Source organism: Budorcas taxicolor, chromosome 10, assembly GCF_023091745.1.
Source record: "Budorcas taxicolor isolate Tak-1 chromosome 10, Takin1.1, whole genome shotgun sequence".
Taxonomy (NCBI): domain Eukaryota; kingdom Metazoa; phylum Chordata; class Mammalia; order Artiodactyla; family Bovidae; genus Budorcas; species Budorcas taxicolor.
In genome coordinates, this window is record NC_068919.1 from 13354961 (window position 1) to 13640709 (window position 285749).

Here is a 285749-nt window from a genome sequence, read left to right on the forward strand (position 1 = left end):
ATGCTACCACCCTGATTTCCAAGTTCCAGCCTCCAAAACTGTGAGAAATAAACTTCTGTTGTTTACAGACTACCCAGTCTGTAGTATTTTGTTACAGCAGCCTGAACAGACCAAGACAGCTAGGCAGGATTCTAAGATGGTCCCAGGATTCTTGTCTCCAGTGCACACACACCTTCTGCAGGCTACTCAGTCAAACATGAACCTAGGTGCTACTGTGAAGGGGTCCTGCAAATGCAATTAAATTCTCCAATCAGTTGACCTTAAAATAGAAGATTATCCTCAGTGGTCCTCAAAGGAACTGGGTTCTCCTGGTGAAAGAGATATGAAGTGTAGAAGGGCTTATGGAGGGGTACACGGGTGGTCTCCTAACTTCCTCCTATGCTTAGCGTCCTGCCTAACACCCAGCAAGAGAAGAGGGGCTATAGTCCTACAGCTGCAAGGAACTGAATTCTGCCAACAACCCTGTGAGCTTGAAAGAAGACCCCGAGCTCCCGAAAGGAATCAACGCAGCTGACATTCTGAGTTCAGTCTTGTGAGATCCTGAGCCAAGAACCTCATTAGGCCATGCCCAGGCTTCGGACTCCAGAAACTGCAAGGTAATCAACAAGTGTCTGGGGACTTCCCTGGTGGTCCAGTGGTTAAGAGTCTGCCTTAATGTAGGAGACATGGGTTCAATCCCTGGTGGGGGAACTAAGATCCCACACTCTGCAGGGTAACTAAGCCTGCACACGGTAACTGAGACCACACGCCACAACAAAGTTCCCATGTGCCAAAACTAAGACCCAACACAGCCAAATAAACAGTTGCAACTTTAAAAATTAATAAATTAAATAAATAAATACATGAGTGAAGCTGCTAAATTTTGGTGGGAATTCATTATACAGCAATAGAAACCTAATACAAACAGACATAGGCCTTGCTCTGGCCTAAAATGTAAAAAAAAGTCAAGTATAACTTAATTTTAACTGTATACCATGACTGATACTTCATTGGTAATAATAATCCTCCAAGATGGGTGAAAGCAATTTCATCAAATACAAAAAAATTAAAATGACAAATAGCAATGTTCCTATATTTGCCTGATAAATAGCTATCCACATGACTGAATGAATTTTCTTCTAGTCTGCTTCAAGACTTAAAGGATTTTCTTTTTCTTTCCTGTATTAATCAATGAAGCTTAGTTTCTAATTAATTTTGGAGCATCTGGATCTTTGAGCTCCTTGGATAAAGGTATTGTTTAACGCTAAGGTTATTTGCTGGTTTGGTTTTTGTCTCAAATAATTGGTTGCATTTTAATGACAGTAAATGAAAGGCAAGTCTCAACGGCTCAGATACCAGCACAGAAGGTACTTTATCTGAAGCACCCGCCCCCACTGCAAAAATCAATGAAACAGCGCCCCTTTGTGGTAGAGGGGCAAAAGTATCCATACGCTAACCTCGCTGAGATACAATTGGCAAGCACAATAATTTTCTCTTTAAAAAATTAGAAAGAGTTAAGTAGAATATTTTAGAGTAATCATTGCAAACTGGATTATAAGGATTCACGGGGTGTCTAGAGAGCCAAAAGGGAGCCATTGTATTTGCTGGGAAAAGTGAAAATCAAGGATTAATGGCCTTTAACATATAGGAAATTAAATCACCCCTAATACAAACGGCAAAGCAATGTCAGCAGCAGTTTGTCCTCCGATGACTCTTCCACTGAGATGGAGCACAAATGAAAGTAAGCTGATTCTTCAGATAAATGGGATCATGTTAGACATTTACATGACCCTTTAGAGTCATTGAGTCGTTGATACCAATACCCAACAACATCTGTCCTGCTTAGCTGCATTTCGTAATTGAAATCATGAAGGCCCAGGGAATTTAGGAAAGTAGTAGGGTCACATTTGAAACCCAATGTTTCCAACTCTCTAAACCTAAAATGACTAGGTTTATCCCATGGTCCACTGTAGAGGAGGTACCCCATTCTGTGCCTGGCTGTTTAGCAGCTGAAAGGTGGCACGGCTGAGTCATTGCTGCCAGGGCTCTGTGTCCAAACAGCTTGGCTTCCAAGGCTGGCTCAAGCCTGTGGCCCGGGGCAATTAGTCAATCCTCCTGTACTCTGGTTTCCTCACTTGCAGAATGTAATTGGTAACAGTATTACAGTCAAGGCATTATTTTGAAGATTAAATGAGAAACATAGGAACAGGGCCTGGGAGCTAGTGAAAGTTTGGGAAACGTTAGCTGTAAGTACAATAGCTGATGCTTCATAGGTTGACAAGCACTTCAAAAAGCTGCAAACATTTGGGGTTATATCTAAAGACTTCTAGGACTTTCCTGGTGGTCCAGTGGTTAAGAACCCACCTGCCAAAGCAGGAGACACGGGTCCAATCCCTGGTCTGGGAAGATGCCACAGGGCAGCTAAGCCCATGTGCCACAACTACTGAAGCTCTTGCAGCCTACAGCCTGTATTCCACCACAAAGAGAAGCCATCACAATGAGTCCCTGCTCAGAGCAACAAGGACACGGCACAGCCAAAAAACTAAAATGAAAGAAGGAAAGAAAAGAAGGAAGACTTCTAGGATTTGTATCAGATATCGACAATGGTAAATTACATGGAAGAAGTAGACTTTGCATGCAAGCAGAACTTCAGCCTTTTCACTTGGCATCCTTCAGTATTGTTGAAATGTATTGCAACAAGCATGTACTGTCGTGATTTTAAATAAGTAAAGAAAGAATATTTCAAAGCCTGCTTCAATAATCCCCGCTAGCCCTGGGATCTCATCATCCAGAATTCCTTTTATACATTTAACCTCCTTGTCCTCTAAGCCCTTTGTAAAGACACCCCATTCTCTCTAGGCTGACCCTTGGATGAAACCTTTTGATTATAATCCAGTGGTTGCTGATGTCTGCACTCCCAGGGCGCATCTGCAAAAACAGCAGGCAAATGCTACAAACTCTTGCAACATAAGCATGCTGGTGCTCAGCCTGAAGAAGACTGCAGTCAAGCATCAGGGAAACCTGACCACAATCAGAGATTTCTATCAGCTGCAGAGCACTGCAAGCTGTCACAGCATTCTGCTATCTGGGCACCAGGCTGTCCATCTGCACTCAGACTGACAAAGAAAGGAAAAACTGCAAAGAGAAGCACGCTATCAAGCATCCTTCCCAGTGTGGCAATGACATTTAGAACTGCTGGAGAATCCTGGAGCAGCTTCATCAGGACTTTTAGTATCTAGTGAGGAGTTTTGAAATAAATAGGCAAGGCTTCGGCAAGTTCCTTAATCTCCTTTGTAAAGTGGGGCTATGTTACTGAGGATAACACCAGCTGCCATAAGTTTATTTCACTCCTGCAAGAGACTCCTGGGGATGCTCCTGGGGAGGGAAGAGCTCTGCTCTGCATCGTTCCTCAGGGACCCACGTTCGTTCGAAGGGTTGGTGGGTATGCTGTCTTAAATGCCGACTTTCAAGATCCCCTAGGCTCTGGCATCCATTCAGGAACAGGAAAGAGGACTATCCATGTGAGGTGTTCAAGGGTCAGGCCTAGAAATGATGCCATTACCTTTTGTGGCCACACCTATCTATATGCAAGGAAGGCTGGGAAATGTGCAGTCACCTGTGTGCCCAGAAGAAGAAAAGGGTATGGATTTGGTTAACAAGAAATCACATGTAGACCAGCACTGTAAGAAGAGGTGAGACTAGAGCTGGAGTAGTCACAGGTACAAGAGTTGAGGTGACGGTAGAGCCAGCTTCGCGTAAGGGCTTTGAGTTAAGGACACTCAAGCGGTCACTAACACTGCTCACCATGGGGTTTCAGCCTTCAAGCCAAGAGGGAGGAGCTGCACTGCCACCCAAACAGCCCACCTCCACCCTCTTTTCTGACCTGGGATGTGTGGTCATGTGATTAGTTCTGGCCACTAGGCAGAAGAAACACATGTCACTTCCAGACTGAGCTTTTAATTTCTGACCTAAGGCTGTCTAGGTGCCTCTTTTCCCTCTGCCAGTGAAGAGCAAGGGGGCTTCCCTGGTGGCTCAGTGGTAAAAAAATTCACCTGCCAATGCAGGAATCATGGGTTCTATCCCTGGGTTGGAAAGATCCTCTGGAGAAGGAAATGGCAACCCACTCCAATATTCTTGCCTGAAAATCCCATGAACAGAGGAGCCTGGTGGGTTACAGTACAGTCCATGGGGTCGCAAGAGTTGGACACGACTTAGAGGCTAAACAACAACAATCAACAGCAAATAGTATTTCAGACAGGACTGACTCCATCCAGCCTGGGTCCTGGAGAAAATACAGAATGGATCTTACAGGCACCCATGCAACATCTTGTTGTTTTAAGTCATTTGGATTTTTGAAGTTGTATATTACTGCAGCATAACCTAGTTTATTCTGACTGAGAGAGAAATATATTTTCATCCAAGAAGCATCAGATGGTCTGTGAGACAAACAAATCAACAAAAAGGCATTCTTGTCCATTTTAGATCATCAGTTCCAAGAAATAAGGGAGTATGCTTTTGAGAACATCATTTGTACATTATCGTTGTCACGCAAGCCAAAGAAGTGCTTGGCAGGCCTTGGATTATTTCAACCTCAACTTTCAATAGAGCCCCAGACACATCCTCTACCTTAAGAGATCACTAGTCCCAACTTAGAGGAAGTTTAAAGTTGTTGTTGAGCTGCTCAGTCGTGTCCAACTCTTTCGACCCCATGGACTGCAGCATGCTAGGTTTCCCTGTCCTTCACTATTGTTTTAAATAGTTTAAAGTAATGCTAGAGAGAGATGTTAAGGACATATAAGAAGTCAAAAAAAAAAAAACAAAAAAGAAAGAGAGAAAATGGGAGCACTTTGGAGGGAATCATGAGCAGCTGTCAGGAGCATTCTTATGTAAAGGTCAAACCCTGCTGCGTGCCTGGGGTCTCTAGACCTGCCCTCCTGCACTGCTGGTTGCCATATGGGCCCGCCTAGTGCTTTGACCTGGGGACCAGCACTGTGACACTCTCCTAACTTGTGTGATTCTGTCTCAGATCTCACTCACATCATCCCACATGCAGATAACTTTACATAAAAATGCAATGAGTGAGGGATCATGACTTTTTAATATATTCCCCCTGAGGGACTTCCCTAGTGGCCCAGGTTAAGACTCCACATTTCCAATGCCGGGGATGAGGGCTCATCCCTAGTCAGGGAACTCAGATCCTGAATGCCTTGCAGCACAGCCAAAAGATAAAAAAGATTAAAAATGACAACAAAAAATATGTTCTCCTAGAGCAGAGGGCCCCAACAACACTACCCCCGGCCCAGGCCACACAGCAGGAGGTGAGGGGTGGAAGAGTGAACAAAGCTTCACCTGTGCTTACAGCTGTTCCCCAAAGCTGGTATTACCATCTGAGCTCCACCGCCTGTCAGACCAGCAGAGGCACAAGATTCTCATAGGATGCAAACCCTAAATGTAATGAGGTTGAATCATCCTGAAACCATTCCCCCACCCAGCCACCCCACCCAGCCACCCACCCACCTCCACCCCTAGTCAGTGGAAAACTGTCTTCCAAGAAAACTGTACCTGGTGCCAAGAGGGTTCAGACCAGTGCCCTAGAGAAAGTAATCAAACTGAATACTCTAGTTCCGCTCACTTTAGCATAAAAGAAAGTGCCAATGCTCTTCCACCAGCTGGTTGAGGTGCCTTAACTAGCACTGAACAAGTTGACTATAAACTCCTTAGATATAAGAGTTCTATTTTATTCATCTGTGAAGAGTGAGGAGCCTGCTTTGGATTCAGCCAGATTCCAGCTTGGATATTGATTCCATCACTTAATAACTGGATAATCTTGACCTTGATAAGCTTAACCTCTCTAATCTTTTTTCATCATCTGTAAAATGGGGGTAATAATGCCTGACTCCACTGACTTGTTGTGGAAATTAAATGACACTTCTTTGTTAAGCTCCTGATGCAGCTCAAAGGTCTTTGATGAGAGTTTGGAGGAACAGTGGCTTCCATCCAACCAAGAGAGTATGATCTCAGAAGAGACTGTATTTTAGTTCAGTCACTCAGTTTTATCCGAATCTTTGTGATCCCATGGACTGCAGCACACCAAGCTTCCCTGTCCATCACCAACTCCTGGAGCTTGCTCAAACTCATGTACATCAAGTTGGTGATGCCATCCAATCATCTCATCCTCTGTCGTCCCCTTCTCCTCCCACCTTCAATCTTTCCCAGCATCAGGGTTTTTTCCAATGAGTCAGTTCTTTGTATCTGGTGGCCAAAGCACTGAAGTTTCAGCTTCAGCATCAGTCCTTCCAATAAATATTCAGGACTGATTTCCTTTAGGATTGATTGGTTGGATCTCCTTGCAGTCCAAGGGACTCTCAAGAGTCTCCTCCAACACCACAGTTCAAAAGCATTGATTCTTAGGCGCTCAACTTTCTTTATAGTCCAACTCTCACATCCATACATGACTACTGGAAAAAATATAGCTTTGACTAGAATGGACCTTTGCTGGCAAAGTAATGCCTCTGCTTTTTAATATTCTGTCTAGGTTAGTCATAGCTTTTCTTCCAAGGAGCAAGCGTCTTTTAATTTCATGGCTGCAGTCACCATCTGCAGTGATTTTGGACTGTGTTTTAGTCTCCATCAAATTTCAAGGAGAATTCCTTTGCCAGAGGCTGCAAATGCTATCATGCTGAGGTTGAATAGATAATGTTTACCTCAAGGGAAAGGATTGGTTTCCATTTTATCTGCATTGTTTGAATTTTTATATGAATTAAAAATACATGACATTAAAAATAAACAGTTTTTTTAAAGGGAAAAAAATGTTGAGTTAGCAGGGTTGCTGGCTTATTTGCTGAATCTTTTAGCTCTTTCAGGGATAGCAAAAGCAACAAACAGAACATACTAATAGTTATCTATATTAATACAAAACACTAATAATTGGGCTTCCCTGGTGGCTCAGCTGTAGAGAATTCATCTGTCAAAGCAGAAGATAGGAAAGCAGGGTCAGAAAGATCCCCTGGGGAAGGAAACGGCAACCCACTCTAGTATTCTTGCCTGGAAAATCCCATGGACAGAGGAGCCTAGAGGAGCCTACTGTCTATGGAGCTGCAATGAGTCAGACAGAACTTAGCAACTAAACAACAACAAAAAGATAAGTATCCATATTAATAAGGGAGTCTCATTCCTATACGGACCTGAAGGTAGAAACAAAGTACAATAATCCTTCACAGTTGCACCAAATATTTGCAAGACTTTAGTAGTTTCCCTGTACTGACAGTTTCAACTTCCCATGATTCCACTTATAATATCTGGATTTTACCATGGTGTGAAAGTAATACCCACTTGGAATTTTTATCTTTTCTGGGCTAATGGCACAAGACACTCTCCCATGATGCTGAGCAGGGGACCAAGTCTAAGCTCCGAGACAGCATGGTGATCAGCAGAGTAAAAACCGAAACGCTGGCAACCATTCTGCTTTTCACTTAACAGTACAGCATTCAATAAATTACATGAGATATTCAATACTGTCTTAAATAGGCTTTGTGTTAGATGATCCCGCCTAACTCTTGGCCAAAGTAAGTTTTCTGAGCAGGTCTAAGATAGGCTGGGTTAAGCTGTGATGTTGGGTAGGTTAGGTGTGTTAAATGGATTTTCAACGTAGATGGGTTTATCAAGACCTGATCCCATCGTATGTGGAAGAAGATCTGTATTATCTTCGTTTCCCTGAAGTCTTTTCCACCCCTCCCAAGCAATTCCACCCCCAGGCAACCGTTAAGGAGGGGAGAAACTGAGGCAGGGTTGGGGAGAGACTGTGAGTCCAGCTAGAACACCCACACCGCGGGCCTCCTGCTGCTCACAACACCGGGGTTCGGGCCGTTAGGGCGGTTTTCAGTGTGGAGCCCGGAGCGCTCAGGCCGCCTAGGAGGGCCTGCCCGCCTGGAGCTGCGCGGAGACTAGGCCGAGGGGGCGGGCCTGAAGCCTCGGCCTCGCCTCCGCCCGCGCGGCGCCTCGGCTGCCGCTTCCCGGCCGCTCGCGCAGCGGGCGCCTCCTGGGGCCCGGAACTGTGTCCGGGCGCGACCAGCATGCTGCAGAAGCGGGAGAAGGTGCTGCTTCTGAGGACCTTCCACGGCCGGACGCTGCGGATTGTGCGGGAGCATTACCTGCGGCCCAGCGTGCCCTGCAACAGCCCGCTCTGCCCGCAGCCCGCCACCTGCCACAACGGTCAGGGCCCGGGGTGCGGAGGGCTGGGGGCACCGGGAGCCGAGGCCGGGCGGGAGCGGGGTGGCCGCTGGGTGGCCGGGGCTGGGGGCACCGGGAGCCGAGGCCGGGCGGGAGCGGGGTGGCCGCTGGGTGGCCGGGGCTGGGGGCACCGGGAGCCGAGGCCGGGCGGGAGCGGGGTGGCCGGGGCTGGAGCGCGGGGCGCCGAGGCCGGGCGGGAGCGGGGTGGCCGCTGGGTGGCCGGGGCTGGGGGCACCGGGAGCCGAGGCCGGGCGGGAGCGGGGTGGCCGGGGCTGGAGCGCGGGGCGCCGAGGCCGGGCGGGAGCTGGAGCTGGGGCGGCGGGGTCAGGGTAGAGCGTCGGCCTTAAGGTGGAAGGGCGCGGCCCAGAGGCAGAGAGGGGGGCCGCGGTGGCGCAGAGTCCGAGGCCCCCGGGCCTCCGCCCGCCTCCAGACATCACCTGCGACCCGGCTGCCGGTCGCGCGCAAGGGGCAGGCGGCTTCCAGACCTCCGAGAGCTGGGCCGGGCCACGGCTCCGCGGTGTCTCAACCCCGACTCCCGATTGCTCTGCCCCGGGAAGCGGAAAGGCCGAGGGGCAGGCGCCCCCGCCGCGCAGATGCCTGGTTTGGGGGCTCTCCGGGGGGCCTGTGGGCGCTGGAGCGTCCGGCCCCAGGCTCGCGGTGGTGAAACCAGGAGGTCCCGAGCCGTGGGCCCTGCAGTGCCAGGAGCCGTGGGCCCCGCAGTGCCAGGAGCCGTGGGCCCCGCAGTGCCAGGAGCCGTGGGCCCCGCAGTGCCAGGAGCCGTGGGCCCTGCAGTGCCAGCCGGGGAGCGGGAGCAGACGCTGCTGCTGCTTCTCGTGGTACTTTGCTTTGCTCCCCACCACTTTTCTGACCTGCCAGCACCGAGGCCTCAGACATCTCCCCAGCGGAGAGCCCACTTGACTAGGATTTGTGAATCATTTGGGCCCTGCTTGTCTAGGAAGGTCACGGGGAAACTGGGTTTGGGTCGGCTGCCCACTACACCTCCCTCCGCTTGATTTCTAGGCTGCTGGGGTGGCCGATTTAACGATGGAGGTTGCAGGTTCTCTTCCCCGTGGTGGCAGAGGAGCATGGTGGTCCTTTTCAGCGAATATCTGGGATCCTCAGCTTATGGTTAATGTGAACATTTCAGTTACAGCTCGGCTAATCAGCCCCGAGACACAGGCTGGGTGGAAGTCCCACCTCTGCCCCTCCTTGCACTGAGCGTCTTTTCTAGTCAGTTCAGCCTTCCTGGCCCAGGGAGACTTCTGAGCACTTTCGCAAGCTTGAAACAGAACCGACTTGAAACGCGTGGGCATAAACAAGTGGTTAACATGTTTATTTGTAGTGCCCCACTGGAATGTGAGTGTAGGTCAATGAGTTAACACAAAGTTAAGTTGTGCTTGGATTTGCTTGTTTTTGTTTTTTGTATTTTAATCTGTCATCCTCTGTACGACTGGCAACACCATAGACCACATTGAGCTTTTATTTATCATAACTTCAGAAAAATGAAGGTGCTGAATTTACCTCTACCAAAGTGGATTTGTCTTTTAAAAACTTCACAGTGTTGTTAAGATTAGAAGTTGTTCTGCACATGGGGACACCGTGACATTGAAATCATAATAAGCCAGGTTTGCAAACGCTGTCTGATCTCTTCCGTTTTGAATTATGCTTCAGATGGAAAACTCTTGTCTGGTGACGTGACTCATTACATGGTTCCAGATTGGAAAGTCGTTCAAGATTACCTTGAGATCCTTGAGTTTCCTGAGTTGAAGGGAATTGTTTTCATGCAAACGGCTTGTCAAGCTGTGCAGCATCAAAGAGGCCGGAGGTATCTGTTTTGCATTATTTATTTATTTATGGTGCAGGATTTTTTTCCCCTTTAGAAAAGGTCCCTTGTTGGAGAGAGAGGGGAGGAATTCATTATTTTCATCAGAAAGGACTTTTTGAACTAATCTGGCATTTTCTTTGCCAGTAAGGAATGCAGTAACATTTTTATATTTCTTCTTCAACACCTGGCCCGAAGATCTGACTGTAAATCAATAAACTGCAGTGTCCCCAGGATGTCGGTATTTAAGATTCTTGGCTTTTGGTTTGCATTTTTATAGTAGCAGACCTATTGCTTACTTCTGGTTGAAAACTACATATTATTTAATCTTCTTATTTATAGGTATATTGTTTCAGAAACGTACATTATTTTCCCCCTGGGAAAAAGAAAGTGTTTTAAAATTTGAGGCTCCTTTATTGGGGAGGCAAATTTCTTTATAAATTTATTTAATCGCTTGTGATTTATTCGGTGAAACCAGAATTAACTTGTTTTATTTTTAGACTACTGGTATAACCACCAACCTTAGTAATTGTATTTCCTAAACAAAGAATTTCTGGTTGAACTCAGTCTAAATGCTTGCCTTGTACGTAAAGGAAGAGCAGTTTTTCACCTTTTAAACAAATACACTATAAATGGTTTTGCTTCTTTTAAGTTGGGAAAAGATTTATGATTTGAACTTGATGGCTGTATGGAAACAGCATATGAGAATTATACACCCAACCTCTTAACACCCCAAGTTAAGCAGAAATTATGTTTATTCTTTTTTAAATGTTGTGGTTTCTTCAGACGTTGGTAGTAAAAGATGAAGTGTGTTTATTTGTATATGAAAATGATAAGTTGTCCTTATTATATGCTCAATTCAAAAAATATGCATTTACTAGACTGTGTGCAGGTTTTTCAGATAGAATATTTTTATATGAGCTTGAAGTTGATTTTGTTCAGACACAAAGATATAAATGTTTATACACATCCAGGTTTAAATGCTGCTCCAGGTGTCGTATTTCAATTTCTGCTACTAAAATCAATTTGCTGTTATAGTGTGAGTTGCTAACACACTGCTGAGCCTTTTCAACTTCTGTTTTCTAAAATATTTTTAATATTAAGGATTGTTTTAAAAACCAATTCCTGGGACATTTGAAAGCAAAGAACTGGAATTTAAATAGTCTTTTTTCCTGAACATTTCAAAAGTAGTTAACTTGAAAAATTACTGGTTTTCAATTACTTCACCATGTCTCTGAATGTACTAAATACGAAAACAAAAGCTGAAGAGTCATGGAACAGACTCACAGGGTAACACCCTAGTTTTACCATTTTTGAGCTCCTAGTTCCAGGCTTTCTGAAGTACAAAAAGAAGTCTTGGTCCCTCTCTCAACAAACTTGTCTTGTTGGAGTTAGATGCAAGAAGCAAGAAGGTAATTGTGGCATACCTTGGACACATGTAAGATGATTTAATGTGGAAAGTGCAGAAGTGAACATGGGGCGTGAAGCTGAAAATGCCTTCTGAAGGAAATAGTTTTGAGACTGGTCTCAATGCAGGGAAGTGAACATGACTGATGGCGAGGAATAAGAAGAAGTAAAAGGAATCAGCAGGTTTGGGACTTGGTGTCCAGCAGCAGCAGGTGTATTCAAGTTGAAACAGCTAAAGGAAGTTACCTAAGCCCTGCTGCTACTGCTGCTGTTGCTGCTGCTGCTGCTGCTGCTAAGTCGCTTCAGTTGTGTCCGACTCTGTGCGACCCCATAGATGGCAGCCCACCAGGCTCCCCCATCCCTGGGATTCTCCAGGCAAGAACACTGGAGTGGGTAACCATTTCCTTCTCCAATGCATGAAAGTGAAAAGTGAAAGTGAAGTCGCTCCATCGTGTCTGACTCTTAGTGACCCCATGGACTGCAGCCTACCAGGCTCCTCCGCCTATGGGGTTTTCCAGGCAAGAGTACTGGAGTGGGGTGCCATCGCCTTCTCTGCCCTAAGCCCTACAAAGTGTCATATATTAAAAGCTAGCTTTATAGTTGATGACAGCCATTGAATGTGTAAGATTCAGAAGATAAGCTTGATTAATTTGGCCTTTGTAAGTGTTACATGTAAATCATTTGAGTATTTGTATTTAACCAAAGGTGGCCTAGCAGAAGTGGTAAAGAACCCCCCTGCCAATGCAAGAGACATAAGAGGTGCAGGTTCAATTCCTGGGTTGGGAAGATCCCCAGGAGGAGGGCATGGCAACCCCCTGCAGTACTCTTGCCTGGAGAATCCCCATGGACAGAGAAGCCTGGCAGGCTACAGTTGATAGGGTCACACAGAGTCAGAAACGACTGAAGTGACTTGGCACGCCTGCGGCCTAGCAGAGGCTTTCTGGTGCTTTGCTTCATTTAATGTTGGGGAAAGTTTTTTCAGTTCTTCCTTAGAGATTTTTGAGATGCTGGTAGATAATTCATTCTATTTGGCATGCTTTTAGGAACATTATTGCTTAGCAAAGTTTTGTCAAGTGAAAATACCTGGTCTGCTCTAGTGTCTGGAAGAAGGATGCCTTGCTTTCTCCTTTTGACTCCTTCCTAAATGCCATCTGTAGAGCGTGAGTCTCAGTCTCTTAGGACATAACAGAAGACTGAGATCAAAGTGTTACAGTTGGAGAGGATCTCAGAGGTCAACACAGTCTAACTCCCCACTCTATGTCAATGTTACTCAACATGAATAATGCAGTCAACTTTGTTTCTAAAAGAAAAGAAATTCTCATAGATACCCAGTGTTAATTTAAATTGTTACTTAAATATGTTTCAACATAAATTTAGGCATAAATCCTCATACCTAACTACTTAGTGCAACCCTAAACCCAAATCAGACCTTCAAATTAAACAAAGCTACAAAATCAGAAAACTGCAAATGAACATTAATTTAATGGGACCAATGTCATTGTTTTACTGAAACGAAATCAGCCGAGTTGGCTGTAATGATGGAAAGACACAGCCTCTATCGGAGTACGCAATGGCAACCCACTCCAATATTCTTGCCTGGAAATCGGCATGAACCGAGGAGCCTGGCAAGCTACAGTTCACGGGATCTTAAAGAGTCAGACATGACTGAGCGCCTAAGCACGCACACGCTGCCTCTGTGTCTATAGCCATAGATTCTATTTTTAATATGATTTTGTAGTTTGATTTCAATAATATCAATGCAGAAAATGCCTGTTCTCATAAGTATGTTGTACAAAACAGTATGAGGAATGTCAAGTTTTTGATTGGAATAATCACACGCTCTGCCATCTAACAGTCCTCAAATGTTTATTTAATGAGGGCTTATGTGATAGCCCTGTAAGGCTGACATTCGTTCATGTGTTAAGGTGTTCATCTGTGTATTTGAGAGCTTCTGTGTGTCAGAAACTGCTAGCACTGAGGATACAGTGGAGAACAAAAGCAGACGTGCTCTTGATGGGGCGATAGGCAGTAATGGATACTCAGATGGGGAAGTGCGACTGTGACAGGCATGCTGAGGCATGGGGCTTGGCTCAGGAGAGCCCAGACTAGGCGCCGGAGGAAAAGCTTTCCTGAGGGAGAGGCCTCTGGAGCTCTGAGGGGTGTGTGAGTCCCAGGCAAAGAAAGGAGAAAAGCTTTCTGGGCAAGGGAACTGTGCCGTGCAAGGTCGGGGGAGGGAGTACGTGGAGGACGGAGGAGAGGCCCTGGGCTGGACTAAGATAGGGCCCGTGGGCCTCAGGGATGTGGCGAAGGGTTTCCAGCAAGGGGGATAACAGGATCGGATTCCAATTTTGAAAAGATTACTGGGCCAGTGGAAAAGAGGCTTGGCGAAAAGAGGAGGCGCTTGCTTTGGGTCACGTGAGCGATGTAGCTAGCTTAGAGACAGAGAAATGGAGTTTTCTAAGAGCTCTTTTGTAGGTAAGATCTATAGAACTTTGTAAATATATAACAGATTGAAAACATGCCCACACAAAAACCTGGAGACAGATGTTCATAAGAGCTGTATTCTCAATAGCCAAACTATGGGAAGAACCCAAATGTCTAGCTACTGATAATGGTTACACGAAAGGTGGTTTAACCATACAGTGAAATATTATTCAGCCATAACAAGGAATGAAGTGGTGATAAATGCTACAACATGGACTTGAAAATGTTATGCAAAGTGAAAGAATCAAGCCACACACATGGAAATCCTGTATTGTATGATTCCATTTATATAAAATGCCTAGAATAGGTAAATCCAAGAGACGAAAAGTAGGTTAGTAGTTGCCAGGGGCTGAGTCAAAGGGAATGGGAAATGACTGCTTGACGGGTATAAGTTTCTCTGGGGGTTGATAAAAATGAAGTTAGGTAATGGTAACGGTTACATAACTCTGGGACTACACTAAAAACCATTGAATTGTACATCTTAAAAGGGTGAATTTTATGCATCATATCTCAATAAAGCAACTGTTTTTTAAAAAGATCTACAGGGTGTAATAATGGATTTATGTAAGTGCGATAAGGGAGAAGGTAGTGTCAAGAATGACACTAAGGTTTCTGGCCTGTGTAACCCGATACAGAGGGGGAACACTGGAGGAGATCGGGGTGGGAGGGTGGAGGTCTTGAGTTTGAGGTGTCTTTGAGGCTTCCAAAAGGGCAGGCCCTGCCACCAAATGGCATTGCAGCTAGAAGCCTGGTCCAAAATATGCTCCATTTAAAATGTTTTAAGAATATCACCTAATGCAGACAAATACTGTTTGATTCCACTTATACAAGGTACCTAGTATAGTCAAATTCACAATCAGAAAGTACACGGATAGATACCAGGGGCTGGGGGGTGGCGGAGGGGAGAGGAGAATGGGGAGTTAGTGTATAATGGGGACAGAGTTTCAGTTTCGGAAGGTGAATAATTTGGGAGATGGATGATGGATGAGAGTTGCACAGGTTGAATGCACTTCGTGTCACTAAAAGTCAAATATGGTTAAGATACTATGTTTTCTATTATATGACTTTTACTACAGTGAAAAAAAGAAAATTAAGAAAGGATACAACCTAATATAAATGGAAGTAGAAATTTTTGAAATTCTTGTAGAAAACTTAAGGACCTCTGAAAGCAGGTCTAGGAGACCTCACCCAAATTCTGCAAAAACTGAAGCAATGCAGCTTTGAGTACGGAGCCCACTTCCTTGTACATCTCCCATTGGTTGTATGACGCCCACTTCTAATCCCCAGAGAGAGGAGTCAGCAGGGGAAGGCGTCTGCAGATAAGATCACTATTGAATAAAAATAGAAAGAAAAAAAAAATCAATCTAGAAAAGGTAAGTTTTGCTGTCCCCTGAGAAACTGTCTGTAGATAATGGAGATTTAGAAAACACTTTAGCCAGACCAGGAGACTAGGGTTTTTTTCTGTAAGACTGGAAGTTTTTTAAACTTCAGATAACTTTTTTGTGCTTGACTATTTGAAACTCTTGTCCTGTCATTCAGGCAGATTTGTTTAAGGCCCTGTGATGATCTCTGCTGGCTGCATGCAGGATGCTCATATATCTCATTCCACATGTGCGCCAGCCCTGGCTGGCAAAAAATACGGCTGTATTCTATGGATATGCTATGAAATTATAACCATAAGCCCACATGCCCACAAGAGCACTTGACTGTTGCACTCAGAGTGATGCGCTGTTTGTTTCCTGCTTTCTCCATTAATATTCTCGCGCTATTTGTTCATTTGTTTTATCTGGCTGATAGGTAGCTGACAAATGGAAGCACACCTTAAAAGTCTAAGGAAAATATATGGGAGTAGAACTTCAAGTTGAGAAAATTCTTTTTGCTAAGTTATAAATCTTTCTAAACATTGGCAAGGATTGTCATTACGCTTATTTGGTGGTGAACCCCCCTGGGTCTGGCTTGTGGAGCATCAGGTATTTGGAGAGGACTGGATTCGAGAAGCCCCACGTTTAGAGTATGAGTGTGCTAACCAATGCAGTGATGTGTGCGAAGCCTAGCAGAAGAGCAACTGGGTTCTGACATGTCAAAGTTTGTCCCAGGGCATTTGTGTCTTGTATTTGGTTCACTGTTGTTTCAACGGGTTGTGAGTTCATTGGCTCATTTGGAGACATTTTTTGAGCACCTGCCATGGGTTAAGTGCTAGAGATATAAGGAGGAAGCATGCTGTCTGCTCTCTCGAGCCTGCTGTCCCCTCTCTTGCCTCCCTGGGGCCCTTTGTCCACTTAATGCTCACCCATCCTGTTCCCTCCCTCCTGGATGCTTTGCTCTTCCCTTCTGGGTTCCCATCACACCCTGCACATTGCCTTTCATGGCACTTATCCCACTGAAGTGGGTTGTTCTATCTTTTTTTGTGGTTTTATTTTGACAATTAGTGTAGCTATTTTTTTTAACCACAGTAAAATATATATAACATAAAATGTACCTCTATCTAAGTATACCGTTTGGTAGCATTGAATACACTGACACTGTTGTAACAACCCGCCTTCAAAACTTTTTCATCTTCCCAAACTGAAACCCATTAAATGTTAATTCCCCATCCCCCTCCCCCAAGTCCCGCAACACCGCCCTGCCCGCTGACACACACAACCACTGTCCTACTTTCTGTCTCCGTGTATTTGGCTCCTCGGGAAAATACATAAGTGTAATCAAGCAATACTTGTCCTTTTGTGACCGGCTTGTTTCACTCAGCATAATGTCCTCAAGGGTCATCTGTGCTGTAGAATATGTCAGAGCTTCGCTTTTAAGGCTGAGTAATAGTCCATGGAAGGTATATACCACGTTTTGTTTATCCATCCATTCCTTTGTAGACACCTGGGCTGGTTCTACCTTTTAGCTAATATGAATAATGTTGTTATGAACATGGGTGTGCAAATATCTCTTTGAGACGCTGCTTTCAGTCCTTCGAGGTCTGCACCCAGCAGTGAATTGCTGGGACATGTGGTGACTTGGATGATTGTGTTGCGTTCACCATGAGCAGGACCATACAGATGAAGGGCAGCATCGGGAATATCTAGATGGTTCCCCTGAGGGCCCTCAGCAGAGGACAGAGAAGGAGTTTGCTAACTGCAAGCTGTTTAGTCTGGTATAGTGCAGCCAATACCTGCACTGAACTCAGGTGCTTTATTAGGGATATGGCTAAAGGGAGCAAAACACTGGAGGAGATCAGGAAAAACAGGCAATAATTTTTCAGTATTTTCTCTGAATTAATAAATTTCAGATGTTTTTAAAACCTCTTCTAGAATTTTTTATTGCTTAGCAAGAAAAGTACTCATTTAAAAAATTCATGCATGACAGAAATGTGTGAAGCAGAAAGTGAAAGTCCTTGCCTAGCCACCTGGTAAGGAGGGTCTGGGTCTTGCTAGCACAGTGATGGAGACTCTTCTGTGCATATTCTCAGAGGCTGTGAAAAATGATTTCAAGTGTATCTTTGTGAAAGTGGGAAAATTATAAATTTAATATGTTCTAGGCATTTCCAGGGGAAAGGAGCAGCTTTTGTTTACACAGTGGAATTCTATGAAAGAAAGCTACCATTCACATAAATGAAGCTGACTCCTTTTGTTCATTAGGACAGTTTTATAAGTTGTAGTTACTTGATGATTCTTTTTGCTGTTGATTCCTTTTAAAGTGGCTCAAAATTAGAATTACTAAGAAAGTAAAATGTGTTTCTTGTTTTCCAATGAAGTGTTGAGACGATATAGACTTGATAGCATTTATTTAGAGGAAAAAAGTTAAAGTTCTGCCTTTGCTTTATTGAAAAGACTCATTTTTAAAAATCCATGGTGGCAGGCTGGAGGTAGGAATGCAAGGACACAAATTTTATTATATTAAATGCCAGTCATCTACCTTGGATAATTTATATGTTAATTTAACATCTGATTTAATATTAATCCATTTTAAAATAAATAATTTATTTCCTTTAAAATAATTGTGAATATTATATATTTCATATTACCAAGACAATTGAAAAGCACCTTCTTAGAAACTGACTTGAATGAGACTTTACATTTTATTTGCTTTGGCTGAGATTAACAGGAAGATCTCCTGATGGGGAAAAACCTTAAAACTTTCTGTTAGTTGTCTCACAGATGAAGTTGGCCTTCATTCATGTAAATGGTGTGGCTGCATCAATAAAATTCACAGATAAATCCCCAAACTTACCTTACATGCCTTTTCCAGATCTGCCAGCAGAAAATAAAATGTATTAAAACCCAATGTCATTTATGGAATAAAGTGAAGTATAAAAATACAGCCCTAAACTCTGCTTGCCTCTGTGAGCCTTTGACTAAGGGGCTACATGAGGCAAGGTCGTATAATTACATAATAAACAGCCAGAGGTCTCAGAAAGGGAAAGGGATGTAGAGGAATTTAATTGATGGATGAGCTGGCTAATGAGGCTCTGCCCACGCCCATTCCAGCAGGTGAAACGGAGAAACAGCAGCCCAAGCGCGCTGCACACACTAAGGCCAATACAAATCAGTGTTTCTCGGGCTTTAAATAATCAATCTTTCACTCTAAAACACCTCATCTTTCCTGAACCTCAGCAAGAGCCGGCAGGAGATGAGTACATGCTACGTGAGACTGATTCTTCTTCTCTGTGTCACAGACAGTATAACAAACTGCGGAATCTCCTAAAGGATGCGCGCCATGACTGTGTCCTCTTCGCTAATGAGTTCCAGCAGTCCTGCTATCTCCCTCGGGAAAGAGGGGAGTCCATGGAGAAGTGGCAGAGCAGGTATGGCCTGAATAACAGCCAGGTTTTCACCCTGTCAGCTTCTTTCATTTCTCTACCGTTGGTTATATCGCAGCTGATCTCAATATAATGCCAGAACAAACCAACAGTTATTCTGGAACTGTGATTAATACCGAAATGCTTAATGTGTCCACATTCTAGAGATGTCATTTGAATACAATTTTAGAAATTGTAATTAAGGAGATACAGGTGGCTACAGTAAGTTTGCCCCAGGCCCCTAAAAGCTAATAGGATCCAGAAGTCACAGCTTTAATGCAAGTGTGTGTGTGTGTGTGTGTGTGTGTGTGTATGGCAGGGAGAGGTCCTACTTTTAAGCTAAGATCATCTCGCTTTCTCTGGTTTAAGTTGCTTTAATATCCCCATCTGTCTTACTAAACTGAAACTCATAGTTTAATTCTAGTCAAGCTGTTTTAGGAAGTGGGGGTCATAGTTGAGGCTGTGTACCTAAATGCAGAGCCCTGAGGCAAGGATTTGGGAGATGAGTTGTTTATGTGAGAAGCAATTCCCAGAAGCAGGAGTGAGGAACTGGGGAGAGTGATGCAGAGAAGCAGGGAAAACAGTAAAGGATGTGTTGCTGCTGAGGGAAACTGAGGCTCCATCTTTTGGGGACCTCTGCAGAGCATGCTCCAAGGGCGGAGGCGAAGGCCCTTCGTTACCACTCTAGCTGAGGGTCATTCCCTGAGGGTGTTAACTCCAGTCAGCGGGCCCTTGAGAAGGGACGGAACTGTCACCCCGCCTCAGCTGAAGCCAGAGGCAGCCTTAGGGTGCAGGTGCTGGGCACCCGTAGCTTCTGCTACACTCTTCTGTAGAAGGCAAAAGAGACTGTAGTTTTAAAATAGCTTAGCTGTACAAAATATTTACATCATCTTTTTCCTTGTGATTCTTTGTCTGTGTAGCCATTAAATATTTAAGTTCTCTAAAGCAAAATAAGCACTGATATATACTGAGTCTTTAATGGACTAAGTTCCCACAGGGCTCCACAGCAGAAAGGGAAAAGCAAATCTTTTGCTAGATTGGGTCACATGTGAGGACTCACACTTACTAACTACATAGCCTTGCACGCAGTCAGTGCTCAGTGAATGTCTTTTAATTCTAGAACTAAAGGAGCCTTATATAGCATCTTCATTTGCAGAAAGGGAGACAGATGCCTACAGAGACTGACTTTCCAAGTCCATCCACTTCATCAGAGACACGATCCTTTCTTGAATACATCTCCAGACCTAGACTCCATTTTCAATTCAGATTCTCCTCAGGAAGGTTTCCAGACATTTCACGTGGTACTGTGTTGGATTTTGCCTTTACTGGGTTATGATCTTCAGCCACTTGCGTCCAGCCTACTTTTTCTCTTAGCCAAAAGCTTGTTTGTGGTGCTATGTGGTTCATCCGTCAAGTTAAAAAGTGTTAATGGTGTCAGAGCCTCATGGTTTCTAGGACATATCAAGAAATGGATGAGGTTTCTGTGGTACTTGGATGTCTTAGAAAAAAGAGATCTCAAGCACTTTCTGATTCTTCTTTTTATCCCCCAGAGTACCCAATCCAGGACATGTTTATAATGGGTGCTCAGGAAGTACGTGGTGAATGAATGAATGGTTGTCTGTATAAACCAAAGGGGAGCAGATTGAAAGCCAAGTGTGAGGTTCTGATCAAGAGCTTGGGTTTGTCTGCCTTGGGAGGGCTCACGCGCCCCTTGCTTTCTAGGAGCATCTACAATGCAGCCGCTTGGTACTATCATCACTGCCAGGATAGGATGCCCATCATTATGGTGACAGAAGATGAAGAGGCAATTCAGCAGTACGGAAGTGAAACAGAAGGAGTGTTTGTGATTTCCTTCAAGGTATTTCCAGCTGGGGTGTGTGTGTGTGTTCACTTCCACAGGGGTACTCATAAGGCTCTGGATCCCTTTGGCAATACAGAAAAGGGAAAATAAAGAATGAAGACTTTAAGAAGTTCCGTGTCTTTATCACTCTCCACCTAATTAATCTTATCTTTGGCAAATTTGGGCAAACTCCCTGTGACTGTAAGGCCTAGTTTCTAAGACTGCAGACCAGTAAACGCCTATTGACAGTGAACACATGTTTAGAGTTATAACAATAATACTAGTAGTAATGATGATAGGTTGAATCTTATAAAATTGCCAATATTCTGTTGTTTTTGACTGAACAAAATGGCAGTTTTACATGGTTCTACCTAAAAATAATAGCCAGCATTTATCTATGCCAGGCACTGTTCCGAGTTTATTATTTCATTTAGTTCTAACAACAACCCTTTGAGACAGGTTAGTATCCCCATTTTATTGGTGAGGAAACTGAAGCACAGAAAGGCTAAAGCAACTTGCCCAAGGTCACAGAGAGAAAGTGATAGAACTCGGATGAGAACCCAGGCAGTCTGACTCCAAAGCTCTTAATCACTATGCTCTGTTGACTCCAAAGCTGTTCTGCTGAATATACACAAAACATAGTTTTAAAGGCCAATCTTCTTTTTCTGCTATTCCAATGTTCCTCACACTTCTTTACTTGTGACCTTGGGCGTAGGTCAGTAAGGGTAAGGGAAGAGGTGACCTGTGATATTACTTCTGTGAAGGCTGTTGGACGAGCTTGGTGTCCATGTAACAGACAGGAGCAGCATTATCAGTGAGTGTTTTTTGAGTTTTCTGACCCAACACAGTTCTCCTATTTCTTAGGTACCTTTTTGGAGAATAGGATGCCTGTTAATCTCTCAAGAGATTACTGGTCACTTCTGCCGGCCCAGTTGGTCAATCAGGTTTCAATGGTGAATATTGTTTTTTGATTCAGAAACTAGAATGAGGCCCTCCATTACCCCTGTCAGTTTACAGAACATCTAGTTGGATTTTGAATTGCAGATCCTATAAAGGTTCCCATGTACATGTATTGCTGAAGATTTGCCAATAGAATTTTCTTGGCCCTGCTATAAAGAAAAAGTGTTCTGACATGCCAGAAAAATCCAGGGGCGCTGGATATTAATGGCAGTGTCACTTATTTTTTCTGTTGCAATACATCATGTCTTATTCCTGCAGAGGACAGTTGACTAAAATTACGTTTTTCTACTTTTTGTGAAAATTACTTTTCTCTGTAGCCCAGTAGCATAGTACAGTTTGATTTTGTATAGCATTTCCTAAGCAAACTGTGTGACTGAGGGCTTTGTAGCAGTGTATGATAGAAGAGAAAAAGAGATACTGTGACGTTCAGATGAGCAGGAAGCCCAGAATTTTCTGTGGAGACTCGAAGGTAGATTGGAAGGAGTGAGGACAATAAAGTCCTCTTGAAGAAGTGAGCGTATGTAGCCTGGACACGAGGTAGATGAAGCGTGGGCAGCCTCACCAGTCTCCTCTGGGTGTTGACCTTGGTGTCTTATCTAGGGCCTCTCTGCAAGTTACACCAAGAAATACAATAATATTCAGTAATGTTCTACTTGGAGGGGACCCTGACACTTGTTTGGGAATTATGTCTCATACCAGGTCGTCACATTGGTAGAGCATCCCCACAAAGGTCTCCACACGAATTGTGACTATATCTGCATAGTCACAAAAGAAGATGTGGTCCTCAGGGAATTTATGAGGCTGGAAAGCCTAACACCAAAGAACAGAAACCTCTTTCCTTTCCTCCTCTCTGCGCATCTGAAATTGCCTATAGGTTGAGGGAGGGGAGACTCTGCCTTATTATACTTTACTCCTCACCATTTTTTGCCAGGTTATTTAGATTTCTTATAATCTCAAACATTTCAAGATTTTTTTAAAAGTGCACATTTAGGAGCTTTTCCTCTCCATTCACTGGGGGCGGTTATCTGCAGCAAAGTAAAGACGGGCAGCCCGGATGTGTGCACATACTTGCCTGTTTTTGGAGAATGAGGGAGACTTGAAATTGCAGAGTGATCAGGGGGTAGAAGCGTTCCACGGTAGGAACAGCCTCTCCTGCGGTTCCTTGGGCAAGACTGCCAGGATTAATGAGATGGTAGAAAATGAACCGGTAGCATGAGGCTCGGGAGGGTACTGCCATATAACACCTCTTGAAAACAGCGTGCCAGCAGTTCCTGTTCGGGAGTTTTCATAATGCTGCTATAACAGAACCTTTATCTCCTGACCATGTTTCTCTTGTGCCTTTATTAAATGCAGAACTACCTAGACAATTTTTGGCCTGATTTAAAGGCTGCCCGTGAGCTCTGTGAGTCTATCCTTCAGTCGCGACGAGAAAGAGAGAATGAGAGTCAGGAGAGCCACGGGAAGGAGTACCCAGAACACGTACCCCTCGAAGTGCTAGAAGCCGGCATCAAGTCTGGGCGCTACGTCCAGGTGAGGGTGGCGGTGGAGAATCGGCGCAGGACCAACCAGTGTGTTTCCTGCTCTTCTTTATCTAGCTCATGCCCCAGGCCTCTGATTTCAAAGGCTGTCAGCGAGATGGCCTCCGTAAGCCAGAGTCGCCAGTGTTCAAGACGATGTGGGAGTCCCCTCCGTAGGCATCGCCCCTGGGTTTGGAGCTACTCCCTAGTGCTCTTAATCAGGTTACACACTAAGCATCGCACAGGTAGCCTTTAAATGCCTCCCGTGGGCTTCCCAGGTGGCACTGGTGGTGAAGGAACCACCTGCAAATGTAGGAGATGCAAGAGATGCTGGTTTGACCCCTGGGTCGGGAAGATCCCTGGAGAAGGATGTGGCAGCCCACTCCAGTACTCTTGCCTGGAGGATCCCATGGACAGAGGAGCCTGGTGGGCTACAGTCCATAGGATCGCACAGAGACAGACACGCCTTAGCACGCACTGGGAAAGAGAATATCTTTTTGCACTAAGGTCTGGAGATTTGGCAGAATTGTAAAATTGTTGAAATTTTACTTCCTCATGCCTTTCCCATTTTCCTGCCCCTTTCAAATGTGTCTGTGTGTTATCTCAGGACCCAGGACCCAGATAGTATCAGGGTCTTGAGAGGAAATCAAAATTATTATTCAGATTTCAACAGTTCCATGTGCTTTACTCTGTGTGTGCATGTGTGCACACATGCAGTTTTATCACATGTGTAAATTTGTGTTTTTACCACCACAGTTAAGATACAGAACTGTTCTACCGTCGATTTTACATACAGATTTTTACATAGATTTAGGTTGAACCTACCACATTAAACTCCCTCCCTTAAGTGTAGGGATTTTTTTTTATTATTTATTTCTTTGTGGGATCTTTGATCCTTGTTGTGACATGGGAGATTTTTAGTTGTGACATGTGAACTCTCAGTTGTATGTGGGATCTAGCTCCCTGCCCAGGATTTGAACCCAGGCCCCCCTGCATTGGGAGCAAGGAGTCTTAGTCACTGGACCATCAGGGAAGTCCCTGAATGTGGGTGTTTAAAAACTATATCTGTTGGAGAGGCTAATGCTTCCAATTGGTAATGACGTTTACAGCATTCCTGAGGATATTTTGGGGAAGAAGATATTTTAAAGACTGCTCATCACTTAGGTGAGATAAATCGTAGCACTTGCAACACTTAGTACAGCTAAGAGTAGGTCAAAATGATGGTACATTCTCTGGAGAAAATAAACGTTGGTGATGAATTATTATTATTATTCCTAAAGAAAGGGATCATAAACCTTATAAGAATATAATGGGGGTATTTTCATAAAATTTTTGAGCTGTGCCTTTTGGAGGTTAAAACAGATAGAAAAGAAGCTTTTCGTATTGATTTTGATTTTAGGGAACTCTGAATGTCAACAAACACAGAGCACAAATAGAAGCTTTTGTTCGACTTCAAGGAGCCAGCAGTAAAGATTCAGGTTCAGTATAACCCTTGCATAAATTTCCATACTGCTTTTTTACTCTGATGTTACACACTGAAGAAAGCAAAGTTGAAGCTGTCGCTTCATATGTGCCATGCCAGATATCCTCACATACACTGGTTGTGTGGGATCACGGGCTGTTTTTTTTTCTTCCCTAGCTTTTTTGTCTACAATTTCTGATTTGTAATGGCTACCATTTTATTGATTGCTTATTATGTATCAGATACTATTCTAAGCACTTAAAGTAGGTATTGTTATTGTTTACTGCCTTTTACACATGAAGAAATTTAACGACAGAAAAGCGAAGTAACTGTCCCAGGATGGTGCACCCGGTAGGCAGTGGGGCCGAACCTGTGAGGTTTTAAAACATTGTCTTGTACTGCATCACTGAGCTATATATTGCCTCATTGGAGTCTTTTAAAAAGTAACACAGATGAAAAAAACATGTGTGAATAAATTGGATCATAATAGAGGGTACTGTTAGATCTGCCATGACAGGGTGAGGCTGGAGGAGGGTGAGAAGCAACAGCTTTCTCTGGGCTTCTGCTCGTCAGGCTCCTAGTTCTGCAGTTTCTGCAGTCCAGTGGCCTGCTGACCACTCCCTGGCCAGGTGGCCCCTGAAGGTATGGGACAGAGTCCCAGTGTGGGCTGACACAGTCTCCTGCAGGGAAGCTACCTTAAAAGACAGTTGAGGGACTTCCCTGGCTGTCCTTCCCTGGTGGCTCAGAGGTTAAAGCGTCTGCCTCCAATGCGGGAGACCTGGGTTCAATCCCTGGGTCAGGAAGATCCCCTGGAGAAGGAAATGGCAACCCACTCCAGTACTCTTGCCTGGCGAATCCCCTGGACGGAGGAGCCTGGTAGGCTACAGTCCAGGGGGTCGCAGAGTCGGACACGACTGAGCGACTTCACCTTCACCTTCACCTGGCAGTCCAGCGGTTAAGAGTCTACACTTCAGGGCAGGGGATGCAGATTTGATCCCTGGTTGGGAAACTAAGATCCCATATGTCAAGCGGTGGGGCCAAAAAAAAAAGATGGTTGGGAGTGGCTTTGTGAAAGCACATTGTACAGCATGGCCTAGCAGCAGCCTTTCTTCCTTCCTAACCTGTGGAACAAAAGTTGCCTTCAGTTTGACTTTCCATCTTTGAAAGGAGGGAGCTTTTATTTGCAATTATGCTGATTAGATCTTGAACAGATTATGTTGAAAGGCCTCACTGGCCTCACCCCCCCTTGGCTTTATGGGGTTTCTCTGTGCTGCTCCCAAAACAGATCTCGTCAGTGATGTCCTAATCCACGGGATGAAGGCTCGAAACCGCTCAATTCATGGAGACGTGGTGGTTGTCGAACTGCTCCCTAAAAGTGAATGGAAAGGGAGAACCACCGCCCTGGGTGAGAATGACGGTGATGACAAGGCCTTGGGCGAGTCCCCGAGTGAGCCCATGCCCACAGGTGAGCCAGCCCGAAAGCTGCCTGGCCATCGGAGGGGACTGTTTATTTTTCCTCTCCTTAGTCCAGAAATACTGCAATTATTAATATATGATATCGTCTCTTTTCCTACATTATCAGTTTCCCATCTCTGCAAGTTTATTTTGTTTTCATCAGCACCCAAATAGGCTATAATGTGTCTCACCTTAAGATAAAAACCCTCTTAGGTCCCACATCCTCTCCAGCTATCGCCGTTTTCTCTGCTTCAGTTTCTGGAGAAACTCATTGAAAAGGGAATTCTCCCTCTCCTCTCCAGTTCCTCTCTCCCTGGTCTCTCCCAAAACCAGGCCCCACCCCCTCCTACCTCTTGTCCTTTGTCAGAGTCACTGGTGACCTCCCTGCCCACAGTGCTCGGCACCTATAACCTACCAGCGGCATTTGGCTGGCGGATCACCGCCCCATCTTCAGCTTCTGGGCTCTTCTTCTCCACTGGTGGATTCCTCCTTATTCCGTTGCTGGTTCTTGCCCGTCTTACTGTGCTCTCGGATGCACCCGGCCTCCTCCTCCTCTGGGTCTCTCCCTCTCCGCACACTCTCCCCAGGAGCTGCCTCCAGCCCTCTGACTGTCTCTCCAGCCCAGACCTCCTCCGCATCCAGTTTTGTCTACTCAGTCATCTGTTTGGCCTCCTCCCCTGGATGTCTAACAGGCACCTCAGACTTTGCACACCTAATAACAGACTCCTAATTTCTGCCCTCCAACCTGTTTCTCTCCGACTCTTCCTCATCTCAGTAAATGGCAAGGCTGTTCTTACAGTTGGTCACCCCAAGACCTTGGAGCTCTCCTCACCTTTGTTCACACATCAGCATGTGCTGTCCACTCTAGCTTTAAGGCGTGGTCTGGGTCCAGCCGCTCCTGCCCTCGGCCACTTGGCTCCTAAGTCAGGGCACTAAGACCTCCGGGTGAGATTTTCCGGACGCCGCCTCACCTGCCTCCCTGTGCCCGTCCTTGCTCCCAGAGAGTCTTCTTGGCAAGGGAGCCACGGTGATCCTTTTAAAATCTTCAGATCCTGTCAGGTCTCTGCTTCTGCCACGGTAACCAACTTGTCCTTTACCACCTGAGAAGCAAGCTTTCCCCAAACCTCACACCCCTTTTCCTCCATCAGGTCTCTGCTCAGAAGTCACTTCATTTGAAATAGCTGCCACTCTGACCCTTCACCCCTCCTGGTCACCTTACGCTACTCTGCAGCTCTTAGCTTTCTCACTCCTCACCTATTTGCCCCCCACCCCCACAGACACCCAGACTGGAGTGTAAACCCCAAGAAGTCAGGGACTTTGTTCTGATGCAGCTGTATTCCCTGCTGGAACCTAGAACAGGGCCTCATCCCTGTAGGGGCTCCATAAATACTTGTGAAAAGCAAAGATCGCACTTTTAACTATTGCACTTTGCCTTTTCTTGACTTCAGTCTGTGATGATTAAAAGCTTTACGTACCAGACTTATGATTTGTATACTTTTTATGTGAATAATGTTGAACCAAATGATTTTGGCTGGTAGGAAAATGCAAGACAGTGAAAATGCACAACAGAAGGCATAGGTTTAAAAAGGTGAAAATCAGGGACTTCCCCGGCTGCCCAGTGGTTAAGACCTCATGCCTCCCCTGCAGGGGGCATGGATTCGATCCCTGGTCAGGAAACTAAGATCCCTGTGGTCCAAAAAAAAAAAAAAAAAAATAAGGTGAAAATCATTGACTTTTCCCAACATACCTAAACCTGAGATTGGTGAAGTCAGGGCCAGAAAGTGGGACTAATGTCTTCTAAAAGTCACACCACAAAAAAACGGGGGTGGCGTGCATACTAACTGTTTATTTTAAAAATTACCCATCTTAAAAAAAAATGATCCAGCCTTCTTAGAAGGAAGGCAAATGTTTGCATCTCTCAACTTGTGTGGATGTGCTTGAAAAAACTGGATGTTGCATTTCCTGTTTTCTTCCTCACAGCTGAGCTGGTCAGAGTCCAGTTAGCTGACACCTTACCAGTGAAGGTTTCTTTTGTTTTGTTTTCCCAAAGGCAGAGTGGTAGGCATCCTTCAGAAGAACTGGCGGGACTATGTGGTGACATTTCCATCCATAGAAGAGGTCCAATCACAGGGCAAAAATGCTCAGAAAATCCTAGTTACACCTTGGGATTACAGAATTCCCAAAATCCGAATCAGCACTCAACAAGCAGAAGCCCTCCAGGTACCTCCTCTCCTTCACCTCTGGTCTCTGCCAGCTTTCGAGCAGTACCAGGAAACGCTGTTAACTTCTTTGCATAAGAAGGGGTAAATTATTGATGGCATGTGGCATTCCGAGATCCTGTTTTCTAAAAATTCTAAATATATAGAACCATCTATTAAGTAGTCCTTGGTTAATAAATGAAGGCCAGAGAGAAACCGTCCTAGAAAGAGCTGTGCAGGACAGCTGGAGAGAACATTCATTATCCAGCTGTCCAACACAGAAACTTCCAATAGATACACTTTGCCAACGCTAACAAGCTTTCTTCCAGCAAGTGATATAGAAATACGATTGCTCTGCCCTGTGGGGATGATATAGTGGTACTTCGCAGAATCGATTATCCATAAAGGAACGGAGCCCCGGAGAGAAGACGTAAACAAGAAAGTTAGAAATTAACCTTTACTGTGGCAAAGGGTGTAGGCATCACCCAGTCTGATTTGCCCGATGTTCTGTAGTTTGTAAATGAGACGCTGAAGCAGGATGTCTCCAGCCTGTAACCTGTTCATCGTGTTCCTTTCCATTCTGAAGCCTCACTCAGGCTCTCAGAGGCCAGGTGCAATAGCTGCTTTCTGTATCTGTGGCTTGCTGGAATATGGGGTAGTGAGGTTCAGTTCACGCTGATAACCTTCTCCCCACCAAAAGATGTCTTAAGAAATTAGAAAGTAACTCCAAAACACACACAAATGGACATTTTTTGCTTTGAGATTTCATCTGGACTCGGCATAGTTGGGCTTTTCTCTTGGGCTGCCTGTGTTAACTAGGATGTGTCATAGGTGGCTCTGTCCCTCAGCTTTCCGTCTCCAGCCCTCTTACTTGGTGCAGAGAGGTAATGCCTCCCTTCAAAGCACTGGGTTAAGCATTCACCTACCATCTGGCAATTTAGTAAAACAGGAAAAACCCAATAAAAGGAAAAAAAAGAAAAGAAGATGGTTATTTGTATTAATAAATTGGCCACTCTCTGTGGAGCTCAATGCTGTTTATCCCTTGTTTGTTTGGTGTTGCTGATTGACCCACTTAACTCCTGACACTGGGTTTGTGTTTCCCCCTCTCTGTGCAGGACTTCAGGGTGGTCGTGCGCATCGACTCCTGGGAGTCGACATCCATGTACCCAAATGGACATTTCGTGCGTGTTCTAGGGAGAATCGGAGATCTGGAAGGGGAAATTGCAACCATCCTGGTGGAAAACAACATCTCAGTTGTCCCCTTCTCAGAAGCTCAGGTCAGCCTGGCCCCGGTCCTTTGGTCTGATAAAAGGCATTTTCTACTTTTTCGTTTGTTTGCCCTTGTTGTTGTTCTGTCGGTAAGAAAGAAAAATTTTTGTACTGTGTAACAAACTGCTGTCTAAACCAGAGCTAATGGGAAAAGTTCATTCCTCTTTAACTCTGTGTTTGAACGAGATTGAAGTCAACTTCAAGTGCAGTTAGTTTCTTACAGCCTCATAGCTCTCAGATGTTTACATGTTTCCAACTGTGCTTACAAATGGTATGTCAGTAGCTTATAGTCAGTGTACATCCGTCCCCTGGAACTACATGGGCACCTAGTTGTCACAGACCCACTGGGCTCTGCTCCCTGTCTTGTTCATTCAACCAGAGGCCTGCAGAAAGCAGTGGGAAGCAGCTTCTTGGGTATACGTCTCTGACCCATGGGTCAAAACAGTCATGCTCATTAGGAAATCATTTCTGTGACCTTTACAGAAAACAAAAATTGTGTGAACATAAAGCATCAGCTATTTCTGTCACATTATGATCTGTTAAAAATCCTCGTAAATCTTGTTTATTATTCTTGCATAGCTATATTCATAGTGCACACAGGCTATTTTTTGCTTCTTGCACTTAAAATTATTTCTGTGTGCTGACATAGCCTACTTATTTTTAATAATGATGGCAAATTACTCTATATTGATGTACTCTAGTTTGCTTAAGCTTTCCTCAGTTGTGGAGCATTTGGGATTTTTAATGTTTCAGTATTATAAAAGGTGCTACTTCAAATGTTTCATAAACATCACTTTTTTTTTTTAATGTTTTGATCATTTTCTTTGGAATGTAATACTTAAAGTGAGATTACCAAGTCAAATGGCATAAAAAAATGTAAGTAGCTTTTGCTGTGAATTGGCAGGTTGTCCTCCAGAAAAACTGGGCCAGTTTGCATTGTCATTAAGAGCATATGGGTGTTCTTATTTTCATTATAATTTTTGACAGAATAGTAACTATAATGGTAAAAATACTTTAGAATATTTTACATTATTAAAATTTTATGTTTAACATTAGTATCTCGAAATCATTTGTTGACTTCTTTTGACAGCTTAGTGAAAATGTTGGAACAAAATAAAACATGAATTAGACTTCATAGGACTAGAATTCTTCCCTTTTAGCCTACTTAACTGCAAATTGATGGCTTGAATAGGTAATAATGCAGAAAAAAAATGCCCAAGATTGATCCTGCTTTAAAAGGGGAATATGCTTTTAATATCTGGGACATGTTGATTTTTTTTCAGGGCTTGACTTGAATTAAAAGCTCAAATATATTTAAACAAATGGATCATTTGAAAATGCGGTAGATATTGTACTTTTTAGAAGCCACCCATTCATTCTTGCTCCAACCCTCACAACTAAAGAGACCGTAAATGCTCTGGAACATTTCCTGTCAGACTGTAGAGCCTTCAAGGGCAGGCAGATTGTGTCTTTCCAATTGAGTCCCGACTTTCCAGAACCTCACACGGCTCCTGACATCTATTAGGCACCTAATAAATAATTATTGCTCAAAGGAAACAAACATAGGTAGAAGGTAGTGAGTAATGAGGGGCTTCCCAGGTGGTGCTAGTGGTAAAGAATCTGCCTGGCAATGCAGGAGACGTAAGAACCTCGGGTTCAGTCCTTGGGCCGGGAAGATCCCCTGGAGGAGGAAATGGCAACCTACCCCAGTATTTTTGCCTGGAGAATCCCATGGGCAGAGGAGCCTGTGGGCTACAGTCCATAGATCGCAAAGGGTCGGACACGACTGAGTGACTTAGCACACGCACACAATGAGTAATGAATGGGGTTTCTATGCGGTCACATGGAGAATGTTAGAGAGTTTTTATGGAAACTTCTGGTGCAGAATTGCTGAATCTTGGGCCTCTCCTTGTACAGATGTGTGAGATGCCAGTCAACACACCGGAAAATCCCTGGAAGGTAAATTCCCAAGAGGAACGAGAACGTGAAGACCTGAGGAAAACCCACCTGGTGTTCAGCATCGACCCCAGCGGCTGTGAAGATGTGGACGACACCCTGTCGGTCCGAGCCTTGGATAATGGCAACCTGGAGCTTGGAGTCCACATTGCAGATGTGACGTACTTTGTAGCACCACACTCTTACGTTGACACTGAAGCTAGGACAAGGTACCACTTTTAGAAATCAGCACTAGGATTGTGTGTGTGTGCGACTATAACGTGTTCTGCAACTGTGCTAAGTCGCTTCAGTCGTGTCTGACTTTTTGCGACCCTATGGACTATAGGCCACCAGGCTCCTCTGTCCATGGGATTCTCCAGGCAAGAATACTGGAGTGGGTTGTGACTTCCTCCTCCAGGGGATCTTCCCGACCCAGGGATCAAACCCAAGTCTCTTACATCTCCTGCGTTGGCAGGTGGGTTCTTTACCTCTAGCGCCACCTGGGAAGCCCATGCTAGTTTCAGATTTTTAAAATAAAGATTTCACAGTCGGGAACAGTGCTAAAGATCCTTCCAGGAAAAAGAAAAAAAATTTTGAAGTCCACTTCCCCTTTTCCTTTAGAAAAGTAGTATCTTGATCAATTTACGTTTCCTTTATTTGTTTTTCGGCTGCATGTGGGCTTTCTCTAGTTGGGATGAGTGGGAGCTACTCCCTAGTTGCGATGTGCGGGCTTCTCTTTGCAGTGGCTTCTCTTGAGGGAGGTTGCAAAGGCTTAGTTGCCCCATGGCATGTGGGATCTTCCCAGATCAAGGACTGAGCCTGAGTGCCACGCATTGGCAGGTGATTCTTAACCACTGGACACCAGGGAAGCCCCTGCCTTTCCTTTTTTAACAAAAGCTTTTCACATGTTGTACCCTACAGTGAAATGGGTTCAATTTTTCATGTAGTAATATCCTATTTTATATAAATACTGGGTCATTACACTTTAATTTCTCCTACACAACTAAGATTTGTGCCGCTCTGTCTTTCTCTTTTGTATCAGTGGAAGAATATTCAGCCCAAAGCGGCACCACTTAGAAAAGTGGGAACACAGGCATAGCTTTGTCGCCCAGCCTGCTGCACTTTGTGAAAAGCAGCAGCCTGGGGGGATTGGCGCGGAGCCCTGGGCCATTTCCTCACCGCAGCCTGTGCCGTCAGCAGTTCTGCCTCTCGCTGCCGAAGGTCACGGACCTGCATGTGTGTCGTTCACAGGGCCACCACTTACTACTTAGCGGACCGTCGCTATGACATGCTGCCCGCCATCCTCAGCGCTGGCGTGTGCTCCCTCCTGGGAGGCGTTGATAGGTGAGTTGCTTCCTTATTTCTATCGTCAGCACTCGTCTTGGTCCTTCCGTGATGCCTGGTGGCTCTGCTCCTGGCCGCTTCCTACTTTCCCACCGCCCTTCCCACCCCTGCTTCCCCCCCAATCCTCTGCTTGGGGACAGCTTTATTCCTCGCACCTTCCCTTCCCTTCCCTTCCACCCCTCTTTTCTTTTTGACTCCTTTCCTTCTGCCCAGCTGGGAGGCTGCTTCTCCCTCTTGTTGACTTTTTAAAGTCAAAGTCTAAGAACAAATGTGTGTCACTTTGTACATATATGTTCCCTGGTTGACGCTGTTTTTCACAAGGATCACGAACTTAGGGAGTTTTGTGTTTATTTGTTGTAATTAAAGTTTATATCTGTCCTTGAAGCTGAAAATTCACACCTTCCAAAAGATGTTTAGTGAAAGGCTCCCACCTGCCCCTTTCCATCAGTTGCCAATTTCTTATGTATTTTTTTAGATACAATACTATAACAAAAAAGCACTCCCTGTTTTCCACCTTCCTGTATGGGGAAACACCCAGTTCTTCCCCGCTCTTTCTTTCCCATAAGTCTCTCTTGTCTTTACAGAGGGCACATTACATCTGACACTGCTCGCCACCAGACACGTGGAGGTCTTTCTCCACACCACGCTGTTCTCTGCAGCCCCAGCTGGGTGTCGTACAGTTTGATTCAGTTCTGATGCTGTCTTCCCCAGAGATGGCATCAGGTTCCACAGCGTAAGGGCTCAGCCTCGCACAACTGTCCCCCTCTCCCCAACTTCAGACACTGTCACAGGCCCAGATTGTCACCGTGCTTCTGACTGACCCGCTGTAGGTTAGAGCAGGGGTCCCCAACCCCCAGGCCATGGACTGGTACCAGTTAGGCACCAGACCATCACACACTAGGTGAGCAGTGGGCAGGCAAGTGAGCGAAACTTCATCTGTGTTTACAGCCACTCCCCATGGCTCGCGTTACCACCTGAGCGCCGCCTCCTGTTGGACCAGTGGTGGCATTAGATTCTCATAGCACGAACCCTGCTGCTCTTGACTCATCCTGAAGCCATCCCCAGTCCACCCCTGGTCTGTGGAAAAAACTGTCTTCCATGAAACTGGTCCCTGGTGCCAGAGAATTGGGGACTGCTGGATTAGAGCTTTCCACTACTTGGTCCTTGCACTTCAGATGCCAGTTGAAGTCCACATTGTTACGTGTACTTCTAACCAACTGGCTGTAAATCAGAGATACCCAGACCTCCTCCTCAGGTTCAATTAATTGTTAGAGCAGCTCTCAGAACTCAGCAAAGCAATGTACTTATGTTCACTGTATAGAAGTATATGATAAGGGATACAGGCGAACATCCAGATGAAAGAGTTGTGTAGGGCAAGGTATGTGGAAGGAACACAGAGCTTCTAGGCCTGGGGTGCCACTCGCCCAGCACCTCTGTGTGTTCACCAACCCAGAAGCTCTCCAAACCTCGCTCACTGGGGATTTTATGGAAGCTTCATCACATTGGCGTGATCCATTAGACTCCATTTTCAGCCCTTCTCCTCAAGAGAATGAGGGCCAGGACTGAAAGCTTCTAATCATGGCTTGGTCTTTCTGGTGACCAGCCTCCTGCAGGAGCCCGCCTCGTTAGAACAAGACATGCCTGTCTCCCAGGAAATTACAAGGGTGTCAGGGGCCCTGTGTCAGGAGGTAGGGACTGTTATTTCACGCACTAATGCGCATATCTGGACATGTGGTCTTTCTTTGTTGTACAAATGGTGACCATATATATACTCTTCAGACTTTGCTTCTTTTTTAACTTAACAATACGTATCTTGGAGATCACTCCATATTAATAACAGTTCTCTATCTATGGGAATTTGGATTGTTTCCAAGTTTTTGCTATTATAAACAAAGCTGCACTGAATTACTTGGAATATAGCTCATTTCACATTTTTAAAAGTACAGTGTTTATGGAAGATAAAGTCCTAGAAGTAGAATTTCTGTGTCAAACGGTGTATGCATTTGTGTTTAAAAAGCAAATTGCCTTCCATAGAGGTTATACCAGTTACATTCTCTGTCACTGTATGAGAGCGCTAGTTTCCCCACAACCTTGCCAACACAATATATTGTGTTTTTTTATCTTTGCCAATTTGATAAATGAACATGGTATCTTAAAAGTGATTTTGATTTGCATTTTTCCTTCTATGAGTAATTTTTTTTTTGTATGCCTTAGTCATTTGTGTATCCTGTTCTATGAACTCTTTCATGTTTTTTGCCCCTTTTTCTTTTGCTTTCTTGATCTATTAGTAATTGGTATGAAAGAGCTCGTCACATGTTAAGAAATTAGCTTTTTTTTTTTTTTTTTGAAGAAATTAGCTCTGTTTTTGATGTCAGTTGCAGATGTTAGCGTTATGGTGGTAAAGTCGTTCTTTACTAAGTGAACTTTTTGCTCATGAACCTGCTGTCAAGACTGATATCCTAGTTCAGTGTTACCTAGTAGCATTCGAAAGGCTTGACTCCTCTTTGCTAGAGAGCCCAGTAATACTTAACTCTAATTCTGTCAGTGCTGTGCTGCTCTAAGGAACATGGAGAACCATCAAGTTGGGCTTGCAACAGTTCGTGTGAACTCATTTCAGATTTGCTCAGAGATCCACAGAACCTTGTCTAACCTTGTTTTCATTTTAAGTATCTTTCACCTTAGCAGCTGAGTGTTGGATTGAAACATCAGACCGGAAACCCATAGCAACGTCATTTCTTTCGTTAAATTTAGGCTCTAGTTCTGTTCATTTCAAAAAATGGTAGGATTAACAATGATGAATGTGACTGGTTTTGCAGGTATGCCGTAAGCGTGATGTGGGAATTAGATAAGACCTCCTATGAAATTAAGAAAGTATGGTATGGCAGAACCATTATTCGATCAGCATACAAACTGTTTTATGAAGCAGCCCAAGACTTGCTGGACGGAAACTTCAGCGTTGTGAAGGATATTCCGGAATTCAAGGATCTGGATGAGAAGAGCCGACAAGCCAAGCTGGAGGAGTTGGTGTGGGCAATCAGAAAGCTGACTGACATAGCCCGCCACATCCGAGCCAAGCGAGACCGCTGCGGTGCCCTGGAGCTGGAAGGGGTGGAGGTTCGCATCCAGCTCGATGAGAAAAAGAACATTCACGACCTCATCCCCAAGCAGCCCCTGGAAGTCCACGAGACCGTGGCTGAATGCATGATCCTGGCCAACCACTGGGTAGCCAAGAAGATCTGGGAGAGCTTCCCTCACCAAGCCTTGCTGCGCCGACACCCTCCTCCCCACCAGGAGTTTTTCTCCGAATTCCGAGAGTGTGCTAAAGCAAAGGGCTTCTTCATAGATACACGGTAGTTTCTCTCTTGAAGGGGCAGGAAAATGGAAGGGGTTACTGTACATGTATATATTTTACAGTGGTTATTAAAATGTGACAGCCAGATTTTTGACCAAAAAGAGAAAACTTCTTGGCTTTTCTTCATTTACTATAATGTAGGTAAAGAGGCTTCCTTTTTTCTTTTTGGCTGCCCCGCATGGCTTGGGAGATTTTAGTTCCCCAACCAGGAATTGAAGCATGTAGTTTTAACCACTGGACCTTGGCTCAATAATTCTTGATTTAAAAAAAGAAAAAGTTTATTTATTGACCTATACAGGATGTTTAAGGTTAAGGGTGTTAGGAATTTAACTCGAAAGGTACCTGGCCACCCACTGTGTGCTGAGCGTTAACTTCACCTCATAGGTTCAGCACATTATTCTTCACTGCTTAAGAAAGGTAGTGGAGGGAATTCCCTGGTGAGCCAGTGGTTAGGACTTGGTGCTTTGACTGCGGTGGCCCAGGTTCCATTTCTGGTTGGGGAACTAAGACCCCGTAAGCTGTGCAGTGTGGCAAAAACAGAAAACAATGTTATTTGAATTCTGAAATGTTCTTTGTTTAAATCTCAAAAGCAAGTTAGATTTCTGTAGTTGAAAAAAGTTGCTTCTCTGAAATGTGTCCCAAATAAATTTTAACTATGGGGAGATGAGCATATTCAGTTGGTGAGTAAAGGGTTCTCCTTGAGTGTTGACTTGTAAATTATTGCTGGGGACCAAATAAGAATTTTTCCATTTTTTGTCAGGTCCAATAAAGCACTGGCTGATTCTCTGGATAATGCAAATGACCCCAACGATCCCATCGTCAACAAGTTGCTTCGATCCATGGCTACGCAGGCCATGTCTAACGCTCTTTATTTTTCCACCGGATCATGTGCCGAGGAAGAGTTCCATCACTATGGTGAATGATTGCAATTTTCTTCTGTTGTGGCCAAAGCCTTGAGCAAACTGTTTAAAGAAGTTTTTTGTTATTGTTGTTTATTTTGATTTTTTGGTTAATTTTTTAAGGTCTTGCATTAGATAAATATACTCACTTTACATCTCCAATAAGAAGATACTCAGATATTATAGTGCACCGATTACTAATGGCAGCCATTTCAGAAGATAAGAAAATGGAAATTAAGGAAAATTTATTCAGCAATAAAGATCTTGAGGAGTTATGCAGACATATCAACAACAGAAACCGAGTAAGAGGGATTTTTAATTCTCTTACCATCATCTCTTTTGCTAACAGAATATCAACTTTATTGTGTAGTAGAACAAAGTACCGTATATCCCAGCAAATTAAACTCTAGAATTATTCCAATCAATGAGAAAGATGAAAAATCATAAAGTTGGTTGAGTACCTCTCAATACATTTACAAATGTTCTGAAATACTTAATGTGGATTTATGAGATTCAACGAGTCAGATTTTTCCCCCCAAAATGTAGAAATGTGAAAGATTGTCTATCATCTTGCTACCCAAAGATAATAACGATTCTAGACAATGCTTTTTATTTATAAAAATATCCAATCATACCTGCTGTTTGAAGTAGGGCCTTTTTTCACTTAACATTGTTATTTATAGATACTGTATCAATATAGTTACATCATTATTTTATAAACTACTTTGTATTTTATTTCATATTGTTGCTATTGACCATGTTATACAACTTAGATAGAACGAGACCATTTGGTTAAACATCAGATTGGAAACTGCCTAAATGTTTAATATTATCTGTATCCAGTTAGAACACTAGTTTGATACTAAACAGTCTTGTAGCCAGTACTCATGTGGGTTTAAATTAAAAATTCAGCTCCTCACTTGCACTAGCCACATTTTACATGCTTAATAGATACGTGTGGCTAGCGGCTACCTAAGGGACAACACAGATACAGAATGTTTCCATCATTTCAGAAAGTTTGGTGAGGCAGCAGTGTTCCTGGCAATCTAGTTTACAACCATCCTCATGTCTATTTTTACAGATTTCTCACATTTTGCCTGGATAAATTCCTGGCAATAATGAATTACTAAATCAAAAGAGGTACACAAAACTTTCAGCTTTTAATTGGAAGATAATTGCTGTACAGTTTATAGTGAAATAAATCAGATTAATGAATCTGCCATACATCAACACAAATCAGGCATAATTAAAACTTTCATACTATTAAGAATTAATTTTCTAAGACATTTTTGAGGGATTGATAAAGGGTCCTACAAAATTGATTTAATTAATAATAGAGAATATTTGTATTAATGGTTTTCTAGAACCTCGCCTTTTTAAAAGACATTGTTTCTTTGGGAATATGAATCACATGTTTCTTCTGGGGTGTCCAGAAGTCCATCATGTTTGGGGCTTGTGCTTCTTCTTACAGGCAGCACAGCATTCTCAGAAGCAGTCTACTGAGCTCTTCCAATGCATGTATTTTAAAGACAAAGACCCAGACACTGAGGAGCGTTGCATATCTGATGGGGTCATTTATTCAATTAGGACAAATGGTGTGCTTGTGTTTATACCAAGGTATGTTATTTCTAACACAAAAGTTGTTACGAAGTCATAGTTAACCTTAATATAGACACAGTATAGAAACGGTGGGTTCGATTCCTGGGTTGGGAAGATCCCCTGGAGAAGGGAAAGCCTACCCACTCCAGTATTCTGGCCTGGAGAATTCCATGGACTGTATAGTCCAGAGGGTCACAGAGTCGGACACGACTGAGTGACTTTCACTTTACAGAAATGGTACATTAGATATCATTCTTTAAAGCACTTTAGCAACTATTTTGAAGTTACCATATGTACATAATGTAATATATAATTAATTATATGTAAGTATATAAAAAAAAGAGATCCCTGGTAGCTCAGATGGTAAAGAATCTGCCTGCAATGCAGGAGACCTAGGTTCAATTTCTGAGTCAGGAAGATCCCCTAGAGAAGGGAATGGCAACCCACTCCAGTATTCTTGCCTGGAAAATTCCATGAACAAAGGAGCCTGGCAGGCTACAGTCCATGGGGGGTCACAAAAAGTTGGACAGAACTGAGCGACTAACGCATTCACTCACTTCTGTATAAGTCGTCGGATAGTTTTACTTTCTTCTTTAGCGAAACATTTTGTTTTCGTCTGCTCAATGAAGTAGATATTTGGAGGTTAATCAGATGTAAAAGTTCTTTTTCTTGTTTGTTGTTGGAAGTTTTCTGTTGTTGTTTTTAAGCTGTAAGAAAAACTAGCATTCTAGATAAGTATACAAGATCTGCATACTAAGAATATACTATCTCTGAATTTTTATTCTAATACTTCAGGTTTGGGATTAAAGGTGCTGCTTATTTAAGAAATAAAGATGGTTTAGTGGTCTCATGTGGCCCAGATGGCCATTCTGAATGGAAACCAGGATCCCTTCAACGCTTTCAAAACAAAATCACCTCTACCACGACAGAAGGGGAATCTGTTACATTCCATTTGTTTGACCATGTAACAGTAAGTCTGTATTTAATTAAGCATTGCTTTCAATGCAACAAGCAAAGAATGTGACTTAGTAATATCCACTTTCTCCTCTATGATAGGTGAGAATATCTGTACAGACCTCACGTTGCCATTCTGATACAATACGGCTTGAAATAATAAGCAATAAACCACACATGACACCAGATACAGAACTTTTTCAGCAGAGTTCCCTCTTGCTAAAGAGTGATTTAGTGAAAGAAGTAACTAGATCTGTGGAGGAGGCTCAGCTTGCTCAAGAAGTCGCAGTAAACATCACTGAAGATTGTCAAAAATACTGCCAAACAAAGGGAAGAAGCCTGTACACACTTCTAGAGGAAATAAGAGACCTAGCTCTCCTGGATGTTTCCAACAGTTACAGCATATGAAACTCTTCTGACTTCACTGAAAGAGAACTCTGTCTTCCGTGAGTGTTTTACCGTCTTTTCAACATCAAGATAAAAGTTTCTGTGCCATTGACTGCCACCAATCCCTGATTGCGGGGTGAGGGGGAGGCGAGATTGGGTAGATTGTGAAATGTTTTATCACTAAGTTGCATTAAAGTACAATTAGGTCAGTACGGAAAGTGGTTTTTCAGATACTGGATCACTGAACCCTGGCTCTGCAAAACAGGTTGCCAGTCTTGTTAATAAACCTAGAATTGACTTTTGGCCAGCTTGTCTCAAATCAGTTCTTTTATTGCATTAATTTTCCAGTAATTTCTACCCTGGGCCATTTGGGTCACAGGTCCCTCTGACATCTGCCAGAGTAACTTTTCAGTCTCCTTCAGACAGTAAGACTCAGCCCTGTCCCTCTGTCCACTTTAAAACTCTCGACTTCGTATTTGACTCAGTCTCCCCCGCTGTCCCCAGCACCAGTTGGGGTTGGGGCCTAGGGAGTGGGATGGGATACACAGGGTAAGGTCTGTTCTCTCACACCTCCCTTCCATCCTCTCATTGAGCTAAGTACTCCTCAGATGAGCTGCCCAGGCCTTGCTCTTGCTGGAGACTTATTACTTAGCACCATCACTTTGCCAGTCTACACCCTCTCCCCAAAAGCAACTTTCCCCATGTCCTAGTTCGTAAAGATTAGCTCTGCCTTTCCCTCTCCCCCGTGGGAATCTCCTAAGAACCAGACAAACCTTTAAACTTGATTCTCAACATAGTACTATCTGTAATTACCCCTCCACCAAGTTGATAAACTGAGGCTGGAAAAACTCCAATTAGGTCTTCCCACCACGTGCCCCTAACACTTCAGCCTCATATCCACCATTCCCAAGTCTCTTATTGCCTAGATTTTCATTTCTATATTATTGCACATGTTCTTCCCAGTCCTTGGCATCTCCACCAACACAAGGTCTCCTGTGAATCGTCCCGAGGTGCCCATGATACTGTGCAAATTTCTCTCCAACTAACTAACTAGTCAGTAAGGTACCAACCTTCCCTGGTGGTTCAGTGGTAAAGAATCTGCCTGCCAATACAGAAGATACGGGTTTGATCCCTGGTCTGACAGGATCCCCTGGAGAAGGAAATGGTAACCCACTCCAGTATTGCCTGGAGAACCCCATGGACAGAGGAGCCTGGTGTGCCACAGTCCATGGGGTCACAAAGAGCTGGATACAACTTAGTGACTGAACAACAACAAAAAGGTGCCAAGGAGTGTTTGAACTTCCCTAGGACCTATGCAGGCCAGGCAATACGTCTGCTTTTCACTGACCCTTTGAAAGTATTAAAGTGACTTCTCAAAAGACATGTAAACACATATATAACAACTGTAAACATTTTACCGTAAGTATATAGTGTAGCACTAAAGAGCAGTAAGAAACTTTTATAAAGCCTCTAGGGATAGTTCATGAGATTTTTATTAAAAAAAAAATTATTATTTATTATACATATTTACATCTTGAAACACCACCCAATTTAGTAAAAATAGGGCATTCAATGGAACATAAGCAGCAAAAGCTACTTATTAACTACCAATCATTTTTACAAGGTCATACTTATATACAAATAAACACTAAGGAGAAAAATAGACAACGGAAGTTAATAAGAAACAATTATAAATAAGGCCTCCGCAGTGGCTCAGCACTAAAGAATCCGCCTGCAGTACAGGAGACACTGGAGACTCAGGCTTGATCCTGGGGTCGAGATCCCCTGGAGGAGGAAATGGCAAACCCACTCCAGTGATTCCTGCCTGGAAAACCCTATGGACAGAAGAGCCTGGCGGGCTACAATCCATGGGGGTCACAGTCAGACACAACTGAGCACATAACATAATTAAAATAATGCCAGATTTTAAACAGGAGTCTAAAAGTTTCACTATATAAAGATGTTCACTCAAAGCAAACAAAATGCACTGCACCGTCATCTCAAATTTGGAAGACAGCACGTTAACAGATGTTCTCAGCTGAGGCCTATCCAACCTGAGGAACATTTCTAGATGAAGCCTTAAGTTACTACCGTACATTTTAACAGGATTGGTCCAGCTGCGTTTTCTCGCCTTTTAACTCCTCTTCTTTCACAGCACTGGCAGCACCAGCATTATGTGGACTGTCTAGGTCTTTGTTAAATCCATTTGATCCTTCCTCCTTTTGCGCCGCACCTGCACTGCCCTCTTCAGGTGTGTGTGTGCTGGGTGTGCTCACTGACAAGTCTGCAAGAGAAACCATGATCACTCATTACAAGCACCGGACCCGATCTTACCTAGTACAAACTTCTTCACAAGTCTAGATCAATAAAAATGAAATCCATGATCACTTTAATGTTAATTATGATCCCTTTCTTCCAAATAAAGCCATTTCTATACATGTATTATTATAAAATCCTTTATAAATGCAAGTTGAACTCAAACTTTCAAATCATAGCCAAATGCAACTAACTGTTTACATTTAAAAATCACAATTACTAGATAGGTTTTGTAAAGTCAAATATTCTTATGAGATATATAAGTGATCTATAGTAAAAAAGTATTTAAGATACTCATTTCTACTCAGAAAATTTTAAAGTCATATATTATAAATAGAAGATGTGCCTTAAAATACTTATCACCAAGTAAACTTCGATTATGACAGCAAGGAAGAACTGCCACCAACAACAGTTCTATCTTCATGTAATTTCTCACAAAGTAGTACGAAACATCCATTTGTTAGGTTAAAAATTAAATTCATTCTAACTGGGAAAAAACTGATAATACCACTCAATAATTTTCACTTGAGAATTTCATTATTTTGCGTGAAACTTGTTTTATAACATGGTATCTTCACTACTATAATGCTTATTTTCCCACTTCAAAAGGAAAGACTGGACCGGAAACTGACAAAGATAAATGTGATTATGTGTGCTTCATTCAAAAGCAATTTGCAATTATTTTTTAAATACAGGTTTCCAAATTTGATTATCCGGTTTCCAAACCCACAGTCTGTTTTAAATCAGCAAATTTTAAGGCAGTTTTAGAAGAGATAAGGGAATCAACAAGAAAGCAAATATGACAGCTCACAACAGAAGTGACACAATGCAATAAAAAGCATTTGCGGACCTATTCATGTCACAGCAAATGGCTCCAAAGTCCTCAATGGGTGCAGAGTATTTTATATGTTTAGGAAATAACAAAGCAATTAATGTTTTAATTATGATCATTAAGATAAAATCATATGTCACATGCTTTAAGGAGTCAGGGAACAATCTGTTTTTGAAAGATCCAGAATCAATTTTAAATGATTATTAGAATAATTTTTTAACAGATGCTCAGCTACCCAGAAAACTATCTTGAACTTGTATTCTTTGTGGATTCCAACTAGGTCTCTCGCTCACTCTCTCTCCTGAATATACATAAATTTAATATACTATACCATATTTTTCTATTCTTCGAGGTATTTTATTTGGAGCAATAGTAAAGAAGTTAAAATTTCTAACATGCCCTTGATATATTAATGGTAGCACATAAAATGCAGCATAAAATTTACCATTTCCTAGGGACTGACTGTTACTCAGTAGCTTTGCCTGTCTTCTTTCCAAGGCCAGTTGTTTATTTCTCTCAATTCTTTGTTGTTGTTCTTCTGTTAGGCTTCTACTGGACTCAGAAGCAAACTCTACACTTCCGTATGAGTTTGTCAGAAAGGGATCTAATTCGGTAGCAGTTACATCGTGGCCATTATTTTCCTCTACTTCATCTGCAGTAGAAAAGAAAAAGTGTGTCTGTAGTGTTAAACTAGTTAGAAAAAGAGTTTCTGCAGCTATCGACTGAAAACCAGTTTAAAGCAACAAGGTACCAGACATGAAGAAACAATTTGTGAGGTAGGAGAATGTCAGATGCCTGACATGCTTGACTCAAACAAGTAGAAGGAATATTTAAAGAGTTAAGTCAAACGGGATACTAGTTTAAAAATATGCATTAACAGAGAGCAAAAGTTTGTAGTTGCCAATAAAAGAACTTAAAGAATCCAACGCATATCCTTGTTTTACATTAAAAACATTTTACTAGCTTGCTACATTGTTTGTATGATACACAGTGATTATTTTATACAGGCTATTTTTATATAGGGTAAAACCAAGACACAAGGTGAAAAGGGAAAAAGAAATTTAGAGGTCTGTGGACATATTTCCAAGCTAATTTTTTAAATTCAGTGCTCTCTACATTATTGTCTTAATAAATTCTTAAAACTCTTTACACCAGTTATCTCAAAGTAGGATGTTCCTAAAATGATCCACAGGGGTATGAAAAGTAAATACTAAATTTTCCCTTTATACTTCATTTAAGAATTAAGAACAGTTTATATTTCTTCTTCTAACTTACATCTAGAAGAAGAACTGGCGGTAACAACCTATCACTTATCCTAAGCTATCTTCAAGGCAGGGTGGAGTTGAGTCCTCATTTTTTAAATTCAGCATATTATGACATACAGATGATATGCTGATGACCTAGTTAAGCAAACTGACATACTATCTATTTTAACCAAAACAACCCTAACAAAACGCACAAGTGGTAACTTTAAAAGATTTTTGCAAAATAACAGAACATCTGTAGGTGGAAGATAACAGAAGTATAAGCTGGCAACTAAGAACTAAGAACTAAGAAGATGGCACAGCTGACACTTCAACTTCTCTTTTTATCATTCATATTATGGAGTTCCAAGACAACCATTTGAAATATGAATTTACATCGACTCTCCGTTCCTAGGAGTGTGTGTGTGTATATATATATATATTGTACAGTGTTGTTGTTATTTAGTCACTATGTCCAACTCTTCTGTGACCCCATGGACCACAGCTCACCAGGCTCCTCTGTCCATGGGATTTCCCAGGCAAGAATAGTGGTGTGGGTTGCCATTTCCTTCTCCAGGGGATCTTCCCCACCCAGGTCTCCTGCATTGGCAGGCAGATTCTTTACCACTGAGCCACCAAGGAAGCCCATTAGCACATAGTACGAAGCTCAAAAAGTTCAATGAATAAGCTAACTAACCCAGTAGGATATGCTGTGGGATTCAGTCTAATAACTAATTCCTTTCACATATCAAATCCCATGCCAACATTTCATACCATACCTCACCAAATAATTAAACCTTGGGTTATTTAAATCACAATCTTTTACACCTTTAAAAGCAATTTATAAATAACTTTCGGGGATTCTATATGGAGCCTGTATTTTCTACTGCATCTATTAAAAATTTTAAAAACAGAAAGCAAACATGTATGGAGCCATCGCACAGAAAATCTGATAACTATACAGACCCTGTCGGCAGGAACCATATGTTTTGATGTATGTGACTGCCTATGGCTGCACTGTACGACTAACAAATGCAACCAATACCAGGAACAGTCACACAGGTCTAATTAAAGTCATATATGCAAGATCTGTACTCTTATATGAAAAGTGAAGTAGTTCAACATCAAATTATTCTAATTTCCCAGAACCACTTTTTTATAATGGGCATGTATATGAACACTGTATCTTTTCATATATTTTTATTAACAAGCACTACAAAAGATCAATGGGTCATGACCAACAGTTCACAAAAACTCATGCTCTTTGTGAACATGCAAAGATATTGTTACATCTCTTAATGGCATACCATTATGTATTCTAGATGTACCAAGGCATCTTAATTCATTCTTATTTACTATACGGTAATTATATACTCAAAATAGACTAAGAACTCGGTCCTGTAACACTGCCAACCCCAACTAGATCCATCTGTAAAAGCAAACTTATCAAGTAGATAAACCTATATTCTTACCATTATTGCTTACAAAATCTTCATGTACAATAGGGAGATCAAGTCGAATTCGTTTTAAACAGGTCTGAAAATAAAAGACATTTTTACATTTTCACTTAGATTTGGGAGAAAGTGGTCACTGATTTTATTATTAGTTTCAAAAAAAGTTGCTCAAGTAACTACTATTAACTCTCCTCCTCTCTACTAAGACTGCAAAATGAAGACCGCAAAGAGCTACTTAGCCTCAACTAAATATATCCTTATACAATTTAGCATTGTGAATGATATTCATAATAATCTCAACACCTACCTGAACTTCCTTTTTATTTCCCAGATATTCAACTCTGTCAATAAAATCTTCAAACTGCAGTTTAGGGAATAGCCTGTGTGCCCAGTGCTCCATGTGTCTGATTAGTGTCTTCAAGTCCTCAGCCTGGCACATAAAAATAAAAATGCTAAGTAGAAGATTCATTCGCACAAGTGACCTTGTCAGCAGATTTCAGAATTGAACAGTAGTACCAAAGTCATGGGTGTCCTTCTATAGCTATAAGGTTAATGAACTTTTAGAAGAAACTTTAAGAAGAAAAGTATGTATTAAGGGCTTAGAGGATTGCAGTAGGTTTAAGACCTGCAATAGGCTTTAAAATTTGGAGGAAGAAAGAAATGTAGTGTGAAAACTTAATAAAAGTTAAAAGATAATCACATGTGTCTTTTCAGGACTATAGAATAATACTTGAAAGTAAATTTAATAAAATAGGACAAGGTTATCTTTTAGAAATAACAATACAAACTGACACGCCCCTAAAAATCATATACAGAGAAGAAAGCACTGAGAATCAGCTCTGCGAAAATATACTCAGAAATTCCAAGGGCAAAGTACTGAAGACCAGCAAGAAAAGTGCAAACATTCTCAGACCACAGTACCTCTCTACATTTGAAATTTCAATTTAACACTAAAAAATTTTAATGAAAAACAAAATTTAATAAACCACAGTAATAAATGAAAAAAGTTCCAAATTCCTGATTTTACTATAAATTTTTTTTTTCTTACAGAATTTTAAAATAGGAGAGTGATTAAAAGCTCTGGATCAGACTGCATAGATTCAAATCTAAATTCTACCACTTAATAGCTGTGTGACGTTGAACAAATCACTTTACCTGTATAATTTTTCTTCATGAATAAAATGAGATTATACACACCTCATAGGGTTGTTAGGAAGATTAAGTCATACAAGTAAAGTGCCTGACATAAAGCAAGCCCACAAATGTCCACTATTATTGTGATGGTGGTGTTTGATCTTGCTGATATTTGAACCATAAGAAGCTTGTGGTTAAAACAATAAACTCTACCAATAACTCAATATGTAATACCGAGAACATAATGTCTTAATGTTCTCATTCTGATAAAGATAAAAGTTCTTTTAAAGGCTCAACCACCTATGACCATCTTCCAGTTGTTGACCAGCCACCTCACAATGTCATGTTAGACCCAAGGGACAGAGAAGAGACATACCTAAATACACTGTAAAGTCCCAAATCATACCTGGAAAAAAGGTATCAGTGATGCAACTTTGTGAGAAAATAGTAAGAATTTTCAAAGGCAAAGTATAGAAGACTAGACATCCAGAGCCCACCCTCACCCAGTGAAAGAATACAAAATATTTATTCTTCATATAAGTTTATCTATCTTAACAAAGAACTTATAAAAATGATGAAGATGTCACAATTTCAAAGCACCAGTTTATCATTACTACCTGAAAATTTCGATAAGAGCAATGAATTAACTGAGCTGGGCATGGTTTTAAAATATCTTGACTTAGGTTTAGTTTTGTGGCAAAATAGAACACAGGCTTATATTCTTCCTTATTGTCCACCGAAACTAAGAAAATATAATACAGGTTTTTCAGCTTCCTAGGTTTAAAATTTTGGGATTAATTTTTACTTTTGTACCTCCCAATCACCTCCAAGTATTATATGTTGTTCATCCCCTTGCTATTATTAATATCCTATCTAGGCTATTTCACTTTGTTCCCCTGGAAGTGAAACAGCCTCTGAATTACTGTCTGCTTCTGTTCATTTCCCTCTTTCCAACTCTCCTGAACACCACACCAAAATCATGCTCATGTTGTATTAATGATCCTCTAGCTGGTCCATGAAACAAAAGTCAAGGGTCTGCTCTTAACCACTGGCAGTGGAAGCTTAAAACTAAAACTCAGTTTCCTTCACTATATAATGGGATCAAAACCTACCCCAGAGGTTGATAATTTAAGAACATATTTGAAAATCCTTCATAAATTATTACAAAGCTCTACAAAGATATCTGCCAAAAAATTATATCTGCATTCTACATGATGCAAAGGAAATTTTAAATGTCCACTTGTGCAGAGATTGACAGTTCCTAGATGTCTTCAATGTCCTTTCCACATATCACAGTTTCTAAAGAGAAATGAAACATTCTAAGATTCCTGAGAGCATGATAATGGGCACACAGTCTCACCAATATTTTAAGAAACAAAGGTCTAAAGTACAAAGCAGACATTTCTTACCTCATGACCTTTACCTTTGAATTTTGCCTTCTCAAACACATGCCTTAATGCTGGGAGTCCTCTCTCTGAAATTAATCTGTGAATAGAAGTATTTTTAAATTTCAAGTTTTCTAAAGACATCAAGGCCAAAGCAAGACCATAAGAAAAAAATGTTATCTATTAAACTGAAAAAAAAATGCCTTTAGAAATATCTGATCCCAAAATCACCCCAGCCAAAAGCTTGTAACATAAGACGGAAAAGATGATGGAAAGCAAAGTATAAATGTTTAAGGAAATAGTAAATGTACCTCTCAGCATTCAGCTTGGGTATATTCCTTTTAACTGTTCTCTTCGGAGGTACTGGAACAGGCGCTCCTCTCCCTGACTCTGGTGAAATATACCAAGATTTATTATTACTTATTTAAGCCTCATTTATAAAATGTGTCATTTGTAAGCGGACAGAGGGAGAGCTGAACATGGACACCACTTTGGTGTCATGGACCTTCTTCAGGTTCAGCGCCTTCACCATCTTCCCTCTCTGGAGAGGCTGGAGGTGGGAACGGAGGAAAAGTTTCATCTTCTATACGCTCATAATCTGGTAGGTCAACCAAGCCATTCTCCTGTGGTTCTAGCATCTTTTCCTCTAGGGAAAAAAAAAAGTAAAATGTTTATTCATCCAAGCAGTTTTTATATTACACAGTTGAGTTCCACCTGCAGCAAAATGCATGTTTTTCAGTCAGTTAAACCATATTTCAAACTCACACATCGTGAAACAAAGTGAAGAATATAACAATTACAGAAAAAAGAACCTAAGTTAGAAACTGGAAGAACTGAGTTCTAATGGACAGCCTACCACTAAATAACTATATGGGTTTGAGCAAAACATTTTACCTTAACTGTTGAGCTTCCCCATTGCAAAATGATTTAAACTTTTCAGAGGGTTTCAAACTGTGGTCCAAATGGGCTGAAACAGGCAGGGTACAAGAACCTCACCTCCACTCCAACCAGAGCTTTTAAAAATTATTACTGGGAATTCCCGGGTTGTCCAGTGGTTAGGGCTCTGTGCTCTGCCAGGGGCCTGGGTTCAACCCCTGCCCTGGGAACCAAGATCCCATAAGCTGTGCAGTGGGGCCAAAAGAGGAAAAAATAAAAATAGTTTACATATTGGCTTTCTAGTAAAGTTTCCTTTGAAACGGAAATAATTTCTTGATTGGTAACATGAAAGAATGCCTTCATACCATCTCACTTGACCTCTCAGAAACATCTGACACTTTTAATCAGTTCCTTTTACTGGAAAAGTATTTTTGTTGACTTCTGAAACACAGTACTCACCTGGTTTTCCTCCCTCCCTGGACACGCCTCCTAAACTTCTGCAGATTCATCTTCCTCTAACCTGGTTAATAAGTATCCAAGATTTCATCCTCGGCCCTCTTCACTCAGTTATGCACATGACTCTAATTTACAGATGACTTGCTAATTTTTTATTTCTACACAAGCATCAAATCTGAGCTCTAAATCCCTACTTTGCATTCTACAGCTCTAAAATTTTTCAAAGGCATCTAAAACTTACCTTGTATAAAACCAATCTTCTAAATTTTCCCCATTCACTAAATGACACCAATCCAGCTACACAAGTCAGAAACCTGCAAGTCACCCTTAATACTTCATTCCCCTATCCTATTTACCCTGTCCATTTACTTCCAGATTACTCCTTGAGTCTGCCATTTCTATTTCCACAACTACTTCCTAACATATATTGGATTATTCCATTACTCCTATCCATTTTGCCCTTTCACTGCATTCTTCGTATTACAGCTTACCTAACCTTTGGAATGTGACAGAATATCATCTACTGGAGAAGGCAATGGCAAACCACTTCAGTGCCTTGAGAACCCCGTGAACAGTATGAAAAGGCAAAATGATAGGATACCGAAAGAGGAACTCCCCAGGTCAGTAGGTGCCCAATATGCTACTGGAGATCAGTGGAGAAATAACTCCAGAAAGAATGAAGGGATGGAGCCAAAGCAAAAGCAATACCCAGTTGTGGATGTGACTGGTGATAGAAGCAAGGTCTGATGCTGTAAAGAGCAACATTGCATAGGAACCTGGAATGTCAGGTCCACGAATCAAGGCAAATTGGAAGTGGTCAAACAGGAGATGGCAAGAGTGAACGTCAACATTCTAGGAATCAGCGAACTAAAATGGACTGGAATGGGTGAATTTAACTCAGATGACCATTATATTTTTTACTGTGGGCAGGAATACCTTAGAAGGAATGGAGTAGCCATCATGGTCAAAAAAAAGTCCGAAATGCAGTACTTGGATGCAGTCTCAAAAACGACAGAATGATCTCTGTTCGTTTCCAAGGCAAACCATTCAATATCATGGTAATCCAAGCCTATGCCCCAACCAGTAATGCTGAAGCAGCTGAAGTTGAACGGTTCTATGAAGACCTACAAGACCTTTTAGAACTAACACCCAAAAAAGATATCATTTTCATCATAGGGGACTGGAATGCAAAAGTAGAAAGTCAAGAAACACCTGGAGTACCGGGCAAATTTGGCCTTGGAATACGGAATGAAGCAGAGCAAAGACTAATAGAGTTTTGCCAAGAAAATGCACTGGTCATAGCAAACACCCTCTTCCAACAACACAAGAGAACACTACACATGGACATCACCAGATGGTCAACAATGAAATCAGATTGATTATATTCTTTGCAGCCAAAGATGGAGAAGCTCTATACAGTCAACAAAAACAAGACCAGGAGCTGACTGTGGCTCAGATCATGAACTCCTTATTGCCAAATTCAGACTTAAATTGAAGAAAGTAGGGAAAACCACTAGACCATTCAGGTATGACCTAAATCAAATCCCTTATGATTATACAATGGAAGTGAGAAATAGATTTAAGGGCCTAGATCTGCTAGATACAGTGCCTGATGAACTATGGAATGAGGTTCGTGACATTGTACAGGAGACAGGGTTCAAGACCATCCCCATGGAAAAGAAATGCAAAAAAGCAAAATGGCTGTCTAAGGAGGCCTTACAAATAGCTGTGAAAAGAAGAGAAGTGAAAAGCAAAGGAGAAAAGGAAAGATAAGCATTTGAATGCAGCGTTCCAAAGAACAGCAAGGAGAGATAAGAAAGCCTTCCTCAGCAAACAATGCAAAGAAATAGAGGAAAAGAACAGAATGGGAAAGACTAGAGATCTCTTCAAGAAAATTAGAGATACCAAGGGAACATTTCATGCAAAGATGGGCTCAAAAAAGGACAGAAATGGTATGGACCTAACAGAAGCAGAAGATATTAAGAAGGGGTGGCAAGAATACACAGAAGAACTGTACAAAAAAGATCTTCACGACCCAGATAATCACAATGGTGTGATCACTCACCTAGATCCAGACATCCTAGAATGTGAAATCAAGTGGGCCTTAGAAAGCATCACTACGAACAAAGCTAGTGGAGGTGATGGAATTCCAGTTGAGTTATTTCAAATCCCAAAAGATGATGCTACGAAAGTGCTGCACTCAATATGCCAGCAAATTTGGAAAACTCAGCAGTGGCCACAGGACTGGAAAACGTCAGTTTTCATTCCAATCCCAAAAAAGGCAATGCCAAAGAATGCTCAAACTACCGCACAATTGCACTCATCTCACACGCTAGTAAAGTAATGCTCAAAATTCTCCAAGCCAGGCTTCAGCAATACGTGAACCATGAACTTCCAGATGTTCAAGCTGGTTTTAGAAAACGCAGAGGAACCAGAGATCAAATTGCCAACATCTGCTGGATCATGGAAAAAGCAAGAGAGTTCCAGAAAAACATCTATTTCTGCTTTATTGATTACACCAAAGCCTTTGACTGTGTGGACCACAAGAAACTGTGGAAAATTCTGAAAGAGATGGGAATACCAGACCACCTGACCTGCCTCTTGAGAAACCTGTATGCAGGTAAGGAAGCAACAGTTAGAACTGGACATGGAACAACAAAATGGTTCCAAATAGGAAAAGGAGTATATCAAGGCTGTATATTGTCACCCTGCTTATTTAAGTTATATGCAGAGTACATCATGAGAAACGCCAGGCTGGAGGAAGCACAAGTGGAATCAAGATTGCCAGGAGAAATATCAATAACCTCAGATATGCAGATGACACCACCCTTATGGCAGAAAGTGAAGAGGAACTAAAAAGCCTCTTGATGAAAGCCAAAGAGGAGAGTGAAAAAGTTGGCTTAAAGCTCAACATTCAGAAAACGAAGATCATGGCATCTGGTCCCATCACTTCATGGGAAATAGATGGGGAAACAGTGGAAACAGTGTCAGACTTTATTTTGGGGGGCTCCAAAATCACTGCAGATGGTGATTGGAGCCATGAAATTAAAAGACGCTTACTCCTTGGAAGGAAAGTTATGACCAACCTAGATAGCATATTCAAAAGCAGAGACATTACTTTGCCGACTGGGTCTGTCTAGTCAAGGCTATGGTTTTTCCAGTGGTCATGTATGGATGTGAGAGTTGGACTGTGAAGAAAGCTGAGCGCCGAAGAATTGATGCGTTTGAACTGTGGTGTTGGAGAAGACTCTTGAGAGTCCCTTGGACTGCAAGGAGATCCAACCAGTCCATTCTGAAGGAGATCAGGCCTGGGTCTTCTTTGGAAGGAATGATGCTGAAGCTGAAACTCCAGTACTTTTGCCACCTCATGCGAAGAGTTGACTCATTGGAAAAGACCCTAATGCTGGGACGGATTGGGGGCAGGAGGAGAAGGGGACGACAGAGGATGAGATGGCTGGATGGCATCACCAACTTGATGGACATGAGTTTGGGTGAATTCCGGGAGTTGGTGATGGACAGGGAGGCCTGGCGTGCTGCAAGGGGGGGTCACAAAGAATCGGAAACGACTGAGCGACTGAACTGAACTGTACCTTTGGAAATGTCAAGCTAAACATATCACTACCAGGCTTAGTCAGTGACTTTCTGCTGCTCTTACAATAATGACAAAACTCTAAGGCCCTGCAGGGTTCAGCACTTTCCTACTTCTCTACAGACTTCACACCATTCTCTATGCTTTGCCTAACCTCTCAGGCCACTAGACCTTTACAAAGGCTCTTCTCTGACTCCTCATCCCTTTCAGATCTCAACTGTCAAATCAGAAAAATCTCCCCCAATTTTCCTAAATTAAATCCTCCATAAGCATTCAAAATGTCAAGTAGTAGTTTCATAGCACTTACCCAGACCCAGTATTAGGTTCTATTTGTGTCATTATTTGATAAATGTTTGTCTCCCATAGGAGACTGCAGCTCTAAAAAGGCAATGACAAGGTGGGTCTTCGTTCTCCTCTATTGTATCCCCAGAGCTGATACACAGCTGGTGTTGGAGAAATAGTTCTTGATCTTGGCCCTCCCAACTTGTACTAGCAGAAAACCTAGGCAGCTCTACAGTCCCAAAGGAGAGCACACCTCCCAATGCCTACTTCAAATATGGCCAAGAGGGAAATGGACAGGAAAGGGACTCTTGGAGGGCAAGGCTGGAACCCTGGAGGAAGAGAACAAAGTGTTGGTCCCAGAGAGCAGAACTGAACTGACCAACTGATCTTTCTCATTTCACTGCCAGAACAAGTAGCCCAAGAATCCTCACTATCCAAATTCATGTTCCCTGAATTCAGATATTGAGAGTTACTTTTAGTGAGTTCAGGTCATGGGTGATGTAACGCTTTATCCCAATCTATCAGATTCCTGAGTTTGGGATAACAAACATGAGAGTTCATGAAAGAAAGATATCTCAAAAAGTTATCTGAATCTGTTCAGTTCCTGAGTTTGGACAGGGACAGTTCTGATGGCAATGATACTTGACAATTGCAATTTCCATCTAGCAGGATTAATAACTGCAATGGACCACTGAAAAAACAAAAGTAATAAAAAATAATTGTTGAATGGAAGAATGAAGAATTTCAAAATTTCCCCAAACTATAAAACTACTAGAGCCAGATGATTTCCAAAGTCTTGCCAGTTCTAAATTTCCAAGACAACAATAAAAACAAAAGAAAGTCATCAACCAGATTTCCACAACTGGAAAGGCAGTTAAAGGTCATACTGAAGTTTCTTTGGTTTTTAAGTAAAAATAGAAGATATATTTTTCATTTTCACCAAGAACATTATTGAACAAGGTATTCACTGTGGTTCCACTACCTTCTGCCATTTTTAAGGCAAGTTTGTAATTCCACCTTCTCAAAACTATTTATCTTTTTGAGGAAAGAACAGCTCTAGGTGCCTTTTACAGTTTTCCAGAGAATGGAGATTTTTTTCCATTAAGAGAATTTTGTACAGACTAAAATAAATGGAAATCCCAAGGTGCAATGGCTGGTGGATGAATCAGAACTTCCCAGCCAAGTTGTAACAGTTTTTGCCTGATTATCAAAGAAATATATGATACCAGAAAAACAAAATAACCCAATCAAAGAGTGGGCAAAGACCTAAACAGGTATTTCTCCAAAGAAGACATATAGATAGCTAATAAGAACATGAAAAGATGCTCAACATTGATCATTATTAGAGAAATGAAAATCAAAACTACACTGAGGTATCACTTCACACCAGTCAGAATGGCCATCATCAAAAAATCCACGAACAATAAACACTGGAGAGGGTGTGGAGAAAAGGGAACCCTCTTGCTCTACTGGTGGGAAAGTAAACTGATACAGCCACTATGGAAAATATGATTCCTCAAAAAACTGGGAGTAGAACTGACATAGGACCCAGCAACCCCACTATCTGGCATATACTCTGAGGAAATCAAAATTGAAAAAGGCACATACCCCAATGTCTTCTGCAGCACTATTTCCAAGAACTGGGACATGGAAGCAACCTAGATGTCCATCGACAGATGAATGGATAAAAGAAACAGTGATACATATATACAATGGAATACTACTCAGCCATTAAAAGGGACACATCTGAGTCAGTTCTAACGAAGTGGATCAATCTAGAGCCTATTATACACAGTGAAGTCAGAAACAGGAAAACAAATATAGTATATAATGCATATAGAATCTAGAAAGATGGTAGCAATGTACCTATCTGTGGGGCAGCAATGGAGATGCAGACATAGAGAAAAAACTTATGGACAAGGAGGGGGCAAGGAGAGGGTGGGATGAATTGAGAGAGGAACATGGAAGCATATATACTACCATATGTAAAATACATAACCAAGAGGAATTTGTTTTATGACTCAGAGAACTCAAACTGGGGCTCTGCAACATCCAGGAGGGGTGGGAGGTGAGAGCGAGGCTCAAAAGGGAGGGGACATACGTATATCTATGGCTGATCATGTTGATGTATGGCAGAGGCCAACACAATATTGTGGAACAATTACCCTTCAATTAAAAATAAATGAATTTTAAATAAATAAATATTTTTAAAAGAAAGTAAAGAAACATATGGTCTTGCATTCTATTTGTTTTCTGTTGACTAATTTCAGATGCTTTTTGTTAAGTGCTTTCAGCTGGTCTAATATGGAAACTAGCAGATTTCATTTTCTTGAGCTCCAGAATCACTGTGGATGGTGACTGCAGGCATGAAATTGAAAGATGCTTGCTCCCTGGAAGAAAAACTATGACAAACCTAGACAGAGTATTAAAAAGCAGAGACATCACTTTGCCAACAAAGGTCCATATAGTCAAAGCTATGGTTTTTCCAGCCATCAGGTACAGACCTGAGAGCTGGACCATAAAGAAAGCTGAGCACTGAAGAACTGATGCTTTTGAACTGCAGTGCTGGAGAAGATTCTTGAGAGTCCCTTTGACTGCAAGGAGGTCAAGCCAGTCAATCCTAAAGGAAATTACCCTGAATATTCATTGGAAGAACTGATGCTGAAACTCTTAATAATCTGGCCATCTGATGCAAAGAGCCAACTCACTAGAAAAGACCCTGATGCTGGGAAAGATTGAGGGCAAGAGGAGAAGGGGCAACAAAGGATGGGATGGTTGGATGGCATCACCGACTCAATGGACATAAGTCTGAGCCAACTTAGGGAGATACTGAAGGACAGGGAAGCCAGTCGTGCCGCAGTTCATGATGTCGCAAAGAGTAGGACAACACTTAGCTAATGAACAACAAATTAGGACCAGTATTTGTTGGAATCAATCCTTTGGTTTTCCAGAAGGAGCTTATAAGAGACGACTTCCTTCCAATCCCACCATATTCACATCACCTTCTTTGGATGAAGACAGGCCTTTGGTGTGGTTGATGGTTCACTTCACTTGCCCCAGGATCTCTTCCATTCCACATTATTGTAGTGTATCCATTTTTAATTGCCCATAACAAATTGTTTTAAAAATGGAAGTTTTTTTTTTATTACATTTAAGTTACGAATTGCATGCAAAACTAAGGTCAAGAAGGTTTTTTCCACTTAACTTATATGGAACCCAAACATCAAAGCAATGAACATAACCAAGCTGGTGCAAATGATTTTCAATGCTTAATTTGGATATCTTGAGTATGTCAGCTATCTCCCATGTAGTATAACACTGATTGTTCTCAATGTCTCGATTTATTCACTGGTCTACCAGACCATGGAGCATCATCCAGTGAGAAATCTCCAGCATGAAACTTTGTAAACCACTTTTAACACTTTTGCTCAGTCACAACACCTTCTTCATACACTGTACAAATCTTTTTTTGAGTTTCAGTTGCATTTTTACCTTTCTTAAAATAATAAAGCATAATATGCCAAATATGCTTTTTTTCTTCCATCTTCAATATTAAAAAATGGCTACATAAAAATTCACCAATTTTGATGTTTGTTTTTTTTATGCATGCTGATAACAAATTTGTTTTCAATGAAGTTAAAGACAACTAAGTGCTATTAAAGCCATTATACAAAAAAAAACTTTTTGGCGAACCTAAAATAATCTAGTTTCATATCACCAAAAAGTATACTTAGCCCCATTCTGCTTAAGCCTCCTGGAAAGAAATGTGGTTCACATCTTTGAGACCAAAAGGGCGCTATGAATGAGGTAACAAGGCACAAACTATATTAAGTGTAACTTAGTCAAGCCTGGAGTGGGACTTGTCAGTAAACTGGTAGCGAATATGACAGTTCTTTGCATAGTCTCTTTTTAGACACTGATGAAGCTCTCTTCACTTCCTCCTCTAGGCCTCAGAATCGCAGAGGAGTGAAGGTAACAAAGAAATTTAATATACAAATTCATTCTCACAGTCTTAGGTGTCCGAAGTCCAACTTTTAAGTTATCAAAACAGAACACCTTGTCGCCAGAAATCCTACCAAACTGACTCCATGATCTTCTTTGCTGCTGCTGCTGCTGCTACCCGGGCTTAAAACCACAAAACTTCCCTTCCTATCCCTCTTCTCCAGTCTCTCCTCTTCTGTGCTTCCTTGTCTAAGCCTCTCTTTCAACCGTATTCATTCAACATTCACAGGACGCCTCCTGAGTTTAGAAGTCGCGGTACAGAAGCCGGAGACGTAAAGATGTATCTGACACACGTTCCCTTCCACTAAAAGGTTTGGTTTAGAGAGTGGCAGACCCGAACGTAAACGAAGTAAAAAAGCGGCAGCTCTGATCCCCACCGACCTCCTCTCTGCACAGGTCGTGGCCGGTCAGGCCTCCCTTCCCTGCAGTCCTAATCAGCCCATGTCCGTCTAAGTCACGTCCGCCTGCTTCCTCTCTCTCCTTGCGACTGCCCAGCATGCCCGCTTCCCCGCTTGACTACCTCGACCATCTCTCCCCTCCGTAATTTCATTCGCCCCTCGGCCCGCTCTCACCTCGCTCGGGCCGCTGCCGCCACCAGCGCAGAGTTCCGCGCGGCGGAAAAACCGCGTTTCTCTCGAACTCTCGCGAGAAGACTCCTTGGCGTTCCGCGCCAAATCTGCGCGCACCCGGGGCGGCGCCTACCAGACCCACCTCCCCCAGGTCCCGCCCACCCATGTCTACCCAACCTTTCCCAGGTCCAGCCCATCGCACTACTGCCTTCCGCACCGCCTCCGCCTTCCTGAATTTCTCCCAGAAGCTTAACCTCCTTGCTCCTATGATGTTCGTGTTGCTTATGCTCTATGCACTTTAGACTTTGGAAATAGATCTCAGGTTTTTTAGAAAACTGGATTGTGGATGAAATATAAAGGATAGAGGCAAACAGAATGACTGAGCGATTTCACTTTTTCACCGATTCTTCAGATTTACTAACAGAAATCCTTCAACATGAATTATCAGGTGGCTCAGTGGTAAGGAAGCCGCCTACCACGGGATCCCTTGGAGGAGGAAATAACAACCCACTCCCCTATTCTTGCCTGGAAGATCCCATGGACAGAGGAGCCTGACTGGCTACAGTCTATAGGATGGCAATGAGTAGAACACCACTGAGCCACTGAGCATGCACCATGTGAATGTAACTACCACAGTTGTAAGGCACTGACATACTAATGTCTGACTGTCCTTTTTCACGTGGGAGAAATACTAGAAATACATTTTCCTTAGCAATTGCACCAGACATGTAAAAAAATATATAGCTTTCACATAGGCCATGTCACTAAAACGTTTAGAATTGTTTGGTGTTTTTAAAAGTGAATAGTGCTGAAAACACATGAGGCCATCAGTTGCAGGCAGCTGCACATGGAATTGGAAACTCCGGCTTCAGTGTGGATGAGTTTCTCCAGTTATTACCTCAATGAGCAGGGAGACCTTGTCTACATGCTGAAGAAGCTTGATCTTGTGGAACAGACCCGCTCAACCCATCCTGCTTGGTTCTCCCCAGACAAATACTTTGACACCGCATCATGATAAAAGAACCCTTCAGGACTTCCCTGGTGGTCCAGTGTCTAGGACTCCATGGTTCCTTGGCAGAGGGCCCAGGGTTCAATCCCTGGTTGGGGAACTAGATCCCACATGCTGCAACTAAGACTTGGCGCAGTCAAAAGAAAAAAAAAAGATAAGGAAAGAAACATTCATCGTACTTCACTGGTGGTTGGTTCAGTGTTAAGAATCCGCCTTGCAATGCAGGGAACTTGGATTTGATCCCTGGTAGGGGAACTAAGATCCCACATGGAAGTAAGCCTGAGCGCCGCAACTAATGAAGCCTAGCATCACAACAAGAGAGTCTTTGCTCTACAACAAAAGATCCCACATGCCATAACTAAGACCCAGTGCAGCCAAATAAATACATAGAAAAGAAATGCTTCAAGGTGCTCAGGACCCAGCAACCATGTCTCATCCTCTGCTGCTGCTGCTGCTGCTAAGTCGCTTCAGTTGTGTCCGATTCTCTGCAACCCCATAGACGGTAGCCCACCAGGCTCCGCCATCCCTGGGATTCTCCAGGCAAGAACACTGGAGTGGGTTGCCATTTCCTTCTCCAATGCATGAAAGTGAAAAGTGAAAATGAAGTTGCTCAGTCGTGTCCGACCCTCAGCAACCCCATGGACTGCAGCCTACCAGGCTCCTCCGTCCATGGGATTTTCCAGGCAAGAGTACTGGAGTGGAGTGCCATTGCCTTCTCCGGTCCCATCCTCTGAGGATCTATTAAAATTTTATGTCTCTTCAGCTGCCTGCTAGCCTTCAAGAGACTTTCTGAAACTAAACTCTCCAATCTGTGAGCCCTGAGGCCTTTCTATGACCCTTGCAGTCTCATCATGCTTATTGTGAGGCCATCATGGTAGCATCCCCTTTAAAGGGAAGATGTTTGAATCTTCTTTTCATACTTTGAATCATTCCCAGGTTATTAAAATGATTTGAAAGAGCTAGGGAAAAAATGAAGTGTTAAAGAAAAAGTAGACTATTAAAGAACAAAGACGAAGTATAGGGTGTAAATGCTTTTCTGGCAAGCTGGGAACCCAGTCCAGAGGTGAGGTTTGAAAGAAAAGAAATGAGAAAAATATTTTAAAACCAAAAGACCATGAACTATTTCTAAATCACAGTTTAAAAGCCAGGTCTCTGTGTCTTACCAATCAGCTGGTGTTATTTGGGCTTATCACTTAGGTATGTACTAGAGTGGCTGGTACTAGTGGTCTGCTGTGTACTTGAGGACTCCAGTTCAAAACTGTGGCATCGAATCGCCCCTGTCATGTACATAACACGCCCAAGTTGGAATCGTTTCACCTAGTCAGGTCTGCATCAGCATGAATAATCAAGGTGACCAGCCCAGTTCCAGTTCAGTCGCTCAGTCATGTCCAGCTCTTTGAGACCCCATGAACCGCAGCACACCAGACCTCCCTGTCCATCACCAACTCCCGGAGTCCACCCAAACCCATGTCCATTGAGTCAGTGATGCCATCCAGCCATCTCATCCTCTGTCGTCCCCTTCTCCTCCTGCCCCCAATCCCTCCCAGCATCAGGGTCTTTTCAAATAAGTCAGCTCTCTGCATCAGGTGGCCAAAGTATTGGAGTTTCAGCTTCAGCATCAGTCCCTCCAATGAACACTCAGGACTGATCTCCTTTAGGATGGACTGCTTGGGTCTCCTTGCAGTCCAAGGGACTCTCAAGAGTCTTCTCCAACACCATGGTTCAAAAGCATCAATTCTTCCGCACTCAGCTTTCTTTATAGTCCAATTCTCACAACCATACATGACTACTGGAAAAACCATAGCCTTGACTAGATGCATCTTTGTTGGCAAAGTAATATCTCTGCTTTTTAATATGCTGTCTGCTGCTGCTGCTAAGTTGCTTCAGTCGTGTCCAACTCTTTGCGACCCCATAGACGGCAGCCCACCAGGCTCCTCCGTCCATGGGATTTTCCAGGCAAGAGTACTGGAGTGGGTCGCCATTGCCTTCTCCGAATATGCTACCTAGGTTGATCATAACTTTCCTTCCAAGGAGCAAGCGTCTTTTAATTTCATGGCTGCAATCACCATCCACAGTGATTTTGGAGCCCAGAAAAATAGTCAGCCACTGTTTCCACTGTTTCCCCAGCCCAGGGATTATTAATTAGGATTTGGCCAGCTACAAATAACAGGGGGGAAAAGCTAAAATAAATGAAATAAACTAAAATAACAATAAACAAGGTAGAAAGTTTGTCTCTCATGTACAAGAAGTTGGGAGGTAGTAAGTTCATTGTTGGTATAATGCTCCATGGTGTCAGGAAACTGGTATCCTATCTTCTTGCTTTACCACAAGAGCATTCCATTCTCAAGTTCACCACATCATCTGAAATGGCTTCTACAGCTCCAACTGCATTCCAATCAGCAGGGAGGAGGAAAGAGAAAAGGGCATGACTCAACATTTCTAAGAACATTTCCCAGAAGTTGCATACGACAATTGTGGTTACATCCAGAACGTAAACACATGGCCACACACAGCTGCAAAAGAAACTGGGAATATAGTCTTTATTCTTGGTTACCGTGGCCCAGTAAAAACTCAGGGCTTCTATTACTGTGGAAGAAGGGGTGAAAAGATGTTGGGGGAAAATTAGTAGACTGCCACAAATAATAAAATAGAAAAAAATAAGCTAGTGCTTTTATTTTTCAAATCTGGAAAATTAGAGTGTTCCCCAAAATATTAAGAGTATAAATAGCTAGTACTTTCACAGTAAGGCATGTAAGCAATTTCAGCACAAGAAACCCATTACATCACTGTATTAGACCTTGGGAATTTCTCCTGGACTTTATGGCTTCCCTGGTAGCTCAGATGGCAAACAGTCTGCCTGCAATGTGGGAGACTTGTATTTTATCCCTGGGTTGGGAACATCCCCTGGAGAAGGGAATGGCTGCCTACTCCAGTATTCTTGCCTGGAGAATTCCATGGACAGAGGAACGACTAACACATTCATTCACATCATCCTCCAACCGTAACATCAGCTCCACCACGAGCTAAAAGTCTGACCACCATCAGATCACTTTATTGCTTTGTTTGCTCCTTTGTAAGACAAAATGTATAGATTAGCTGATTCCAAAGGTATTGTTTTAATGCAAGATACTGAAGAGTAATAAATCAACAGGTATTTATTGAGTGTTATGTGTTTTAGGTAATAAGCCAAATTGGTAAGATAACCTTCAAAACATACTTTCTGTTTGGCAGTGAAAAACTCATCTTCTCAGGGTCCCACACAATTAGATACATCTTGTGTACCCCAGCTCCGCAACTAAATAGGCTTCAGGTCAGAACAGGGTGAAGTGAAGATGGAGGCACTGCTTGCAGTCCATTCTGGGAAAAAAAAAAAGTGAAACCAGCTTCCAAGGGCAGCGAGGCTAGAGGTGCTAGTAGTCACGTGCCCAGGATCAGTGGCGAGAGGACAAGTCCGCTTTTGCCTAGTGGTGGCGCCAGTAGGGTCTGCACTAGAGTAGGGGACCAGCACAGTTCTGACACCAGCCTGTCAGCTGCCAAACCTCATTTCCTGACCACTCAGAGGCTCTAGGAGCCATCCATATCCTTTAATAAATTTCTTTTCTGTTTAAACTACTAATAATGAGTCAGACTTCAACAGTATGTAAACCATAAACTTCCAGATGTTCCAATTGGATTTAGAAAAGGCAGAGGAACCAGAGATCAAGTTGCCAACGTCCGTTGGATCTTCGAAAAAGCAAGAGAGTTCCAGAAAACATCTATTTCTGCTTTATTGACTACGCCAAAGCCTTTGACTGTGTGGATCACAACAAACTGTGGAAAATTCTTCAAGAGATGGGAATACCAGACCACCTGACCTGCCTCCTGAGGAATCTGTATGCAGGTCAAGAAGCAACAGTTAGAACTGGACATGGAACAACAGACTGGTTCCAAATCGGGAAAGGAGTAGGTCAAGGCTGTACATTGTCACCCTGCTTATTTAACTTATATGCAGAATACATCATGAGAAACACTGGGCTGGATGAAGCACAAGCTAGAATCAAGATTGCTGGGAGAAATATAAATAACCTCAGATATGCAAATGATACCACCCTTATGGCAGAAAGTGAAGAAGAACTGAAGAGCCTTTTGATGAAAGTGAAAGAGGAGAGTGAAAAAGCTGGCTTAAAACTCAACATTCAGAAAACTAAGACCATGGCATCCAATCCCATCACTTCATGGCAAATAAATGGGGAAACAATGGAAACAGTAACAGATTTCATTTTGGGGGGCTTCAAAATCACTGCAGATGGTGACTGCAGCCATGAAATTAAAAGACACTTGCTCCTTGGAAGAAAAGTTATGACCAACCTAGACAGCTTATTAAAAAGCAGAGACATTACTTTGCCAACAAAGTCCATCTAGTCAAAGCTGTGGTTTTCCCAGTAGTCATGTATGGATGTGAGAGTTGGACCATAAAGAAAGCTGAGTGCCAAAGAATTGATGCTTTTGAACTGTGGTGTTGGAGAAGACTCTTGAGAGTCTCTTGGACAGCAAGAAGATCCAACCAGTCCATCCTAAAGGAAATCAGTCCTGAATATTTATTGGAAAGACTGATGCTGAAGCTGAAACTCCAATACTTTGGCCACCTGATGAGAAGAACTGACTCACTGGAAAAGACCCTGATGCTGGGAAAGATTGAAGGTGGGAGGAGAAGGGGATGACAGAGGATGAGATGGTTGGAAGGCATCACCGACTCAATGGAAATGAGTTTGAGTAAGCTCCAGGAATTGGTGATGGGCAGGGAAGCCAGACGTCCTGCAGTCCATGGGGTCACAAAGAGTCGGACACGACTGAGCTACTAAACTGAACTGAGACCAGATTCTGTTATTTGCAGTGAAGAATCCTAACATACATGGACCGATTTTAAATGATAGAAGACAAAATGTCGTTAAATGCTGATTTGCTTAATCCAAACGTTAAGTGTTAAATAAAGATGAACAAGAGCTGGAGAAGTTGATGAAGACTTCTGGAAAGATCTGGAACTTGACCAGAGTCTTGGAATTAGGTAGGATTTGGATAGAAGTATGTGAAGGTGCCCTAAAATAAGAGAAATAGCACAAGCATAAAAAATGTTGAAAAGAAAGTGTTAGTTACTCAGTGTTGTCTGACTCTTTGTGACCCCATGGACTATAGCCCCCCAGGCTCCACTGTCCATGGAATTCTCCAGGCAAGAATGCTGCTAAGTCACTTCAGTCATGTCCGACTCTGTGTGACCCCATAGACGGCAGCCCACCAGGTTCCCCCGTCCCTGGGATTCTCCAGGCAAGAACACTGGAGTGGGTTGCCATTTCCTTCTCCAGTTCATGAAAGTGAAAAGTGAAAGAGAAGTCACTCAGTTGTGTCTGACGCTTCGCGACCCCATGGACCGCAGCCTACCAGGGTCCTCCATCCATGGGATTTTCCAGGCAAGAGTACTGGAGTGGGGTGCCATTGCCTTCTCAGAGGCAAGAATACTGGAGTGGATTGCCATTCCCTTCTCCAGGATATCTTCCCGACCCAGGGATTGAACCCATGGTCTCCCACATTGCAGGCAGATTCTTTACCATCTGAGCCATAAGGGAAGCCCCCACCACCCGCCCCCACTCCCGCAAAAACAAAAAAAAATGTTGGGGAAATAAAGGTGGGATAGCTATATTAAATGGAGAGATTGCATCATAATTTTTCATAGCTCCTGAAAGGTTTTAAATATTGTTTTTGCATAATATTTGATGCCTACAGAATAACTACAATATGGGAGACCCGGGTTTGATCCCTGGGTTGGGAAGATCCCCTGGAGAAGGAAATGGCAACCCACTCCAGTATTCTTGCCTAGAAAATCCCATGGACAGAGGAGCCTGGAGGGCAACAGTCCCTGGGGTTGCAAAGAGTCGGACACGACTGAGCGACTTCACTTGACACTTGACAGAATAATATATAATGTTTATGTATATTACAAAGCACAATAATATACAAATCTGTGACCATACCTTCCAATCTAAGAACTAGCCAACATCTTATTGTCGTTGTTATTCAGTCATCTAGTCATGTCTGATTCTCTGTGACCCCACGGACTGCAGCACACCAGGCCTTCCTGTCCCTCACCTTCTCCCGGAGTTTGCCCAAGTTCATGTTGATTGCATTAGTGATGCTGTCCAGCCACCTCAGCCTCTGATGCCCTCTTCTCCTTCTCCCCTCCATCTTTCCCAGCATCAAGGACTTTTCCAATGAATCAAATGTTCACATCAGATGACCAAGATACTCGAGCTTAAGTTTCAGCATCAGTCCCTCCAGTGAATATTCAGGGCTGATCTCCCCTAAGATTGACTGGTTTGATCTTGCTGTCCAAGGGACTTTCAGGAGTCTTCTCCAGTACCACAGTTCGAAGGCATCAGTTCTTTGGCAGTCTGCCTTCTTTACCGTCCACCTCTCACAACCATCGTGACCACTGGGGCGACCGTAGCCTTGACCATCCGGATCTTTTTTGGCAGAGTAATGTCTCGGCTTTTCAACGCACTGTCTAGGTTTGTCATCCCTTTCCTGCCAAGAAGCAGTCGTCTTCTGATTTCATGGCTGCTAGTCACTGTCCACAGTGATTTTGGAGCCCAAGAAGAGGAAATCTGTCACTACTTTCACTTTTTCCCCTTCTGTTTGTCATGCATACCAACATCTTATAACTTTTTATCCCTTCTCTGATCCTCCTTCCTCCTGAGATCACCATTATCCTGAATTTTGTATCTGTCATTCCTTTTAAAAATAGTTTTTGTATATAGTTATAGGCCTGAACAATATAAGAAATATGTTGTCCAATATTGCCTGTTTTGAGTTTTATAAAAAAGTATATCAAACTGTAGGCAGTCTGCTTGGGCTTACTATCCTAATTTCATATTTTGTCCAATGATTCTTCTGGGTTGTTTCACATAGCTGTAGTTTAGAAAATTTTTACTGTTCTATATGATTCTTTACTGAATGTATAACAATTTATTTAACTGTTCTCTTATTGGTAAACATCTGAAATGGTGTGAGGTTTTTTGCAACTCTGAACAGAACAGGGCTATTTAGATTCTTATATATGTATTCGTAGATATGTATTGTTACATATGTGTTTTTATATAAATCAAATGAACAAAGACCTTGAGCAGACAGGTGGAAGGACTAGCCTTTGAGATTTTAATTTTTTTTTTCTGCCCCACAGCACAGCATGTGGGATCTTAGTTCCCCCACCAGGGACTGAACTCATGCCCCCTGCATTGGAAGCATGGACTCTTAATCACTGGACCACCAGGAAAGTCTCAGAAGGAGATAGCCTTTGATGGCAACACTTCTCTCCACTCTAATATGCAGGATGGAGGATTTAGATACAGGTGTATTATTAGGTTTTTAATAGGAAGTTAAGGATCAGAGAAGATGATTAAGTCACTCCATGGCTGAAGTTTTCGTAGGTAAGTGCAACAGAAGGAAAAAGGGACAAGGGATTTGAAGTATTTGCAGGAAGTGATAAACCTTAAAGTCTGAACTGGATGGAGTAATACCGAAGGAGACTGAGTGGAGGTGGGGACTTGAATGAAGTTGCGCTCTGGAGGGGAGCCTATGGTTTGTTTCCAGGAGAGCACTCGAGCAAGTAAGGCTGAGACAGAGACAGAGAGGCCCCAGGCTAGGCATTTGCAACTGGATTTCTGTTTACATTTCTCGGGATAAGAAAAAGAGGGCCTTCAGGCTGGATGCTTACAATTGGCCTCCTGTGTGCATTTATTGAAACGGGTAATAGGTGCGTTCCAGGTTAGATATTTACAACCAGCCTCCTGTTTGCTCTCTGAAATGGAATTAACAACTGAAACAGGGTAAATAGCCAGGCTTTGTCTCCTGTGGACTCCTTAAGATAACAGTCATGGTAGTTACAGAGAGAGGCTAAATCTTGTTTGAGTAAACGATCAGGAGGTCATATATTTTCCATCCTTGAAGCAGGGGAGACATTTCATATGTGCAGAAAGGCTCCTTGAGGGTCAAAAGGAGAGGGCACCGCTCCACAATATGTGATGCTAATATGCGATCCCATAGGCCTCTGGGCTGAAATCCACCTTGAGAAAATGTTGCCCACACATGTCAGGGAGGGTCCTAGGACAGGTCAGGTGTGGAGAAAGAAACCAGGCAATTGGCCAAAGGGAAGATAAAGACTCAGAAGAACTGCCTTATGTAAATGACTTAATTGACTCTCTACTGCACTCCTCCTTACTTGGGGGAATGCCCACAGCCTTTCTCTCTGGGTGTACATGTCTGTCTTGCTTCTGTCTTAACTAGATAAATTGTTTCTCTGTGTGCTTTCCCACTTGTTGTTGTGGTATATCTCTAATGATAAACTTTGCACCTGCATTTTCAGTTTTTGCCTCCTTGAGAAATGCATTTTTCACTGGGGACAAAGATCCCCTTGTCTCTCTCCTTTGCTGATCTGATGGCTAGGATTCCCAGCTTTCATCCAGGCTACCCAGGTTCGATTCCTGGACAGGGATTTAAGATCTCTTCATGTCACTGCCCATTTTGGTCAAAGGATAGAGTGTTTTAAATTTGTGATATCGGAGGTTGTACCATGCAAAGGTCCAGGATATCAATTGAGGTCTCCTTACTCCTCAGAGGTAAAGTACGATGAACTCAAATACCCATCACTTCACTTTCTGTGGAAGTTGAGGCCCTTCCCAAGATTTTTGTAAATCCCAGTGAGACCAAGATCCCCAGGGTCATCTGGGACTCTGAACTCCTGAATCTCACATGTTATTTCTGTTCTGAATTGTCTCAGTTTAAGCTCTTTCTACAGTTATAACAGTAAAAGTCACTCATTCAATAGATATGCCCCACTTTGTGGGATTCTTAGAAAAGGGTTACATCGTTATCTGGCAAAGCTTTTATCTCCTTGCCCCTTTCTCCACTTTTCTCTCTCCTTCCCATCTCCTCTGTTATGAAGAACATGCTTCCATTTTCTTAAGCTTGGCGCCAGTCGACACCCTCAGGATAGGGATAGGAGGCAGCGTCTGTGGGTGTTCACCAATTTCAAGCACTTATTAAAATACAATATTCTTCCCAGCAAGAATTCTTCTTTTCCTGAGGACTTTAGTGCTATCGATTAAGGTAGTAAAATGTTCTTCACCTCCATTCAAACAGAATTTCATGGAAAAGAATAATGATAAGAAAGTATACTCCAGGTGTGGTGGACTAGAAGCAAGTCATCTTACAGATTGAGACCAGCAATATTTGACTTTCACATCTCACATTTTTAAAATTATTTCTTCTGTGTTCCTAATAGTAAGGTATTTTGCACTTCTGAAAAAATATTTGAAAAAAAGAAAAATGTTTTAGATTACTTTTGACACTCATAATTTTAAAATGTTTTAGGTTCAGATGCTTTAAAAAGCACTTTCACCAGGTGAGGGAGCTCTTCCTTAAGTGTTTTCATGGCCCAGGAGTATATTTTGAAGACTCAAGGCTTAAGAGATGTTATTCAAAATATGAAAAAAAATTTTCATGGTGGCATTTGAATGGTAAAAGTTTCCAAGATAGAATACCAAAAAACCCCCAACTTCATCGAAATGAAAAACTTTCGCTCTTCAAAAAAAAAAAAAAAAAGACAAACCTCAGGCAAGGAGAATGTGAAAGTGTGAAAATGTTAGTTGTTCAGTCGTGTCCAACTCTTTGCAACCCCATGGAATGTAGGCCACTAGGCTCCTCTGTCCATGGAATTCTCCAGGCAAGAACACTGGAGTGGGTTCCCATTCCCTTCTCCAGGGGATCTTCCCTACTCAGGGATCGCACCTGCGTCTCCTAAATTGCAGGCAGATTCTTTACCACCTGAGCCACCAGGGAGCTGCAAATCACATATTTGACAAAGGATTTTTATCTAAAGTACATAAAGAACTTTTTAAAAAGCAAACCTCAATAATAAGACAAACAACCCATTTAAAAATGGGCAAAAGATTTAAATATTCACATCACCAACAAATATATATGGATATCAAATAAGCATATAAAAAAATGCTCAAAATCATTAGTCAGTGTGTGTATGCCCAGTCGCTCAGTCGACTCTGCTAGTGGGTTGCCATTTCCTTCTCCATGGGATCTTCCCAACCTAGGAATCAAACCTGCAACCCCTGCATCTCAATGAATTGGCAGGTGGATTCTTTACCACTGAGCCACCTGGGAAGCCCACATTAGTCAGTTGAAATGTATCAATTAAAACCACAATGAGGTACTAGTGTGCATCTATTAGAATGACACAGACTTTAAAGGACTAATCATATCAGATTCTGGCAAACATGTAGAATACCTGTAACTCCCCTACGTTGCTGATGAAATGTAAAATAGCTTTAAAAAAATTCACTGTACTGTATTTTTATTTATTTAAAAAGTTTTTAAATCTGTGCCATACAGCTTGTGGGATCTTAGTTCCCCAACCAGAGATTGAACTAGGGCCCTCAGCAGTGAAAGCACAGATTTCCATACACTGGACCACTAGGGAATTCCCTAAAATAGTTTAAACACTTTGGAAAATAGTTTTGAAATTTCTTTAAAAGTTCAACATACACCTACCATGTGACCCAGCCATTGTACTCTTGGGTATCTAGACAGAAATGAAAACATATACATGTAACGATGTTTATAGAAGCTTTATTTGTAATATCCATCAGAAGGTGAATAAACTAATTGTGATGTATCAATAAAATGACTTACCACTTAGCAATCAATGAACTACTGACACGCACAACTACATGGGTAAACCTCAGCAAGTATGAAAGAAGCCAGACAATCCCTCCTCAATAAAAAGCACATTAAGGAGTACATACCATACAATTCCATCAATACAAAATTCTAGTTATATACAGGATAGATAAAAAAGGTCCTACTGTATAGCATAGGGAATTATATTCACTATCCCAGGATAAGCCATAATGAAAAAAATATGCATAATTGAGTCACTGTTGAACAGTAGAAATTAAACGCAACCTCGTAATTCAACTACGAAAGTGAAGAGAGTTAGTTGCTCAGTGGTGTCCGACTTTGCGACTCCAGGGACCATAGCCTGCCAGGCTCCTCTGTCCATGGGATTCTCCAGGCAAGAATACTGGATCGCCAGTAGATCTTCTTGATCCAGGGATCAAACCTGGGTTTCCTGCACTGCAAGCAGATTCCTTACTGTCTGAGCCACCAGGGAAGCCCCTTCAACAAAATGTAAAATAAATAAAATTTTAAAAAATGAAAATTATAGTAGGGAAAATGGGGAGACGCAGAGGGGCAGGATTCTGAAGGGGCACAAGGAAACTGTTGGGAGGTAACGGATGTGTTTATTATCATGATTGTGGTGATGGTTTGTCCACATATGTCAAAATTGTTCAAATGTTATCCTTTCCATGTATGCCACCTATCATATGATTATGTCTCAATAGATCTGTAAAAAAAAAAATTTTTAAGTATAAAAAATGTTTTAAAAACATAGAGGAAAATTCCCTCAATAGAATTTAAACTAATTTGAATGTATTTCTTGAGCTCCCAGTTCTAAAGGGTATATAGCACTGAATTTGGGACCTGTTACCTTACAGAAGGGCTTCCCTGGTGGCTCAGATGGTAAAGAATGTCTTGCAATGCTGGCGACCTGGGTTTGAATCCCTGGGCAGGGAAGATCCCCTGGAGGAGGGCATGGCAACCCACTCCAGTATTCTTGCCTGAAGAATCCCCATGGACAGTGAAGTGTAGTAGGCTACAGTCCATGGGGTCATGAAGAGTCGGATACAATGAGCAACTAAGCATGGCCCAGCACCTTACAGAGAGTGAAGAGGTAATCAGTTTTTTTCTTCATTTTTTTTTTTTTTTTTTTTTGTATTTTAACACAAATAAAACCAAACCAAAACCAAACAAAAACAGGAAGTACCACAGTTGTTAGAATAAGAGGAATAAGAAGGACCATGTGAATTAACTGATTATTTCATTTTATAATCAGTAGTCTTAATCCTTCAAAATAAGAATGCTTCTTTTTATGTTTACATTGCAAATGGCTAAAAGACTTGAAGTAAAACAAACTGATTTCATGTGAAAAAAAGCACATATTTTTTTATTGCCTATGAGGACAGAAAAGTTATGAAAGGAAGTTTTCAGTGAAAGCCTGGAAATAGTTCTTTTTTAAAGAAGGTTTTGCCTGGGGGCTTTCCTGGTGGTCCAGTGATTAACACTCTGTGCTTACAACACAGGGGGCCTGGGTTCAATTCCTGGTTGGGGAAGTTCTGCACATCATGAGATGCAGCCAAAAAGAAAAGGGTAAAAAAAGAAGGCATTGTAGTACATCACAGATGGAGCTTTTCAGAAACTCGAGAAGGATTTTTCCTTCTCTATAACGGGGCGATTCAATAGATAGTTTTACAAAGACTATAGAAAAATACATAAGGAGGCCAGATTCTTTGGTTTCAGTGAACCCTCAGGCAGGTGACCCATTGCTATGGAAAGAGCTTGGGCAGGGGAGACGCAAGCCCTGGCTATGGTTTATTATTCACCGTTGATCTGTACCGTGACCCAAGCTTTTCCATAAAGCAGAGATCACACTGGATCGTGGTACTTAATTTATATGCCCTTAGACATGGAGAAGGCAATGGCACCCCACTCCAGTACTCTTGCCTGGAAAATCCCATGGACGGAGGAGCCTGGTGGGCTGCAATCCATGGGTCGCTAAAAGTCAGACACAACTGAGCGACTTCACTTTCACTTTTCACTTTCATGCATTGGAGAAGGAAATGGCAACCCACTCCAGTGGTCTTGCCTGGAGAATCCCAGGGACAGGGGAGCCTGGTGGGCTGCCGTCTATGGGGTCACACAGAGTTGGACACAACTGAAGCGACTTAGCAGCAGCAGACATTGTTTACTGGATCTGTTAAAAAAGAGAAGGGACAGATTTATCCATTTAACAAATATTTACTGATTGTCTGTCTATATGCCAGGTCTATATGCCTAGAGCCAGTGACAAAATGGCCAATACAACAGATGAGGTGAACCAACAGGGAACCAAAAAATAAGCCAGTAAATAAACAAAGAAGATAATGAAAGAAGAAAACAAAGTGGTATTGTGACAGAGAGTGCCTACAGGACAATGTAGTGAGGATGAGGAAGTGACACTTGGGCACAGTGTATGTAGCAAGAAGCAGGCGGCCAAGCATAGGGCCTCCACACTGGGTAAACAGGAACAACATCTGTGTTCAGAAGGAGGAAAGAAGGTCACGGTGGCCAGAGTTTGGTGACTCAGTGGGAAAGTAGAACGAGGTGAGGTCTGATGGAGGCAGAGCTGAAAAGTCTGATGAGGGTTTTGAACTGGAGCCACCGGTGGGCCTTGAACAGAGACTAATGCGTGTTTGTAAAGATCCTTGAGCTGCTCTTTGGAGAATGGACTTTCAGGAAACCAGAGGGAAAGCAGAGGGCCAGTTAGGATTCTTATGTTTGGGAGACAGAGCTTATAGGCAGCCCTTCCCCTGATGTTTGGCAAGAGGCCACGTGGACACCCAATACCAAATGCTTACTTATGCAAAAATGATACATTAAGCTTCAGGTCATCAAATAAAATATGCTCTGTCCTCCTATCTTGAGAAATATACTTTCACACCAATATGGAAGTCCAGGTTGGAACTGAGATTTCTCAAATTCCCTAGAGTGCCAGAATGCACCATGGGAAGAGCTGGCCCCTAGCTTTCTTCTTGCCGCTGCCCCTTCTCTTCTCCCCTCCAACTCTATCATATGCTGCAAGGGCCTTCACCCCAGGTGCGTGGACATCCAGACCATGAGCCAAGCTCTGTCCACACCTCCTCAAATAGTTCCTTGGCCCCTCTTGGGCCTGGGGGAGTCTACACCTGGGTGCAGGATGTCACTCTGTTCTCAGGAAGGTGAACCAGGGAAAGAGGCCCAGCACTGTTTGGGCAGGAAATTCTGGAGTCTTGGGGAACCAGAGAATGGTCTAGAAGTAGGGGACATAGACTCTGTGCAGGCATGACCCTTTGGTCCTGAGGACTCTTCCCAGTGTGGTGGGTGGTACAGTCAGACAGGGGCCATAGCGGAGGCTCTGGAGCCCAAGGCCAGGAAGGACTCCTCAGTTTTTTTGACAGTTTGGATGTGGGTGGTGCTTCAAAGAGAGGAAACAAGATGGTTAGAGAGGGGTGAGGGAGTGGAATCAAGTGCTCCAGTTGAAGTGTTTTCAGTTTGTGATGTCCACTGAGGCATCCAACTATTAGAAATTCCAAGGAGGCAGTTGGCTGTATGTGTCTGAAACTCAAGAGGCTTCCCAGATGTCACTAGTGGTAAAGAACCTGCTTGCCAGTGCAGGAGGCATGAGAGATGTGGGTTCAATTCTTGGGTCCAGAAGATCCCCTGGAGGAGGGCATGGTGACCTACTGCAGTACTCTTGCTTGGAGAATCCCATGGAGAGAGGAGTCTTGTGGGCTACAGTTCATGAGCTCACAACGAGTCGGACACAATTAAAGTGATTTACCACGCATTCACGTCTGAACCCCAGGAGGAGAGGTCTAGACCAGCAGTAATAAAATTGAGAACTCAACAGCATAAAGATGTTGGAGCACATAGCAGAGAATGTAGACAAAAAAGGGACAGAGTCTGAGGCACTGTGCCTGTGCTTAGTCATGTCCAACTCTTTGTGGCCCCGTGGACTGTAGCCTGCCAGGCTCCTTTGTCCATGGGGATTCTCCAGGCCAGAATACTGTAGTGGGTAGTCTTTCCCTTCTCCAGGGGCTCTTCCCAATCCTGGGATTGAAGCCAGGTCTCCTGCATTGCAGGTAGATTCTTTACTGTCTGAGCCACCAGGGAAGCCCATGAGTACTAGAGTGGGTGGCCTATCCCTTCTCCAGGGGATCTTCCCAACCCAGGAATCAAACTGGGGTCTCCTGAATTGCAGGCAGGATCTTTACCACCTGAGCTACCAAGAAAGCCCTCTGAGGCACTGCTGCTGCTGCTGCTAAGTCACTTCAGTCGTGTCCGACTCTGTGCAACTGCATAGACGGCAGCCCACCAGGCTCCCCCGTCCCTGGGATTCTCCAGGCAAGACCACTGGAGTGGGTTGCCATTTCCTTCTCCAATGCATGAAAGTGAAAAGTCAAAGTGAAGTCGCTCAGTTGTGTTCGACTCTTCGCGACCCCATGGACTGCAGCCTACCAGGCTCCTCCATCCATGGAATTTTCCAGGCAAGAAAACTGGAGTTGGTTGCCATTTCCTTCTGCATAATTTTACCTCCTAGAAATACACACTGTTAGCATCTTGAAATATTTCCTTTGTCTTCTCTCTCTCTCAATCTCTCCCTCTCTCTATCCATCATATATATTTATACTGTATTTTAATGATAAAATGGTGCTCATATGTATATAATTTTTATAAGTGCTTTTGTCACTACTTTTGCAGCATTTTCCCCTGCTGTTATATTACTCTTTTAAAGAGAGATTTTTAAACTGATGCACTAAGTTTCATCGTGTAGATGGATCATAAAATCCTCTATTTTGGGACATTAATTTCTTAAGGTAACATAATTTATTACTTTTTTAGCACAGAGAAATTCAAAGAAGGGAAAAAAAATTGCCGTTATCTTCCTGCCTAGGAAATACCTGTTGACATTTTCAAAGAAAAAAAATAATAAAGCAGTTCATTTATATGGACAGAAATATCTAACAAAATAAAAAAAGTACAAAATGAAAAGTGAAAGCTTTTCTTCCCACTCGGTAAGTCTTTCTTTCTAAAGGTAATTACTGTTAACAAATTCTTGATTTTTTCCTCTAAGATGGGGAGGAGGGGAATGGGGGAAAAAGCACTGAATTCAATGAAAGAGAGCAAACAAAGTTAGTACAAAAGAAAAATTAATTTGTGTTTACAGCTTGTTATTATGAGTAATGCTGAAATACACATCTCTGTTATATATAAATCTTTGTGCACATCTCTGATTATTTCCCTAAAATAAATTTGAACTGTATGCATTATGGACATTGTATGAAATTGCTTTTTTTCCCAACAGGTTTTAAACTAAGTATGAATGACATTGAGTTTTGTCAGTTTCTAAGTTTGGCCCCAGATTCATAGAACTCAAAAACGTGGATTATGATCTACTCAAAGCTTTAAACTTGTGCCAAATATGGTTTGAAGCCACTTGAAATTGAAGGCAAGTATGAAAATTAGAGAAAGAGGTGGTAGATAAAGGAACAATCATATTATCCTTATTTATGGCATGATCAAGATCTTTAGTGTCATTATAATTGGAGATACTTGAAAATGTCACAGGCAAACTTACCTGATGACTATCAAATAAAACAAATTGTACCTATCTATTACTTGGCAAGGTACCAAGAGGTTCCAGAAGATCATTAACCTGGGAATTAGATGTGTTCCTGTTCTACCCCTAACTAGCTATGTGACCACAAAGGACACCACTAAACCCTCCAAGGCTCAGTTTTACTATTTAATTCAAGTTCTAAAATTCTAAAATGAACTGTCTCCCACTCTCTTTACACAGAAACCCCATATCAAGTACCAGACAAGGATCTAGTTATAAAGGTCTATCTATTCAAAGAAAGCACACACAGGAGCAAGAATAAATAGCAGTATGGCTCAGTAGTGATTATAATGACACCAAATTGCTATCAGTATAATGACAATAACAATATTTTATATTTTATGAGACAGTACAATGAAAACAATCTGGAACATCACAGAGAAGAGATACCTTGCTCCCTAGGAGTATGAAGTGAAAAGTGAAAGTGAAAGTCACTCAATGGTGTCTGACTCTTTGCAACCCCATGGACTATACAGTCCACAGAATTCTCTAGGCCAGAATACTGGAGTGGGTAGCCTTTTCCTTCTCCAGGGGATCTTCCCAACCTAGAGATTGAACCCAGGTCTCCTACATTGCAGGTGGATTCTTTACCAGCTGAACCACAAGGGAAACCCAAGAATACTGGAGTGAGTAGCCTATCCCTTCTCCAGACGATCTTCCTGATCCAGGAATCAAACCAGGGTCTCCTGCGTTGCAGGTGGGTTCTTTCCCAACTGAGCTAAAACACATTGATGTACTAATCAGTATAATTTAAAATATCTTAAAACACACATAAACCCGAGACTATGTGTCACCCACTGTTCATTTGTGGGGATGAAACTCTCTTTAGACAAATTCTAAGCTCTCTACAAGATGACCTGGCCTCTGAGCAGGAGTATGAATTATAAAAAGATTGATAGATGTTACAATGACTCTACCTGTGTAGGCCCTGTATTCTTTTATCATAGCTCTCAAATCTGTAGATTAAATGGTCACTCTCATTTTAAATTTCCTGCCTATAATCTTTGCAAAGCACTTGACAGGAAAAGGATGATGCTGGGGTTTTCCATTGAGTAGAAGCAAGAATGGAAAAAAAAAAAAAAAACTGACCAGTGATGACAAGCATTCAAATAAATGTTCTGGGAAAGATTTGTTTCATCTCAGACCAGATTAGAGATTAAGAATATCCGGGATCCTGGACTGTGATTGCAAAGGAAGTCAAGACTTCCTTCCCCACAGCTGCCCTGAAGGAAGCTGGTATGTCCTAAGCATATCTTCTTTCATTGTGCTCCCCAAGGGAGAAAAAGTAGCACATCTCTCACGGATGCCAAGCCAGGGTGAGGTCCCTACCACCTCTCCCCTCCAAAAAATGGTGCCAGATCTGACATCCTGTCTGGTTGAAGCCACATCCTTAGAGAGCAATTGAAATTGCATCAGCCCTCACCTTGCTGGGGCACCTTTTCCTTTAAACGAAGGGCAAGTGACCATTAAATGTGGCTCCCAAAATAACCCAGTGGTTTCATTGCATTTGGAATGTCTGACATCTAGAACTGAGGAAGTGGATGTACTGCCTCTGAAAGGGGAGGGGAGGGTGGTGTTACCCTGTCCACTGTGACCCTTCACTCAGTTACTCAATAGGAACAGCAGCCAAACTCACAGGAGCTTAAAAATCTAGACAATGGATTATATTCCTTAGCTGTTTATTTAAACATTACAAAAGTCAGCCCCACCTTGCAGAATGAATTATAGGCAAAGGGAGTTTTAATGATAGTAAAAGCCTTTAATAAAGAGTCAGAGTTCTCTCATGACTAGAGAGTAGGCAAATGTGGTATAAAAATGAAGAAGGAAATTCCCTGGCGGTGCAGTGGTTAAGACGACAAGCTTCCACCGCAGGGGGTGTGGGTCTGATCTCTGGTGGGGGAGCTAAGATTCCACATGCTACTTGGGGTATGGCAAAAAACAGGAGGAAACGTAAGGTGGAATTTCTTCATATGGATTAACTTTTGTTTACCATAACTTGACATTTTTTTATTTCGAATTTCCTAGTTGAATTTGTCGTAGTAAGAGAATAAAAGGTCTTAATTTGTAAGAAGCAAATATGGACTTGCTGCTAAAATAAAACTCATAGGCTGATAATATCATTAAGTTCACTGATCCTAAAATATTAACTGTGTGAGCATGGCTAATATGAACACAGGACTCCATAATGTAAATGGCAGTGTTTCATGAATGGTTCTTATTATCTTTTTATACTATTCTAGTTTTTTCCCCAGTATTAAGCTGGCATTAGTTACATAATTTTTTTTAAACCCACAAAATATTCAGAGGCCTGTATGTTTTAATGTGAGAAAAGCCTATATTTTCTTTCAATTTAAAAACCGAAATAGAAAAAATAAAAATACATTTCAGCTGGTCTGACCTATTTTCTGACAGAGGAAAAAAAGTCTTCTTGTGATTTCTTTTTCTCCCATGTTTTATGGAGATGTAATTGACCTAAGACAGGAGGAGAAGGGGACAACAGAGGATGAGATGATTGGATGTCATTACTGACTCGAGGGACATAAGTTTGAGCAAACTCTGGGTGCTGGCGATGGACAGGGAAGCCTCGTGTGCTGCAATCCATGGGGTCACAGAGTCGGTTGGACATGACTGAGCGACTGAACTGAATTGACATATAACATTGCATAAATTTGTGTACAAAATATTGATTTGACAAAGCTATATATAGTAAAATGATTCTACCATAGCATTAAATAAGCCTTCCTTGCTGTCCCATAATGACCATTTCTGTTTTGTGTGAGAACATTTAAAATTTACTCTGAGCAACATTCAATTATATACTATAGTATTATTAGCTATAAATACTGTATATCAGGCTCTCAGAACTCGTGAATTTTATAACTGGAAGTTTGTACCCTTTGGCCAATATCTCATTTCTTCTCCCAAAGTTTTTTGTAACCCTCTACTCTACTGTTTCCCTGAGTTTGGGTTTTATAGATTTCACATACAAGTGAGATCATACAGTATTTGTTTTTCTCTGCCTGACTTATCTCATTTAGAGTAAGGTCCATCCACATCACTGTAAATGGCAGGATTTCCTTGTATCTCATGGCTGAGTCATATTCCATTCCAGGTCTTCTTCCTCTGTTCATCGGTTGACGGACACTTAGGCTGTTTCCGTATCTTGACTACTGTGTATAAGGCTGTGTTGAACGCGGAGTGCAGAGATCTCTATGAAATCCTGATCTCAATTCCTTTGGATACATACCCAAGAGTGGAATTGTTGGATCATTTGGTAGATCTATTTTTAATTTCATTTTTTTAGAAACTCCACTAATTTTATGGGGGTTTTTGATGTATCAATTTGCATTCCCACCAAAAAGCCCAGGGGTTCCCTTTTTTTCCACACCTTGCCAGCACTTGCCTGGAAAATCCCATGGACGGAGGAGCCTGGTAGGCTGCCGTCTATGGGGTCGCACAGAGTCGGACACAACTGAAGTGACTTAGCAGCAGCCAATACTTATCTCTGTTGTTTTTTTTTATGATAGCCATTCTAACAGGTATTAGGTGATACCTCATTGTGGTTTTGATTTCCATTTCCTTGATAATTAGTGGTGTTGGGTAAATTTCTTTTTTTTTCCTCAAGTAATTGTTTTATTGAGGGGTAACATAGGTCCAGAACACACATTGTTTTATTGAAAGATAATAAAAATTGTAAGTGGAACACACTTTCCTGTGATCTCTACCCAGAGCAAGAAAGCAAACATTACTAGCACCTTAAAAGCCTCCTTCAATTCATCTTTCAATTCCTCTCCTCCTCAAGGATAACCTTTATCCCAGCTTCCACCTCCACAGACTAGATCTGTCAGTTTTGAGTAAATATATGTATAATATATATATGATATATATATAAATACATATGTATTTCTTGTGTCTAGTTTATTTTACCCAACAGGATGTTAATGAGATTCATTCATATCATTGCATGGTGTTGGTGTTGTTCAGTTGCAAAGTCGTCTGACTCTGTGACCCCGTGGAATGCAGCATGCCAGGCTCTTCTGTTCATTACTATCTCCCAGAGTTTGCTCAAATTCAAGTCCATTGAGTCAATGATGCTATCTAAGCATCTCATCCTCTGCTGCCCCCTTCTCCTCCTGCCCTCAATCTTTCCCAACATCAGGATGTTTTCCAATGAGTTGGCTCTTTGTATCAGATGACCAAAGTATTGGAGCTCCAGCATCAGTCCTTCTGATGAATATTCAGGACTGATTTCCTTTAGGACTGACTGGTTTGATCTCCTTGCTGTCCAAGGGACTCTATCAAGAGTCTTCTCCAACACCACAGTTCAAAAGCATCAAGTCTTTGGAATTCAGCCTTCCTTATGGTCCGAATCTCACATCAGTACCTGACTACTGGAAAAACCAAAGCTTTGACTATATGAACCTATGTTGATAAAGTGATGTCTCTGCTTTTTAATATGCTATCCAGGTTTGTCATAGCTTTTCTTCCACGGAGCTAGTATCCTTTAATTTTATGGCTACAGTCCCCATCCACAGTGATTTTGGAAGCTAAAATAAAACCTGTCACTGTTTCTACTTCTTGCTCATCTATTTGCCATGAAGTGACGGGACTGGATGCCAAGATCTTAGTTTTTGGAGACCTTTTACCCTTTAGCAGACATTCTACTGTTTCTTGCTCAGCTTTCCCACCAAATCCTAAAGAATCATTAATCTACTTTCTGTCTTTATAAAGTTGCTTATTCTGGACATTTCACGTAAATGAAATAACAAAATATGTGGGATCTTGTGGTTGGCTTCTTTCACTTAGCATGATGTTTCCAAAGTTCATGAATGCTATAGCACAGATCAGCCTTCATTCCTTTTTATGGTCAAGTTATATTCCATTGCACGGATGTGCCACATTTTGTTTATCTGTTGATGGACATTTGGGTTGTCTCCATTTTTTGACTATTATGAATAATGCTGCCATACATTTGCATAAAAATTTGTGTACAAGTTTGGTATGGATATTAGATTTTCACTTCTCTTGAGCACATGGGGTGGAATTGCTGGGTCATACGGTAACTATATTTAACTGAGGAACTGGCAGACTGTTTCCCAAAATATCTTCACAATTTTACATTCTCATGTTAATCTTTAAACAATTTATAAAATGTTTTACATTGAATAAATTATATACATAATAAAAAATTCAAACAGCATAAATGGCTAAAAAGTGAAAAGCAAACTTTACCCTCTACATATTGCAAATGGCTAGGTGGCTGACAGGCTGCTCTGGATCACGGGGTGTAGACGCTTACCTTGTTTTGCACACCTAATGCCTTTAGGACTGAATAGAAAGGGAACGAGGAAGAGGTGAACTGAATGTGTATTTTGAATCATATAAGTCATCTTCATCTTATTAAGCTCTTTATTCACATCTTTTTTCTTCAAGTTTTATAGAACCGGAATTATTGGTTGAAAGGACTTTTTTCAAACGGTTTTTAAGATATATTCCCAATCTGCTCTCAGAAATGCCCCAATTTAAAGTCTCATCCGCACTGAATACTCATTTCCCTGTACCCTTGTCAGCAGACTAATAGTATTACCGCTTTACATGTAACTTTCTACTTGCCAATTTACTACACACAAGGAGTCTCCTGACAAGTCGTCTATTCCCCAACGCTGCCTGTAGAAACAGGAAGGGGTCTTTTTCTTTATTCATTTTATTACTTTAGCTCCATCAGTGTGACTCGGCCCTGGGGCTACAGGCACCGTACATGAGGAGACCGCATGGCGACCTACCGGATCAAGCTCACCTCGACTAGCTATGGGAGCCAGGATGCACAGCCTCCTTTCCCGGTAGGTCCACCTGGGAGTCTCTAGGCGGCAGAGGGCGCTGTGGAGCCAGGGCCGGACCCCGCCCCCAGGGCCGCGCGCCGCGCCCCGTGACGTATTTCCGCGTCATCTGCCGCCGAGGCGTGCTCTCATTGGCTGTCAGAGAGGCAATTGGGGCGGAGCCAGGTGGGCGTGTGGAAAACGCAGCCTCCTGGAATTGGGGGGGCGAGGCTTCCCCTGTCCCCAGCCCTCCCCCAACTCTCCCCCGCCCTCCAGTCCGCCTCTGGGACTGCTGCGCTGAGCCGCTTGGAACGCGGCAGTGGCGGCGGCGCACTTTCCCGGGCTGTGGCTGGACCAGCGTTGTGGTGCGCGCGCCCGGGGACCGGTTGACTGAGGGAGAGCGGCAGGGAATCCCGGGCTGCCGAGCTGCGCGGGCGGGGAAACCCTTCGGTTCCCTGTGCACGGAGCAAGTGGGCCGGGGGTTCCCCCAGACCGCCACTGGCCCTTTGGCCCTGACGGGACCGCGCAGGGCGCGCCCCCCGAAGGCAGCCTTCGGGCTTGCGGCCCTGACTTGGCCCCGCGAGGCCGGCGCGGGGCAGCTCAGAGGGAGGAAGCTAGAGGGGCCGCCCTCAGAGTTGGGAGCGCCTTTCCTGGCTCCAAAATGCCCAAGAAGAAGCCGACGCCCATCCAGCTGAACCCGGCCCCGGACGGCTCCGCGGTTAACGGGACCAGCTCGGCGGAGTAAGTCTTGGGGTGGGGGGCGGGCTGGGGAGGCCCGGGCCGGGGTGCAGAAGCCGAGTCGGGTGTGCGCCTCGCGCGGGGCTCTGCCCGGGTCATCACATACGTCTCGGGCCGCCGGGCGCGAGGAACTCCGGCCGCCGAGGTATCGGTGACTAAGCACTGATTGTGCTCCTGACTCAGACCAGTCCGTGCACCCAACGAGTAGCGATGCCCATCCCCACCCCTCTACCGACCCTTTCAGTCATCCCTGACCTCTGGTCATTTTGCCTCTCCGTAAAAAATAAAAACTGGTTCATCGCCCGCCTCTCCCCAGCTCTTTCTCCTAGATTCTCTGGGATTCTGGTGTGTAACGGGGAGAAGGGAGCCGATGTTTTGGAAAAATTAAGATCGCATCTGCGTCTTGAGTTCAACTCAGGGTGTAGAATGTGGAGTTGGGGCCGCCGAGCAGTCCTCACCTTCGTGCTTGACACCTGTGGGCTGGGAGTGGCCAGTTGCGACCGCTGCCAGGGCAGCGAGGACGTGTGTACACCAACACCCCCGAGGCTTTTTACTTGTCCACTTTGGGGGCTCCCATTCCTTGGCCTTCTTCCTGGAGACTCTTGTTTTGAAGGGAGCTGCTTTTCTTTTCATCTGACTTTTCATTCATTCACCAGATCTTTTCTCATCGGTGTCTCTCCTGGGCTGCTTTAATTGACTACGAGCCCAATTTTGGACCTGAGACATGACACCATGTTCTTGGAAATCCCACACAAGGTGCTCCATCTCTGCAACTTCCAGTGTTCATCACGAACCAGCAGTTTACTTCTTTAAACAGTGATGAGTCTGTTTCATGGATGTTTCTGAGTTCCCACAACTCTTTTGTATCCTAGGTAAGGAACAGGACTGTGTGAAGGAGAAAGATCTGGCGAGCTGGAGAAATAAACAGAAAAGATTAATAAGAGTTCTTAATCTCTTACCTGCACCCCTGGAAACTTTAGGAAACCAGCTGATGAAAAGAACAGATTAGGCCTCAACCTTCTGCCCTTTGGTGATTTCTGTAACCTTTGTTTGTCTCTCAATTTTAATAGCCTGGGGACCTATTGGCTTGGTGGCTCTGTCCACCCCTATAATGATCACAAGGCCAGTGGTGAACAGACCTGTGATGTGAGCTCAACCACATTCCTCAGACAGACTCCTTTCTGAAGTATCTGTTTTGCATGATATTAACTTGTCCAGGTTAGTGGATAACTTTGCATACAATGATGCACGTTTAGTATACAGAATTTTATCCCCTTAATATAGTTCTGAAATCACCCCCACCTCCACCACCAGCACCAGAGCAGGGCAGGACAGGACAAATTTTGACCACAGTGGATTCTGACTGAATGTTGTGTCCTGACCATCGTGCTCCCATTCATTTTGGAAGAAGGTAGTGAGTGAAAGTGGGGCTTCCCAAGTGGCACTAATGGTAAAGAACCCACCTGCCAATGCAGGACACAGAAGAGATGCAGGCTTGATCCCTTGGGTCGGGAAGATCCTCTGGAGAAGGGCAAGGCAGCTCACTCCAGTACTCTTGCCTGGGAATCCCATGGACAGAGGAGCCTGGTGGGCTACAGTCCATAGGGTCTCAAAAAGTTGGACACGACTGAAGCGACTAAGCCGCAGCAGTGAGTGGAAGTACCTGTAGTCATTCTGTTGTTAATTGTGACCCCACTGTTCTTACAAAGTGACTGGAAGAACTCACAAAGAACTTACAAAGTTCTTACAATTGTGACGGTGTTCTTACAAAGGGGAGAGGGAAGAAAAAAGAAAAACTATGCTGAAGTTGGTGGCAGATATATTTGGTGGGAGTGGGAGATTCTAAACAGTGGGTACAAGGTGGGACTCCGGAGTCAGGCTAAGTTTGTGGTTTTGTGATCTGGGTCAGGTCTCTCTAGGGCTTAGGTTTAGTTTTGTTGTCTGTGAAAATGGGTCCAATGATAGATCTATTTAGAGTTGTGGCGACTAAATGAGCTAACAGTAGTAACTCTTCTGTTAGTGTTAGCTGCTGGTACCTTTGTTACTGGGTAGAGAATGCTGAGGGAAGCCTGAAGGTAATTTGCAGTCATGGCGGTAGATGAGGTGCCGTAGCTTCTGGATAACCGACCTCCTTACTCAGTTTTCTGTGCCATGCGTATCTACCTCTGTGACTCATTGCTGTGTTACAGTAGGCGGCATCCCTGTTTAGGCTGCCTGAGACAAACAGGGACTGTTCCCCTGCCCCCTGCCTCTCATGGGGGAAAGCTGTACACACCTGTTAATACATCTTTCCCATTTTTCAAGCAAAGCTGATGTACTTATGTTTCTCTCAGTAGATTAGGGAATGATTTGGCACATTTTCATAAAGTGTAAGAAGAAAAATGTCCATTGGCATTAAAGAACTCTTGGTGCTAAATTGGCAAGGTTGTTTCTCTGTGACTCCCTGGCACTTGGGACTGCTCTCTTATGGAGCCCTTACCCCATTTAAAGTTATGTTATATGGGACCTGGATTCTAGGCAGCTTCTGGGGGTCCTTGAAGAAAAAGACTGCAAAAATATTTCTTTTGCAAGTTTGCAAAAAAATATGAGCATATTGCAAGGGTGCTAAATGTTAGAGTGCAGTAAGTTGGAAACAAGATCATGTCGTTTCCCTGTTTAAAATGTTTCCACTGGGAATTCCCTAGTGGTCCAAGGATTAGGACTTCCTGTTTCCACTCCTGAGGGCCTGGGTTCAATCCGTCGTCAGGGAACTAAGATCCCACACACTTCACAACTCAGCACTGCCCCTCCCCCACCCCCCAAAAAGTGTTCGTAGTTTCATTGCAGTTAGAATAAAATAAAATCGAAGTTCTCTATATTGGGCTGAGTCTGCTTATCCCCCATTCCCTGCCACATCTCTTTACCCACATTTCCTGCTGCTCCTTTCTTCTGGGACGCTGGCCTTCTTTCACTTCCTCCATGGGATGGTCCATACTCCCTCCAGGCCCCTGCACATGCTGTTCCATCTGCCTGACATGAGTCCTCCCTTTCTCTTCCCAAGCTGCGAAGGAAGCAGTCTTCACCTCTGAGTAAATGTCATTTCCTCAGAGATGTTCACAGACCACCTAACCTAAACTGGGTCCCTCTTTCTCATGTCACCTGACTTTTTTAATGGCACTCATTCACTGTCCATAATCTTTTACTGGGGTACTTAAGTATTTCTGTCTTCTGTACACCTGACAACCTATAAGATTGGACTGTCCTTTTTTGATTTACTGTTCAATAAGTAGTGCCTGGAATAGTACCTGGAAAGTAATAAGTGCACAAATGTTTGTGGAGAAAATTAGTGAAATTACTAATATTTGCACAGTCTGTTTATCAAGTCTTTTAATAGCTTTTCTTTTTTTTTGTTATTTCTCCCTATATTTTTATTCCCTCCTCCCCACTTTCTTCTCTCTCCAAGACACCATCTCACCCACTCTAGATATTTAATATATGATCTTATAATTCTACCTATTTGTTGGGTATATGTGTGCTTTTGGGTGGGAGATAGTGTTATTTTGTGTGCTTAGGGTGCAGTATACTATTGTGCTACTATTCAGCCTTGAAAGAAGTGGAAATCCTGCCATTTGCAACACCATGGATGGACCTGGAGGACAGTATGCTAAATGAAATAAGCTAGACACAGAAAGAAAAATACTGCATGATCTCAGATTTTATGTGGAATCTAAAAAAAAGGGGTACATGAAAGCATAGAGTAGATAGGTGGTTACCTGGGGTGGGGAGGTGGGGGAAATGGGAGGATATTTGTCAAAGGATACAAAGTTGTAGTTCATAGAGTGAGTAAGTCTAGAGGTCTAATGCTTAGTGTGATGACTATAGTTAATAATCCTGTGTTGAATACTGGACATTTGCTGGGAGAGTAGACTTCAGGTGCTCTTGTCACACACACCCCACATGGTAAATGTGTGAGGAGATGTGTATGTTAATTAGCATGACTGAAATAATCGTTTCACTGTGTGTATATAGTGAATCGTCATGTTGTGCACTTTAAATATTTTCATTTTTTATTAAAAATGCTGTTGTGCTATAAATCTGCATCAGTTGGGATAGACTAGAAAATCTCAGTAGTTTAACATGCTTTCAGGTTAATGGGAGGCTCTTTTGATTGGATTCCAATCAGGGACTCAGGCTGACGGAGGCACCATGTCTGAAATACGCTTAGTGAGAAGGGAATCTGGAGAACCACATGCTGGCCTTTAAAGTTTCTGCCCAGAAGGGTCACTTTTGCTCCCATTTTTGTAAAGCAAATCACATGGCGATGGTGACCTTAAAAGGGGACAGGGGCCTTCTTGGAAGGAAAAGAATCATCAATATTTGAAGGGAAGCAATGACCACCCTTAACTTTTATTTCAGGTTTTTTCTTTTTCAAACAAGTACCGTATTTCTGAGCTCTGTTCACAGTGTTATACATGTGTCTAGTTGATCATCTCTCTCGGTTGCAGAGCAGTCTACCATGTGCAGGTACCACATTCTACTTATCATTCCCCTAGAATAGGACAGTTTTGTCGTTTCCAACCCCTTGCTGCTTCAAACAGTGAAGCCATCACTGTCCTTAAATCTGTACCTCCTTTTGGACTCTTATAAGAGTTCCCTGTGGAATGTACTCAGAAATGGGGTTGCTGAGTTTGAGGGTACTTTGCCTGTCCTTCCATGATAAGGCACTCACTTAATCTTTCTTTGTGCTTTTTTTTTTTTTCCCTGTTTCCTTTTTGTTTTTGAAATTGTGAAAGTATGAAAACACACAGGAGACTTGGAAAATACAGAACAAGGTATTTATAGTTCCACTATATATTACAGTTATTTTTTTAAGTAGATAAATTAAGATTTTTAGTTGGAGTTTCAATATCAAACTCTCAAAAATTAATAGAATGAATATACAGAAAAGTAGAAGGATATAGTGGATCTGGAAGGTGCCATGAAGCAATTCAGCCTAATTAAAATTCATAAAGTTCACGTATCAGTAGGATACAAAATCTATTCAAGTTCCCATAGACTGTAAACTAGGAGACATTGAAACATCCAGGGACATAAAACAAGGTGCAAAAATTTCATGGTGTAGGGGAATTGAAATCATACAGAGTCTGTTCTTTGTGTTTTAAAGAGCACTTGTAACCCTCCCAAGGAGAAGCTGGAGCCCTGAGCAGAGTTCGAGGTTGCAATGCAGGGTGCTCCTAAGACCTCACTTTTCCTGTTACCTTAGGCAGGTCTTCTGTACTTTCTGACTTTTCGTTTCCTTATCCGCAGGGTGAGGATGAGAGTGCTTTATAAAATCTTTGTCTTCGTGGCCTACAAGGCTCTGTCTGATCAGGCTCTTAGTTTTCCCCGTCGTCCCCTTCACTCTTGGCTCCAGCCATGCTGTCCCCTTCGCTGTTCCACAGTTGGTGGGGTGCATTCCAATCTCAGAACTTTTGCTGTTCTCTCTGCCTGGAATTCTCTTCTGCCAAATACCCACATGACTTGCTCCCTCACTTCCTTTGGAACTTTGCTCAAATGTTTCTTCACGCAGGCCGTCTTTGATCACTGTAGCACTCCCTATCATGCTTGACTCCCTTATTTGCCCTGTTTTTCTTCGCAGCACTTACCACTAATTACTGTTGCATTGTCTATAAATATTTATTTCCACCTCCCCCTGCCCTAAAATGTATGCTTCATGAAGGCTGGGGGTTGGTTGGTTCCTTGCTCAGTGAGTAGATCAGTGTCTGGCCCATAGCAGATACTCAGTTATCTGTTGACCAAATGATTGAACTGTTCCTACCTTGAAGGAGTATCATGAAGATTAAACAAGATAACACATACGGAAATGCTTTGAAGGCCACAAGGTGCTGAATAAACAAGGTGCGTTGCTTGGTGGCATCCACAGCTTTTTGATTTGCATCAGCACTTTCTGCAGGTTTGTGGGAACACACATCTGTTAGTGTGAAGGCCCTTAAGGAAGCGGGTAGAGAGGTTGAAACAGGTTGCTGTGCTTTGGGGGGATCTCTTACGGCCTTAGGCGCTTCCCTGATGGCTCAGTTGGTAAAGAATCCGACGGCAATGCAGGAAATCCTGGTTGGATTCCTGGGTCAGGAAGATCCGCTGGAGAAAGGATAGGCTACCCACTCCAGTATTGTTGGGCTTCCCTTGTGGCTCAACTGGTAAAGAATCCACCTGCAATGCGGGAGCTCTGGGTTTGATCCCTGGATTGGGAAGATCCCATGGAGAAGGGGAATGGCTACCCACTCCAGTATGGGCTTCCCTTGTGGCTCAGCTGGTAAAGAATCCGCCTTCAATGCGGGATACCTGGATTTGAGCCGTGGTTGGGAAGATCCCCTGGAGAAGGGAAAGGCTGCCCTCTCCAGTATTCTGGCCTGGAGAATTCCATGGGGTCACAAAGAGTGGGACATGACTGAGCGTCTTTCACTTACAACCTTACCTGGGATGTGCGTTATGATAACTAGAAGCTTTTGAAGCGGTTTTAACTGACTTTGTAGTCTGAATTTAGGTGCTTCTACTGGTTTGTTCCTGCGATAACTAATACTAGTGCAGTCTTTTGAGAATAGCTTCAGGTAAAAAGTAGGGCCAGCTGAATCTTGTGTCCTTGGGAAGAATGTCTCTGCTGTTGTTGCAGCAGATACAGAAAGAGCAAAAGGTTCATAAAGATGACTTAGCCTGGGGCAAGGAGATGTGTAAGGTATTTGTTTGAACATAAACACGTACAGCATTCTACTTTCACTTATTTATGCATCTTTTGAAAACAGGGAGAGAATACTTCAGTAGAGCTTCCCATCTCTAGCTTGATTTTTCTCTGGCTGATCCCTTTATTGTCCTCCCATTGCCCCTGCCTTTTACCTCTGTCTGGTCTTGCTCACATGGTTTCCTTTGTCTGGAATGCCCTCCTCCACTTTCCTGTGTGATTTTATTTTTGTCTTGTATTTGCCACCACACTTTAGGTGAGGGGAGGACCTATAACTATGAGGAAAGGAACCATGGCCATCTTGTGTACTGATGTTTCCCCCACATCTACTCCAGGGCCTGGAATGAAAGAATGCTCCCATCTTTCAAGACCTAGAATAGAGTTCATCTCCCATGTAGCCTTTTCTGAGTAACTCCATGCTATTCTAGGACCTGAGTTTGAGACTTAGTTTTGCTACTTCTATATTGTTGATCTTTGGCAGGTCATTTATTTATTAAAAAAAATTTTTCTTTGTATGTTATTTAACTTCACTGAGTCTTAGTTTCCCTCGTTAGTAAAGTAAGGATGATACTATAACAAACCTGTGAGGGAAGGAGGGCAGGTGAGCATCATCCAAAATAACGTTGTAAAAGTACTTTGTGATTGTTGGAAGCTGTCTACATGGGAAGTGTCATTAGAGGTGCCGGCTTTGGTTTCTTCCTTCTCAGCTGACTGTTACCTTTTTTTTCTTAATACCAAATTGCAAATGTTGATAAATCATGTTAATTTATACATTTTATATGCTGCCTGTTCTTCGAAGTCTTACCCAAACCTGCATCTAATCAAGCCTTGAGATCTGACTTCCTGTTTACAGCAAATACGGGGACAGAGAAACAAGTGAAATGACACCAGGAGGAAACAGACAATTTCAGGATGTGGAATATTCTCTAAGACAACCGACCCAGTCCCTTTAAACAGTCAGTGTCCTGCGGGAAAAGTAAGGGAGGGTGCTGTTTGAGAACAGAAGACTAAGGAGACGTGCCAGTCAAATGTAATACGTGAGCCTCGGTTGGGCACCGAATCAAAAATAATAGCTGTAACAATGATCTCTTGGAACAACTAGGGAAATTTAAATAGAGAATTATGGTTAATTTTTTAGATGTAATATGGTATGATTATGTAGGAGACTGTTGTTGTTCATAGTTGATGAGTGAAACTTTGAAGTGGTTCAGGAAAAAAAATTACACTCACATAAAGCAAATGGGGCAAAATTGTTCACAGTTGTTTAGTTGGTTAGTGTATGAGATTGACTCTTCCCTTCTTTCCATATTTCTTATGTTTGAAAAAATTAATAATAAATTTTTTAAAAGTACCCAGAGATTAAAATTCATCCTAAATCTTACGTCCTTTTTAACATTGACTCACATTTCCTCTTTTTTTTATATTTTATTTTATTTTTTTTATTTTACAATATTGTATTGGTTTTCACATTTCCTCTCTCCTCCTTTGTACTCTGACCTGTGTGTTTATGTGCATGCTTCGTCACTCAGTTGTGTCCTACTCTTTTAGGCCTCATGGATTGTTTTTTCCAGGCAAGAATAGTGAAGTGGGTTGCTATTTTCTCCTCCGGGGGGGTCTTCCCTGACCCAGGGATCAAACCTGAGTCTCCTGCATCTGCTGCATTGCAGATGAATTCTTTACCATTGTACCATCTGGCTTATATTGTATAATAAACATCACATTAAATTCTGTATCATTTTGAAGTCATATGCTTTCTTTTTCACTGAATGTTCCTTGTGTCTTTTTTTTTCTCCATTAATTTGATTATTTGGGACCATGCCTTTTTGAACTCCTGGGTCCACATCACTCCATTCGCTTAGTATAGTAAATCATTATTGGTAAATTGGACAAAACCAAAATAACGTTTAAACAAGCTAACCAACAACAACAAAAAACTCTTCCTTGCAAGCTTCCATTGGTATAAATTGGTAATTGTTTCTACCACACCCATAGGAAGCACAGGTCAAGCAATGGAGAATCTTTCCAACATATTGAGAAAACCTGGAGAACCCACAGACTGGGAAGAAGGCAATGTGAACTTGAGAAGAAAGCTTGGAGTCTCAGTTTTGTTTCTCTTAGTCCCTTCTAGAAGCTGCCAGTTTTGAAAAAATCATCCTAGTCTCTTTCTGCCACTTGATGATGGTGTTGCTTTGTGTCCTGTATCCTGTCTCTTTTGTCTGAAAACCCATGAGAGCTGTTTGAAGGCTCACATACCTGTTTGCTAAATTAACACCTTCCAGAATGAATTGCATTTTTGTTTTTAAAAGAGCAGGTGTTCTCTGAATCCTGGTGCAGGGCCTACTGCTAAAAATGCTGATCCTGCCTCTGATTTCTTGGTGAAGCTCCCAGGGGTATCCTGCTTTGATGTCAGCAAGGGAGTCAGATAAGAAGATGTTGCATGGGGGTTGAAGAAAAATCAAATAGAGTGATTTCTTCCCCCTGAAGCCAATTCTTTTGAATATTTGCTTGCTCAAGTACAACTTTAAAAGAAAACTGAATATATCAGTACCTTTTTAAGGAAAGAACCTACAGGCATTAAATTTTCCAGTTTAACTTTTGGTTATTATATACATATATTGATAACTGGAATCAGTTGATGGGCTCCCCTCCTACCCCATTTTTACTCACAGACATAATTCTCATGCTTATCATTTATTTTTGGCTAAAGAGTAGAATTTGATAGGACCTGGCTTCACAAATGACACTTTGTTGATTATTTAGATGGCTTTGTTGATTATTTAGATTATATTTAAAATAAAAATTTTATTATTTACTGATACTCTTATGAGTATTTTGAACTAATTTGTGGTGTTCTTTTAAATTAACTCATACACCAAATCAGAGGCAATGAACCATGTTACCCATTTTGTTATGTATTACTGAATATGTTCCATAAAAAGACAGAACCAATTTACAATGTATATTTCAACTAGTTCCTCAAGCTTTAGGAAGTTGGGTTTTTTTTTTTCTTTTTTTTTTGAAATTTAGTGACTTTTTTTTAATAGTTTAATAGGGCTCCTTCTCAGTCTGCTTTGCTTTGTTTGCCAGGCTGTATTTTTGAAATGGGATTATTTTCAGTCTAAACTAATATTTAATGAACGCATTTTGAATGTAATTTGCTCTGCTGGATGGTGTAGATAGGTGAGTAAGATTGTTTTTTCCTCCAAGGATCTTAAAATCTCATGTATGGAGAGGTTGCAAGTTCACGAGAAGGAGGAAACAGATGGGTAGAGTAAGAAAAGTGCCCCAGGAGAAAGAGGTACAAAGAAAGGACTGTCGATTCTCATTGAGAGGAGGAAGAACGCACATCCAGTGGGGAAGATTAGGAGGGCCTTCACAGAGGAGATGACATTTGAGCTGGGTCTTGAAGGATGGCTAGGATTTCCATGGGAATGGGGGGAGGGAGGGGGCCTGGCAGGAAGAGAGCTCAGGATGAGCAGCTTGACATAAGTGGGAAAGCTTGGGATGTGTGTAGAGAAGCGGCAACTAGTTCAGTGTGCCAGATGCATAGCTGCAGGGCGCCGGAGATGAAGCTGGAGAGGTAGGTGGGAAGGTTTTGCGGTACCAACCGAACACTTTGAAAAGTTTCATGCAAGCTTTTTTCTTCTCAGACCATTTTTTAATAGATATGTCTAAATAGCTTTGATGTGTTAGTCTGTCTCTTTTATCAGCCAGTAGACAATTACTTGTCTTTTGGTTTGTTGAAGCAATAAGTCAGTGTGCTTCGTATTTTTTCAATTTTATAAATTATGTGGCTACTACATCATCCCATTGTGATGTTTCCCTTTTATATTGTATTACTTAGGAAAAAATACGTATATTTTTTATTTTCCAAAGCATGTCTTTTGTATGGTACAACCTACTTTTCTTTACTATTCATACATGTTACATTATTTCAAAACTAACAGGAGTATGTGGCTTCATTTTCTTCTAGCCTTTTCTCTCCCTTATATGGTCCCATCTGGAATTAATGTGTTTGGGGTGAAGTATGGGTCTGTGTTAATTTTTCTACACAATGGGGTCTAATATCTTCATGGAGTTTATTAAATAGGATTTTTATCTCTTGTATTTTCAGGTTTCTTTTATGTGGTCTTTATGGTATTTTTAAAATCTATTTCTAAAATTTATTTTTAACTCTTACATACTTTTGAGTCCTTTTTTTTTCTTAAATTGGGTAGGGTTAAAGAAAATTTTCAAAATTGTCACGATGTATATTTCCATTTATTAATGTCTCCCCCTCTTTTTCTATTATGGTGTTATAGTTTCTTTTGAATAATTCTCTTGTGTCCTGAGTTAATATTTCAAATACCTAACATTTTGATGCTGTTGTGATTGAACATTTTCTAATTTGTGTATTCCATCTTGACTGTGATTTGATTTGTATGAATTGTTTATATCCTGAAGCTTTGTTAAATTCATTTATTATATCTAGTGACTTCTGATTGAATATCAGTATTTCTAGATTTATTAGTGTCATCTGCAAAACGTAACTCAGTTTTTCCCTCTCAACACCATTTCTATTTTATAGCCATCTCAACTTGCTTTGCCCTCAACAGCAGTTCCTGTGTCCCAGGGGAACATTTGAAACTAATGAGGCTTCCCAGGAACCTTGGGGCTAGGGGCTTTTCTGCTCTTTCCAAAGAGTTGTGAAAATAGGAAGCAGCTGTCCAGCTTTCTAGAAGCAGCGCTTGTTAGGGCTGGCAGGGTTTTTACAGATCCCCTAGCCCTGTGCCTCCTTTTGCAGTATAAGGAAACCAGACCCGGAGAGGGGAAGGAACTTGCTGGGAGCTCACACAGCTGGAGTTAAAGAAGGTACCTGACATTTTATCTCAACTCAGACATATTTTAATTTGGTATGCTTACTTGGTCTGAAAAATTTCTAAGTTTACCCCAAACTGAATTTTGGTAATTTTACCCAGTCTTCTTAAAAAATTTTTATAAACCTCTTTTCAGGTAATAATCTGAAACTCTGGAAAAAGATATCTCTCTATATCACCACTCACCTAAGGTGTTTGAGGAAAAAGGGAATGAGGAAATGTGGGGAGGAAAGGATATTTTATTTTTGTTCAGGATCCTTAGTAGGAGGGCCTATTTTTAAGCTTCATAATGTCAGTTTTTAAAGCAGTGGTTTTCAGAATAACCACAGACAGAAGTCCTGTGAAATGAATGCCTTTCTAGAATTGACCTATTTTGAGTTCAGACTGTTACCCAAGAAAGGTTCAGAATTTCAGATGCTCTTAAGCACATTTACTTTTCAGACAAAGTAGAACAACTGAGTTGAGTGAATGTCTGCATAGGTTCCAGATTCTGGTTAAATCTTGAAATTTGGGGAGTTGTAAGGAGAAGACATGACTAATCGGTCACATTGTTGTACTTACATGTTGACTGGATCCAGGTTCATTACGTTTCTTTATTGAGTTAGAACTTAAATTTCCAGGTTTTTTTTTTTTTAAATTAGATTAGACCCTCACCACATTTGAGAGTTCTGAGTTGAAATTATTTGCCCTATTTGATTTCATATCTTCCTTCAGTAAATAATCCTTCAATGATGTCCCTGTTGGGGAGGCCTCAGAAGTTAGCAGGATTTCTAAGCTAACTATAAACCTTTTGTCTAATGGCTTACTCAAATCCAGATTGAAATCCTACTGAAATGCTAGCCTGTATTTCACCTCCTCTGTCTCTCTCCCTCTCTCTCTGAGTCTGTGGAATGCTGGAAAAGCAAGAGGAGGGTAGTTTAACATTCCAGTAATTATTAACAGTAGAAAATACATCCTGCTTATCGTAGGCATCCCTTTGTGTCCACTGATAAAACTTGGACATTGGAGCCACAGAAAAGTTCTATTCTCCAAAAGAAGGACCAGCGGAATGTTGGACAAGGCTCATAACACATTATATTAGTTTAGATAGGGAGTGCAACACTTATTTTATTTTACTGGAACACTTCTGAAACATAGTCTTTTTTTGCCTTATTTTATTTTGGTTACTAAATTAGGGCAGGGTTAGCCATACATGAAGCTTGTAAAAAGGCAGTCCTGAAGCATTTACAAATAAAAAAGAAGTTATAAAATATTTATTAGGGGAAGTCAAGGGGAGAGTTAGCGAGGAAAGTACCAGAAAACCACCAACAGGTGTTTTGGTTGCACTGAACAAAGTTTCGGCTTGATAGGCAATCAGGGGGAAGGGTTTTGTGAGTTCCTGAAATGTGAGGTGGCATGTGAGGTGGAGGGGACACAGGATAAGCGGAAATCAGTGGTTCCGGAGACACAGAAGACTTGGGTTACTGGAGGCTCACCCCTTGCTGAAGATCTGTAACAATTCCTGAGCAAGTGGCTTTCTTGAAAAACAAGAGCTGCATCTGTAGGGCCCAGGTACGGAGCAATCAAGTATGGGTCCTAGATTAGGAAAGGCAAAAGATAGGATAAAGGCAAAAGACAGAACTTTATCCCTGAAGGACATCGTAACTGAAAAAATAACTACCACTGAGTGAGGAACTTCCTGATCTGTTTCATCCATTATCTTAAACTTGCACTACAATTCTGCAAGAAGGGTCATAATATTCTGTTATACAGATAAGGAAAATGAAGTTCATGAATTTGCATGTTTGCCTAACTAGTAAATGGTGGAGCTAAGTTTGGAACCCAGGTCTGTCTTGCTCTAACACTCAAGCTCTTCCCACATAGCCCTCCAAAGATCGCATAAAATACTAGAGGTCATCTTTGAGCTACTCTTGCCAGAACTGTAGCCACTAGCCATATGTAACTATTTAAATGTTAATGAATTAAAATTAAAGTTAAGAATTGGTTCCTAATTTATACTAGCCACACGGAGGACTCAGTAGCCACATGTGGCTAGTGATTACTGTACTAGGCAGCACAGATTACATTTTCATCATTGCAGAAAATCTGTTAGTATCTAGCGGTTATCCAGTTTAACTCTTATTTATTTTTGCCTCTTTTTTTTGCAAAGGAGAAAATGAAGGACAAAGGAATTAATTTGTTCAGTGTCTCCAGGCCTTTGGGCTGGTTGCTTGGTAGCTTTTCCTATGTTCCACCCGCTTCCTTAAAAAAAATTTAGCAGAATAGAGATGTGCAAAAGCAGTGACTCCTACTCTCTCAGCTTTGCCTGGCCTTCAAACTAGATTCTTCCTCCCAAAGTACAGTCCTGAGTTTTCACGAGTTCAAAGAACATTTCGTGGTTAATTTCCCCCAGGGAAATGAAAGATGTTTTTTGGAAAGGAATTCCATGCTAAACGTATGAAATAGCGCTTTGATTCCTTCTGGTTCTTTCTCTGCTTTCCTATGAAGCACTTTGTAATTGAACTTGCAGCTGCCAACCATTTGTCTTCCAAATAAGGCCGACTTCAAACCAGTTCAAGTGACAGAGGGATATATACTTTGAATGCCAGCAGCTGCTTGTTATTTGCTGTTTATTCCAGTGGCATTTGTGTCAGGGTCAAATAGATTTAGATTATGCACAGAATTACAACAATAGATTTCTAACTTGTGTGTTTAGAAGATTAAGATGTATTAACATTCATTTAAGTGATACTTAGTACATACCTAATATGTATCAGGTACTGGGCTGAGAGATGGACAAAAGGAAGGTTTGCTGAAAATTGGAAAAGATCAGTGTTGAATATGTTTTAAATTTTATGATTTTTATTGTCAGTATTTGCCATCCACATATATATACCTATTTAGTCCTAAATGCAGTAAAAGCTTCAGTTTGGAGCATAGCTTTGAAATAAAGTGAAGAATCATGTGGAAATGTTCTTTTAGTAGATGCTATTAAAGACGTTGAAATTATATACCCCAGTGTTTAAATGACAGTCTAAAATGTATGTGTGTGCTTGGGGGGTGAACCTGTGAGAAAAACCAAGGCATTGTACTGGGGTAGTATTTTTAGGAAGCCTAAATGTGATGTTTGATTTCAGTCTAACAGACTCGTAGCTTAGAAAAATTGTCTTTCACAAACAGAGAAATTAAAGTTTGGGGCTTTTTCCAAAGGAAATGTTAAAAACACATAAATGAGCATGCTCAGAGAGATTAAAAGCAAATTTGAGGCGCTTCTGTGGTGACTCAGTGGTAGAGAATCTGCCGCCAGTGCAGGAGATACCAGTTCAATCCCTGGTCTGGGAAGATCCCCCATGCTGTGGAACAGCTAAGCCTGTGCATGACAGTATTGAGCCTATGCTCCAGAGCCTGGGAACCATGACGACAGAGCCTTCGTGCCACAACTGCTGAAGCCCGTGCTCCCCAACAAGAGGACCCACCACAATGAGAAACCCACAAAGGACAGTGAAGAGTGGCCTCTGCTCACCACAACTAGAGGAAAGCCCGTGCAGCAAAGAAGACCCAGCACAGCCAAAAATAAATAAAAAACAGCAAAGAGAACAGACTTGACTGATAGCAAGGTGTCCGGGAGAGTACCCGTCTTCCCTGAGAGCACAGAGGCGGGGCAGAGAGCACCTGAAAGGCAGTGGAGACAGGAGGCTGGAATCTTGGGGGGCTCTGACATCTGGTCTTTCTGTCTGAGAGCAGAGGATTGGGGCGGGGTGGTATGCAGAGCATCCAGAGGTCTTAACTGTATTGTTTAGAGTAGGGTCTAATTTCTAGAAAGTTGGGGATGGGATTATAAGAGTTTTGGAGGCAACAGACCCAAAAGCAGGATGGTCTGAGGAAGACATTCACCTCTGAGTGGTGCTTGTCTTTGGTGTTACTGCAGTGAAGAACCCAGCTTCCTGATCAGATATTTGAACAAATGTTTCTGCTCCCCCACCCCAGGCGTTTCATTTGAATCTAGAGACCGACCCCCTTTTCGGAGGGATTTGAAAGTCTTCAGAATTTTCAGGCTGCAGCACTTTTGAATAATAGTACCTTGTGTAGAGCAAAAGTGTGAGATCTGAATTCCTTTTCTACAACTATTAACTCGCCACATGACCATTCTGTGCCTGCTTTCCTGCAAGGTGTGGTTGGTGGTAATGCCTTCTTACCTTTCAGGGTTTAGGTAATGAGCTCCACATGACCATATAGGTCACCCCTGGGCCCATTTTCAAGTTCTAAGTAGATCATAAGTAGGTTAAATTTTATTGTTGAAAAGAATCTTGGAGATCTTTGTTGCAGTCCTAATTTTGGGGTAGATAAAGAATCTAGGACTAGAAGAAAACCTTAATAGAAGTTGACCTTGTCACACAGCAGGTTCTGCTTTGAATTACGAGTATGACTTCTGAGTGAACATAGCCTGGAGACAGTGAGGCTCAGGGGAGAGGCCTTGGAACCAGCACACTTGAGTTTGAATCTTGACTCCGCTTCTGTTTTCAGTGATCTTGTGCAAGTTTTTTCATATCATTGAGTCTGTCTCCACATCTGTAAAATGGGCACAATAATCCCTACCCAGCAGAAAGGATTCAAAGATACTTGGTGTGTGTAAACTGCTCTTTGATGATTAACTGGACTCATGAGAAGGACCAGGACTAGATTTCTGTCCCAGGGTGCCTTATTTTCTATCAGGTGAGAAGGAGAGAAAATTCTCACCTCCCAAAGAACTTCCAATGATGAGACTCTTCAGCTGTTCTTTACCACACAGACTTAGAATAGAGACAACACCGGGCATACTTGCAATATCTGGGGATGTGCAGGAAGGAAAAGAATTATTTTCAGTGAAACAGGAGGCTGCAAAAGGTGCCTGGGAAACAACTGCCACAGTACATCCTAATATAGACTCCTCCCAGCGTCTCAAGGCGGCCATCTGCCTGGCAGGCACCACCCAGGAAGCTCAGCTTTCATCTCCAAGAGTTTAAAGAGGATTTCCTGGGGAGGGTGTGTGTGTATGTGTGCGCATTTATGTAGGAATAGGGAGGGGTAGTCACTGTCATACAGGGAAGGTATGGCTTCCCTTTCTTCCTGTGGCTCAAACCAGATGTTGAGGGTCAGTTCCAGGTAGGTCTTGGGTTCAGCTTCTCCTTCGTGTTTCTTCCAGAGGTCTTCCTCAATGGGCCCTGGCCTCTGCTCATATTATGTCTTCTATTGGGATTCCCTTCTCCACCTTCAGTACATGTTGAAATCCTAGTAGTCGTTAAGTCGCTCAGTTGTGTCCGACTCTTTGTGAATCCCATGGACTGCAGCATTCCAGGCCACCCTGTCCTTCATCTTCCAGAGCCTGCTCAAACTCATGTCCATCAAGTTGGTGATGTCATCCAACCTAGTTATCCTCTGTCGTCCCCTTCTCCTCTTGCCTTCAATCTTTCCCAGCATCACGGTCTTTTCTAACGAGTCACCTTTTTGTATCAGGTGGCCAAAGGATTGGAGTTTCAGCATCAGTCCTTCCAATGAATATTCAGGACTGATTTCCTTTAGGATTGACTGGTTTGATCTCCTTGCAGTCCAAGGGACTCTCAAGAGGCCTCTCTAACATCACAGAACGAAAGCATCAATTCTTCGGTACTCAGCTTTCTTTATGGTCCAACTCTCACATCCATACATGACTATTGGAAAAAAACCATAGCTTTGACTATATGGACCTTTGTTGGCAAAGTAATGTCTCTGCTTTTTAATATGCTGTCTAGGTTTGTCATAGCTTTTCTTCCAAGGAGCAAGCATCTTTTAATTTTGTGGCTGCAGTCACCATCTGCAGTGATTTCAGAGCCCAAGAAAATAAAGTGTCACTGTTTCCATTGTTTCCCTATCGGCCGTGAAGTGATGGGACCTGATACCATGATCTTAGTTTTTTGAATATTGAGTTTTAAGCTAGCTTTTTGACTCTCCTCTTTCACTTTCATCAAAAGGCTCTTTAGTTCCTCTTTGCTTTCTGCCATAAGGATGGTGTCATCTGCATATCTGAGGCTATTGATATTTCTCCCAACAATCTTGATTCCAGCTTGTGCTTCATCCAGCCCGGCGTTTTGCATGGTGTACTCTGCATATAAGTTAAATAAGCAGGGTGACAATATACAGCCTTGACGTACTCCTTTCCAATTTGGAACCAGTCTGTTGTTCCCTGTCCAGTTCTAACTATTGCTTCTTGACCTGCATACAGGTTTCTCAGGAGGCAGGTCAGGTAGTCTGGTATTGCCATCTCTTTCAGAATTTTCCACAGTTTGTTGTGATCCACACAGTCAAAGACTTTAGTGTAGTCAGTGAAGCAGAAGTAGGTGTTATTCTGGAATTCTCTTGTTTTTTCTATGATCTAACGGATATTGGCAATTTGATCTCTGCTTCCTCTGCCTTTTCTAAATCCAGCTTGAACATCTGGCAATTCTCGGCTCACGTACACTTGAAGCCTAGCTTGGAGATTTTGAGCATTACTTTACTAGCATGTGAGATAAGTGCAATTGTACGGTAGTTTGAACATTCTTTGAAACTGCCTTTTTTTTGGGACTGGAATGAAAACTGGCCTTTTCCAGTCCTGTGGTCACTGCTGAGTTTTCCAAACTTGCTGGCATATTGAATGCAGCGCTTTCATAGCATCATCTTTCAGGATTTGAAATAGCTCACCTGGAATTCCATCACCTCCACTAGCTTTGTTCGTAGTGATGCTTCCTAAGGCCCACTTGACTTTGCACTCCGGGATGTCTGGCTCTAGGTAAGTGATCACACCATCATGGTTATCTGAGTCATGAAGATCTTTTTTGTGTAATTCTTCTGTGTATTCTTGTCACCTCTTCTTAATATCTTCTGCTTCTGTTAGGTCCATACCGTTTCTGTCCTTTACTGAGCCCATCTTTGCGTGAAATGTTCTCTTGGTATCTCTAATTTTCTTGAAGAGATCTCTAGTCTTTCCCATTCTATTGTTTTCCTCTGTTTCTTTGCATTGATCACTGAGGAAGGCTTGACATCCTAATCTAGCTCAATTTATCAGTTAGCTCTTCCGTAAATCCATCACAGAGTTGTCTTCCACCCACTCCAGGTAGTGGTCGTTGTCCAGAGCACGCGCTACATATCCCATCACATGTCAGTTGTTTGGGTAACTCTGTCCAGTTGGACTGGACTTGAGGAAGTCTGGAACTGGGTCTTATTCATCATTATTTCCAGTGCACATCCTGTTTCCTAGCATCTGGTTTGGTACAGTTCTGTTGAATGACTTAAGCCTTGAGACAGCAGAGGGCAGAAGACACTCCTTTCCCAAGGTCGAGACTTGGCTAATCCTTGTGAAGTCTGACTTTGACTCAAATTCGTGATTGGCTATTTTCAGTTTATAATATCTTGGTGAAAGAGGGTCACAGTGTTGATGGTAATCATAGCATTTGTTCTGCAAGGCTCTGTGTGCTCCTTATTGTTTTTACATCTGTTTATTTCTTCAGTCAACCACATGAGGCAGGTGCAGTGTGTGTTATCTCTACCAGGTAGATGAGGAAAGTGGTCCTGGTTAAGGGCCATTTGTGAGTCTCGCAGGCAGCTAAGTGCCTTTTTAGTCACTACAGAGCCTACTGAAGAAACTGGCAGTGGCATTCTGTGGTGTTCCTGAGTCGCATGCCTGGCACAGAGGAAGGCGCAGGGAGTGTTTGGGGCTGGATAGATTGGCAAACCTCTTTTGCATGCTGAGCTGAACACTTATCCCCAGCAAATGCTGGGCTCTTTGATGGATATGTGACATTGGTGGCACCTGTGGCTTTTCACACTCCCCCCACGCCTCTCCAGGGACTGGGCTAGGACAGATGGCCACAGACATAGGATTGTCAGCTTTGCATCCTCTCTGCAGATCGCATTTGGGGAAAAGTTAAGTTTGTGCAGTAATATAATTTCGGTAACATGGATTCATACTGCTGGTAAGTTCTCTAACATTCTGGATAAATCACAGTTCAGCAGAATTCATTTGGGAAAAGGGTTTAATTTCACTGTAGGTGGCTGTGATTCCCACCTACCAGCCCTCCCACCCCCTAATAAATCTAGGCTGATAAGGTGAAGGCAGCACTAAGCCAGGCTATTTCTGGACCCAGGATAGCATCATGTTATATTAATCATCCTTTTCACCACCAGCACCTCTCATTCCTTCTCCTCCAAGCACAGCCACCTGTCTATCCTTATATATTAGATGTGGAAAAGATTTTGAGAGTTCAGTCTCCTGGATGTATCATGAAGAGACTGAGGTCCGGAGAGGCTAGGAAGCTTACTTGGTGTGGTACAGCTGGCGAAGACCTGAATCGAGATAGAAGGCCTCTGCTCTTTAGAGTGGGGCTGGGTTCCGCCCTGTCCCAATGCCTGCCCATTGACCTGTCTTACAAGTAGGTCAGAGTCTATATGTTCAGTTTAAAATGAGGGAAAATGACCAGTTGCTCATTGTTAAAGGCGCCCAGCGCAGAGTGAGTTCATTGCCTGTGAACCCTCACAGTCGCTCTCCACATTTATTGGGTAACGGCCATTGAAGTCTTGACAGATTTCTGTAGAGTTAGCTGCAGTCTAAAGGTAACCCTGTGTGGCTTTGACTAATAGGATTCAACTTTCTGGGAAAAAAGAAAAAGAGGGAAGTATATGTGGAGGGAGAGAAAAAACTATTGTTAATTGGGCTCTTTGGCTCTAGAAGTCATCCAGGTTTGATGTTTCAAATATGACAGACAGATACAGAATCCAGGTCAGGTGTTTAGACTGCTAAAGATGAGTGAAGTGTAACAGTAGGTGCAAGTCTGGCATGTGGAAAAAGAAAATGCTTTTCATTTGTGGTGGAAGCTTCCATGTTCTACGTTCTCCTGCTAGGGGACTTGAGGGTGCTTGGGAGCTCAGCAGTTAGTATGTTGTCAACTGGTCTCTGGACCTCCCTCGTTAGGGGTGGTGGGCCTGTTCCTTGTCTGAGTGGGAACTGTTGGGAGGGACACACATGCCTGGCCAGCCGAAGGGGCCCGTCGAGCTGCACTGGGTGATGTATGTAGCAGGAAGTCCCACTGTAACAACAAATGATAGTTCACTGCATAGGTTTCACATGTAGTAGGTGGTCAGTGTTTATTCATTTCTTAATTAAAAATATGTCTATATTTTTCTGTTCTTTCTTTACCAAGAGGAGCTTAAGTCTCTTTAATTAAGGGGGAAAAAGGAGCTAATGATGCCCTGCTCCTGTTTCAACACCATGACTAGCTCCCCCAACAGATACAAACTCTGCTCTGACTCCTAGTGGGTGGTTTTGTTTGGTGGTGTAACAGCTGAGTTTGCAGTCCTGGCTCCACTCCTGCACCCCTGTGTCGACTGGGCTCGTTGCTTAACCTCTCTCATCCAACTTTGTTGCCAGTGTTTGGGAGCCTACCTCTCCTGGAAGCTTGATGTCAGAAATTATCTTGACCATGAACCTTTGCATGGTCTTCCTCGGAAAAGCTCCAGTGGAACTGTCCATGAACTACTCAGGAGACAGACCTCTTGGGGCAGGGCAGCGAGGTGTGTGGTGATCTTCACACGCATGTGTTGTGTTTCACTGCCTGCCCTGTGAACTTCTGGAGATCAGGACTTCAGTCTTGATGCCCCATCTTTAGCCCAGGCCCGACGTATAGTAGGCAGTCTCTAAACATGAAATGTGTGCATGTCAGTGTTAGCTTACCAAGGTCATGTGGGACAGGAGGTTGGCTCCAGTGGGTTTTCTCTGATATCAAATGCACTGTTATGTGCATTGAGTTTCTTGATATTATGCTTGAATCATTTCTACTCTGTTCTTTTTTTACTATTAAACAAAGCTGGGCTACTGGGAACCCCAGATAGGGCCAAGAGATATGGCCCCTGCCTGACTCTGTGGTAGGTAAAGTGCTTAGTCCCAAACCAGTATGAAGAAAAGTTGGGAATATTACTTATCTGATCAAGTAGAGTCTAGTTCCTAGATTGTAAATGATAGATAGTGGGCAGGGATGCCATGAATATCTTAGGGCCTGAGGGCCTGAGGAGTTAAAACTCCTCTCAGAATAGCCCAGGCAGCTCCTAGGAAGTAGCTTCTGAGGCAGGATGTGGCAAACCAGTGAGTAAATGAGAGCCTTTCTCCTTTGGAAGAAAAGGAAGTGGGCGGGGAGAAGTGAAGAGGAAGAGCCTGGTGGACAAATCTTTTATCTGCTGCAGTAAGAGCATGCTTCTCTTTTGAATGCCAGGCAGAAACTGCAGAATTTTAACACAAAGCGACCAAGGTCCAAAGAATGCTTCATAAGGCTGGTTTTGCTGTCTTGTTTTTCTCTACATCTAATAACTTAAGTTTAATATGCAGTGGAGTACTGTCTTGGTAGATTTTGTTTTGTAATCTTGGTCATTCATTCTCAAAATTCTCCAAGGGAGGCTTCAACAGTACATGAACCACGAACTTCCAGATGTTCAAGCTGGTTTTAGAAAAGGCAGAGGAACCAGAGATCAAATATCTGTTGGATAATCAAAAAAGCAACAGAGTTCCAGAAAAACATCTACTTCTGCTTTATTGACTATGCCAAAGCCTTTGACTGTGTGGATCATGACGAACTGTGGAAAATTCTTAGAGAGATGGGAAAACCAGACCACCTTACCTGCCTCCTGAGAAATCTGTATGCAGGTCAAGAAGGGACAGTTAGAACTGGACATGGAACAACAGACTGGTTCCAAATTGGGAAGGGAGTACATCAAGGTTGTATAATGTCTCCCTGATTATTTAACATATATGCAGAGTACATCATGTGAAATTCCAGGTTGGATGAAGCACAAGCTGGAATCAAGATTATTGGGAGAAATATCAGTAACCTCAGATATGCAGATGACACCACCCTTATGGCAGAAAGCAAAGAGGAGCTAAAGAGCCTCTTGATGAAAGTGAAAGAGGAGAGTGAAAAAGCTGGCTTAAAGCTTAACATTCAGAAAACTAAGATCATGGTATCAGGTCCCATCACTTCATGGCAAATAGATGGGGAAGCAATGGAAATAGTGACAGACTTCATTTTCTTGGGCTCTGAAATCACTGCAGATGGTGACTGCAGCCATGAAATTAAAAGATGTTTGCTCCCTGGGAGAAAAGCTATGACAAACCTAGACAGCATACTCAAAAGCAGAGACATTACTTTGCCAACAAAGGTCTGTCTAGTCAAAGCTATGGTTTTTCCAGTAGTCATGTATGGATGTGAGAGTTGGACCATTAAGAAAGCTGAGTACCGAAGAATTGATGCTTTTGAAGTGTGGTGTTGGAGAAGACTCTTGAGAGTCCCTTGGATTGCAAGGAAATCAAACCAGTCAATCCTAAAGGAGATCGGTCCTGAATATTCATTGGAAGGACTGATGCTGAAGCTGAAGCTCCAATACTTTGGCCACTTGATGTGAAGAACTGACTCATTAGAAAAGACCCTGATGCTGGGAAAGATTGAAGGCAGGAGGAGAAGGGGACAACAGAGGATGAGATGGTTGGATGGCATCACTGTCTCGATGGACATGAGTTTGAGCAGGCTCTGGGAGATGGTGAAGGACAGGGAGGCCTGGCGTGCTGCAGTCCATGGGCTCGCAGAGTCGGACATGACTAGTGACTGAACTGACTGCATGTGCCATGGAGTGCTGTCTTAGTAGAGTTTGTTTTCTAATTTTGGTCATTCATGTATTCTTTAATGCTCTTTGAGGATTCACAGTTAATGTGAGGTGTCATCCACAATCACACTCCTTTTGTATCCAAGAATAAGTTAGAGGAAAGGTATTTTTGTTTATTTCAGAAAACAATCTCGTTGATGTGGCCAGCTGTTTGTTTCAGAGCACATTCTCACAGTGTTCATAACAGTCTTTTGTAACACAGGACAAGAGTATGTTTCCATTTAATGCATGTGAGAGAGCTTATTCAAGGTTAGATGATCAGTTACCAGCAGAGTTGATGGAGGCTCTAGGCCTCTTGATTTCAAGTTCAGGGTTATTTCCACAATCTTGGTGTCTTTTGTTAAGACTATGGTTATACATTGGAGGTAAATTATTGACAGAGGGTGCAAATATGAAATGAGATAGCCAAACTGAATTTGGTGAACTTCAAGCATAGCTGGAAAAGCAACTATCATTTATTAATGTATTGCATAGATAGCAATAATATGAATCAGTGTTGGGTTTAGGAATCGGCTGCAGGACTGTGGTTTAACAGGTGAGAAACGCTTCTGTTCTTAAAATGAGCTGGTATGCAAGATGGACTCAATTTGACTGTACTATCAAAGGCTTCTTAGAGCCAGTCTTTGAAACAGATAACAAGAGTTAATTATCTAAAAGAGAATTCCCCAGTGGGCTTCCAAGGAGTTGGAAAGTTGAACTCAGTGGTTTTTAGACTTCAGGTTTCTACATCCTCTCAAGGAAACCGGTATCTTCTGAGTTGTGCAGTTCTTGACTCTTTCTGTTATGATTCCAAACTTAAATTTCTTTTAGGTTGATATATAGTTGACTTACAATATTGTGTTAGTTTCAAATATACAGTGTGGTGATTTGGTTTTTTGGCAATTATATTCCATTATAAGTTTTTACAAGATATTGGGTATAATTTCCTGTGCTATAGGTAGTAAGTCCTGTTGCTTTTCTATTTTATGTATTTCTGTTCATCTCTCCTAATTTGTCCCCCTTGCTCTATATCTGTGAATCAACTTCTGTTTTGTATTAGATTCATTTGTATAATTTTTTAGATTTCACATATAAGTGATGTCATATAATATTTGTCTTCCTCTGGTCTGTTCTGTTGCGCTAAGCATGATATTCTCTAGGACCATCCGTGTTGCTGCACATGGCCGCGTTTCATTCTGTTTTATGGCTGAGTAATCTTCCACTGTATACGGGCACCACATGTTCTTAGTTAAGCCAGTCGCCTGTTGATGGGCGCTGGGGTTGCTTCCTTGTCTTGGCTATTACGAATAGTGCTGCTATGAACACTGAAGTGCATGTATCTTTTCACATTAGAGTTTTCTTCTTCCCAGATGTATACCCAGAAGTGGAATTGCTGCATCATAAGGCAGCTTTGTTTTTTGTCTTTAAGGAACCTCCGTACTGTTCTCCGTAGTGGCTGCACCGGTTTCTGTTCCCACCAGCGGTGTGGTAGGGTTCCCTTTTCTCCACAGCCTCTCCAGCATTTATTATTTATAGACTTCTGTTCATAGCTACTCTGACCAGTGTGAGGTGATGTCTCATTGTGGTTTTGATCTGCATTTCTGCAACTATTAGCGATATTGAGCATCTCTTCATGTGCCTTTTAGCTATTTCTGTGTCTTCTTTCAGGACATGTCTGTTTAGGTCTTTTGCCTGTGTTTTGATTGGGTTGTTGTTTTTTTTTTTTTGATGTTGAGTCGTATGAGATGTTTGTATATTTTATATATTAACCCCTTGTCGATCGTTTCATCAAACTAGAATTCTTTACTTCTCTAAATGTCTGCTTTGAATGAGCACATTATTGGTGATTTGACCGCAAAAGTGCATACTTAAATTGCATTCTGGTCAAATTGTGATGTCTTGAATGTATTTTAAATGTTTAAATAGTAAAACAAGTATTCTGATGGCATTTTTAGAAACTAAGATGCTAGGCTGCAGTTGATTGCTAAACCATAAACAACATCCTCAGGCATTTTAGGCTGGTGTGTTAGGGCCACTTGTTAAAAATTTTTTGACTTGAGAGTTTTTATGTTTTATTGAGATATAATTGACCTATGACATTGCGTAAGTTTAAGATATACATTGTATGGATTTGATGTGTTATATATTGCAGCATGATTACCACCACAGCGTTAGTGAGCACCTCTGCCATGTCACATAATTATCATTCCTTTTTGTGTATGTGTGGTGAGAACATTTAAGATCTAGTCTCTTAGCAGCTTTGAAATATATAATATAGTATTGTTGACTAGAATCTCTGTGCTGTGCATTAGATATGCAGAACCTGTCCGTCTTCTAACCGCAAGTCTGCAGCCTTTGGCCGGCATCTCCCCATTTCCTCCCAAACCCAGTCCCTTGGTGTGAGGTGCTGTGTGCCTCTCAGTCTCGCCCGGCTCAGCCTCCAGCCTCGTCTGGGCTCTCTCCTGGGCGCACCTGCTCTCTGATCACTTGGGACGGCTTGTAACTTTCAGCGCTCTTTTGTTCACGCTGATGCCCGAGCCTGCATGGAGTGCTTTTCCCTCTGCTGCAGAAACTGATGTCCTTCAGTTCTGTCTTCAGTGGGCATTACACGTTCTGATTTTTGCTTTCGCTTCCTCATCTTTGATGGAGTTGTCTTTTTTTCTGTTCCCATGCCCTGCTGTGCCCGCCTCAGTTTCAGCATTGTGGTCTCCTTTACCCTGCAGTTGTTGTTGCTGTGCTTGTTAGTACCCTTCCCGGTGTTTGGCTTGCACTGTGATATCTGTCTCTCTCTGTCAGCTCTATATCTCTGTCTCCCTGTCTACACACACACACACACACACACACACACACACACAGCCTGCTGAGGCAGGACATTGTCTTCCACACACACACACAGAGCCTGGTGAGGCAGGACATTGTCTTCCACACACACACACACAGCCTGCTGAGGCAGGACATTGTCTTCCATACCACATACACACAGCCTGGTGAGGCAGGACATTGTCTTCCATACCACATACACACAGCCTGGTGAGGCAGGACATTGTCTTCCACACACACACACAGAGCCTGGTGAGGCAGGACATTGTCTTCCACACACACACACACAGCCTGCTGAGGCAGGACATTGTCTTCCACACACACACACAGAGCCTGCTGAGGCAGGACATTGTCTTCCATACCACATACACACAGCCTGGTGAGGCAGGACATTGTCTTCCACACACACACACACAGCCTGCTGAGGCAGGACATTGTCTTCCACACACACACACACAGCCTGCTGAGGCAGGACATTGTCTTCCACACACACACACAGAGCCTGGTGAGGCAGGACATTGTCTTCCATACCACATACACACAGCCTGGTGAGGCAGGACATTGTCTTCCACACACACACACACAGCCTGCTGAGGCAGGACATTGTCTTCCACACACACACACAGAGCCTGCTGAGGCAGGACATTGTCTTCCATACCACATACACACAGCCTGGTGAGGCAGGACATTGTCTTCCACACACACACACACAGCCTGGTGAGGCAGGACATTGTCTTCCACACACACACACACAGCCTGGTGAGGCAGGACATTGTCTTCCACACACACACACACAGCCTGCTGAGGCAGGACATTGTCTTCCACACACACACACACAGCCTGCTGAGGCAGGACATTGTCTTCCATACCACATACACACAGCCTGGTGAGGCAGGACATTGTCTTCCACACACACACACACAGCCTGCTGAGGCAGGACATTGTCTTCCACACACACACACAGAGCCTGGTGAGGCAGGACATTGTCTTCCACACACACACACAGAGCCTGGTGAGGCAGGACATTGTCTTCCATACCACATACACACAGCCTGGTGAGGCAGGACATTGTCTTCCACACACACACACACAGCCTGCTGAGGCAGGACATTGTCTTCCACACACACACACAGAGCCTGCTGAGGCAGGACATTGTCTTCCATACCACATACACACAGCCTGGTGAGGCAGGACATTGTCTTCCACACACACACACACAGCCTGCTGAGGCAGGACATTGTCTTCCACACACACACACAGAGCCTGGTGAGGCAGGACATTGTCTTCCATACCACATACACACAGCCTGGTGAGGCAGGACATTGTCTTCCATACACACACACAGCCTGCTGAGGCAGGACATTGTCTTCCATACCACATACACACAGCCTGGTGAGGCAGGACATTGTCTTCCACACACACACACAGAGCCTGGTGAGGCAGGACATTGTCTTCCATACCACATACACACAGCCTGGTGAGGCAGGACATTGTCTTCCATACACACACACAGCCTGCTGAGGCAGGACATTGTCTTCCACACACACACACACAGCCTGGTGAGGCAGGACATTGTCTTCCACACACACACACACACAGCCTGCTGAGGCAGGACATTGTCTTCCACACACACACACAGAGCCTGCTGAGGCAGGACCTTGTCTTCCATACCACATACACACAGCCTGGTGAGGCAGGACATTGTCTTCCATACACACACACAGCCTGCTGAGGCAGGACATTGTCTTCCACACACACACACAGAGCCTGCTGAGGCAGGACATTGTCTTCCATACCACATACACACAGCCTGGTGAGGCAGGACATTGTCTTCCATACACACACACAGCCTGCTGAGGCAGGACATTGTCTTCCACACACACACACAGAGCCTGCTGAGGCAGGACATTGTCTTCCATACCACATACACACAGCCTGGTGAGGCAGGACATTGTCTTCCATACACACACACAGCCTGCTGAGGCAGGACATTGTCTTCCACACACACACACAGAGCCTGCTGAGGCAGGACATTGTCTTCCACACACACACACACAGCCTGGTGAGGCAGGACATTGTCTTCCACACACACACACACAGCCTGGTGAGGCAGGACATTGTCTTCCACACACACACACACAGCCTGGTGAGGCAGGACATTGTCTTCCATACCACATACACACAGTCTGGTGAGGCAGGACATTGTCTTCCACACACACACACACAGCCTGGTGAGGCAGGATATTGTCTTCCACACCACACACACACAGCCTGGTGAGGCAGGACATTGTCTTCCACACACACACACAGCCTGGTGAGGCAGGACACTGTCTTCTGCATCTGTACCTCCCTAACCTCTAGCATAGGTGGCGTCTGGCACACCGTGGATGCTCCATAATGAATCTGTGTTGCATTTTCACGGCTGTAGACAGCACAGCTGTAACCTAGGTATCTGCTCCCATTCCTGACATCCTGCCCTCCTCTAGATTGGGGCAGTCCTGGAGCTTTAGATTCTTGAGGTCACTTCTGTTTCTTTGGGACTCACATTTCCCTTTCTGTGGTTTTTCTCTTCTTTTTGCTGTGTGTTGAACCAACTTGGAATTTGGCCCTCTTTCTTTGGTTTCCATCAAACAACAGTAAGAACAAAATATACACAGGGCTGTTTGTGTCCATGGCAGAGTAGACTGAAGGCCTGGGGCGGGGAGAATGTATTGTAGCAATAAAGGCAACGTGAACTTGGGTGGTCTGAGGTTTAAATGGCCTCGGCCACTGCCATGGTGCATCCTTTTCTTCCTCTTTTGCTGCTTCACAGCCGCTCCCCATAGAAGTCTCTCCCATTTTATTCTGCAATATAACCCATCTCTCCAGCTCCACCCCTGTGTGCTGCTCAGGCCTGCTTCTGCCTATGCCAGAGCTCAGGAGCAGGCCCTTTTCAACTATGGGCCAGCCTTCCAGTCCTCAGGTATCCTCCACTCGGAGGAAATTTGTTATAAGCACACTTATTTCCCCACCCTTCACCTTCCTTCAGAAGACAGAAACGAACACTGTCGGTTTGGATTTTCATTAAATTTCGTTCTCTCTGGTCTATGATGTTACTTCTACCAGCTAGGTTTTGACTCTGCCGGACCAGTTGCTCTTAAGTGGAGAGCCTGACTAGTAGTTTAGGAAGTTGAGTGCGTCTGTGAACACGTGTATGGACTTCTAGCCCTGGTCCTGAGATCAGGCTTCCCTGAGATTGCTAGAGGGACTTAGGCAGTGAGATTTCCCCCAGAGGTGGTATGTGCTCATAGGTGAGGTTTGCTGACCTCTCTTGGTCTGTACTTTGAGCAAGGAGAAGGATGTTGCTGTAACAAACATGTTGTTTGTGTATTTAAGGGGAGAAACGGGTCTGGAGAAATGAAAATTTCTCCACATGAACTAGAATTGGAGCTGTGTTTTGAGTGCTTTGGTTTTTTTTGACTACATCTTCCTGCTTCTGGGCACTAACTATTGATTTTTTTTTGCCCCGGGGACTCAGCTGTCCTCACCGTTTTGGGTTATGAGGTCTGAGATTGTGCCCATGTTGGATCCTTTCTGCTTGAAGGGCAACCTGCACCTGTCACTCATAGAGCAACGTGGGCCATTATTATGCAGGGAGTTGCTAAAATGTCTTTCTCTAGAACAGGGAACTGTTGTTTAGTCGCTAAGTCACGTCTGACTCCTTTGTGACCTCATGGACTGTAGTCCGTCAGGCTCGTCAGTGGGTGGAATCACCTGCAGCATTGTATTAAGGCCACTTTCACCAGTCTCTCCTTTCAAGAACAGTCAGCGAGTCCCATTCGGTGGCTACCACCAGACCGAGCGCTACCTTTGTTTTTCTGATGGTGACCACCGGTTTATTGGATTTTCTGCCTAGGTTATCCTTGGTGCTTTCTTTCGTCACTTTCTGCCCCTTCCCTGCTGGCTCTGTTAGGGCCACCAGAATGTTTACTGCTCATCCCATGTGGACACCTGGTCAGTGTCCTATCTCTTCCCTTCCCTCCCCAAGCAAATTGTGTGTCAGCCTTGGATGTTCCTCTGAAAGAAGTTTCTTTTTGGGTAGATTTAATTTGCTGTCCTCTCAGGGATTTTACCTCTTAGCTGAACACACTTCCTACTTCAAAGTCACTAATGGGTAAAAATACCTGGTGTGAGGGATGAGCTAAGTTAGAGATTTGTTTGAAGGACATGAGCTCTTTAGCTGGTGTGGGGGAAAGATCAAACTTTGGAATTCCAACCCTAGCTTTGGTTAAGTCACTTAACTACTTCTGGCCTCCATTTCCATGTCTGTAAAACAGGAACAACATACCCATTTTTAAATGTTGTGAGGATTAGGTGAGTTAATGAGTATACTATGACTAGCATTTAGGAGCTCATCTCTTAACTGGATCTAAATGTTCATTCTTTGTCAGACTGTTATATCCCTCTTTTGTCCCTATTAAGTAAAGGTGATGCATACCTTTTTGTCCTCTGTCTTCTGATCTTTTTTTCTCTCCCTCCAAACTCGATCTGTTTCTTCTTTCCTCTTCGTACCACTACAGAAGACTGGTCCTTCGGAAATTAACTCACATGGGGCTAATATGAAACACATTTTGTCCACTGGGGCAGGAGGAACCATAGGCTGTCAGTTCTTTCAAGCAACAATTTGACACGCCCTGTCTGATTCAGGATGTTGTTCAGTGTTGAAGAAGTGTGTGTGAGTGGGTGATCCTGTCACTCCAGAGGTTCCTGTGTGTGTGTGTTTCAGCATGCCTGTCTGCAGAAACATGCCATGGGAAGGTTCTTTATATGATTTCAGAAGACAGTTTGATTCCAAGGATGAAGTTGGGTTGTTTTTTTGAAGGATAGGAATATGTGATTATTATCTATTTCTTTTAGTCAAACTCATTCTTTTGACTTTTAAAAATATTTGTTTATTGGCTTGGAAGCTATTTGACTTAAGGTGAAATTGTGATAAACATCTGTCCTGACTCTCATTTTCTGATTTTTTTTTTTACTTTTAAACTATTCTCCCAGTGTTCTTTGCTCTTAATATTCTTACTCCCAGTTCTGTACCATAGTCTAAATTGTAGACCCTACTGGCATGCCCTTTCTCCTTTTTCACTATCTAAATTTTATATGTTCTTCTAGAATCCTACAAAAATTACCCTGATTACTCAGCATATTCTGAACTACAGAGCCATCTGTGTCCTAGGCTCTTTGTGAAGATTAGGGAACCTGAAGGATAGTCTTTGCTCAAAAGTCTTTTTTGGGAGTGGTGGTGAAACCAGTAAAGGCAATAAAGGTAGTGTTTAACAACATTGTGCATTTTTTTACGCTATTGCTTATTTATTGCATGAAAACATGAAAACGCAGGGATTTCATCAGTAAAATGGGGCTAGCAGTGGCAGTTGTGCCATGGTGGTGGTAAGAATTTAGGTGCTTATCCATATTTAGCAGAATACCTGGCATACAGCAGGTATGCAATAAATCAGTAGTAGGTACTATCAAATCACATGTTATTCTTATTAACCAACAATTACTGACAATACCATAGCAATATTAAATATTTATTTACCACTTTTGGTGATTCCAGTACTTTTTTTTTTATATTGCACTTTCACTTAATCTCTGAAATCACCTTTTATTTACCATCACATCATTGTCTTAATTTGCCCTTCTTTGTCTGTATTCCTTTCACTTTTCACTGAGGGCCTTGTAGTGTCAAATGGCATGCATTCTTACCAAAGACCTGGAGAGATGAAACAATCCTATAATATAACATCAAAGGTCAACAGGCTTATTGGCAAACTGGACAGAACTGAGGAAGGAATCAGTGACCTAAAAGAAGGGTTCATAAAAACTATCCAAGCTGAAACACAAAGAGGAAAAAAAAGAAAGGAAATCAGAACAGAGCTTTCAAGACAGATTGATCTGATTATCAAGAGATACTGAGATTGAGAAAGAGAGAGGAGATAGAACTGACTGGAACTTTTAAAGGAATTCGCGTGTGTAATTGTGGAAGCCTGTTAAGGCCAAAAGCTTCAGGGTAGGCTGGCAGCCTGGAGACCCATGAAAGAGTTGTACTTTGAGTCCAAAGGCAGTCTGCTGGAAGAATTCTTCTACTGTTGGTAAGGCCCATTCACATTATGGAAGGTAATCTGCTTTACTAAAAGTCTACCAATTTAAATGTTCATCTCATTTCCCTCCCACCCCCCCAAAAAACCCAGAAACATCCAGAATAATGTTTGATGAAATACGTTGGCACTGAGACCCAGCAATGCTGACACATGGAATTAACCATCATATGTCCCTTCCTAGTCACTACCCTCCCCCACCAAAGGGTAATCACTTTTTAACTTTGTTTGTTTTTGCTTTTGGATTTTTAAGAAATTGAAGTATAGTTGATTTACAGTGTTATGTTAATTTCTTCTATACAGCAAAGTGATTCAATTGTATATATCTTCTTTTTCATATTCTTTTCAACTGTGGTTTATCACAAGGTATTGAATGTAGTTCCCTGTGTTACACAGCGGGACCTTGCTGTTTATCCATTCTGTATTATAGTTTGTATCACTGTTTAACTTTATAATAGCATAGATTAGTTTTGAATTCTATATCGATGGAATGACATAGTATGTATTCTTTTGTATCCGGTCTCTTTCACAGAGCCTGTATGCGTACTCCTAGAATTTTATTCCCTTGTTAGATAACCAGCCCTTCCCAGTGCCTGCAGGATGGAGGTGGGGGGCCCATAAGCTTCTCCCTGCCATGTTGTCCGGGGCTGGCCGTGGTCGGCACACATGGGTGGGCTGCGCTAACACAGGTGGGCTAGTCCAGGTTGGAGTCTGGAGGTTGTGAGCTGTGCCTTTGGCCCCTTGGCCTTCCTCAGCCAGGCCCCTTTTCCTCTCTTCTTGCCTTTGTAGCCCCTGCATCTCCTGCTGTCCGTGGTTTGGCCGTGTAGAGACCCTGGATGCCAGTTCTTCTCTTTTCCCCTCATATTCCCCCTTTCCCCTCACCTCCCCAGTTGAAGCTCTTCAGCCCCTCAGTCCAAATACGCCCTCCCCCTTATTCTGCCCCTCCTCAGCTGGCTGTCATGTCGATAGACTTCCTTTGAGACATCTAGACCACTCTCTCCAACCTACTCCCCATATCGTTTTTTTAAAATGGGTGTGGAAACCAAGGATACCAGAAGAAGAGGCAGCTCCCAGGACCTCTCGGAGGGGGAGTGCATAGGATGTAGGTCAGGGGCGCGTCCTTAGTCTCCGGGGGCTGTTCCCGTTCTGCCTTTCTGGCCCTCTTGCCTTCCGGCCCTGCTGGCTGAATTCCCCAGGAGGAGAAGTTCACCACTCCTTGGGCTCTCTGGTGAGGAGACCCACCTGCACCGGGGCTCCCCCCGTCCCAGCACAGTGAGGGGGGTCACCCCCTGCTCTTCCCTCTGTGCTTCCTCCTGGTGGGGGTGGGGCCTGCCACCTGCCGCCGCCGTGCTCAGGTTGGTGACAGACAGCGGGCTGGTGTTTGGCGTGCGTCTGTGGCTCAGTTCTGTTTGGTGTGGGTCAGTCTGATGACCCCATTCCTTGGTCTGGACATTGCCTCCCTCCTCCTTTCAGGTCAGCTTCCCATTGCAGTGACCTCAGAGTTGAAGGTGGCAGTGTGGGGCCTTGATAGGAACTCTGTTTTAGGAGTTGGGAGACCTGCCACCCGTGAGCCGTGGGACTTTGTCCTCTTTGGACCTCCGCCTCCTCACTTGTGGAATGGGTTGGATAAGGTGGTCTTTCCGGTCTTTGCTGCCTTGTACACTGCTTCTTGATGTGAACGTTGAGCCAGGAGTGAAGGACTCCAGCTGTGGCAGTGTGATTAGGCTTAGCAGATGGGTGAGTTGAGAGGGAAGGACACATTCTGTAGGCTCGTCCTTTCCCCCACCCACTTCATTGTGCCTTCCTGGTGTTTCCAGAACGTGAATGACAACCCATGTTTTCCTCCAAGTCCCTTGTCTTTCTTCTGTGTTCCCATTGCAAGCCTGTGCTCTTGTGTCTGGATGAACTCGTGGTTACTGACAGCCCTGGTGCAGAATTCACGTTGCAGTGTGGGGTCCCCTTTCTGCCGTAGGCAGTGTGCGTGCTGGGGGCCGGAGCTATTGCAGCTGCTCCCTGGAGAGGGCTGGGTGTGTCAGAGATGTATTGTGCTAGGCTCCAGGTTCTTTTCTTAATCCCTAGTCCTGATATTGCTGATTTCGGTCAAAACCAAAGATTGTGAGACAGGCTGGTTCTCATCCTCTGAGTGTTGGAGATGTGTGGTGTGGTTGGAGGTGAGGGGCCCCTCTCTTCCTACTTCCTTTGTGTGAAGCATTTCACCTTGGGAGGGCACGGATGAGCCCTGTTGAACATTATCTGTTCCCCGTGTGAGAGGAAGCAGTACTGAATGCTGATATCTTATTGATTGATTTCTCTTCAATGAGTCGTGAAAGTCGTTTTGTGGCCAGGACTTTCCTTTCACCTTCAGATAAAATCTTTTGCCTTTCATTCTCTGAAATAGGTTTTAAAACACTTTTAGAGACTTTTTAATAATTTTTAAATTACAGGAAACTAAATTACAGGAAGGACAAAAGACAGGATTTGGAGCCTGCTGTTGATGCTGTGGCTTCTCCTTGTCCTCCAGCCCACTCCCACCTGCCCCAACATTTGTGTAGAATGTGTCAAAATGCCTGTATTTTGTCCCATTAGTGTTCTGTTTTGATCCTGTCCTGGTGAAGTAAGCATCTTCTTACTCTCTTTTATAGGAGAGAAAACAGACTGTCGAGTTGAATGACTTGTTCATGGTCACCCAGCTAGTTGATGCCCAGTTCAGGATAAGCAGCCAGGATTTCTGATTATGGTGACTCATTAATTTGGTGACACTGGTCCACCCCCAGTCATCAGGAAAGTCTTGCCACCGTAGCTTGTAGTTTTTGCCATGTCTCCTCGCTCCGTGGCTCCACTCTCTGAAAGCACAAATCAGAAGCTGGGTCCTTAGCTGATGGAGTAGGCGGAAGGACCGTGAAGCACAGGAGGGAGGGCAGGGAGGAAGGTGGCACAAAGCCCAGATTTAGTTTTTCTTCCTCAGAGTGGGAGAATTCCTTATTTCTGCAGAGTCAGAAAATGAGCAGAGTCAGCATCCCTCCCGCCTCCCCCCCCCCACCTCAACCCCCAAATGGGTGTGGCTTCTTGTGGCGAGTGTTTCTCACAAGGCAGTTGTTCAGATTGACATACAAGGGAGACAGGATGGCATCCGAGGCAAAGTCCTCTTCATGCAGGGACACCATTTATGCCATTTTTCCGTCTGATTGAGCCCTGGTGTGTTAAGTGAGCCACCCTAGGATCTCACCCATGTTTGCAAGTCACCACCCTTGAAAGTATGGAACTTTTTGAAGAGGTAATACAGCGTCATGATTAAGGTTAGAGATTCTCTCTGCCCAGGTTTGAATCCTGGCTCTGCCACTTACTAGCTTACAACCGTGGAAGAGTTACTTCCCCTGTCTGTGCTTGAGTTCACTCTCTGTTGTAACCGTAGGGGTGTGGATTAATATATGTAAAACACTCAGAAGAGAATGCGGTGTTATTAAGGAGAGTGATGATCTTTTCATCTAGCCCCCCTTTCTTCTCTCCCTCATAGATGCTCAGTGTGTGGGGGGTGTGTGTGTGTGTGTATGTTCTTTTTTTCTGGCCGTACCGTATGGCATATGGGATCTTAGTTCCCCAACCAGAGGTTGAACCTGTGCCCCTGCACTGGAGGCGGAGAGAGTCAGCCACTGGACCACCAGGAATGTCCCTGTGTGTGTGTGTTCTAGAGAGCTTTTTGAGTCTGCATTTCCAGACTGCTTACCCTCCAGGCAGCTGTAACCTCATCCAAGTTTTAGCTGTGAGGTCTGTCTGCATTTGGTGTGTGTTTCTAAATATTGTCATCAATGGACTCCTTTGTGGAGAGACCTTAGAGAAAGGAGACCAGAGGGTGTGAGCTGTGCGTTCCCAGCAGCCATGGTTCCATCGCCCCTGCCTGAGGGCCTGAGGGGAGCATGAGGCTGAGCTGGGCCTTTAGGATGAGGATATTGACCACCTGTCTCAGTCTGCTTGGGCTACATCACAAAATACCGTAGACTGGGCAGCTTACATAACAGAAATCACTTTTCTCCTAGTTCTGGAGGCTTGAAGTCCAAGATGAGGACTGGTTGACTTGCCAGCATGGTTGGGTTTTGGCGAGACCTCTCTTTCTGGCTTGTAGACACTGCTGTCTTGCTATATCTTCACACAGCCTTTCCTTGGAGTGTGTAGGGGGAAGGCCACCTCTTTTACAAGACTATCAGTCCTATCTGAATAGGGCTTTACCCATATGACCTTGGAGAAGGCAATGGCACCCCACTCCAGTACTCTTGCCTGGAAAATCCCATGGACAGAGGAGCCTGGTGGGCTGCAGTCCATGGGGTCGCTACTAGTGGGACACGACTGAGCAACTTCACTTTCACTTTTCACTTTCACGCATTGGAGAAGGAAATGGCAACCCACTCCAGTGTTCTTGTCTGGAGAATCCCAGGGGTGGGGGAGCCTGGTGGGCTGCCGTCTATGGGGTCGCACAGAGTCGGACACGACTGAAGCGACTTAGCAGCAGCAGCAGCAGCAGCAGTATATGACCTTACTTAACCTTGATTAGTTTCTAAAAATCCTCTCTCTAAACACTGGGGGTTAAGGTTTCAACTTACGAATTTTTAGGGGACACAGTTCAGTTCATGGTACCAGCCTTCTTCCCCGCAGAGTTACCCAGTGAGGAAGACTGGGAAAGTCAGCCCCGTGTCCTCTTTGGCCCCGTGTCCTCTTTGGCCCCGCGTACTGTGTTATTTGTAAGGCAGTACTGCATCCTCCCATACACTGGGGAGGCATAGGGTCTCCCTCTCCTTGTTAAGGTTTGGAATATAATGTGAACGAAGAGTGGAAGATGATGCTTGCTCTTACCCTTCAAGCTCAGAAGTGGTGTGCCTATTGAGGGGAGGGGTCACCAACTTTCTGATGTGTAATGACTGCCTGTCTTATCACCCGTGTTGTTTGTTTAGACTAAGGACAAAAATGAAACAGTAGAAGCGCTCCTTACCACCCTTCTCTTCACAAGCTCCCAGGAGGTAATGAGCACTTTTTAGTTCTTTATGTAAAACACACTAGCAGGCTGCTCTCTGCCATACCCACTCACTCTGGCACCCACTGGTTGAATTATGTGCTTACCAAGAGATGATTTGTTCTCAAAGTCCTTTGTACAGTTATAGCTGGAATTGTAATTTATGTATTTAAATATAAGATACACTGATGAAATATGACTGCAAACGAAGTGGTTTTCTTTTTTCTCCCTCTGTGAATACTGGTTAAGAGCTGTGGAAAGATTCAGTAAGTCCAAGTCAGTAAAAAAAAAGAAAATTACTGTCAAATTAGGTGAGCATTAAAATGGGAGAAAGTCATCCGACTCTTAAAGTTTTATTAAGAGTATTCTGTTGGCATTTTTACTCCACTTTAAAGAATTTGGAAATGATGGGCACTGTGCTCTCTTCTGGTTCATGTAAGAAAGGTGATGTGGAGCTCTTACTCAGAGAAGGTGGTGAATGAATGCACTTTTATGTTTGTTGCAAAAATAAAAATTTTAGGTATATCCCATTTGCTCTGTTTTGATTCACCTTGTTCCTGATCTGATCACATGGAGAAGGAGGGTTTCTGTTGTGATTCAGGTTAGAGCCTGTTTCGATGATGTGCTTTGGTTTCAATTTAATGATTTTAGGAAATAGATTGTATTTTGTTTATGGTGTTGTAAAGCCACTACTCGTGGGACTTCTTGACACTGGGGTTTTAAGGCAGAGCAAGGTGGCTCACTCTGGATTTTAGTAGATTCTGTGGCTCCTCTCGTAGGCCCAGAGCCTATTGAGAGAGAACTCATTCCCTTATTTTACAAACGAGGAGACCAGGCCTTGAGACCGGAAGTGTGTCTGTGGTGAGCAGTGAGGGGTGGTGGAGTGGAGGGGGCAGAGCCGCAGCGGGTGAGACTCTCCCCGACCCTCCTCCACCAGCTCTCCCTCTGGCCCCAGCGCTGGAGCTCTCCACAGCAGGAGTGCTCTTCTGGGTGGGGTTCTCTGATGCCAGTGTTGACCTGTGCTCCCCGCTTTGGGACAGGACCAACCTGGAGGCCTTGCAGAAGAAGCTGGAGGAGCTGGAGCTCGATGAACAGCAGCGGAAGCGCCTCGAGGCCTTTCTGACCCAGAAGCAGAAGGTGGGGGAACTGAAGGATGATGACTTTGAGAAGATCAGTGAGCTGGGTGCCGGCAACGGAGGTGTGGTGTTCAAGGTCTCCCACAAGCCGTCCGGACTCGTTATGGCCAGAAAGGTGAGGGCACTTTAAAAAAAAAAAAAGGACTGAATCAAGCTTGCCTTGGTAGACAGGTAATTGGATTATCTCTTAGAAGACCTGGGGGCCTGGAGACAAGGGTGGAAAGAAAATTGACTTTTCATTCAGTACCCTTTTGTGCTGTTTGAAGTTTGAATTCATGTTATCTGTTAGATTACAGATAAACACACTCATGATGTGTTAGTGTATTTATCCCAGTCCCCAGACTGGAAAATAATAGCAAGGGACCCTTTGTTAGCTTTCTGGGTGCTCTGGAAAGAAAGCTGAGATGCTCATTTGCCATTTTTCAAGAGCAGGGGGTGGTTCCATTTACCCAGCTCCAGGGACACACAAAACATTGACTTCGTGTTGTTTCTCTGAGCTCCACCCCTGCCCATGCTTCCCCTTCATCTCCCTGCAGTACGGCATCTTGGCTCCCCACCCTGGCATGCAGCCCTTGAGCTGGACTTCCCGCCCTGGTGAGCCTGAGTCCTCCTCTTTCCGGACAGCAGATTTGGACTCTTCCATGTTTTGCAGCACACCATGTTCATTTCTGTCCACATATTTTTGCTCATGCTGTTTCTTCCATCTTTTCAAACACTTCCCATCTTCAAGGCCCACCTCCTGTCTAGCTTTCACCAGCACCCACGCTGATAACCGCTGCTTCCGTGTCTTCTGACACTCATTGTCCATGGCTCTTTTTAGAAGCTCAGCCTTATTCAGTAACCATTTCATGTTTTTGTCACCTGTCTCCTCAGCTGAAACAAGGGACAGCATGGCGGGGCGGAGATAAGGAGGCCCCCTGGGCCTTGGCTAAATCCCAACCACATCAGGCTCCTAAGGTCAAGGGGAAGTCTCCTGGGCAGCTTAGATTGGCAGACCCAGTTCCTCATACCTTTCTGGTCCTGCAACCCTTGGGTATCAACCAAGCCTCTAAGGCCACTTGCCCTCATCTCTCAGCTTCCCAGGTCCTTTTGTTCTTGGGAGCGAAAGGGCCCCTCTTCTTCAGTCTTGGCTCCTGGGAGCGGAGGCACAGCTGTCCCTCCCCTGGGTACAGCCCCTCCAGTGCCAACACCTGCCTTGGTGTGTTGGCACTCAGTATTCTAGCTGGCCAGTAACCTGTTTGCTGAAACTTGCCTGTTTCCTCTCTTCCTACCTCTAAGAGCTTAAGCATTTAAGAAAACTTCTGTCTGTCCACCCACCCACCCCTCCATCCATCCATATATGTTTAAAGCTTCTCTTCCTTGGACCTTTTTTCCCCCAGCTAATTCACCTGGAGATCAAACCTGCCATCCGGAACCAGATCATAAGGGAGCTGCAGGTTCTGCATGAGTGCAACTCGCCGTACATCGTGGGCTTCTACGGGGCCTTCTACAGCGACGGCGAGATCAGCATCTGCATGGAGCACATGGTATGTGGCAGCCTGGCCGCCTCTGAAGAGCGGCCTGGAAAGCTGGGGGCTCCGGTCTGACCTTTGCTCTGAAATGTGACCTGACCGATTGCTTCCTTGTTCCTCCCTGGATCCAGATCACTGTCTGGGGCATTTAGGAAACCTGACTGTAGAAGTTGGATTAACCAAGAAAATGACAGGCCTCCTTCCTAAGTCCCTGTCTCTTCAGAGAGGTGGCAACAACCAGGTGTCCCTAGGTTGTACCTGGAGCACATCTCTCAGTTTTCTTGATCCCAAGATTTGATGTGGGTAAAGCCTGGTTAATGTAGTTTAAACCCATATATTACATGCCGTGCTGTGTACTAGGTACACGGTTCATGGGTTATGAAGATGAGTGAAGAGTGGGTGAGGCCCTGCTTTCAGAGAGTTTATCACTTGCTATAAGAGCAGGGTTAGCAAAATTAATACTGATGAACTAATAGTTATTGGGTATATATCATATTAAGCACCACCCTAAGCAAATTAATATTATATTTCTACAAACACCTTATTGAGCTGGGTACATTATCTGCATTTTACAAGTGAGGAAACTGAGGCACAGAGAAATGGAATAACCTAATCAAGGTCAGGCAACTGGTAAGTAGAATTAGTAAAATTTGAACCAAGGCTGTCTCACCCCAATGTACTTTGTTGAGTCTACTGGATAGGGATTGGGGATCTCTTTCCATCCTTGACGGCCAGAATTTCAAAGAGAGAGAGGCTGGCTTCAAGGTTGCTAATCTTTTCTGTCCCCAATAGGCAGCATGGCCCAGGGCACTTTGGTATCTGAGATGTTGATTCATAATTCCCTTCTTGACAAAAATCCAAGCAGACACTTTGTTTTGTTTGCCATTGTGTCTCCAAAGCCACAGCAGGTGCTCAGTAATTACTTGTTTATAGATGTCACTTTCTCATGACATCTTGGAAAGTTTTTTATCTTTCTGATTCTCCGTTTCCTCATCTGTAAAATGGGCATTATTATACCTGCCTTGTTGTGATGAGGATTAATTAAAATAAAAGATGTATCAAGTCTTCTGCCACACTATCTGACTCAGAGTACACCTTTTGCAGACTCTAACCTTTGCTTTATCCTCGCTGGAGCTGACAGTTCAAAGACCGAGGCTGATATGACCAAGTCTCCCTGTGCCATGGGTGCTCTGCTTCCGGTCCCTGCCTGTGTCCCTCAGCAACTTCTCTGCCTCCTTCCTGGCTCTCTAGCCCTGCCCTCAGCTCTGTAATGAGAGCCCCAAGGCCTGGTCTTAATAAGCTCTGGGAGAACCCTCCCAGGATGTTTGTCCCTTGCCGATGCCCCTGTTATCGTGAACATCTTTTCATTTTAATGATTAAGAAATGCCATACACCGGGTTTCAGGCATGTGCTGACTCTCTTTGCAGTACCATATGGAACATAGGTTCTGAAATATGTCTTTGGTGCACCTGAAGGTCCCTGAGAAAGCTCTCATTCCTGTTTGCTTCTGCGAGAGTGAAGCAGCCTCTGTGGGAAGCATGTGAGCCTTTCTGGCTTGGTTTCAACCCAGGCCAGGGGTGCCGATTATTCTCAGCCTGGTGGGGTGGGGAAGGGCAGAGGGGCGGGGCTGCTGCTTGTCCCTGGCGTTTCTTGTGCTCTTTCTGCTGATGATGGTTGGTTTTCCAGCTTTAGCCCAAGAGTTGGATGAAAATGTGTAAATGGCAGTGGAGGTCCTTGAAAACTAGAAGGGTGAGAGGGTGGAGGTGATGGTGATCAACCAGTGGTAAAACAGGAAAGGCCTGAGCAACCTCTTTCCCTCTTGGGTCTTGCTAAAATAACAGAGAATGGGTGGTGGCATGGCTTGACACAATGGTAACTAGCTTTCGCATCTTCTACCACTTGAGTCCTTTCCATGTTATGTGACTTATTAATCATATCAGCCCCGTCATATGACGTGGGTTGATCCCCACCCCTACCCCAAGCTGGTAGATGGAGAGAGTAAGGCCTTGAGAGGTTTAGTAATTAGTCTAAGTTTTATAACCAGTAAATGTCAGAGCTGAACTCTAACTGATGTCACTAACCAGATCCACCTTCTTTAAATTTCATGTTGCCTCCATTACGCCATGTAAGTCATGTACTCTCTCAGGATTTTCTCATCTCTGCAGAAAAATGCTTGGCCTGGATCTTTTCTAGGGACCGCTCCCCCTGCTAACCTTTTGTGTTTCTGTGGTTTTTGGCCCTCATAGCCAGTCAGTTCACTACATTAGTTAGTCATTATGGAATCAGCTTCACACGCACTTATTTTAGTGCCTGAGTGCCAAGTGCCACATGAGCTGCTGCAGGGATGGGGACACTGAGATCAGTGTCCCGGTGAGGGCGTCACTGTGGACACGGGGGCTCTTTGAGCACCAGATACGTGTCCCCTCATGCCTACTGTCTTCTGAACCATCAGAAATTCTTTCCTGAGTAACCTCCAACCCTTTTATTAGAGGGTAGCACAGAACTGGAGGTTCTTCTTCCTTTAATAGAGGAGCCAGGAGGTGGTTTGTAGGTTTGAGCATGGTTGACCTCCAGGGTGCTTGCTTCAGAGGTTAGGATCAGGCCCTAAACATTGATAGTCAGTGGCCTCTTCATTTATCCAGATCCTGCTGGAACCTTTTTCAACTGGCCGTATGTGGAATCTTGCCACGTGGCGTTCAGTCTTTCTGTTTGTCTTAAATTGACCTGTGTTGAGACTTCCTCATACTGGACCCCTTCTTTCTTCAGTCTGGATTCAGAGATACTGATCACAGCCTCGTGCTCCTTGCCCATGTTCAGCCTTTCCCTCCCAGAGGAGGAGATGACACAGGCTGTCACGGGGGTTGGTACCCATTCTCTTAGCCCATTTCTAGTAGCTGCAGGTCAGTTGTTTTCCCCCATGAATTTGGCTGTCTGGGGAGAGTGAGATCCTCTCACTTAAGTCCTCAAAACAGAAGGTGTCTCTGGAGTTACTTGAGGAGGTAATTACCTGGGAAAGCTGAGCCTGGAAAACTGGCTGTCAAAAGCTTTCTGGGGCCAAGCACAGTATCAGGTGATATGTGTTAACTGACTGATGAGGGAGGCCAGGATGGGGAGGGCGTGGTCAGGCCTGGGGCTCAAGAGAGAGTTAGGGCCTCCTGTTTCTGGGGATACCTAGGCCCAGCTGAAACGGCTTCAGTACTAGTGGAGAGGCTTAGAGCTACCAGGGACGGGACCCTGGAAGGAAGCAGCTGTGGCCTGAAGTCTAAGCAGCCATGCCCCAGGGTAGCTTTCTGCTCTCGGCTGGGCACTCTCCCCGCTTCCGTGGTCCCTGCGCAGGCCTCCTGCAGAAGAGCTCCTGCACTGGCTGCTTTGCCAGGACAGTTTTCTAATGGCTGCCTGCCGCTTCTCTTTGGGGATTCCTGCTTTGTCTCAGCTTCCCCATTTGAAAGGTGCTGTCATGTAGAGCTCTGTTCGTTAGCCATACCCCACCTTCCCAGGCTCTCTGGCCCTCTCTGTATCACAGTTTATGCATGATGTCCTTTGTCAGTGGGATTTTCCCCCAACGCTTTACTATAAAAAATTTCAGAAGTACAGAAAGTTGCAGGAATTGTGTAATGTACACTCTAAACCCACCACCTCAGTTCTACCATTAACATCTTCCCGTGTTTGCTTTTATCACACCTGTCCATTTATGTATTGCTCAGATAGTTTATTGGGATGCACTTTAAATTTGTCATCAGCATGCACTGAGCCCTATCTTCTTAATGCACTTGGCTAGGGCTGACCTTTTCTAGAAAAAAGCTACGTTTGTACTGCCCAGTCTGGATTTTGAGACCCAAAGGGTACCTGGATGCTGCCTGATCAGAACAGGAATGTTCTTGTCTTTGGGGAAGTAGACTCCTGCTCACGGGTAGCTGAGCAACCAGAGAGCTGGGAACTCAGGGTTGATGCTTCGAGCTATTTTTTTTTTTCCCATAAAGCATTTGTCTCTTCTATAGAAAACCTTCACAAAAGCACCACTGACTTAGTTAATAATCAGCTTCTAAAAATAAGCCCAGTTTTCAGCAGCTTTAGTCAGTGAAGGCAGGTCCTTGGCAACTGCAGTGGAATTGAAAGGTTGGGAGGTGAGTCGCAGGCAGCACTGGGTGAGCCGCACTGGGTGAGCCTGACTGTGGTTCATGCCTCTTAAACCCTGCTCCTCCCGTTACTCATACTGTAACTCTGCTTGTAGTATAGAAGGAGGCTAATGGGAGGAGAGCCAGCATTTCTTCCTTGTTAACAGAAATGTTTACTATACCAAGGTACTTCACTGGGCTGCCCTCTGACCTGGCAGTGGAACCTGAGAGCGTTTTCTGCCTTGTTTGCATCACAGATTTGGGCAGAGTTGCTCTGTTCCCTACTTTAAGTATACAGTCTTCCCTAATAATTAGGCAGAGTCATTCAAAGAAAGGGTCTGAAATCACATTCAGTTGAAAGCAAAATAGAAATAGCCAGAAACTTTCTGCACTGGAGTCCCTGTGCCTGTCAGTAAGGGAAATTGAGAGGTGCCGTGGCCTTTCTTGGAGCCTCCTGACTTGGGTGTGTTTACCTGGGCTGTGGTGCTGGCCTGATTTGGCCACCAGGGGCCTGTAGCATTGTGAAGGCAGCCTCAAAGCCTTTGAGCCAGGCTCAAAGGATGACTCAGGCACCCGACTGGGTCACAGCCAGGGTAGGGCTCTCCTGAGGGCTCTTGGAAAATGTGTGTTTACAGAGACGTTCTCTTTGGCTGTAAATTAATAATTCCCATCTCATAGCACATTTGGATTTTCGGTTGCATTTTGAAATCGTCCCCATCGTCAGGTAGTTGTGCTTGGGAGTCTGTTGTGATGAGAAGCCTAACGCATTCAGGGCTGTTAGCGCGCGTATGAGCACAGACCTGTACTATCTTCTTTTTTCATTGACATCCACGATCCGTAGTTGATCTATAATAGAAAGTCAGTGGTCCAAACTGTCCTTTCTGTAAGCACAGAATTTTAAGTTGATAATCTGTGTTTAGCATTATTTTAGGTAACTTTTAAAAATGATTTTTATTTACTTAGTTTTAATTTTCGGCTGCAGTGGGTCTTCATTGCTAAGCATGGGCTCATTCTGGTTATGGTGTGTGGGCATCTCATTGTAGTGGCTTCTCTTATTGCAGGACATGGGCTATAGGGCATGTGGGCGTTAGTCATTGGTGTTCAGGCTCAGTTGCCCTGTAGCATGTGGTGTCTTAGTTCCCTGACCAGGGGTCGAACCCATGTCCCCTGCATTGGCAGGCAGATTCTTAACCACTAGACCACCAGGGAAGTCCCTAGGTAACATTTTTCAAGAGCTCTGTATCCCTGATAAGTCTTACTTATTTTCTCACTTCCTTTAGAAAGAAAGCAGTGTTCTAGCTTCCTAACAGATTTTGCACAAACTGGATGCTCAGTAAGTATCTGTTAATTGATTTATAGGTTTAATTCTCCACTTTCATAAATGAGGTCGATTTTTTTTTTTTTTTTTACTTTTAAAAGGTAAAACATTTATTGTAGAAAATTTGTAAGTCATAGAAAAGCGCAGAGAAGAAACTATTGGACAACAGAAATCCCTGATAATCTTACTATATAGACTGGAGCATTTTGGTGATATTTTTGATATTCTGGTTTTGTGTGAGTATATGCACAGTTTAGTTTTATAAAAATGAGATTATGCTGTGTCCTTCTTTTATTTATTACATCATGCATTGCTCTCCAACCTTCTGTTTCTTGGCTGCATCGTAGAGGCTGGGTGGTATTGGAAGCGGGATCTCTGTGGGAATGTCTCTCTACTTGTCCTACCCAGATCTCACCCTCCTCAAAGGCTCAGGTTCCGTATCACTCTTGTTGTGAACCCTTCTGTTGGCCGCTTTGTCCAGGGATCGCTTCCTCTGGATACCTGTAGTGATGTCTTTTCTCTTCATTTAACTGTTTGTTCCCTGCCCTATTTCAGAGGAGGATTTACAGTGCCTTGCCACTTTATGAATGTGTTCTGTCTTCCCAACCAGAGGGTATTATTTCCTGTCTTTATGGTTTTTTTCATTTGTAGTTCCTCACATATTCCTCTGCCTTACACAGAGGTGATTAATAGATGATAGTTGATGATGGTAGCTGCTCAGGGTAGACAGAATACTTTAGAAAATCAGTCTGAAGTTGTAGGAATCATCTCTGCTTCTGGGGTAGTTTTATATTGTGACTGATAATTGGCTGCATCCCAGGAGTACTAAGCAATTTAATGTTTCTCTGCTTATGATCTCGTTGAAACACCCTGTTCTTGGGAGTCCCCTGGTGATCCAGTGGTTAGGATTCCACTCTTCCACCCCATTCTTTTCTCCCCTTGCTCCTCTCCTTTTGCAGGTATAGAAATCATGCTCATTCTTTGAGTAAGATTTCAGCTCAAATGCTATCTTCTGAGTGAAGTCAGAATTCTCCCTTCTTCTCTGGGTGTGTGTAGCACTTTTACTATATACATTTATTCTGTTTCATTGTGTTTTGTGGAGTGTGTTTCTCCTACTAGTTTATAAATTTATTGAGGATGAGAGCTAGGTCTTTTTTGTATTTTTATCCTCCACAGAACCTCAAACAGTGCACAGTGCTTTGTAGGATTTGTGGAATGAATAATTACTTTCTATGGTATTTTTCTTTGGATTTTGTGAAGTATAATTTGTTAGGATGATATCAAATGCAAGTTGTGACTTACATAATGGTGACAGAATGGCAAACATTTATTGAGAACTTACCATGGGCTAAATATTGTTCCAAGGGCTTTGGATGTATGAGCTTGTTTAATACTTACAGTAGCTCTGTGCGTATTACAGTAGCCTTATATAATTATTATCATTCCCATTGTACAAGTTGAGTAACTTGGTGTCCACTAGATGGTAAGTGCGAGTTGGGAATGCAGATTCAGATAGTGTGCGTCTAGGGCACGCCTAGCCACCACTCTGTCAGTTCAGCAGAGTGAACCGCTGAACTAGTAACTTATGGGATGGTTATTCATAGGGTTTGAGTTATTAATCATTTGCTAGCTCCCACAATGTTTCACATTCGTATCTTATTTGATATCTGGAGCACACCTTCCTTCTAGGAAGATTTGTCATGTGTGAGATTTATTTTGCTGCTGAAGTTTAACACTTGAAAGAATAGTGAGAAACACTGTCACTAAATGGGCTCTGGTATTCTTGTTCTTAGGATGGGGGTTCCTTGGATCAAGTTCTGAAGAAAGCTGGAAGAATCCCTGAACAAATTTTAGGAAAAGTTAGCATTGCTGTGAGTATATTGAGAAGTTTTTCTTCCAAGTTCTCTCATTGATAAATAGGAAAGGGACAAGGAGGAAGGTGGGAAGTTGACAAAAGGAAGTTTTCTAAGAAAAGTTAGGTTTCTCACTAGAATTTTCTCTTATCTGGATTCTAGATACAATATCCTCTCCCTTTCACTAAAACTAGCAAACTAACTTTCTGTATGTTAAAATCTATCTTGAAAAATAGGACAGGGTAGCCAAAAGAATTCTCATTTTTGGCATCAGAAAGCCTCTTTTTAGATTGCAGATTAAAAAATGAATTCAGGCAAAGTGTTTTTTAAAATGTAAATGATCTAAACTTGCAATTATCAATTTTGCTTAAAAATCATATGCTAGGTACCATGTAAAAGATGGTTTCTTAATAAGACAGATGAAAAAAATCAAAAGAGAAGAAAAATAAGGGAAGAAGGCAAATTTGTGATGTTAGATGAAGTATTTTCTAGATAATTTTTAAATAGAAAGGTTGGATATTTTCTAAACACCACGATTTCAGTTTCCCTCTTTTTACATTTCCTCTCACCTAGGTAATAAAAGGCCTGACATACCTGAGGGAGAAGCACAAGATTATGCACAGAGGTAAGAAATTATTTGCTAGTTGTGATGTTTTGGATTTTAGCTGAAATCTAAAAATTGTTGCATCCTCTTTTATGTTTTGTTTGGTATAAAAGTCATTTGCTGGTATTTTTTATTTTTACTGTGACTCTTTGTTTAGTTTGATGTCTGGAGCAGTAAGAACCACCCTCTTTTTGCCATGTGGTGTGCCTGAATATTATGTCAGTATACATATGCCAGCATATTAAAAAGCAGAGACATTACTTTGCCAACAAAAAGTCCATCTAGTCAAAGCTATGGTTTTTCCAGTAGTCATGTGTGGATATGAGAGTTGAACTATCAAGAAAGCTGAGCGCCGAAGAATTGATGCTTTTGAACTGTGGTGTTGGAGAAGACTCTTGAGGGTCCCTTGGACTGCAAGGAGATCCAGCCAGTCAATCCTAAAGGAAATCAGTCCTGAATATTCATTGGAAGGACTGATGCTGAAGCTGAAACTCTAATACTTTGGACAGCTGATGTTAAGAACTGACTGATTTGAAAAGACCCTGTTGTTGGGAAAGATTGAAGGTGGGAGAAGGGGGCAACAGAGGATGAGATGGTTGGACGGCATCACCGACTCGAGGGACATGAGTTTGAGTAAGCTCCGGGTGTTGGTGATGGACAGGGAGGCCTGGTGTGCTGCAGTCCATGGGGTCACAAAGAGTCGGACACGACTGAGTGAACTGAACTGATGCCTGTTACCTGAGACTGTGAAAGACATAGTCACCCAGTACACACAGACCAGATCCCCAGCTGGAACTTAAGTTACCCAGCCCTCGGTGTCCTTGGCTGCCCACTGGACTAGACTGAGAATAGGCCCAAAGCCATGACTGACTGGATATGAGTTTGACTCTAAAGAAACTCTGGGTTTTATAAAAGTATACATACACTTATCATATAACCGTACCATTCTTAGATATTCAAGATAAATGAAAACATATGTGTAGATAGACTCCTATGCAGATATTTAAAGCAGCTATATTCATAGTAGAAATAACTAAAATATTCTTCAGCAGGCCAAGAGATAAGCAAATTACAGTATATCCATACAATAGAATGTTACTCAGCAATAAAAAGAACAGACTCTTGACACACATAGTTTTTAAATATTAATTTATTTATGGCTGCTCTGGGTCTTCATTGCTGTTGGGGACTTTCCTTGGTTTTGGGGAGCAGGGGCTACTCTTCGTTGCTGTGCATGGCCTCTCACTGTGGTGGCCTCTCTTGCAGAGGAGCACGGGCTCTAGGCATGTGGGCGCAGGAGTTGTGGCACACAGGCTCAGCAGCCCTGAGGAGTGTGGACTCCTCCCGGACCAGGGGTCAGATGCATGTCCCCTGCACTGGCAGCCAGCTTCTTACCTTGTATCTTGTCTTATTCTTCTTTCACTGTACCACCAGAGAAATCCGACGCATGTAGTTTTGACGAGTATCAAAAACCCTTAATGTTAGATGGAAGAAGCCTGACACACAATAGTATAGACTGTCTCCATGTGTGTAAAATCATAGAGGAAAAAACACAGATCTTCAGGGACCGAAAGTAGATTGGTGGTTGCCTGAGGGCTTATGGAGAGATTAACATCAGTGAGGCCTGAGGAAACTCTCTAGGGGTGATGAAGTGTCATATCTAGATTGTGGTGGAAGATATGTGGATATATGCATTTATCAAAAGTTAAACTTTCTGATAAAGTGGTTGCATTTTATAGTATATGTGTGTGTGCTAAGTCGATTCAGTTGTGTCTGACACTGCAATCCTGTGGACTGTAGCTTGCCTGGTTTCTTTGTCCATGGGATTCCCCAGGCAAGAATACTAGAGTGGTTGCCATTTCCTCCTCCAGGGGATCTTCCCAACCCAGGGATCAAACCCACATCTCTTCTGTTTCCTGCACTGGCAGGCGAGCTCCTTACCACTAGTGCCACCTGGGAAACACTTGATAGTATATAAAGCCCTTTATATCTTAATGAAGTTTATTTTTTAAAAAAAGATGAAGCCAGAGGAAAGACAAATGGAAAACAGTTCTCTGGTCATGTCCCTTTAGCTACAGTGTGTCTTAGCACAGGTCTAGGAAGGGATGGCAGAGGAAAAGCGTAGTGGACTGGTGGGATTTACTGCCCAGCTTGCGAATCATTCTGTATTCCCAGTGTTAGTCACTTAATCGTATCTCTTAGTGACCCCATGGACTGTAGCCTGCCAGGCTCCTCTGACCTTGGAATTCTCCAGGCAAGAATACTGGAGTGGGTTGCCATTTCCTTCTCGAGGGGATCTTCCTGACCCAGGGATTGAACCTGGGTCTTCTGCATTGCAGGCATATTCTTTACCATCTGAGCCACTAGGGAAGCTCTATGTACTATAATACATTCTAAATTTTAGAATAGGTGTTTTTTTTTTTATTAAAATTTTAAATTGTAAAATATTTATAACATAAAATTGATCATTTTTACCATCTCAAAATGTACAGTTCAAGTAGAATAAAAAAGAAAATAATGTACAGTTCAGTGATATTAAGTACATTCACATTGTTATGCAACCATCACCGTCAGTATTCTTAAGATGCCAGATTTGCTTTAATGGATCTGTAGTTTCAAAGACATCCCATTAAAAATCCCAGGAGCCTTTGTAGAGTTGATAAATTGTATCTAAAATTTAAATGTAAATGCAAAGGACCTAGAATAGCCAAAACAACCTTAAAAAGGTAAAACATGGTTGGGAGACTAAGACTACTGGACTTTAAGGTTTATTGTAAAGCTATAGTAGAGTGTTTGTATTGGTGTGAAGCTAAGCAGAATAGATCAAATAGAACAGAATGAAGAGTTCAGAAACAGATGCACACATATATAGTCAGTTGAGTTTTGACAAAGATTCCAAAGTAGTTCAATAGAGGAAGAAGAATTTTTTCAACAAATGATGCTCAACAATTGGATCCATATGCACAAAAATGAACGTCTATGATTTCCTCACACCATATACAGTAATTAGCTCTCAGTGGATCACAGGTCTAACTGTATGGGTTAAAAGTCTAAAACTTATAAAAAGAAGACACAGAAGACTATTTTAGTGACCTCTGTTTTAGCAGAGTTTTAAAATGGGACACAGGGGCTTCCCTGGTTCTCCAGTGGTTAAGAGTCCGTCTACCAGTGCAGGGGACACAAGTTCAATCCCTCATCTGGGAAGAGCCCACATGCCCCTGGGAAACTGAGCCATGCCCCACAAGTACTGAGCCTTTGTGCTGCAAGTACTGAAGCCTGTGCACCCAGGGCCTGTGCTCCAGAACAGGAGAAGCCACCACAGTGAGAAGCCCGAGAACCCCAACAAAAAGTAGCCTTTGCTCATCGAAATTAGAGAAAGCCCATACACAGCAACGAAGACCCAGCGCAGCCAAAAATGAATGGACGAATAAATTTTAAAAGAGAAAATGGGACACAGAAAGCACCAACTGTAAAGCAAAAATCAATAAATTGCACTTCATCTAAATTAATAACATTTGATTTTCAAAAATGCTGTGACAAAAATGAAAAGGCAAGCCACAGACTAAGAGAAAATATGGGCAAAATACATATCCATCAAAGGACTTTATTGAGAATATTTAAAGACCTCTTAAAACCTAATAAAAAGATAAACAATGCAATTTCAAAAAAATGGGTAGGGTCTTCCCTGGTGTTCCAGCGGCTAAGACTCTGCACTCTTAATGCAAACTCCCAGGGTCCATCCCTCGTCAGGAAACTAGATCCCACATGTCACATCTAAGACCTGGCACAGCCAAATAAGTAAATAAAATAAGTGTTTTAAAAATGGGTAAAATATTTGAAGAGTCACTTTACAAAAGAAGATACATGAATGGCAAATAAGTAAATGAGAAGATATTCAACATCATTAGTCATGAAGGAAATGTAAGTTACAGCCACAGTGAGTTACGGCTACACACTGACTAGAATGTCTGTAGAGACTATGTTATTCAGGATGTGGAGCAATTGAAACTCTCAGTCACTGCTGATAAGAATCTGAAATGGTGCAGTGTATTAGTGTTTTAAAATGTTAAGCATGTATCTATGATACATTCAACCATTTCATTCCTAGGATTTTCCCTAAAGAAAAAAAGAAAGCATAGGGTCAATAAAGCCCTTGTACCTGGATGTTCATAGTAGTTTTAGTTGTAATAGCCAAAAGTAGAGACAACCCAAATGTCCATCAGCAGTTGAATGCATAAACAGATTGTGGTATATCCATACAATAGTATATACTGCTTAACAATAAGAAAAATAAACCATAGAAAAGTTTAGCAGTATGGAAGAATCTTAAAAGAGCGATGCTAAGTGAAAGAGTTAGACAAAAAAGAGCTTTGTTACATGCTGTGTGAATCTATTTCATAATTCTAGAAATTGCAGACTAATCCGTAGCGACAAAATACGCATCAGTGCTTGCCTGGAGAATGAAGGAAGGGGTGGAAGGGAAGAATTACAAAGGAGTGTGAGGAAATTGGGGGGAGGGTAATAGACGTGTTTATAATCATGATTGTGGGCATGGTCGTATATATACTCATCAAGTGATACACTTTAACTATCAATATATGGAGTTTATTGTATGAAAATTATATGCCAATTGGGATTTCCCTTTTGGTCCAGTGGCTAAAACTTCATGTTCCCAATGCAGGGGGCTCAGGTTTGATCCCAAGCCAGGGAACTAGATCCCACATGCCACAACTGAAGATCCTGCATGCCACAACTAAATAAATAAGTAATTTTTGTTTTAAAAAAGGGTAAAATTATATATCAGTAAAGCTTTAAAAAAGCAAAAAAAAAAAAAAGTCAAGTTGCTGTAAACTCTTTATCAAGAGAGATATAAAGAGAGATTCTTAAATGCAGCTAGGGAAAGGGACAATTACTTTGGAAACACTTTGCTAGTTTTTTTTTTTTAAATTAAACCATACAACACATTTACTCCATTTCTCAGTATTGACCTAAGAAAAATGAAAACATTTGTTTGCACAGAGACTTGGGCACATGATTGTACCAAACTAAACAACCAAAATATTTATCACCAGATGGGCAAGTAAACAAATTCTGATATATTCAAACAACGGAAGACAGCTCAACAATAAAAGCGAGCAAATTGTTGATACACACAACTTGGACAAATCTCAAAAACATCATGATGAGTGAAAGGAGCTTTATAGAAGAGTCCATACTGCATAGTTCTACTAGAACAGTCAGAAGTAGTCCGTCGTAACACAGGTTGCCTGAGGGTCTAAGGGGCTAGAGTGAGGGTTAAAGGGGCATGACAGACAGTGAAGCTGGGCCAGGAACCCATATCTTCTGTTTTTAATGCAGTCCTAAGTCCAGTCCTGGTGTTCTCTGCTGTGTGGCTTCTGTGTGCCATGCTCTGCATTGTTGGAGGAGCACTCACTTTATTTCCCTTCCGAAGAGAGGAAAGTTTCAGCTTGTTCCTGGAATAACCAGCTTGTTTTTCCCCTTCCTCCTGGTGCTGCCCTCACTTTCCCAGCAATTTCTTTTCTGGCTCCACCATTTATTGCTTTTTGGCATAAAGAGCTGCTTTGTGAGCCAGGCGGGATTCCGGACAGATGTCTTCACGGAGAGCTCACTCCTTGCCCAGCCGACAAGGAGTCACCAGAAGGACTTCTGCTCTGGTGAGCAGAGTGTGTATGCGGGCAGCCGGGCCTGGCTGCTCCGCATTTCAGACTCGTGCTGTTTGAGGGTCTTGTCCAGAAGGAATCCTGAAAGAATTCACTGTAAGACCTCGCCTGGAAATGGTCCTCCTCTTGCACAACTTGATTCCTTATCAAGAAGCACGATGGGTGGACGATTCCTGGAAGCTGAATTAGAGAATGAGAGAGTCTCTCTGCCTCTGTCTTTAGGCTTTCTCACTGCTAGTAAGTTCAGCAAGTTCCTCTTCTGCTTTACATATATTCTTTTGCACTGAAATTTGAACTCCGTTTCTTATTCTGTCCTTGAGGAAAAATGGAGAAGATTAAAAAGGCTTTTTGTTTGCCTTACATTAAAAAAAATTCTTTTCTTTTTTTTTTTATCTCTGGTGTAATTTTTTTTTCTTTTTAAGAAAAATTTTGGCTTTACCACTTGTGTACCTGGGAGGCCCCAGAAAAGTGTAGATAGGCCTTCAAAAAACTGAATCCCCAGACTGTGTTGGGGCAGGGACCAGGAAGGGCTGCTCTGGTTTGGGAGGCTGGGTCACGCAGGCAGAAAAGCAGCAGCCCGAGTCCACAGCTCCCCCAGGGTGGCTGCTGCTGTGGGCCAGCTGGCCCTTAGCCTCACCGGGGGTGGGTTGCCGGCTCAGTCACCCCCCAGAGGGGTCCACCGTCACTGCCTCTGAAGCGTACACTGCCACAACAGTCATGCAGGTGTCAAGCGGCCTTCCCTTCCTACTGAATGTGGGGTACAGGTTGGCACATCCGTGTGCAGGATTTTTTTTTTTGGCCACGCCACACAGCTTGTGGGATCTTAGTTCCCTGACCAGGGATTGAACCCTCTCCCTGGGCAGTGAAAGCACAGAGAGAGCGTTAAGCCCTGGACCGCCAGGGAAGCCCCCAACAGGATTTTAAATTGTTAGGTGAAAGTGATTTCTAGGTGTGCCTTACTCTAAGTAAAAACTAAGTGCAAAAGTAACTTATAGCACAAGTTGTTTAGGGGGCACTTTTGCTTTTTTTTTTTTTTTTTGCACTTTTGCTTTTTAAAACATTGACTCAAAGACTTTTCAAATATAATTTCTCACAGAATCTTCAGAAAGGCAAGCAAAAATTTTATCACTTTGATTCAGACTTCTTTTTTAGGGGGTGGGAATATGCCGGTGATACAAACTTAGGCATACCTGCACTTCCAAATTACTTTTTAGGTGAGAAGAAGTATAGTAATGGTGTTTGGGTGAACAGCTGTTTTCACCTACTGTTTAGGTCCTGTTTTTGCAGCTAGGTCATGGCCTCTTGAAAGTTTCTGTTTTCCTTCTTGGAGTGGGTGTGTGTGTCCTGGACCTAGTGAGCTGCACTGCTCTGGGTGTGCCTGGGGCTGGCTTTCCTGTGTTTCTGGATGGGAACCTAGAGATCAGCAGATGCTCACCCTCATTCCTGAAGTGCTTGGTCTCTGCCATCGTGGAACGGGACTTCTTAGGTAGAACAAGTACAACCGATACCCCCCGAGTCTGAAGTCCTGGCCAGCTGTCTGGATTCCATCCACGGTGACGTGGCCCGCTGTGATTTGTCTGGGCGTTGGGCAGACGATGTATTCTGTTTCCCTGAGTGTTGAGAGGGAGCAGCAGTCTGTGCGGTCCGGCCTGGTGTGGTGGTTTATGGGTGGCTGATCAGGAGGTGGGGATTGGAGCTGCGGCTCCTCTGGGAGTGCACCTTTTCTCTGAACTCTTCAGGGGACAGTCTTGTGCAGGTGTGTGCGCATATCCCCCCATGTGTACTTGCCCCCGTGGGCACTTTCCCCATCCAAGAAGAGTCATGTGTATTGTAAAATTGAACACCTACCAAATGCAAGGGACTGGGTGAATCGCTGAGGAGGGCAGAAAATGGCTTGTAAGTGACTCGTGTCCTCTGGGAGCTTAGTGTCTAACAGGGGGAAGTGCTTCCAATGGGTGGCGGAACACAGCCAGCACCATTGTTTTGTGCATGAATCACCCCACCACCAACTGTCAAATAGAATCTGATGTGATGTAATTAGTCGGGATTCTTTGACTGTATTAGAAACCTAACTCAAGATTATTTGATCAAAAGAGGGAACTTATTGGCTGGAGTTACCAGGAGGTCTGAAGGTAGGGATGCGTGTGGAGTTGAAATGATAGTCTCAGGACTTTGGTTGCTGCTTGGCTTTACTTCTCCTTCTGTGGTTGGGCTTCCTTTTCAGTCAGGTTCTCACCCCTGGGGGCAGCAGGGACCTCACTAGCCCAACACTTCTAGTCCTTGGTGCTCCATGTCCCTGAGAAAGCTCTGCCTCACCTCCTCAGCCTCTAGGTCAGTGCTTGAATCGCTGGTTGGCTCTGCCTGGAGAGCCCCTCGAGTCCTGGGCCACTTCTTGTGTCCAGGAGGACTAGCTTATGAACGTGTCTTGGGGCAGGATAGATGGGGCCTCTTCACTGGCACCCCAGCAGGAACACACACTGTTGTGGGGGAACATATCCCAAATGAAAAAGAGGAGTTCTGTAACTAGAAGATGGGAGGAACAGATTCTGAAAGCAAAAAAAAGGATGGAGAGAGTTGTTCCACTGTAAATAATATTAAGCATTGGGTCAGCAAGACAGAAAACTGCTAACACGGGATCAAAACAGTAATTAAGCATTGAAGGCAGGGGTGGGCAGATTGGCAGCGCCCAGCCTGCTGCCTGTTTTTGTATGGCCTGCAAACTAAGATTTGTTTTTCAGAATTTTGTGACATGTGCTCATTGTGTGAAATTCAAATTTCAATGTCCATGAAGACATTTTACTGGAACACAGCCCGGCTTAAGTGTTGTCTGTGGCTGCTTTTGTACTGTAATGGCAGAGCTGAATAGTTGCTTGTGAAAGAGATTGTGTGGCCCTCAAAGCCTTAAAATATTTGCTTTCTGGTCCTTTGACAGTAAAAGCTTCCTGACCACTGAGTTAAGGGGAAGAGGAACCCCCCCAGCCGAGGAAGCTTTAGAATTGAAGCCCGGAAGTCAGCTGTAAGATGATTAAGTCCTTCACTGAAAACAGAGTGTGTGACATGGCGGGGAGACCCTAGCGCTCTGAGAGGGGTTAGTTAATTCCACTGGTTTCTATGCAGCCTTTCTAGTTACGGTGGCAGGAAGTCAGAGGTCCAGTTCATCCGAAGCTGAACTAGGTGGTTAGCCTTGAGTTAAGGGGTGTGTGTGGGGGGTGGGGGGCTCATACAGCTGTGCTTCATGCCACTGAAAGCAGTGACTGGCATCACCAGCCCATCAAGCTGCTGGGCCCCCTCTCATTGTCAAGATCTTGTTCTGATTAAGACCCTGAAGAAGATTATAGGATTTAGACCAATGCAGAGTTCATACAGCGGAGCCCGTGAATAATGTCTGCTTTGGAGTTGCTGGCGGATGAAGATCAATAGATGCTGATAACAGAGTTAAATTAAGCCTCAGCTGGGTTTTCTTTTCCTTCTGTCAGATGGAGCAGCATGTAACCTGCGTGATCTTTATACCCAGTAGCTGGGGCTTAGATTTTTGAGGGAATGCCCAGCCAGACTGTGATTGGACTCAGCTGTGAGGTTCTCTGCAGAGCATTAGATTCGCTTATACCTTGGGGCCCTCCTGCTCAGAGTACCCTCCCAGAGAGTTCCTTATTGCCCAGGATAAAGCATTCTGTGAAAACAGGGAGCTCTCGAGTTAGGGTGAGATTTCAGCATTCTACAGAGACTGAGAGTGTTTTTGGATCCTAGTCCTGGGAATAGTGGAGAGTCTTTAAGTTATCTCAAGGGACCCCAGCAGCAGCCTCCGGAAGAACAGGGTTCTCACAGCCATCAGGATTTCAACCTCTGAAGTCCTCCTCTCACTTCAGTCAGACTTGCTGTTGGCACTGACAATCAAGATTTTAAGTGGCCCAAGTTTGTTGTTTTACAAGCTGTTGGTGGCAGATTCACATATAATGGGTTTCTGAGTGGCTGCTTCTGTGACCCCTGCAAGGCGCTGTCCTCCCTGCCAGTTTTCCTGGCATCTTGCCAGGCTTCCCCGAGGCCCGTGAGGGTGGCCCTGCAGCTGTGCACAGCGCTGTGTCCTGAGCACAGTCCCCGCCCGTGTGTGGTAGGGGGATGCCATCAGAGCCTCAACCCGTGGGCGGCCCATGGTGTCCGGGGGGCACCCTGGCTGCACCTCAGCTTCCTCTGCCCGCCAGGCTCATCTCCCGCCTGGTGGCGACAGCCTCAAGGGGGCAGTTAGCTTACAGGGAGAGCCGATCCCTTTGGACTGTGTCTGGACCCCCTACACCTTGTAGATGGAAAGAAACAGTGCCTGATTAATAGCTGGAATCCAGCGTGTGGTCTCTGGTTCGAAATGTGAGTCACGTTCTCTAGAATTACCTCAGTGCTAGACCCACAGCGATGGATTATGTCTCCAGACGAGTTTGTTTCTTAGCATCTCAAGTGAGGCAGATGGGCCGTTGGAGGAGGAAAGTGCTTCCTCAGATCCCTTTAGGGAAGCGTCGTGGAGGAGGTGGTATTTGGGCTGAGCTTGGAAACATGAGGAGAAGTTATGCAGGTGGCAGTGTTAGCACGAGGGATTCTAGGTAGGGAAACACATGAATCACGATGACACAGCGGCCGGGAAACACAGATAATGTCCTTGCAGGAAACAGCAAGTCGTTTAGAATATTTAGAACAAAGGATTCCTGGTGCTAAGTGGTGGGAGTTAAGTGAGAATTAGTTGAAGCAGTTGAGGAGGGTCTTCCCTGCCATGTGCAGGGACTGGATTTTTATCCTGGGCAGTGGGGAGCTGAGGGGTGCTCCTGCACAGGGAAGGAAAGCAAGCTGTCCTTGGAGGAAGAGGCCTCTGGCTGCTGCAGCTCAGGTGACGGGGAGGGGAGCGAGGTCAGAGAGGAGGCTGCCACCATGGTTCTAGAAGAAAGAAGGTGGGTCTGAGGCACAGTAGTCATTGAGTGAAGCGCGAGGAGGACACAGGCTGGGAGAGATGACCCTGGAAAGCCTCTGAGAGCAGAGGCCGGGTGCGGGTGTGGGTGGAGGTGGGTGGGGTGGGCACAGGAAGGAAGCCCCTAGCTTTGCCCCTGGGCCCTCCCTAAGGCAGGGGGTGGAGGGGCCCCCGAGGCTGGGCCTGTTCCCTTAGGAAAGACCAGGCCGAGAGGCGATCCTGGCAGAGCTGTGTCCTGCTTCGTCTCATGTCATAAGCCGCATTTCTAGGGGCGCCAGGGCCGGGGCACTGCTGCTCTGCTCAGGCGCAGATGACTTCCTGAGCTCTGTGGGCCCAGGAGAGCTGGTCTGTCTTGCAAGGTTGGTGACCAAAGGAGGGGTAGCTTTTATCAACCAGTACCTTAGCAAGGTGGACCCCACCTTGCTCACCGTGCCCAGCGCCACAGTGACAGTGGAGAAGCTGGTGCACGATCTCAGCTAGAGGGGGAACCAGCATTAGGCTTAATGGCACCGAATTCATTAGAAACAGAGTGGTATTTTCTTTTTCCACGAAGAGAAAGTCTTGGTTGAGCAAGGCTGGCGATGAGTAGATAATTGTTGAAGTTGATGTTGGTATATGTTCATACTCTACTTTTGTGAATGTTTGGATTTTTAAGAGGGGAAAAAATAGGAGGAGGCAAAAGTACTAATGTGACAAGTGACATACGTGGTAAGAGCTTCAGGGAGAAGGCAGCCTTGTGGGTGTGCTGTGGTCAGGTGAGGCCTCCCAGGGGAGGTGGGAGCCTCTCAGGGAGGATTTTTTTTTTTTTTTTTTTACATGTAACAAACTGGGCTTCCCTGGTGGTCCAGTGGTTGAGAATCTGCCTGCCAGTGTATGGGACACGGGTTCATTCCCTGGTCCAGGAGGATCCCATGCGCTGTGGAGCAGCTGGGCCTCTGCTCTAGAGCCCGTCTGCCACAGCTCTGCAGGCCATGCACTCTAGAGCATGTGCTCTGCAACAGGAGAAGCTGCCACACTGCGAAGCTGACGCAGTGCGCCTGGAGAGCAGCCCCTGCTCGCCACAGCTAGAGAAAGCCCGTGCACAGCAGCCGAGAGCCAGCACAGCCAGTCAGCCAGCCTGAAACAGACAGACAGGCAACAGAAACCAACGTGAGTCAGTGTGAACAGAAGAGAGGACTTCCTTATAAGGATCTGGGGGGCTTTCCTGAGCATTGGCAACAGCCCAGATGCTGCCAGTGCTCAGGAAGGGTCAGGACAGGGGTGGAAGACAAGTGGGATCCCGGGCAGCTTCTGTCCGCTTTTGGCTGCCTTGTCCTGCGTGCTCTGCAGCTTGGCTTTCTCTGCTGCTTTGTCCAGGGGCAGGAGGAGGGGCCTCCCACCCCAGCTCCTGCCACCTCCACCCCAGTAAGCATCAAATCTGTTCAGACACAGTGCAGGCCCAACCCAACCCTCTTAGCCCCAACTGCCAAGTCCCTGAGTATCCTAGCAGAACTCACCTGGTGCAGATAGTCTGTGGCGCTCCCTCCTATAGGGAAGGGAGGTAATCAAGAGGACACTTTTGGGTCACCTTCTCCTCCCCTCCAACAAACAAAAAAGACTAGAAGGATGGCAGGTCATATAAATACAGAGAGTATCTGGATTAGAGACCAGCCAGAGCAAATGATTCAGACAGAAACATTCAGGGACTCCTGGGGAACAGCATGGATCCTCTTGGCACTGACAGTGGTTGGGGAGGTGGGGTGGGTGGGGACATAGGTAGGAGCTCAAATGTTAGCTTTTATTCCCGGCCCCCAAGCTTCAGACTTAGACGACAAACAACAAGCTAGAGCTGTTGAAATCTAAATTCTATTTCTCATATGTAGTTCCTCTTACTTATTGAGCCCTTAGTACCTGCCATCAAGTAGGAATTACTGCTCTCACCTGACAGCCAAGGAATCCAGCTACAGGAGGCTCGTGATTTTGGCCGGGCTCACACAGCCTATGCTGGTAGAGCTAGGATTCAAATCCAGATCTGCCTGACTCCAAAGCTGGTGCTCCCATTTCCACACCACAGTACATGCCTACTTATGGTAATTTTTGATGCCAGTTGATAGTAAGAGTCAGTGGATGTTAGGATTCTTGGTTGTTAGTGAACACAAATTAGCTCAAGCAGTAAAAGAGGTTGTTTGTTTGGCTTAGCTAACCAAACCCCAGGAAGAGAAAGAATGGACCCCGGCCTTAGGGAAGATTGTGTCTAAGGACTCAAATGCCATTAGCTGTTATACTTCAGTTAAGATGTGCGGTCAGTTCTCTATACCTGCATGCTTGGATTCAGCCAACCTACAGATGGAAAATATTTGGGAAAAAGTTCCAAAAAGCAAAATTTGATTTACATTGTGTTTTCATTGTGTTTATAACTATTTACATTGTATTAAGTATTATAAGTAATCTAGAAGTGACTTAAAGTATACAGGAGGATGTGTGTAGGTTATGTGCAAATACGCCATCATTTTATATAAGGGTCTTGAGCATCTGCAGATTTTGGTATCCATGGAGGTGGGGGTGGGGTGGGGGGGTGTCCTGGAACCTGTTAATTCTCGCTCATTTGTTTCTCTTCTAGAGTTGGCTTTTTTCTCTCAGGCCAGCTGTCTCTACCACATGGGAACCATTGCCTCTGGCTTTAGTCTCATTATCAGAGAGGCAAGAGCTTTTCCCAGCCTCTGACGGAAAATCCCGAAGAACACTCTAATTGAACTAATACGGGTCTTGTACTCAGAACCCACAGGGTCACCAGGAGGTTGGTGGCCCAGCCTGCATCAGGGGCCTGCCCTGTGGCCTGGGGACAGAGGTCTGATGGTCAGTCTCCGTCCGAAGCAGCTGGCTGGAGTCAGGGAGGCATGCCTTTCCCAAAGTTAGTGTGTGTGCGGGGGGAGGGTCCTTCTCTTCTCAGTAGACGACACACGGAATGCCAGCTCCGTTTAGCTTCGGTTTGTCCTTACCTGGCAAACAGACTGTCCTCGGTGTTTTCCTTCAGGGCCTGTCTCAGGCTAAGCTAGGAATGACTGATGAGTGAACTTGATTTCACGAGTGAATCATGCTGACTGTGACCCAGGCATCAAGGGTAATGCCTTACTTGGGTGCAGCTTGGGTCCCCATGGTGCTGCTACTGCTGCTAAGTTGCTTCAGTCGCGTCTGACTCTGTGCGACCCCATAGATGGCAGCCCACCAGGCTCCCCCGTCCCTGGGATTCTCCAGGCAAGAACACTGGAGTGGGATGCCATTTCCTTCTCCAATGCATGAAAGTGAAAAGTGAAAGTGAAGTCAGTTGTGTCTGACTCTTAGCGACCCCATGGATTGCAGCCTACCAGGCTCCTCTGTCCATGGGATTTTCCAGGCAAGAGTACTGGAGTGGGTCGCCATTGCCTTCTCTTTAACTATGGTGATATTATTAGAAATTCTCTCCCACTTCCCATTTAAAACCAAACAGATTTCCAGTCTAACTCTGCCTTTCCTTTTGGCATCTTTTTTCCCCCCTTTCCTCCTGCTGAGCTAAATTAACTTTCAGCAGGTCAAACCAGGTTTTTAGCTGATTTCTCTGTCTTGAAGTACAGATGATAATGTCCAAGTAGCCAGCACTGTTTTCCTGTCCACCGGTGGTTGATTTGCTTTGTGATAGATTGCATATCTGCTTGTCTTCGGAAGTCACTTAGTCTGGAAGGTGAAGTATACTGCTCTAAGGCAGGTTCTTCTTGGGTTTTTTGGCCATGCCATGCGGCATGTGACATCTAAATTTCCCAACCAGGGGTCAAACCTGTGCCATCCTGCATTGGAAGCATGATGGAGTCTTAACCACTAGACTGCCAGCGAAGTCCCTAAGGCAGGTTCTCTTAATGGGAAGGTTACTCTGTGGTCTTTTGCAAGGGGCTTCTACTTGAACCTTAATTTTCATATCTATAATATGGGGCTGCTCTGCCGTATGTTATTATGGGGTCATTTGGAATGAGGAATCAGGGAGTCCAGGATCCATAAACTCATGCCTTGACTACTCCCTTTCCCCCTTTTTCTTTCTCTCTCTCGCTTCTCTCCCTCTCTCTCTGGTTCAACCCCTTTACCTTCTGCTGAGGCTGTTATTACTACCCGATTTCAGATTCTGACTATTTCTTGGAATGGCGTGTGCTGATGAAAACCAAATCATGGCTTAGTGTGACATCATCTTGTGTTAATTGTCAGCATTTGCGTGCCTTTTGGGTCAGGGATGAGCACTGCATTTGCAGAGAGGGGCACACAAAGGTAAAGAATGAAAGCAATTCAGAACTAATGAATCATGGGAGGGAAGTAAAAATTAAAATGCAGTTGCTGGACTTGGTTGCAAAACTCTTGAAAGCAGAGAGATAAAAATAACTGCTGGTTAGGACCTGGCACGCGTGCTCCAAAGGCTTACTGTGTGAACTCACTTGTTAATCAGGGGGCTCTAGTTCCCACTGTCAGCACGTCTCCTGCAGTTAAACTTGCCCAGGAGGGTAATGAGCTGAAGTGAGAAGGAAGTGCTTGCTCACTAACCCAGAGCACAGAATTATAATCTCTCGCAATCAAACTTTAAGGATTTCAGCCTACCCCAAGTCAGCTCCTATTCCCAGATAAAGCTTGTTTTATTGGTTACCCCCTTGACAGGTAACTCCCAGACTCTGGGCCTCGGTGTTTCTTGTCTGTTCAGTTCAGTCACTCAGTCGTGTCCAAATCTTTGTGACCCTATGAACTGCAGCACACCACGCCTCCCTGTCCATCACCAACTCCCGGAATTCACCCAAACCCATGTCCATTGAGTCGGTGATGCCATCCAACCATCTCATCCTCTGTCGTCCCCTTCTCTTCCTGCCCCCAATCCCTCCCAGCATCAGGATCTTTTCAAATGAGTCAGCTCTTTGCATCAGGTGGCCAAAGTATTTTGAGTTTCAGCTTCAACATCAGTCCTTCCAATGAATACCCAGGACTGATCTCCTTTAGGATGGACTGCTTGGGTCTCCTTGCAGTCCAAGGGACTCTCAAGAGTCTTCTCCAACACCACAGTTCAAAGGCATCAATTCTTCGGCGCTCAGCTTTCTTTATAGTCCAACTCTCACATCCATACATGACCATTGGAAAAACCATAGCCTTGCCTAGATGGACCTTTGTTAGCAAAGTAATGTCTCTGCTTTTCAATATGCTGTCTAGGTTGGTCATAACTTTCCTTCCAAGGAGTAAGCGTCTTTTAATTTCATGGCTGCAGTGTGCACAGGGGTTAATAATGCTTACTTCACAGCACGGTTGTGAGGGTTAAAGATGACTGTATTTAAAAGGCCTGGCATAGTAGGTGTTCAGTGAACCGGAGCTGTTGTGATGTCTTCCTACGTTGACTGGTTCTTATTTGTTGAGTTCCGTCTCCTGTGGTGGTGGCAGCCTGGACAGGAACTGGTCCTTTCTACTCACAGCTCAGTGCAGGCACTTTATTAGTGTTTATAAAGAATAAACAAGTGAATTCTTTAATCCACAGAGGGGTAGAAAATGCTCAGAAGTCGAGTTGAAGCCATGTGCTCATTGGGGGGGAAATCAAGAAGCTTTGAACAGTGGTTATTTCTGGTGCAGAAAATATCAGAAAAGAAAATTCTTTCTTCCACTTAGTTTTTTCATAACACCTTCTTACTCGTTTATGAAGAAGAGGGGTTTATCCTTTTTCATTGTTGCAGAGGCTGGGCAGGATCTGGGTTTCAGACTTTAGCATTTTATAGGTTTCCTAGGGAAGCTTGTCAGCTTGGGAGCTTAGAGGCTAGCAGATACTTCCTGTGAAATGCAGCATGGCCCATCACTTGCTGGGGCTCCTTCCAGCTTCACTCTCCTGATATTGGAGGGTTGGAAAGAGAACCCACGGCCTGGAGAGGCCTCGGGAAGTGGAGAGGGATCACCTGGGCCTGTAACAATCACAGTGTTTGAGGCGGCTGCAAGGAAAGATGAGGGAAGAAGCCTGACTAAACCTCCCAGAGCTCCAGAGCAGGGCAGTATTCCATGTTGGGAAAGGCCTTCAAAAGAACCAGGCTTCTATTAGATGAAGAAGTGAGAGGGCAGGTGGGAAAGGAGGATGTTTTAGGTGCAGGGATCAGTTAGGCAGGCGAGCCGGACATGGAGACGTGCTGCGGCAAGAAGTTGGAGAAGTGAGCAGGACAGTGGGCTTGGAAAGGCAGGCCGAGGGGCCTGGCCTGTGCTGAGAGGCAGATGGGAGCCGCTGCAGGCTCTGTGCAGGGGCGGTCCCCCTGGAGGCGCACAGGTCACTGTGTAAGACCGGCCGGAAGAGGAAGCTGCTGGGGACAGGAGCAGAGGAAGGAGGGGTGGGGACTGTGGGAAGCAAATCCAGGAGGCTGCTAGTGGGAGGAAACAGCCTCTCAGGCCTTATCTGACCTCTTTTCTGTCCCCAGAAAAGAGCCCGACTTCGCTGGGGTGCCAGGGCGGAGCATGTCCTGTCCTGGCAGCTCCAGCCACTTGTCCTGGTGTGGAAGAAGTTAGGATGTCTCCAAACAGCTTCTTGTTAGGCCTTCAGGGTCACCTTGAGGGGCCCTGTGTGTGCATTTGGCTTCCAGGGTGAATGTGGTCCAAGCAGGGAAACACCCCGTCCCTGCTCCATTTGCATGGGTGTTTCAGCCTCCCAGGCAGTGTTCCTGGGGCGAGTGGGGGAAGCGGGAGCTGACAGCCAGAGAGGGAGGAAAGTGGCATTATATAAGTTTGCAAAAAAGGAGGCTGGCTTGCCATGTGAACAGAAATCAGATACAGGAGAGCCACAGAGGCCGTGCAGCCTCTCCCGAGCAGCGGCTGTGGCCTGGGGAGTGGTGTCTGAGCAGCAGGGGCAAGTGAGGGAGCGGGTGTCTGGAGCCGTGAGCTGCCGGTCTTGGAGTGCAACCGTGAAAGAATCCTTCTTTGTGATCCTGTCACGTGTGTGCTCTTTAAATGCCCACAGTTCATCCGGCGGATCCTGGTCTCCATCTGGTGAGGCTACGAGAGCTGTGGTGGTTATCACCACTTTACCGATCCGCAGACCTCAGACTACAAAAGCCAAGGGCTCGCCCAAGGCTGCATGTGGAACATGTGGCAGGGCCAGGACCCGAATACAGGTCTCCTGTCTCTGTAGCTAGTGCCGCTCTTTTGCTTTTATAAGAAGACCTAATAGGTCATTTCTGAACAGGCCATGGGAACACTGGAAGGTGAGGGCGCTCGGGGCTTTGTGGTCAGTCACTCAGGGTATGAGTGATGTATGAGCAGGGTGAGTGGGGAGAAGACAGGTCCAGGCATCACAAGGTCTGAATTCTGGTTCCCACTTTATCCAGTTTTTGCTGTGTGACCTCAGTCAAGTCCCTGGACCCCTTTGGGCCTTAGGCTTTTCATCTCCACCATGAAGGGGAGGAGCCAGATGCCTTCTCAGGCTACTTCTGACACCTGTGTCTATATGGGAGACATGGGGGCGTGCCAGTGGGTTTGGAAAGATCTCGAATTCTGTGCTGCTGTGTCCTGTGACACGTAGATGGCTGGGTCTTAGAAAGACAGTACCCATGGTGTGAAGTGTGTGTGTGTCCCCGGTGAGTTTAGCCCCATTCATTCACAGACATCGAGGAGTACTTCCTGTATTGTCCTGTCAGGTATTGTTCTGTATCTGCAGTTAAAGGAGTGAGGCAAACTGCCAGCGTCCCTGCCCTGGTGGAGCCGGTGGTGGGTGGAGAGAGGCTGGAGCTGGCATGGCTGTGGTTAGGACCTGACCCAGGCTGGGGATGATGAGGGGCTAGGTAGAGGTGGGCAGGCAAGGACTTCCTGGGATATGAGAGAGGGATTTTTTTGTTTGTTTGTTTACCCTTGGAAAGATACTTAAATGGATCTGTTAGAATCTGTGTAAGAATAAATAAACACATTCTCGTGGGTATTGAAGGGGAGCATAATAAAATCTTAATAGTAGCTCTGGTAGGTTGGGATTATGAGGGTTTCACTCTTGCCTCTGGTTCTCCAGATGCCCTGTGTTTGTATTACACCCGTCAGAGATTCCCTGTCAGAGTTTATGATTTTGCTCTGGGGTTTGGCTTGCTCTCGAGTGGGTCTCCTTGTTTGCTAATGTCTGTCCACAAACCTGGTGCCTGGGGCCCCTTTACCAAGTCCCAGCCTCTGCTCTTCCTGCTTCATGGGACAGTTGTTTCAATCAGAGGAGTTGGTAAAAGGAAAATGTTGAGAAATCTACCTCTTGGCAAAGGGAAGGGCCAGTGGACTAATACTCATGGTGGGCGCCAGGGTGGCCGTGGGGCTGGCTCGAGTGCAGCGAAGGGGAAAGGGGCCGGTGCTGGGGACACTGTCCTGACCCCGAGGAGCAGCTATCAGCCCTCCCTAGTTCTCGGGCCCCGACAATGAGAGACTCTCCTTAACTAACAGGTAGACGCAACTGTGCAGGCTCTTAAAGAAGTGACTTCAGTGAAAGAGAATCGGAAGTTGGCTCCCATCCCCTGGCACACACATTTTTAAAACCCCCATCTTCTGTGCTTGTCGGGTCAAGAATAGCAGTGCCCACCTCCATCCTACCCTCCTTTGGTCTTTGGTGTGTAGCCTCAGCAAGATACAGGCCTTACTATTCCTTCCTCCCTGTGATCCGGTGATAGGCGCTGTGTCTTGCCAACAGAGGCGGCTGAAGCAGCAGACCTTTCAGCCTTGATTACTCATGGTAACTGACTCCTTCCTGTGGGTCATCTGGCCAAGACTGGATTCTGAGTGGAAAACACTGGCTCTCTGTCTTGCTTCTGTAGCAGCTTGTCACTCTTCTGCTGACGGGTCTTCCCTGAGCCCTGAGCCGGGGGAATAGGGGCCATGGTGTCCCGTGTCTGTGAGCCAAGTGCTGGCTCCGTGATGGGGGCATCCGCGGTCAGGGCTAGTCTGGCTGGGCAGCGCTTCCCAGCCTACCTGTCAGTTCTCTACCTTCCTGTTTTCTTTCCCCTACAGATGTCAAGCCGTCCAACATCCTAGTGAACAGCCGTGGGGAGATCAAGCTCTGTGACTTTGGGGTCAGCGGGCAGCTCATCGACTCCATGGCCAACTCTTTCGTGGGCACCAGGTCCTACATGTCGGTATGAGCACCTCGTTCCGTTTCTCGAGGTTCTTGTCTGATCAGGAATAGGAGCCAAGTGGGTGTCTTCCCATGTGGAGCCAGACCCTTGTGCTTGGGTGATGGGGATGGGGGAAAAAGAAATGAGGGATGCGCCTTGTGGTCCCTCCCTGAGGAGATCACAGTCTCAGGGGAGATGGGCTCGGCCTTTCACAGGCCTTGGAGCATAGTCGGGGCACTGGGACCTTGATTCACTGGAAGAGACAGTGGATCACAGCTTCAGCTCAAACTGGCGCTTGGATGTTTCCAGAGCTTGGCTTTCATTCTGTAGACATGGAGCTCCAGCCACCCTCAGGACCTCTGCCTGCTGTCTTTAGACCCTCAGAATGACATGCCCAGAAATGCCCCCACCCCAGATTGCCCCGCCTTTCCCATTAGCAGTAAATGGCATCACTGTCTCCTTAGTCTCCCAGGGTAGAAATCTGAGCATCAGCTTTCAGCCTCTCTGCCCATCTCCCCATCCTTCCAGCACCTAGTGACCCCGACTCCTGTCCTGTGAGTCTCTTCAGAATTCTTTCTCTGTGCAGTCTCTTCTCTCCCGCCTTGCTGCATGTCTCCCAGTTATCTGCCCCTCTCCCACCACAGCACAACTTCCTGGTCCCCTGGCATCTGGTTCAGCTGACAGCCTGAGGTCCCCGAGTCCCCCCACCTGCTTCCAGCTGCTCTGGCTCCCCCCACCCACCCCCACCTGTGCCCTCAGCAGCATGGCTGTGTTCCCTTGCTTCCCCCACACAGCCAGCTCCCTGAGGGGCAGGGATAAGCCTGCGGGTGCCTCTGTTGTCCTGAGGGTCCAGTTTGGGGCCTGGGCCATGGTCGGTGCTCAGGGAATGCTTGGCCAAGTGGGTGAACGTGTGGTTGACGAATGGGCGGGAACATGGCTAATGCTCCTAAGAATGATTCAGAAAGGGGAAACGTGGCTTTGGGTGAGGGCTGACTGAGGCCCAGTAGAGGAGCCTTACTTGAAGTGAGTGGGGGGGGGTCTTCGGAGGTGAAAGGAGGGGTTGGCACAGGGGCTCGGGGCATCTTAGCACGTTGTGTTTTGCGTGCAGTCTTTCAAGCACTTTCACGTCCTGCAGTGAGGATCCCATTTGAACCGTATGGTTGTCCCATTTTAGAGATGAGGAAATCTAGACTCAGGGAGGTGAGGTGACCCATGCACTTCCCGTTGCAGAGCCAGGGTTGAAAGCCAGGCCTCCCGGCCGCTGAGTCCACCTTGCACTGCAGGCCCTCACTTGTTCTTCAGTACAGTTTGGCAGCTGCTCCTGGCCCCCGTGTGGCAGGTCCTGCTCCCGTCCATTTCCTGCTTGCCTGTCCCCTGCCCACAAGTGATTCCAGCCACTGGCAACATGACTCACCGGGCGCTGACCCACATCTGCATCCCCCCCATTCCAGTGGCTAAAAGACATGAAACCCGTGGGCCCTTCAGCTTCTTCCCTGAATGTCTAAAAACTGAGCAGCTAGCACCCTGGGCTACTCAACTGCTAACTCTTTGGGTTTAAAATCAGTTAATAGGCCCTGGAACTTATATTGATCCTGGGTTTAGTAGTTTGGGTTTTGTGGTTACGTGGTCAGTTCCAAAATAGTTCAGTGTTGGAGTTGGTACAAAACCCTATGGGAGAGATGAATTTGGTGTCTGTGTAAGTGTATGAGGGCTTCCCTGGTGGCTCAGATGGTCAAGAATCCACCTGCAATACGGGAGACCTGGGTTCGATCCCTGGGTCAGGAAGATCCCCTGGAGGAGGGCATGGCAACCCACTCCAGTATTCTCGCCTGGAGAATCCCATGGACAGAGGAGCCAGGAGTTGGACATTATTGAGTGACTAACCACAGAAGTGTATGATGGTCAGAATAAAGTTTTTTTGATAGGGTTCTTGAAATACATGTTTAATGCTCAATAAAAATAAGCACTATGTACTTCTCTCCCACTATTTCCACCAATAACAACTCATATTTGCATAACATTTTGCAACATCTAACATACATTTTCATCTGGTTTGACCTTCTCGGTGCCCTAGGTAGCAGAGTAGGTATTTTGTTTTGTTGTTACTATCATCATTAGCCCCATTTTACAGCTGAGGAAACAGGCTCAGGATCACCTAGCTTTTAAGTCCCAGCTTGGGACTTGAACCTAGATCTCCTGACCCCAGATCCTTTGCCTTTTCTAGTTTTCCATGTTGTCCAGAACAGAGATAGTGGCAGAGCTGGTCTTAGAGCTCAGCTCTTCTTACTTGCAAGGCCAGTGTTCTTTTTACCCACTTATACCTCATTTGTGACCCACGTTCCAGAAACTTCATATTTTGGATTCAGGACTCAAGATGAGTCTCTCGTGCTGGGCTTTGATAGGCTATCCTGCACATGCAAAACCAGGATGGGCAGAGCTGGAACCACAGCTGAGGCTCAGCCAGGGTCCAGCTGGGTTGGATGCTGTTAGTTCAGGGTAGGTTGTGGGGAGACATCAGTTAGGGGTCAGAGCCATGAAGGCCAGCTAGGATTTGGTAAACAGATTATTTGGGGGCAGAAGGGGAGCCAAATTAAAGAGGTTAATGGAGGTCCTGAAACAGGATGTGAGCTCTGCTAAGGGGCAGAAGATAAAATGTAAGGCTGGGACCAGGCAGGGTGGCCCAGCACTCCTGCACTGCAGACAGGCCTCAGCGGGGCAGGAAGTCCCAGGCATTCATGAGGACTCACCCATCCCTCTGCGTGGGCCAGGCTAGCTCACAGGTGATAACTGTGTCTGTCTCTCCTGCAGCCAGAGCGACTCCAGGGGACCCATTACTCCGTGCAGTCGGACATCTGGAGCATGGGGCTCTCTCTGGTTGAGATGGCGGTCGGGAGGTATCCCATCCCTCCTCCAGATGCCAAGGAGCTGGAGCTGATGTTTGGGTGCCAGGTGGAGGGAGATGCGGCTGAGACCCCGCCCAGGCCAAGGACCCCCGGGAGGCCCCTCAGCTGTGAGTGGCCCAGTGTGGCCCCAGCTTGGACTGTGGGGTGGTCCTTTCCATCAGGGGTTTCTGGAAGGCTGATTCCTGTCTCTGGCTGCCAGGCTGGGGCAAGGGGGAAGCAGAGCATGGGGTCCAGTGTAGGAGATTATTATCATTGCCAACATCTTCCTTCCTACCATTTGTTAAGTGCCCACTGTGTTCCTGGCACTGCGCATAGTATTTTATATGTATTATCTAATTTAAAAAATCAGGACTTTAGGTAGATTTTTTTTTAATTGAGGTAAAATTCACCTAACATAAAATGCACATTTTAAAGTGTACGGTCCAGTGTTTTTAGTATACTTCTCCATATCATGCAGTCATCACCACTTTGTAATTCAAGAACGTTTCCATCACCTCCACAAGAAGCCATTTCCATTAGCACAGCTCCCTTACCTGACACCCTAGCCGTCACCAGGCTACTGTTTCCATAGACTTGCCTAGCATTGTCTAATTTTAATAGCAGTTGTGTGTGAGCACTATTATAATTTCCATTTTAGCTATGAGGAAATTGAGGCACAGGGTGCTTGACTTGCCACGTACACTTGTAAGTGGCCAAGTCTGACTCTGAGGAGGTTAGCACTGTGAAGCACTGCCCGCCTCTCTGGACTAAAGTAAACCCAGTACTTCGAAGATCCTGGCCCTGCCATTACCTTCGGACGTTGTCCCTGCCAGGACACTGCTGTCTGAGGCCCACACGAGGGCGTGTATGGGGGAGAAACAGAGAGGGCAAGGGTAGCTGGTGGTGGGTCGCCAGAGGGGCTGGTCATGAGTCTTGGGTGTGGCAGAACCCAGACTCAGACCCTGGCCAGCTGTGGCTGTGGCTGGCCCCCTCTGTGTTCAGGCCTTACCTGTGGCTCTTCTGTCTCTATCATCCACGACTTTGTTCCAGTCCCTAACATCCATGCCCACCCCTAGCCTCGAACTGGCAGTTAACCTTCTGTTTCTGAGAAGTTTTCTTTTTTCTTTTCATAAAATTTACAGCTTATGGAATGGACAGCCGACCTCCAATGGCAATTTTTGAGTTGTTGGATTACATTGTCAATGAGGTAAGGTACTGCTTGGCTTCTGTGACCTTGGAATTTATTTGCTTTTAAGGAAAAAACTCACAGTTGATCTGTCTGGGAAACCTCTGAATTGTTCCCACAGCATGGGCTGTCCCTTCCCCAGGAGCATCTTCACATAGCTCTGAGTCCCTCATCCTCTCTGATTCAGGAGCCTCCACCTGCCCATTGAATGCATTCTCATCCTTCATTCACCAGGCATTTCTTTTTTTCCACCAACCATTGTGCAGTTACTGTGTGCTAATAAGCACCTTGGGGTGGTGGTAGGAACGAGGTAGGGATCCAGGCAAAGATGGAAAAACAAGTCTCAGGTCTTAGATTGGGTAGGGAAAGCAAGGCAAACACATGCATTTTCTCTGTATAAAGCAATGAGCATAACAGGTGACAGTGTAGAAAGATATGGGAAATATTCATTATAAATTGTATGGAAAAAGTAGGTTGTAGAAGAGTATGTATACTATGACTGATTCTTTAAAGAAAATCTGTGTATGCATATTATGTGCACATAAAGTCTGGAAAGTAATATGACAGTGGTTATCTCATAGTGATGGAATTACAGGTGATTAAATTGCTGCTGCTGCTGCTAAGTCGCTTTAGTTGTGTCCGACTCTGTGCGACCCCATAGATGGCAGCCCACCAGGCTCCCCCGTCCCTTTAATACAAAGAAGATATATCATCTGTGAAATATATATGCCAGTATATTTAAATGTAAAAGGGATTGACAAGTACTCATCAGTATGGGCCTGGGGGAATTAGAAGCTCTGGACTAGCACTGGTTGCTCAGAGGGTGGGGCAGGGCTGGAGGGCAGGACAGAATTCCAGATGGTAAGGCCGGCACTGCTGGCATCAGGAGCAGCATGGGTAGAGGAAGAGGGACGAGCTCTGGCCTGTTTGGGAGGCAGCTGGAGGCCCCCACTCCACTGAGGAGCATGGTAATGGGCATTGCCCCATTCTCTTCGAGACTAGTGGAATAACTCTTCATGCTTTCTCATTTCTCTCTAAAACTAGACCCCCAAAGGGTCAAAAGGTCCCATTGGTCATTACCAATTCAACAGGGAAAATCCTGGCTCACCACAGCAGTTTAAAAAAAATCACTGCCACTGGTTCACAGGTTCCTGGGCTGATTTCAGCTCTTCACTGCCTGACTGCTCAGCTTTGTGCTAAGCACTGTGGGACAGAGAAGGGAAATGGAGGGTCTGATCTAAGCTGCATAAGAATGCAAGGAAGGTAGACTGTGTTGTATTCATATCAGGAAAGTCATCCTTTCCTGCTGGGACCCAACATTCTTCCAGACCCAGCTCTCTACAAGTTGATGTCTCACTAACCTTTCTGCACTCCTTCAGCACTCAGAAGGGGGTAGACATTTTGTCGGTCAGCCTTCTGTGATGCCCACAGGTGTGTCAGGGCTTGCACATCCTCCTCACTAGTAGTGCTCCTGGTAGTTGTGGGCTGTTTCCCTGCCACACTCCCAGATGTATGGTGGTGGAGCCTCACAGCTAAAAAGGGTCAGCTGAGGCTCAGAAAGGAAGTGATTTATTCAGCCATTCACTTTTAGTCAGATTTAGACTGGTGAGTAGTCAGAACACTGACCTGGCCCCAGTTCTGACTGGTTTGAGACTGACCACTCCAACAGGGTAAGCGGTAGCAGCCGTTGGCCTCTCAGCCCTGCCTTTCCTGGACTGGGTAAGGGCGGCACTGCCCAGGGGTGGGAGTGGAGAAGGGAGGTGGGTAGAGCAGGACACTTCTTAGGTCTCTGTGTGTACTTGCAGCCTCCTCCAAAACTGCCCAGTGGAGTATTCAGTCTGGAATTTCAAGATTTTGTGAATAAATGGTAAGTCACCTCCTTGTTCTCTGAAAGTACTTTGGTTTTGTCAGGCTCCCCATCCCTCTCGGGGAGCACAGCTTTGCCTTTCACCCTTTAGCTGCTGCCCTTCTTCCAGAGTGCTAGGACTCAGGTGACGTGTCTGACTGTAGCAGGGGGCAGAACAGCTGCTGCGCTCAGCACCTGCTGTAAAGGGACTGCCCTATTGCCTTTTGGCCTTAATTTAATTCAACAAGTGTTTATTAACCTACTGTGGCACGACACTCTGCTAACAGGAAGGTGGGTAAGGCTTAGGCACTCTTCCTCAGAGCCCATGGGGTGTGGGGAGGACAGCATGCACGCATGAACCAGCAGCAGGCAACAGCTCACGCTGTCTTTCTTCCTTTAAGCTTAATAAAAAACCCCGCAGAGAGAGCAGACCTGAAGCAACTCATGGTAAGTGATTTATTTCGGATCCTTACACTGTCATTTGCTGCATTTCATCTGTTCTCCTGTCAGTCACCCATCCAGGGCTTGCTGAGCCCATACCCTACTTTGCCTTGACTGCTGTGGCCCAGCTGATCCAGGGCCTGCAGGACCCCAAACACGGCTCCTCGGTCTTCCCATCAGTTTAATGGAAGAGCAGGGATAACCCTGCAGCCAGAGGGGATCCAGGGAAAGAAAGGGCCAGCTCGCCCCTCAGGAGGACAAGGCCTTTCTGCAGTATAGACTGGCTTCTTTTGTATTCAGCATCCTCACCAAGTAACTGTCTCCTGTGTGGTAGCAGAGGAGTGGGAATCCTCTAAGTGTCGGCACTTACATGCTGTGTAGTGCCTGGTCAGTGTAACGTGCGCTTTCGAGTCCATCAATTCTCTTGTTCCTTCAACAGCTGCAAGGCAGAGCTGCTGTCTCCATTTCATGGAGAGCAGGCTCAGGGAAGGGGTAAGACCAGCGGAGCCAGGGCTCTAGGCAGGCACTTGGACAAGGGTAGGCTCCCGGAGCTCCTTCCAAGAGCAGCACAGCCTCCAGACCCAGGACTCTTGAGTTTTCTTTCTTGGCTTTTAAGCACACTTTCTGTCTATTTCCTCACACACAGGTTCATGCTTTTATCAAGAGATCTGATGCTGAGGAAGTGGATTTTGCAGGTTGGCTCTGCTCCACCATCGGCCTTAACCAGCCCAGCACACCCACCCATGCAGCTGGTGTCTAAGTGGTTGGGAAGCAGCAGTCCCTGCCCAGGGGCATGCCGTGTTGCTTCCGGGCGGCCTTCCCATGCCTGTCTTTGTTCAGATGTGCATTTCACCTGTGACAAAGGATGAAGAACACAGCATGTGCCAAAACTCTATTCGTGTCGTTTTCAATATTATCATCTTTACTCTTATTACTACTGTTACTCCCCTAAGTGGATTGGCTTTGTGCTTGGGGCTGTTTTTGTGTATACTGATGATGAAAACATGTGCAATGTTGAATTACAGTGAAACTCTGGTGACTGTGGGTAGTCATTCTTACTGAAAACTGCACTGCTTTCCCACACCGTGAACTGGCTGGTCGCCTCTATTTTCAGGATTCTTTGACACTTGGTGGTACTTCATTCTTGCCAGGCAAACCTTCTAACTGAGTAGGAAGGAGCCTTGTAAGATCCTTCACAGGCAGTGCATGTGAAGCATGCTTTGCTGCTATAAAAATGAGCATCAGAAAGTGTGTATCATTTTATTATGTTCTTGCTTTTGGTGTAGAATTCAGCAAATTTTCATCAAAATCTAGCCAGAGCCCTTCACTGCCATGATAGCTGGGGCTTCACCAGTCTGTCTACTGTGACGGTTTGTAGACTTCTGGTTCTATTTCTATATTTATTTTTAAATATACCGTGTGGATATTTAGTGCTATGTCTCTTTAAGTTTGGATTAGTGTTTCTAAAATGGTGGAGTTACTCTGAATGTTACAAATGGATCAAGGCATTAAAATAAATGAGATCTACCTTTCACCAAACCCAAGTACTGATGCCATTGTAAACAACAGTGTGTATAGTGCCTAACAACTGTATGAAAATCCTTTTATCATTTTAATCCAGATGTTTAACAAACCTAATCTCTTACTCCAATAAATATACTATCAAATTCAAAGGATGAAAACAATTTCTGCTTTTGTGGGGGCATTTTCAGTGTCTGTAGTGGATAAATCATCAAGTGATTCAGCAGCCAGGCATTAATGAGGGGGGAAACGCAAAGACAGGAAGGAGCCTGGAAGGCGGAAATACCACACTAAGGACAAGTTCAGTGCTTTGGACCAGTGTGGCTTCCTGGAATTCTAATCTTTGGACTTTGTCCAGTTCTTCTCAGCAAGCACCCTTATCTTCCAGCCACCTTTCCTGTGGGCCTGTGAACAGATCCCATCGATTTCTCCCATCTCCTCTCATACGAGAGGAAAGCAGGAGCAGGGGGCTGGACTGGGGCAGCTGGCACTGGGGCCTCTACCCGAGGCTGCGCCACGCTGCTTACTCCACTGAGCGATGGCTCCCCGCTCACCAGTTACACCTGACACACGTCCCTGCAGAGGAGCAAGGTGCTTGGCACTGACTTCCGTGCCTGTGGGCTGGCAGTGAAATTGCAAAAAAACCCCAAAACCCACAAAGCCATGTCCTAACTGGCCACCTTTCTTTGAAAAGTAACTTTTCAGATTGAGATCATATATGAGGCTGCCTAAGTGAGCACCTCTTCCCTCATTTTCTTGAGAGAGCAGGTGATAGAAAACCAAAATAAATAAATGTCGAAACCCTTATTTCATTTTCAAATTAAAACCAGTAAATCTCCTAAGTAGGTAGTTCCATTGCAGATCTACGAGAGCCTGAGATACAGCCAGGATTTTAAATACTGGTCAATACTATATATACAAGGCTGCCTCAGCCAATCAATCATTTTTCCCCCTGAGAGGCTAACATCTGTTCTATAAGTCAACAGTCTAACTCACATGTTTTCAACATACAAACATTCAGATGAGGTTTAAGAACCACACCCTCCTCACACCCAGGGTCTTTTCCTAACAGAGGATGTCACCACCTCTGAGAATGTCTCACTGAAGTGTGTAAACTAAGGAGTGGTGTGACCTGGTGTTTAAAACCTGGATGTGAACACTTTCAAGCTCAGTGTCTTTTGAGTGGTGTTTTAAATCTCTCTTCACATTCAAAGGTACTTCACTTTGAGTCAAAAGATTTCTTCCTAGTAATTTTCACTAAGAATGATCTTATTCTCAAGAATGATGTTTCCTACATCGCTCATGCTATATTTTTAGAGCTCCCCAGGCCAAACTCCTTTTTCACACTTCCTTACTGAGATAAAATACTTGGATATTTTAATTTTGGGGCTATGGCTTTCGCAATCTTCCCCAGCCAGGGACTGAACCTGGGCCCTCAGCAGTGAAAGCACGGTAATCCTCATCATTGGACCGCTAGAGAATTACCAATAGTTAGATTTTTAAGTGATACCTCATTAGCATCTCACCGGAAACTGCTAGAGCAGATATGAATACTCTCATTTTATAGACACAAGAGCGAGAACTCCCGAAAAGGTGAAAAGCAAGCAACCAACTGGTCGTCAAGCTAGAATTCGTACCCAAATTTTCCAACTCTTAAAAACCCATGCTTGTATCTTAGACTCCAAAATGTATACCTTGATGCTTTTTGTTGCAAAATGATATTCACACTGTGTTTTCCAAGAAATGTGCTCATTTAAGCTTCTGGCTACTTCATGTAAGAGTAGCTCAGCATAACTTTAATGAAACATCAATTAACAAATATGTCTATGCTTTCTCCTAGAAAAGTTATGTAAGAAGCTGTGCTTGAGGAGGCTGTGTTTTGTTTGGCTTTTCTATTTCTGGGCAGGGCAAACTACTTTTATAAAATCAAGCAACTACATATTTGTGTGTTCACTGGAAAAGGGACAATATGCAAAAATGAGTGTCAACTTCAAATATGAAGTATCTCTTATTCTGTTAACTGTCAGGTCTTTATTACGAAATCAAATCTCGCGAGCCTCGTGATCCTTCTTCAGTGGCACAATGCCTAAGCCTAGAAATGGGTTTAAACCATGCTACTGTATCGTTCACCCCAGAGGAACTGATCCTTTGGTCTGTTGTTGTCTGGAAAGCGGCAAGCCGCGTAACAGCTATTTATCTGTGACTTATTTCTAAGCACATTTTTACCATAATGATGTCTCAACCGAGGTGTGATGGCAGCCACACATGGACCGAGGTGTGAGGCAGCCACACACGGCATGTTAGCAGTCAGTTTACGACGTTACTGAGGGGTGGCAGCAGCTGTGCTCTCAAGGGGCCCTCTGCCCTCCTCTTTGTCATCTCTCTCCCAGACTGTAGCCTCGCTCTGCTCACAAGGGTTCAGTGGCATGCAAACAGTGTTTAATTGGTTTTCTTAATAGAGGCATTGTTGGCTGCAAGGCTGCCTTGTATTTAAACTCTGCCCTTTTTGCAGATGCCAGACCTTCTCAATAGCATTTCAGAGGAAGTTTTTCGCTTAGAATACAATTATTCAATCTGACCAGCCTATAAACACAGCACCACCCATACTGCTCAATACTGAAACACTGCATCTCTGCTTTTCTGTATGTCACCAACTTTTGTTAAAGCACTCTGAAACCTGAGTTATTGATGGAACCAGGTTTACAACTACACATTCTCCTGAAGTTCTTGCTTCCTTTTAAAGCAGGCTATAGGGCCCATGAGAATTCTTTGAAGAAAGAAAGTCTCTGAGACTTAGAAATTAACTTGCATGACTAACCCGGGCTCTTCTCCCCTTCAGGAATCTTCCTCCTCCTCTTCCTCCTCCTCCTCTTCTTCTGGCACATGGCTCCTTGTGCTCAGCTCCAGTGCAGTTTGGTTGATTGATGCTTCATTGTCTACATGCATCAGCATCTGCTTTAGTCAAGGACATTATGGATTAGCAGGAAGAACATTAGCCTGAAAAGAAATTCTTAATATTTTATAATAAAATCTCAATTGTATATTCAGTCCCAATACTATCACTAAGAAGTGTGGCCACTTTGCTGTTTCTCCAAATTCTACCCTGACCCCCTCCCCCCAACCCCCACTGCCACAATGAGAGCACAGTGAATGCACTAGATTTGACAGATTACCTGATTTACACACATGGTTCTTACATAAGAACTATACACTGGCTTAGATGTGCTGCTTTCCAGTGGTTTTAAATGCTTAACACACAGCTGGGAGAACATTCAAATGTGGAATCATCTAGAAGATGATTTTCCTGAGGGCACTTGGTCAGAGGATATGAGGAGGACTAGAACTCTAGTTCTAGGCTTTGTGGTTGAAGCTACAGTCTATTATCAAATCCTAAACCTACTTACTCACAGAGCAGCAGGAATTTTGACATATTCCTGCAAAGATCTTCACTCTCCCCAGTTCATTGGTGTGACTAGAGAGAATGGAAGAGTAGGAAGGTGGAAGGGATACAATAGTACAGCCAACCGAAGTGTACCCAGCTGGTAGATGTTCCCTGTTTAAAAGAGTAATATACACTAGCCAGTTAATTAAACCAGGAGGTTCTTATTAGCACTCCCCAGAGTTCTTTGGGTTTGATACGGGTATCTACAATTTCTGATCCCTCAGCAGCATAAAAGCAGAATGGACTGCATTCTCCCCCCAGGCCCACACTGATCAAACTTACATCATGTGATGGTTCAGGTGCAGGCTGAGAGGGCAGCATCTCGCCTTCTCTTCTAGAACTAATCATCGACTGGAGGGCCAGCTCTTCAACCTAGAAAGAGTGGAGGGCACTTTCTTTACGATGTCCCTGAGCTACTGATGTGGGGGAAATGTACTGAGCATGCTCGGAGAGGTTGGCATCAGAACTGAAAAAAATGTAACCTCTGTGAAGCTCTAGAGGGAAGGGATGGGGCTCCTCAAGCCTTTCGGGCCTCTAAAGGAAACAGCATAGAAAGCTTCCTGCCCCTTTCTCCTAGGGTGAACAGGTGTTCCAGCTGAGGCAAGGGTTCCACTCGCCCAGACCTAGCAGCTCAGGGGAGGAAAACACAAGCATGCCCTTAAAAAAGCCAAGTGTCTTCTGATTGCACACGACCCAGTCTGTCTACCCCTTAATGAGATAGCAAAGGCAGGAAGAATGGAAAATGGCAGCATTTCCTAGCCATTGTTGGCACGCACACATTAGGCGTGTGCAGGCACTGCCTGTGTCCTGAGGGAAAGCACACTATTTTCATAGGTCTCAAGTTTACAAAGGGCCTTCATAACCCGAAAGTGCCCAGCAGGGATTAGGAGGAACATCCACTAAAGGGGGTTTCGTCCGCACAGGTCTGGGAAATGGCTCTAGTGGGTTTCAATCTAAACCCCTCAACAAAGCAGCTGAGTCGGTAACAGCTCCGGGGAGAAAAGCTACCGGGAACTATTTGGCTTGGTCAAAAAGTTCGTTCATCTTACATCTTAAGTTCATCGTTCATCTGTAGCATCTTACAGAAGACCCGAACGAACCTTTTGGCAAACCCAGTACTGTCGCAGGGTCTCTTCTGGCAAGGCCTTGCTGTCTCCTTTTGCACAGTGGAACATCCGCGAGTGGGCTGCCTTTGTGAGCCAGAGCTGTATCAAGCGACCATACGAGATACTGAAGAGAGGCTAGTAAATGCTGCAGGGGCTCGGGAGGGGAAGCAGGGGCCGTCTAGGCGAGCTTCGGGAGGTCGCCGTTCCTCAGCGCGTGGTGCGGGCCGCCCACGTTTACAGGGCTGTAGTGGTCCGGTGGGGGTAGTAGTGTATTCGACAAACTCAGATGAATGAGCCTCAGCCTAAACCTACAAGATCAATATTCTTAGAGGGGTGGACCCATAGTCTCAAATCCATTCCCCCTTGGTGCCTGTCTACGTCCCCGGGTCCGGGCGCGACGGCCAGGTGAGGAAAAGCTAATCGGCCGCAGACGGCTGGGCTCCGCGTAGAGCCCGGCGGCCTGGGGCGCGGGAACAACTGAGTGGAGAAATGGGGGTCGCGGGGTCACCTTGAGCCGGTTTAGCTGGTCGTGAAGAGCCGCTTTCAAGCGGAGCAGCGTCTCCTCCTCCTTGCGCAGCTCCTGCAGCCGGCTCAACATCTCGACCTGTCACGCCGGCCGCCCGCCGGGTCGCTCGATGATGACGCCACCTCCGCGCTACCGGAAGCGGAAAAGGGGACTGGGAGGGGCTGGCAGCACTGTGGGGCGGTGCAGCCTCTCTCTACCGGCGCTTTGCGCGTTTCCCCTTCGTGGACTCATGGACACCCAAACTTGGTTGTAAAGCGAAAACCGCAAAACTCCGGGGACGATAACTCCCTAAAGCAAAGGGTGTTGGCGATATAAAGGACCTGGAGATAAAAATGGTCAAGATACCGAGTGTCAACTAATTCAGCTGAGCGGTGCTGTTCTTTCATCGGTGGAGGCTACTTTAGCTCCTCCCAAACTTGCAGACCAGTCACCTGCAAACAAGGACATCAGTACAAGATCCCTACTGAGTTGAAGGTTCAGGCAGGCGCAGATTCCTGGTTACAGCAAAGGGGTTTCCAAACAGGACTGTGCAAATTAGTGGACACGAAAGTATTTTAAGCTGGATAGTGTTTTTATACTAAGCAACAGAGATCTATAAATGGGAGGATGGATTGCCAGCAGGGCAAAACGAGATGCAAAACAAGACCCTGAGTAGGGAAGCACAGTCACTTCCAGGTATTCAGACAGCGACCCGAGTTAAAAGCTTTGGAAAAACGTTTGGGTACATCTATACTCTGCACAAGCATATTAAACCTTTAATACACCAGTGACTGTGGAAAAAAACACCTGGCACTTTTTATACCAAAAGTGAAATCACTCAGTCGTGTCTGACTCTTTGCGATCCCATGGACTGTAGCCCACCAGGCTCCTTCATCCATGGAATTTTCTAGGCAAGAGTACTGGAGTGGGTTGCCATTTCCTTCTCCAGGGGATCTTCCCAACCCAGGTCTCCTCCATTGCAGGCACTTCATGGTCTGAGCCACCAGGGAATCCCTTTTTATACCAAAGGGTCCAAATATTAAAACGTTGGCAAGCATCTCTTCCACCAATTGTATCAAAGACTGTAACACATCTGAAGGGAAAATAAGTTTTTTATCGCTATCTTTTAAAAAATGTTCTGAATCTGCCCTCTTGTGGTTATCAAAAATGTCAAATCTTTATGGAACATGGCCCATTTTCCAAAGTGGTTTTGGGGGGAAGCTAAATAATGAGTTTCTGTGTATTTCTAAGTCTTTAAACCATCTGTTTCTCAAGACAAGTTACTTTAAAACCACAACTCACACAACACATCCAAGTCATGTTCCTCATTGCCTCTTTGTTCAGGTCTTTATTCAAAATTAGCTGTCCAAAATGATTTGGCATTTATGGAATAAACAAATTTAAGTTTATGCAGCAGCCTTCTTTTCCTCTGAGGTGGGTTTCTTTTCTGTGGGCTTCTTTTCAGCTGCTGGTTTCTTGGTCCCTGCAGCCTTTTTTCCCACCACAGGCTTCTTCAGCTTCTTATCACCAACAGCCTTCTTTTCTTTGTTTCCCACCACAGGCTTCTTGCCCTGAACCCCCTTCTGATCTGATTTGGCTTCTAGTGCTGCTGCTGCCTTATCCATGCGGATTTTGTGCTGCAACAAATTAGGAAGAAAATATAAGAATCAAATCTTTCTAAAACTCCACAGGTCCAGCAAAACCCAAGTTACTGCTTACATTCTTGGCCTGCCGAAGAATGGTGTTCCGACGCATGGTCTTTGCGTACGGGTTAAGCTTCAACATGATTCTCAGGTTTTTCAGTGGATTCTTCTTCAGGACTCTGCGATGAATCTTCTTGCTATAAAAAAGCAGATAACTCTATTATTAATAGTTTATACATTACCCATATTTCTGAAGTAAGTGATAGTGTGAAGCTGAACAAGAATTACTGTGAATATCAACTTTACCGTGGTGCTCGGAGTGCTCTTTGGATTTCTGGGCTTTTCAAGATTCTGCTAAGGTCTGTATTGAGCATCTTGTGCATGGGGAGGCTGAAAGAAAAAACATTTAACAGAGGCTTAATCCCTATTTCATAACAAAAGATTAATCACTTAAGCTCTACAGAATCCAATCAGAATTTCCACTATACTATTTCAACATATTGCCATCTGCATACAAGGAAGAAATGGCAACATAATGCATTATTTAAAAAACATGCAAATCCATTTTGAACAATCTTCACAGCATATATGTGAAGTCCTTGCTGTCTCAAGTGCCAAGATTAAGACACGACTTCGTGACTGAACAACAATGTAAACATCTATGTCCAGCGTACAAATTATACTCACTTGTAGTTACTCTTGAGGGAGGCTGCTTTACGCCAAGTGCCATATAGCTCATCTAACTTTCGGAAAGCACTTTCAGTCCAAATGCAGAAACGTCCCACGTGACCACCAGGAGCAAGTTTCAAAATGTTCAGCTTGCTTACGTTAAGCAGAGTAATTCCTTTGTAAAGGGAAAAGGAGAATTAGGGATCCTGTATTTCAGTAAGTGAAATGCAGACCATCTTTATAGCACCTAAGAAGTATTTTAATCACGAATGTAAACATCAAAGGTATACTTATTCAGCCACGAATCAGAAGTTCCACAAAATCATGTGTTTCAGAAACACGGACCATAAAGTGGAATCTCATCATAGTAAAAGCTGGGTAAGCTTGCATAACACAGGTAATTGAAACATGTAAGCAGTACAACCATTACCAGGGATGTTTCTGAAGGCCTTGATGATCCCATTGTCCTCATTATAGATGATGCAGGGTCCCCTGCGCTGGATGCGGCGCCGGTTTCTCATTTTGCCTTTGCCGGCTCTCATTCGCTGAGAGGCGTAGACCTAACAAAGTACAGTTTGGTATTATGATTGAGATTTGATCCCTGTATTAAATCTTCATAGTTTAAAAAACTTTAGTTTTACAGATGAGGAAATTGGAGGCACAAATGACTTGCCTAAATTTAACATAGCAATGAGCTTTCAAACTCAGGGAATATGGTTCCAGAGTCCTTGCTCTCATATCCACTAAGGTTTACTTATACTGTCTTTCAGTAACCTTTCGAAATGTAAAAAAGTTTGGCAACAAACTTGTATGAAGAACCACAAAACCTACCTTTTTGATATCATTCCAGGCCTTAAGTTTCTTCAGAAGCAAAACAGCCTCCTTGGTCTTCTTGTAGCCTTCAACTTTATCTTCCACCACCAAAGGAAGTTCAGGAACTTCCTCTATACGATGACCTGACAAAGTCAATTAACACTGACCTGGTTACCCTGAACCCTTTGAAAAATGTAATCAAACCCACAAAATCAAGTGGCACATTTGCCAAATCAGAACTACCACAAAGATCATGTGTTTCAGAAACACGGACCAATTGAGTGGAATCTCATCATTTCGACAAGCGATGTAAAAATTACCTCATTACATAGTATTCACTGAGTTGTTAGACTGAAGTGGTTGTAACTAGCATTTAGTAGAGGGAAATGTAGTCAGACACTCTAGGATGAAGAGAATTCACACAGGCAATCAGGTTCAGATTTAAGAAAGGTTTACAGGATCCCTAAAAGATAAAGTATCACAAACCTTTAGACATGACCAGCGCCGGTAAGGCTGAGGCAGCCAGTGCAGAGCAGATGGCGTATCGCTTCTGCGTTGTATTCACTCTGCGGTGCCAACGTCGCCAGGTCTTGGTTGGTGCAAACATGCGGCCCCCACGACACATCTATTTTCCCAGTTAAGAATCACATTTCTCCAAGTTTAGCAATTACAATCAGGTTATGCCTTGCTCAGTAAGAATTTTCGTCACCCTTCTGAACCAGCCACTGACAGCAGGCAACTGTCGCTGAGAACAGAGTCAGACGCAAATTACGACATCATTGCAAGCAAAACCCTGTGCTGCCAAGCCGGCTTCCCAACAGCAAATCTGTGTAAGTGTCTTAACCCGGACATCAGTGTCTTGAGCACAAATATCTCCAAATCACTAAAATGAATAAGCCAGGTTCAGTCTGCCAAATGCCACAGCTGTCCAGTCTAGGTGGTGCAACAAAGGATACATTTCCAAAAGCACCCTGACCGGAACGGTGAGTCCCGCCACCTCGAACCCTGGGAATTCGAGCCACAGCTCTGCCGGTACCCCAAGACTCAGCACTGGTTTGATGACCTGAAATTGTTCAGAAACACAAGCTTTAGCGCCTTACCACACCATTGTGTGACTACTGCGTACGGCGGCAAACAGCATCAGAACATCCAGGGAAATCATGCTGTTCAGAAACACGGACCAACGGAGTGCAATTTCATCACTGCTGTGAAGTACCCCTTAAAAAGTCAACCCATGAAACAGCTAAATCCATACCTGCTAATTCACTGACAGCATAGGGCTGTCTGTTGTTTTTGCGCAAGTTGGTGTGAACAAAATTAACAATATCGGGTCGAATGGGAGCCTTGAACACAGCAGGCAAAGTGACATTTTTGCCAGATGACTCCCCCTTTTCGGAGTACACTGATATCAGTGGACGAGCACACGCCTGAAAAAAATTAAAAAAAAATATTTATATTGAGAAACATCATCAAAAGCACTCTTCTCAAGCACCAACAAAAGCATTAAAGGCTCATTTACAGAAAGGTCTAGAAATTTGATGAGGTAGATATCGCTTAAGCCAAATAAGTTATCAACACGCCATCAGGTCTATCAACATCAATAAATACTTGAAAGATACCTAAATTTCTCAAGTTCTGCCACAAAATTTCCATCATTTTCAAAGAGATTGCTTTATTATTAAACTTTCAAATCGGGCCTTAAAGAGCAAAATAAAAACCATAGTGTAAGATTTGAAAATGCAGTTTAACGTCATCCAAACTCTCATCCCAAACGTGACCAAATCTTATCTACCAGGGCTCTAACTTCAAACATCCATCCTTCCCTGTCATCCCATTCCAAACACATCTTCCAAAACTTACTACTAAAAAACAGCCTTGTTACTTCTTGCTCAGTTTTCTCCAGAAACTTACCCCCTGAAAGTAAAAGGTCCTAAGCATGACCTACAGAACTGCTCAACCTCGCTGCCCACAGCCCACACTCTCTTCCAGATTCTCAGGCCTACACTCAGGGCCATCCCTCTCCTTGCTCAGATTTAACAAGTATTTTACCTAAACATACCCTTCCGCACCTAGCCTCCTTCAGGTGTCTCTGATCACGTCTTATAAAGTCCAATTACCGCCTCCTCTCCAATTCCCTGTCTACAACACTACCATCGAACATTTCAATGCATCCTGACCAACTCAATTACGATCAAAGTAGCATACTAGCGCTTTTTGCATATTGTGTTCACTGAACTACCCAAGGCACATAGTGCTTTCACAAACCTTATTTATGCAGTAGCTACAAAACAAGTAAAATTTAATGCAAGACCAGAACGCTTTCAGAGGCAATCGCTAAGATAAGCACACAATAATAAGTGAAATAGAAGTTTTTTGATTAACGAAATCTCTCTTAAAACTTAAGTATTCCTCACTTAATAGAGTATGGAGACACAAACCCCCACATTGACTCACCTAGCCTTAGACTAACGCTCTGAGAATTTCCAAGTCTTCAGCGGAACCCATACTTTCTAAGATCCAAGAGAAGCTAGAATCCCAAAGGTCCCTCTGGCTCCAAGAACTATCTGGGGTTCCTCCGTGTTACTCCAGACGCGCCCGGCGCCGGCCCGCACACGTTGCCTCTAAGATGGCTGCCGTAGAGCATTACTACCCACGTCCCAGCCACAAAAACACGCCTTTGGTCCCCATCTCCTTCTCCTCGCTTCCCCTCCTGAAGACTTCATGCTCTGAACACCCAAGCCCATTCCTGCCAAGCTCCGAAAAAAGAAACAGGTCCAGAGGAAAAGAGTTCTGCTTACCATGGCGGGGAGAGGAGAAGGCCACGCTCCTCTCACCCCGGCGGCTCCCACAGGAAAAGGAAGTGCCTAGCACTCCCACTCCATATGTAACCTTCAGCTCGTCCTCCAGCCTGCCCCGCCTCAGAATCAATTCAGGGATATAAAATATCTCCCCACCACGCTAAAACAATAAAAATAGCATATTATTTCTTCATATATGTCAAATTACGGTATTTATTGACTTCCATAGCTAAAAAGAGCTCTTAGAACCCAGGGACTCCTTTTCGCGGAGTAATCCATGAGAGGCCGTGGCCAACTCTCGCGAGACGAGTGTCTTTTCCCCCTCAACCAGTATAATTTATTTTAACTTTTTCTTACGGGAAGGGGAAACTATTGAGACAGGAGACACCGCTGTGCGCTATAAAACAATAGTTTAACTGTAGAATGGAGCCTGTTGGAGGGGGTAAAAGTAGTCCCGGCAAGGAGGTCACGACCCCGTACGTCAGCGCCCGGCGCGCATTTCAGCTTGGCGGTTTCGGGTCTTCAGTCAAACTGGGGCGCGATGTGGTCGGGAGCTAACCGAGCTGCTGAGGAATTTTACGCTGGTCTCCTGCAGTGAGTTGTAGCCCCTAGTTCTGGCTTGACTTTGGCGACAGCACTTCTCCCCTGGGGTATCTCGATCTTCGCCCCAAGCCTCTTGCCGCAGACTTGGGGATTAGCGCCTTCCCAGTTTCCACCGGCGCGAATTTGTAAATTGAGTTCGCTTTCCGGGGATCTGGGAGCGGCAGAGAGGCCGGTTTTCTGCTCCATTGTGAGTTTGACCCGGTAGGCCCTGTTGCCTTTAGTCACGTTTAGAAGAAAACGTGTACTTTGTCGCCGGCGGTGGAAGGTGACGAATTTTACGAGAAGTGTATTATTCAATCTGATAATGCACACACAACTTGTGATATGTTAGAGGCATCGAACAGGATACAGAAAACTAGATGTTGATATAGTTCACCTGTTTAAAGCTTTGCTGGTGTGAAGCGTGTTTTATAGTTTATTCAAGATGGTTTTTTTTTTTTTAACAGCTCAGCTTTTTATTCAATGTGTTACTAAGAAGGTTTAGTCAAAAAGACCGAAGCCCATGTCATCATCAGACTCTTCAGATTCTTCTTTCTTTGCTTCTACTTTCTTCTCCTCAGCTGGGGCAGCAGCAGTGGAGGGGGCAGGGCCTCCTGCTGGTGCAGCACCGGCCGCTGGGGCAGGTCCACCAGCCCCCACATTGCAGATGAGGCTCCCGATGTTGACATTGGCCAAGGCCTTTGCAAACAAACCTGGCCAGAAAGGCTCAACATTTACACCGGCTGCTTTAATGAGGGCATTGATCTTATCCTCCGTGACCGTCACCTCATCGTCGTGCAGAATGAGGGCAGAGTAGATACAAGCGAGCTCCGAGACGGAGGCCATGGTGCGGGCGAGTGCTAGGTGGGGGCTGCCGGGCGCGGTGCTAGTCGCCGGATGAAGTGAGGGCCTCACCCCAAAACGGCCTTAGCTTCCTCGGAAGAACCGAGCACCTTAGCGGCAGCGGAGGAAAGAGCTCAAGATGGTTTTTTGAGCAGCAGTCATAGTGATAACGTGATGGTTCAAAACACTTGTTTTACAGTGCCCTAGAAGGAAATGGCAACCCAGTCCAGTGTTCTTGCCTGGAAAATCCCAGGGACGGAGGAGCCTGGTGGGCTGCCGTCTATGGGGTCGTACAGAGTCGGACACGACTGAAGTGACTTAGCAGCAGCAGGACTTCGTTTTATTCGTATAGTGAAAGTGAAGTCGCTCAGTCGTGCCCGAGTCTTTGCGACCCTATGGACTGTAGCCCACCAGGCTCCCCCATCCATGGGATTTTCTAGGCAAGAATATTGGAGTGGGTTGTCATTTCCTTCTTCTTCTTTAGGGCATCTTCCCGACCCAGGGATCCAACCCGGGTCTTCCGAGTTGCAGGCAGACTCTACCATCTGAGCCAACAAGGGAATCCTCATATAGTGAAGTACTAGTAATAAAGTGGATTCCATCCAGTTTTGTATCCGACACAAAAATCTAATCCAGTAGTTCTCAAACTTGAGCGCAAATCAGAATCACCTGGCAAGTTGCCAAAACCGATTGCCGGGCCCACCTCCAGAATTTTTGATTTAGTAGGCCTGGGTGGAGTGGGATGAGATGGTTAGATAGCGTCTCTGACTCAATGGACATGAATCTGAGCAAGCTCTGGGAGATGTGAAGGACAGGGAAGCCTGCGTACTTTAGTCCATGGTGTCACAAAGAGTCAGACAAGACTGAGGGACTGAACAGCAGCAGGTTCTGGGTAGGGCTAAAGAGTTTCCCTTTCTAATCAATTTCAGGCGAAGCAGATGCTGCTGGCCTGACACCACATTTTGATAACCAACTGCTGTAATCTAACCCCTTTTTCTAAATATCATACTTGTTCATTATTTGTCTTCATTGCTTTTTATCCTGCTTATAAAAGTGGTACTGCTTGTCAATTTTTTTCAACACTGTAGAAAGATCACTAGCTGTTTTTTTTTTTTTTTTTTTTTAGCATTTATTTGTATTTGTTTATTTGGTACACCAAATCTTAGTTGCAACCCCTGAGATCTTCACTGCCACACGTGGGATCTTTAGTTTCGGCTTGTGGGATCTAGTTCCCTGACGCGTTTGAAACCAGGCACCCCCTGCAGTGGGAGCCGGGAGTCTTAGCCACTGGATCACCAGGGAAGTCCCTCACTAGCTTTTTCTTTTAATTAACAATATGTTAGATAGCCTTCAGTATGACAGCCTATAGATCTGTTTTTAGTGGCTATATAATATTTCATTGTTTGGCTAGTTTATGTTTATTTAACCAGTCCCTTGTTGATAAATTTTACTTAGACTCTTTCGTAATTCTTTCATAAGTGTTAGTATTTCTCTCCACTTTTGAAGCATCAATTGTGTGTCTTCTTTTTAATCCCTCATATTACCTGTGTAGCCACCTGCCTACTGGAAATGTCCAAATGAGATCTCAAACTCATTATCTGCAAACTGAATCCATCTATTCCCTGCAGTGTGACAGTTTCCTGAATTCTGTCTCTGAGTTAAGAGTTCCTTGTCCAAGATTGTCATTTGGTTCTATTTTCCGCCACCTCCATCCCATCTAGTCAGTCACCAGCTACCTTTGTTTTCCCTGCATCCTGACTGCTTTGTTTACCATCATCACTTTTTTCAGTACTACAAATTATTCAGTTATTTTCTGGCCACCAAGTTTATCTCTCCACATCAGGAAGTCAGGGAGATTTTCTCATTTAAAATCTTGTACTGAGCTCCTCTTAGCTTTCAGGATAAAGTTGAAGCCCTCTAGCAAAGTCTCTTCCTGTGCACCACCCTCTTTGAGGCTCATCACCCTGTGTTGCAGTTGTTGGCTGCAGTCAAGACTGTGAGCCAGGAACTATGCATTTGTTTTATATCTTAGACATTTAGTAAGAATTGTTGACTTAAAAAATGCACAACCTAAAATTACTGTTATTCAGGGGCCTTACTGAGTAGTATAGCCTGGCAGTCAGCTTCAGATAGCTCTAAAGAACTGTTCCTAAAAGGTAAGGGAGGAGCCAGAATATATAGGAGTTTTGCTGAGGGAAATGTAGTTGAACATCAAAAGTTTACTACTAATCCCAGGAACAGACATCTCAAGGTAATGATTACAGTGCTTTTCCACTTTTGGGAAGATGCGGGAGTCTGAGCTCATTGAAATCGCCCCTTTGGTGTGTAGCTTAACTGTCTAGTCCTGAGTTCTCAGGGTGCACCAAGGTAGCTGCAGTGGCTGATGGCTGATGGCAGGCAGTATTGGCGTATCAGAAAGACAGGCAACACTTTTTTGTTCACAGAGTGCCTGCCCATAAAGTACATACTGGTGGAATTATTACTGAATGATGGTTGAATGATCCTTGAGTTACGTATGCATAGAGATAAACTTCTTTTCTCAAGGACTTACCGTGGTGGTCCAGTGGTTAAAAATCCACCTTGCAATGCAGGGGACATAGATTCGATCCCTGGTGGGGGATCCCACATGTCTCTCAAGCCACGCACCTACTGAGCCCACGCATTCCAGACGCAGAGAGTCACAACTAGAGAGCCCGCATGACCTAGTGAAAAATCTCATGTGACTCAACAAAGATCCTGTGTGCTGCAACTAAGACCTGATACAGCCAAATAAATAAATACAGGGGGAAAGTCACAGCCTTGTCCAAAATGGCCAAAGTGGATTAGTCACAGGCCTAGTTTTTATTTCAGTGAGTTACAGAGTGGATCAAATAATGGTATCCTGAAACTGTTCTGTTGGGTTCCTTTAGGACTCTAACAATTCTTTTCTCTTTTAGAGTGTAGATCAAGCTGATGTGCATTTTTGGTATCTTAATAGTTTATAGTTTACATGCTTTGGGATCAGCTTTTTAAAATAAATATAATTTTACTTATTTATTTTTGGCTGTGCTGGGTCTTGGTTGCTGCTGGGGCTTTTCCGCAGATACGGTGAGCAGGGCTACTCTGGTTGCAGTGCAAAGGCTTCTCACTGTGGTGACTTCCCTTGCTGCAGAGCACAGGCTCTAGGGCGCTTCAGTAGCCTCAGTTCCTGGGCTCTGGAGCCCGGGCTCAAGGGCTGTAGCGTGTGGGCTTAGCTGTCCTGAGGCGTGTGTGGGCTTCCCAGATCAGAGATTGAATCCTTGTCCCCTGCCTTTGCAGGTGGGTTCTTTACCACTGGGCCACCCGGGAAGCCCCGGGATCAGCTTTCTTCAATGGAATGACAATTACGATGCATCTCAACATTTCGTGCTTCCATTTTAGGAATGCTTTAGCGTTATCCAGCTCACTAATTTTTTGGTGTCAACTCATGAAAACAGGGAGGATAGCAATAGAAACTCAAGGCCTGGGACCCTTAAATAACCTCTCCATAATTACCCACTGATTTCAGTTATTTTTGCTTCCCAAAAGTCGTGTTGTAAATTACATTTTAATAGTAATTGGTACTGTGTTTTAAAAGTTATAAGAATAGAGGTAGGTGACCTAATTTCCTGCTGCCTCTGAGAACCAGTTGTACCCAGTTTGGGGCAGCTGTCTATCTCTTTTCTCTGGCTGTACTTCAGGACATGTGGGATCTTAGTTTTTCAACCAGGGATCGAACCTGTGCCCCCTGCATTGAAACGACATAGTTTTAATTCGCTGGACCACCAGGGAAGTCCCAAGGGGCAGCTGTCTATTAGTCTTTACTAATCTCTTTTTTTTCTTTCCTTATTAACCTAATGCTATTTTTCTGCTTCTCTTTTCCCAACTGTGCCTTAGTGCTGTCATGAGTACTCTGAATTTTTAATTTCTCTCAGTAACTCCAGAGTTTAAATGACAAAATACTGTAGCTTTATTTTTCACATGTGTTTCTGCATTTCAGGGAATTTGATGAAAAAAAGAAAGGAATCTGTAAAGACCCATTTATCTATGAGGTATGAACAACTTATTTGGTTTTTAAACAACTCAGTCATCCTAAAATTGTTTTTAAAAGTTGAGTTTATCAAAGTTGATTTACATACATTAAATGTCACCCTTTTAGAGTACAGTTCTATGAATTTTTACAAATGCATTTAGTTGTATTACCACCTCCATAATCAAGAACATTCCTATGATCTCCAAAAACATCTCATGTCCCTTTTTACTTAACCCTTTCCCCTGTTCCCTGGCAACTACTGATCTGTTTTACATTCTTTTTGTGTGTGGCCTTTTCCGAATGTCATATAAATAAAGCCATATGGTTTATAGCTTTTCTGTCTGGCTTTTCTCAATAAGTATAATGCATTTGTTTTGTTTTCTTTTTTTTTTTAATGGCCATGCCACATGGCATGTGGGATCTTAGTTCCCCAACCAGGAGCTGAACCTTCACCCCTTGCACTGGAAGTACAGACTTTTAACTGCTCAAGTCCTGAGTATAATGCATTTGTGATTTGACTGTGGTGTTGTGTGTATCAGTAGTTCATCCCTTTTTATTGTTGAGTAATAGTCCATTGTATGAATGCAGTTTGGTTATCCATTCACTATTCAGACTGGATTGTTTCTAGTTTTTAATTGTTTTGCATAAAGCTGCTATAAACATTCGTGAATTTATTAAGCATCTAACATGCCAAGTGTTCCACAGGTAAAACTTCTCATAGAACTTAATCCTCTAAAACAGTTAACAAACTAAAATAAATTATGTCTAAAAGACTAGCTGAGGATATCATTTATGACATCAGTGTCATAAACGATAAGTGTTAATACCCATGTATATAAAATATATGAAAAGCTCTTAAAACCAATAAGGAATGAAGATAATCATAATAGATGAATAGGTAGAGGATAAAAATAAGTGTTGGAGAAGACTGTTAAGAGTCCCTTGGACTGCAAGGAGATGAAACCAGTTAATCCTAAAGGAAATCAGTCCTAAATATTCATTGGAAGGATTGATGTTGAAGCTGAAACTCCAGTACTTTGGCCACGTAATGTTAAGAGCCATCTCATTGGAAAAAACCCTGATGCTGGGAAGGACTGAGGGCAGGAGGAGAAGGTTGGATGGCATCCCTGACTCATGGACATGAGTTTGAACAAACTCCAGGAGATAGTGAAGGACAGGGAAGCCTGGCGTGCTGCCGTCCATGGGGTTGCAAAGAGTCGGTCGGACACAACTTAGTGACTGAACAACAACAGTTCAATCCACAACAGTATTCGATCAGGAACAAAGTAGATACGAGGCTCCCCTGCTCGTTCAGTGGTTGGAAATCCACCTGCCAGTGTAGGGGTCTCGGGTTTGATTCCTGACCTGGGAAGATCATACATGCCCTGGAGCAGTTAAACCTGCGGGCACAACTACTGAGCCTGAGCCTCCTGGAGCCTGTGCTCTGCACTGAGAGAAGCCACTCAGTGAGAAGCCCACGCGCAGCACTGAAGACCTGCTGCTGCTGCTAAGTCACTTCAGCCGTGTCCGACTCTGCGACCCCATAGACGGCAGCCCAACAGGCTCCCCCGTCCCTAGGATTCTTCCGGCAAGAGCACTGAAGTGGGTTGCCATTTCCTTCTCCACTGAAGACCTAGTACAGCCAAAGATTATTAAACTCAAAAAGTTTAGTAGGTTAGAGTAAGAAAGCATCCTTTGCTCTCTGTACTTGGTATCTAAATGCTTCGATTTCCAAACTAAGAAATAAATAGATTCAAGTAATGAGAGATAATTGTCAATAATAAGCATTTTAGCGGCTGTTCACTGTCATTAGTGATCGAATAAATGAAATTTATAAAATAGCAAGATAACTATTTGCTAGGTGAGATGGTAAAAAGAATGTAAATAGTGTGTTGACGTAAAATGAGAATGCGAATATGTGAATATGACATTTGAAAGGCAATTTGACAGTATCAATGTGATTTTAGATACTCATCTTAAGAAAGTAATTAAAGGGGAACTTCCCTGTTGGTCCAGTGGTTAAGACTCTGAGCTGCCACTGCAGAGGGCATGGGTTCATCCCTGGTTGGAGGAGCTCCTCATGTTGTGGGGTGCAGAGGAGGTAGTAATTAAAGAATATCCCTTATCAGTTATTATAGCATATAATTTGGAAATGCACAAATGTTGAATAATACAGAATTAATTATGTGATGGTAGCTCCATGGCACTAGACAGCCTAAAAAAGTTTAATGGCATGGAAGGAAGTTCATGATATAAAACTTAGAATATTCTGTTTATTTATTAAGCAAAAATCTGTTGCATTATCAAAATAATATATTTCTATTAAAGTAGGTTTATTTATATGTCTGGGAAAAGATTAGGCAAAATATACACCAATAAGACTAATAATAGTAGTGACTACTCTGGCTATGTGGGTCAAGAAACCATAGTTAGAACAAGACATGGAACAACCGACTGGTTCAAAATTGGGAATGGGGTACATCAAGACTGTATACTGTTACCCTGCTTGTTTAATTTCTATGTGGAGTACATCACGCGAGATAACAGGCTGGATGAAATCACAAGCTGGGATCAAGATTGCTGAGAGAAATATCAGCAACCTCAGATGTGCGGATGATACCACTCTAATGCCTGAAAACAAAGAGGAACTAAAGAACCTCTTGAGAGTGAAGAGGAGAGTGGAAAAGCTGGCTTGAAGCTCAACATTAAAAAATCTAAGGGACTTCCCTGGTGGTCAGTGGCTAAAACTCCCTGCTCCCAATGCATGGGATCTGGGTTCAATCCCTGGTCGGGGAGCTAGGTCCCACATGCCATAACTAAAGGTCGAAGATCCTGCACGCCACAACTAAGACCTGGCACAGCCAAAAAAAAAAGTCTGAGATCATGTCATCCGGTCCCATCACTTCATGTTAAGTAGAAGGGGAAATAGTGGAAGCAGTGACAGATTTTATTTTTTTAGGTTACAAAATCACCGAGGACTGTGACTGTAGCCATGAAATTAAAAGATGCTTGCTCCTTGGAAGGAAAGCTATGACAAACCTAGACAGTGTATTAAAAAGCAGACACGTCACTTTGCTGACAAAGGTCCACATAGTCAAAGTTACAGATTTTCCAGTAGTCATGTATGGATGTGAGAGTTGGACCAGAAAGAAGACTGGGCCAAAAAATTAATGCTTCCAAACTGTGCTGAAGAAGACTTGGACTGCGAGGAGATCAAACCTCAAGAAAAAGGACATCAACCCTGAACATTCATTGGAAGGACTGTTGCGGAAGCTAAAGTTCCAGTACTTTGGCCACCTGATGTGAAGAGCTGACTCACTGGAAAAGACTCTAGTGCTGGGAAAGATTGAAGGCAAAAGGAGAAGGGAGCAGCAGAGGGTGAGATGGTTAGACAGCATCATCGACCTAGTGGACATGAGTCTGAGCAAACTCTGGGAGATCATGGAGGACAGAGGAGCCTGGGATGCTGCAGTTCGTGGGGTGGCAAAGAGTTGGACACAACTCAGGGACTGAACAACAACTGGTTAGTAGAATATAGATGAGTTTTATCTGTTAGCTATCTGTTTTCAAACTTTTCTACAATAAATGTTTATTGTAATTGGAATGAAGAAATACACAGTACCTATACAGTGACAAAGTTCTAAATTTCATGGAAAAATCAGAAAAAATAATGTTTAGTAAAGAGCTAATTTTATGGTTCCTAACAGTAAATCCAGGATGATTAGGGGAAGAGGATGTCAGTGTGATCCTAATCAAAAGGTCTTACAAGGCAGGGTGCTCTCTAGGTGGGCCTTGAAGCATACAGATACAAACTATAATAGCTAGGTTTTGTTGTTGTTTTGACCACTCTAGGCTTGCAAGGATCTTAGTTCTCCAACCTGGGATTGAACCTTTGCCCTCTGCAGTGAAAGCTTGGAGTCATAACCACTGGACTTCTAGGGAATTCCCCAGCTAGATTTTCTCAACATGAAAAACAACATGGGCAAAGAATAAATGAAATTGTATTTTTAAAACATTAAGTCTTGTTCAGTTACTTGCATAGAACTGGTCTTTATGTGTTTAAATATTTGTACATATATATATGTGTCTCTATAACATTGCTGGATCTCAATCTGTTTTTAATAGGCTGATATTCAAGTGCAGTTGATCAGCAAAGGCCAACCAAACCCTTTGAAAAATATTCTACATGAAAATGAAACCATATTTATTGTGGAAAAAGTGGTAAGTAGTGCTTGGGCTTTGTGGCTAATTCTTCACACCCAAGTTTGGTTTCTGAGGGATAATCTCAAATGTACACATTTTCATGTCAGCGTATTAGTGTGGATTCTAACATCTTTTAGTAATAAGTAGAGTGCTGTCCAATAGATAATGTGAACCACATATGTAATTAAAAACTTTCTAGTAGCCTCATAAAACAAGGGGAAATTAAATTTCATACTGTAAAATTTACCTTTTCTTTTGTTTAGTTGTGTGAATTTTAACACAGTTACACAGTGTGGTAGTCATCACCATAATCAGAACACAAAACGGCCCCATCACCCTGAAAACTCCCGTGTGCTATTCCTTTAAAATCATTCCTCCTTCTCCCTCACTGTAGCGTGGTCTTTTTAAGAGTGTCATGAATGGAATCATACGAAAGTGTATAAACTTTTGAGTCTGGCGTCTTTCAGTATAATAATGCCTTTGAGATTCATTCAGGTTGTATGTGTTTAGTGGTTCTTTTAGTTGCTGATCCATTCCTGATCCAGAGAGCTAAATAAACAAGGAATATGATCATCTTTGTACAAAGTCGTATGTGAGCACAAGTTTTCTTTACTGTAAATAGCTAGGAATAGGATTGCTGGGTCTGAAATGATGTTTATAATGTTTTTTAAAAATTTAATGTTAATCATTTCAATAATTAATATAAAAATCAAAATGAGATTTTAAGCTCTTTTTTTCCATACTGCATCTTCAAAATTTGATATGGATTTTGCACTTAAATCTCAATTTGATCTGGCCACATTTCAGGTGTTCAAAAGCCATATGTGACTGGTGGATGGCTATTGTTACACACAGCGTAAGTCACTATGACTCATGAATTTCTACTTTAATTTTCTCTTGTTAAATCTAACAAGAGTTCAGTTCAGTCTCTCAGTCGTGTCCGACTCTTTGCGACCCCATGAAGCGCAGCACGCCAGGCCTCCCTGTCCGTCACTAACTCCTGAAGTTCACCCAGACTCACATCCATCGAGTCAGTGATGCCATCCAGCCATCTCATCCTTGGTCGTCCCCTTCTCCACCTGCCCCCAATCCCTCCCAGCATCAGAGTCTTTTCCAATGAGTCAACTCTTCGCATGAGGTGGCCAAAGTACTGGAGCTTCAGCTTTAGCATCAGTCCTTCCAAAGAAATCCCAGGGCTGATCTCCTTCAGAATGGACTGGTTGGATCTCCTTGCAGTCCAAGGGACTCTCCAGAGTCTTCTCCAACACCACAGTTCAAAAGCATCAATTCTTTGGTGCTCAGCCTTCTTCACAGTCCAACTCTCACATCCATACATGACTACTGGAAAAACCATAGCCTTGACTAGACGGACCTTAGTTGGCAAAGTAATGTCTCTGCTTTTGAATATACTATCTAGGTTGGTCATAACTTTTCTTCCAAGGAGTAAGCGTCTTTTAATTTCATGGCTGCAGTCACCAACTGTAGTGATTTTGGAGCCCAAAAAAATAAGTCTGACACTGTTTCTACTGTTTCCCCATCTATTTCCCATGGAGTGATGGGACCAGATGCCATGATCTTCATTTTCTGAATGTTGAGCTTTAAGCCAGCTTTTTCACTCTCCTCTTTCACTTTCATCAAGAGGCTTTTTAGCTCCTCTTCACTTTCTGCCATAAGGGTGGTGTCATCTGCATATCTGAGGTTATTGATATTTCTCCTGGCAGTCTTGATTCCAGCTTGTGCTTCTTCCAGCCCAGCGTTTCTCATGATGTACTCTGCATATAACTTAAATAAGCAGGGTGACAGTATACAGCCTTGACGTACTCATTTTCCTGTTTGGAACCAGTCTGTTGTTTCATGTCCAGTTCTAACTGTTGCTTCCTTACCTGCATACAGATTTCTCAAGAGGCAGGTTAGGTGGTCTGGTATTCCCATCTCTTTCAGAATTTTCCAGTTTATTGTGATCCACACAGTCAAAGGCTTTGGCGTGGTCAATAAAGCAGAAATAGATGTTTTTCTGGAACTCTCTTGCTTTTTCCATGATCCAGCGGATGTTGGCAATTTGATCTCTGGTTCCTCTGCCTTTTCTAAAACCAGCTTGAACATCAGGAAGTTCACGGTTCACGTATTGCTGAAGCCTGGCTTGGAGAATTTTGACCATTACTTTACTAGCATGTGAGATGAGTGCAGTTGTGTGGTAGTTTGAACATTCTTTGGCATTGCCTTTCTTTGGAATTGGAATGAAAACTGACCTTTTCCAGTCCTGTGGCCACTGCTGAGTTTTCCAAATTTGCTGGCATATTGAGTGCAGCACTTTCACAGCATCATCTTTCAGGATTTGAAACAGCTCAACTGGAATTCCATCACCTCCACTAGCTTTGTTCATAGTGATGCTTTCTAAGGCCCACTTGACTTCACATTCCAAGATGTCTGACTCTAGATTAGTGATCACATCATCATGATTATCTGGGTCGTGAAGATCTTTTTTATACAGTTCTTCGGTGTATTCAGGACCTTCTTATTTTTTCATCACTTTATAATTACTCGTTACACCTTTGTGTTTTAAATAGGGGAACCGTTCTGGCCGAGCAGTAGCAGTGGTTTTAGTTGAGTGCTGATAATGCTATCATTTTACACAGTTACTTTGGGGCCAGGACCCGTTTTTTGGGTTTATCGTTTCTTGAAGTAGATAGAAACAGGATATAACAGGAGAAAGTGGACATTCCTTTAGAAGGAATGCCTGTTTGCTTTAGGACCTGCATGCTGTCTGGATGGGGATTGGGATGCATGAACAGAGAGCACTCTGTTTTACATACTACACGAAAACTCCTTTCTGAGGAGGGGACTGCTTTATTTATTTTTTGTATTAGTGATGCTTATTTATGGTGGACAGATGCTTGGAAAATAATTATAAGTGAATTATGTGGCTGAATTTAGACTTTTGTTATGAGGAGAGAGAAAATGTGTGTAGAGCAAAAGCTGAAAGATGAAAATGAGTTTCTAGGGAAAGGTAAAGAGGAGCAGAGGAATTTGTGGAAATTGGTTGAGATACTAGTGAGAAAACAGCTTGGAGTTGTGAGGACTTACCTGGAGTTCAGTGAGGTCCTGGCATTTTTGGATGGGAAACAACTAAAATGGCCTTCATGTCTGCAAAGGTCAATAGAGCTTACAGCATGAGTTTTAGTTAGGTGGATAATACTGAAAAGTAGGATGGAAGGGAAAATGACATTTCTTGGATACTTCTAGGAACTATTTGGAAACCCAGGCCTAGAAGGGAATAAAATCTGGAATCTGGCAGAAGAAATTCAAAGTTGAGGATACATCTAGGTCAGATAACTAGTAAGTATTCACTGCTGGAAGACCTTAGTGGACAGGAACTTGGGTTTTGAAGTCAGACTACCTAGATCAGGGGTTTCCTCGATGGCTCCGTGGGAAAGAATCCACCTGTAACGTAGGAGACCCTGGTTCGATTCCTGGGTCAGGGAGATCTTCTGGAGAAGGGATAGGCTACCCACGCCAGTATTCTTGGACTTCCCTTGTGGCTCAGCTGGTAAAGAATTCGCCTGCAATGTCGGACACCTGAGTTCGATCCCTAGCTTAGGAAGATCCCCTGGAGAAGGGAAAGGCTACCCACTCCAGTATTCTGGCCTGGAGAGTTCCATGGACTGTATAGTAGTCCATGGGGTAGCAAAGAGTGAGCAACTTTCACTTTACCTAGATCCAAATGTGGGTTTTGCCACTCAGCTGCTTACTCTGTAGAAGCTAGTCGGCCAACCACTAGCTCAGTTTTCAGTCCATAAAATGGGGTTATTAATAGGACCTTTCTCAGGGTTTTTATGAAGAATAAAAGAAAGCTTAGAACAGTAGCTCGTACATAGTACATGCTCAGGCAATGTTATTTCGTTTAATTTTTGTTATTATTGGCAGTACTGAGCTATTTCACTACTTAAACATGTGGATATGAGAAACACAAATGAGAGCTGAGAGTCCTGAGAGGAACAGACTTAAGAAGTAAGGGCTGTGCATTAAAAAGAATGAAATAATGCCATTTGCGGCACCATGGCTGGACCCAGAGGCGGCCACACTGAGCCCAAGACACAGCGACTTGGCCTGCACAGGCTGCAGGGCTCTGCTGGCTGCTGGAAACCCTTAGGATATGTGTCTTCCTGAAAACCAACCAAAGTTGTTGCTGCTGTTTTAATTTTAAGAATTCTATTTGAATATCTTTCTAAAAGATAGGTTTCTTCCTTAATATACCATTGACTCCTGAACAACACAGGGCTTGGGGTGCCCCACCATCTGTGTTGCAGAAAATCCTAGTGTACCTTTACAGTTGGCCCTCTGTATCTGTGATTCTACATCCACAGGTTCAGCCGATCATGGACTGTGTAGTACTGCAGGGTTAATATTTACCATTAAAAAAATCCACATGTAAATGCACCTGCCTAGTCCAAACTTGCGTTGTTCAAGAGACGACTGTATTGGTATAGTAATTTAGTATATACTTCTACCAGGACAGGGAGGCCTGGCGTGCTGCAGTCCATGGGGTCTCAGAGTCAGACACGACTGAGCAACTGAACTGAATTACTAATATAGTATAGTATTAGTACTAGTGTTATAGTATGAAATTAATATTATAGTATAATGAAATTGGGAACAATATTAGGATTATAATATATTATTAGTACCAGTGTTATAGTATAATATAGCATAGAATTAGTATAATATAGCAAATCAATATAGTCTGGAACCATATACCCTATATTTCTATAATAATGAGGTAACTAACGTCAGCTGCTGTAACAAATCCTGGAGACTTAGAAAATGAGTAGAAAGGGCTATGAACCTTCAAGTTTAGGGAATGACAAAATCAGGGAGTCTCTCATGGGTTTCCCTCGGTGTTTTGTATATAATTTTGTACATGGTAGAGCACTTCCTTTTCTGATGGCGTCATATGCTTCCTTTATCAGTGCAACATAGATCAATATCTTCTTATAGGACAGTGGAAATACTTCTGATGAATGGTGAGATGGATTGGTACCCCATTGGTTTCTAGCTATGATTCTTGTCATAACCCAATCATTTTGCGCTTCAGGGTCTGGAAATCAGTACATTGTTCTAGCATAGTGAAGAGTACCGTAGTGTTCTCTTATCTGGTTAAATAATTAAATGTTTTTAAAGCCTTTAGAAAAGGAAGAACCAAGTCATATTGAAGAGCTACAGTCTGAAGACACTGCTATTTCTGATCTCTCTACTGGTGAAAATGTTGGGCTGCTTGCTTTACCAATTGGGAGAGCCAGGTAGGTTTTTCTTACCGTAGGGGTGGAGGGTAGGATTTAAATTCCCCTGGCAGGCTACAGTCCATTGAGTCGCAAAAGAGTCAAACACAATTTAGCAATTAAACAATCTTATAAACATTGGGGAAAGCATAGGTATTTAGCCCAGATCCCTCTCTGTCTCCTTCCCCCACCCCCTTGATGTATATACTTAATGCTCTAAGAATAGTTCTAAATACTTGACTGTCCCATGGGTAACTCAAGTGTGACCAAGATGACTCTGCCTTTTCTCCACTTTCTTCTACTGTTTAATGTTGTTGCTTCGTAATTGTTTTCCTTACTTCTAATCTGGTTCCTTGCCAATCTTTTTTCCTCACTCCTGCCAGAGTGATTGTATGAAAGCCTGATTATGTTGCTTCCATGTTTAAAAAGCCTTCCGTGGTCCTTTTGCCTCGTGATAAAATCCAGATTCCTCCTGAGTGACGCATAGGACACAAAAGAACCTTCAGCCTCCAGTCCAGTGCCCAGCAGGGATTTGGAAATAAACAGGGGTACTTTTTGATTGTCACGATGACTCAGGGGAGCTGTTGGCCTGAACCATGGATGGTAGATGTTATGCAGTACCTGGGGCTCTCCTGTCCGATGAGGAATTATCCCACCCACATGCCAGAAGTACCCCTATTGGAATCCCTACTGCCTCTGTCTGCTTAGCCAGCTTCACTACCCTCCCACCTCCTACCATAGGAGTGGTCTCTCTCAACTCCAAAATCAAAAGTATCTGCTGTCAGGGAGTCCTGGAGGATCTGGTCATATATATAATATTAGAGAATAAGGGGTCTTCCCTGGTGGGCCAGAGATTAGGACTTCGCCTTCCAACGCAGCAGGGGTGCGGGTTTGATCCCAGGTCAGGGAGCTAAGACCCCACATCCCTCCTGGCCAAAAAGACAAAGCATAAAGCAGAAGCAATGTTGTAACAAATTCAGTAAGGACTTTAAAAATGGTCTACATTAAAAAATCATTAAACAAGAAAATACTGGAGAATAAGGACTATCCTGCTACTGCTAAGTCACTTCAGTCGTGTCCAATTCTGTGCAACCCCATAGACGGCAGCCCATCAGGCTCCCCCGTCCCTGGGATTCTGGCAAGAACACTGGAGTGGGTTGCCATTTCCTTCTCCAGTGCATGAAAGTGAAAAGCAAAAGTGAAGTCACTCAGTCGTGTCCGACCCTCAGTGACCCCATGGACTGCAGCCTTCCAGGCTACTCTGTCCATGGGATTTTCCAGGCAAGAGTACTGGAGTGGGCTGCCATTGCCTTCAGTAGTATTCAAAGTGACTTTCCTTCAGAGTGGGTTTTTTTGTTTTGTTTTGCTGTGTAGAAACTTTTAAAATCTTTTGTAGTCAATCACTCTTTAATGGCTCCTTGATTTTAAGTCATATTTGGCCTTTTTTTCTTTCCTCTCCCACAACTTGAGAATTTTTTTATTCACGTTGTTTTCTCCAGCCAGTGTTTGTTTGGATTCATCCATATGCTTATCATTTCTTTGCTCTCCATTTCTTCTTGCATTTCAGACCTTCCTTCTGGGATTATTATATTTCTTTTCTGAAGTACAGTCCCTTAGAAATGCCTTTTCTGAACATATGTTGGTAATAAACTTAGTTTTCATCTCTGAAAAATTTTAAGCGGTATTTTTGGGTAACTTTTAATTCTGATGCACTCTCAAATTTACAGAGAAGTGTAAAAGAACAGTACAAGAACTTCTGTGTACCCTTAACCAGGTTTCACCAAGATTTACATTTTGCTGCCTCTGCTTTGTGATTCTGTGGCTTATTCCTCCTCCCCTCTCCTCCTCCTCTTATTCCTGTCCACACCCCATCTATATAACCACACACACACATTTTTGTAATGAAATATTGACAGTATGTTGGAGACACTGTGTTCTTTTACCCTTGAATACCTCACTGTGTATTTCCTAAAACCTAGTACCTTCTCTTGTATAACCACAAAACAGTCATCAAAATCTGGGAATTTAACATTGTTTAAATAATGCTATCTAACTCACAGACTATATTGAAGTTTTTGTGTTCGGTGACTAATGACCTCAAGCATCTCTTTTATGTATTTATTGACTTCTTTCTTCCTTCTCCCACCCCTGGCTTTATTGAGAAGTAATTGACATATTCTGTTATTTCTTTTGCTTAATCTCAGAGCCTGCTTCCACTCCCATTGACCCTGTAGCCCCACCATACTGAGCCCTCTGCTTGTAGTAGCTATACTTTGTCAGTTTTTGGTGTGTGGATCGTGATCTGTCTGGTGTGCCCGGTTCTCACTTCTTCTCCGGTGAAACATTTATGTATTTTGCCACTTAATTTCCAGACTTTTGTTTCTGGGACACTGTGATAGTGTGGTCTATAAGAAGAAGCATATTTGGTCTTGGTCCACTGTTCCTGGAACCCAGCTCCTAAAACCCTTTGGAATTTCCTAGGGGTTGAGAAGAATAAAGGTGTCTTTTTTCATGCTAATGAAGTGGCTTTTGGACCTCCCCACCCCGAGTAAATTATGGATGGGGGCTGGTTGCCTGGGGAACCAAGCCTGTGAGTAGGGAGTTGGAAGTTTGAGTCCCACCCAACCTCTGGAAGGAAGAGGGGCCAGAGTTTGTTAAGTTTAGTCACCTGGTGAGGGGTTGGGACTCAACCCCTCCCTAAGTTCAATTAGTCACCATTGTGACTATGTAATGAAACCTCCATTAAAGCCCAAAAGGAGAGGGCTTGAAGAGCTTCTGGGTTGGTGAACACGTGGAGTTACGGGGAAAGCAGCTTGCTGGGAGAGGGCATGGAAGCTCTGTGCCCTTTTCCCCATACCTTTTCCTTTGCTTCCCTTCCATCTGGCTGTTCCTGAGTTCTTCCCTTGTGTAATAAACTAGTAATCTAGCAAGTAAAATGTTTCTCTGAGTTCTGGGAGCAAATTAATTGAACCTAGGGAGGGGGTTGTCAGAACCTGTGATCTGTAGACACATAGATGACAACTTGGACTTGAAACTGGCAATGCAAGTTGGAGGTGAGGCAGTCTTGTAGGACTGAGCCTTTAACCTATGGTTGCTGATGCTGTCTCTGGGTAGATAGTGTCAGAACTGAGTTGAATTGTAGGATACCAGCTAGTGTCAGAGAATTGCTTAGTGTAAGGAAAAAACCCCACTTTGGAATTGGTACAGAATATTAGATGGTGATCAGAAGTGGGATCAGAGTCAGCATCGTAGCTACTGTTCATGATCTCTTTGGAAAAGAAAGCTTCTGGCTGATCAACGATCTCTACCTCTAATTTATTCTTCCTCCTCTTGTTTCCAAGGCAGTTAATTGGATTTTATACCATGGCTCACAATCCTAATATGACCCATTTGAAGATTAAGCGGCCGGTTACTGCCCTTCCTCCTCTATGGGTAAGGTGTGATGGTTCAGATCCTGAAGGTATCAGTTGGCTGGGAGCTGAGCTTATCTCATCCAGTAGCAACATCACAGGAGTTGTCTTGTACATGGTCACCTGTAAAGGTGAGAGCTCACTCCTCTTTTGTGGAGGTGTGTGTATTTATTTATTTGTGTAATCACTGTTTCATAGTTTTTACTAAAACTTGATACATATCAAGAGTGAAGTGCACACAGTGAAGCTTGTGTAAGCCACCACAAGTCTACTCTAGCGTGTAACCTGCAGCGCGTGGGAGACATTTCAGAGACAGATTTCCAGAAGTCTAAAGAGGAGTTTATGGCTGTTTTATTTGGGTTTCATTTCATTTACATGTGTGTATTTTTTGAAATTTTCATTGGAAAATTAAAAAGTTGGATATAATGATAATATAATTCCAGTGTCATAATAGGCATTTAATTATACTTTTGGTAGTAGTACTGACCTTTGTTCCACTTTACTTGTTTTAAGAACATTTCATCTGTAGTTTAAAATTTAATTTTGATAGTCATTAGTGTTGTGAATTAGATTGTAATTTTCTAGCTCTAATGATGTAATTTTGAACTGTACCTATAATGTTTTTTTTATCATGTCCTACAGTGAATAAAAATTATTCTGTAAATCTCGAAGACCTAAAAAAGTCTCACAAGAAAAGGCATCACTTGTCTACTGTAAGTATTTCTCTTTCATATTATCTTCTTCTAACTGCTGTCAATCTGCCTTCCTAGTGTAAAGGATTTTTTTCATTCCTAATAGGACTAGATATTTTTCTATAGTATCAGAATGTTTATTGTCATATCAACTGATGTCTGAAAATATATGCCTTTTAGCTAATCTTTGTGATGAAAAAGAATTGTCTCGTTTTTCCATTTGGCACGGCACTTTTTCTTCTTTGGGGAAAAGAATCAGTCGTTTTGATAATGGGCCTTTGGCCTTGTGAAAGCGCTGCTGATGGTCTGCTGAATTACAGCTAACAGCCGGCGGCTTTGCCCAGTACGAGCTCTTTAAGTCCACTGCCTTGGATGATACAGTTGCTGCTTCACAAACCACGATCACTTTGGATATTTCCTGGAGTCCTGTGGATGAGATCCTTCAGACCCCTCCACTCTCTTCAACTGCAGCTCTGGTAGGAGCCAGCCCTCCTTTCTGTTGAGTTTACTCAGTGTGGGTTTACTTTGAACTTGCTAGTTCCTGGACAGCTCTGAAAGGTTCAGCCTGAAGTCTCGCCAGTGCAGCCAGTGAAGGTTTTGCCAGGTGGTCTGATCCATCAGTTATCCATAGTACTGTAATTATGTAACTTAAGATTTTTCAGTGGAGACCCAAATGGAATCATCACAGTGACTTATAATCCCTGCTGTTCTTAAAAGAATGCAGATATTGAGAACACATCAACAATCATTATTCTGTTCAGCCCTTTTCACCCTATATTTACATTTCTAGGCTCTGTCTTAAGAAATTAATCAGAATTGGTAACAAAAATACATGGGCAAAGATATTTAGTGCAGTCATACAGCTGTGTTTTGAAAATATTAAAAACAAAACCTGAATGATCAGTAGAAAAATAGATTTCCTGATGAAATATTATATACAGATTTTAAAATTATGATTTAAAATATCTTTAATAATGAAAGAAAATGCTATTATTAAGCAAAAAGAAAAAGCTCCAAAAGTATAAAATTTATGTACAGTAGGATCTCAACTATGGTTTTAAAAAATATGTACACGAAGTCCTGGGTAGAGTTAAGAGTGGTTTTTCCCAGGGTGGTGGGCTGGTGAATAATTATACAGTTATATTCTTCACACTTTTCTTTTCCTGCAGTAGGTACTGACATTTACTATTTTCTTTCAAACCTCCTCACCCCCCTTCACCCTTTTTTGTTTGTTTGTTTTATTGAGGGGAGGGAGAGTGTTGTATTTGGTGGGTGGTAATGCTAAGTTTGTCATTGAATCTTTTTTTTTTAATTAAATCTATTTTTAATTGGAAGATAATTGCTTTACAATATTGTATTGGTTTCTGCCATATGTCAACATGAATCAGCTACAGGGATACATATGTCCCCCAGCTCCTAAACCTCTCTCTCACCTCCTACCCTGTCATCGAGTCTTGAATTGTGTTTATATTTCTACTTCTTGTCCTTTTGGAAATTCAGTGACACAGAGCAGGAAAGTGTGTGTTCTGTGTAGCTACAGTTGTATTGAGAGGGGTTGTGGTGGCCTGAATTGAGGTTTCTGTATTGGGATGGACAGAGTCTATATTTCTGGGGAAGGTATACCAAATGGAAGTGTTGACTTACTTTTTCAATTCACTAGTGTTTTATGAAATATTTTTAAATGTGTGGGTAGTTTGAAATGCAAGTAACTGTGACCCTGATGGAGAAAAGATGGGATTACCAGTGAAAACTGACTCTGGGAATTTTTTAGAATATCAAGGTGGAATCGGGAGAGCCCAGAGGTCCTCTGAGTCAGCTTCACAGAGAACTGAAATTTCTCCTTGTGAGTATCCTTCTGGAATTTGTTACCTGCATTAGATCTCATATTTCCATAAAAATCTTTGCTAGTATCATTGTTATTTAATTTTGTGTTCTTCAAAATTTGTTCCAAATGTTACATGCTTGGCAGTTGGGGCAGTTGTCCTTGCAATTAAAGGGAACATAGACTTCCCTGGTGGCTCAGAGGGTAAAGCATCTGCCTACAGTGCCGGAGACCTGGGTTCAATCTCTGGGCTGGGAAGATCTCCTGGAGAAGGAAATGGCACCCCACTCCAGTATCCTTGCCTGGAAAATCCTATAGATGGGGGAGCCTAGTAGGCTACAGTCCATGGGGTCGCAAAGAGTCGGACACGACTGAGCGACTTCACTTTCACTTTAGTAGTTAATAACAGTTCTTTCACCTTTTCTATTGAAGTATTTGGATTTTATTCATATGGATTCCCTACTTTCCAGGTGACTCAGCTTCCGGTTTATTCCAAATGCATATATAATCTGCTTGTTAATAACTGGAATTTGATCCTAAAGATTAATGAGCATGTGTTTAAAAAATTTTGTGTTTCAGTAATTTTAGCTCCTCTCTACAAATTCAATCCCAAAGGGGCGGGCAAGGGCGGCTCATTTTAATGCAGAAGAAATTCTGTATGTCTTAAGTTGGCATACAAAGACAGTTATATCCAGTCACTGACTACTTAGTTACTTTTTTCTTTTTTTAAGAGCTTTATTGATATAAATTATATCCCATAAAATACATTTAAGTATAGAATTCAGTAGTTTTTAGTGTACTGACAGAGTTTGTACAGCCATGACCATATTTAATTTTAGGATATTTTCATCACCCCCCAAAGAAATCCCATACCCATTAGCAGAAACCTGCCAGCCACTAATTTACCTTCTGTAGTACTTCTTTCCCTTTTATTACTGAGTAACACCAGTGTATAGGTATAGTACGTTTGTGTTTATCCAGTCGTCAGTTAATGGGTATTTCAGTTCTTACTTTTTTGGCTATTCATGATTGATGCTGCCATGAATAGTATATAAGGTTTGTTTTTTTTTTGTTTTTTTATTTTACCTTATAATACTGTATCAGTTTTGCCATACAATAGTATATAAGTTTTTATGTGACATATAAACTCTTAGGTGGAGTTGCTGGGTCATATGGTAGCTCTTTAACTACCTTTTAACTGTTAACTTTTTGAGGAACTGCCAAACTGAGTGGCTGCATCATTTTACATTCCCATAACAGTGTATGAGGGTTCCAGTTTTGCCATATCCTTGCCTCCATATGCTTGATACTACCTTTTTTATTGATATGACAGCCATCCTAGTGGGGATGAAGTGATATCTCATTATGGTGTTGTTTCTTGTTTTTTGGCTGCCTTGTGAGGCATTTGGGAGCTTAGTTCTCTGACCAGGGGTCAAACCCACACCCTTTGCTGTGGAAGTGCAGTCTTAACCACTGGACCGCCAGGGAAGTCCCACGGTATAGTTGTGATTTGCGTTTCTCTGATGGCTGATGATCTTGACCATGTCTTCATGTTCTGATTGGCTCCTACTTATCTCTTCAGCTTGATCTCACATCACCCTCTGCTGCATTGAGCTCCCTGCTTAAGACAGCTCCAGCCCCATCACGCCGTCGCTTTCTGGTGTGTGTGTGTCTTGATCTGCCTAGTGTGCCCTTTTCCCACCTCTTTGCTGGGTTTTCTGTGACATCTTCACCTGAGATGATTTACCGGTTCCCCAGAATAGGTTGTTCTGCCATAGCACTTTATACATACCCCTTGTCAGAGGGTTTATCAAACAGTAATTTCTTTACTCCTCTGTCTCCCCTACTAGACTTGAGTGCCAGGTACCTCATGGTGCCTTCCACTTCTACCACAGTTCCAGGCATTTTTCATACTTTCACCTCCTCTCATTATTTCCCTGTTTGTGAAAAGCTTGATACCTTTTCTACCTTTCTCATCTTTTCTTCCTTCAGAGCTCCTCTTTCAGGACCCTTCCCGTGGGCTTCTGTCATACTTCTAACCTCCTATCTCTGCCCTCCTCTCTCCACCCCAGCAGAGGGCTTATCTATTTCGTGATTTGATGAATGCCTTTATAAGGGAACTCCAGACTGCTGTCTGTAAGCTGCTTCCACTTCTGATCTTTCCCACTTTCATCAGTTCAGTTCCCACTCTAATAGAGCGATCTTCCCTCCAATTCAGTTTGTCCAAAATGAAACTTGAATCAAATCTCCAGACTGGATCACTTTAATAAGCCCCTGATTTCTGTCTGCAGTTTCACCATTCCTTCCGTTCACAGGCTAGAAACCTTACCTTTTACTTGAGTAAGATCTGGTTACTGCCACAGCTAGGAGCTGCCGTTCCATTGTGTGCCCAGTGTGTGGTGCTAGATGGTTCTGTTATGTTGCCTGGGGTGTCAGCAGCTGGTAAATGGAAGAGCTGGTTTAAAACTCATTCAAATATATGTCTATCTGACTTGAAAGTCCAAGCTACGTTATTAATGTAATCTCCCTTAGAAGTTCACAGACTGTTCGATGTGCACGTTGCCATTGTTTCTCCAAGTTCAATCCCCCCCTGTATTTTTATAAATAGGTAGGATTTTTTTTTCTTTTCTTCTATTTCTCATATATTTCTGCCCATCTATCGGTCTCTTTCTCTGAAGTATACTTTTTTTTTCCCCCCTTTGAGGTTTCTTTCATTGTGCCCATCTTAGATGAAGCCCCTATCACTTCCCTTCTGGACCACTCTAATGATCTTTCACTGTTTCTCCACAAGGACACACACTCTTGGCATCTTGGGCGGAATCATGCTTTCTGGTTTAGGACCATTCTACACACTGGAAGATATGTAGCCTCCTTGGGTGCATGCCAGGTTGCTTTAGTCGTGTCTGACTCTTTGCGACCCTACAGAACATAGCCCGCCAGGCTCCTCTGTCCACAGGATTCTCTGGGCACGAATGCAGGAGCGGGTTGCCATGACATCCTCCAGGAGATCTTCCCAACCCAGGAATCAAACAGGAGTCTCCTTTGTCTCCTGTTTTAGCAGGCGGGTTTTTAACCACTAGCGCCATCTGTAGCATCCTTGGCCCCTACCAAACTAAATGCCCACAATCACTGTTACACCAGAATTTATCTTCACATTTTTCCAAAGACTCCCTGGGGGTGGAAGATAATCTTACTTCTATTGAGAAACATCATACTTCTTTTTTTCCTTAGACTCTATCCTGAGTATTTGTGATGGGGGAATTCTCAGCTGCTTGATCATGTCATTTTCCTGCCAGAAAATCAACAGTGGCTGTTGTCTTCCAAATGAAATTTTAAAATTCTTTCAGATCACTCTTCCTGTTTAATCCCTACTCCTAGTCATGTTATTTCCTGCTGTTGCCTGAGTGTTTACTCCACCCTGGTGGAAACAGCTCACCCTCTTCATCTTATCCCCTGTTCTTTGCCTGGGATGGTTCCCCCATATGAGTCAAGCCAGTGTTTCTCATCATTCCTCTGGCTATTCCAGCCTATCTCGACCTCAACCTCTTTCCTTACTTCAGTTTAGATACTCTACATATCGGCATACATATTCATGTTATTTTTATGTAAACTTCTGTTCAGTCTCTGTAGCACACATAATTAAAATTCAGAATACCATCTTTAGCATCAGACTGATGGATGTATGTCCTGGCATTGTCAGTTAGCAACTGTGTGACCTTAAGCAAGTTAATTAACCTCTTTTGGTTTCAATAAAATGTGAGTGACAGTAAGTAGTAGTATCTGCCTCACTGGATTTTTGTGAGCATTAAATAACATACTGCATATGAAACATCTAGAATAGTTGCTGACGTCTCATTAACCATTCAAGAAAAATAGGTGTTAGGAATGCCCTGGAGGTCCAGTGGTTAGGACTCCATGCTCACTGCTGAGGGCCTGGGTTTGATTCTTGGTGCAGGAACTAAAATCCCACAAGGTGGGTGGTGCAGCCAAGAAAAAAGATACTAATGTTATTACTGTTGATAAATACATCTTACTGATAACTTTGTATTTTGCTAACAAGTTTTGGGGTTTTTTTTGTTTGTTTTTAAATCTCTTACAGGTTTTGGCTGATGGTTTGAGGACTGGTGTAACTGAATGGCCTGAGCCTCTGGAAGCAAAATCTGCTGTTGAACTTGTGGAGGAATTTCTGAATGGTGTTTGTTTTCCTGACTCACACTTGGCTTTTGTTTATTTTTCTTAATTGGGAATTTATGCTTGCTACATTTAAATGTAAATTGCTTTTTTAGGCTTAGTATTTTTTTTTGGTAGATATACCTAAAGCTGTAGGTCTGTCATGCTGAGAGGGACAGCTTTCATTCTGAAATGCTAATGATAAAAATTTCAGTGATTTTAAGAATTAATAATATGTATTTGATTTACATTTCATATACTACAGTCATATTTGAGATTGTGGAAGAGGAGGGATGGAACAGTGACCTTAGAGCGCCTACCATGTGCTTGACATGTGTGCCAGGAGCTTTCATTGTGTCTCAGTCCATCCTCACACCCCTGCCTAGCGGGCATCTTATTCAGCCTCCATGGGAGAGTTAAATAATTGCTAAATTACCTGGTTACCATTCTACTCTCCTCATTTGCCATTTGAAAACAGGATTAGAGTGGAAATAATTTGGAAAGAAGGAGAATAAAATCCAGAGTTTAATAAGCTTTTGCCACTTTCTAGAGTTAAATAAGCTGAATGAATTTGGTGATTCTACAAAAAAAGACACCGAGGTAAGTGACCGTTATCAGAAAAGTACACTGAAAGAGCTTGTGAGATGGGGTAGTACTCTTGTCTTTCACACCATACAATCTCAGATGGGTCTGCTACAGCCAAGGTAGCTTTTTTTTTATGTTTAAGGTATAATGATTTGACTCACATATATCATGAAATGATGATCACAATATATTTATGAACATCTATCATCTCATATAGGTACAAAATTAAATAGAAAAAAGAAAAAATTTTTTGTTAGGAGAACTCCTAGGATTTACTCTCAACAGTTTTCAAATAACATAGAGCAGGCTAATTGTATTTATCTTGGTGTACATTATATCCTTTGTTTCTTTTCTTTTTTCTTTTTTTTTTTTTTTTTAGCTAGTTGCCATGGATTTTTAATTGGAAAATTGCTGAGTAGATCCCAAGGTAGCATTTTGAGGGTAGTTATTTGTTGGTCTTTGATGTCAGCACTAGTGATTACTTTCCTTAAAAACTGATTGATATGTTTAAAGAGAACTAGGACTATTTATTATTAATTGTTTAGCTGAAGAAAAATGGAAATGACTATGTTAATATACTATGAGATGATATTATTATAGCATGTTAATAGGCTATGAGATAGTACATTACTATGCTGTCGGTGGCATTATTAAATTGTGCTAAACCTGTTGTCATTTGACAAGTAGGAAAATGGAGACCGAGGTAATTAAATATTTTTCCAGGGGAGGAAAGTCAGATGCTTGCTTTTAGGCATCAGAGTTTGAAAGCAGTTTTAAGGGTTCTGTTTTTCACTGTCTATTTACTTGTATCTCCTCATTAATGGATGAAGTTGTAGAAGATACATTCATGCCTTTTTTTATATGTGTTCATGACCCCACCTTTTCTTAGAGTAGCATTTGAAAGTTTACTGGTCTTAAACTATTGTGCTTTTTAAAAAATAAACTGAGTATTTTCTGGCACTCACTTCTTTTCCAGACAGTGAAGCATGACGCTGCTGCAGTTGATGGGTCTGTTGAGTGTCTTCTCACAGTACGGGGTGATCTCGATTTTGCTGAGCAGCTGTGGTGCAAAATGAGCAGTAGTAGGTGTCCATCGCATTGTGCAATAAAATTTTTCCTGTTATCTCTTAGGTTTAATTTTAAGTCTTTTGAAAATAATAATGTGTATTGCTAGCCTTGTATGGACATCCGGTTTCTGTTTTATCAAACTCAGTTCTAATAACTCATTGGCATATTTTGCTCAAGAATTGTACTAAGACCAGGCAATTCATAGAACCTGTTCTTTTCTCCTGCCTGAAGATTTAGGTGGGTTCTATGCTGTATTTGCATTAACTAAAACATATCTTAGTGAAATTATAATTATTAGGAAAAGGAAAAGATATTCCATAATATTTGACTGAATATATTATTTTATGTCAACGAGTTTAATTTCTTACTTTAAAAATGCTCCCTTGCGGGGGGGGGGGGGGGCTTTAATTTCTCTCCCTTTTCACCATCCATAAAGTTCAGATACTTGTCTTCCTCTTCATCTGTGTATCCTTAAAATGAATGACATGTTTGATCTGCAGAAATAACTATGAGAATAATGTTAGACTAACTTGCTTTCCGAGGTGTGATTTCTTATCAAGACTTGGTGAAGTGTTTCTCATTGGTCATCCAGAGTCTGCAGCGTGGTGCTATACAGCCATGGGTAGGTTCAGTAGTGTGTGTGTGCTCCTTTTCAGCAGCAGAGCAGACTGATGACGGACGGGCACAAGCTCTGGAGCAGACTGCCTGAGTTTGAATTCTCGTTTTGCAGCTCTCTACCTGTATAAACTTGGCCAGGTTCCTTAATGTATATGAAGCACTTAGGACCTAATTCATAGTTTAGTGCACAGCATTTGTAAGCTACCTCTATGGTCATTACTGTTGCTGTGAACAGTCCTTCTCATATACTACTGATGAGATTGGAACACTATAAAGCAGTTATGATAATGTACTGAGATCCTCAAAGTGAATCCATCCTAAGGCCATATGCAGAAGAGCCAACCAAGCCTGAGAGCTGCAACTACTGAAGCCCACAAGCCTAGAGCCTGTACTCGGCCACCAGGGAAGCCACACCGCGGCACCACAATGAAGAGCAGCCCCCGCTTGCTGCAGCTAGAGAGCCCGTGTGCGCCAGTGAAGACTCACCATGGCCAAATGAAATGAACCTTTTTAAAAAAACATTGTATTGGGATGCTCATTATGGCCTCATTTACAGTAGCAAAAATTGTAAATGACCTGATTATTAATGTATGTCTAAGTAAATCATGAAACAACCACATAATGGAACATGTTAATAGTTGCTACAGATGATGTGCAGAAATGCTTACAGTGGTGTGTGGAGAAATGCTTACAATGTTCAGTAAAAAGACTTTACACACTATTGTATGAAAGATAGAAATCTTGGAGAGAAAAACCTGTGAACAAATACACTAAAATATGCCAATCCCTTTTGGTGGTAGGGTTACAAATAAGTTTCTCCAACTGCATTATACATTTCTGGATTTTATGGATTTTCCATAATGAATTTATAGTTTTATAATGAAGAAAAAATCTAAGTTAAAAGCTAGAAACAAAAAGATTCCTCATTTAGTAGAATTATTTTAAATAATGCAACTGCCAATTCATAACAAGATAGAAACTTCCTAGGTGTGAACAGAGATACCCTCTAGAGCAGAAGCTTGCAAACCCTCCCTCTATTTGATCATTCTGTGCATTTTAGTCTTGCCCATTGATTTTTTCTTAAGAGTTTCTGTTTGTGAGATACTTACAAGTATATCCTACCATGTGCAACAAGTGCAAAGTGAAAATAGTATTAAAAAAGAAAAATGCAAAGGATTGTGTTGGAAATTTGAGTTAACAGAAGGACAGTAAATGAGAAAATGTCAAATATTTTAGGTATGTTTAAATTTAATTGTTTAGCATTTGGAACACATGTTAGATCTAGTAAGTTCACAGCTCTTTTTATTCTCCAAATGATTGAGTTAGTCTGTTGGCTATTATAGCCAATAAGGAGGTTTTGGGAATGGCATCTTAGAAACTGATAGGTTTGTAACTTAGAGGCTTTCATTCAAATAATTTATAATGTCAGGAGATGAAAAATGTAAGTTCATAATTTTTTAGTTTTTAATTAATACAGTTTGCTTCTCTTTCACTTACTGGACTTTTTATAGTTTTAATTGTGCCTTTATAAACTTTTCCCAATTTCTAGCTTCATAGTGGGAGTAACAGTTTACTGAGTAAGCTCATTCATCAATCTTACTATGGAACCATGGACACGGTTTCTCTCAGTGGGACTGTTCCAGTTCAGATGCTTTTGGAAATTGGTTTGGATAAACTGAAGAAAGATTATATCTGTTTTTTCATAGGTAAGTCCCTTTCCCAACTCAGAAAATTAAAAGCAACATCATAGTTGTCAGCCATAGGTATGCTCAGATTTTATCTTTGTACTTGTCCCTAATCATTTGTAGCCCTGGCTTTGCCTCTGGTTTACTATGAAACAGGCACTTTCATTTTCTGAGCCTTATTTTTTTGTTTGATTAATATATTAGATTAAAGATAACTACAGGTTTTGTTTGTCTTTATTTCAAATGTTTTGAGAGTCTTTAGGGTTAATGTAGTAAATAAAACCCTTTTTAAAAATGACATGCTGTTTTAATATTCATCACCTTGTTTTTATTAGGGGCAAACTGTGATCATTTTTAGAATAAGTATTAATTTATATTTATGATGTAATGTATAAGAAAATTTGGCATTTTGTGAGAAACTGTTTAGCTTGAACATTTCTTTTATATATGAACTATGAAATGTTTTTCTTAGCTTGTTTGATTTCTAGTAGATAAAACATAAAGGTTATAGGCATCTCTTTGTTTTTTCTCGATAGGTCAGGAGCTTGCATCTTTGAATCATTTGGTGAGTTTTTATTCTCAAGTTGATTTTTCTTTTATTTGGTCATTCTGCCATACAGTTATTAAGTGCCTATTCTGTGCCAGCTTATGTCCTAGGAAACAGATTAATTAAGACAGGCAGTTAATTACACTGTCTAGTAAAATAAACAAAAGAGTAGCCCATTTAATGTCACCTCTCATTGTCTGTAAACCTATGATACTGACGTAGGGTTGTATCCTGCTTAAGCCAGTGTGCTTCCACAATTCTTCATTTATCTAAAATGGTTAGAGAATGCCTTTCTATGTTTGATAAGCCCTACAGAGGAATATTTGCTTTATATTCTTTTGACCCGTTTCTTTTTTTCTTTCTTTATTTTTATGTATTTATCTGGTTGGGCCTGGTCTTAGTTGTGGCATGTGGGCTCTAGTTCACTGAGCAGGGGTCGAACGCAGGCCCCCTGCATTGGAAGTGTGGAGTCTTGGCCACTGGACCACCAGAGGAGTATCTTGACCCATTTCTTTTACACATAAAAGATTACTTTCCAGAGAATTTGCTATGCTCTTTAACATACTGATTCAAACAATATTTCTGTGTTTCAGGGTCATGATTATGAGCTTTTGTATTTCCCTAGTATCTTGAATGAGAAACTTAAGGAGATTAAAGAGTATCCATAATGACCTTTAACATATGTTGGAAGATTCTTTTAGAAAATAGACCTTCAAATGATATCTGGTCTCATAAAAATACAAGATAGGATAACTCCAGCTTCATCTATTATGCAATGTAACACTCAGCTGGATTCTATTGAGGTTAATTTTTGATATTCCAAGTTTAAACATTTTATTAAAGGTGTACATTTTTAGTGGAAACTTTTTAATACATTTTCTTAAGCGTAGGAAAGTAATAGCTTTTTGAAAATAAAAATATAATGCAATTATACCCTTAATCTCATCACTCAAATGTGAGTACCCTTATTTTTATGAATTCCCCTCAAGTCATTTAATATGCCTGTTTTTTCAATTATGGGTTGACTTCAGACTTTTGACACAATAGTTCTTAGACTTTGAGAATCTTCTAGAAGACTTGTTAAAATGCTGATTCCTAGACTCTTGACTCAGTAGGTTGAGGGCTCTGGAATATGTGTTGTTGTTGTTGTTGTTTTTTGGCTGTACCACATGGCTTGTGGCTCATTTCCTTGACCAGGAACTGAACCCTGGCCGTGGCAATGAAAGCCCAGAATCCTAACCACTAGGCCACCAGGGAACTCCCTGGAATATATTTTTTTAAACAAACCATCTCATCTCCAGATGATTCAAATGCCAGTGGTTTGCAGCAATATTAGTTTTCTATTGCTGCCATAATAAATTACCCCCACACACTTAGTGTCTTAAAGCAACACACACAAATGCATTCCTTTATAGTTCTATAGTTCAGAAGTCTAGTCTGGGCCCCACTAGGCTAAAATCAGAGTGTTGGCAGGCTGTGTTCCTGTCTGGAGCCTGCCTGTAGTGGAAGATCATTTCCTGCTCATATGAGTTATTATTGATAGCAGAATTCAATTCCTTGTGACTATAGACCTGAGGCTGTACTGCCTCCCAAATAATCAGGAACTTCAGGCTTTATCACCTCTGTGTGGGGTCTTGGGGACAGAGAAGAGGTAGACCAGCCTGGGTTGTAGCATGAGCAGAGATAATCGAAGGGGAAGGACAGTCTGGATCTGTTCTTTGTTTAAAGAAAAAAAAAAAGACCTAGGTGGTCCACTTCCCAGAGTGGTCAGGGGACCCCTGGGAATGTAGGTGGCAGCTGCAAGGAATGTCGTAATTTGTAGCCAGTGGTGAATGGGACTGTTTTGGGTCCTCCCTTCCTGGGACCATGACTGTGTTCCTACTTGTGTTATTTTCACAGTTTGGAATAACCTGGGTCAGCATTTTAGCTGGGTCCTCTGCTCTGGTTTCACAAGGCTGAAATCAAGATATCATTTGGAGACTTGATTAGAGAAAGATCCACTTTCAGATTCCTTCACATTGTTGACAGAATTCATTGACTCGTGACCCTTTGATGAAGGTTCCCATTTTCTTGCTAGCTGTTGGCCCAGGACCATCTGCATGTCCTCGAGGTTACTTGGGGGTTCTTCCATGTGGCCCTCTCCACGGTGCCACAATCTGTTTCTTCAAAGCCAGCAGGAGAGCATCTCTGATGCTTAGAGCTCACTGACGGGGTCACAAGTAATGACCAGGAGATTAGCTCCCTTTTGATTAATTCAAAGTCAGTCAGTAACCTAATCATGGGAGTAACAGCCAACCATTTACACATCCTGGCCTCATTTGAGGAGAAGGGATTATTAAGATGTATATTCCAGGGGGTGAGAATCTTAGAATTGTAGAATTCCACTTATCATGGATTATTTCCTTAGGATTGATTCTCATAAATAGGTCTGAGCATTTTATGATGCTTGACATAACCTTGCCAACTTTCTTTTCCAAAAGGTCATACCAATTTGCCACTAATATATGTTAGTAGAAGCTTAACAATGCACTTGCTGTATTTCTTGGTACTTCAGGTTTACTGTCTATTTTTAGAAGTGAATATGCCCATCAACCTGGCAAGCTTATTGAAGTTAAGAATTATCTTGTGGGTTTGCCATTCTTTCCATCTGGAGAGTTTGGTGGATGGTACTAGTTACCTACTTGGACCTCCTCGGTGAAGCAGTTCTGTGATTTGCCTTTACCAGAGAATATGCGTAATGGTTTGCTTAGAACGTTCTCAGTGAGGACACTTAAGAGTTTAGTTTAAAGAATAGTATTGAGAGGAGGAAAGCTACCTAGTGGCTTCTTCTCCCTAACCCCAAGCCCCCACCTGTTAATCAAACATCCCCACTCAGCTGTAGTAGGCGTAGTTAATTCTTTCCAGAGATGCCGCTTGTTCTTTAACTCCTTATTTCCCATGTCCATCTTCTTTTATTCCAGGAATATTTCATCTCTCCATCAGTAGATACACAGGAGCAGGTTCATCGTGTTCAGAAACTCCACCATATTCTTGAAATAGTAGTCAGTTGCATGCTTTTCATTAAACCTCAACATGAGCTCCTCTTTTCTCTAACACAGTAAGTATTTCTGTTGTTTACTTCATAAAAATGTACTCTCTTCTGAAACAGTTGCAGCCAAAATAAGTGCCCTTTTTATTATCAGTTAGGATAGAATCTGTGCACCTTGTCTTCAGAGTAACAGAAAGGTTCTAAGTCACTGCCATAAGGGAAGACTTTGGATTCAGGAGGAATCGAGCTGGACCCTTGGATCTGGCACTTCCTCTCTAAGGAAGTTTCCTTTCACTGCATCTTGTTTGCCATCTATAAAAACAGTGTAATATATATAAAGTACTTGACACTCAGGTGCTTAATAAACACTGGTTCCTTCTCTTTTCTGCATATCCCTACACATTTGAGTCAGGCTAATCCTAGCCAGCCATCTATATGATGACTGAATGGAATCAGATTTTATCAGACCTATGTCAATAGTGTTGCTGAAATTTTAGAGGGTCTGTCAGTTTGGCTAAAAATAGTTTGGAATAATGTTCACACATGGATCTTGTATGTCTTATTTGTATTTTTTGAGGCTTCAAACCGGAAATAAGTATACCATTGAGTGGAAGAACTTGGATTCTTTTTCCCTGTGAAAGAAAATGTACCATTGCCTTTTCCAGAATTAGAATTCACCTTAGTTGTAAAGGGAAAAGTTTGAAATTGTTGTTTTGGGGGTATTTCTTCCCATTAAAGATCAGTAGTATGAGTGAGTTAACTCTTTAATTCCCCATACTTGGAAAACAGTGGAGGCTGTATCTTTGTCTCTCTTTTGCCTGTCTTTGTCTTTCTGATACCTTTCTCCCCACTTACACCTTTACTTGGGCTCAACTAAAATGTATTTCATATTTATGAGCAGTATGTCCACTATTCATTTTTTAAAAGTGAATTTTTTTTTCTCTTTAGATCCTGCATAAAATATTATGAACAAAATCCTCTTGATGAGCAGCACATTTTTCAGCTGCCAGTCAGACCAACTGCTGTTAAAGACTTATATCAAAAGTAAGCAATTTAACCATTAAGTTATACGTCACCAGCCATGATTCCAATTTCCGCATCTGTTCCATGGCACCTCATGACCCAGGCCTGCTTCTTCTCTGAACCCAGAATCATCTGATTCCCATTCTCTGAACACAGTCTGATAGAGTCCTACCTCTCTCCTCTCCCAGGCCTTTGATCCACTCTCTGTAGACTGTTGGTCTGCCAGGTTCATTTTTCTCTGAATTTGTAATTTCTTCACAGAATAGGGCAGAAACTTTAGCCAGAAGGGAAGTGACAGATTGGGAAGAAAGGGATCAGGTGACGACAAGTTTTAGAAAAGGCAGAGGAACCAGAGATCAAATTGCCAACATCCATTGGATCATCGAAAAAGCAAGAGAGTTCCAGAAAAACATCTACGTCTGCTTTATTGACTACATCAAAGCCTTTGTGTGGATTACAACAAACTGTGGAAAATTCTGAAAGAGATGAGAATACCAGACCAGCTGACCTGCCTCCTGAGAAATCTGTATGCAGGTCAAGAAGCAACAGTTAGAAGTGGACATGGAACAACAGACTGGTTCCAAATAGGAAAAGGAGGACGTCAAGGCTGTATATTGTCACCCTGCTTATTTAACTTACATGCAGAGTACATCATGAGAAATGCCGGGGTGAGATTGCCGGGAGAAATATCAATAACCTCAGATATGCAGATGACACCACCCTTATGGCAGGAAGTGAAGAACTAGAGAGCCTCTTGATTAAAGTGGAAGAGGAGGATGAAGAAGTTGGCTTAAAACTCAACATTCAGAAAACTAAGATCATGGCATCCACTCCCATCACTTCATGGCAAATAGATGAGGAAACAATGGAAATAGAGACTTTGGGGGGGGGGGCTCCAAAATCACTATAGATGGTGACTACACCCATGAAATTAAAAGACACTGGGTCCTTGGAAGAAAACCTATGACCAACCTAGACAGCATATTAAATAGCAGAGACATTACTTTGCCGACAAAGGTCCGTCTAGTCAAAGCTATTGTTTTTCCAGTAGTCATATGGATGTGAGAGTTGGACCGTCAAGAAAGCTGAGCACCGAAGAACTGATGCTTTTGAACTGTGGTATTGGAGAAGATTCTTGAGAGTCCGTTGGACTGCAAGGAGAGCCACCCAGTCCATCCTAAAAGAAATCAGTCCTGAATATTCATTCTAAGGACTGATGCTGAAGCTGAAACTCCAATACTTTGGCCACTTGATGTGAAGAACTGATTCACTGGAAAAGACCCTGATGCTGAGAAAGATTGAAGGCGGGAGAAGGGGATGACAGAGGATGAGATGGTTGGATGGCATCTCTGACTTGATGGACATGAGTTTGAGTAAACTCCAAGAGTTGGTGATGGACAGGGAAGCCCGGCATGCTGCAGTCCATGGGGTCTCAAAGAGTTGGACACGACTGAGCGACTGAACTGAACTGATGACAAGTCAAAGGCATGGCTGTGGGAGTGAGGGAAGGATTTGGTATTGGGTATTTCAGAGGGATGGAACTGTGGCTAAGACTGGCCATCCATGCCGACACTGAGGCTGCCTCAAATCATGGTCTTCCTGACTCTTCTCTCAGCATACAGTAGACTTGAAATTTCTTTCATACTAAAACTGCTCTCTTTATACCCTTCCTCTGTATAGTTAGTTCCATCTTAGCCAAACCTCATCCCTTCCCTGAAATTGTTAATCAGAAGTTGCCAGTGGCCTTCGAATTGGCAAATCCAGACAATGCTTTCTAGGAGAAGAGTGTTTTGTCCCCTTAGGTAACTAGCTAGCCCACCAGTTCTTTCTCCTTCTGTGAGCATTTGTAGTGCTCCGTGGCATTTGACACTACTGCTTTCTTGAACCCATCCCCTTCCTTTGTTTTCTTGACATCACTTTCTATCTTAATTTTTAAAATTTCTTTATTTTTGGTTGCCCTGGGTCCTTGTTACTATGCTCAGGCTTTCTCTCGTTGCAGTGAGCAGGGGGCTACTCTTTGCTGTGGTATCCAGGCTTCTCATTGCCGTGGCTACTCTTGTTGTGGAACACAGGCTCTAGGTCGCTCAGGCTTCAGTAGCTGTGGTGCGTGGGCTTAGCTGCTCTGCAGCACCTATCTTAATTTTAACTGTACCTCTCTCCACTCCCAAGACTGAGAGTGGTTCTCTTTTCAAATTCTCCTTCCGTTGCTTTATTCATATGTGAGTGTCCACCAGAACTCCTCCATCTGCCCTCTTTTCTTACTTTCTGTCTTCACTAGGTGATGGTGTTTACACCCCAATCTTCAGTTCCTCTGGGCTAATGATAATTCATAACCTTTGTCTCCAGCTTCAATGTCCTGTAGGTGGTTCAGACTCTAAACCCCAACTCTTCACTCCCCTTCCCAATACTTTTCCTCCTCCTGTATTTCCTCTCAAGTAGCTATCATTAACCTTCATCCAATGCCCAAAGCATAAACCTCGGCCGTATCTTCCACTCATTGCTGTCACTTTCTCCCTCCTTGAAATGATTCCCAAGTCCTGACCTTGGAAGCTCTTAAATCTGTTCCTTTCTCTGCACCTTTGCATGTGTTGAATATTTCACATCTGCTCATTTCTTCCCTGAACTAAGTACAGGACAATTCTTTTTCCTAGCTGCTCTGTTTGCCTCCATTAACTTCCTTCTCTGTGTCACCACCAAAGTGATCTTCCTGAAACTCAGATCTCACCATGACTTCCTCCTGTTTAAATGGCTCCCTTACCTTCAGGATAGAGTCTCATCTCTCAGTGTGGGCTTTGCCTGTCCTCTGCCTTTCTGGCCCATGTGCCACCACACCTTCCATGTGTCGTGTCTCTTCGAGTCAGAGGCCCTGTGTTCTTGCGTTTCCTCAGGCACCACACGTGCTCACCTGACAGTGCCTCCACCCATGTCTATTCTTCATCCTGGATCTTTCTGTTTAACTAACTGCTCCTTCTAATTTCGTTACAGGCTCAGCTCAAAGGCCACCATCTCTGAGGATTCTTTTTCAACTCTGCAGTCCCAATCTAAGTCAAATTACCTCTCGTTTATGGCCCCCTCTTGTATCTGATATTTCTCTATTACAACATTTTTCAGAATTATTATTATTTATTTTTATTGAATATAGTTGATAAACTGTATTGTATTAGTTGCAGGTATATTAGCAGAGTAATTCAGTTATACATATGTATTTTTTTCAGATTCTTTTCATTATAGGTTATTATATGATACTGAATATAGTTCCCTGTGCTATATAGTAAATCCTTGCTATTTATTTCTTTTAGATATAGTGGCCTGTATTTCTTTTATATATAGTATCTGTTAATTCTGTACTCCCAATTTATCCCTCCCACATGCCTTTCTCCTTTGGTAACCATAAGTTTGTTTCTATGTCTGTGTGTTTATTTCTGTTTGGTAAATAAGTTCATTTGTATTATTATTTAGATTCCACAGTTAAGTGATACCATGTATTTGTCTTTGTCTGACTTACTCCACTCAGTATGATAATCTCTAGGTCCGTCCATAATGCTGCAGACGGCGTTTCTTTCTTTTCTGTGGCTGAGTAGCAGCCCGCGTGTGTGCACCACATCTTCTCTATCCGTTATCTGCTGATGGACATTCAGGTTGCTTGGCTATTGTAAATGGTGCTGCTCTGCACATTGGGGTGCACGTATCCTTTCAAATTAGAGTTTTTGTCTTTTCTGGGTATATGCCCAGGAGTGGAATTGCTGGATCATCTGGTAACTATTTTTAGTATTTTTTAAGGAATCTCCGTTCTGTTTTCAATAATGGCTGCACCAAATTGTTATCGTTTATATTCTTGTTTCTCTACCTCTTTTGACTGTGCTTCTTAAGGGTGGAAATTGTGACTTCTCCACCTCTTCTTCCTCAGTGTTTATTACAAAAGGATTTCGACTATACCAAGAAGGAATTGGATTGTTTTTTTCTTTGATATTTTTTTCTTTCCTTAGTGAGAAGCCACAGAAATGGAGAGTGGAAATAAATAGTGGTCAAAAGAAGGTGAAAACAGTTTGGCAACTGAGTGATAGCCCACCTGTAGACCATCTGAATTTTCATAGACCTGGTAAAGTGGTTTGTAGTCTATTCATGTAAATTATTCAAGTAGAAAATAAACTAAATTTACTAATAGAGATTATTATTAGAGCCCTTGTGCCTAGTTTTAAATAGTTTTCTTGAACTCTAGATATAAACCTCTTTATTCTGGGGAAAAAAAATCATGAAAGAGTGCTTTTTCTCATTTTCCTGCCTAGAGGAAATTTTATTAAAAGAGGCCAAGCAATAGGGACATAGGTGTGAAAATAGGTTATGAAATGGAAATGCCTTGAGGGAAAAAAAAATGAAAATGCTAGCTCATACTTCACACTTGTGTGCACTGTTTAAAACAGCGGTGACGTTTCTGCCCTGAAACTGTCTCTGTATCTTAAATAAGGGTTGAGATTTCTAGTATTGTATATCCAAGGTGGTGGGTGTCCATGAAAGGATGTCTCTTTGTGCCTGGTATAATTAGCTACCCCACTGAGTCTTCCTCCTTCAATAAGCACCTGTAAAACTATTGTCTCTGTGCACATGGATTGTGTGAGGCTGTCATGTCTTATTTGTATAAGTCTTAAATGGCTGATTCAAATATTACAGAGATATCCAAAATAAAATCTGATAGTTTTACGACAGAATTAAAGAAGAATTTGAAAGGCTGGGAACACAAATAGTTGTATTGTAGTGATTGATATGTTGCAAAATTATTTCCAGAAATTGTTTACTCTCCCCTCCTACACACCCAATATGTTTTGATTCAGATGTAATGGAAACTTCTCTAAAGTAGAAGAGAAACATTTTGATTCACATGGCTGAACTGTAAAGTCCTAAAGAAACTGAAATTTCCTAAGAACCATCAGTTAAAATTGTGCTATCTTTTCTAAGTGTGATATAAAAGCTGGAGCCTATAAAAGATTAAAAATGAACCATATAAAAGTAAATTTCTGCCTGGCAAAAAATGCCAGAGGTTAAACAACAGACAAATGATAAACTAGGAAAACAAATTTGTAGCTCATTTTCAGAAAAGGGGTGACATTTCCCAATATATAAAGAACTTTCAAATCAGTAAGAAGAAAAATGAGCAAGTAATATGAACTGTGGCAACCCACTCCAGTGTTCTTGCTTGGAAAATCCCGTGGATGGAGGAGCCTGGCAGGCTAACAAGGGTCTCAAGGCTAACAGGCTATGGGGTCTCAAGAGTCAGACTTGACTTAGCAACTAAAACCACCACCACTACCAAAAAGGAAATTCAAGTGTAATCTTAAAAGATGCTCAGCTTCACATATAATAAGAGAAATGCAAATTTATATTATGTAGATACTCTCACCTGTCAGATTAGCAAAGATCAGCAGGTTTGGTGTCACCGTGCTGGCCAGGATTTGAAGTCTTACTGCTGGCTGGAGTGTCGAGTTGTATGGCTTCTGTGGAGGGCGGTATCCACCAAAATAAAATTTTGACCAGATTACTAATTGTGGTATTGTTTACAGTAGCAAAATATAAACCCGGAGCATAGAAGAACCTCTGAAAAGAGACGATTAAACTTAACCCTGAGGTGTGGAATGATGAGGGCAGGGGTGGGTCTCAGCTTTGATTATTAGAATCATCCGCTGCTGCTGCTAAGTTGCTTCAGTCGTGTCCGACTCTGTATGACCCCATAGATACGGCAGCCCACCAGGCTCCCCCATCCCTGGGATTCTCTAGGCAAGAATACTGGAGGGGGAGCCTTTAAAGCCCTAATACCCAAGTGAATCAATCATTGGACATCAGATTTTTTAAAGTTCTCCAGGTGATTTCATTGTGCTGCAAAGGTTAAAGATTATCAATTTAAACATTTTATCTACATTTGTTTCAGTTTTTTTTTTTTTTTTTTTACTTAAAGGTGATTTATTATTTTATTTATAATTTTATTTATGATTTTAAAAGTTTAAAATACATGAATAAATGTGATATATTTTTCAAAAATGCCATTTTAAAATTTATTACCTGAAGATTAAACCTCTGTTAGGAGATTAATATAAGATTAAACACCTTTTAAACAAGATTAAACACCTTTTCCAATGGTGCTGAGTAAGTGAAGTATACAGAACCTATCTTCTAGAGTCTCTGATGCTTCAAAAAAGGATGCAAGATATTTTGAACGGTAGAGTTAAATCTATTTGCTAATGTATTGGTCCAGTGACTTCTTTTATGAAAATACGGAATTTTTATGAAATCATATATTTGTGTGATTGGAAACAACTCAAACTCCATTTGACTTGAACCTTATTACTTCTTCTACCCATCATGTATTATTGATGTGTTTGTCTAGAAATTATTCTATGACCTTTGGCCCAAAGGAAGACCCACTGTTGAAGGAGAACCTCATTTGTAAAAGTCATAGATTATTCACACAAAGCTTCAGTTGTAAATATTAAAGCCCAGTAAATCATTTATTTTTGGCCAAAGATTATAGGCATTTACAAAATTAGACTTTCTGTTTCACTGGACTGAGCACTTAGGTCAAATACTAGCTTTTCAAGATACCTAATGGTATGGTGCTCTTGAATAAGACAATTTACATCAAAAGCAGGAAGACTGAAGAGAGAGAAGTGTGCTTTTAGCTGCCCTGGGAAGAGAGAATAATGACTTGGAGTTAATGGGGGAGAAAAAGTGTCCAGTAGAGTGCTACCCACCCGGTGGGTGCTCGGCAGATGGTTGCTGGTAATGGTGGGAATATGGAAACCAAAATGTTGACCCACAAGGAAGTGGACATGGTCTCGTCTAAATGTTAATTGTATCATTTATTTTTGAAATACAACAGTGTTCGGGAGAAAAAAAAAATGGATGTGTTTCTAGCTCTAAGACTATAAATCCTAAGTAGAAAATGTTTTCTGAAATATATATTATGATTAGAAAACAAAAATTGTTTAACTGTAGCGAAAGAGACACAAAAATTAAAGCAGTAGGTTCCCATATTTAAAACATATCTTTTTTTTTTGACTACCCCACACATTTTGTGGGATTTCAGTCCCTTTCCAAGGATCGTACCTGGGCAGCGTGCAGTGGAAGCACGGAGTCCTAACCACTGGACCACCAGGAAAGTCCCCAAAATATATAATTTAAAAAAAGTTTTTATTGGAATATAATTGCTTTTCAATGTTTGTGTTTACAAAATTACTTTACCATTTTGTGTTTACAATGTTGTGTACAATACGATTTTTAAGAATCTAGTTTATCTCTTAGGGTTTTTTTTTTATTATTTTTTAGTTTTTATTTTTGGCTGTGCTGGGTCTTCATTGCCTCTCAGGCTTTTTTCCACTACTTGCAGTGAGAGGGGGCCTTTCTCTGGTTGTGGTGTGTGGGTTTCTCATTGTCATGGCTTCTCTTGTGGCTCCCGGGCTCTAGAGCACAGGCTCAGTACTTGTGTCTCGGAGACTTGGTTACTCCACAGCATGTGACATCTTCCTGGACCAGGGATTGAACCCATGTCTCCTGCATTGGCAGGTGGATTCTTTACCACTAAGCCATCAGGAAGCCCTCTTAGTTTGTTTAGTCATTGTTTTCAGTGCATCAAGAAGGTTAACCATTTAAAGAAACTGTCTTTGCTGATTTTTGTCTAACAGGTTCTGTTCAGGTAGAAGACACATCATTCAGACCACCTCTTGATTATTGTAAAATTCAGCAGTAACTTACTAGAAAAGCTGGCTGGTAATTGATTTTGATCTCTCTCTCTCTCTGGTTATAGATTTCTCTGAATTAACATTAAACGGTAGCTTGGAAGAAAGGCTATCCTTTACTAGCATGGTTACCTGCAGCCAGGTGCATTTCAAATGAGGTGTGCTGCTGGGGCCCTCTGTAAGGTAGTGTGTTCATTCTTTATTCTCTGAAAATACTTGATAATGTCCTAAGTACCTTATGCTTTTTCTTTTTTTCTTTCTATGACATAAATGCTGACTTAATACATTTGAAATATGAATTATTAGTAATCACATAAAAGGCTTACCAGGTGTTAGCTGTGCAAGTCTAATTTCCTTTCTACCTTCTGTAGTTGAAAGAAGCTGTCATAGTCAACTGACAGTTTAATCCTAAAACCAGAGAAATGAAAAAAACAATTTTTTGAGTGATAATGTCTTTGCATCTGAAATCTGTATATATAGTAGAGAGTTTGGTTTCAAAACCATTGATGGAACAGAAAAACCCTAAACAGGCATGTTGACTTGACATTGAAAGCAAAGTTTTGTGAAACTTTGGGATGAGTCGTAACTCATCCCAAATGTAGGACTAACCCCCAGATGTAAGTACCTTTTTAAAAGGTTTAACTTGAGATAGTATTAACCAAAAGAATGAATGGAATAACCCTTTCTATGATCTTACTGTTTTTGTGTTTCACCAGTGCTAAATAGAATCAGATAGTGAATGAGTTTTCCTTAACAATCTTTCTTAAGCTGTGTTTTATACCCAATAAATGGATATTAATTTTAGCATTTTAACATAGTTAAGAATAAAATGGACTTTTAAAAAACTATCCAGTTACGGAGAAGATACATGAATTAAGTATATAGCATTTCTTTGAGGTATTTCAGTGAGTAAAGGATGCTCATTTAGCGTAAGAAAGTTTCTCTAGGAAAGTCCACATCCTCGTTTACTGAGTCCACACCTAGTGCTTCTGCACGATGGCCTGAAAGCGTTGTTACCTAAAGGATTGACTTTGTCATACATAGCGCAGTCCTAATGTGGTAATCATTTCTACATTAAAATAATATTTCCAGACAGATTATATTTTTTATTTTTATTTTTCATGTTTTTGAGTTTTTTTGGCCACAAGGCATGTGGGATCTTAGCTTCCCCCCAAGAGATCAAACTTGCACCCCCTGCAGTGGAAAGTGGAAGTGTTAACCACTGGACCACCAGGGAAGTCCCCAGGACAGATTTTAAAATGAGATAAATCATAAAACCGTTTGTGCAGTATGATCCCTTTCTGCAAAATAAAAATCACTGCATGATATACAGCAAAATACTAGCATTGACTTTGAGAAGGGTGAGATTACAGGTGATTTTTATTTCATTTACACTTAATTTTCTAATTCTTAAATCCTAGCTATAACTGCCCTCCCCCCCAAAAAAATGGACAGAGGTAATGGGAAGGTAATGATCACAAAACCTGAAAACAGAGATGTGCCTGAGCCTTTAAAGGAGAAAGAAGCTGAGGAAGATCCTGATGGTTCTCTCTGAAAGATGCAGCTGCAAAACAGGTGACCGCGTCTCAGCTCAGACTCCGCAGGAGAAGCATCAGGAGAACTGCAGCGATTAGTATACAGAGGGTGCAGACTGCCGGCACCACGATCTCCGTCACAATCTGCATGTAACTTAGCAAAGGCTCTGCAGCGGGGGGGGGAGAGACCAACACGGCAGATTAGAAGGCGAATGCAGCTTCATCCTGAAGAGCTTCAGCTGTCCGGAGAAACTTGGAACATGGCATCATCACACTTGCTAATTCTCATTTGCTATAAAAAAGAGAACGTAGTATATTAAATGTTGTGAAAAACTGTGTAAGGGCTTCGTGAGATACTTTAGAAAATATGGTAAAGAATGCTGACTTTTGGTTCTTCAGTCTTATAATAAAGTCTATATGTATGTTAATGCTTGTGCTTACTCGGAATATTAGCAGCCATATTCCTCAGCTTCTGTAATTCTCATTGGGGTGATTTTGATGATATTGGGTACGTTCAGGGTGGTATGGCCGTGGGCTCATTGGAGGGATTTAGGAGAAAAAAAAATTCCTTGAGAAATATTTGCAGCCTTTCAAAGGTGTGATGTGAGTTTGCGTGAACTCCGGGAGTTGGTGATGGACAGGGAGGCCTGGCGTGCTGCAATTCATGCGGTCACAAAGGGTCTGACACGACTGAGCGACTGAACTGAACTGAAAGGTGTGATTGTATATCTTAAGAGGTATAGGAATTTCTATATTGAAAATTTTTATGGTAATTCTTACCATAGCTAAATAATTTTAAGAGTTAAATGATAAACATTATTTCATGTGCATTAATATTGTAGTAGACATTTATGAAATGCCTGTTTTTAGGTTTTATGCCAGGTACCCTTGGTTACTGAGATAAATAAGGCACAGACCCTATTATGGAGCTCGTGGGCTCAGTAGTAAAATCAGCATCACGTTTCTTTATTATTTTAATTTAATGAAATATACATCTTTAATGTTGCTTGATTATTTAGATGAGGGGGGAGGGGACAGTGGTATATTGGCCTGTAAAAATAGCTGAGTTGGTAGGATTTGAGCTAGCATTTTCCACCTCTGATACCACATTAAAGATGAATTTGTTGTATGTGCATAGCAGTAAAAAAAAATTTGTTAAAACAGAAAGTGTATTTCTCTCGTTGCCCTGATATTTGGTGGTTTAGTTGCTAAGTCATCTCTGACTCTTGTTACCCCATGGATGGTAGCCTGCCAGGCTCCTCTGTCCATGGGATTGCCAGGCCATAGTACTGGAGTGGGTTGCCATTTCCTTCTCCAGGGGATCTTCCCGATCCAGGAATCAAACCCGGGTCTCCTTCATTGCAGGCAGGCAGACTGAGCTACAAAGGAAGCCCCTGATACATAAAGACAGACTACAGAGAAACAGATGACATGCGTTGGCATTTCTTGATGCATGTTTACTATCCTGCTTATGCTACATCTCTGACCCTTTTAGATCCTATTGCATTAGAAATGCCTTCTGTGAGAGCAAGGACCTTGTTTTGTTTATTGCTATATCCCTAGGGCTTAAAACACCCTTGAGCCAACAGTGACTTTAATAATTACTTGCTGAGTGAGTGAATATAATGTCTAGAGTGTCTGTGGATTTTTCTTCATTCCATTTGGTAGAATGGTTGAATTTCTGTCTCCTTCCAACAGCCCACTATAACAATAGTAGATTTATAAATTTATACTATCATTCAGAATCAAACTAGAGTAGATAAAATATTTCTTTTTCATGAAAAAAATATTTTAGAAAATATTTTAAATGCTGATAGAAATTTGACATTGCTACAAAGTAAAGGAAAAAAGTCCATTTCTCATCATGTGGTTTTGGAAGATTGACTTAAGATGTGTCCACATTTTGAGTTTTGGTAATACCACTACATATGTTAATTACATGGTTTAATTATCAAAGAATTAAACTCACCTGCAGCAAGCATCTGGTTGTTGATAGAGCAAATTTCCAAGGCTTTGAAGTACCAACTTTCCACCTAATAAAAACCCACTTGGTAAGTAAAGTTGTCTTAGACTATGTTTGCACTGTTTGAAATCATTTTTGGAAGAGTGGGGGGTAAAAATTTTTCCAAGAATCTGCTTATAGTTTAAATCAGTTAATATTTATTGAATGCCTGTGCATCATTGTGAGGGAGCTAAAGAGCAGTTTTTATTCTTATAATCTAGCTATCTTTTTCTAATAATGCATTACTGTCTTTTCTACTAATGCAAAAATAGTGAATACCTGATAACCATCAGTCACTGCTTCTATTTTTAGTCCAACTAGGCTCACCCTAAAAGAATGTTGATGAACAAGTGAGATTTTTTCAAAAGAAGACACTCTAAATTACAACTTACATTCCCTGCCATTGGGTGCAACAGCATAGAGAATAGAGAGCTGATAGAAAAATGTGTAGGTTTTAGAAAATGGGAGGTTTTACAGAATATTTTTTACTATTTTAATCTCATTTTGGAAACAGTGCACTTGTATTGCTGTGCCATTTGGTGGGGAAAGAAAGGAAAAATTTTAATAACCCTAGTCTGCTCTTAATGCTCTGTGTGCTAGGATTGCATTGTCCTTACCCCCATTCCAAGCAAATAAGCAAGGAGGGGGAAAAACACCGGGCTCTGTTCCCAGATACCCCTGTGAGGTGCTTGCTAAACTCTGTACTCCAGTTACCTAGTTCTAAAATCCAGAAAGAATAACATCGAGAATTATTCCTACCTCTCTCGTATTGGGAAACCCATTGGCAGTGATAATCCTCTTGTAATATTCAACTGAAGCTTTTGGATAGCGCGGCCTATTTTTCTTGTTGAAATCAATATAGTAGAATCCATATCTGTCTGAGTATCCTCTCTCCCATTCAAACTTATCCAACAGAGACCAGGAAGTATACCCTTTGACATTAGCACCATCTTTGATAGCTGCAAAGACATTTTATTCCATTTTGAATATGTTTTATTTTCTTTGAAAAACAGTATTGTGACGATAACCTTAAATATTTTCATTTATGAGATTTAGAAACAGTTTTAATCAGTTGTCACCAAATTTTTCCCAAATTGAATAAAAAGATATGTGAAGATAGTTTGTATCTTACCTTTTAGCATTTCGTTTGTGTATCCTTTAAGATATCGAATTCTCCACTCATCACACAATTGGGTACAGTGTAATTTTTGAGATGCTCCATTTTCTGTCACATATATGAGTGGATTGCCGTATTGAGTCTGAAAGGAATCATGGCAACACATATTGAAGCCTACCATGTTCTAATTGGGCATTCTAATTGGCATTTAGCAGCTGCCAGTTAGCATGTTTATTTAGAGATGAATGTAGGCAGAAGGCAAGTTCATATAGGAAAAAATTATATATATATGCATGTATATTTATTTTTGGCTGCACCATGAAGCAAATGGGATCTTAGTTCCCTGACCAGGAATTGAACCTGTGCCCCCTGCATCCCTGGACTGGAAGCATGGGGCCTTAGCCACTGAACCACCAGGGAAGTTGCAGAAGAATTCGTTTCTTGACAAGCCATCATTTTGGAGAAAATATACTTCAGGTCTTGTTTTTGTCCATATATTCCATTATAGGTGAGAAGAGCAGAAAAATAAGTATGAGATTTTTGAAATTTATTTATAAATGTATAATATCTGTATCACATATAATCATATATTGTTATATGATATGTATGCATATTACATGAATTTATATAAGATATAACAACCATGTATATGGTCTCTATATATGATTATTAGTAAACATTCATCTTTTTTTTGGCCATGCTGTGTACCATGTGGGATCTTAGTTCTCTGACCAAGGATTGAACCTGTGCCCACTGCAGTGGAAGGTGAGAATCTTAACCATTGGATCACCAAGAAAGTCCACATTAGTCTTTCTTTAAGGCCTGTATCTAGTAGCTTCTGAAGTGTAACTGGGTTTTTTAATTAACTTTAAAATGTAGGCACCTGAGCTTATGCTGTAAAAACATGAATTCAGGTAAAAGATGTCCTTCAGCTTAATGTAGTCACCTGAGCAAAGTTGAGAAGCCTCCGAAATCCCCATGGCACAGAATATAGCCATTTAGATCCCAGATCAGGCCAGTTTGGGTCAACCAGTTCTACTAAGTCACGATCATTCTGGTAGCTGGGCCCCTGGCCAGAAGGATAGTTCCTTTCCGTGATGTACCGAGTCGTAAAATGGCCTAAGCCCAAGAAGTCAGATGTGCCTTTAATGTAGCTCTTCTCCTGGAGTGAGAACACTGGCAACCTCGACATTTCCAGGCCTTGCTCTGCACTCTTTCTTCCTAATGAGAGAAAAAAGTAGAACTTAACCTTAAGTTTTATTTTCTCACAGTCATTCTGTTGTCAGGTACCACGTTGATACTGGTGTGTTGACATGAAAGCCAATATCCAGATCATGGGCTTTGGAATGCATCAGCATGGAAATTACCATCTTAGCCTTTCAAGCTGGAATTTCTTCATTGGAATGCTAGCCAAAAATTTTTCAGTTCATATTGCTTAAAAGAAATATTTCCACAGATTACTCAGTAATTGGTGTATGGGAAATTGTGCAGCTATCTGGAAAAAAAGTAGAACTAGGTTATTCCTTACATCAAAAATTGGTAATTTTGTCTGCCTCTTGGAAGGGAACTGGAGGCCAGTGGTACTCTGGCAAGTGGGGGAGAGACGGTCATGTTCAGGACTGTGGTGGTGTTAGCTGGTACCACCTCTGTGTTGGGCAGTGTCCTCACTCAAAATTGTAAAAGGTATGTCCTTTCACTGACCGATTCAAATCTACTTATCCTACACTACTCATGTAAAAGGATGTATGTACAAGGATCTTCATTAGCAAAAGATTGGAAGCAACCTGAAGGTCTGTCAGGAGAGACTGACTAGTAAGTGATGGGATGTGTTACATCAGTGCAGCCATTAGAATGAATGAGGTGGTGTTTCATATACCAGCATAGATGAGTGCCAAGATGGGCGCTCGAGTGAAACAGATGCAGAGCGTTATGAGTATATCCATATGTGCACATACCAAGCAGCAGTGTTTTTTGCTTATCAGCACAATCCATCTCTGAAAGTGTACTTCCTTCTGGGCAGGATAGGAACAGCGAGGTAGGGGAGGGAAGGAAGCTTAACCCAAATTTTTTAAAAATTTTCTACACTAACATTGATGTTTGCACCATCCTAAGTGTAGGTTCACCATTATGTTCAAAAAATGTTTTAGAGACACGTTCCATAGTTTGAGGCTTAAAGGAAAGACATAAATTAAGGTCAGAAATTTGCTGCCCCCAAAACATATAAATTGAGTGCTCAGTTTAAGACTTTATTCATAGAAAGCTTAGTAAATGGCCATCATCCTCCCTGTTATGACCCTCACCATCATCTATGTTTTTACATCATTCTGTTTTGTTCTGTTTTTTGGGAACTACAACTAGATGTTTAAAAGATATACTTTGAAACATGTCCTTGTATAAACTACTCAAAAAAAGTTTAAGTCAATGTATAAAGGAAAGTAACATTTTTATATGAGTTGGTAACTAAAAGTGCAGTCATAAAAATGTTTCCAAAGAGGTTACTGGTTTAGATTAAATGAGTGAAAAGATTGTATTATTAAATGCGTTTAAATATTAAACATTATTTTCAGTTATATTTAGGAACTTGAGAAAAACCATAGGAATTGTCACTGCCGTGTCTACTACAATAACCACTCACCACATGTGGCTGTTGAAATACAGCTGATGTTGACTGCATCTTCAACTCAGTCACACTGAAGGATGGAACTTTTCATTTTGTTTGATTGGAATTTAAATAGACACACCTGGCTACAGGCTCTCATATGGAACAGCACAGGTATAGGACATGCAGAACATTTCCATGATCACCGAAGGTCCTGTTGCACAGTACTGGTCTAGAATTACCTTTCTTCATGTATTTATTGTGAATGAATGCTTCAGAGATGCCTGGAAGTAATTTGCAAGTGAGATTTCAGGCAGAGTGCTTTCACTACTAAAGAAAATATTAACTGTTTTGTCAACTATAGTCAATGATGCTGGAGGAAGAAAAAGAGAAAACCACTTAGAAGATCCTTCTTTCCACATTGTATGAAGGAAAAATTGAGCCCTGTTCCTACTTGAATGATCAGAGTTGGAATTGGTGGGGTCTAGGTTTATTGACCTTAAGCCCAAGAACTTCTCTAGGATAAATAATCAGTTTGGTTCTTTAGTACAGTCCTGTGGTGCCTGCAGTGGCTTCTGAGGGTCCCGAGAGAGCAAACACAGCGTGTGAATGATGGGGTGTGTCTGTAGGAATGCTCCACGTGGGCACTGCCCCATATGCGGGCTTTTTCCTTACACATCTTCAGGAGTGATTTTCTCAAGATTTTGAGTGTATATGCACAGATGTGTCGCAGAACTGGTTGTTGTCAAAAGATTTTTAGAGATTATTTTCTCTAATCCCTTCACTTTTTTTAACTGTAAATTTTTTTTTTAATGTGTAACATAGGCACAATTATTTTAAGTCAATATATTTTAAAGGAATTCCACATGTTCTGGTTCTTTCCACTGGCAATCACCTTAGTTCCTCCAGTCATAATTTCCAAGATAATACAGCCCTTTCAAAAAGACTTGCTCAATCCACAGCTGTCATGTCAGTCAGCCCACAGTTCTTTTAGTGGGGCCTCTTTGATCTCCATTGGAATAGATACACACTTCACAATTCCCCACCTATAATCTTTGAGATCCAGTTTCCTCAAACAATTTATTTTAGGACCCTTGAAGTTAAAGATAGCAAGTACATTGCTATATATTCCTTAATCTTTTCTAATATTGAAAAGTCTTGTTATATCCAATTTTTACTCATCAGCCTAGCAAAAAATGTTACCACTCTCACTCACCACTTCAATCGAATAACAACAATGGAAGCAAAACTTGCATTCTCAATGTGGCCACAGTAACAATTTATGGACACTAATCCCTTCATTTTTAGATGATAAAGACTGAGACAGGAAGAGGTGAAGCACCTTGCCCAGAATCACTCACTGGTTAGTGACCAAGTTGGAATTAGAACTTGCTGCCAACTCTTCTAGAGAAGTCTAATAAATGGTCTGATAAATTTCCCCTTTAGAAGGGGAAATTTTTGATACGTTGATGCAAACATTCTTAGTCAAACATTAAAATAATGTTGATGCGTGAGATTTTAATCTATTTCACTGTCATCGTTGCCTTTTTCTAGGGAGGCTGAAACCAAACCACAGTTACATGTTTTAGATTGGCCGGATGCTGCTGACTGCCTACCCGGTAGTCCCATGCTGGTCTACTTCCGTGTTCTCCTCACCCTCTTCCCGAGGGCTACATCCTCTCTGTAAGTCTTAGTCCCCCATCCCCCCACCCACAGCCTCTGAGGCTCTAGTCCTGGTGGTTGAGGGTGCCTTGGGGCTAATGACAATTCTGTCCCCTGAGGCACAAAGGGGGCAAAGAACTGTACAAAACAGATCTTCATGACCCAGATAATCACTGTGTGATCACTCACCTAGACCCAGACATCCTGGAATGTGAAGTCAAGTGGGCCTTAGGAAGCATCACTACAAATAACGCTAGTGGAGGTGATGGAATTTCAGTTGAGCTATTTCAAATCCCAAAAGATGCTGTGAAAGTGCTGCACTCACTATGCCAGTAAATTTGGAAGACTCAGCAGTGGCCACAGGACTGGAAAAGGTCAGTTTTCATTCCAATCCCAAAGAAAGGCAACACCAAAGAATGCTCAAACTACCGCACAATTGCATTCATCTCACACGCTAGTAAAGTAATGCTCAAAATTCTCCAAGCCAGGCTTCAGGAATATGTGAACCGTGAACTTCCAGATGTTCAAGCTGGTTTTAGAAAAGACAGAGGAACCAGAGATCAAATTGCCAACATCAGCTGGGTCATCAAAAAAGCAAGAGAGTTGCAGAAAAAAACATAACTGCTTTATTGACTATGCCAAAGCCTTTGACTGTGTGGATCACAATAAACTGTGGAAAATTCTGAAAGAGATGGGAATACCAGACCACCTGACCTGCCTCTTGAGAAACCTTTATGTAGGTCAGGAAGCAGCAGTTAGAACTGGACAAACTGTTTCCAAATTGGGAAAGGAGTACGTCAAGGCTGTATATTGTCATCCTGCTATTTAACATATACGCAGAGTGCATCATGAGAAACGCTGGGCTGGACGAGGCACAAGCTGGAATCAAGATTGCTGGGAGAAATATCAATAACCTCAGATATGCGGATGACACCACCCTTATGGCAGAAAGTGAAGAGGAACTAAAGAGCCTCTTGATGAAAGTGAAAGAGGAGAGTGAAAAAGTTGGCTTAAAGCTCAACATTCAGATAATGAAGATCATGGCATCTGGTCTCATCACTTCATGGGAAACAGATGGGGAAACAGTGGAAACAGTGGCAGACTATTTTTTTGGGCTCCAAAATCACTGCAGATGCTGACTGCGGCCATGAAATTAAAAGATGCTTACTCCTTGGAAGAAAAGTTATGACCAAACTATATAGCATATTAAAAAGTAGAGACATTACTTTGCCAACAAAGGTCCATCTGGTCAAGGCTATGGTTTTTCCAATAGTCATGTATGTATATGAGAGTTGAACTATTAAGAAACCTGAGTACTGAAGAATTGATGCTTTGGAACTGTGGTCTAGGAGAAGACTCTTGAGAGTCCCTTGGATTGCAAGGAGATCCAACCAGTCCATCCTAAAGGAAATCAGTCCTGAATATTCATTGGAAGGACTGATGTTGAAGCTGAAATTCCAATACTTTGACATCAGTTCTGATGCAAAGAACTGACTCATTTGAAAAGACCCTGATGCTGGGAAAGATTGAAAGCAGGAGGAAAAGGGGACGACAGAGGATGGCATCACTGACTCGACGGACATGAGTCTGAATGGACTCCGGGAGTGGTGATGGACAGGAAGGCTTGGCGTGCTGCAGTCAATGGGGTTGCAAAGAGTCAGACACGATTGAGTGACTGAACTGAACTGAACTGAGGCTCAAAGGGATGTCAGCTGGAAGTAGAAGCTGTTTCTTAGGAAGATTTTCCTTGTTCTTAAAAACAGATGATAGTGCTCTTCCTTTTTTTTCTGCTTCAGAGTGTTGCTATACAAAGATGTGATGCCTGGAGCTCCTGTAGCCATCTTGCGGCCTTGGAAAGTAGATAATGAGTTAGCTAAAAGTACCAGAGTGGAAAGATGAATCTGGGTTCCCAAAGACATCCCTGAGGGCTGAGTTAACTACTTGTGGATCACCCTTTTCTGGATTTCAGGTAAGATGATAAATCCTCTACTTTTCAATCCATTTTATTTGCAGTTTTCTATGAAGTAGCAGTTAAAAACATTGGAATTATAGAATTGTCTTTATTCTCTCCTCTGACGCTGTGGACACCAGAACTTGGAAAGTACTCCTCAAGGGACAAAAAGAACCAGCAATAGGACTGAGCCCACCCAAGGCCGTGTCTTTGACTCCTCACCCCTACTTCACTGCATCTGGGTGGAGTGGAGTAGGGAGGAGGAGACAGGACAACGGAGCACAGAAGAGAGCCGCTTCGAGAATTGCTAGCTGCTTTTCCCCTGGATTCTGATATTCTCATTTTCCAGGTCAGAAACTTGTTTGGATGTCCCTCACCCTTCCAGTTCAAATAACCAGTTCTCAATCTTTTGGTGGCTGGGTTATCCCTTGAGTGCTTCACCCAAACCAGCCCCATGTGTTCTTCTCTCCCCCTGACTTTCCATCCTTTCACTCGAGCTCCATACTGTTGCTGTGCTATCTGGAGTCTGAAAAGGTGACATGGCTCACCGATATGGTCCTTCATGACTTGGGGGTAGTCTCCGGCGTAAATGGGGTTGGCAAACCAGCCCAGGCAGAACTGTAGGTATCTCTCGGCAGCTTCTATGTCCTTGGGGTTACTGAGGTCCACAGGTTCCCCCCAGTCGCAGTTTAATGAAATCCCCACCAGACCTTAAAAGAAAGAGAAGGGGGTGGCAGGCAGAATGACGCCACTCCCCGGGTCACTCTGTTCTCGGTGCTCTTGGTGGCAGGACTCACCTTGCTGCTGGCTGCGCCACGTGTCATTGTAGGCGTGCCAGACCTGGGCGTGGGCCTGAAAGAGAAAGGAGTCCATCGGAGGTGCCCACCTTATCCATTTCTCTCCTCCCTTTCAACCCAAGGTGGGCCTTCTCTACTTTCTAACTCTGGAGATCATTTTAAGTTTTATCCTTTTCATGAGCCCAGCAGTGATTAGCCCAATCCATAGTCTCCCTTCCTCTGCCTTGCATTTCCTCTGTACTACGGAAGAAACTTGGTCTGAATCTGGCATGAACACATAAGCCACCACTTCGTGTTATTCATTGTTCCTAAGATTTTTGCTAACGTGTCTGTTTTGTTCCTGGTTGTCCTGTGCTGTCACTAGGCATTGCTTTCAGCATACGTACTCAGGAAATTAGCAAAACACCAAGCATCTGAAACAGTCTTGAGAAATAGAATGCAAAATGTGCCAAGCTGCCTTCTCTCCACATTCCCCCCCAGGGACCCGCTGATGTCTTCAGAGCTCTGCCCTTTAAATATTCACAGTTAAAGAAATCCTAAGCTAAATAGGGAAAGAATGAGAAAGTTCTCTTGCTGACATGAATTTGAGGGTCCGGTATGTCCCCAGTGGTCCCCTGCCTGCCCACTTGATCAGAGTGTCCACCTTCTGTTGAGAGACCATCGGGGGCCACCCCCTCATGCCTTGCATCCGTCACCTGGACCCTCATATATGTCCTGGAATGGGGCCCATTCCCTTCCCCGCTTCTCAGGCCTTTCTGGCGGTTTCACCATCAGCATCTCCCCCGTGTCCTGCTCAGCTTCCGCCCTAACTGAGCCTGGCTGCCCCTGCAGACCACTGCAGTCCCTGCAGCCCTTGCCAGCAGATGCCATTGTTCTCCCCTCACACCCCACATACCTTAGGAGAGTGTCTGCCTTGCTCTTTGTTGTTGCTTCCAAATGATTTCTCCTTCCTCCTCCAAAAACTCCAGATCCTTTGAAGTCCGTGCTATCAGACAAGCACTCCTAACCCCTTCCTACTGCCGTCCTTCTCCAACCTCCTCTTACTTCTGCTCATGCATGGAAGATTTTCTCCCCTAGCTCACTGTCATCCCCCTTTCCTCCTGTCACCATTCCCCACAAGGCAGTCTAGACCTATAGGTGACAAGTTTTCACACTCATGTGCTCCAGCCCCTTGACCAGATTGCCAGCTCTAGGGAGCCGTCCTGGCATCTGGGCCACAGTGTCCAGCAGAGCACTGGATGGGACCCTCCCTCATGGATGCTCATAGATGGAAGGGAAGGGAATGGTGCACAGCTGCGAAGGCGCGAGGCGGCAGAGGACTGGGCTCAGACTCGGGCCCCTGGGGCAGGCTTAGCTGTCACTGGCGCTCACCGCTCCACTTTGACCCTGGCCTTCACTCCCAGAAGGACCCACCTCACCTTAATGACATGATGTGCCGCCTTGTACAGGCCCGTGCCCTGGAGCTTCAGGCCAGGTGCGTGGTGGCCCGTCTCGTAGCCCTCTTCTGCCATTGTCTGCAGGGATGGCAAGTGAGAACCACAGGACATGTTAGAAGTGACAGGGTGCACTCTTGGCTGGAAAGTGGGTTTTCCCACCTGGAGCAGGGGTCTGCTTACCCGAGGATCACTGAAAGTAACCCAGTGTTTCACACGGTCCCCAAAAGCCTCAAAGCACAGGTTGGCATAATCACTGAAGTAGTTGGCCATGCTCACGTTCTGCCACCCGCCGTACTTGGCCTGGAGCAGCTGCAAACAGAGGGGTGGAGAGAGAAGCAATTCCCCAGGGGTCCATCTCCAGAAAAGACTTTTGGGGTCAATGGGCCAAGTTTGTGGAAGAAACTTGGCTGATTGGAGCTACAGAGGATGTTTAGAGGAAAGGGGAGCAAAGATGCAGGGTCTCAGGCATTAAAACTTGAGGATTTAAGGGGGTGGAATGGGTCAGGCGGGAGGGGTGTCCAAGAGGGAGGGAACATATGTGTATATATATAGCTGATTCACTTCATTTACAGCAGAAACGTACACAATATCACAACTTTGTAAAGCGCCTACACCCCAATAAAGGGAGAGAGAAAAGACGGGAAGATAGTTGGAGTGTTTAACTGTAGAGAAATATGGAGACATATTATACCTTATACAAACAAGAGGAAGGAGCAGAGAAAGTCTGAGATTCTCACGCTTAAAAAGAACTGCATAGAATGAGTATTTAAGAAAGACTGCCAGAGGAAAGAGATCTGATGATGAGAAAAGAATCTTGATTATAAGAAGAAATAAGACACAATGCTGGGAGTGGGAACTCTGGTTACAATTTTGAGGGCCATGCAGGTCTCAGAAACCTCCCAGAGGCCTCTGTCACGAGAGCAGTCCTGCTTCCTTCAGGGGAGGGCTCTCTCCCACCCAAGGGCATCTGCTTATCATGCAAGGTTTCCCCAAGACTCATCGCTCCGTCAGGATTGCCTACTGAGCTCGTCTTGGAGGGCTTGGGGGAACGCTAGAGGAGCAGTGACAGTGGTTAACCAGGGAAGAAGCTGGAAGGTGGTTTCCAGTTCACCTCCCCAAAGCCTGCCCTACAATCCCAGCCCCAGCCCAGAGGCCTTCCTCCCACCTCACGCCCAACCCTCCAAAGCGTCCATGGAACTCCACCTTCTCCCTCACACCTCCCTGAAGCCAATGTCTTGCCCTCTGACCTCCCACCGCCGTGTGCCGCAGGGAGGTACAGAAACGGCTCCTGTGCCAGCTGGGCTCTGAGGAGCCTTGTTGAACAAACGAGAAAACTTCTTGAATAGTGATGTCCAACAGTGAGGTTCTTACAGAGATCACTTGGGAGGGTGGGGTGCTCATCTTTTGTAAAATTTTTTATTAGTTTATATATATATTTTTGGCATGTGGGATCTTAATTCCCCGACCAGGGACCATACCTGTGCCTCCAGCATTGGGAGCACCAAGTCTTAACCACTGGACCTCCAGTAAAGTCCCAAGGGTGCTCATATACGAGCACAAACAGTGCTAATTCTAACAAACTAGGGAAAGAAAGGCTAAACAAACATGTTAATTCCATTAACTCTTACTCAAAAGAGACTTCTTTCTTTGTGAGTTTGAGTTGTTTCTTCTAGGTTAAATATTTCGGGAAACATCAGAATCTGCCCTTATCACTTATTACAAACATCAGGTAAATCAGTGTGACCTCCCTGCTGTGGGTAAGTAGAGAGATTTCTTCTCCACTTCCTGCCATCTTCCTATCCTGAGCCAGAGCCCAGACTCCAGGCTTTGCCCCCACCTTGGCCATCCCAAGTGCCCAGAGCAGGCTCCCTCCTGCTGAGCTGAGCTTCCCCTTGGGCCTCTGAACCTGCACAGCCTCACCTGTGGGAGATCCCAGTGGTGCAAGGTCACGATGGGGGTTATGTTGCTCTTCAGAAGGGCATCGATGAAGTCACTGTAGAATTGGATTCCCTTTCTGTTCACCCCGTCAGCTGAGGGGGACATAAAAGGGGATTTGATGAGAAAGGATGCTGGCTTTCTGCAGTGCACTATCCGGGACCCTGGAGCTTTCTGCAGGCCTGAAGGCACACTCAGTCCACCAGCACTTGGGTCTCAGATGGTGGAAGAGCTACTCCTGCGAGTCAAGCCAGGGGTCCCCAACCTTGAGGATCTGATGCCTAATGATCTGAGATGGAGCTGATGTAATAAAAATAGAAAGCGCACAGTAAATGTAATGTGCTTGCATCATCCCAAAACCATCCCCCAAAACCATCTGTGGAAAATTTTTCTTCCACAAAACCAGTCCCTGGTGACAAAAAGGTTGGGGACTTCTGAGCCCAGCTACCTTTGCTTGTGGGCTGTTCTCCCCACCCGGACATGTGGTGTCCCCACCAAGCCAACATGACCAAAAGAGGCCGCTCTGGGGCAGGGAGAGGGTGGCCTTAGCTCACCTCGGATGCCCGTGGGCAGGAGCCGGGGCCAGGAGAGGGAGAAGCGGTAGTGGCTGACATGCAGCTCCCTCAGCAGAGCGACATCCTCCTGTGCAGACAGGGGTGGGTGCGGACTGGGTCAGCCGGGCCCTGCCAGGGTGCCTCCTGGCCACGCTCTGCATCTACACAGCAGGGGTGATGCCACCTCCCCCTGCCTCCTCCCGGGGCTATGCCAGGAGTAGAGTAAAAGGCAGGATATGGGGGTGCTCTGAGAAATCCACAAGGGTTCTGGACCCCCAATCCAAAGAGGAAAGTGGGTGCTGGGCAGAGAGAGAGGATGAGCTGGTCCCACTGTCTCCATGGGGCTGACTCCCATACAGGGGCCACAATGGCCTGTAGGCCCCAGGGCCAAGGCCTCAGCCCTTCAGCTGCCCATCCCTTGGACTAAGGCCCTGGCTCAGGTGGAGCTGCTTTATTTTCCTTCTACATCCCACATACCTTCCCCATATCCTGGCACCCCCTCCCCAAGCCCCAGTCACCACCAGCCCCTCCCTGCCCAGCTGCATCAGGGTTGAGGGTGTTCAGTGGAGCACCTGGTTGACATCGTCAAGTGGGCTCCCCCAGCATGTCACCTCCCAGCTCTTGCTAGGTGGTGCTCAGTCACACACGCGCACGCACACCCATCACTCACTTGGACCTTGTAGTAGCTGTTGCAGGCCACATCTGCTGTCTCGTCCCCGAGCACGTTCCCCTTCCCGCTGTGCGTGAAGGTGTCCCAGATGCTGGGCCCTTTCCCATGCTGGTCCCAGGCGCCCTCAGTCTGGAAGGCGGAACTGCCCACACCCCAGGAGAAGCCTGCAGGGGGAGACCCCAAGCTGGGCCCTGAGCCCTCTCCCACTCCCCATCCGGGACTGGGATCCTGGGCTGTGCTTCCAGGACCACAGGACAAGCCCCTCCCTGGCAGCCTGCCCTATCTGCCTAGGGGTAGGGGTGGGAGCTTGTGTGGCAGGGGGAGGGGAGAGACATAATGCATTTAAAGCATTTTCTGCACGATTTTAGCTCTGATTGGCATTTACTATCTATATAGTAGCTTTAAAAACATATGTTAGGCCCTGTAAACACTATATAAAAAACAGATAACTAATGAGAAACTTCAGTATAGCGCAAGGAGCTCTACTCAGTGCTCTGTGGTGACCTGAACGGGAAGGAAATCCAAAAAAGAAGGGGTATATGTATACATACAACGAATTCATTTTGCCATACAGCAGAAACTAACATCAGACTGAAAAGCAACTACATGCCAATAAAAATTTTTAAAAATCTGTTAGGAACTTTTATTTCAGAACAACTACATGGAGTTATTTTCACCATGCTACCCGTAAGGAAGCTGAAACACCGAAACTCCTTGACAGGTCAGCCAGTGTGGGCAAGCCGACAGACAGATGGACAGACGGACAGAGCAACTGGAGAGTGGACATACCAAGTGGGAAGTTTCCATAGTAGAAGGAGGCCTCTTCTGGGGATTCCTTCCTGGTGGCCCCCAGCCTGGACACCAGCAGTAGCACCCAGCAAAGAGTAACAACCTGCACTGGCTTCATGGCACCCGGCCCTCGCCCATACCTGAGAAAGCACATCTGACAGGTGTCAGCCCGAGCAGCCAGGATTCGGGGCAGGGGGTGCAGATCCTGGCTTGAGGGCAAAGACAAGAGAGGAGGAGCTGGGACTAGGTGGGGGCACTTTATCTAATGAAGCATTGGCTCTTTCGGGGGAGGTTCTCCATGGTTTTGCTGGGACACACCAGCACAGGCTGAGCCTGGGCTCCAGATACAATCCTCAAGTTAGATACTCAGGAGAATAAAGACTGTGCTTGGGAAGCTCTGGGTCTGATGGGCAAGGCTTCAAACCACCCCGTGTCCCTGCCCGATGAGGGAGACCCAACCTATACTCTGTGATGGCTTCAACCCAGTGGGGAAACCACTCTGGCTTAGGGATGCTCTAGTCTGATGCAGGAGGCAGAACATCCCACAGAACCCCTGCAGCACCCCATGTACACAATGCGGCCTATACAGAGAGACAGACCCCTCCCCGAGCCGGGGACCATGAGAAGTGCCGCCATCCCAGGATCTTCAGTCCTAAGAAGGCAATTCCCTTCCCCTGGACTCCCCTCTCTGACGCAGCCTAGTCAGCTTACCTGGATTGTCCTTGGTCCCAGACACCCCCAGAGTAGCAGCTGGTGTCCAGGGCACTCTCCAACTGACCCCCTTAGTGCCTGTGTGCCCCACTTCCTGATGGCAGAGCCCTCAGTGCAGCGAAGGCTCTGGGTTGGGGGTGTGACCAGTGGCCTAACCCCCCTACAAAGAGCTTCAATAGCCCCAATTCAGTGGGGAGGGCAGGAATGCTGAGCTGGCCAGCAGGGCCTGAGTCAGCACCCGGCAGCTTGGCCCTGGGCCCAGGGCATCCAGTCAGCCCCCTCCCAGGTTAAAGGGGAGGCCACCCAGTCCCCTGGTCCCTTCTGGACCTGATGCATCATGTCCAGCCCACATTAACCTGTGAAACTCCAGGTGGCTGGGTAGGGAGCATCATGTGAGAGTATCTGTCTCTGTCTCCACCCTTCCCCAGCCAGACAGAGTTCACTGTAGAAGGCAAGTTTGGTTTTCCATTTCTCCTTCCTCTCTTTGGATTCCTCATTCATTCCTTTACTCACTCACTCATTCAATCACAACTTCCTGAGAAATTCTCTGGCAGTCCTGTGGTTAGGGACTTTTACTGCCATGGGTTGATGGCAGTTCCCCTGGTCAGGGAACTAAGATCCTCTAAGCCTCTTGGGGTGGCCAAAAAATAAAAAATACAAAAAAAGAAAGAAAGAAAAGGTGAGACTTCCCTGGTGATCTATTGGCTAAGACTCTATGACCCCAATACAGGGGGCCCCGCTTCAGTTCCTGGTCAGGGATCTAGATCCCACATATCACAACTAAGAGTTGCATGCCGCAACCCAACACAGCCAAATTCAGTTCAGTTCAGTCACTCAGTCGTGTCTGACTCTTTGTGACCCCTTGGACCTCAGCACATCAGGCCTCCCTGTCCATCACCAACTCCCGGAGCCCACCCAAACCCATGTCCATTGAGTTGGTGATGCCATCGAACCATCTCATCCTCTGTCGTCCCCTTCTCCTCCTGCTCTCAATCTTTCCCAGCATCAGGGTCTTTTCTAATGAGTCAGCTTTTCGCATCAGGTGGCCAAAGTATTGGAGTTTCAGCTTCAACATCAGTCCCTCCAATGAACACCCAGGACTGATCTCCTTTAGGATGGACTGGTTGGATCTCCTTGCAATCCAAGGGACTCTCAAGAGTCTTCTCCAACACCACAGTTCAAAAGCATCAATTCTTCGACGCTCAGCTTTCTTTATAGTCCAACTCTCACATCCATACATGATTACTGGAATAACTATAGCCTTGACTAGATGGACTTTTGTTGGCAAAGTAACGTCTCTGCTTTTTAATATGCTGTCTAGGTTGGTCATAACTTCCTTCCAAGGAACACAGCCAAATAAATAACTATTAAAAAAAAAAAAAACAACAAACCACCCACCCTCCCTTGGGTCTCAACACCTCCTGCTCCCAACCCAGGCTGCCAAGCCCCTGCCGCATGCTTCCATCACTAGGCATTCCCCCCTTTTGCTCTTCCTACCCACTCCCTCACCCCAACTCCCTGCATATCACTGAACGACTAGCCTCTGTGCCTTCAGCTAATCCCCGCTGTGGCTCCATAACTGGGCAGTTCCTACGCCTTTGTGGTTGATTAATTTCTTTCTGCCAGAGTGAAATGGCACTTCGTCTGAGCCCCCCAGGAATTCAGGGTCTTGTGGGGAAGAGGGCAAGATGGAGAAGGAAAGCTGTACTAGTGATCAGGGCTCTAGTGGAAGGATGGACAGAACTGTAGAGGCTCAGGGAGGTGGGGCTAGGGAGGGACATTGGACAAGATACTTGAAGGCTGTGGAGGCACTTGCTGGATGGTGTGGAGCAGGGAGGGTGTGGGAACTGACAGAGGTAACAGTATGAGCAAAGGCTCTGAGCGGTGTTTGGGGACCTGGCAGCCTGCTACCTTCATTCCCCTCGCATCTGTCCTGCACTGACCAGGCAGAACTGTGTCCTCAGGTGAGCAGATGGTTGGCCCTCACCCCCACGGCCATCTCTTCTTCGGGTGGAGGGCCGTGAAGTTCTGAAATAGGGGGTATGCTGTTTGCACCGGTGCCACTGCCTGCCTTTCCAGGCCCGTGGGCCCTGGAGACCCTGCTCTCCAGGCTGAGGTTGGCAGGAAACATAGAACTTAAAGACCTGATGTCATCTCTGAAAAATGCTCCCCCTTCTCTGAGAGCCAGGGGCCTCGTGTTTGTGTTGGGGGAGGGGCTGGCCATCCTGGCACAGCCGGGCTGCTTGGGGTCTGTCTGCAGACCCAGTCTCCACCGTCTGATCTCCATTCTCCCCACAGGCTCCAAGCTGGAAGGACTTGGGCCTCAGGGCTGTCCCCTTTCTGCCCCCAACCCCATCCCATCCGGGGCTGCTCAGGCCCTGCCAGAGGCTTGAAGCAACCATGATAGAACCCCTTCCTCAGGTGGGTGTAGGGGGTAGAGGTGGGGTGGGAAGTATTCTGAAGGCCCTGGAGGCCAGGCCTGGCTGAAGGTGAGGTGTGTTGGGGGATGGGTGGGCCTCTGTACTTTCCCCCTCCTTCTTCCCTGCAAGGGGTTGCAGAGGTGGGGTGTCCTCTGCCAACAGCCTCCGTAGGGCCCAGGCTACAATCTAAGCTCCATGTCTTTCAGGAAGGGATGTGGTAAAAGCAAAATGTCTGGTCTTCCATGCTGGGGAGCACTGATGGGTCCCAGGCACAGGGTCAAAGTGGGTGTGGGGATGGGAGAGGCTCAGCTCAACCCGCTCTATACCTCAGGATCCTTCAGAGGGAATCAAAGGGCAGGTGTGGGAAGGACACCGGGGATTCAGGAAACCAGATTCCTGCCTCCATGCCACCAGGAAGTAGCTGTGGGATCAGGTAATGGTGACTGAGGCTCCCTACTTGGAACAGGAGCTACTATTTAAGGGTGCACCCTGATGACAACCAGGGCCCAGTCATTCTCTTTCCTGGCCCTAGGAGTCAATCCTTCTCTCTCTGGGGAGGAAAGGGGTCTCTAGGTCCCATCCACCCTCTATCTGGAGGCTGGCTACCAGCTGTCTGGAGTCTTCTCCAGCTCTGAAGTTCATTAAAGGGGTGACAGGCTGTTTTCAGGTTGTCTTGTCTCTGCAGGAACTGGGCTGAGATGGAGGGGGCAATTTGCAGGGATGAGAATGGGCTAGGTTGAGCCCATCAAGGGATTGGTTGGTGTGTGTCTGTCTATATGTGTGTGTGTCTATCTGCAGGGACCGTTGGGGAAGGAAGTCTATCATGGGGTGCGGAGTTGATCTGGGAAGTACAGGGACAGGAGTGAGGTGCTTGGTTTATAAGGAGCACTCTGCACCCAAGTCAGACTTTCTCCTGAGCTTTCTTCTGAGGATGGAGCAGACAAGTCCTCTGCGACAAACCCCTGGAGGAAGAGTGGCCTGTGGAGCAGAAGAGAGTAGTGGTTAGGATCAGAGACACTACAGTAAGACATATCTTTGAATCTCAGCTCAGCATCTGCCAGCTGAGTGTTCCATACAGGTTACTGAATTTCTCAGAGCCATTTTTCATATACAAATGGGGATGACAATAGTACCTGCTTCATAGGGTCTTTAAGCATTAAATGAAATGATAGGTGTAGGTAAAAGCCTCAAAAAATCATCTCCATGGGAGTTCCCTGCTGGCTCAGATGTAAAGAATCTGCCTGCAGTGCAGGAGACCTGGGTTCGATCCCTGGGTCGGGAAGATTCGCCTGGAGAAGCGAATGGCAACCCACTCCAGTATTCTTGTCTGGAGAATCCCATGATTCTCACAGAGGGGCCTGGCGGGCTGCAGTCCATGCACCACGAAGAGTCAGACACAACTGAGCAACTAACACACACTAGTGTTTAGGATTCGGCTCTTTCATAGCTGTGGCCCAGGTTCAATCCCCTGTCCTGGAACTGAGATCACACCAGCCGCGTGGTGTGGCACAAACTGAAATAAAATGAAACAAAATCTCCAAACCACATCTGTCATCGATGCCATCATATGAAGGCTGAAGTCCACCTTGACCACTCACAAGGGCCCTCTCGGTGAGGCACAGAGCCTCAGAGGGGAGGTACTCCCTGATGGTCTGACACAGGCTTTCCATGATCTGAGAGCTTTGGAAGATGCCAAAATCCCTCAGCGTTGTGGGCTCTGCAGGAGTCAGGCCTCTCTGTCTGTTGAGACCAAAATTCTGCACCCTAGAACCCCAGTCACCGCCTGAGGGCAAGCTGCCTAAGGGGTCAGGGGATTCTGAGGCTGCTGCTAACTCTGGCTAACAAAACCCAAGGTCTTTTATATTCTGAGTGTTGATGGTCACTTCTAAAGCCCACTTCATTTCTCTGAGCCCCTCCCTACCTTTTATTAATAAAAATGTGCAAACACACAGTAAAGTGGAAAGAATTATATTGCCTAGACCCTGCGCCCACTGCTGAGATTATCCTTGCTTTATCACACGTCCACTTCTCTTTTCCTCTCTCCACCCAGCAATTCAACTTACCTTTTTGGATTCGTTTCAAAAGTAAGCTGAGAGCATCAGGTCACTTCATCCTTAAACCCTTCAGTAGGCATATCATTAACCATGTTATGGTTCTTTTCTTTTTGAGGTAAAGTTTGCAGTGAAATGCACAAATCTTACATGCATTATTGTGTGAGTTTTGACAAATGCAGTCACGTGTAACCAAACCACTGTTAAGATACGGAACGTGAATTTGTTTCTTTCTAACTCTGAGTCACGCTGCATCTTTCTGAGGACTTTGGGGGAAATTCCCATGGGTCTCAGAAGCAGAAATCCATGTCATCTTCTTTCCCTCTTACTTCTGGCTGCTTGGAAATTCTGAGATACATTTGTGGCCTGACTCCAGCATGTACACAGGACATGAGTTATGCATTTCTGTGTCATCTTGCTCTCCCTTCTCCCTGATTTCCTTGTCTGTTATTTTTAAATCCTGCTGAGGTATATACAACTCTACAAGCTGGTTCTCAAATCCTTTTTTTGGAACGAGACTGAAGGATTTCTGCATAAATAATCATAGTGGAATTTTCAAGATATTTCAACGGTCTGTGGTGGCCAAATATGTGAGATTGAGGCTGTTCCAGTAAATCTGGAATGAATTGACACTCTATCCACAGAGTATGAAACTGTGTGTAGAGTATGCATGTGTACACACACACACACACACACACACACACACACACAAGAAGAATTCTTTTCTTGTCCAGACACTGGCATTGGCAGTGAAACCATCAATTCCAAACCAAAGAAGCCCCCTCACCAATGGCCTTGCCGCCCAGGAACCCTGCAGGGCAGAAGTTGGGGAGGGGATGGCAGTCTGAATAGCAGTCTTGGATGGCTGGAAGCTGGCACCTGTGAACAAGCAACCATGATGGTGATGCATCCAGAACCAGGCTGCCCAGCCAACCAGCGCTTTCCCACCAGAGCTCTTTGCTCTGGGCTCCTCTGCCGGTGATTTCTCAGGTCCTGCCTTGCATTTTCTCCCCCATCTTCACATGTGGGGAGCCCCTGGCCCGCTGCTGAAGACCCCCAGACAAGCCTTCAGCTTCCAGATCATGGAGGGCAGCGTGGGTGAGAATATGGGATGGAGAGAGGGGGGGATGTCTCAGTGAAAGTGTGGGAGAAACCTCTTCAGTTTTTCTTTCCTCAGAACATTCTTTGGGTCTGTCTTCCAGACCATGCAAGATAGGGACGTCCCAGTGGTCCAGTGGTTAAGACTTCGTGCTTCCAGTGCAGGGGGCACAGTTCCATCCCTGGTGGGGAAAACTAGCATGCCTTGCGGTGTGGCCAAAAAAGGAGATTAAAAAAAAAAAATCCACCCCCCGCACCCCCGCTAAACTAAACAAAACAGGCAGACCTCATTTCAGGTCTGTTTAGGAGACTGATTAGAGTCTGCCTCCTTACCAGCCTCTAATCTTGCCTGTCTTTATCTAGCATTGACTACTGTTGAAGGAGTGAAGGTTTTCTTGGGTGCTTCGTCTTCCCTCACCCTTGCACAGAAGGTGTGAGAATACGCTCGAGGGTTTGTCCAAGGGCAGGAAGCAGACCTGAGGCGGGGGCTGGGGTCCCGGTCTGACAGGCCTCAGCGCTACACGGAGCATATCGCCTGGGATGAGGCGCCGTCTTGGAAGAGGGGAGCCTGGGTCCTTCTCCACAGGTGGTCTCACTGAACCATGCTGGCGACTCCCTCCTAAGGAGGAAGTACCCACGGATACCAGAGATGGGAGCAGAAGCTTTCTGAGACAGCCAGGGATCCAAAATGTCAAAGATAGTGAAAGATTCTAAGGCTCATATAAAAATACCTCCGTGCATGCTGAGTCACTTCAGTCACGTCCAACTCTTATCGCCCCCACGGACTGTAGCCCACCAGGCTCCTCTGTCCGTGGGATTCTCCGGACAAGACTATTGCAGTGGGTTGCCACGCCTCCTCCAGGGGATCTTCCTGACCCAGGGATCCAAGCCCTGACTTTTGTCTCCTACAGCGACAGGCAGATTCTTTACCACTAGCGCCACTTGGGAACCCCCTATCAACATACGTGTGTGTCAGTAGCTGAGTGGTGTCTGACTTTTTGTGACCCCAGGGACTGTTGCCCACCAGGCTTCTGCTGCTGCTGCTGAGTCGCTTCAGTCGTGTCCGACTCTGTGCGACCCCATAGACGGCAGCCCACCAGGCTCCCCTGTCCCTGGGATTCTCCAGGCAAGAACACAGTGGGTTGCCATTCCTTTCTCCAGAGGATCTTCCCAGCCCAGAAATCAAACCTGGGTTTCCTGCATTGCAGGCAGATTCTTTACTATCTGAGCCACCAGGGAAGTCCTATAAACATTTATGTGTTTATACATATAAACATATGTAATCTATATATTATATAAATATTTATTTATTTAAATATGTTTTTTAAGTTTACAAAATCATACAGAAAATACATGAATATATTCACATTTCAAAGAAATGGCAACCATCTCTGAAATATGTGGAGTAAAAAAGGGTAAAGTCCTTTTCTCCGTCCTTTTCTCCCACCATCCCTCTCCTAGGTGGCCATTTCTGACAACTGGCCACTGTCCCTCCCTGCATTTCCTCCCTCTTTTCATGCAAATTGGGGATATACAAGTTGCTTTGTTTAATGTTCTACATTAGTGGAGCTAGACTGGTAAGCGGTTGGCAACTTTTTTTTTTTTAATTTTATAATGTATGTTGGAGACCTTTCTGGATCAGTGCACCCAGCCCTGCCTCATTCATTTTAATGCCTTCCCAGCATTCCATTGTATGGATGTTCCATGATTGATCTTCCCAGTCCCCTGTGGATGGACATTTTTTTCCTTTCCAGTGCTTTGCTCTCACAAAGAATGCTGCAATGAATATTCCTGTTCATGTAATTTCATACCCGTGTGTGTATATCTATTCCTAAACATGGAATTGCTGAGTCAATTGTGCTTTCAATAGATGTTGCCAAGTTGTCTTTCTTTAGAGGTAACCTCATTCTTTTTAACCGAAGTATACTCAACACCAACATTTAACTAACATAACCAGTCAGAGATGAGATGAAACTGTGGCTCAGTATGTGGGGACCCAACCCTGCCTTCTGTTCGTCGTTGGGGAAGGACTTGACTGCTGTTGGGAGCTCAGTGGCAAGAGGGGTGGGTGTATTTGCTCTAATTAATCCCTGAAGAAACCATCACTGATCCACAACTTTACAGCTTACAAAATACAATTCTGTGCATAATCTATCTCACTCCTATTAGACGAGGAAGGGCCACATTACTCATTTGCATCCCATTCTATAGATGAGAAAACTGAGGCTTGAAAGAGTCACATTCAAATGACTGGCACGACCAGGGTCTAAGACTCCAACTCTCAGGTGTTTTTCCACTGTGTCAACAGCCTTTCCTTTCTTCTCTGGGTCACTACCTCTGTCTCCCCAATCTTTACCACCCCCTATATACCAAATCCTCCCCAAAACATTGCTGCTCTCAGAATCACCCCCAACCCCAATGTCTAGGGCTTCAATAAATCCAGGAATATGCAGTGATATTAGAAGTGGTTCGAATTGGCCTGGAACACACCCATGAGGCTATCCTGGGGGGAGAATTTATAACATCTTACTGCTCAGTTCAGTTCAGTCACTCTGTTGAGTCCGACTATTTGCTGCCTCATAGACTGCAGCACGCCAGGCTTCCCTGTCCATCACCAACTCCCAGAGCTTATTCAAACTCATGTCCATCAAATTGGTGATGCCATCCAACTGTTTCATCCTCTGTCATCCCCTTCTCCTCCTCCCAGCATCAGGGTCTTTTCCAGTGAGTCAGTTCTTCTCATCAGGTGGCCAAAGTATTGGAGTTTCAGCTTCAACATCAGTCCTTCCAATGAATATTCAGGACTGATTTCCTTTAGGATCAACTGGTTGGATCTCTTTGCAGTCCAAGGGACTCTCAAGAGTCTTCTCCAAGACCACAGTTCAAAAGCATCTATTCTTTGGTACTCAGCTTTCTTTAGAGTCCAACTCTCACATCCATACATGACTACTGGAAAAACCATAGCTTTGACCAGACAGACCTTTGTCGGCAAAGTAGTATCTCTGCTTTTTAATATCGTGTCTAGGTTGGTCGTCTTCCAAGGAGCCAGGGTCTTTTAATTCCACGGCTGCAGTCACCGTGGCTGGAGCCCCAAAAATAAAGTCTCTCACTGTTTCTATTGTTTCCCATCTATTTGCCGTGAAGTGATCGGACCGGATGCCATGATTTTAGATTTCTGAATGTCGAGTTTTAAGCCAACTCTTACTGCTCAGACAGGCTCAAGGACAGATGTGAGGCCTGGACTCCTTTCTACCCACCCTCTCAGCCCCCAGGCCAGAAAATCAGTTACTTAAGTTTCGGTTCAGTTCAGTCGCTCAGTCACGTCTGACTCTTTGCGACCCCATGGACTGCAGCACACCAGGCTTCCCTGTCCCAGAGCTTCCCAACTCCCAGAGCTTACTCAAACTCATGTCTATAGAATTAGTAATGCCATCCAACCATCTCATCCTCTGTTGTCCCCTTCTCCTCCTGCCTTCAGTCTTTCCCACCATCAGGGTCTTTTCAAATAAGTTAGTTTTTCGCATCAGGTGGCCAAACTATTGGAGTTTCAGCATCAGCATCAGTCCTTCCAATGAATATTTAGGACTGATTTCCTTTAGGATGGACTAGTTTGATCTCCTTGGAGTCCAAGGGACTCTCAAGAATCTTCTCTGACACCACAGTTCAAAAGCATCAGTTCTTTGGCACTTAGCTTTCTTTTGGAGAAGGAAATGGCAACACACTCCAGTATTCTTGCCAGCTATCTTAGTCCAACTCTCACATCCATACATGACTACTGGAAAAACCATAGCTTTGACTAGACAAAACTTTGTAGGCAAAGTGATGTCTCTGCTTTTTTATATGCTGTCTAGGTTGGTCATAGCTTTCCTTCCAAGGAGCAAGCAGCTACTCCATGGCGTCGCAAAGAGTTGGACGCAACTGAGTAATTAACACTAACTAACCAGGTACTGACTCGATGCATGTGAGTCTGAGTGAACTCCAGGAGTTGGTGATGGACAGGGAGGCCTGGTGTGCTGTGATTCATGGGGTCACAAAGAGTCAGACGCGACTGAGCGACTGAACTGAACTGAACCAGGTACTGATGCTGAGAGGGATTGGGGGCAGGAGGAGAAGGGGACGACAGAGGATGAGATGGCTGGATGGCATCACCGACTCGATGCACATGAGTTTGGGTGAACTCTGGGAGCTGGTGATGGACAGGGAGGCCTGGCATGCTGCAATTCATGGGGTCGCAAAGAGTCAGACACGACTGAGCGACTGAACTGAACGGAACCAGGTACTAATGGTACCTGGTTTCAGGACCTACAGAAGCTCAGGTTCTTGATGTCTGATTGCAGAAAGAATTCAGTGAGAGACAAAGTGATAGGTAAGAAGTGAATTATTCAGATTCAGCGAGAAGCACACTGCCCAGACTGTGGGCCATCGTAGAGGGCAATTGAGGCCAAAATTGTGGTGTAGTTAGTTTTTATAAGCTGGGTACTTTCATATGCTAATGAATGGGAGGATTATTAACAATTTTGGGGAGTTCAGTTCAGTTCAGTCACTCAGTCACATCCAACTCTTTGCAACCTGTCCATCACCAACTCCCAGAGTTTACTCAAACTCACGTCCATTGAGTTAGGGATGGCATCCAACCATCTCATCCTCTGTTGTCTGGGTTTTGGCTGGGTTTAAGTCCCAGTCACGTGGGTTTGAGTCCCAAGCAGGGTTTCAGCGGGGTTTGAGTCCTAACCATGTGGGTTCAAGTCCTAAGCCGAGTTTTGGCTGGTTCGAGTCCCAGCACATGAGTCCCAGTCCCAGTCCCAGTCTGAGGTAAACGGTTTCAGCATCCCTATACAACTGCCCGCTCTCCATGAAACCCCACATAAACGCACTCAGGGCTTTTTTTTTCAGGTCCTCATGTCCTTGTACAGGCTCATGTCACATAAAAGCCTAACTCTACGGGCATGCTTTCCTCCTCTTATCATCAGCTTAATTTCCCGACTTATTCAGGGACCCTAAGAGGGTCAAGAGAATTCTTCCTTTCCCTGTAGTTCCTGGGTATTCTCAGGATGCTTGTGTAATCTTTTCCCCTTGAACCTGGTCTAGACCTAGTGACTCACTTCTAAGGAAGAGAATAAGGCAGAAGTGAAGAGAGGTCACTCCCAGGGTCAAGTCACAGGAGGACTGAGTGCCTTCCAGGTCACCACTCACTTGCCCTCAGGAAAGCCAGCAGGCATGTTGTGAGCTATACCATGGAGGAGCCCACAAGATGAGGAACTGATGAGCCAGCAAAGACCTGAGATTGTGAACAGCCAGGTGAGCGAACTTGGAAGTGGATCCTCTCGCAGTCAAGCTTTGGGATGACTGCAGCCCCAGCCCACTCCTAGATCACAGCCTCCTGAGAGACCCTGACCCAGAGACATCCAGCCAAGTTCCTGGATTCCTGAACCACAGAAATTCTGAGATTACAAATTCTCATTAGTTAAGCCACAAAGTTTGAGGGTAACTTGCTACTCAGACAAAGGTACCTAATGCACTTTCTACAGTCTCCAGTTTTCTATTGCTGGATGTCTGGGCTATGTTCAACTTCTCATTAATATAAATCCACTTGAGTGAATATCTTCCTAACTAATAAACTTTTTCTGAATTTAAGATCACTTTCTCAGAGTGATCCCAGCAGGGAGATGATTGAAGCCATGATTCAAATGTGTCCAATTTTCCATGCGTGTTAGTTGCTCAGTCATGTCTGACTCTTTGCAATCCCATGGGCTGTAGCCCGCCAGACTCCTCGGTCTATGGAATTCTCTAGGTAAGAGTACTGGAGTGGGTAGCCGTTCTCTTCTCCAGGGGATCTTCCTGATGCAGAGATTGAACCCAGGTCTCCTGCACTGAGGCAGATTCTTTACTGTTTGAGCCACCAGGGACCCCCAAATTGCTGTCCTCTAAGGAGGCGAGTGATCCATTGGGCCAGCAGGAGCATTCAAGTCCCCATTCCCCCACACCCTTGGCCACACCTACCTTGGTCTCCTTGATCATCTTTAGCCACCAGCTGATCATAATACTTTCCCCACCTACTTCTCAGGGTTATTGTCTGACTTGAAATCAAAATTCTGCAAATAAAAAGTGCCCTGGAGCATATACAGTGCTCTGATGGCTGAGAGAGTTTAGGGTTTTTCTTAGCATCTCAGTATTTCTCAGAGTTCAGCCCCTCTGCATTTCATAGAAGAGGAAGCAGGGGCTTGGAATGGCCCAGGGCTGTGCTGGGGGTCACACAGTAATTCATGGCAGGCCAGGGCCAGGACAACCCAGGTCCTTGGCCTCCCTGTGTGGACATCTCCTGACCTATTCAGTCTACCAGCTTGCCTGAACCAAACATTCAGACAGAACCACAGGGCTCTCTTTCAACCTCCGAGGACTCGCAAAGTCCTCACATTTTAAGGAAAGCCAGGCCCCAACCCTCCCTCCCTTTGCTAACCTGGCCACCTAATGAACCGCCTCATCTTCACCCCATGTGGCTCTGCTCAGCTCAGCCCTTCCACATCTCAGGGAAAGGGACGTTCACTCCCACCTCCTCCTCGCTCCAAGACCCCTCTCTTAGGCCATGAACCCCAGCCTGGGCTGCTTCCACCCCCTTGTCATTGTAGCCAAGAAAACAGGAAGTGTCTGAGTCACCCACTGTTCCCTGGGCTTTGGCTGTCTGGACCCAAGTTCTGGAGTCAGGGCAGGACACGGAGGGAGCATGTTGGCCTTATAGAAGCCAAGCCTGTCTGTGGAGCCCACATGCCCAGCACTTCCTTGCAGCTTGTGAGACCCCAAAGAGCCTATGGTCTAAGAACCACCCCAGTTCTTGGGAAGAAAGAAAGAGTATTCCTTTAAGATGTAGAATTTTTGTGTTGGTTCTACCTCCAACCAGTTATGGGCCATGGACTTGTCCAATGGTTCTCAAACTTGGTTATATCTTAGAATCACCTGGGCTCTACTCAGAGAGATTCAGACTTAATTTTTTTAAAAAACTCAGGTCTTCCATAATGGTTCAGTGGCTAAGATTCTGCACTCCCAATGCAGGGGGTCTGGAGTCAATCCCTGGTCAGGGAACTAGATTGCACAGTCTGCAACTAAAGGTCCCAAGAGCTGCAACTAAGATATGGCAGAGCTAAATAAATATTTAAAAATAAAGAAATACATACAAGTTCCCAGGTGATTTCTAGGCACATCCAGGCTTGATAAGCATTGGGCTATCTTATTCACGTCCTTAAGCCTCAGTCTCCCACCTGTCAAATGGGGCTAAATGTGCCTGCTTTCCCCAGCCGCTGAACAATACATACTCCTAGGTGTGTGCAAGCACACTGAATCTGCAAACACTAGTGGAATATGTCTTCATATGGCCACCGTGTGAGAGCTTGGGCAGAAGGGGAGTACCTGCAGGTTTCCTTGCCTTGGAACCCAGGTCACGGTGACAGTGGCAGGACCTTGACAAATGTGCTCAAGAGCCTTAGCAAGCCTGTCCCCTGTCCCTCAGTGGTCATCCTCCAAAGTGCCCAGTACTGAGCAGAGGATACATAGGGTGAAAACAGCAGTCACCTCAGGCCCAGCCACCAGAAAGCTCTTGGTCCAGTGGGGAGAAAGGCAGGAACACAACCACCCAGGATACAAGGCAGGGGGATAAAAAGGGTTCTAAGAGAGGAAGATGAAAAAGGAGCAAAAGCTGTGTTCTAGAGGAGGGAGTAGGGAAGCTTTCCTGTAGGAAGGGGCACAGCAAGCATCCATCCTATTTGGGTGTGGGATCCCCCGTGGAGGGAACCGCAGGAACAAAGGTTTAAAGAGAGGAAGGAAAGTGTAATCAAGACTTCCTAGGGTCACCTAGGCTGGGAGTTGTGAATGGAGGGGATGTGACAAGCAGGAGGCCAACATGCAGCTCTCTTCTAGCCCTTCTCCTATGAACCTACACGTACACACAGTATGATTCCATTGATGAAAAACAGTAAGCACTTTTGTTTGATAGTGTGATCTGATCATGTTGTGTTGTTGTTGTTGTTCAGGTGCTAAGTTCAGGCTTTGCAATCCCATGGAATGCAGTCCTTCCCTGTCCTTCACTATCTCCCAAAGTTGACTCAAATTCATGTCCATTGAGTCAGTGATGCCATCCAACCATCTCATCCTCTGTTGTCCCCTTCTCCTCCTGCCTTCAATCTTTCCTATCAGGAAAGATCCTATCAGGGTCTTTTCCAGTGAGTCAGTTCTTTGCATCAGGTGGCCAAATTATTGGAGCTTCAGCATCAATCCTTCCAATGAATATTCAGGACTGATTTCTTTTAGGATTGACTGGATTGATCTCATTGCTGTCCAAGGGACTCTCAAGAGTGTTCTCCAGCACCAGAGTTTGAAAATATGAGTTCTTCAGCACTCTGCCTTCTTTATGATCCAACTCTCACATCTGTACATGACTACTGGAAAAACCATAGCCTTGACTAGATGGACCTTTGTTGGCAAAGTAATGTCTCTGCTTTTGAATATGCTGTCTAGGTTGGTCATCACTTTCCTTCCAAGGAGCAAGCGTCTCTTAATTTCGTGACTGCAATCACCGTGTCTCAGTATCTACTGTTTCATTTGGTCGTTGGTTGTGTTGTCTTGTCACCTTTCCTGCCTAGTTTTCTTCGATAGTAGGATGGATGTTTGAAAGGTAACCTTTAGAAATTACCTGAGCGAATTGCCTGGCGGTCCATTGGTTAGGACTCTGCATTCTCATTGCAAAGGGCCCAGATTCAATCCTTATTCAGGGTACTAAAATCCCACAAGCCTCTAGATAGGGCCAAAAAAAAACAACAATTACTTGAGGCCTAAAATGATGTCATCGTCCTTCAATTAGGATTTTAGTTAGCTTCTGCCAGGCATCTAGGACATCCCATGATTTAGTCCAGTTTCAACGCTGAAGACCTCATGGCTTACCCAGATATCAAAGCCAGCCTGTGGAATTTGTGAAGACCAGTTTGTTTCTGGTTCACCCTTACGCTTTTCTTCTTCTTCTTCTTTTTGACCGTGCCATGTGGCTTGTGGAATCTGAATTCTCCAACCAGGGACTGAACCTGGACTTTTAGCCCACTGGACAGACAGCCAGGGAATTTCCACCATTACTCTTTTTTTTTTTTTTTTTAATAGTTATTGTTTATCAAATTTTGAATCAACTAATCTTTGATATTGGTTTTAAATTTTTTAATTTATTTTTGGTTTTGGCTGAGCTGGGCCTTCGTTTCTGCGTGCGCTTTTCTCTAGCTTCGGCAAGCAGGGGCTCCTCTTTAGCTGAGGAGCTTGGGCTTCTCATTGTGGGGCCTTCTCCGGTTGCGAACACGGGCTGTAGGGCACATGGGCTTCAGCAGTTGCGGCTTCCGGGCTCTAGAGCACAGCCTCAATCGCCGTGGCGCGTGGGCTTAGTTGTTCTGCGGCACGTGGGGTCTTTCTGATCAGAGATTCACCCGTGTCTCCTGCACTGGCAGGCGGATTCTTTCCCACTGCCACCAGGGAGGCCCCTCTACCCTCACTCTTAAATCGAAGCGTTTTAATTTCCCAGTCCCAGTTCTCTGCCCTGAGTTCTGCTCCCTGACTCCCACCTCAAGGCTCTCAGAGATTCCGTGCAGCTTCTCAGCTTCCTCCCTGATCAACTCGACCATGGCAGGAGGGCCTCCCGACTCTGGGCTCTCTAGCTGGGCGGTTTCTCCATATACGGTTAGCTTTTTGATGCTTTTAAGATTATTTAAAATATTGTGGCCAGTTTTTTTTAAGTTGTCTTTATCAGCAAGGTGGGTCTGAGTCATCTAAATCTGCCTTTAAGGAAAGCAAATGTCCTCTCTAATTCAATTCCGACATGATAGTTTTTCTACTTATTTTTGATCCTATAACTGTACCCTTTTTATACTGAAAGAATTATATCTAAAATATATACTTATTTGATTTTTCTGACCAAAAATGTTCAAAACAACAGTACCAATATGACTTTAAAAACCGCTGCCAGAGGCATCCATCCAGCACCTTCTGATGAGACTTGGTCTCTGCAGCTCGTTGGGATTTCACTCTAGTCTTTCCTTGGGCTGTGGTGGCTGTCCCAGCACACCTCTCCTCTCTGGGCCAAGGGGCAAGTGAAACTAGGGGTTTGCTTCTAGACTTTAAGTTCAGCTTGCAAACCTTGTTTTTCTCTTTATATGCAGAGAATTTTGAGAGGTCTTTGAGAGGTCTTGGAATAATGTTTGCTCCAGTCAAGAAACTCAAATATCTTAAAATATTTTAAACTTTGTCTAAAAATGAGGCTTCCTATTTCAGTACTCTGTCCCTAACTTAACCAAGAAGAGCTTCCTTCCTACTAGGTAATCCTTAGAACCAATTAAGTTAAACTTATAAAAAATTTAAATTAAATAACAGTAAAAATAGCTTCCCTGGTGGCTGAGATGGTAAAGAATCTGCCTACAATGCAGGAGACCCAGGTTCAGTCCCTGGGTAGTGAAGATCCCCTGGAGAAGGAAATGACAACCCACTCCAGTATTTTTGTCTGGAGAATCCCATGGACAGAGGACCCTGGCGGGCTATAGTCCATGGGGTCGCAAAGAGTCAGACACGACTGAGCAACCAACACTTTCACTTTCAAAAACTATGGTGAATTTAAAGTTCTTTTATGGGTTCTAGTTTGGTATATAAACTTGATAAGAGTTCAACCTAAAACCCTCAGTTTAAATTACTCAATTTTACACTTTCAATTATTTGTTAAAGGCTGTCATTCTAGAAGATCAAATTATCTAATAGATTGCAAGCATTATAAATACCAAACATGTAAAAATTACTTTTTTTTTTATTGTTTTATCTGGCTATGCCAGATCTTTATTGCAGCATGCAGGATTTTTAGTTGCGGCTTGTGGGATCTTCAGTTTTAGCACATGAAATCTTAGTTGCAGGATGTGGGATCTACTTCCCTGACCAGGAAGTGAACCTGGCCTCCTGCACTGGGAACATGGAGTCTTAGCCACTGGACCCCGAGGGAAGTCCCCAGATTACTTCTTACAACAAAAATACCAGTGTCGTGGTCTAGTAGCTCGTATCCCTGGTGCCAAATTTCTCACATACCGCCTAGTTCTTGTGGTGCAGCACCCCTCTCAGGCTGATAGCCTGATTGCATTTTGGCTCTTAAACTGGGTGTGGTGGGCACAATAATACCCCCCCACCAAAGGTGTCCATATCCTAATCTCCAGAATCTGTGAATACGTAACTTACGTGACAAAAGGGACTTCGCAGACATGATTGAGTCAAGGATCTTGAGATGGCAGATTAGTGTGCAGTATTCAGGTGGCTCCAGTGTAATCACAGATTCTTAGAAAGAGGGAGGCAGGAAAGTCAGAGATAGAGTGGAGGGTAACAGAAGCAGAGGTTGGAGTGATGTGATTGCTGGCTGGCAGGGAGCCATGAGCCAAGAAATGAGAGTGGTGTCTAGAAGCTGGAGGAGGTATGGAAGCAGATTCTCTGCTAGAGGCTTCAGCAGAAATGCAGCTCTGCAACACCTTGATTTTAGCCCTGTGAGACCCACTGGGGAATTCTGTCACCCAGGACTGCAAGATAATAAATCGGTGTAATTGTCAGCCACAAAGTCTGTGATAATTTGTTAGAGCAGCAGTAGGAAACTAATGACATTATAAGGTAAGTCCCTGCATACGAACAAGTTCCATTCCAAGAGCACATTCATAAGTCTAATTTGTTCGTAAGTCCAACAAAGTTAGCCTAGGTACCCGACTAGCACAACCAGCTGTATAGTACTGCACTGTTTAGGTTTATAATATATGTGCTCAGTCGTGTCCATCTCTTTGCGACTTCATGGACTGAAGCCCGCCAGGCTCCTCTGTCCATGGGATTTTTCAGGCAAGAATACTGGAGCGGGTTGCCATGTTCTTCCCCGGGGGATTTTCCCTACCCAGGAATCGAACCTATGTCTCTTGCATCTCCCGAATTGGCAGGTGCATTCTTTACTATTAGCATCACCTGAGAAGGCCCTTTTCACACACTTAATACATAAAAAACAAACACAAAAAGTAAAGAAAATATTTTTCATCTGACAGTATAGTAATCTGAAATGTACAGTAGTACAGTGCAAGAGCTGGCCTACAGGGGATGGCATCAAATGAACAGGCAAGAGAGTTACTGGCTGGAGAAGGGAGAGGAGGTGGGAGATGACAGAGATGAAGGATCGTCAGCAACAGGAGACAGAGGGCGGGCTGCGATCTCACTCATGCCTGATGTTGAAGGCACAGGTTCTTGTTTCTTGCTGGATTCTACTCTATCTACCGTCTAGAAAAAAAACATCCAGTGATGTCTGGGTAGTTCAGATCTTTGAAAGTTCACAATTTGAAAGTTTGTATGCAGGGTACTTCCTATATAAATAAAATTTTTCACTTAACCCTAAGGCCTCTGAATTCTCTGTGATCCTAAGATATCCAAATATCCATTCTATTGAACGCTGAGGGCGTTCAAATGACTAACAGTGAGGTCATTGGATAAATGGGAGTTCGAGGTTGTCTACACAGTTGTTTGCGCAGCACAACGCCTTGTTCTGTGTGCCCGTGGAGGTGCTTACTGATACATGATTGTTTCTGCTTGTTTCTAACCAGAAGGCATTTGCATCCCACAGCTGATGGTCCTAAGTTCTTGGAAGATGGTGTGCGCAGCTCCGGTGCTTCATGATATTCGGGCACCTGAGGACTGTTGGAGAAGTCCGTTCTGGTGGCCATTTGATGAGACTGGTTCCCCCCGTTCATTCCTCAGACACTCTCAGAACACTGTGCCAAGGGACCCAGCAGTGAAGGGACCCTTAAAGCCCTCTGCTGAAGTAGGAGCCGTGGACAGTGATCCTGACATGGTACTGTCAGGTCAGAGCAGGGACGGCCAGTAGGCAGAACATTACCCAGCCTAGAGGGGAGGGGGCAAGAGGGGGTGGTCAGGGACTCGGAACTCAAGGGCTGAGAAGGGACAGCGCAGCAGGTTGCTTGACATCAGACCTGGTCAGCCTGGGGGGCAGGGGGAAAGGGGATGAGGAGACCCAGGCTGGAACTGGTGGGCATCAGGCTGGAGCCTGGTCTTTCCATCAGCTTGGACTCAGGTGTGCTGGATTCCCATCCTGGCCCTGTCTTGTGACCTCAGTTTCTTCATCAGAACAGAGTCATTCATACTAGCATCTTCCTCTCCACAGGGAGGCAGGAGGCCCCCAGGAGGGCGGAGCATGACTTTTGTCCAGGAGGCTGGACTACCGACTTCAGCAGGTAAGCCGGGCCCCAGCCAGTACAACCACTGGGAGACTGAGCCCACCACTTGTCTCTGAGGAAATCCCCTGCCCGTTTCCCACTCTTCCAGGCCCAGATCCAGGCCTTAACTGGCTCTGATGAGAAAACTGGCACCGCCCTTCAGTCGTGAAGGATGTGTGAGAAACAGGAGCCAGGTTCCAGCCTCAGCTGAAGGAGCCAGCCTCGGGGGGTGGGTGTGTGTGTGTGCCCGCAGAGGGGTAGCTCTGGGAATCTGAACCCTAGAGGACCCTGGAGCCCCACTAGGGCTGAAAATCTCTGGGTTAGAGGCCCAGGATGCGGGGCTGGATCCACTGACCCATCCGCTTTCACAGACAGGCACACGCCTAAGGCCTGGCCTTCACTGTAGTATCATTTTCCAAGTGTGCCTTCTCCTGGTGACTTTAGGGTTTGAGCACAGCCCCTGGACACACCCTCAGTGTCCCCATACTCAGTTGTGCTAACAATGTTTTGTCACACACAGACACATGGACTTATGTTCTAAGGAGGGTTACCAGAATTAGCAAATAAAAACTCAGAATACCCAGGTATATTTCAATGTCATACAAGCAATTTATACTTTGTTAGTGTAAGTAAGTTCCACGGATTGCATAGGACATTATTTATTCTAAAAATATTATTTGCTGTTTATCTGAAATAGAAATGAACTGGGCACTCTGTATTTTACTGGTAGCGCCTCTCCAGTGGGGCACCTTCCAGGTTGTTCAGATCTACTCACGACCCCCCTAGACACACACTGATGCTGTAAGCTCAGTTAGGTGGGGGGCTGACCTCTCTGCCTCTGCCTGGGGAGATGCCTGCCCAGCCTGGGCCCAGCATCACTGGCCAAAGTATCCAGGGAGGACTTGCAAGAGATAGTGGCCTTGAAATGGCCTTGAGGAGTGAGAATGAAACCTGGAAATTGTCCCGCATCAAGGAGGCCAGGCTGGGAGAGGCCTACCTCTGGGCTCCAAAGTCCATTAAGTTCCCATGAAGGGGGATGGGGCCGGCTCCACCTCACCCCACCCCCATCCCCTCCTGCACCTCCAGGCAGGTCCCTAGTATGGTAAGAGGGCTCAGGATCAAAGGTGCTGAATCTGGAGGGTGTTTTGGAAACAGACATGGCGAGATAAGAATCCTCTGTCCCAGACTGAATCATCAAATCCAGGGCTTCCTTCGGCCCAGCTTTCCGGAAAGAAAGGCTGACAGCCTGCAGAGGGCGGCCTCCCCCCACCGGGCCCCATGCCCACCTCTTCATGCTGGTGGTGGTGGTAGGTGATGGGGTGAGTTTGGGAGATAGGTCAAGCCCAAGAGGAGGGCACCCACCCAGGTTTGAGGTTCTTAACTTGTCAGACCCATCACCCTCCTTCTGATATAAAATACTGTGGATGCCCCTTTTATCATCTTGAAAAGAAATTCACAGATATTACAACCAATCCAGACACATAATTTAAAAAATGTATATATATTGCTCTAATTGTAAAATAAGAGAGAAATTAAAAACTATTGAGAATAAAATAAAATGCATTTCAATCTGTAGTGTTTAAGCATCACTACACTGGGAAGTCCTTGGCATGTTTAATTACCCCTGGCTTTAGCTATAAACAGTAGCTTTAAGAACGTGACAGGTAAAATACAGGTGGATAGAGGGGTGTTGTTCTGGTGAGTCAAATACCTGACATGATTTCATGAAAGAGGAATTATTTCTTGATAAAATTCCAAACTAAACAACGTATGTATGTTCCCTCGATTTATGTAGTAGTTGTGTATTCCTAGAAAACTCAGTGTGTGCTTTTAAAGCCGTACAACAAAACACTGTGTGTTTATATGTAAAACAGAGTTAGGTTCTCAACTTGGAGATTTAGAGACAGGTTTTCCACTGACTGGGGACCTGGGGCAATTTGCTGTTGCAGGACCATCCCCGTGCCCCACTAATAGTGCCCCACACCCCTTCAGTGTGACAACAAACACACATACCCACAACTCTATAGAACCTATCCTGGAAGCAGTAGCTGCTCCCTGAGGGCCAGAATCAGGAGGTCATGCAGGGAACCCCGACCCCCGGCTTCCCCAGTTTATAGACAGCCTCTGAACTCAGCTAGCCCTGGGGTCTGTGCTGAAGGTGGCGCTTGGAGGTTGTTGAGGGTGGGAGAAGGGAAGCAAAGGATACAGGGTTGGCTCAGTCTCTAGGTTTCCTTCTCTCCAGGGACTGTGCCTGGAGCAGGCGGGGCAGGTGAGAGCCATGTGTCAAATTGTGGGGTCAGGGCAATGCAGCACCCAGACCCTCCTTCTGAAGGACCTGTTGCCCCAGCTGTTGGGAACTCTGTCAGGGCTTCTGGGACGGCTCCAGCTGCCAAGAGATGCTTCACTAAGGTTATACTCCTTCCCGCACCGCCTGACTTACTGAGGCAGCAATATAAAGGCCTGGCCACCTCAGCCCTGCTCAGGACACCTCTCAAGGGCACGTGTGCTCCAGAGGCCCATGGCGCTGGCCCTGCACCACAGCCCAACTTCCCCTCTACCCACTCTTGCTTCTTCCTCTCCCTTCCACAGGTGTTGATCCCAGGGCCCTCCTTAATAAACACCTCAAACTCCATCTTAGAGTCTTCTCCAAGAACCCAAGCTGTGACACCTGGTAATGGGCAGTGTTGACGAACTGTGTGACCCAAGTCCTAGAAGCTGAGCAGAGGAAAGGGGTGGGGGGCTCATGTCCGCTGGGAGCATCTGGGAGGGTCTATATTAGTCAGGGTTCCCCAGAGAAGTAGAAGCAATAGAATATACAGATAGATACATAGAAAGATTTATTACAAGGGATTAAGTGAAGTCGCCCAGTTGTGTCCGACTCTTTGTGACCCCACGGACTGCAGCCCACCAGGCTCCTCTGTCCGTGGGATTTTCCAGGCAAGAATACTGGAGTGGGTTGCCATTTCCTTCTTAGCTGATGCAATTGTGGAGGCTGAGAGGTCCCACAATCTGCCACCTGCAAGTCAGAGGCCCAGGAAATCCAGTAGTGATGTTCCAGTCCAAACCCTGAAGCCTGAGAACCAGAAGCGCCTATGTCCAAGGGCAGGAGGAGATGGATGTCCCGGCTTAAATAGAGAGAAAAGTCACCTTCCTCCACATCCGTTTTTGTTTGTTTGTTTTCCTATTTTGCCCCTTAATGGGTTAGATGATGCTCACTGAATTGGTGAGGCAGATTCTCCACTCAGTCTCCAATTCCAGAGCTAACCTCTTTTGGAAACACCCTGAAATAATATTTCATGAGCAATCTGGGCATCCATTAGCTGTGTCATGTTGACACATGAAGTTAACCCTCACAGGCCCCCAGAGGAGGTGGGAAATGGGTCATCTAGAAGGACAGCTAGGACTTAGACGAGGAGGGAGAGAAGGTTGTTTCAGCTGATCATGATCATCATCGATGAGAATAACGTGCCTCTGTGATAGGTGTTTTATTTACACCTTTCACCTGTGTGGGGAGGTCTGTGGGGAAATGGTGAGGCATAGGGCACCACCGCGGCCCCCAGGGGCTCTGACGGAAGAGGGGCCTGGACTGAGTGGGAGCCTGGGCTGAGTGGGAGCCTGGGCTTTATCTGGAAGGCAATGGGGAGCTGCTGAAGGCTGCTCAGAGGGAGAAGCGTGAGGCTGTTGCTGGCTTCCGAGTGAGATACTCTGAGACCTGCCCAGATGCACATGGGAGTTGGCTGGGTGTAGGGGTGTGAGGAAAGGAAGGGGAGCTGGGAAATGTAGTTTGGAGGGAGGCAGCCACTTCCCAGGGGTGCCCTGAAGAGGGGGAGCTTGAGTGTTTGGTTGAAGGTGGCCACTTTTGACCCAGCTGGGAGAGGGCCCGGCAGTAGGAAATGCCCTCCATGTCCAACAGGCTTCTCAGAACACTTTCCGCAGTGAGTGCTTTGAGGCACCTGTGGATGGGACAGACCCACAGTGGACTGGGTGGTTGTGGCTTGCATGGAGTGTAAACCTCATATACTCCATGGGTGATGTGGCACTTGGGGGCTGGTCCTTGTGGGCTCTGTGTGTTGTGGACCAGGGCTGAATTAGTTTTCTGTGGCTCTGTAGTAAATGATCACAGACTTAGCAGCTGAATCCGCATGTTTTGATTAGCTTACAGTTCTGTAGGTCAAGAATCCAGGTGGGGATGGTTGAGTTCTCTGCTTAGGTTCTTGTAAGGCCAAATGAAGGTATTCAGTTCAGTCACTCAGTCGTGTCTGACTCTTTGCAACCCCATGGACTGCAGCATGCCAGGCTTCCCTGTTCATCACCAACTCCCAGAGCTTGCTCAAACTCACGTCTATTGAGTCAGTGATGCCATCCAACCATTTCATCCTCTGTTGTCCCCTTCTCCTCCTGCCTTCAGTCTTTCTCAGCATCAGAGTCTTTTCCAATGAGTCAGTTCTTGGCATCAGGTGGCCAAAGTACTGGAGTTTCAGCTTCAGCATCAGTCCTTCCAATGCATATTCAGGACTAATTTCCTTTAGGATTGACTGGTTTGATCTCCTTGCAGTCCAAGGGACTCTCAAGAGTCTTCTCCAACGCCACAGTTCAAAAGTATCAGTTCTTTGGCATGAAATGAAGGTGTGACTGGGCCCTTATCTGGGGGTCGCAGGGAAGAATCCACTTCCAGGCTTATTCAGGTTGTTGGCAGTTTTCAGTTCCTTGTGGTTATAGGACTAAGATCCCACTGCCTTGCTGTCTGTCATCTGGGGTAGCTCTTGGCTCCTAGGAGGACCTAGGATCTCAGCACCTAGGACAACTCAGTGCTTCTTATATGTGACCTTCCATCTTCAAAGCCAGTGACAGTCCATTGAATTATTCTGCTGCTTCAAATCTGTCTGATTTCCCCTTCTGCCAGCTGGAGAAAACTCTGCTTTGAAAAGGCTTGAATGGTAAGACTAGGCCCACTCAGTGATCTTCCTTTTGTCATATAATGTAACATACTCATGGGAGTGATATTTCATCATATTCAGAGATAACACCGACACTCAAAGGGAAGAGGAGTCCTACAAGGTCAGAGTCACTGGGGCTCATTCTTAGAATTCTGCTTCCCACAAGGGCTGAGTCTGAATGCCTTTTGATCCTAGTTTTCTCAGTAGATATAAAGGTATTAGAGGATTACATATTTTCATATACTTAACAGGTATTTGTTAAGTACCTAATCATTAAGCACCTAATGACAGGCAAATGTGGCATGTGCGTGAAGGGCCCCGGCAGCACGTCTGACCTCCCCGCCTGGGCTCAGGCAGGTGTCACAGAGCCCCTGGCTTTACAATGACATGTAAGGCCCTCATGCTGAGGCAGCTTCTCTGCCCTGGTCTCCATGCCCTCACCTTCTCTCTTCCTCCTACCACCTGACACAGACAGCCTCCTGTGCCTTCCCCCGGGCCCAGGAGCAGATGTCTCCCTGCCACCAGGAGGACACAGTTGCCTCCTCCAAGCTCAGGCATGCAAAGTGACAGCAGAAGCAGGGTCTCCACCATTAACCCTAGCTAGGGACTCACAGAATTCTTCCGCAGATGTTTCCTGGGACATTCAAAACAATTAAGAAAAATATGTATTGACTGATTTCTACTGGATCCACTTTCTCCAGGCAGTCTTCCCAGACTGCCTGCAGCAGGACATTGTCCCTCTGGGCAACCACAGTCTGACTTGCTTCTCCCTGGCAGCAATTTATCCCTCTGCCCCACCCCACTGGCTGTCCGTATCATCTCCATTCCTGTTCCCTGGCTGGGAGGGCTGCTAGGGACAGTTGCCTGTGGAGACCACCGAATTTGCTGTTGTTCAGTTACTCAGTCGTGTCAGACTCTTTATGACCTCACGGACTGCAGCACGCCAGGCTTCCCTGTCCTTCACCATCTCCCGGAGCTTGCTCAAACTCATGTTCATTGAGTCAGTGATGCCATCCAACCATCTCTTCCTCTGTCGTCCACTTCTCCTGCCTTCCATCTTTCCCAGCATTAGGGTCTTTTCCAATGAGTCAGTTCTTTGCATCAGGTGCCCAAAGTAGTGGAATTTCAGCTTCAGCATCAGTCCTTCGAATGAATATTCAGGACTGATTTCCTTTAGGACGGACTGGCTTGCTCTCCTTGCAGTCCAAGGGACTCTCAAGGGTCTTCTCCAATACCACAGATTGAAAGCATCAATTCTTCAGCTTTCAGCCTTCTTCATGGTCCAACTTTCATATCCATACATGACTCCTGGAAAAACCATAGCTTTGATTATACAGACCTTTGTCAGCAAGGTAATATCTCTGCTTTTTAATACGGTATCTAGGTTTGTCACTGCTTTTCTTCCAAGGAGGAAGCGTCTTTTCATTTTGTGGCTGCAGACACCATCTGCAGTGATTTTGGAGGCCAAGAAAATAAAATCTGTCACTTTATGTAGGGCCACTGAATTGAGCCCTACAATTTCCAATCTTCCAATCCCCTCCTAGCACTGGAGGAAACTGGAGGTCAGGATAGAGGCTTCTGCTTTGGAGTTGTAGTTCCAAGGCCCTAAGCTCTTCCCTTCTGAGTGAAAGTCACTCAGTCGTGTCTGACTCTTTGCAACCCCATGAACTGCAGGCCACCAGGCTCCTCTGTCCATTAAATTCTTTGGGCAATGGTACTGGAGGGGGCTGCTGTTTCCTTCTTCAAGGGATCATGCAGACTCAGGGAACGAACCCAGGTCTCCTCTGCAGGCAGATTCTTCACAGTCTGAACCACCCGGGAAGCCCCAAGATCTTCCCTTTCTCCCCTGCTGATCCAATTTAAGCATCTCCTATTCCATATCTACCTCCACCCCCTGGGATCCCTCTCTCCTGAATCTCCAGTCTCAGTCCTATTCCACTGCATGCTGTCACCATGCTCGAAGACCTTCTTCATTTCCTCAGTCCTAAAAAATCCTGCCTCCCTGCCACCTCACAGATGTCTGATTGAATAATGGGGGCTGATGAGCACTATGGGGAGAGGGCTAGCCTGAATCCTGGCTTTGGCACTGCCTGACTACGTGACTGTGGGGCCATCACTAAGTTCCCCTGAGCCTATTTCCTCATGGATAAAATAGGGATGTTTACGTTCCTTGCTGTGCAGGCCCTAGAGTGAGCTGGTGCTGCTCTGAGAGCAGATCTGGTGGGATGCAGAGCTGTGGAGGGGGCCCTGGGGCCTGCTTGCATAAGAGGTAGAGAAGGCTCCTGGACGGGAGTTGGACTGAGGGTCATAGTCCAGGACAAAGTTTGACTCTCAGAGGGGAGGGGTCACTTGGGCACCACGAAATTCCTCAGGTTGTCACTGGAGCAGAGGGCTTCTTAATTCTGGCCAACAGAGGCCGTGGAAGAAGGGTACCCTCTTAAAAGTGTAGAAAACTTTAAGTTTTTTTTGTGTAGACCATTTTTTTAATGTTTTAATGAATTTGTTACAACATTGCTTCTGTTTCATGGTTTTTTTTTTTTTTTTTTTGGCTAAGAGGCATATAGGATCTTAGCTCCCTGCACCCCCAATTTAGAAGGCATAGTCCTAACCCCAGGACTGCTAGGGAAGTCCTGAAAACCATTTTTAAAAGGAAGGCCTCTGGTAGACGTCTAGTAACCACTTTAGGAAAGGAGCAAAGCCCTGCCCCAGATGCTTCACCCATCTCTCTGCTACCAAACATAAGCTGCTTAGGGAGAAAAAGGCAGGGTTCAGGGCACAGAGGAAGGTCTAGTATAGCTGGGGGGAAGGAAATAGAGACTCCTGTATCCATGGAGAGAAGACAGAAAAAGGAGTGGGTCCAGATCATTACAGATTTCTTACTGCACTGGGAGGGACAGGATCACTGAGAATAAGAAACGTGAGCACCTCCACCCCTCATCACCAAGCTAGCAAGCAATGAAAAACCAATGTCAACAGTAATTGCGGGGGGAAAGACATTCTGAGACGAAGCACAAAGGGAAGACCTAAAGCAACAATGTCCGTTCTCATTGTTCTCTTCAATATTATAATCGTGGTTTCAGGCAGCACAATAAGGCAAGAAAAGACAAACAAAGGCCCATGGATTCAGTTTAGTCACTCAGTCATGTCCGACTCTTTGTGACCCCATGGACTGCGCCACGCCAAGCTTCTTTGTCTATCACCAACTCCTGGAGCTTGCTCAAACTCATGTTCACAGAGTTGGTGAGGCCATCCAGCCATCTTATCCTCTGTCATCCCCTTCTCCTCCTGCCCTCAGTCTTTCCCAGCATCAGGGTCTTTTCCAGTGAGTCAGCTCTTCGCATGAGGTGGCCAAAGTACTGGAGCTTCAGTGTCAGCATCAGTCCTTCCAATGAATATTCAGGACTGATCTCCTTTAGAATGGACTGGTTTGATCTCCTTGCAGTCCAAGGGACTCTCAAGAGTCTTCTCCAACACCACAGTTCAAAAGCATCAATTCTTCAGCCCTCAGCTTTCTTAATAGTCCAACTCTCACATCGATAAGTGACTACTGGCCCATGGATTGGAAAGGGAAAAATAGCAATATTCACATATGATAAGACTGTCTATATAGAAAATTCCCAGCAAGTCTACAGAACAGCTACTAGTACTAATATGTAAGATCACAGGATATAGGATCACTGTTCCAAAAAAAAAAAAATTATTCTAATACTGTATACTAGCAATAACATTTGGAAATTTAAGTAAATTTTATAAAGCACTCTCTACAACAGCACCAAAAACCATGACATACTAGTTGCCAGACATATAGGTTGAAAACTACAATCCAGCAGGACATTTTTGCATAGAAATGAAGACATTGGTTCTAAAATTTATACAGAAAAAAAGAACTAAAAAGCAAAAACAATTCTGAAAAAGGACAAAGCTGGAAGATTTGTACTACCTGTTTTCAAAACTTCTTATAAAGCTACAGTAGGAAAGAAAAGAGAGCGTATAAAACTGATGTTCATTAGCTTTTCTCTCCCATGAGATCATATGATATAGCTTTGGGAACCTAAGACACAGGAGAACTTGCTGAGGGACTGGACAGGTGGCCTTGGCAGGTGGGGATCTTGGCTTGTGAAACATGGATGGGTGATACACAGATCTGAGCTCTGAATGACATGATGTCACCAATACTGGCCTCCTGTCATGGGAGCAGGGGCTGCTGCTTCTTCCTGTTTGTGGGTCCTGTAAGACCCAGCTAAATGCGCAGTCCATAGTGAATATCTGTGGTTATAGATAAAGGGGAAATGTGTATGAACACATGCGTACTTCGTGTGTGTGCTGATCGTCTTGTGGAGGACCATTTCTCTGCTGCTTTCCCTTCAGCTTAGACAGTAGAGAACTGGCCCAGTAGAATGGATCATTGAGTATGTGTAGGTTCTCTGTGACTGGCCAGAGCGAGAAGCTGCTGACTTCAGGGAGGAGGAATGCAGCCTGTCTGAAAAGTGCATGATTATGGATGGAAGAGAAAAGGCTGCATTTTTTCCTAGCAGAGAGCTGCCAGGAATGAGCACACGTGTGTCTGTGTGTGGTGGGGGTGGGACTGGGGCGTTGAGGGGATGGATTGTGTGTGTGTAGTTGTAGGAACCCAGGAGAATGACATTTCAGTAGTTGAGCTCCAAGTCAACTCCCAAGAAACTTTTAAACTCAAAGACACTGGGTCTCCCTTCCTGCCGTCTCCCCACTCGCTGGCTGCCTGGCTCTCAGGTACTGGGGCAGGGTAGGCAGTGCTGTGAGGGCTTCCAGCGTCCCTGCCAGGTGCCCTGCTCTTTGCAGAGGCCACCTGAGGCTCCTTGTAGCTTGTGCTTCTGCTCTGCTCAGGGCCCAGCCTCCATCTCGAAGCTGAAGTTTTCTGTTCTCAGCAGTGGGAAGGGTAGAAGATGTACCCTTCCCTGTTAAGGGCAGATGAAAGCCAGGCCCATCACAGGTGCTTACACCTGTGAAGCCAGATCTCAGTCCTGTGGTCCCGCCTGGCTACAAGGCACACTGGGAAAGGGTAGCCCCCAGGAAACAAGGAGAGCTGTTAACTTGGAAACAAGGTAGAACCCACAATGAATAGACAGGCTTTTAGGCAAAGCAGAATTCACCTTTGCACGTGGGAAAGGTGAGGCAGGACTGAGCTCTCCTGGAGGAGGAGGCAGGCCTTCCAGGTGAGTAAGCAGGAGGGCCCGGCGTGGAGGCGGCCTAAGGTATTAGGAAGAACTAAGGTGGCGGTGATGGTCAAGGTGCAGCAGAACAAGCCCTGGCATGGGAGCCTGAGGGTCTTGGGTTCAAATCCTGAGTCTGTGATCAAGTGTTACAGAAGTGAAAAGTGAAGTCGCTCACTCGTGTCCGACTCTTTGCGACCCCATGCACTGTAGTCTATCAGGCTCCTCAGTCCACGGAATTTTCCAGGCAAGAGTACTGGAGTGGGTTGCCATTTCCTTCTCCAAGGGATCTTCCCAACCGAGGGATCGAACCCGGGTCTCCCTGTCTGCCGGCAGACACTTTATCGTCTGAGCCACCAGGGAAGCCTAAGGTGTTACAGGTTGAACTGTAAATTGGGTCAGTCTCTATCATAGACTGTTTGGCACTATCTTTCAAAACTACAAACACAGCAATTCTACTTGCAGGAACTTATCCTACAGATATACTTGCCCATGTGTGAAGCAACAAATATAAGCAGCTATTCATTGCAGCATTATTATTTTTTAAAAAGTTATTTATTTATGTCTGTGCTGGGTCTTCACTGCTGCACGCGGGCTTTCCCAATTGTGGTGAGTGGGGCTACTCTTCATTGCCGTGCGCAGGCATCTCATTGCAGTGGCTTCTCGTTGCGGAGCGTGGGCTCTAGGAGCGCTGGCTTCAGAAGTTGCAGAACACAGGCCTAGTTGCGATGAGGCATGTGGGATTCTTCCAGACTAGGGATCAAACCCATGTGCCCTGAATTGGTAGGCGGACTTTCAACCACTGTATCTCAGGGAAGTCCTGCAGTATTATTTTTGTGATGGTGAAAGATTGGAATGGACCCAATTTGATAGACTCAAATGTTCATCAATATAGGCTTGGGTAAATAAATCATGATATATTTATGCAATGGAATACTATGTGAGAAAGAATGAATTTACTCTCTTATGTATTAATATGGTAAGATCTCTAAACTATATTGTAAGTGATAAAAACAAGACGCAGATCAATGTATACAGCTGACTACCATTTGGGTAAAGAACAAAAACAGAGAGGAAAGGATAGCTACCTGTATCTCTCTAAATGTGTGTATATATATTTTTTCATATTTGCTTGAATATGCACAGAAGATCTTTGAATATGCACACACAAGGCCAGAGGCTTCCAGGACAGAGAACTAGGTGGCTGGGAGCCAGGGCTGAGAGGCTGACTTTTTATTGCACTCTTTGATACATTTGGAATTTCAAAATATGTGCAATGTATTATATCTATCCCAGTCCTGGCATTTTGTAGCTACTGGACTTTAGGCAAGTTACTCGGCTTCTCTGAGCCTTCTTTTCCTCTTCTGTGAAATGGCGATAACACCACTGGCTGCCTAAGGATCATCAGGGTTGCCTGATACAAGGGTAATGCTCACATATCACTGTCCAGCTGCTCAGTCCTGCCTGGTTCACCTGCTTACACTCGCGAGCTGCCACCCCAGACTTGCTGGTGTTTGGGAGACACGGTATGCAGACTTGCCAATTGTCCCCACATCTCCCCGACATAACCAGCCAAGATGGGAGGCTCAAGAGGAAGAGCAGGTTTAGGGGTACAGAGCATGAGGCTAGTTCTGGTTAGGTGAAGCATTGGCATATCTGATGGAGCTCAACATCTGGGCCGGTGATGGAGATCTGTGGGTCTCCAGGCTCTTCCACTTACAAAAGATAAGAATTGTAGTAGGGATAAATGCTAACATTTTTCAAGCATGTACAGGCATTATCTCACCTTCAGCAATCCTTCAAGGTTGACTGTAATATTATCTCGAAAGCTACCCAGTTAGGAAATGGTGGACTAGATTCCAACCCAAGTCTGTCTGAACAGAACCTGGGACCCAGATTTACAGCAAGTCCGCAAAACCAGTAACTTTTGAGGCTTCCCTATTGGTCCAGTAGTTAAGAATCTGCCTTCTAATGCAGGGGATGTGGGGTCTATCCCTGGTTGGAGAGAAAAGATCCCACGTGTCTTGGGGAAGCTAAGCCTGTATGCTGCAACTAAGACCGGACACAAATAGATAAATATTTAAAAATCAGTAACTTTTGGGTTGGCAAGTATTTTCCATAAATAATATTTTAGGCTTTGCGGGCCACATAGCATCTGTCCTAACTTAACTCTGTCGTAAAAGCAGCCACAGACAATCCATAAATGAATGAGCATGGCCATGCCCCAATAAAACTCTATTTAGGGACACTGACATTTGAATTTGATAGAATTTTCACATCATAAAATTATTCATCTTTTGATTTCTTTTCCCTAACCATTTAAAAATGTAAATCATTCTTAGCTCATTGGCTGTACAAACAGGTGGTGTGGGTCTTAAGTTGTAGTTTACTGATACTCCCCGGACCCCACTCCTCTTAATCCTCAGATAACAAAAAAAGGCCCCCTTGGCACCTGTGCCTTCTTCGGTCTGAGTCTTGCCTCCTGGAGGCCAGTGGCCGTGATCCTAAGAACTCTTCCTCACTGCCGGCATGCTTGTCTCCAGAATAGAGGTGCAACAGACAGGACCTGGGTCCTATTCCCTGACAAGTCCACCCTTTTGAAGATCCAGCTGCTTTTTAAATGAAAAACACACCTTCTCAAGGGTCTGACCCTGCCGAGTCCAGGATCGGTCTTAGGGTAGGAAGCAGGGGCAAAGTCTGATCGCCAAGGCTGCCCCTCTTCTATCCTCCACCAGTTCCAAGCCTGCCTCTAGGGCAGTGCAGATGGGGCCAGCTCGGTGGGGTCAGGGGCTATGGATTTGGGGAGAGGCAGGGGAGACTGGGCTGCTGTGGGGGCGGCCGGCAGTGTCATCAGGGGCCTTCCTTCTGGGAGGAAGAAGGTCAGGAGGTTTTCTCCAAAAACCCACCCCCAAGTTGGGGAGTGGGGCTCAAATGAGCAGGACTCCTGCCTCTAAAGAAACTTCTATTGAAGAGAGTTGCTTTTCTCACTGTTCTCTGTTTTGGGGCTTGTCTCCTTTTCTTAACACTTTTTTCTCCCTCTCCTCTCTTGACCTTCTCCTGGTGCCCTCCCAAACAAGGCCTGACTCTGCTCCTCCTGAGTCTGCTCAGCCAGCTCCCTCCACCTGGAGGCCCCATTCCCCTTGTCCCACCTGAACAACACTCTCCTTTCGGATCCTACCTCCTCCTCTCTGTCCTGGGGCCAGGGTTGGTCTGGGAGTGGACAGTCCTGGGTGTCAAGTGACCTGATCTTACAAGAACTGCTTCCCAGACTCAGTGCTGCCCCTCTGCCTGGAGTTCAGGACCTTCTGTGATCTGTCTCAGACTTTATTCTCACTCAAACTGCCCTCGATGCCCTCAGAGCGTTCACAGCCTACTAGGAGAGGGAATACCTGAACCAACCCCTGTTCGATAAAAATATATAGTTTAAGCCACAAGTATCATTTTAACTGCTTTATAGCCAAATTATAAAAGTAAAATGAAAAAGGTAGAATTAACTTTAAAAATGTATTTTCTTTAACCCATTAATGAGATATTTTATATTCTCTTCTCCCTACCATATCTTTGGGATCTCATATGCATTTTACACTAACAGCACCTCTCAGTTCGGACTGGTCACATTTTACATTCTCAGTAGCCGCACATGGCAGGTGGCCCCCACGTTGGACAGCTCAGGCCTAACTTAACCCTGACTCCTGACTGTTAACCCAAAAAACTGCATAAGTAACTACAAGGTAAGGGTAATAGAAGGCCCTATTGGAGGTTAAACTTATGGAGCTGCTTGCATTGATTTCTCAGAGAAGAGGGAAGTGTCACCTTTGCCAAGGAGAATCACGCTTGTTGGAAACTCCATGTGCAGCTGAGTCCTGCGTCCTGGGAGGACTCATCCAGCAAGTGGGGGATGGTCAGCACTTTGTGTGAGAGGGTTCAAAAGGAGAAGCTATGACGTGGGTCCCCAGAAGAGAGCCACGTGGCTTCACTAGGGGAGGGGCTTTCTGTGGGCCATTCATGACCCAGGAGAACAGGGCTGTGGGCTCTTGGCAGAACCCAGCTTGGAACCAAGCTCTGCCTCCCTGTGGAGTCCCGGCTGAGTGCAGCAACTCCCTGTGACGGGCGGCAGGGCATGGTTCTAGAAGAGCGGCTGACGGGCTGCAGGGCATGGTTCTAGAAGAGCGGCTGACGGGCTGCAGGGCATGGTTCTAGAAGAGCGGCTGAGCTCCTTCCTGCTCCTGTCAGCACCTCTTTCCGTTCTCTTTCATGTCCCCTCCCTGTCCTGGCTCCAAAGTGAAGGTGAGTGCCCCACTGAAAAGGCCTGTTTCTGAGGTCAACATGAACACACTGCTCTATTTAAAATGGATAACCAACAAAGCCCTGCTGTACAGCACAAGGAACTCTGCTCTATGTTATGTGGCAGCCTGGATGGGAGAGGAGTTTGGGGGAGAGTGGATACATATATATGTATTGCTGAGTCCCCTTGCTGTCCACCTGAAACTATCGCAATGTTGTTAATTGGCTATATTCCAATATAAAATTAAAAGTTAAAAAAAAAGAAGCAGAGGGGAAAGAAGCCTGTTTCTCCTTGAATACCCAGGCTCTGGCTGGCTCTGGAGGACATCCCTCGAGAAGTGCTGGCAAATGTTAGATTCCCTCCACCCGGAGGCCTGACCTCACCTGAGGGCATCCCTGCCTGTCCATGTCTTATGACTGGGTGGGCAGCCCCAGCTACGTCTCTGTGGCTTCAAACACCAGCCCCTTCCACTCAGAGACACTTAAAATGTGTGTGAGTGTGTGAAGGGGGACTCTGAGACTGAGGGTGGCACTGGGAGCTGTCTGGGGTGCAGGGTCGACGGCTGGGATCTCCAGGACAGGTCTGGTATAAAGGGTCATTCATTCCTGACAGGTGTGTGGGGGTGCGGGGCCTGGCCAGGGCCAGCCAGCGCTTTCAGCAGGATTTAATCAGAGCTGAGTGGGCCCCCCTGAAAGCCGGGATTGTGTTCTATCAGAGGTCACTGTTTCATGAGCCCTGTGGGGATACAGAAAGACCAGAGAGCAAGAGGGCACCTGCGTGACCAGCTGCTCAGGGTGCAGCCTGCTTAGGTACGAGGGCCTGGTTGGAAGGAGGAAACGGGTTTGGATGAGGGTTGGTCTATGGGAATTAGCACGTTTGTAACTCAGAAGCTTGCTGAGCCTGACACAGGCTGATCAGTGCCCGAGCGGGTATTCCAATCCCTGGACAGTGATGCAAGTATACCTTCTCAGTTTTTCTATCCTTCCTTCGGGGCTTTGTTTGATGGAGTTTGGGGACTGGAAGGGAGGATTTCAGGGTGTGAGTTGGGCAGTGTGGCTGGAGTAAGTCTCAGGCTAGCGATTCAGTGAACAAGAGATAGAAATGTGTTTTTCTCTGATTCTACTTACTCTCCATTGGAAGCCATCCGTGGGGGAGCGGATGTAGGGGAGGGGAGTGGTAAAAATTGGTTCTCAGGTGGTTTGAGTTCTTCCCTTTTTCCGCAAGGGGTGGTCTCACTTCCATCAAGCAGCAGCCTCCTGACTTTAGTGCCTCTGTTGGAGCTGGAGAAACGTTCTGCTGATTCCGAGAGTCTGCTGGGGCCCGAAAACTTCTGTGAGGTGCTCCCAGCTCTGTCTGTCTGACATGCTCCCCTAGAAATCCCCTTGCTGGAGGGGTTCCCCTTAGTGCCTGGGTGCTGAGCAGCTTCCCAGGACATCTTGGATCTCACCATTTGTTTCCATTGTTTTTCTTACCTGTGGCCCTGGGGCTGGGGCCTGGGTGAGCAGCAAGCCAGGGTGTCCTCTGGACTCCGGGGAATTGACCACTAACATGCGCTGCTCCACTGACAAGGTAAGGCAGCGTGTTCTGAGGGTCCTTGAGGGTTGGTGTGGCCTTTATTCCCTTTCTTATGGAACAGGTCACACACTGCTCTGATGTCACTAGTCAACTGTGTCCCCTGGACCCTGGGGGTTGGTGGCCCAGCTCTGCTCTGGAAGTCCTGATCAAGCCAGGGAAGAAGGGCCAGCTGGCTGCCCTGAAAGGGAAGGGCAGTCCTGGTTTGCCCAGACTGGAGGGGGTGGTCACTGGGATGAAGGACTCTCGGTTCTAAAGGGGGGGCAGTCCTGGGTAAAGTGAGATAAGCTGTCAGCCTTTTTCCCTCCGCTCTCATTCCTCTCCTCTCCCTCCCTTCCCTTCCCTCAGCCTGGTATTACTGGCAGGAGGTTTGGGGTAAGGGGGACAGGGTGAAAAGGCCCTTCATCTCTGTGCTCTATGCTTGGGACATGGTGCCAGGCAGACAGGCCTTGGAAGTTGATTTGCGGGGATAAGACTGCTGGGTGAGTCCAGCTCCAGTCCTCCCCACCCCGAGTAAAAGAGTAAAGTTTGCTTTTGGTACCTCCTGCCCCCATGCTTGGAGCCTGCCAAGCCTGGCCTCCATGGAAGGTGGTCCTAGGGGATTATGGATCAATAGGGCCCATCCTTTCTTACTCAACCCATGAGTCCAACCCGCCTCACTGCCTGAAGCAAACTGAGGCCCAGAGATGGAGTGTAGATTGTCCAAGGTAACACAGCAAGTGATGATCACCCAGCAGGCATTAGATGCCTGGTCTCCTGGCTCCTCACCAGGGTGTCTTGCCCCTGCTCAGGGTCCCTCATATTACTAAGTGCTCTTCAGGTGGAGTATCTCCTCCTCCCGGCCCCTCTTACCCAGCACCCCTCAGCTTCCTGAACTAGCAGCACTTGGCCCCTCAGACTTGGTGGGACCCCACAAACATGGAAGGGGTAGCGATCAGCTGCGGCTCACCTCTGAACTGCTGGAGACACTGTGTGGGTCCTGGTGCCCCACAGAGTCAGGGAGCTGGGGAGTGGCTGGGGGACTTGAGGGTACGTGTAGAGCCTGGGTTCCTGATGGGTGTGGGGCGTGAATCCGAGTCATTTTGTTTAGTGCGGTCGCTAGGCGCTGCAGAGGTTCTCAGACTTTAACACCTAAGACTTTCAATAACGATAGCAATGATAGGAGTAATAGTAAGGGAGGATTTCATCTATTGGGGGCTGACTCTTCCGGGCTCTGTTCTGAGTGCTTCCGGTGTGTTTAACCCGAACCACGGTCCTGTGGGGAGGGAAGTAGTGTTCCGAACATCAGTGTTTTGACTGGGCTGGGTCTCCGTTGCTGTGTGCAGACTTTCTCCAATTGTGGTGAGTGGGGGCTCCTCTTGGTTCTGGTGTGTGAGCTTCTCATTGCGGGGGCTTCTTTTGCTGTGGATCGCGGGCCTAGTTGCTCCGTGAAATGTGGAATCCTCCCAGCCAAGGGATTGAATTCAAGGATGACCATTTTATAGCTGAGAAAACCTGGCCAAAGGGGTCAACACTATTACATGGTCACTCCCCGGACATCAGGGCAAATAAGACCCTATTGTCGGGAAACTGAAATAGCTTGAAAGGTTTTCTCCTAAAATTTAGAGCAGAGTGACAGCCATTTTAGAGCATTGTCATTCCCATCTTTGACAATTTGAATTTAAAAACAGGTTTTTAAACAACTCTTTTCCACTAAATCTTAATTAAATGCCAGGGGAAGTGATGGCTCAGTATTTCCTGGGACGCTTGGATGAATTGCCCCCAGGGGGCACTCATGCACCGCCTGGGCTGGTCTGCAGGCCCCTCAAGTGGTGCTTCTCCTAAGGAGGGAGGCAATCCTTGGGGGCCACTGAATTCAGCTCCAAAGTGTGATTCCTCACCCCATCAAGGGAGGCTCCTCCGGAGGGTCTACCACTACCAGGTGTGGTGAAAGATGGGCTTAAGGAATTTGTGTACAAAATGATATGAGGGGATAAAGAGAATGCAGTAAGTCCCCTGCATAGAACAAGTTCTATTCTGAGAGCGTGTTCATAAGTCCAGTTTTAAGTCCAGCAAAATTAGCCTAGGTATCCAACTAGCACAGTCGGATATTTATTATTATATAGTATTGTAATAGGTTTATAATGCTTTTTACACAGAGAATATGTACATAAAAACAAACATAAAAAATAAAAGTTTTGATATAACAGTACAGTACCTTGAAAAATACAGTAGTACAGTACAACAGCTGACATATGGGGGATGGCATACACGCTTGCATCTTTGAAAGTTTGCAACTTGAGGGTTCATAGGTAGGGAATATATATATATACATTCTTAGAGGGTTCAAAGTTTCCATTAAGTATCACAAAAAAGGCTGGTACCCATTCATAGTTAGAAACTCTGCTCTGGGTACCGGAGTCCCAGGACAGGGCGCTAATTCCTGGACCAGGGCTGATCCCTGTGGCATCCTCTAGACAGGGCAGGCAAGGTGAATTTCTCTGAGCACCCTGAGAAAAAGCCAGTGGAACCCCCCACTCTCTTCCCCGAAAGTGGAAGCTTGCATAAGATGCACCCTGTTCCTGTTGCTTTGCCCAGCCCGCCCCTGCCCATGGGGTGTCCAGACCCTGATCTGGAGGAAGGAGAAAGCCCAGTCCAGATGCTTACTTGCCCAGCATCTTCACCTTCTTTGGCCTTAGTTCCTCACTCGTAGAATGGGGATGTGAGTATCTGCTTGGTAAGGTGGTTCCAAGAATCAAAGGAGAGGATTCTCATGGGTTTGGGGGCTAGCACTGGGGAAACTTTTGGGCCATTCTCAACTGATGCTTCTTTTCTTCCAGGGAAAAGGCCCTGTGGCCTGCACAGCAAGCATATGGGCAGAACGGTTTTTGCTAACTAGGCCTTCTAGGTTGCAGCAGGACAGCGTGTGTCTGCTCCTCAAATGTAACAGGTGGGTATTGGGATTAAATGAGAATGTCAGCTCCACCTGAGTAGGAGTTTGGTTTGTTTTGTCCACTGCTGTCTCCTCAGGGTCTCGAACATTATCTGGCAAATAGTAAGTATTCAATAAGTATTTGTTGAGGGACAGATGGGGCCATGGGAGAGGGGCAGCCAGGCATGATCCAGAAAAGTGTGGGGAGAGGCTGTATGTAACATTTTCTCACTCAAAGGCCCAGTTTCAGCTCTGCCACCCACTTTCTGGGTGACCCTGGGCAAATCCCTTCTCTGCTATGGACCTGTTTTCCTCTCTATAGAATGAAGGGATTGGCCCAGGGAGTCTCCAGGCTCTGTCTGGCTCTGAAGCCCTGTGCATTGGTGGAAAGCATAACCTGCTGTGTCTTGAAGGCAGGGTTTGATAGAGGGCAGAGGGGCCTCAAGGGGCTGCTCTGCCCTGGGGTCTTGACAAGGGGATACTCATCCTATGGTGAAATCGGATCTAGGCCTCGGCAGCTGGGGGCCACGGGCAGCTTTCCACTGCCACCCACAGGAGCAAGTGTTTCCGCTCCTGTCCCCAGCCCTTCCTGCTGCAGGACGCTTCCTCTGCTCAGCAAAAGGAGGAGCTACAGGCACTCCTTCTTTCTCAGTTTGTGGCTATAAGTCAAGGCTCCCTGCTGCCCTGCTGGAAGCTCTGGATCTGTCTCTGGCTGGGACCCTCCTCCACCCCTTGAGCCCTTCACAGCCCCTGGACCCTGGGAGGACACAGGGTGGACACCATGGAGCTTTTACATAGCTCTATGCTATCATAAGCCATTAAACACTAAATCTGCTGCTACTTCCCCTTTGTCTTCTCCCCCGAATTTCTTCTGGGAGTGAGCTAATTGTTACTTTTAGCTATAGCCTGATACAAAGACATATCTAGGCAGACTTCCCTGGTTCAGTGGATAAGACTCAGCCCTTCCACTGCAAGGGGACTGGGGTTGATCCCCTGGCCAGGGAACTAAGATGCCATGTGTTGCATATGTGAGTGTGGCAAAAAAAAAAAAAAAAACAACACCCCAAAACAGACACGTCTATGGAATATAATTAGTGTTTGATTGTCTAATTTAAACAATGAATTTTATCAGCAACAGAGCACATATTTTGTTGTACTGGTGGCCAGTGGACTATTAAGATGAGATTCCTTGTGTCCTTGTGAGAAGTTCCAGTGTGTTGTCCCCCCTAGCCCCAGAACTGTACTGCCTCTAGCAACCCCTGAATTCATAGAAAGCACAACCCAATTGCATTGAAAATTACTTATAACCAAAGAAGGAGGTGCTTTGGGGTGAACATCGCAGAATTATACGAGATTTTTTTTTTTTAAGTGAAATCTGTCCTCTTCCCTCTTACTGTCTAACACTAGCAGCTGAGAGTATCATTCCAGACATTTCTGTGTATACGTCAACTATGCACATAAACATTTGTAGAATTTTTTTGTACAAATAAAATCATAATCTGTGTACTGTTCTGCAACACGTAGACCCTTCCAAACAGGAGCATGTGAGACTTTGTCATTGTTTGCACGACCACATTAATGGACATTTGGGCCCTTTCCAGTTTTCCATTATTGTAAGCAGTGCTGATATGACACTTTGTACCTAATCTTTGTGCAGGTGTATGAATTTATCTGCAAGGTACCTTTCTAGAAGTGGAATTTACTGAGTAAAGAATATTCAAAGTGAAATTTTTGTACATTTACACGTTCACAAATGTAATGTGTGTGTAATTGCTTGTTTCCCCACAATATGGGCAGGACCTCTTTCCAATCTTTATTTATCTGATTGTTCAGAGTTGTATCCCAGTGTTTAAAATTTGCTTTTTTTTCAACTGTAAGTGAATTTGGACATGTCCTCTAATATTTATGGGTCTTTTATACTTTTCCTGATATCCATTGCCCACTTTTAAGTTGTCTGTTTCTTATTGATTGTAAAAGTGCTGTACATATGAAGGATGTCATCAAAAGAAACTTTGACATGGTATAATTACTGGCAAATATTTTTTCCTTAATTTGTTTATGTTTTATTGGTTTAGGTCCAACATCTGTATAGTAACAGGTATCAGCATCCTTTTCATGGAGTCCTGGTGTCTTGCCAAGCTGCATTTTTAATACTATAATCCCAGTGTCTGAGAAGATCCTGAATCCACATTTTGAGATTGAGGGGAGAAAGGGTTTTCCCATATGCAATTGAAAAGTGAGGGCTTGTCCTTTGCTAGGTCTGACATTTGGAGGAGAGACAGCTTGCTGTGTTGGAGAGCCAGCCTGGATCTTAGTGCTCCTCCCAGCTGTCCTGTCCTCCCTCAGCCTCAGTTTGTCTAGATGCAAAGCAAGGAGGGTTGAATCAGTTGGACCCCAAGATCACTTCCTGTTGAGAATTTCCTGGTGGTCCAGCGGTTAGGACTCTGTGCTTTGACTGCCAAGAGCCCAGGTTCAATCCCTGGCATGGCAAAAAAAAAAAAAAAGTCACTTCCTGGTTTAATATTTGATGATCTGTTCATACATGATTTGACCTCAGGTTGCTGTCCCATTTGGGATCTATTTCTGGTCCCCCATAAAAGGCCGCAGTAGGACAGGGTAACGAGTAAGGTCCTTTCCAGCACTGAGGACTCCATGGCCTTCACTTGCAGAGCTCCAGCCTTCACCGTGCCTCAGTGGCACCTGAGGAGCAGTCAAACACACGGATGCCCAGCCCCACCCTGCCCCAGGAGAATTAAACTGGAACTCCTGGAGGTGGGATTTTGACAGCTTTTAATGTTCCCAGCTGACCAATGCTCCATATGCCTGGGGTTTCCCTGAGATCCTGCATTTCCACTGAGCTCCAGGTGATGCTGACGCTCTGGGTTCAGAACCACACTTTCACTAGGAGGCAGGCGGCACCAACATCCCCAGGAAGCTGCTTAGCAACCCAGAGTCTCATCCTGATGCCCTTTGTCTGGCTTCCCCAAGTGCTTCTGCACTGCTTGTGTGAATATACTTATTCTCAAAAGCAGGGTTTTGGAGGTTATATTGTTGTATTTGCATTTTGATAATTCATCGAACTACACACTTATAATCTTGCCAAGGAGAAAGGACAGGACAGGCGTAGGTCATCCTAAACCCCAAAAAGGATCAGGAGCCCTGATGCAGCCACACTCTGCAGTATGGGCAGCTCACATAGGGCGTTATTTGGGAGTCGAGAGGATAACGCCATTGGGTGCCTTTGCTCTCCTTCTTTTCCTTCTCATTTGTTTTCTTTTTGAAGTACTGTTGATATACAATATTATATAATTAGCTGTTCAGTCACCAAGTCGTGTCTGACTCTTTGTGACCCCATGGACTGCAGCATGCCAGGCTTCACTGTCCCTTACCATCTCCTGGCATTTACCCAAGTTCATGTCCATTGCACTGGTGATGCCACCCAACCGTCTCAACCTCTGTCACCACCTTCTCCTTTTGCCTTCAATCTTTCTCAGCATCAGGTTCTTTTCCAATGAGTCGGCTCTCCGCATCAGGTGGCCAAAGTATTGGAGCTTTAGCTTCCGCGTCAGTCCTTCCAATGAGTATTTAAGGTTGCTTTCCTTTAAGGTTGACTGATTTGATCTCCTTGTGGTCCAAGGGACTCTCAAGAGTCCTCCAGCATCACAGTTCGAAAGCATCAGTTCTTAGGTACTCTGCCTTCTTTATGGTCCAGCTCTCACAACAGTACATGACTACTGGAAAGACCATAGCCTTTACTATAAGGACCTTTGCTGGCAAAATGAGGTCTTTGCTTTTTAACACACTGTGTAGGTTTGTCATAGCTTTCCTGCCAAGAAGTATTCATCTTCTAATTTCATGGCTACAGTCACCATCCGCAGTGACTTATGTACGTTACAGGTGTATAATAAAGTGATTTATAATTTCTAAAGGTTATAGTCCATTGGGTTATTATAAAATGTTGGCCATATGCCCCATGCTTTACAATATATCCTTGTTGCTTATTTTATACATAATAGTTTGTACCTCTTAATTCCTTACCCCAAGTCACCCCATGCCCTCCTTTGCTTTTTTTTTTTTTTTTTTCTTTTTATCATGCCATTTGACCTGTGGGATCTTAGTTCCCTGACCAGGGATTGAACCCTGGCCCTTGGCAGTGAAACTATAGAGTCCTAACCACTGGACCACTAATGAATTTCCAGCTTTTGCTCTCTTTCTAACACAGAAGAAGGGGGTGAAGGGACCCCACTCAACTACTAAAGAGTATCCTGGGCCTATGGGTTTAAAGTGGATCTTGAGTGAGCCTCAGTTTCCTCATCTGTACAATGGGGCTAGTGATGCCTCCTTCTCTGAGTTATTCAGTTTTAGGTCAAATGACACTCCAAAAGCAGTTGGCCTGGCACATAGAAGGTGCTCAAGTCAATCTAGTCCAGCCCTCAGTGGGGGTTTACCATGAAACAGATAATGGCTGGATCTTGGTGATGAGTCATTTGTTACCCTTAGTGGAGTCAGATGGACCTGGTTTGCCCCTCACTATTGTGGGAACTTAGATGAGTCATTTCATCTCCCTGCACTTCGGTTTGCTTGTTCGTCAGTGCAGACAGTCAAGCCACTTTGGCAGGGTTGTTGTAAGGATTAAATGAGGTCACACGTGTAAAGCGTGGAGGCCTGTGCCAGGCCTGGAGCCAGCCTGAGTTCAGGCTGTGGGTAGCCACCTCCTCCCACTCTGGGGGAGTCCTGGCTTCAAAGAACAGTGTCCTCTTTGACTCTGCCGGCCACCGCGGTCACTATACCACAATCACGGAGTGCCGGAGAGCAAATAGCCTGGCCTTTTTCTTGGCTGCTGCTGCTCTGGCCAGCCAGGTTTGGGTTGGCGGCAGGGTGAGTGGCTTGGCTTTGATGTCAGCTGTACTGAAGCTGGGAAATGGGGGCGTGGGGATCCTAGCCTGCCTCAGTGACTCAGGGCCAGCTCCTAGTCTTTTCCCCAGAGCCTGGCAGAACCCTGCTTGGGGCCGGTAGAGGGAGGCAACTTGGCACCAGGGGTCCTCACATCTTCCCTAAGACATGGGTATCTACTTTATAGATGGGGAAACTGAGGGGATTAGTCCCCAGCTCTGGTGACCACCAGGCTGCATGGGTGGACAGAAGTGCCTCCTGGTTTGCTGTGGATCTGAAGGTCCAGCCCATTCCTTAAGAGTGGCCTGGTCTCCAGGAGATACCCCTGCCCCATTTAAATGAGTACGTCAGGCCCCACAAACAGGTTTCCTGGGCAGCTGATTCATGCCTGGCCCTGAGGCTGGCCAAGAGAGCAAGAAGGATGCACCAGATATAGCCTGTCTCAGGCACAGGTTTGAACTCCAGCTCTGCCACTGGCCAGCTCCAGGGGCAAGCCCCTCTGGGCCTCAGTTCCCTCATCTGTAACATAGGATGTAGGGAAAATTGAAGTACTTTCTGTGAAAAGTGATTTTTAAAACTGTACTGTTTATGCAAGTGAGGGATTATTAACATTCCTGAGCTAAAACCCCAGTCTCTGTCACTGAAGAAAAGCTCAGGAGAGAAGGGATGAAGGGCTTTGGCAGGTCACACAAAAAGGATGTACTTCTAGTCAAGAGCCTGGAAGGGGCAGAAGGTTACTCATTTTTCAGAGGAAAAATGGACCCTAGAGGAGGGTTTTGCCCAAAGATTGGAGAAGCAGGAATTAACCCCGGGTCTTGGTGCGCGTCCCTAGTCTGGACTGCTGTGCAACCCTGGGAAACTGCAATAACCTCTCTGGGCCTCAGTTTCCCCTGTGCCAATCACACAGAGGGACTGCTGGGGGTGTTTTTCTTCTAAAGCATTTGTGCATCATCTGGCTTCTCTGATTGCTCTGGACAAGGTGGTCCCAGGTCCTTAGGAGGTGAGGAAGGCAGTGAGAACCCCAGGGGACCATCCCAGGGTGGGACCCAAGGCAAGGAGAGAAGTCCAGGTTGCAGGCACACAGACCCGAGGTGGGCAGGAGGAGGAAGAGGAGGAGGGAGGGGACTGTTGCCAGCCAGGAAATGTCTGCTGGCTGGCATCAGGCGTGCTTGAGCTAGCATGCTTCCTGTAAGCAGTGCACACGAGCCTAGTGACCTCACCCCTCAGACATTCCGGGACAGCACCCCCAGTCCAAAGAGGCTGTCCCATTGTCCCCTGGAACAGTGAACGGGCGGCAGCGCCGACCTCTCAGCATCCAAACAACGTCCATTCATTCATCAGTGTTTACCAAGCACCCACTCTGGGCAGGCACTGTGCCAGGCACCGGCACGCAGGGACTCGGGAGCCAAGGCAGCGTGCTCACATTTTCCAGCTGGGCCCCCTGTACCTGGAACGGGCGCCAATCTCTTTGCACGCTCTTTGGATTGGGACTCTGAGGTTATCCTTGATGAGCAAGATCCTGGAGGGTGTGTCAACCTTGGAGGCAGCAGGAAGATGACCCGTGAACATTGATTTGGCCCCAGTGGTAGCCTAGCACAGCTTGGAGGCAGGGTCCGCATCTGTTATCTCATTTACTTGTCCAACACTGAATAGGCCATCATCCTCATTTACAGAGATATAGCCTCAGGTGAGTGACCTTGCTTCAGGTCACACAGTTCATAATGGTTTCAGCCAGTATTCAGATCTGGTTCTTTCCTGGGCGCCAAGCCCTCAGATTCTGAAACTAGTACCCCTGAACCCCTGATCTCAATTTGGACCCTCAGTTGGAAACCACCCATTAACCTAGCGGCTTTGGGCAAGTTGCTTGGGCTCACTGAGCCTCAGTTTTCTTATTTGTCAAGTGGGGCTGAGGGCGATTAATTTGTAGGAGGACTGTGAAGTTTAATTGGGACAGTGGATGTGAACAACAACAACAACAACAAAAAAAAAAACAAAGGAAACTTGTTCACTGGCTGAGGCAAGTGGCTTTAGGAGACCTCATCATTCAGGGGTTTCACCTCTCAGAATTCTCTGGCCACAGAGGACTTGGAAAACTCCCAACCCCTTCCTCTGCCTCCAGGTCTAATTGCTCTGAGTCATCAGCCAGAATTGACGAGTACATCCCAGTTTGCTCGATGTATGGGCAGGGACAGATGGGAGGAATGAGAGGAGAAGAGACAGATGAAGAAGAGGACGCTGTGGTTCTGTCCCCTCCCTCTCCTCCCTCAGGAGTTTGAGGATCTTGGAGGGTGAGGAAGGACCATTCTGTATGAAATAATGAGACCAGTACAAGCCACCATAATGACCTTTTCTGCTCCCATTTCACTTCATGATGATATTTCATGTCTTCAGTCATTTCACAGAGGCTCTGAATTGCTAATATTATCCCCATTTTGCAGATGGGCAAATGAGGAATCTGACACTTGGTCAGGTTTACTTGAGGCCCCTGAGTAGGCAAGTGGGATTTTAGTCTCTGCTAGTAACCCTGACTCCTCTGTGGAGACTTTCAGAGCTAGGCAAGGGAGGGGGAAGGTCCTCAACAGAGAAAAGGAGAAAGTCTTGCTTTTTACAACCATGCAGAATTCTTGCAAAAACCTTGAGTCAGGTGAAATAGAAGCCACCAGAATAAAAATCCCTGCAGATGTTTGTCCCTCTCCTGCACCCTCCAGAAAGGCCTTCATCCCATCTACCCTAAAACCCTAAAAACCTCTACCTGCAGTTCTCACAGCCTCACTTGGGCTAATAACCTGGCTTTTCTGTGGAACTCACCAACCTGGGGCTGTCTACAGGTGCTGGGGCCCTGACGAGGGTCTTGGCTGCCACCATTAGCTTGATGACCTTGAGCCCATCATGCCTCTCCAGGCCTCAGTTTTGCCATCTGTTGAACAGGTTTATTAACGAATGTTATAACTGGAAGGTTGCAGTGGGCATAACCTGGAATGGCCGGCACAGCAAGCTTCTAAAGTTGACTTCCATGCTTCCCTCTCTCTGGGGACTTCTCCCTTCTCTTTTTCTTCTGCTGAGAGATGGCATCAGATAAAGGGGAGGCAGTTTGAGTCCTTGTGAAGAATCCTAGGCGTTAGCTGCAGATAGCTGAGCTTAAAATCCATCTCTAAGGAATTGCCTGGTGATCCAGTGGTTAAGACTCCATGATTCCTGTGGAGGGGGCACCAGTTTGATGCCTAATTGGCGAACTAAGATCCCACATGCCGCCTGGCCAAACAAAACAAACAATCAAAACCTGTCTCTCCTTTGTACCAGCCCTGATCAAGTACGTTGCTTCTCTGAGCTGCAGTTTGCTCATCTGTAAAATGGGGATATAAGGTCAACCATACAGAGGGAACTCCCTTCTTTCATCTGGAGGTGGAGAATGTATGCTTAACTAAGAAGAATGCCTCAAAGTTGGTGACATCTCAGAGGAGTGGGGAAGATGTTTCTGAGTGAGGTTTGGAGGAGGGTTTCTAGCACTTTCTGAAATCAAATCCCTTACATTATAAGTTACTCAGACATAAAACCTGGTTCAGATATTCATAAAGAGAAACCAGTTTCTCCAAGGAGGATCGCTCCCAGAGCAATGATACTAAGGCAGAATGGGGACAGAGGACCCAAAAGGCGAGTGGGTTGGAACTTGGGCTCCTTCTAGTTTGCCTGCCCCAGTTTAATCTAGGTCAATGCAATGAAAAAATTTGAGCTTCTACTGTGTTCAGGAACCATGCAAGGCACTTTGTAGGATGAGGGGGATCATGAATCTGATATGAACTCTGTCTGCCCTTAAGAATCAAAAGAAGTAATGATGACATGAATAGGATATCTCCATGTAACCCCAACAGGCACCTTGCACAGAACCTGGTACATGTGTGTGCATGCTCAGTCACTTCAGCTGTGTCTGACTCTCCGCAGTCCTATGGGCTGTAGTCCTCCTCTGTCCATGGGATTCTCCAGGCAAGAGCACTGGAATAAGTTGCCATGCTTTCCCAACCCAGGGATAGAACCTGTATCTCTTGCATCTCCTGCATTGCTAGTGGATTCTTTACCCGCTGAGCCACCTGGGAAGTCCCATAGTAGGTGCTGAATATGTGTTAACTGAAGGTAACAAAACTACAAGCTATGATGGGGGGGCAGACCCTGAGTGAGGTGATTTCCCAGAGGAGGGGTCATTTATATTGGGCTTTGACGGCAGCCTAAGAGTCCTCTGCTCCTCCGTTTGTCCACTGTTCCTCCATCAGGGCTGATGAAGACCCCAGCAGAGCATAACCCTAACTTCTCCTCACTCCTGCCCACCAGCCCTCATCTGAACTCTGAGGAGCCTCCGGATGTGAGGAGGAAGTGGCCGGGCTGCGGAAGGCACGCTCATTTCCAGTGCGGGGCCGGGCCGCCAGCCCCGGGTCCTGTTTACACAGCAAGGCGGACGGGCCGACAAGACTTGGCGGCAAATGCGCTTCTGCCTCTGAGAACAGAAGGGGCTGGCAGATCCTGGCCAGGCCAGGCGCGGAGTGGCCTGTGCCAAGGGGAAAGTCAAATGTAAAGAGTGTTTCCTCCTGGCCAGGCGGCCCCAGACTTTTGTCTCCAGTCTGCAGGCAGTTCCTCCAGTGACTCATAATCAGCGGGAACTTATAAATAAACCCCACCTCGACCTCGCACCACAGCCTGGCTGGGACCTGGGCAGGAGCGGGGTGGGGTGGGGGGGCTGGGAAACAGGGAGGCCAAGGAGAGGCCCTGAGAAGGCTTGGGGGACTGGGGTGGCGCTGGCCACTGGGCAGGGGCACCTCTGACTCCCTATGGAGGGATTGCAGGGGTGTTACCAGCAATCATATCCCCCCCGAGGCCTCGGGCATGGGGCCACCAGTCAGAAGCAAGGAACGCTGAGAGGCTGGAACTTTCATCTGCCTCCCAGGAGGGTGGTAGATGAGACTAGGTGGAATTTTGAAATAACTGGCCTTTAAAAGCTTTAGGGGAATATAATTTCAAATTCATGAAAAAGTCGCAAAAAAATAGAGAACTCCTGTAGAACTTGTAGCCAGATTCATCAATTGTTTATGTTCTGTCCCATTTTGCTTCATCATTCTTTTTCTCCTATATTTTCTTTTTTGGAACCATCTAAAAATAGGCTTCCAATTATGGAAAACAGTATAAGGTTTCTCAAAGAAACTAAGAATAGAACTACTATGGGACCCAGCAATTTCACTCTTGGATATATATCTAATGAAAGCAAAAGCACTCATTTGAAAAGATACTTGTACTCCAGAATTCATTTTTTTGTTCATTCTAAGTCTTTTCAGTCGTGTCCAACTCGTTGCGCCCCTGTGGACTGTAGCCCAGTATCCTGATAGGCTCCTTCGTGCATGGGATTCTCTAGGCAAGAATACTGGAGTGGGTTGCCATGCCCTTATCAACAGGGCCAATGTTCATAGCAGCATTATTTACAACAGCAAAGGTATGGAAGCAACCTAAGTGTCCATCAACGGAGCAATGGATAAAAAGATGTGGTACGTATATACAATAAAATACTACTCAGCCATAAAAAGAATGAAAGTTTTATATTTGCAGCAACATGGTTGGACCTAGAAGGTAATATGCTAAGTGAAATAAGTCAGACAGAGAAAGACAAATACTGTATGTATGATATGTGAAATCTAAAAAATACAGTGAATGAACATAACAAAAAAGCAGACTCACAGATTTGGAAAACAAACCAATGGTTATCAGTGGTTGGGGGCACAATATAGGGGTGGGGGAATAGGAGGTACAAACTATATTGTGCGTAAGATAGGCTCAAGGATATATTGTACAACATGGCAAATATAGCCAGCATTTTGTAAATGGAGCATAACCTTTAAAAATTATGTAAAGATAGTAAAAATAGGCTTCTAGCATCACACCTCTGTGCCCCGTATGCCTTCACTGTGCATTTCCTGAAACAGCCATTGTTTGGAATTCTGATCAACCACTTACTAATGTATTCCAGGGCAAGATGTTCAGGTCTTATGCCCTCTGTGAAGTAGGGCTACAAGGACCCCTTACCAAGGAGAGGGTGAGGAGAAGTAATAGTGGAAATATCTATCAGAACAGTAAAGATAGGCGCAGCTCTTTATTTTGTGCAAAGCAACTTGCATACATTATGTCATTTGACCTGCACAGACGAAACAGGCTCAGAGACTGTATATAATTTGTCCAAGTTCACACAGCAGGCTAGGCTTTGATGTACACAGTAAGCACCGAACTAATCCTGGGGCCTGTCCTCATGCTTATTTGCTGCATGATTGTGAAGGGTTGGGTTCCTAGGCCTCTGTTTCCCCCTGTGATATGGGCACTGGTATCTCCGGGGTGCTGGGTGGGGAGGAAAAGCAAGATGCTTCTGCGCGCAGCCCAGCTCTCCAGTTTCTTGGAAGAAATTTCTTCCTGTGGAATGGAAGCTGCTCCAGCAGTCAAACCAGCTTCTCTGAATTCTTCAGGTCGCCTTATGATCCAGGCTTAAACCTCTCTTGCAGATTGTCTCTGGAAACTGGAAAAACTGACCAGAAGGCCCTTAGCCTCCCAGGCTCTGTAGCTTCTGCAGTGATGAGGCCTGGCCACCAGATGGCTCCACACAGGCCACTGCGCTCTCAGGGAAGAGGTAGGTGTTCCCAGGGGTGGTTTTAATGTGACTACTCCCCTTGGGAGTGAGAGCAACCACGCTGTCTTCCCTTTGGCTTCGGGTTGCAGAGAAACAGGAGGGAAGCAAGTCTCCACGGTCTCTTGGCCCACACTCTCTGCTTCACAGGGGTTGCTACCTGGTTGAGCAAGGCCCAGGACTGTAACAGCTGCTGGATTTCTCTAGACCTCAGTTTCCACATTTGCAGAAAGGGGCAAGTCCCTTCTGCCTGGCTTTCTTCATGGGGTCTGGATGGCAGGTCAAACACCAAGCCTCCATTCCCACATCTGAAATTGGTATAATAGTAGAAGTTGTTGTGTGTCATCATGAGGATGAAGAGCTGCCCACATATGAAGAGATTTGAGGGTTAAAGCCTGTAGCCACCTACAAGTGAGCTCTGGGATCTTCCTTCAGCTTCCAGCTTCCTTTATAAATTGTAGGGCAGGACTTCACAGTGGGAGACCTTAGGGCTCATTTCACCTGTACCTTCCATTCCTCAGACAGAGGGAAGTCCAGAGAGCAACAGTGGACTTGGCCGAGGTCTTACCACCCCATCTGGCCACACTGGAGGCCACATCCACTAACCCTGGGTCAGGGGACAGCTTGCATTAACTCTGCCCAGAGACCCAGAGCTGGGAAGGGCTGGTACAGCTGGGGCAGGAATGGGCACAGAGTGGGCCACCATGAGCTGAAGGCCAGGCTGCAAAAGAGCTCAGTTTAGAACCCAAGGAACCTCCCTTCTCCTGAGGGACAGCCAGTGCCCCTGCCCCCACCAAGGTCTTCCATGCCCCTGGGGCTCTCCTGCCCAGACCCTGGGGTGGGGGGGTGGGGGTGGATTTTTTTTGAGGTTTGAACACTCTACAGGGAACTTGATGGATTTCTATTCCTACAGTGTATCTACGCTTTTATTTATGAAATAAGGCTTCTGTTCTCGGTTAATTAGTGGGCTCCTATAAACCCTCTCCCCCAGCTCAGGATGTGGAGGGCAGGGGGAAAAACCAATAAAAATATAAAAATATGGAACTCCAGATGCACTGGACAGAACCAGCCTTCCTGCCTGGAGAGAGGGAGGGACGTATTACCCCAAATTAGTAACTGCCAGAATCCCAGGCTGATAACAAGCATATTTTGGGAAGAACATGCTACTAACTTGACCTCATTCATACACAACTGTAACAGACTGATGGAGTGGCTTTTTCTTCAGCAAGTTTGAATGGGGGAGGAGAGAGGGGTCCTGAGAGCCTGGGAGTGGGGTGAGGACGCACCGGGCAGGAGTTGGGTGTAGGCAACAAAGAATGTAAGCTGAGGGCTCCAGGGACTGACAATACTGCCCATGCGTCAGAAGGAAATGGACCACTGACTTTCAGGAGAGGCCTACCTGGGTTGGGGCTGGGGCAGACACTCAATTTCCATGAGTCAGTGTTTTCTCCTAGGGGAGAAAAGCAGGGTACCTAGCCCGCAGTTTCGCCCAGAGGAAGGGTTCCTGCAGGCCCAGCTTCATGCCTGGCTTTTTGCAGAGCCCCTCAACTGTCCCGGGGGGAAGCAGGAGCTGTCATCTCCATTGTAATCCAGTAGACTGAAGCCCAGAGAAGGAGAAGGACTTGCCCAAGAGCTGAGTTAGTAACAAAATGCCTAGAAGAACTAAGGTCTCCTGGCCAGTTGCCTTTTACTCACGTTCTGCCTGAATCTGAAGTTAGGCTGAACCAATATTCCTGGCTCTGTGATCCTGGACCTTGCCAAGCTCAGTTTTCCTCATCTGTAAAATGGGAGAATATCTCATCCACTGGCGTTGTTGACAGGATTTGGTACTACACAAAATGGCCTGGCATATAGTTGGCATGTAATCAATGGTGGCTGTAATAAAGAGGAGTCCAATCTTACTTCAGGGCATGGTTCTTAAGGTCATTTAATGCAAAGACTGGAAGATGGTGAAGGACAAGGGAAGCCTGGCGTGCTGCAGTCCAGGGGGTGGCCAAGAGTCAGACACGACTGAGCCACTGAACAGCAACAAGGCAAAGGACGAAACAAGACAAAAAATAAAGACCAAACCCTTGAAAATCCTTTAGGAAGTCACCGAGAAGAGGTAAATGCTTATTCGGGGTGAGTGGGGAAGAAAGTGGAAGGCTTTAGGATTGCCAAGGAGCCAAAGGGTGAGACGTTGTGACAGGCAAATTGTATACAGTGGAAGGGGTGCTATGCAGGCCTAGCAGGGACAGGAGGGTCAACGCCAGAATGGGCAGGGCCTTGAATGCCAGGCGGAGAAGTCCGGACCGGCTTGCTGCTGTCAGGAGATGTTTAATTTTGGCAGTGGGGTGATTAAAGGGAGGTTCCCTGTGTGCGTGACTTTCCATCCACCCCCAGGGTTGTTTCTCTGCTGGAGAGCCGGGGCCAATTTATGGCTCCTGGCTGCCCCTATGCAGCCTCTCCCAGCCCTCCTCCTCCCTGGCTGTCTGGCAGCCAACTGAGTTTTATGTGGGGAATCTAAGGAATTTGAAAAGGCAGAATGCAAATGCCACTGTTGGAGATTTCCTTGTCAGCCTCCAGAGGGGAAAGGCCCCTCTTTGTGGGTTAAGGAAAAGTGGCTCTCTGGGTGCCCAAAGAGCATCTCCATCTGTGGGGATGCTCAGGGCCAGTTCCTTGACCCCCATCTGTGAGAAGCAGGCAGTCACATAAACAAGCACTCTGCTTGGAGCTCTTGGAGAGCCAAGCTGGGTAACAGAGAGAAGTCCTTGGACACTGTAAAGAGCCTGCCGCACGCCCTGTGTTGAGACATGAATGATTCCTGAGTGCCCTCCTTTAACAGAGGACGGAATGGGGAGACTTTTTGTCTGGGGGTCACCGGGGCCGACCTGGACGGGGGCCAGGGCCCCCGCGCTGATGGGGGCCGGGTGGCGGCCTGGTGCAATGAGCGCGCTGAGGTCGCGGAGCGGTCCCGTGCCCCCCACGTCCCGGGACCCTCAGGGCCGTGGGCGCGCCCACCGCCCCCGGACCTGCCCCGGCTGGTGTGTGTGTTGGGGGGTGTGGGGGGAGCGGTGTGGGGTGGCCGGGAGCTGAAACTGGGAGTCGGGAGCCGCGCCCGAGCTCGGGCGCCTCTATCTCCCGCGGCCACGGCGTCTCCGAGTCTCGGCGGCCGGAGCGCCGGGCGTTATCTGCTCTTGCCCGGCCGGGCCCCTTCCCGCCTTCCCGCCAGGCCGGGGCCGCCGTGGCGACGGGCTGCTCCCGCCTTATCATCGGCTGCCCCCGCTGGCGAGCTGGGGCCTGAGTCTGACCCCCGCCCCTGCCGCTCCCCGGGCGGCCCCCTCCCCTCCCGGACAGCCACCCACCCACCCAGATGCCCCCTCCCAGGGTGGCCCCCTCCCCGAAGTCCCTCTTAGAGCTGCCCCTTCCGGGGCCAAGCTGCGGGAGCGCCTTCCTCAAGGGGCACTGCATCAGAAAAGGGTGTTTGTCAGATTTGTCCTTTTCTTAAAAGGCAAGCCTAACTACGGTTAATCCCATTTTAGTCACGTTTTAAAGGATTTCATAAGAGAGGCAAAACAAAACAAAAGCAGTCAATCCCTAAACCCACTATACATCAGGGCTGGGCAGGGGCGGGGTGGGATAGAGTGCTTATTCATCAGATGGCTCTAAACCGCTTCTGCTCAGGGCTTACTGTGCTAAGTGTGACACCCCTTGGAAGCGAAGCTTCCCCACCTAAGTACTGGAATCTGTAGGCCATAAAGCTTCCCGTAGTGCTGGTGGCAGAAAGCGTGGGTGCAGCCCTTTGTAATAGCAATTTGGCAGTATAGACAGAAAGCCATAAAAGTATTCATACACTTTGACTCAGTAATCTCACTCTGGGAATGTGTCCCAAGGAAATAGTTCAACAACAGTGAAAGAAAAAGACAAAAGCAGAAAACGATGGGTCCATCCATGTGTTATTTGTAAAGCTAGTGAACATATCTTTCTGAGCGAAAAGTTGGAATACACAAATTGCATGGAACTGGGTTCGTACTCAGCATGGTCCCACCGTGAGCCCATCAACAAACCTCAAATAAGTGTCTTAACCTCACTGAAGTTCCCTTTTTGTTTCTGGGAAGTGGATAACCTCACCACTCAGAGGACTTTTTCGTAGGAATTCCAGGAGACAGCCTGTGAAAGCATCTGGTACAGGGTTTGAGGGCAGAGGAAGAACGTAAGAAGTGTTTATTTCCCTCTTTTCTTCATCCTTACAGAAATGGAAATATAGAGTACTTCAGGTCACATTTGTAAATACTAGAGAAAGTGCACGGGGTACGTTAAGAGCTTGGGATTTTTGAGTCCTTCAGACTTGGATTGGGCTAGAATCCTAGCTCCACTTACTTCCTAGCTGTGTAATCTTGACAAGATATATTTCCTCATTTATTACAAAATGATTATAGAATTTACCCTGTAACTGTTGTGAGGGTTAAATGAGGTAGTATGTGGAAGGTGTTTAGGTCTGTGCCTGGCATATAATAAGTACTCAGTAACTGGTGGCTATTATTATTATTAAGTAGTATTTAGAACTAAATTCAATACCCCAAAATACTTCAAGTTAAATGTCATTAAATGTCATTATATCTTTTGTGGAATATGATGCAGCATTTAAAAAGAGTGAGATAATCAACATAAACTAATGATGCACACGATAAGTGAAAAAAAGACTTGCCTCTATCTGGATAAGTGACCGAAATATGAAAAAATTAGAAGTAAAAATATAAGTTTAGGGAAAGTCTAATACAATATTGAGAGTAAGGAGGATCTTCTCAAGAAAGCCAGGAAATCAGGACCATAAAGGAAAAGACAGATTAGAACATATCAGGTATTTAAATGTCTCCATGGTCAGGAGCTTTGCAAACAAGTCTAGAGACAATCGTAGATGAAAAGTGTTTGTTACATACAGGTAGATAAAAGCTTCATTTTTCTCATACCCTTCAAGACCCCTCATGCAGAATTCCTACAAACTAATTGGGAAAAGTCAAACAATAGAAAAATGGATGAAATTACTTCACAGAAGAGGAAATGCAATCATGAGAAAGGCAGGCCTCCTCCCCATTTGTTGAGGAAATGCAAATAAAACCATAAACAAAATACCGTTTTTCACCAGGCACTAACTATTAAAATAGAAATGGGCATGCCTTTGCCCCACCAATCCCACTTTCAGAACTATCCATAAAAAAATAATAATTTTTTTTTTTTTTTACTCTAGTGCTCTTCATAGTGACAATCCCAGTGTCTACCTCTTAGGGCATGGGTGGATGAATTTGGTTACATCCATGCCAATGGATACTGTGGACTTCTAAGAAGGAGCTTGTTGAATCTGTGTGCAGTGACCTGCATGGTTGTCTGTTCTGTTAGGTATAAAAAGGCAATTGTGTAGTAGTGTGTAAAGTATGATCCCATTTTGTGTTTAAAGAAAGTGTGTGTGTGGTGTGTATGAGAGACAGAGAGAGAGTAAGCCTCCAAGACTTCACTAGGATAAATGTTGGTTATGTTTGCTTGAACCTAAAGAAAAGTGGGTATATATACTGAAAGGGGCAAGAGGTTTTGTCCAGTTTTCTTTTTTTCCAATTTTATTGAGATATAATATTATACACATTTAAGGGGTACATTATAACGAATGAAAGTGAAAGTCGGTCAGTTGTGTCGACTCTTTGTGACCCCATGGACTATGTAGTCCATGGAATTCACCAGGCCAGAATACTGGAGTGGGTAGCCTTTCCCTTCTCCGGGGGATCTTCCCAACCCAGGGATCCAACCAGGGTCTTCTGCATTGCAGGCAGATTCTTTACCAGCTGAGCCACCAGAGAAGCCCAAGAATACTGGAGTGGGTAGCCTGTCCCTCCTCCAGAGGATCTTCCCAACCCAGGGATCCAACCAGGGTCTTCTGCATTGCAGGCAGATTCTTTACCAGTTGAGCTACCAGGGAAGCCCAATACTGGGCTTCCCAGGCGGCGCTAATGGTAAAGAATCTGCCTGCAATGCAGGAGATGCAAGAGATATGGTTTTAATCCCTGGGTCGGAAAGATCCCCTAGAATAGGAAATGGCCACCCACTCCAGTATTTTTGCCTGGGAAACCCCATAGACAGAGGAGCCCGGCGAGCTACAGTCCGTGGGATAGCAAAGAGTCAGACACAACTTAGCGAAACAACAACAATAATACTTTATATATATTTGTACATACTCACACATATACATATATATATGATCACCACAATACCTTTAGTTAACATCCATCACCTAACATTTTTTTCTCATGATGAGAGCTTTTAAGACCTACTCCTTGAATATTTCCAAACAGCTTTGTTAACTATAGTCACCATGCTGTATATTCCCAGAGCATAACTAGAAGTTTATACATTTGACCACCTTCACCCATTTCTCCCACCCTCTGCCTCTGGGAACCACTGATGTGTTTGCCCATTTGTGTAGTTGGACATTTTCTGTTTCATTTGTAGAAATTCTGAATGTGAGATTTATAAACCCTTCCTTCCCTGCAGGTGAGCCTGTGGAGAGGCTCCTGCCAGCCTGTTCTGGGTTTCTTGGTGTTGGGAGGAGAGAGGGAGTTTTCTCAGGGCCCCATCTCTCTCTAACCTCCGGCTCGTTGCAACAGCATGTGTTGTTGGAGTCTGGGAAAATGACAAACAGATTTGATCACACACAACAAAACAAGAGAGTTTGCAAGGCAATATGATCCCTGGTTGAGTTTTTGTGAGAAGGAACAGCCTGTGTCTGTGAGTGTGTAAAGGAAGGGCTGGGAGGACCTGGCTGACTGCTAAAGTGGGGTGTGCTGGGAGGACCTGGCTGACTGCTGAAGTGGGGTGTGCTGAAGGGGGTTTTATTTTTGCACGTCTCTTGTTTGCCTTTTTCTACACTGTGCATTATTGCCTTTGCAAGGATAAAACAATGGAGTATCTTTTCTCCTGAAGTATACAGTTGTATTTTTGTACTGCAATTGCAAGGAGAAAATGTGGACGAACACCAGAATTTGGGTTTGGATGATGGGATCCAACCCCACTACTTTTTTTTTTTTTTTTTTTAAGATTTGTGCCTTTTATTTTTTTTTTTTATTGTGGTAAGTAACACATAACCTAAAATTATCATCTTAACCATTTTTAAGTGTACAGTGCAGTAATGTTAACTATCATAAAACAGATCTCCAGAACTTTTTCATCTTGCATAACAGAGGCTCTATACCAAATGAACATATTCCCATCTCCCACTCCCCTCAGCCCGTGGAAACCATATTCTATCAATACTTTCTCTGTGAATTTGACTACTTCAGAAGCCTCGTATAAATGGAATCATGTAGCATTTGTCTTTTCATGGCTGACTTACTTTACTTAGCATAATATCCTTGGGGTTCATCCATGTTGTAACTTATGACAGGATTTCTTTCTTTTCTTAAAGGCTAAATAACATTCCTTTGTGTGTGTGTATATATATATATATATATATATATGCTACATTTTGTTTAGTTCTTCAAAGGAAATTTAAGCTTTCACCTCTTCAGTTTTGTGAATAATGCTACAATCAACACAGATATGCAAATATCTCTTCAAGATTCTGTTTTCAGTTCTTTTGATATATACTGCTATGGGGTGAATGTTCCTATACTTCCAAATTCCTATGTTGAAATTCTAATCCTAATGTGAAGGTGTTTGGAGATGGAGCCTTTGGGTGGTAATTAGGCCATGAGGGTGGAGCCCTCATGAATAGGATTAGTGCCCTTATCCTTATAAGAAGAGGCCAGAGAGCTCCCTAGCTCGCTGCTGTGTGAGGACACAGTGAGAAATCAGCACTCTGCAACCCAGAAGAGGGCTCTCACCAGAACCTGACCATGCTGATAGCTTGATATTTGATCCCCAGCCCCCAGCACTATGAGGAACAATTTTCTGTGGTTTACGAGCCACCCAGGCTATGATATTCTGTGATAGCAGCCCAGGTAGACTAAGGCATATACCAAGAAGTAGAATTCCTGGATCATCCACTCCAGTATTCTTGCTTGGAGGGTCCCATGGACAGAGGAGCCTGGCAGGCTACGGTCCACAGGGATGCAAAGAGCTGGACACGACTAAATTGCTGAGTACATGCACATGTACATGCTAATTCTATTTTTAACTTTTTTGGGGAAAGATCATACTATTTTTCACAGCAGCTATATCACTTTGCATTCCGCCAACAGTTCCAATTTCTCCATATCCTTGTCAGCACTTGTTATTTTCTGTTTGTTTTTTGATAGTGACCATCCTAATGGATCTGAGATGATATTTTGTTGTGTTTTGATTTGCATTTTTCTGATGGTTGTGATATTGAGCATCTTTTCATATGTCGTTGGCCATCTATATATCTTCTTTGGAGAAAAGTCTATTAAAGTCCTTTGCCCATTTTTAAATTGGGTTATTTATGTATTTATTTGCTATTGATTTGTTATGGATATTAACCCCTTCTTAGATATGTGATTTGCAAATACTTCCTGCTGTTCTGTATGTTGCCTTTTCACTCTGTTTTCTTTGCTGTGTGAAAATTGTAAGGTTTGGTGTCTTCCCATGTGTCTATTTTTTGCTTAGGTTGCCTGTGCTTTTGGTGTCATATCTGAGAAATTATCGCCAACTCCAATGTTTTAAATTTCCTTCCCAGTTTTCTACAAGTAGTTTTACAGTTTCAGGTCTTACATTTAGGTGTCTGACCCATCTTGAGTTGATTTCTGTATATAGTGTAAGATAAGAATCTAAATTCATTCTTTTGCATGTAGATACCCAGTTTCCCCAACACCAACTGTTGGAAAGGCTATCCTTTCCCCATTATGTAGTCTTGGCATCTTTGTTGAAGATCGTTTGACCATACACAAGGGTTTATTTCTGGGCTCTCTATTCTGTTTTGTTGGTGGAAACATCTGTCTGTATGCAATTACCATATTGTTTTGGTTGCTGTAACTCTGTAATATGTTTTGAAAGCAAGATGTATGAGGCCTCCAACTTTGTTTTTCTTTCCCCTGTATTTTAATGTGGCAAATTTCCATCGAGTAAATTTTTACCTGTTATCCCTGGTTTGCAGGCTGGGAAGATCCAGGGGAAGACATGGAATTGGATTCTCACCTGGGGAAGCTCTGTTAAGCATAGACAGAGTGGACGACCACTAACTGTTTGCCCACCCAGCCATCTGCCACTCTCTCTCTCGGTCTGCTCAGCCTGCACTGG

The 285749-nt window shown here is 44.3% G+C and overlaps 8 protein-coding genes and 5 non-coding genes across 14 annotated transcripts; 3 read left to right on the plus strand and 10 right to left on the minus strand.

Annotated features, from left to right (window-relative positions):
- The first annotated feature begins 7981 nt into the window (after positions 1–7981).
- DIS3L (DIS3 like exosome 3'-5' exoribonuclease) lies at positions 7982–40175 on the plus strand. Its single transcript, XM_052646442.1, has 17 exons — positions 7982–8190; positions 9880–10033; positions 18582–18710; positions 20427–20562; positions 22858–23034; positions 24421–24499; positions 25769–25948; positions 27989–28158; positions 29252–29413; positions 31323–31570; positions 32592–32684; positions 35501–36034; positions 36797–36951; positions 37059–37237; positions 38407–38552; positions 39330–39504; positions 39591–40175. The coding sequence occupies exons 1-17, from the start codon at positions 8052–8054 to the stop codon at positions 39894–39896; spliced, it is 3162 nt and encodes a 1053-aa protein (XP_052502402.1). The 5' UTR covers positions 7982–8051; the 3' UTR covers positions 39897–40175.
- A 1406-nt stretch (positions 40176–41581) lies between these two features.
- TIPIN (TIMELESS interacting protein) lies at positions 41582–58051 on the minus strand. Its single transcript, XM_052647009.1, has 8 exons — positions 58018–58051; positions 48746–48886; positions 48552–48630; positions 48265–48340; positions 46029–46151; positions 45740–45803; positions 43469–43675; positions 41582–42159 (listed from the first exon to the last, which is right to left on the minus strand). The coding sequence occupies exons 2-8, from the start codon at positions 48876–48878 to the stop codon at positions 41975–41977; spliced, it is 867 nt and encodes a 288-aa protein (XP_052502969.1). The 5' UTR covers positions 48879–48886; positions 58018–58051; the 3' UTR covers positions 41582–41974.
- LOC128054902 (small Cajal body-specific RNA 14) lies at positions 45190–45325 on the minus strand. Its single transcript, XR_008200049.1, has one exon. It is a non-coding gene; the product is annotated as a small Cajal body-specific RNA 14 (non-coding RNA).
- Positions 58052–81481: 23430 nt separating the features above from the next.
- Positions 81482–157386, plus strand: MAP2K1 (mitogen-activated protein kinase kinase 1). The gene is made up of 11 exons (XM_052646592.1): positions 81482–81937; positions 120157–120367; positions 121632–121778; positions 128990–129067; positions 129623–129674; positions 149256–149380; positions 152168–152369; positions 153384–153448; positions 155233–155294; positions 155675–155720; positions 156361–157386. Exons 1-11 carry the CDS (start codon positions 81858–81860, stop codon positions 156472–156474), a joined length of 1182 nt encoding a protein of 393 aa, XP_052502552.1. The 5' UTR covers positions 81482–81857; the 3' UTR covers positions 156475–157386.
- SNAPC5 (small nuclear RNA activating complex polypeptide 5) lies at positions 155713–162389 on the minus strand. 2 transcript variants are annotated; one of them, XM_052646594.1, is made up of 5 exons: positions 162292–162341; positions 161778–161882; positions 160960–161049; positions 160054–160187; positions 155713–156567 (listed from the first exon to the last, which is right to left on the minus strand). In XM_052646594.1, exons 2-4 carry the CDS (start codon positions 161850–161852, stop codon positions 160071–160073), a joined length of 282 nt encoding a protein of 93 aa, XP_052502554.1. In that variant the 5' UTR covers positions 161853–161882; positions 162292–162341; the 3' UTR covers positions 155713–156567; positions 160054–160070. The 2 variants fall into 2 exon arrangements, with proteins under 2 accessions (XP_052502554.1, XP_052502553.1); XM_052646593.1 differs by lacking the exon at positions 161778–161882 and having other exon boundaries at positions 162292–162389.
- A 1227-nt stretch (positions 162390–163616) lies between these two features.
- On the minus strand, positions 163617–168302 carry RPL4 (ribosomal protein L4). The gene is made up of 10 exons (XM_052646560.1): positions 168212–168302; positions 166669–166840; positions 166370–166476; positions 165900–166038; positions 165432–165556; positions 165031–165160; positions 164619–164775; positions 164238–164321; positions 164008–164128; positions 163617–163925 (listed from the first exon to the last, which is right to left on the minus strand). Exons 1-10 carry the CDS (start codon positions 168212–168214, stop codon positions 163695–163697), a joined length of 1269 nt encoding a protein of 422 aa, XP_052502520.1. The 5' UTR covers positions 168215–168302; the 3' UTR covers positions 163617–163694.
- Positions 164902–164971, minus strand: LOC128054886 (small nucleolar RNA SNORD18). Its single transcript, XR_008200034.1, has one exon. It is a non-coding gene; the product is annotated as a small nucleolar RNA SNORD18 (small nucleolar RNA).
- On the minus strand, positions 165643–165714 carry LOC128054887 (small nucleolar RNA SNORD18). Its single transcript, XR_008200035.1, has one exon. It is a non-coding gene; the product is annotated as a small nucleolar RNA SNORD18 (small nucleolar RNA).
- Positions 166100–166197, minus strand: LOC128054889 (small nucleolar RNA SNORD16). The gene has a single exon (XR_008200037.1). It is a non-coding gene; the product is annotated as a small nucleolar RNA SNORD16 (small nucleolar RNA).
- LOC128054888 (small nucleolar RNA SNORD18) lies at positions 166550–166620 on the minus strand. Its single transcript, XR_008200036.1, has one exon. It is a non-coding gene; the product is annotated as a small nucleolar RNA SNORD18 (small nucleolar RNA).
- Positions 168303–168752: 450 nt separating the features above from the next.
- ZWILCH (zwilch kinetochore protein) lies at positions 168753–211373 on the plus strand. Its single transcript, XM_052646393.1, has 19 exons — positions 168753–168805; positions 173634–173685; positions 177792–177887; positions 183048–183166; positions 186487–186686; positions 187198–187268; positions 187568–187723; positions 189019–189090; positions 193169–193262; positions 193790–193839; positions 194801–194906; positions 195435–195514; positions 197060–197216; positions 197732–197760; positions 200703–200839; positions 201719–201814; positions 205780–205892; positions 209586–209700; positions 210939–211373. Exons 1-18 carry the CDS (start codon positions 168753–168755, stop codon positions 209672–209674), a joined length of 1770 nt encoding a protein of 589 aa, XP_052502353.1. The 3' UTR covers positions 209675–209700; positions 210939–211373.
- LOC128053904 (60S acidic ribosomal protein P1) lies at positions 169246–169765 on the minus strand. The gene has a single exon (XM_052646395.1). It carries the CDS (start codon positions 169637–169639, stop codon positions 169295–169297), a length of 345 nt encoding a protein of 114 aa, XP_052502355.1. The 5' UTR covers positions 169640–169765; the 3' UTR covers positions 169246–169294.
- LCTL (lactase like) lies at positions 211104–226718 on the minus strand. Its single transcript, XM_052646394.1, has 13 exons — positions 226565–226718; positions 225776–225939; positions 225106–225193; positions 224537–224646; positions 222797–222925; positions 222599–222694; positions 221181–221235; positions 220932–221093; positions 215118–215392; positions 214187–214313; positions 213814–214013; positions 213022–213085; positions 211104–211219 (listed from the first exon to the last, which is right to left on the minus strand). Exons 1-13 carry the CDS (start codon positions 226716–226718, stop codon positions 211104–211106), a joined length of 1740 nt encoding a protein of 579 aa, XP_052502354.1.
- Between the last annotated feature and the right edge of the window lie 59031 nt (positions 226719–285749).

Excerpts from the sequence above, each read along its gene's own strand:
- DIS3L (XM_052646442.1), top strand. The coding sequence starts at position 8,052 with ATGCTGCAGAAGCGGGAGAAGGTGCTGCTTCTGAGGACCTTCCACGGC. Across the intron at positions 25,949-27,988 it reads GAGTGAGCCCATGCCCACAG|GCAGAGTGGTAGGCATCCTT; the intron begins GTGAGCCAGCCC and ends GTTTTCCCAAAG. Across the intron at positions 32,685-35,500 it reads CTCCTGGGAGGCGTTGATAG|GTATGCCGTAAGCGTGATGT; the intron begins GTGAGTTGCTTC and ends CTGGTTTTGCAG.
- TIPIN (XM_052647009.1), bottom strand. The coding sequence starts at position 48,878 with ATGCTAGAACCACAGGAGAATGGCTTGGTTGACCTACCAGATTATGAG. Across the intron at positions 48,341-48,551 it reads CCCAAGCTGAATGCTGAGAG|ATTAATTTCAGAGAGAGGAC; the intron begins GTACATTTACTA and ends TTCTATTCACAG. Across the intron at positions 46,152-48,264 it reads TCAAAGGTAAAGGTCATGAG|GCTGAGGACTTGAAGACACT; the intron begins GTAAGAAATGTC and ends TTTATGTGCCAG.
- MAP2K1 (XM_052646592.1), top strand. The coding sequence starts at position 81,858 with ATGCCCAAGAAGAAGCCGACGCCCATCCAGCTGAACCCGGCCCCGGAC. Across the intron at positions 120,368-121,631 it reads GACTCGTTATGGCCAGAAAG|CTAATTCACCTGGAGATCAA; the intron begins GTGAGGGCACTT and ends TTTTTCCCCCAG. Across the intron at positions 149,381-152,167 it reads GCACCAGGTCCTACATGTCG|CCAGAGCGACTCCAGGGGAC; the intron begins GTATGAGCACCT and ends TCTCTCCTGCAG.
- SNAPC5 (XM_052646593.1), bottom strand. The coding sequence starts at position 162,381 with ATGTTGAGCCGGCTGCAGGAGCTGCGCAAGGAGGAGGAGACGCTGCTC. Across the intron at positions 161,050-162,291 it reads ACCAGCTAAACCGGCTCAAG|GTTGAAGAGCTGGCCCTCCA; the intron begins GTGACCCCGCGA and ends CACTCTTTCTAG. Across the intron at positions 160,188-160,959 it reads CACCTGAACCATCACATGAT|ATGCTGATGCATGTAGACAA; the intron begins GTAAGTTTGATC and ends TGACTAAAGCAG.
- RPL4 (XM_052646560.1), bottom strand. Across the intron at positions 166,039-166,369 it reads GTCAGGGTGCTTTTGGAAAT|ATGTGTCGTGGGGGCCGCAT; the intron begins GTATCCTTTGTT and ends CTGGGAAAATAG. Across the intron at positions 165,161-165,431 it reads CCTGGAATGATATCAAAAAG|GTCTACGCCTCTCAGCGAAT; the intron begins GTAGGTTTTGTG and ends GTACTTTGTTAG.
- ZWILCH (XM_052646393.1), top strand. The coding sequence starts at position 168,753 with ATGTGGTCGGGAGCTAACCGAGCTGCTGAGGAATTTTACGCTGGTCTC. Across the intron at positions 193,263-193,789 it reads TGTGGAGGAATTTCTGAATG|AGTTAAATAAGCTGAATGAA; the intron begins GTGTTTGTTTTC and ends GCCACTTTCTAG. Across the intron at positions 205,893-209,585 it reads TCTGAATTTTCATAGACCTG|ATTTCTCTGAATTAACATTA; the intron begins GTAAAGTGGTTT and ends CTCTGGTTATAG.
- LOC128053904 (XM_052646395.1), bottom strand. The coding sequence starts at position 169,639 with ATGGCCTCCGTCTCGGAGCTCGCTTGTATCTACTCTGCCCTCATTCTG.
- LCTL (XM_052646394.1), bottom strand. The coding sequence starts at position 226,718 with ATGTGCTTTCTCAGGTATGGGCGAGGGCCGGGTGCCATGAAGCCAGTG. Across the intron at positions 221,236-222,598 it reads CGGCACATCATGTCATTAAG|GCCCACGCCCAGGTCTGGCA; the intron begins GTGAGGTGGGTC and ends TTTCTCTTTCAG. Across the intron at positions 215,393-220,931 it reads AGTCATGAAGGACCATATCG|GAAGAAAGAGTGCAGAGCAA; the intron begins GTGAGCCATGTC and ends TTCTCTCATTAG.